General features: G+C 42.2%; 4 protein-coding genes and 1 long non-coding RNA gene across 17 annotated transcripts; 3 read left to right on the top strand and 2 right to left on the bottom strand.

Moving 5' to 3' along the window:
* Nucleotides 1-13,280: 13,280 nt before the first annotated feature.
* TM2D1 (TM2 domain containing 1) lies at nt 13,281-32,280 on the bottom strand. Of its 4 annotated transcripts, XR_002421445.2 has the most exons (8): nt 32,047-32,280; nt 30,433-30,506; nt 28,084-28,192; nt 23,782-23,873; nt 20,851-20,924; nt 19,492-19,610; nt 14,952-15,219; nt 13,281-14,516 (listed from the first exon to the last, which is right to left on the bottom strand). XR_002421445.2 is itself a non-coding variant. In XM_065070940.1 (7 exons), exons 1-6 carry the CDS (start codon nt 32,202-32,204, stop codon nt 19,500-19,502), a joined length of 618 nt encoding a protein of 205 aa, XP_064927012.1. In that variant the 5' UTR covers nt 32,205-32,280; the 3' UTR covers nt 13,281-14,516; nt 19,492-19,499. The 4 variants fall into 4 exon arrangements, 3 of the variants coding, with proteins under 3 accessions (XP_064927012.1, XP_005498978.2, XP_064927013.1); XM_065070940.1 differs by lacking the exon at nt 14,952-15,219; XM_005498921.3 differs by lacking the exons at nt 13,281-14,516; nt 14,952-15,219 and adding an exon at nt 15,669-15,883.
* Nucleotides 32,281-32,452: 172 nt separating this feature from the next.
* Nucleotides 32,453-181,484, top strand: PATJ (PATJ crumbs cell polarity complex component). Of its 7 annotated transcripts, none has more exons than XM_065070904.1 (45): nt 32,453-32,553; nt 40,735-40,791; nt 40,874-41,040; nt 42,641-42,832; nt 44,152-44,291; nt 46,075-46,273; nt 47,936-48,064; nt 49,823-50,035; nt 53,730-53,832; nt 55,197-55,285; nt 56,543-56,678; nt 56,961-57,089; nt 63,072-63,148; nt 65,291-65,347; nt 66,358-66,492; nt 69,795-69,959; nt 71,671-71,796; nt 85,218-85,427; nt 86,332-86,445; nt 89,077-89,445; nt 90,499-90,619; nt 90,931-91,087; nt 91,881-91,952; nt 92,818-92,995; nt 93,892-94,002; nt 95,349-95,426; nt 98,489-98,606; nt 122,712-122,908; nt 131,032-131,123; nt 141,741-141,813; nt 143,902-143,994; nt 147,220-147,291; nt 147,805-147,922; nt 148,533-148,666; nt 161,935-162,018; nt 164,053-164,246; nt 165,835-165,982; nt 167,115-167,201; nt 169,257-169,374; nt 170,414-170,451; nt 170,733-170,855; nt 171,940-172,044; nt 175,126-175,229; nt 176,870-176,993; nt 178,705-181,484. In XM_065070904.1, exons 2-45 carry the CDS (start codon nt 40,770-40,772, stop codon nt 178,849-178,851), a joined length of 5,658 nt encoding a protein of 1,885 aa, XP_064926976.1. In that variant the 5' UTR covers nt 32,453-32,553; nt 40,735-40,769; the 3' UTR covers nt 178,852-181,484. The 7 variants fall into 7 exon arrangements, with proteins under 7 accessions (XP_064926976.1, XP_064926971.1, XP_064926974.1 ...); XM_065070899.1 differs by lacking the exon at nt 32,453-32,553 and adding an exon at nt 32,568-32,768; XM_065070902.1 differs by lacking the exon at nt 32,453-32,553 and adding an exon at nt 32,667-32,798.
* Nucleotides 181,485-187,219: 5,735 nt separating this feature from the next.
* On the bottom strand, nt 187,220-210,948 carry KANK4 (KN motif and ankyrin repeat domains 4). Of its 3 annotated transcripts, XM_065070906.1 has the most exons (11): nt 210,800-210,936; nt 200,264-200,334; nt 199,538-199,618; nt 196,514-198,448; nt 195,534-195,645; nt 193,930-194,154; nt 193,294-193,381; nt 192,703-192,922; nt 191,397-191,539; nt 190,241-190,441; nt 187,220-188,903 (listed from the first exon to the last, which is right to left on the bottom strand). In XM_065070906.1, the coding sequence occupies exons 3-11, from the start codon at nt 199,551-199,553 to the stop codon at nt 188,802-188,804; spliced, it is 3,042 nt and encodes a 1,013-aa protein (XP_064926978.1). In that variant the 5' UTR covers nt 199,554-199,618; nt 200,264-200,334; nt 210,800-210,936; the 3' UTR covers nt 187,220-188,801. The 3 variants fall into 3 exon arrangements, with proteins under 3 accessions (XP_064926978.1, XP_064926979.1, XP_064926980.1); XM_065070907.1 differs by lacking the exon at nt 200,264-200,334 and having other exon boundaries at nt 210,800-210,948; XM_065070908.1 differs by lacking the exons at nt 200,264-200,334; nt 210,800-210,936 and adding an exon at nt 202,960-203,209.
* A 130-nt stretch (nt 210,949-211,078) lies between these two features.
* LOC110363406 (uncharacterized) lies at nt 211,079-216,505 on the top strand. Its single transcript, XR_002421454.2, has 2 exons — nt 211,079-211,243; nt 213,304-216,505. It is a non-coding gene; the product is annotated as an uncharacterized LOC110363406 (long non-coding RNA).
* Nucleotides 216,506-220,022: 3,517 nt separating this feature from the next.
* On the top strand, nt 220,023-232,631 carry USP1 (ubiquitin specific peptidase 1). 2 transcript variants are annotated; one of them, XM_065070890.1, is made up of 9 exons: nt 220,023-220,188; nt 220,406-220,632; nt 221,574-221,697; nt 222,048-222,155; nt 222,680-222,840; nt 223,028-223,746; nt 224,871-225,041; nt 226,068-226,269; nt 231,047-232,631. In XM_065070890.1, exons 2-9 carry the CDS (start codon nt 220,463-220,465, stop codon nt 231,777-231,779), a joined length of 2,388 nt encoding a protein of 795 aa, XP_064926962.1. In that variant the 5' UTR covers nt 220,023-220,188; nt 220,406-220,462; the 3' UTR covers nt 231,780-232,631. The 2 variants fall into 2 exon arrangements, with proteins under 2 accessions (XP_064926962.1, XP_064926963.1); XM_065070891.1 differs by lacking the exon at nt 220,406-220,632 and having other exon boundaries at nt 220,049-220,188.
* The last annotated feature ends 1,703 nt before the right edge of the window (nt 232,632-234,334 follow it).

Here is a 234,334-nt window from a genome sequence, read left to right as displayed (position 1 = left end):
GGGTGATGAAGCTGCAGCGAGCGCAGTGGTGACAAAGTATTTATACCAAATTTCGACACATTGGGTTTTTTCTCTTTTCTTTCCCCAAATGCAAACGGTGCCAAATTGCTTTTGTGTTGCTGTGATATAATCTTCAGAAGTTTTCAGTCTTCTCTCGAGCTTATTGTTATTGCACAGATATCCTGAAGGGATTACTCGCATGTCATGAAACATCGGCCTTTTAAATTCCTGTTCCTGGTGGATCTGGCTACTTAATCTCTTGCTTAAATGAAAATGTTCCTGATGATGCAACAAGAAAGGGTCTTGAGGAGTTGTCACCGAGCCGGTGGGTTCATCTGATGTCATTTATGTGCCAAAGACAAGCCAAGAGTGGAAATATTTATTGGTTCGGTACTTCAGCAACACGGTACTAATTGCCTCTGCGTGTTTTGATAGGTAGTTAGCACAAGGGTATTAATGAAAATAGCACCACTTCATTTCAAAATTAACTGCTTGGCCGTTCAGCAACATGAGCTGATAAATTATGGCAATAAAGTTGTGACGGAGATTTACGCCACCGCAACTTGTTCAGGCCCATGGGTGTGCTCCAGCAGGGCCACGGCTGGTGCTGCCCCCTCCATCACCCAGGGGTGTTCTTAAATCCTTCCAGAAATGTGGATCCAGGAGTTTGGTGACTTTTTGGGGGTCAATTTTGGTGCTTCTTGAAAATAAATGGTGCTCAGGGAGGGCAAAGGGACCCTCCTTGCAGCAGGTGGAATTTGGTGAGGCCAAGTCTCCAGTGGATGCTCCGAGGAGGGATGGAAACGGAGCCGCAACTTCCCCGGTTTTGTTTTTCATCGAGGCCACTGGAAAGCAGAGGGGACACCTGAAAAATCATGCAATCATCCCTGCTTCCCCAAAACCCTTGAAATACAGAGTCAGGTTGCTGCAAACTGTCAAGATCTATTATTATTAGTATTATTATTATTATTGTTATTGTTATTGTTAATTATTTATTATTATTTATTATTATTATTAGCCAGTGAATGGCCTCTCACTTGCCGGCACTCAACCCAGCATATATTTATTTCTGTCCCACTTTTCCCTCCCACAGGCAAAGCAAAGTGTCACCACGGTTCAGGTCAGACCCAAACCCCCACTTTCTCACAGGTTTATTGGGTTTACTTCACGATTTGCCTAAGCCAGGAGCTGCTGCAGGGGCAGGGGCCGCAGCCCACCCTGTGCCACAGAAACATCCATCTGCGGAGGCAGAAACAGCAGCTCCCTGCCTCGGGCAGTGAAAAAAATTGGGAAATGTTCCTATAAATGTGATTCATACAATGTAACACCTGCCTGCACATTGCATTATCCAAACCTATTAGGACGAAGGAGATGCAGCCAACTATTTTAGTATACAGGGTTTAATTTTTTTCCCCCATTGTTCATTATTTCCCCACAGAAATTTCATAAGCCAAAGCTAAAGAAATGTTGCATTGTGTTATTGAGTGGAAAGCGCACAAGTTTTAGAGAAACTTCAGCTGGATGCTGCATTTATAAATAAATGTGACAAATTTAATAGGGTAGGATAGGTATTTGAATTATTGATTGTTAAATATTTAAGCTGCAAGTCCCCATCCATCAGCATGTGTGAGAAAGCTCAGGGCAGATTTATGGTGCTGGAGTTTCCCTGGTTAGCTGGCACTTGGCATTTCCATTAATTATAGCACACACATTTGGGTTTTTTCAGGATTTGTTAGAAGTATTTATAAAAGATGTCCCTATTATACCATTTAAATATTGTTTGTGTAACTGGAACATGTTTTCTATTGGGGATTAATACACTGTTTGATTTAGAGGAAAATTAAATTAGAAGGTGTAAGTCTCGGGAGACAGATGCTTTATTTGAAAAGGGTTTCCACCACTGGAAAGGACAGTTTTTCTTTCATGTATGAATATTTTGCTCTGGGTGTTTCCTGGGGTCTGTGGTCTCAAAAGTTCCCTTGGCGATGGGGAGCGGGAGAGGAGGTGGAATGAAATATGTTGTATTTATTAAAATTAAAGGATTTAGGGCCTCCCCCTGTATCGATTTCCCTGGGCGGGAGGAAGGATGTGAACCCGCGGGTCTGTGTGAGGGAGGAAAGTGCCCGGGGCTGCGGGTCAATAAAGCGCCTCCGAAAAAAATACCTCCCGAAATCTGCAGCTGTATGATAGATGGTGATGGCTCCAGAAGAGCCATTACGGCCCGTTAGGTCAATACTCTGCATTTCCAAAGTGCTTTAATTAATACATATTTACATCAGGTAATAGCAGGGATTTCTCCGAGCCATGGTATTAGGCCAAGAAAGGCTCCAAACTTTCATAATCTGGGGAGGAGCATGAGTTTAGTCTCTTAGGGCTTTATTGCACCTTATAGAAATGCATCTTGATCTCACAAACAACAAGAAAATCTCCATCTTCATCCGGAGAGAGCATCGCCCCTCGCCTGGGAGGAGACTCAGGGGTCCTGCATGTTGTGGGTGGCAGTGATGCCCCCAAATCCTTGCCAACCACACCCCCCCATCCTGCTGTCAGTTGTTCTTTCAGAGTCATAAATAAGTGACCAGCAAGATCTGTCACCTTCACTGCGGGTTGCATGGGGGACAGACTCATGGGGATGGAGGATGCTGGTGACAGGAACACACTCAGCCACCCCAGATTATTTTGGAGAGGGTGACCCACACCCTCCAAAGCATTTTTAAATGACTACTTCTGCTCCAAACACCAAGCTCCTGCTCATGGGGACCACAAGGCTCATCCGTCTCCCGTGTCCCCTGGCTTCTTCCTCGGATGCTGCACCCACAATTAAATAAATGCCCTGAAATTGCTGCAATTCTGCGTCCCCTTGGTCAGGTGCTGTGAGACTCGCGGGACATGGATTTACCTGCCATAGCGATCCCAGGCGTGCGTCTTGCCATGAGAATCGCCGGTGGTTCGTCTCTCCCGGCTCTGAGTCGCAGCCCTGGTTGTGTGGTCTGGCAGCCGCCCTGTTACAGCCACCCCAGGTAACGCTAAAAATATAAATTCGGTAAGGTTATTGATTTTTTTTTTTTTTAATTTTTCTTTTTTTCCCCTGCAACCGCAAATTAGAAACGGCACTGCTAAAAATCACTGGTCTATCCACAAATTTTAATTAAAACCTAAATAAATCATTTTCGTGGCTGCACTTGCGTATAAACAATGAGGGAGATGGCACACGTACAGCGGCTTGTCAGCGTTCGGTGACTAATGAGTCGCTGCGAAAACACAATCCGAAGGGCCGGAATTGAAAGCAGATTCCTCGGCTAACGAAGGGCACATGCGGCCCCGCCGCGGCCATCGCGGCAGAAGGCACCGAAACCACCTCTCGCGGCTGGCGGGGGGAAGGAAAAAACGTCGTTAAGGCTGGCAGGACGAGTCTTCATTAAATAAAGCGCGGGGCTGTAATGCAATATTGCAGCTGCAGCCTTTTCGCCACGTTGCGGAGTCATGTTTTCCCCTGTCCTTGCAGCAAACAATAACCATATGCTGGATCTGTTACCGAATGTTTATTTTATTGCTTCATTAGTACACAACAAGGACTTGGAAAAAAAAGAGGTTTCGCTGCTCCAAGCGCTCGGGAAGAGCTTTTAACTGGGGACCTTGGTTTCTCGTGCAGGAGGCTCAGGCCAGGAGGAAGGACAAATGAGATGCCAAAGTTAAACCAATTCTTTTCCTGGCTTTGACAAACTCTCCTCATCAATGGGACAAGCAGCCCCAGGGCCAGGGGATGAGCGGGTGTCTTGCTCCCAAAATATGTGAGAGCAATGCTATTCCCACCAAGAACGATGCTATTTCCACCAGGAGCAATACTATTTCCACCAAGAATAATGGTATTATCACCCCAAACGATACTATTTCCACAAAAAAACAATGCTACTTCCACCAAAAAACAATGCTATTTGCACCAAAAATGATGCTATCACCACTAAGAATGATGCTATTTCCACCAATATCAACATGATTTCCACCAAGAGCAATGCCTTTTCCACCAAAAATGATGCTATTACCACCAAGAGTGATGCTATTTCCACCAAGAACAATGCTATTTCCATCATAAATGATGCTATTTCGACAAAGAAGGATGCTGTTTCCACCAAGATCAATGCTTTTTCCACCAAAACCAGTACAGTTTCCACCAAAAACAATGCTATTTCTACAAAGAGCAATGCTATTTCCACCAGAAATGATGCTATTATCACCAAGAGTGATGCTATTTCCACCAAGAACAATGCTATTTCCATCATAAATGATGCTGTTTTGACCAAGAAGGATGCTATTTTCAGCAAGAATGATGCTATTACCACTACGTTGTTATTTCCACCCGAGAAGGATGTTATTTCTTTTTGGGGTGATGGTAACTCACCCCAGAGCATCCCAAGCACGGATATGCCTGGAAACATGAGCTGTGCTGCCTTGCTCGCCTTCGCCTTCCCCAAAGCAACCTCGTGAAAATAAAGGAAAATATTATGTTGTGTGTGTCGCTTCTGCAATTCAAAACTCAGTCTTGACAGCGGGAAAGAAAGAAAAAAAAGAGGAAAAACAATGAAATCAGGCCACTCCCAAGCACAGCACACGCTCATGGAAACAAGATGTGGCACACGTGCGGCTGTCCCAGGGAGAAAGTTTGCTAAAAATAACGTATGCAGATTATGTACATGAAATGTCATGAAATATCAGCACACGGAGCCGTGTGGCGGTTCAGGCTGTTGCAATTACAGCTCCGATGTGCCAGCTGAAGGCCGCTCGGTGCATCTGCAGCGGGGCCGGGCGCAGGGCCAGCTCCACGCCAAACCCGGCCAGAATACCAGGGAATGGGGCTTTGTAATATTTTCTGGCTAAGGCAGAATGGGGTAGCCCAGGGTGACTCCAGAGCCTGTGGAGCTGCGGAGGGTCCGTTCCCAGGGGCTGAGTAGGGGTGGGATGGGGGCTGCTCCACCAGCAAACCTGGGCCAGAATCCCCCAAACTGGAGGTTTTCGTGGGGATGCTGAAGTTGCTGAAGTTCACCTGGGCTGTGGCTGGTGAGCCCGACCTCCGCTTGGGAAGCAAATCTCACAAAAAGGTGATTCTTTTTTACCCAGAGCATCCGTCACCCCGGGTGAAGCAGATCCCTACCAATTCGTTTTCCAGAGGAAAGATCCCGGTAACTAATTTTGCTCTGTCTATGGGAGGATCTCAACGCACTTTGCTGGCACTAACGAGTCCTGCCAGACCCCCCGAGGTCCTCGGGGGTGGCATTATACAGCGAGTGACATTTTCCGTGCTCCTTCCTCAGTCTTCTGGCTGTGATATAAATTTTCCTCGAGTTCTGCTGTTGTTATTTACGTGCATCCACACGCTGTTTGTTTTTGCACAGGGACTTACATAACTCATTTTAATACCTACTGAGGTGGCAGGGTTGGGTTGGGAGGTGTCAGGGGGGATGGATTTTGGGAGAGGACAGGGGCGATAACTTCCCCTCCCCTCTCTGTCCTGCTGGAGCCTTCCCTGACGGTAGAAACAGCATCAGGCCATTTCCATCAGTGGCCAAAACCATGGACAACCTCTTCTTGACTGTCCATTTTGATAAAATAGTAATTTGTATTTAATTTCTGTTCTCTTCCCTGTTTGCTCCTCATGAGATAATGTCTTATGTGAGCAGAAACACAGCGATGCTCCAGGAGCTCCCTCACCTCTGGCTGCATATTTCCACATATATGGGAATATGTATTTTGTTCTGCAATTTGTCGTCACATAAGAGCCATCAGGACGTGCCACTATGAGCCCAGCCTGACCCCTGGTCACCATTTTGGCCTCTTCTTCACTTAATATTCAATATTAGTAGTTTAATATTAGTAAATATTTCAGGAAAATGGATTTGGCTCTGATTTAGGAAAATCATAAGATACTGAATGAAGCCAGAAGGGTGCAGGGACACCCTGCCCAGAGGGGACACATCCCCCAGGGACTCTGTGCCTTGGGACTTCCAGGGGTATTTGGGCCAAGACCCCCCTGGGCACCCCGATGGTGCCCGAGGGAGCAGCTCCAGCCCTTAAGAACTGTAATATTATCTTAAGTTAGCCATGTTACACCTTTCAATCACTTTTCTGGCAAGTAAACCTTTTACCCAGCTAATCAGCCAGAACTGACTTTACAACAGATTTCTTTTCCCCTCTCCACAGACACTTCTAATTTAATGCAGCAAATGCTGCTCCAGTGGCTCCCGGGGGAGCACGACCCTCTCTACGGTCACAAAAAAATCTCCGCGACTCATCACTTTCTGTTTTCTCCTTTTGCTGGATATTGCCCAGTGTGGGTTTTGTTGTTGGTTGGTTGGTTTAGGTGGTGGTGGTTTTAAATTTCTCCTCCTTTTCTTTCTTTCTCCCCAGTGCACTTGAAAGGAGATGACGGAAGGAAAGGAATATTCACCTGAGTTTGCTCACATGGTTTGGCAAACTTTCCTCACCTCCATCCCGGGGCTGGGCTCGGTGTGTGCCGGCACTCGGTGCCAGGACAGCCGCTCGAGGAACAACGCCGTTCGTCTGCTCCTAATGTCCAGCGATTTGCCACCAGCCGTTTTGCCTCCAAAGCTTTAATATTTGATGAGATCCGGGCTGGCTGGGCGCTGTGCAGCCCAGCCCGGGGCTGCGGCTGCTGTTCCTGGGTCGGGAGGGATGAGTTGTGTACTGCAGCAGGCGGGCATCTTTTTATTTTCATTGATTTTCAGCTAATAAATTTTAACTTCCTGAACTCAGGCGGCTGCTGATGGGACTTGTGTAGGAACCAGCTGGGGCTCGGTTAGGGGACACGGGTACCTCTTGGCTGGTGACACCAAGAAGACCCCAAAGGGGAGGTTTGAGGCTTGAAAAACACCCTGACAGGGCACACGGTGGTTATTTATTTAGAAAACACGCACCTGAGCAGGGAACCCACCGACCTCCCTTGTCCCAGGGCTACCAGGCAGCCTCCGTTTTTCCAGGCAGCAAAATGGGTTGATTTTCCATATTGAAAAAGGACGGGAAGGACAATACAAAGATCCCACGCATAAATCTCCCTAAAGGACCCCTCTTCCCTCAGCACCCCACACCAGAGCCCTCCCACGACCCACCTGGACGAAGGAAAAGCCATTTTACCATCACATTCTCAGCTGGAAGCCTTCTCCAATTGAAAGCCCATGTCACTGGGCTGTGACCCCCCCACCTTTACAGTCCCACACCTGGGGTGTGGGGACACTTTTCTTATTTCTAGAGAATTTATTTGCACCACTTGGGAGGTGTTTAGGGTGGGGTTTTTTTGTTTTCTCTCCAAAGGCAGGTTGGAAGAGAAGTTGCTTGGCCGTTGCTCTCAGTGCTGGTGGCAACATCCAACACGATGTCTAGTGTTCCCAGAGAGGAAGAGCATTTTACCGGTGAGATTTCAGCAGGGCCACCCTGGATGCATTTGCACTCAATGCCACTGGAAACACTGATGCTCGTGCTATGGGGCAGGCGATGTTTGGGGCCTCTTGGGAAGCAGCAGCAGCAGCAGCATCATGTGGAGTCTTGCGCAGATGGAGCCTCCTGGCTCCTCGCTAAAGGAAACTTCTAATCATTTCAGCTACGGAAGCAAGGCTTGAAAATGCACGCTCTGGAGCTGGGAGGTGAAGGAAAATCAGATAAAATAGACTTATGAATAGGATTTTGAGGTGAGGCTCATGATTTTTTAATGGATCGGACTGATTTAACTCTGTTTGTGTCACTGCTGGCTGGGCAGCTCCAGCTTCTTGCCATCCAGCCAAGTGAAGGGTCCATCCCTGCTGCCCCCGCCAAACTCCGCGGTTCGGCTGCAGGGGAGGGTTGAGGATTCATCTGGACAAGCCAAGCGCTACACAGTGCAGCCAGGAACGTCTGAACCCTTGAGGTCAGCAGTTCAACATTGTGCTGTTACGCCCATCTCAGACATTTAATTTCTAAGTCCTCATCACGAGACAGACCCGTGGAGGCACGGCTGGTGTGTAATTTGGGGGATTTCTTCTTGAATGGTTCACTGGAAAGGAACTTCAAAGGCTGCTGGAAGAAGACCATGAGCATGAGCAACCTGGTTGATCATCCAGCTCCAAAACCAGGGCAGGAGCACGGGCAGGCTTGTATACCCTCCGCAGTCTGAGTGACCCCCCATGCACACCCCTTCAAAACCAGCTTCTTCAAACAAACACCCCTCTGGGAAAAGAGCTGCATGAGAAAAGCAGAAGTTTTGGGTGCTGGAGGCAGTTGGCCTTCATCATCTTCACTACCTGCACAGAATGGATCGTTATCTTCCAGCCACCATGTCACACCTGGCTTTGCTTTTAAGGATAGTCTTATCTTCTTTCACCTAAGAGAAAGCACTTGGTCAAATTTAATTCAAAGAGAGATCAATTAGAAAAGGTTGTGATAGACAGGTCACTGGCAACTCCTATAAATCGCAGGTAGAATTTCCTCCTTTGCCATAGAGCAGTTTGAGGTAGGAAATGGCTCATTTGCAAGCTAAAGGTTTAATTAGGAGAAAAAAAAAAAGCTCAGCAGAGATCAGATGTGAATTGCAAAGAGCTAAAGAAGTTTACTGCAGCAATGTATTTCTTGAGAGCCATGCTATGGATCCGCTCCCTCTCTGCCCAGAATGCCAATAGCAGCCCTTTGAATTCTTCCTCTCAACAGAAAAATCATTGATAACACATGGGATGTTTTAAAGCTATTTGGCACCTGCTTTCTTCTTATGATAATCAAAGGGCTAAGACCCAGAGACTCCCTTACCCATCTTGTTAATTGTGGATCCTTCTTTCCAGGTCAGGTTTCCAGAATGTGACACCCTTCGGGCCGCTGTTTCCTCTCCCATCCATTGCAATCTGAGCTCTGCAGAGGGTATTTATTGCTCCTCCTCATCAGGGACATAATCATGATGTAAATTGTGCCAGAAATACCCATGTGATGAAAATTCATGGTGTTTCTTCCCCACCTCACTGTTTTCTGGATGGTGATATGGGTGTGCAAATTGCAGAAATAAAGTTTTGTACGAGCTCTCTTAAAAGCAATGGGAGCAATAGGGATGTGATTATATGAAGTTTTAGCTCATTGTGGAGAGCACTGAGCTGGCCTAAGGCAGTAGAGGCTAAAGTAAAGCCACACCATCGATCTCAGCTCCCAGTGGTCTCAATGACCTTTGGGGTCCGGGCAGAGGGGTCCAAGGGAGGCTCAGAGGTGTTTTGGGTGCTACCGGCTCTGCGGGCGGCAGGAGGAACGTCAGCCCCATGCACCACTTTGGTTTGAGGAGAGATTGGCAATTTCACTTGAAGCAACACTACGTTAGGAAGGACAGAGAGCAGATCACGTTGTAAACCGATGTCATTAAACAGGCAACATTCATTCTCAGCACCTGAGACTCGAGTCCTCCATGCAGCGTTGATAACACTAATTTCAACAATTTCTGCAAAGCAAACCGTATGAACAATAGGTGGAGGAGGGAGGAAGCTCCTCGCTCTTCTGGAGGATCAGAAACTCACAGCACTTGCCAGTCAGCAGTTCCAGCTGCCTGGTAAACTATGAAGACTAAAGCAAACACATCACGGCTCTGAGGCTGGAAACAGAAGAGCTGTAATTATTCAGAAGTTTAACCATTGCCCCTGTCTCCAGATACAGGGAGCGAAACGCCACAGACCCTGACACATCCAGCTTCCGACAAGGACGTGTGATGCTCCTCATGCAGAAATTCAAGTGTGCTTCTAGAACACTTCAGATTCAGGTGCAACATGGATAAATCATTAACCATTTCCTCCCGACAGCAGATAAAAGCTGTGTTTCCTTAGGCACACAGCATTTCTAGGAAAAAATTTGCTCCTGCGAGCCTTGGGAGAGGAGCGAGTGGTTCCCTCGCTGTTGCTGAGCGTGTGGAGGAAATTCTGCTGTTCTGACAACCAGATCATGTTTGATATCACCCAGGCTGACTCGATAGAGACGTCAGCCGGGAGAAGATAGCACAAGTCTGCCTGGCGGTTTAATTGGCTTACACTTTTGTAGATCCTGTTTTAAAAGTAAGGCCTTCGAAATGAGATTTGGACAAGTGAGTTGCGCGGGGCTCTAGCCTGGGCGGCCTCGCAGCTTCCTCAGCGACAAAACCAGCACAGCTCTGAGCACGGGCTGTATATACAGTTGGATTTATGGAGTATTCATTATTTTAATAGCACTTATTGACTTAGGGTCAAATATCTTTTTCCAACTTTTTTTTTATTGAAGGAAAGAGCCCGTATGTCACAATCTCATGCCTCATCTAATTGGATAAGTGTTTCCTTTGTCCTTGAAACCGAAAAGTAGACCGCGTATCCAGGAGCTACAGGATGAAAAAGCATCTGCCTGTGGTATTTGGCATGCCTCAATTAAAAATCCCGCCGCCTGGGCTGTCATTTTTTTTTTCCTTTTTCAAATTCTAACCAGAGCACTTCTGCTCAGATTCAAACAGCCGGTCCTGAAGGTCAACATAGGGGTATGTAAAAAAATAAATAAATCTTTTGGAACAACATATAGAACATTAATGTTTTATGTACAATGGAAAAGAGGCCGGGATCCAGGACAGCCAAGTTCGGAGTGGTGCGGGAAGCTGGGGAAGGGCTCATGCGCTGGTTCCCCTCCCGCGTTTCTGGGAGATGCTGCTGGCGCGGAGCTCAGGTCCGTTCATGAGACGTGACTCCGCTCCCTGCCAGTACCACAAATCTAGTGCTCAATATGCACAAAACACTGCCATCTTTACGAAATAATTGAAAAGGTGCACCCTGAAGTTCACTGGATCGATCCCTCTGAATTATTTTATTTAGAAGACACTTCATTGTGTCAAAGATTTAACGGCGAGGTTACAATGCCCAGCCTTCAGAATGTCAATGCATTAAAACAGAGTGTTGCAGGGAATGTTAAAATCCCCCGTAACGTACACACAAGCAAAACTGTCAGATTCATGAAATATGAAAATTATTATACAGCGTTTAGATAAGACATAGGCTGCTGGGGAAAATCAGAGTAGAGGCCAGAATCTTTCTGCGCGTGTCGTACAAGGAGTGGGATGAAATTTAGCAGCCTCACTATGGACTCTTGCACCTTTCCCTCACGTTCCTTCAAGCATTCGCTTCCCCAGCCCTATCTTTTAAAATGTGTGTATTTTAACGTGAGCAGTGTTTCCCGGCACACTTGATTAAATACCTTCCCTTGTTATTTATTGCCCATTGAACAACATATCTTCTGCACGTACCGCCGCTGGACACAAAGATCTCTGCTACCCAGTGCAGAGCTCAGCACGTCTCAGGCCAGAGCGGTTTTACTGCAACGATCTCCACGTGGGGCTGGAGCTGAGAAAACTCCGGCAGCAGATCAGGGCTCTCTGCTTATTAAACGGCATTTCTGGTATCTGAGAATTACCCTACTTGACTACATTTTACATTTCTTGGTGCATGCGATAAGGTTATAATGCAGAAGATGTCCAAAGGGTTTTTCTCCCTCTTTCTCTCCTTGGGGAATTTCTCTCTTCGGGTGCTGCAGGAACAATTGCAATTCACCCAAGTACTTCTAGGCTGTAAAGTTTCGAGTGAAGCGGGAGGGCGGAGGAAGGAATGACAAGTCCTTTTTACTGAAATTCTCTCCCCAAATGGATTTGGCAGAGCCCGGCTCTGCTGATCTTAAGGCAAGGTTTATCGTTTGTGCAGGCTGATGCCTGAAGGGGGAAAAGATCTTTGAAGTTGGGGAATGATGGAAGGGTCTCCCCCCTCCTCTCCCTCACACACATTTTTTAAGGGTGGAGACTGGGAGATGCTCAACTGCCCAGAGTCAGGAAATTACATGACAAATTAAACAATTATGTGTTTTAGGCTGAGCATCTATTTAGACATTTAGCATCAAACGTGTGTTTAGCATGAATTCCACGGGCATTATACTTTTCCCCATCACCTGCAATTCTATGCTGCGCTATTTTACGGCATGTCAAGAGCTCCCCCAGTCCAGGATCTACACCCTGAAGAAATTTATTTATCATTTAACTTTATTATAGAAGGCACTGCCTGGTCACTGTTGGAGTGACAAGGACTATTTCCTTAATTACTGTACATTGATAATAGCATTTACTCTGGCAGATCCAGTGCTATTCAATCAAGCAAGATTCAATACAAAAAAAGCTGATTTGCCAAAAAAGAGATTAGCATAAGTGCCTACAGTCACATTCTATTTTTGAAGGTAAAGCTCCTGTGTCTCTGAGCTTTCTTGTGGGAACTTTATAAAGGGAGATTAATCTAGTTTATCTCCTTCAAAAGATATTTGGGGAAATTGCGGAGAGTCACTGTTTAGGCTCTTTTGGTAATAATTTTCTCTAAACATGCAAAACAAAGAACTGCACAGAAAGTGCTAATCAGCAGCAGGAAGGTATATTTTTTTCTCTTACGTGGACGCAGACATTTGTTGTGAAAAACTCTGTGTTCCCATTTGCTATTGCTGCTCTTTGTCATTTAATCAAGGACTGACTGTAGCTGTTGCACTTTAAAATTAAATGCTATTATTTATGGTAGAACTTGTTCTAGTTAAAAATGCAGACCTCAGCACAATGTACGTTTGTAAGCAGAAGGTTAAGCAGGACATTTTAAATGGTAAAGCAAAGGGCTTAATCAAGGCTGAAGAGCAAAATGCAGTGGGATAACAGATATAGTAAATAGGCATTAATCACCATGCAGGCTTAATCCAGGTATTAGGCAGTCTTGGGGCCAATACGAAGACTCACTTACATAAGGACTCATTCTACCAACCCTTAAATAAGTGAGTATCTTTATTATGAGGAGAAATTTCACCAATGTTATAGGCCCTTGCAATATCAAGCCTATGTTATGTCTCTGTAAAATGATCATCACAGAACTATTTTGCCTGAAGGGGATCTCTGAGTTAGGAGGCACATGGGAGTGCGGTTCAAGAAAGGAAAAAAACTGGATCACCAGAGCATAAGGAGCCACTTTTCTGTGGTGTTTTTTTTCTCCTTGACACTGTCTATTACTGTCACATCAAAATCCGAGCTAAGTACTTCTTGCCAAAGATGGACCAGATAAAATCATGAAGCCAGTATCATCTCATGGCAGACAGCTCACTGTCTTAGTGACAAATTTAGTGACTACAAATCCAGGCTTAGAACAGAGCCCTTCCCTAGTCATAATCCAACACTTGCACGCTGGATTTGCGTTTAACTACTAAGATTTCCGTTTCAAGAAGATAATAGCACATCCACAGGTACGAAATTCACTATACGTAAGTTCTTTTATTAGATGCTTAGAAAGATTAAAGTGCTTCCACATTTAACTTAACGTCAAAAATTCCAACTCCTTGTACAAACAGACTTGTCATATGTACTGACACACCAGCGCACAAAGCCCAGCCTCCAGCCCAGGCTGGGTTTTGGCAAGCCTGCCTTACCTAGCCCTGAAATAGAACAGGCAGAGTCACGGTCAGCACGACACGAGCGAACCTGAGGAAAGGGGAAGGAGAAGGAGGTGGGGAACGGGGTAGACAGCCACGGTTTATCTATTCAGTGAATAGCAAGGCGAAAAAAAATCCACAAACCTTTAATTGTGAATGTAGGAGAGGGACAGTGATGTAACTGTTCCCAGGGAACACTATTCTTATTTTGTAGAGGGAGGTGAGCCAAGATACTTAAGCTCTAGAGAACCTTTAACACAGGAAGCTATTTATCATAACAAGCTTGGTTGATACTGCTCCCATACTGAACCAATTAGATTAGCCTATTTCGTCATACTTCATAACTTGGGATGATAGGTTTCCAAGCATGGTACAGTGCAGTAATTGAATTTTGATCAAACACACATGGCCCATAACCCAGTATGTGAAACTTTCAGAACAGTTCACAGCTTTTAAATATCCAGTCAACATGTTGCCAAAAGTACAGGATGTACTTGATGCAAGTGGGAGAGGAGGGGGGGAGCACGAGTCCACGCCGTAACTTGGTACAGCTGTAAAACAAACATTTTTTTGTTCCGATTCTGTTCCTACTTTAGCAAAGGAGCTGGGAGGAAGACAGTGAATGTCAAGTAAGTCGTTTTTCTCCCCAGCCCCCACGCCCCCCCAGGCACACATTTCCCTTTTAACATTCTTAGATTACCACCACCTTTTAAATTCACTGTACTGTACTTGCACACTGTATTAGACACACCAGCAATTGTGTTTGTTAGCATGACACATCCATTGCCTACACTTAGTTAACAAAATAACTTTAAAGTCACATGCATCATCCTCTTAATAGGGTTATAATCAATGGGACCATGGAACGAAAGCCTTAAAAATTACCCCCCACCTCTGCATTCCCCAGGCTGCTGCCTCTGCCAACACAATCCATATGGTGGGCAGTCTCCTCAGGCTCAAGGTGAACACTCCGCCAGTTCTTCGCAGGCAGCAAGCTCCTCTTACATGTTCTCACCATGTTTTCCCCATGGTAAACCCAAGGAACTTTGAAGAAGACTCTGCATAAAGGAAACAGAATACATGAATAAATTCATTCCTATGGCTCTACTGACTCGGGGGCAAAGCACCCACTGCAGAACAGGTTCATGACATGGAAAATGCTGCGCCAGACTTTCTTTTGAGCAAGGGATGGCTATCCATATCAAAGCTGCTCCCTGGCCTACAGCTAAGAGTCTGGCATGCTTAAGCGATGGAGCAAGAGATCCCCAACCTCCGCACGTGGAGCTGCCAACTCCTTTCTCAGCTTTGAGTACTTCGACTGCAAAGGCAGCTGGAGGCAGCTCCAGGCATCTCAGCTGCCCCAAGGTGAAGCACCAGGGCAGCCAACACCTTTGCTTTCATTGAAGGGGTGCAAATAACACACAAAAAAAATCCCCCCAAAACCAGGAATTACTGCTACAGCCCTCTGAACAGTGTAGGATCTGCCTGTTTACCCAAGCACTTCTAGTTGCGCTTTGTGGATCGTCTGCCTCCGAGCCGTCTCCCACACCTGCTCCAGAGCACAGCTGGGGTAGAGAAGCAGCCACAGGTTCCAAGGGGAGAAACGATACTTTTCAGATGTAACAAAACGTACATCTCATTTGGTCTTGCTGTTGGTTGGAGACAGGTATATTGCCAAATTATAGCCACCACCTTGTCAGAGTGCAGAGGCTGTGCTGGATCCATCTCCCTCCCCACCCCGCTCCCCACTAAGTTACGATGCTGCAGAGAAAAGAGAAAAAAAAGAAAAATAATTTGGTGTTCAACTTAGCAGACTTGGACCAAGCCTCAGCTCAAACCAAGGTTAAATAGGCCTGTTCTAAGCCTCTTAAATATAGGATTTATACAGTAATTACAGTAATGGAAACTGATCTTTATAATTTTTATACTGCCTAAAATTCTGCTGTGTCATACGCATCTGCAGCGCCTGAGAGCTGCGCTTCTCGCAGAGAGCACTGCAGTCTTGAAAGCAGCCATTCAAACATGTAATGGAGAATTATCGGAGCATGAGTATGCTTGAGATTCTAATGAAGCACAAAGAGTAAGAATCAAATCTTGAGTTGGTGTTTGAGACAAGCAGTATTTTTTCACCATTTTTTGTTTATGTTTCTTTTGTTTATCTAGTTTATGAAACTAGATCTTTCTCACACAGGTATAAACAACATTGAGACTGCCTTTTTTATTCTTTTATTTCTTTTCCTTCACTACAGTTTTAGGCCTAGAGAGTGAACACAGCGCAAAACGCATCTTGGTCAGACAGACTCCTCACATCCACTTTCCAGACTTCTCTGCCGTGCAAGGAAAAATACCCGAGTGCTCAGTCTTTGCTGCACGATAAGGAGCAACTTCAGAAGATTCGGAGATCTGATAGGGGGTTTGGCTCCACCTTCAGGAAGCAGAAGGCAAAGAGACAACACGGTTTTAAGTTTCAGACATACTTTCTGCAGAAACTGAAGCCTACAACCCCCTCTTAGTGTCATCCACTGCTTCCCAAAGTGTCTTTGCTTCATACACATAAAAGATTCCCTGATTTGGTGCTCTGACATTTCTACATACTTGATGCAGCTCTGGACAGTCCAATTCCTCCTAGAGGTACGTGAGAACTTGTGTCAGGATGACCAAAGGTACCTGATGCATGAACAGAGCTGATCTATGAACAAATGTAAGCAAAAAGCAGCTTTGAGGTGAAAAATATTGTCACCGTATCAAATATTATCAGCCATTCACACTGTCAGCACTAAGGTTTCCATACAGAATGCCATTTTCTCTTGTAATTCACACAGATTAGGGAGGTTTTCTGGGTAACACAGATGGATTGACAAGAAGAAAGTGGGAAGAGTCTTGATCAAATTTCAGTCTAGCAAAACACTTAAGCATATGCTTAAAGTTAAGGTATTTTTTTCTCCTCAGATCCAGGCAGAAGATGCAAACGGAATAATCTCTCGTGCTTCACATCCTGGCAGACTCTGATTCAGGTTGAACCCAGAATACAGTAGCTGGTTAAAATCCATGATTTAAATGAATTAAAATGATGCATTTCTTAAAGAAGCCATATAGTCACCATTTATAATAATGAAAGTGTCAAAGTAGTTAGCAATGAGTTTGAAAGACTGTATGATGTATTAAGGAATTAATAGGCAATCGCACAATTAGTGACAATCCTATAAGGCAATGGAAACGCATAGATGCCTGCAAAATCTCATCCTTGGCATTTCCCCAGCTGGGTGCTTAAGCACCCTACCTTACTGTATTCAACACCATTTTCTGGAGGAAACAGGTTTGAAAACTGCAGAGCAAGCAACAGGACAGGCTCTTGGTACAGAAATGGACTAAACACCTAATGAATCTAAAACTGAAAAAAAACCCACAAAACACTGAGAAGAGACACAAGAAGACCAAATAGACATAGCTGTGTAAGCAAATCTAACTGAATATACTCTTGAGGAACAAAGGAAACAATTCTTGATGGGGTGACAACAGATGTTCTCCAAAAAAATTCTAACAGAGCATTTCAAACACAAAGACCTTCCTGTGGAGCTGAGAAGTTTTACTGGCAGACATACAGAAATACATCTTTGGAAACATAATAAAACCTAACATTTTAAGGTGTTATCAGGTCCTGAAAGCAGAAGTGAGATCTTCATGTAGTAAGTAGTGGGTGGTGGTGGAGAGGGAAGCGGTGAGGGTAACAAAATACTGTCACAGGAGTTGCCATAGCAGAGTTGTGATTTAAATCGCAGGAGGAATAACTAGTCAGAGAGATTGTTCTAAAATATCTCTAAATCTGGTCTTTTGGAAAACAAGCTCTAAACACAAGTGAAAGATGCACAAGTTGAGGCAACTGAACAAATACAATCCAGAGTAATTCATTAGTACATTGAGCACTCCTAGAGTACAACTCCTTTTGCACTGTGTGAGTAAACACAAAGTGCCCAGAGCTGAATGTTCCTACCAGCTACTGCTCTCTCAGATCACGGTTAAGCACATGGCAGAAAATCCTAGAATGGGCATTTAAAAAAAAAAAAAAGGACAAGTTTATGGAGTCATTTGTGCATAACTGAACTGCACTGGTACTTAGGGAAGATTTGGATTTAACTCATGGCTTGGATCTGCAGCATCTTCAGTGAACAGCTTTATACAGGTTTTTAAAGGCTTGGCACTTCAAATTCTTTTTTTGAACTCCGGGCTTTACTTTTTATGTTCTTTATTTTTTACAGATACAGAATAATACTGCTCTGTCTTGTAGGAATGTTAAAAGGATTCCTCACCATCTGCAAGGCCAGCAAATATCATTTTATCTGGGAATGCGGCAGGAGGATGACACGGACTCATAGTCTAATGAGTTTTATTGCTTTGCAACTGTTTGGGGGAAAACAATCCAGACAGAAGATTATTCCAGTGCAGTCAGAGCAATCACAACTACACAAACACTCGGATGGACAACTTGATCGACGGGAGAATGCTAAAGCAGGCGGCAACACAGAAAATCATCATAGGACAGACATTTCGATAAATATTACTGTCGCCAATTTATTATTAACACAGTGGGACAGCTTTACATCTTGCATCACACTTTTCGCAGCCCTTATGGTAAACATGCCATATCTGACAATTACAAGATGAAAACAAAGACCTCACTAACTCTCTCCTGGCCCCGCAGCACGATCTGTTCACTCAGTTAACCCTCTCTACACCTCAGCCGGGCAACTACACAGCCCAGAGAAACACTGAGATGCATGTTCAGATACAGAACCTCATTCCAACAGCAGCCAAGTTCCAAAGGTTACACTGTCTGTGGCGCTAATTTCCAAAAGGCTTTACAGACAAAGCAGACGGCTGTGAAAGAAGTGGAAAGTTGTTAGCAGAAGACAGATGATCAAGTTGAATGCCATCTAAAGGGAAGAGAAATAAAATTTTGCTAAAATATTGCTCTGTTGTCACCTGTGGCTTCATTCTGACTGATGTGACAAAGCAGTGCGGTTCTGATGAGAGCATGGACCAGTATCACAAACCAGAGAAGCAGGATGAAAGAATCCCACAGCAGCTCTTGTTTCCTGGAAGGTTGACACACATCTTCCATTTCTACGGAAACACTGTTACTTGGAATATCTAGCCCTTCTTTCTGCTGGCTACTTGGCTTCTGGGATTAACAAACTATCTGATGGACCTTATAACTCATCATATTTTTGTCTGATTCACACAAAATAGCTCCTGTATTATTTTACAAATAACAAAGCACAAGATGGACTGCTGAAATCATTAAGCCAAGCCCTCTGTTATTTGTACACACGGAGATACATTCTAGAATGAAATCTCATGTGGTCTTGTGTGTCCAAGGATATTTTTTTATTATTATAATACCCATAGTATCTTCCTATTTTCAAAGGTATATTATCAGCTTCGGGATTAAAACCTAAAAACCAGACAAGTCACAGAATTATCTTTACCATGGGATTTGATTTGACTCGAACACTTATTTCCCATCCTCCTGGCTGTTTTTGAAAGTATCTCAGGAAGGAAAACTAATATGAACAAAAAGGAGTCAGTGAAAGAGAGAAAAAAGGGAGCTGCAACAAATATCAGGCAAGGGAACCAAGTTGAAAGAATGTTCTTGTCTCTTTCAACCCACAAGTAAAATGCACATGAGCAAGTATTCCAAAAATACATCTTTCTTGTGTGAAGGAAAGAACTGATGTTAAGCACAAAGTATTACTTGTAGTTTACTCTCATAACCTGACATATCACATAACGCTGAATTGGAAAAAAACAGGTTTACAAAGCTTTCTGTGCACCAGTCTTAACATAGGCTTTAAAGAAACTTGGCATCTTTGAGATAAACACACTCACTTGATGAACTTTCATATTTTATCTTTGTTCAATGTACATTTAATATTCAGTTCCGACGCAGTCTAATTAACAAGTGATCAGCAGTTTCAGTGGACAACTGGATCCATCTGTAAAAACAAAATGCACCTCTGCATTTGTGACACTTACTGCCAGGCTTAAGGATAGGTCTGCATTTTCCTGAAGGTTGCGTTGGTAATTGTGAGTCGCGTGAGCCTGGCTCCATAGTAATCTATAATGTAACTGGAGCCATCTGAGGGTCCAACGATCTACAAGGGAGAAAGAACCAAGACTTTTCAATATGAAGCGAAACATACACTTTGTGCTAATGTCTCAATTACTGCTAATTTTCCCATCATAAAATTAGTCATGCTTAATTAGTCAAACAGAAACTAGATTTATTTTGAAGTTATGCTGTAGTATAACTATTTTAGCGAGCACTGTCTCAGAAGGAACATGTCCCTAGGGCTTCTAATCAACCAAATTACACAGCCAGGCGCTGGTGCTGGGTTAAGCTGATGAGGATTTGAGTCACAAAAAAAAAAATGAGGCTAACAAATGAGGGGGCTCCAAACCTCTTTTCTTGAACAAAGGAGGGCAGGCAGGAGAGAATTATGTTGATGACAAGTGTCTTTGAAATACTGCACAGGTAAGGAATGGAGAGGAGTGAAGATCATGGCTTTTTTTGTCCTGGAAATGATAAATTGGTGTGGGGTCACCAGGGAGATGAGTAAGGAGAGATGAAAGATACTCTCAGCTGTGTCTGTAAGTGATCTGAGCCAAGATAATTTTGATAGCGTAGAAAGAAATTTCAGAATGCATTTACTTTAAAAGACACATATACAAAGATGCATACTTCAAAAATATTCTTCTATAAAACCACGTAAACAATTTCTGTACCCGCAATGCATTTTAAGTCCATCATAGGCAATTTGTCATTCACGCTAAATGGATGCAATGTCAAAGAAGACAATTTGGCACTTTCATGATGTCACAAGACATCACCCCAGCTGGGGATTTAAACATTGTGAATCCTACAGTTACAGCTCGCGGGTGACGTGGGACTTGTATTTGGAGGAGAGGCAGAAACAAAAGTGGCAACGTCTTTCCTCCTGCACGCTGCGGGGACATGCCAGGTGATGTGCTCCATCCTATAAAGCACAGGCAAACACGGGATTCTAGGGATGGCAGGACATGTCATGCAAAGTCCAACACTTTGTGTCACACAAAGAACTCATAGGTTCTGATAAAGTGAATCTTTGGTGCTATAGCTTCCGAGTTATTCATTACAAGTATTTATAGATGGCTAATCTAATTTTTAGTTCAAACAACAAATACATTTATATTTTGTATCCATATTCTACAACGCCATCCACAGAGACGAACCAAATGCCTTGATTTTTCAATATGCCAAGGTTCTTAAGGCTAAAATGCTAACAAAGAATTAGCAATCAAATCAAAGCTTCAACAAACACAGATTTGTACCTTGTTTTGAAAGCCCTGACTTACCTGCATTGAAATAAGTATGAAATCAATTAAGCTGCCAATTCCACAGAATCCTACGGTGCAGAACTTTAACAAACCTAAAAAAGAAAAAATAAAATGTAACTGTAGCTTTAAGACAGCCACTAGGAAGTCCATAGGTTTCTGGTGGCAGTCGCATCCCAACTCCTCATCCCCTCCAAGAAAATGTATATTTAAAAAAATGCATATATATATATATATATATATATTTTTTAGAAACAGACCTTAAGTTAAAGATCTTGAATTATCAGAGGAAAAAAACAAAGTGCATATTCATATTTCTACATCCTGAATATACTTCAAAGATTTTAAACATTAGTGATTTTTTTTTAATCAGACAAATATTTTTAAACAAGAAAAGGCAGAAGCTGACAATCAAGTTACTGAAAATTTTCCATTCTTTAACTGAGGCACAGACAGAAAAAATCCCAACTTGAGCTGCAAAATTATTTATGAATAGAAAGAGACTTTCTACCATCTCATGAGCTGCAGCACATACTGATTTAATTTCTAGAATGTGCTACTTTGGAGAACCATCCTTTGTATCATTTTTATGTTTTGCTGAAATAGGAATTTATTTTCAATATACATATATATAAACACTTTTTAACTGGTATTCAAAAATGTTATTTTTTGTACGAATAAATGAAAGATTAATAGAAAATATACGGGGATAGCAACTAACAGATAAATGTTTCATTGGAAGTTGCCATGCAAGGCAGACTTCATTTGGAAAATGCCTTCAGAAGGAGGAGACTGTCTTAAAATGTTTATTTATTTTGTTTAAATAGCAGCAGCTTCTTGTACAATCGATATAATACAATGAGTACTATATATATAGTAAGGAATACAATATATAGAATATCTGTGCTCCCCCTTCTCTCCGAAGCAGGAGTGTGTCACACAAGCCACCTCCTCTCCATCCCCTGGTCTTGAGGCTGCAGACTTTCAGTGGATTAGAAGAAAAGCCTATGAGTGTATTACAACTAAAGTGATGCCACTTAAAATGTGCAAAAACCTAAGTATATAATTGTTTAAAACAACTTATTCCCAGCAGCTGATGCAGGAGACTTGCAGCAGGCAGGCACAGTCAGCCTGGGGATCAGCAACAGAACGTGAGGAAACAGTCACCTAAAGAAATGTCAGCCTTAGGAAACAACAGGATGATTAAATAAACTCTGGTGAACAGTTTACTTCATCGTTATCTGCATTGAGTGCAGTCATCATTTAAGATATTTATTTGTGACGCTCCTTATATCATCTCCTCTTAAGCTCTGGTCTTGACCCCTTACCATTGCTGGTTCCAGCAGCAGCTCCAGTTTAGCTGAGTAACTGGCTGTTCCATTATATTACTGGACATAGAAAAACTGTTTATGAACCCAGCGTATGTTTCTGGAGTGCAGTGTAAAGTGGATTTTTCAGCTCCTCCTCACTTCCCTCCCCACAAGCAGATCACACTGAGAAAATAAACTGCTCTGAAGCATGGAGGGAAAAAATAGTGTTCTTACGCAGGAATAACTTATGGTTTAGTTCACAGTGTGTGGGAGAGGAAGAGGTTGCCTTCCTGGCTTCTTCATATTCAATAGCTTGTTTGTATTTTTGTTCTCTTAAAGCAAGAGAAGGAAAGAAATAAACCAAAAAGCATTTACAGTCTTCATTACACTTGCAAAAAAATATTTCAATGCTATTATCTTTCTTTACCAATTTTGCCAAGGCACGGATGACCTGAAAAATCCCCAACCAACCACTGTGAAGGAATCCAACTTATTGATTTAAAAAAAAATTTCTACTCTTGTCTATTTGCTTTTGTCTTATTTACCTTCCAAAAGCTTAAAAACTTAACTCTGCAAGAGTTTAAGTCTTTTCACTCTGGTTAGTGGCTACAAGTATATTCCAGTCGAACTAAAAAGCACAAGTCATAAAGAACTTCTATATAAGAATGGAGGATTTATAAATCTATACTACTACAATACATTACAAAATAATTACTGCAAATTATTATTCCAAATCCAATGGTTTAACAAAGGTGCACCTTATTGACCACTTCCAAAAATGCATCTGTTCATGAAACTGATGGACAAAGTGCTAATTATAGAATCTCAAGGAAATAAAGACCCAGATCTTAACACAAGCTTATCAGGAAGGACAGATGAAGTTATTAAAAATAACAAGGGTTTGCATTTAATGGGCAGAAACTCAAAATTCCTAGCAGAAGTGACAGTAACATGCATAGCTTTTCCCAATTCATTGCTCCATGCTATCTAGACTCAAATTTACTCCATTTGTCCAGCTCAGAAGCAAAGCTGGTGAAAGCAGTTCTAACATGCCGAGGTATTTCCATTATTTAAGAGCCAGTGGCACCATCACCCTGGGAATCAAGTTCCAAAAACACCAACCAGAGGTAGGTCCTGTTAATTGTCCCAGCTTCTGCAGAACTGCTATTGATACTATGAGCTATATTGAAAGTATGCATTTTCCAGAATAAATTCCATATCCCAGAACACTAGATTTACTGTAAAGTTTCTCCACTCTTTTCCTGGTAAAATCAAGTATCATTTAAAGTAACTGGCACACCAGTCAAAAACACTTCTGTTTCAGTGCCTCACAAAGAATGCTGTGGCAAACATCAATGCAAAGCAAATGGAAAGCAAAACTATGAATAGCAATAATAATTGTTGCTTACTGGGATTTTATCTTTTGGACAATTATATATCCATTCGTCACCTCCCACTCCAGCAGAATAGCAGGCTGAGGATAACGCAGGATTTTATCTTACTTGACAATAAAGTAAGGATTCTAGTTGTAAACATTAAAACCACGACTGTCAGCCTTCATTACTCAAAATATAAATATACACATACAAATCAGTCATAACAATAAGCTTTACCTCAAACAAAAAATAAGAAATAAACTTACCTAATGCAGGATAGCCTAGGTAAAACCTATCTGCTCCCAACCACCCAAGAAACAAGGACAGCGCCACGGCCACTTTGTAGGAGTATCCATTTCTGCCAAAAGAAACAAGCAATGTAGACAATGACTGCAAAATACATTCACTTGTACTTTTGAAAATTAAAGTAGTGACTCATTTGCCTGCTGCTTCAGCTTAAAAAAAAAAAAAACAACCCAAAAACCAACACAGCCTTGTTATTTATCCTCAATTAACGGACACAGAATTGATAATGTTAAGCTTTCAAACCGGGTAGGCATCCTCCATAAAGCAACCTCAGCTGTTGCAACTCAAGTATACTCTTGCAGAATACAGATTATTCTGAAACTAAATCATGATTCCTTCTCAACAAACACAATTCAGTTGCTGACACATTCCTAGTTTTACAGAGCACTTCCTAACAGTTCAGCCCTACCGAGACAAGCCTAGAAAGCTGAGAGGTGCATGTGTACTGTCTGTAGGCATTAGTCTCACACACGGGCAAATTGAGAGGAACAGGACAGACAGGTGGGATGTCAACAGAGACAGGAACTGCAATGAGATCCGAAAGAGAAATGAACCGTGGCCACTAGCTGAAGAAGCTGTAGGAAGGATTCAACAAAAAGGGCAAGTCATGTACCCACTGACTATACTCTAAAGGGAAAAACTCACAAATGAAAAGAACTGCCGGTGGTACAAAGATGTACAAGGGTAGAGTACATCTCTACCCTTGTAGCATCCCATGGTTAGCCATACAAAATAAACAGATATAAAAGGTTTTTTGAGATTTAGCCTCATTGGCACCATTATTGCCAACAGCTGGACTGATGTGGCCACTTAAACACCTGGAACCTTGTCACTGCTGATGGGACCTTTACAGTAATAAGAGAGCTGGAAACACAGAGCTGCCCATAATAGAACCTGCTGCATCCTTTGCTGCATTGGCGAACAGATAACTTCTGCAAAGGAAAGCAAACCCAAATGTAATTAGAACTTTGAAAATATTCAATAATTTACTGTTCTGGTACGTGTACTACTATGTGCCAGCAATTATCTAATAAGCCCAAACTAAAATCTTGGTTGACAGCTGAATAAAACAGAGTTTCACAAATACAGTAGCTGAGAAAGGTCCAAGCACCTTTATTAAGCACTTTCAAGGCCAAATAAAGATCTACCTTTTTGCTTATAATCTAGATTTACTGATTTTGAAACATTAGGTGATTAAATCATGACTCTTACCTCAATATTTGTTACTTAGTGCTTATTAGCAATGTAGAACATACTGGGCATTCCTGGAACCTAATGTAACATAAATTATCATCTTTAGAACAGTCTTGTTTCCACTGTACAGAACACTAATGGTTTTATTTGCAAGTTGAGGTAAGCTGTTGGACATTGTTTATCAACTACAAAGTGTCAACAACCCTCCAAGGACTCTAAAGCATAAAAAGAGCTCTTACATACAAGGCATGAACATAGTTTAGTTTGAGATGCTCCTGATCAAAACCAGTAAGAAACTGAGCGCTTGCCTATGCAATGAGATGCTTTTAAAAGCAGAACATTGTGCAGCCTGGTCAACATCAAAATGAAGGGCAGAAGAAATCTAGTATGAAGGGGAAGCACGTTAATAGTGTACCGAGGCTGCATCTACTCATGTGTACATGCTGAAGACTGAACCAGCAAGTAGCAAAATAACACATCCTAGGCATCTAAACTGTGATTTCTGCAACTGGATAAAAGATGGAATTTATATTCAGTTGCTCTTCTGATTTTTCTTGCTTCTCAGCCTCATCCAATCTTTATTTTTCTCTGCATATGTTTCTTCCAGCTGCCACGTTAAAAACTTTTTCTTCCAGCTCCCCCACGCCAGTTGATAATACGCTGGTACTGCTGTCAGCCACAGTGGCTTCTGGGCTCCTCCAGGGTCTCTTAGCACTGCATAAAGATCTGTCCACACAGAATGTCATGCATGTTACAGGGTAATGATCTATGGGCTACTTGCCTGGAACGGCAATGCTTGAACAATGGGCAGAATCAGGGCCTGCGCATACTAAGCAAAATACAGGATAGAGTACCAATTTGGGGCATTCTAGAATTTGGAAAAATATCTACTACCAAACCATCAAATTAAAAGCAAACCAAAGCAATCCTGACTCTCAGTACTACTTCGCTGGAGTAACCTTATTGGCGTTTACAAGCCCTTCCTTGAACTAGTCCTAGGAGCAACTTGAACACACCCATGCATACAAACATACAATGTCTCTTGGTCTTTCTCTAAGACAACTGGATCCCACAACTGTTGTCTGGGCTGCTGTTAAATCACAGTTTTGGCTAAGGATACCTTCCTGATTTGCTCCTTCCAAAAGCGAGGGCTAGAGATGAACCTGCTGTCCCCATGCTGTAGGGACAATCCTGCTCTGGCAAGATGCCTTCTCAAACCCATTTTTCTGTGCAGTTACTTCTGCCAGAGGACAGTTAAAGTTTCCATCAAAACTCAGAGAAGATGCTGGAAGATCTCCCTAAAGCAGCAGAAAGGGCAGGCCTATTCTTATAATACCAACCTGGAGATTCCTGCTTAAAGTGATGTTTCTAACACTCAGATAACTTTAAAAATGCCTAGAAAAGGCTGCTAAATGCACAGTGATTAGATCACTTTTTAAACAATAGTACATATGAAGGATGGCAGTATTAATCATGCTGCCGTTTTTAACTGGCTTTGAGGCTTTATCAAGGGCATGCTCACATACATCTTCCTACATTCACAGTTGAATTTTACTGGAATTTTCAGCAAGCCCATGAAGGGTCCTCTTCCCCTTCTACCATATGAGCAGTCATGGGATTGGAAAAGCCACAAAGAGTTTTTTTGGTAGTGTAACCATTGATTATTTCATCACAAATAATAGCCGCCATCAAGTAACAGACATCATAAAAAGCATACTGCTTTTCAGCCTACAGAGATTTGTTTTTCAATTAATAAATGTAAATAAAATCGACATTTAAAAAATGCTCCTAGAAAATATATTAAACCAAAAAAATCTATCCAAAAAACTCCAAACATAAGAATTCCTGTCTAATTCAAAGATGAAGCAATTTTATTAAACTAGTATGGCTCATCATATTCTCCGTACCCATCACAGATGGGGCTGAAACACAATTGTTTCTGAACAAAAATGTGACTGAAGTCTAGTTTGCTAGCATTTAAATTTGATTAGATGTAATAATATGTTTTCTTCAATTTGCTGAGCTTTGACTATTGAGAAGACTAAATACAGAGAAAATATTTATGAAACTAAGAGGCAGAGCCGTACTTCTGAGTTAGGCAAATTATTGAGCAGTAAGTATCACATCAGAGTTATTTGTCCACTAGTGTGATAAGGAATAACCAGCAAATATTACTGGAGCTTTAATTTGCAAAGATTCTGGTAGGAGCAAAGAGAAATGCTCCTGCATGAATCCACAAAAAGGAGAAACAAATGGCAATGACAGGTGTTTGCTGATCATTAGCACTGGCCAGTTGGAACATTCGTTGGTATCCAGAGCTCTCCATTGCTCACAAGGTGCTTTAGAAAAACTAGGCCCATCATTTTCATGTTTCAGAAACAGGCTCTTAAAACACACAGAGGATTTGATTAAATACAAAGGTTGTTTAAAAATAGAGAACAGCTCCTCTAAAAGAGATTTTTTTTGAGAAACCGGAAAGAGACTTAAACTCCCCCAATATTCATGCACACTAGAACTTCAGCTGCAGCGACGGGCACAATTTAAACTGGCACGAAGCATTATTGCCACAGACCAGCCCAGTCCACCCCGCTCAAGTCTCTCTTATCCTTCTGCTGTCCTCAGCCTCGTGCTGGCACCAGCACTGGGAGCGACTGTTCTGTGACTCAAACTGAGGAACGGATCCAAGGCAGTGGGAAAGGGCTGGAGAGGGGTCCCAGACAGCCCCTTTCAGCACCTGTGCTGATTTTAAGCGTATGTGAAACGTAGCCTTAGCATTTGGGGCAAAATTTTGTCAAGGTAAAGTATTAACTGAAATACTAAGGTAAAGCAAAGACACAAACATAACCAAACAAAGAAAAGCATCCAAGGCAGAGACAGATTTACTTATAAACATGCATGTGACATCCTTATACCACTTACAGTGTTTATTAGAGGCTTAAGTACTGGGCAACATGTATATGATTCTGCCTTACTTATCTTTTTCCTTCTGTCAACACATCACACTATTTTAGAAAAACTTCAATGTAAAAACAAAGACGAGTTATTACAAAAAAACACAGTGTACTTACACGTTGCGGCACACAATAGGCTTGTAAAACCCAACTTCGTGTCCTGTGAAGACTTTTTCTATGCCAAGGTGATCTTTGCAAGTAATATTTGGTGCTGGCAGACACTGAACTGAGGACACAAAAATTATTTGAAATTAAGCTGTAACAAATTGTGTACTGTAGTGTTTTTCTAAGAAGTGAAATACAGAAATGAAGTTATACTGTGCAACCTTCTTGATATGCAGCACATGCAGACACATAACTTTAGAAAAATAAAGTTCTGAAGCCAGTCCTATGACTAACTTGTCTTTTTGCATGATACACATTAAGCAAAACATACAAACCTAATTGCTGCCCTAATTCTGTTGCAATTTCCATTTTGGCTCCATTATAAGTCAATGGGAAATCTGAACCTGACATACAGAAAACATTTGAATCATGAGAACAGTCAAATTCTGGAACAAGTTGCACAGAGAGGTTGGTGTGATCACCATCCTTGGAGGTTTTCAAGATCTGACAAAGCCCTGAGCAACCTGGTCTGAATTCAGTGCCAATGCCACTTGGAGCAGGAGGCTGGAATACAGGACCTCCTCAGGTCTCTTTCAACCCAAATTATTCTGTTACTCTAAGCTAAGGCTTGGCTCTTGAGAGAACCAAAGTGGAATTCACAGCAGAAAGTTACATCTGCCGAAAGTTTGCAATGTATCAGCAGAATGTTATCACTCGCCAATGCTTAAGCCTGTTGTTTTAAAGGGAAAAATCCCACTTTCTATCAGTTTTCAGCATTTATGAGTCGTGTTGGTTGGTTCCAACAAAACACCAAGCCAGGTTCAACATTTCTTTCCAGATTTTCCAGTAATACCTACAGGCAAGAGGACTAGGATTTGGTTTTTTATTTTTTTAAATATCCTTGCATTGGGATCAAGAAACAGAAAATAATAAATTCAGGCCATCAGTATCAGTAACAGCCAAAAAATACAAGCTATGTCTGGCCTTAACTGCTATAGGCTACACGGATGTTACTCATCAATGTGCCTAATCGCAGACAATTACAAAAAAGTTGCATCCTTCCTTGAAAAAAAAAAAAAGCAAAGAAAGCAGTGTTTTATTTATAAAAAACCCACAGCAGTTTAAGCATATTGATATAGGAAGGGCCACGGTTTTCCTGTCAATGTCACACCTGTAAGACTAGAAATCTGCTACTCAATGAGGCTACTTGGATGCTTTGAATTAGACCCCTATTTGGGTGATGGATCCCAGAAAGATGTCCAGAAATGACAGTGCTTCCAGCATGAGCCAGAAGATTATCTTTTTATTACTCAGATAATACTGAAAAGTGACTCAAATACTGTTGGGAGAATGTAAAAGCTGCTATGTGTGTAAAATACTCTATACAGACACAGAAAATAACACTAATTAATTTAGCAACTTTTCCCACCCTGAAGTTTATCTCCTGTTCAAATGTATAGTGTATTAAATACAATCACATGGTAACTGGTTAGACAACTAACAGTTCCAGTTGTGATCAATCTCAAACTACAGAATATTCTTTCTGCTCACTGACTGGAGATTTATAATCGGGGGGATATGATATCAAAGATGATGTAAAGGACTGAATAACTTTAAAAAAAGGATCTATTTTGTATAGCACTTTCATCCAGTCTCTGAAGTATTTGGAAAACCTTCACTATCCCTGAGGATCCTGTTAAAGAAAATTATTCAATATTTATGGAAAAAAAAATCTGAAGGAAAACAAGCACATACATGCATTTTAAACATTAACTGCACATAAAGCAAAACTGTTGTGCTATTAGCTTATACAGAGACCATTTATCTCAATGCCCAAGAACATCAGAAAAACTAAATATGTGCAGTGATCAATTTAAGCATTTTTCTGTTGTACTCCAAAGTCCATCAGAACTTAACATCAAAATAAATGCAACTGCTATCAAAACAGAGCCTCGTGGTACCAAAAACACATAATGATGGACAGCACCGTGTTTCCTTAAAAATAATTTAAAAAAATATAAGATTTTGAAGGCTGTTCTGTCACATGCCAATTCTTTTAATAAGCGTATGCAAAACTCAGCATGACAGGAATGGTTTGTTTTAATCACAGTAGTGCAGGACAGAGCCTAGAGGATAGAATATACATTGAAGAGATTTACCAGAAACCTCACTTACAAATGTACCAGAGACATGGTATGTGGTTTTTTTTTTTTAGTAAGGCATCCAATCCACACAAATGTTTTAGGTTTTCGTGCCAATGATATTACTAATCCCATGTTTTATAAAGCTCATCTACCAGATACAAAAAGGCATAAATTGAACACTAAAAATGGAAAATAGAAATAAAATAGAAGTCCTTACCATATGCTGTGTGATTTGTACAATTCATTGGTTCTTGGGTACTATTGTCTATTTTAGGCTCATCGCACACATACGTTCAGGTAATTGAGGAAAACATTTCTCATGTCAAACACTACAACAGGTTTAACAGCAATTTATTCCCCCCTCTTCAAACACTGAGGATTTAAGGTGCACCTTGATGCAGCTTACCTTCCTACCCATCCCCAAAACAGGAATAGCACATTACCATAGAGCAAATCTGTTAATCCAATTTAATACACCAATATATCGCATAAGCTGCACGTTTAATTAGTGCTGCAGTCAGCACTACCTAAAGGAACTACCACATTTATCAGTCATGGCCTCTGTATTCAAAGACAACAAGGTAGCATGCCTAACCTAGTCTTCTACCCTTATTTTAATATTAGAGTACCTTTAAATCGAGGCACTTGGTCAATATTAAACCTACAAAATTCAAAGAACACCTAAAAAGGAACATCTGAAATGCCAGGAATTCCAACTAGAAAGAACCTGAGCAGAAACTAATTTCCAGGGGTCTGAACTCCCGTGGCCAAGTAAAGCAGATGAAGTTCACTTTTCCAAGATGTGTTTTCCTGACACTTTTCATCTGCAGCTACATCAATAGCTGTCAGCTACCATCAACAAACATTTTCTGGTGAAGGCCTGATGCCTTCAGAGAGCTGGGAGCCTCCAAGTGAGAGCCCAACACCTGTGCCTGCTCCTGCAGGCTGTGGAGGAACACTCAACATTTTGCAAAACCACCAGTCCCACTCCAACGTCCTGCAAAAAAAACAAGAAGGTAGAGAGGCAGAGGACAGGGGTCTCTCATCCCATGGGGTTTTCTCTTTGAAAATGGGGGATACCCCAAACCTGCAAACACGCTGTACCACCCCCAAAATAAACCTAGGCCACTGTAGATGTGCCCTCTCCTGCTCCTTTCAGCTGAGACTGATGAGAAGCTGCTTAATTTATACTGGGATTAAGTTATAAAAGATGTACCTATTATTAACCAATTGACATGATAAATGCTTTCTGACCACCTGCAAAACAAGCAGATCTTTTTCAAATTTTAGATCCTTCCGGATGGCAAGAGAGAGACAGAAGATTAAGTAATACATTGTTTAGAAGCAGAATGCTTAGTTCATATTCAACTAGTAATTAATAGATGTATTGTACATAAGAAACTACACAATTATAATGAACATAATCAACTATTCCTTAACATAGATGTATTGTATGTCAAAATTTTCAAAAATTGTAATTGATATGTAATAATTATGTGAATATAAACAATGCAAGAGCATCCAGTCTCTGGAGCACTTATGGAGGATGATCCCCAGAGCTCCCTAGTGCTTAACAGTGTAATTGACTCTCCTGTTAAATTTATTTCTGTTTGAAGATCCGCCTCAGGGCTCTTGACTCGAGGCCTCTGTCACCCCGGGGCTTCCCGGTCCTGCCACGGGCCTCTCCCCCACTATCTCCAGCCCCACTGGGGCGGCTGGACGAACTGCCTCCTCTCAGGGGAACCGAACCCGCGTCCCTCCACCCTCCCGGGCCACATCGCCATAGCAACCGAGCCCCCGCCGCCCAACCCAGCCCCGCTCCGGAGGATATTGCCCCAGCCTCAGCTCATCGCACTTGAGCGGCGGCTCCGTGCCCGCCGCTCCCTCCACGGCAGCGCCTGCGAAGCAGAGGAGAAGCAGGATCCGGGCCTCCACCACGCCGCTCCGCCGCTTCGGCCCCGCCGGCAGCCGCCCCGCCGGGGCGGCCATGATGGAACCGCCGCTGCTGTCAGCTGACTCAGTGGCGCTGCAGGGAGGAGCGGCCCCTGCCGCGGGGAAAGGCCACCCTGCCTGCGGGGTGTTTGTGGGCTGGTTAGAGATTTTTAGCTTAGCGGAGATTGACCTCAACAAATATGGCTCCTGAGGCAGCGCAATCAGCGTTGAGGGCAGAGCGTGCCCCTACTCAAGATGGCGCTCGCACAGCCCCAGCAGGGGAAGTGCCGAGGTCGTGCCCGGAGTAAATATGGCCGCGCCCGCCATCAGCACCTGACGGGACACCGCCCACCTGCCCCTACTTAAGGTGTCGGCCACGAGAGGCAGTTCTTTGGTTCTTGAGCTGGTGAGAGGAAGGTGTTAAACAGCCTAATTCTAGCGGAGGGGAGCTGTGGCTGCTCTCGGATACGAGTCCTGTGCTGGTGCTGCGGGGAGGCCTCACTTGGCCCCTCTGGCGCAGCGGGCAGGCCTGGCCGGGGCTAGTGAGGACGCATACTGAGAAGGGGAAGGTGAATCCTCCCTGCGCTCCCAAACACCGAAGCTGTGACTTTAGCCCACCAGGTGAAATTCTACCTCAGTGTGCTGCTACCTGTGGGTGTCCCTGGAGTGTGTTGGCTATTTCAAAATATTTTTTAAAAGCACGGGAGAGGTTAAAGGGGTGGTGGGGTGGCCTGTGCCCCTCTGTGGCCTGTTGGCCACCTGCATTTATCTTCACATGAAATTGTGATTGTGTTGTTAAAAGTGCTTTCTGTTTTATTGTTTTAATGAATACGAAGTGCTAGGAGTAGGCAGTCTTTTATCTTCCTTAGCATTTACTCTTTGTAAGGTGTTCTGTGGTGATTATCAACTTTTCACATTCTCACTTCCTTTAAGGTTATATCATGGTTTTTCTAGTGTTTGTTTTTAAAGGCTCCAGTTTTCAGTTATGAACTGCTGGGGATCCTGGACTGCTTATAGAAGGTGGAGAGATTAAAGATAACCAGGAAAGGTAGCACTACTATTTGAAATGTAAATCTGTATTTCCTGAAAAATAAGTAAGGTTCTCAAAACCAACAAAGGCTGAAAGCAGCTCCAATATAGTGTTTAAGAGAATGCTGTCACTACCCAGTACTTCTGGAAGTCTTTTGGTTTCTTTGGTCATTATTTTAATGAATGAATAGTAACTTGTATATGAGTGTGGGACCAATGAAAGACTTGTCACAGTCTCAGATATGCAAAGAATCAGTGAAAATGTGGATTTTAAAATGTGTGGATGGCTGACAAAGACCTCAGACAGCAATGTGAAATATTGCCATCTAATAGCTTTTTGGGAGATCTGTGTAATCTGAATTGGCAGTCTGGAGTCCAGTAAAGTATGCAAATGAAAATTGATACTTATTTCAGCAACTGAGAGCAAAAGGCCAGGGCCAGAGTGCGCTCTGTAATGAACTTCGCCCTTCGAGATGGAGACTGAGGTGCACTGGTGAGAAAAGTGCTTGGCTTTTTTGTCTGCCGTGCATCTTTTGGATGGATAAATACACAGCCAGCTGTATGTAACTGTCAAGAGAATTGTCAGCTCTTACGAGCACTACATTAATTAAAATTGAGAGGAAGGATTGGGAAGTATCTGGGCATTTGGACTCTGAATTTTTTAAAAGGAGGTTGAAGTGGTGTGTTCTTAGCGTGTTATGTGCTGTGGTGCAACTGCTACTGCTTAGTAAAACTGGCTCTAGGAAGAGGGGAAATCAGTCTGAAGTTTTGAGGTGAGATTAATTTCTAAACCATTTTATGTGTGTGTACATATATACCTTTAAAAAATCTGAAAGCAAACTAACATATGGGTTTTGGAGGTAGAAAGCCCCTACAGTTCTTGTAATTAACTCCAACTAAAATGGCACCTGTTCGGTATTTTGCAACTAGCACTAGCAGAACTTTGCTTTTATTCCGTCTTTTTGAGCTGCCTCTGCAGGGACTCAGACTGCTGCTCCTGCACAGCATCCATCCCAGGCAATGTGTTTCTTGAAAGCTGCAGGTAATGTCGTTTGTTTTGAAGTTCTGTTGGGAGCAGAGCTGGTTTTGGTGAGCATTGAGAAAGGTGTTTTGTGTTAAAATTCCTTAACTCTATCCAAGGCCACATGCTATGGCTTTTGCTGTTCCCCTCTGGGTGTGGTAGGGGCTGCTGAGGCCTCTGTGGCAGATTGAATTCAAAATAGCTCTGAATTCATGTTTGGACACCAATTTGCTGAATACAAGTACAAATGAAGCTTTTTAAAATGAAGTCTACACAGGGGGGGTTCAGATTGGATATTAGGAAAAAATGCTTCTGGAAAGGGCTGTTGGGTGTTGGAACAGGCTGCCCAGGGCAGTGGGGGAGTCGCCACCCCTGGAGGGGTTTAAAAGGTGTTTAGACGAGGTTCTTAGGGACATGATTTAGTGCCTGAGTTAGGTTATGGCTGGACTTGATGATCCTGAGGGTCTCTTCCAACTGAAAGGATTCTATGATCCTCAGCGCGGGGGGGAAACGCCGTGCCCGGCCCTTCTCGGAGCCTCCGGACACATTCAAGCTGTCTTCCCCATGACACCCGAGGGCTCGCCCCAGCTCTCGCGCCGCTGGGCCTCTCCGCGGGCCTCCCTGCCGGCCGGCAGCGCCCCGCGCCTCCCGCCCGCCCCCGCCGCGGGGCTGCGGCCCGGCCGGCCCCCGGGAGGCGGCTCTCCCGCCGCGCCGCCCCGGCTTCCTGCGCCGCAGGTGAGGCGGGCTCGCTCCCCCCAGCTTCCCGCTTCCGCCCAGGTGAGAGCCGGCGGCCATCGTGCCGCTCCGACCGCTGCCGCCTCCCGCCCGCAGGTACCGCGGGTAGCCCCACGCTCCTAGAGCCGCCGCGGCCCTTCGCCTCAGCAGCGCCCCCAGCGCCGAGGGGAAACCCGCCGCTGGGCCCCGGCTCCCCGGCACCGGTGTGGGCGGGACTGTCGGTACTGTCGGTACCGCAGGCTGTGAGGGCGGAGAGGTGGCTGGTTGCCGGCCGGGGTGGCCCTGAGGGGCGGTCGCTGCCCTCGACGCCCCGGGAGCCGGCGGGTGTGGCGTCTGCGGCGGGGCGTCTCTGGCGGGTAGAGCCTGCTCGTTGTGAGGGCTCTTCTGGAGGAGTTTAATCCCTTCTTCAGGTAGTATTGGTGCTTGGGGAGCGGCTGAGGGAGCTGGGGCTGTTCAGCTGGAGAACAGGAGGCTGAGGGGAGACCACCTGATCTCTGCAACTGCCTGAAAGGAGGTTGGAGCATGGAGGGTGTTGGTCTCCCAAGTGGCAAGTGACAGCACAAGGGAAAGTGGCCTCAAGTTGCACCAGGGGAGGTTTAGATTGGATATTAGGAAAAAATTCTTCCCAGAAAGGGCTGTCGGGCATTGGAACAGGCTGCCCAGGGCAGTGGTGGAGTCACCGTCGCTGGAGGTGTTTAAAAGGCGTTTAGGTGAGGTTCTTAGGGACATGGTTTAGTGCCAGAGTTACAGTATGGTTGGACTCAATGATCCTGAGGGTCTCTTCCAACTGAAAGGATTCTATGTGGCACAGATGCTTGGGAGAGGCATTTCCCACCGACCCCTCGCCTTCTCAGTGCCTGACCTGTGCCTGAGTGTACACAGGCCCTCCCCATAAAGTGATTTGTTAATCATGTACACTATCATAGTAATTGTAGGATTTATTGCCTAATTTTACTCGAATGTGACAACATTTAGATCTCAGAAACAAGTTTTCCTCCAGCTTTGCGAGAACAGGTTTCTGAGGCCATGTTATTGCTCCATGGAGAATGGCTTCAGCGTGAGCTCACCCTTCTATTAGACACCAGAGAACGCATACTGGCGCTTCCCAGGAGGCTGAAGTCCGCAGGAATTCAGGTTCTGCTTGTTAAAAGTTCACATGCCTCAAGAGTGAGTAAGACTCCTCTTGATCTGCATGGAGACTGGTAATCACACATGCAGAATGTTCCTTTGGGTGTTTTTGGGTTTGTTGTGTTTTGTTTTTTTTTTTTCTCTCCTCATGTTGTGGTCACTAATTGTATGTAACAACAGGGCATGCTCAGTGTGCCCGTGGAGTAGTGTTTTGATATTTAACAATATTTAGCTTTGACCTGCTTCACCTGGAGGTGTGTGGTGTATTTGTGTTTAGGCACTCACAGCACTGCTTGGTTGGTTCCTTCTTTGAAGTGCCCAGAGCAGTGTGAGCATGCGCTGTATAGCACTCTTTATAAATACTGCAGCATTTCACAGAGCAGCGGGTTTTGGTGGTTTCATCTGAAAAGTGTGTATGTACTAAGCTTGGTTGGACTGTGTGCTTCTGTGTGCTACCAGGATGGAAAACTGAGCATAATGTGTAGGACAGAAAAATGTCTTAGAATAGTGTTGTTTTTTTTCACAGTACGTAGTTGCTTGATGTCAGGTGAACTGTATAATTTTTGATATCTAAAATTACAGGTGATGCTGTGTTAGGACAATTTAGGATTAAAATCACACTAACAAATGTTGTTTTCCCTTTCTTTTTGCCCTTATCATATTTTAAGCTGTTTGGGCTTAAATTTTCCAAGTCAGACCCCTCTCTGATGAAGAATGTGACATGTGCTGTGTTGGTCATTCCTGATAACAGGGCCAGGAAAAATTACAATGGCATTAGTGCAGAAAGGTGACTTTGGGTTGGGGTGTACCCTTGGCTGTTCCTGTGGCAGGCTGCTCAGACTGGCCACAGTAGAAGCCTTTGAAAAATAGCAGCAGTTAGCATTTGTGCATTAGGGGCTCATGGTGTTTGGTGTCCCAGAAGGTTGGGGAGGGCCTCCCATGAGGCAGAACTTCCCCTGCAGGTGTGACTTGTGGAAGGACACAGGTTGTCAGGGGCCAAGTTGAGGGATGTAGGGCAGCAGCAGTTGTTGGATGAGTTGGGAGAAATGGGAAGAAGAATCTCTGTTGGCCAAACTGTGTCCTCCTCCAGACCCCAGGAGGGAAACCCTTCTTTTTGTCTTTTAGCAGTGCTCTGTGGAGGGCAGGTGTTTGTCAAGGCTGCTGCTGGGGTGTCGTGTTCCCTCTGGCTCCAGGGCTGAGCGCCCTGTGTCCCTGTGCCAATGGCAGGTGTCTGGCCTGGGCTGATGGCAATGGAAGACTTAAACCTTTCAGCTCTTCTGATGACCTCTGCTGGCACCAGCATGGGGGAATTCATTTTTTCTTAGGCTGCTTTTGAAGAAGATCCAAGTCTTGGGATTTTGTACAAAACCTTATGAAACTTTCCTGCTCCCTATGATGTGTTCAGCTCTCAAAAGTGAAGACAGTATAAACCCAGCTCCATGCTGTGCTGAAGTGTGGAGGTTTTTTTCTGATATTAGAAAACACTAAACTCTCTGAAATTCATTTTTTTTTCTTGATGATTTTACAGCGATATTGGGATTTGTAACATACATTTAGAACAGAGGTTTGCAGTTTTGTCTACCGGTAAGATAAGTGGCTGTAGAAATCAGAGAATGTAGCTAAGGAAGCTGAGTGGGTGAACTGGTTTAAACCAGACAAACAGTAGTGTGTTGGATCACTCTTAAAAATTCTAGCCTAAGAAGGGACATCCTAACTTAGCAACTGTCATTGTTGGCACCCTGCTTGGGCTTAGCATAGGTGTTTGGAAATTGTTGAAGCATAAGCTGTTTGGCCCCCCAGATATAAACAGCTTAATAGTATATGGAGTTGTGTGTTTCTTTGGTGTCCAAAAGCCAGACTTAGAGACCTGTCCTCAATTATATATTATTTGAAGACTTCGAATTATGTTCTCAGGGATCCCCTCACACCAGAAGGAGGTGTTTACTTTATAACACACTATAACACACTTCTTCCCTTCCCCCCGCCCCCCAACTTTCTGTGAAAGAACGGAGAACAAAGAAATATTGAGGGTGGTTTTAATATATTGCACACGAAAAAAAAAAAAAATAAACCATTGCAAACTGGCTGGGGGCCGCCTTTGATCATGAAGAATCCCAAAGTGCTGTGTGAACTCAAACTGTGACACACCTGAGGTCCACTGTGGCATCCCCTGGCACGGAGGGGTCTGCAATGGCTCTCAGCAACACTTTGCAGCAGCTCAAGCAGGAAGGTGGAACTTTCTTTAATCTTTTTTTTTTCCTCCTCTCTTTTACACCTTTTTCTCGTGAGGACTCCAGTACATTTGTTGGAGCCCAGATCTCTCACCTGCATTTTCCTGCTTCAATTTTTCTTCCGTGGATCTGTACCCGTCATCATAATTGCTATTGTTGCACCCGCTGTAATGGAGAAAAAGATTAATCTTGGAGACTGTCGGCACGGCACTTTGAGGCTGTTTTTTGAGTGACGCAGGCTGTTTCTTGTGGTGTGGTTTGCCAGTGCAGCTGAGCTGCAGCCGCCAGTGCTGCAAGGTGCGGTTCTGCTTCCCCGGCACGTCTGGGCCCCCTCCCGCCTGCCAGTGCTGGCAGTCGAGAGCTAACTGGGCAGAAAGCTCACTCTACCAAAATGGGAAGGGTTGTGGTTTTTTTTTTTGCGTGTTTAGCTCCCCGTTCCAGCTCACTATGGGATCAGATGAATGAGTGCAGGCGCAGATGGAAGGGGAAGAACAAAATGCATCAAAGAGGGCTGGAGGGCTGGACCAGCCTCTTGGCTTCAGCTATTAGATGGGGATGGTGTTGTCAAGTTGGCATTATTTCCTGCCATGCTGGATTTCTTTTCTGGGTTTAATCTTTTTTTCACCCTGCTGCTGGTTTAAAGGTGTTTCAAGCCACTTTTCCTCATAGGAGTTATTTTGCATCCCTTTCTGATGTTGGTTCTCTTGCTTTAAGGTGCCTTTTTTTTTTTCTTTTGATTGCTACTGTGAGGTAGAGAAACAGATGAGGGTAGTGAATGGAGGGAAGTTAAATTGGGAAGAAAGAATGTATTTCCATTTTATTTGACCTGTTTAAGATTCATGCAATATTTTTAGTCAAGGAGGTTTTAGTTTTGTCTTCTTTGTTTAAATGAAGACCCAGGAATGTATAAGGAAATGGTATTTTCATCTGTTTTTCAGAATCAGATCTCAGCACAGAATCAAAGGCTGCTGTGCTCTTAGAAGTGTTTTATTTCGAAGGGAAAAGAAAATAAAGCTGCAGCACTTAGCAAAGTTCAGATGCATTCCTGAAAATCTTTTAGGGGTTGCATGGGTTTGCTGCTTCAACTCTTGCTATGAGTTTGATTTAAAATGACCTCCTAAATCTGTTAACAGCCTTGCAAAGTGACTCATTTTGCTTGGCCCTGGGTGGAAACCACGCAAACCCGCCGAGCTCTGCAGGAATTCCTCCATGAGCCAAAGCTGCTCAGATAGGCAAAGGGTGCATAAATCTGAAATGGTGGTTTGTGACACACCTCCACTTTTTCTTTTCATTAGGTAAATCAGCTTAATTTGACTCTTCAGGAGAAGAGAAGCTATTTTAATATCTTGTTAAATGCAACAGCGTCCTCCCAGAACTCAAGGCATCTTCAGTGTGAGCACAGACAACATCAGAGGCAGAGTAGAAGGGATCAGAGGTCCTGCAATTACACTGTTATATACTGGGTAGAGTTAAAATTATGCTATTAAATGCTGACTTCTTTTAGAGGAGCTTGTGCTAAGTGAAGAAATCTTATTTCTCATGTATGTTTTGGTATAACTGCCTTGATAGTTTTCAGAATGACAGGCTCCACATCAACATAATAACATGGAAGTAAGGGTACAGATTTATCATCGCAGCTAATTGCAAGTCTGTTGTTTTTATGCTGCCATGAACCTCACCCCCAGTTGGAGACCTGCTCTGTTTGGCACTGTAGAGGAGTGTGATGAAGGATATTCTGTTCTTTCAAAGCTTGGCATGTACATAATAAAGAGAAAGGCAAGCTCACGTAGAAGGCAATGAGCTTCTTTCACCTGTTCAGCATGGGGGCTGCAATTAGAACTGACCTCCCTTAGGAATGTGTGGGACTAGGGGTTGATTTGGCCAATTTTGGGCCTCTGTGCTGTCTTCTGAGTGGACGGAACTTCATTGTTTTATAGAGAGATGCAAGGTTTCGCCTATATTGCCATGTGGCAGGGCTGAGCTGTCACAATAAGAATACTGTCTACAAATAATTAATTGGGTGGAAGGTATCTTCTAAATAGTAGGATGATTTTAACTGTTATGTGTATTTGAAAATATTGCAACTTTAATGTCCATATTCAAAATAATTTGGTTGAGCATACCTGTCTTGCAGTTTTCTTGGCCAATGTTTGATTTTATAACCTGCATTTTCACTCATATTTTGAAAGAGTTCACATTCTTTGCTATGTGTGAAAGGAAAAGCATGCGGAACAAGGAAAGATTTTGGATGTGCTGAGGCTGCAGTGCAACTCGCTATATTGTTGAATGTTTGAGGTGAAAACAGGGGGTAGTAGTATTTTTGTATTAAATTTGTTATAGTTAGCTTAGTGTTTTATTATTGTGTGCATTGACTGTTCATCTGTTAGCATTCTGCTCAGATACATAATTTATTAATTCTATATTTTTTTTAAACCTCATCCAGGTTATTCTAGACTAAATCCAAAAATACCCTTCAATATGCCTGAAAATCCTGCTGCAGGTATGTAGTCTGAATGTGATGACTTTTATTAAGCGGTGAGAAATGAAGCTACATTCCTCACATGTACTACTTTGTGGTGCAGATAAACAGCAGGTGCTGCAGATCCTTGATCGTCTGCAAGCAAAACTTCGTGAGAAAAGAGATTCCCAACATAACGAAAACCTGACTATTTTGCGTAACACACTCAGGAGCCCTTTGTTTAACCAGATACTGACCCTCCAGCAATCCATCAAGCAACTGAAGGAACAGGTGAGTGTAAAAGTGGTGCAGTGATAATTATAGTGAACTTGGAACTTGAAGCAGGGTGTGTAGGTGTGTGTTAATGAGGGCGCTGTCGTTAATAAGCTGTAACTTGGTATGAATGAATGTTGCCTCTGTTTGCGGTCAAGCTAGTATCTCCACAGTCACTGCTGGAAGGAGAAGTGGCTTTGCAATGAACTGGTCATGGGGCGACGTGCTTTGAAAGGGATGCAGAAGAGGCGGTTAAGAATCACATAAGTTGTGAAAAAAGCCTCTGCAAAAGACATCAGCTCTAGTACTTTGAGTTCTGAACACAGCTGGAACTGGGATCTTTTGTTTTTCACAGAAGTTAAATACTGTTTATCAGCTAACTGGCAGCATCTTTTCTCCTTAAAAGACATCATCACTTAGTTCCTGCTGACTTGTACAAGAATGGTTGACCTGTTTGGGGAAATAACATCTAGAAAACCACCTCTGAAGATTTGCCAAGCTCTGATACAGATGTACTCAGGCTAACTTTAAAATGACTTGGCTTCAGCCGTGGAAGGAACTTGAGTGGATTGGTTTATAACACCAACTGACACATAGAACTTGTGGACATGGGCATCAGTGACAGATCTGCATGAATGGTTCTCACCATCATTGTTACTCTGCTGTTACTGCACCTGCCCAGCTGCAGATGTGGTGGGGTGGGTGTCAGGGGGACAAGACCACCTCGCTACCATCGCCACGTGTTCCTGCATGGGTGGCGTTGTGGTGGTTGGTACCATACGTTCTCCCTTCTCCCCGTGTTTGCCAAGTGCTATACCTGCTCCTGGTCCTTCCTTCCAAAGGTTGGCTGCATGTCTGCAAGCTATTAAAAAATGTATGAAAATGCAAAAATATAAGATTGTGCTGTGTGACTGTGACATAGTGGATTTTATATAAAGAATGCTCACAATTATCGTAACTAGAATTTTATTTTTACTTAAAATTCTCTTTGAGTATGTCCCTCATGAGCAGTTTCATTCAGCATGGGATTTTCAGTTTACTATGTCGCCCTGGGAATATTTCTGCATTTCTTCATTATCTTTATTATTGAACTGTGAGTTCTAGCAATGATGGCATGTTCAATGGTAGTTTGTTCCCTAGGCCCTCTCTGGGGAGGCGATAATACAGGCCAGGCCTTTGGCTCCTGAGTGACTCTTAAAAAATTTGGGTTCTCATGCCAAAATTGTCTAGGTTTGCCTGACAGTTGCAACAGTGCTCAAGGGCCTCTTTAATGTTTGGTGCTTTTGCCTGTGCTGTTTCTGGAATATCAGGGTGAAAAGAGGATAATGGGCACAGGCAGGGAAGAAGAATGAAAGAAGTGGAGAGAATGAGTGGAGTAGAAACACAGCTGGAACATTCAGCAAACTTTTCCTTCTGAAAAATAATTTAATCTTGATACGATGGCTTGGGTTTAGATTATATATAAACATTGCCCAATTTACATAAGTGAGTATATTTGTGTGAATAGGCATATATGAGCATGTGCATGGTTGCTTCTTTGGCAGTCTTCACATAAGATGATGTAAGTGGAACTATCTTCTTTTGGTTTTAATAGTTTTTCTACGTCTTTATTCAACAGCTCAATTATATGCCTCCGGACCGTTCAGTAGATTTTGATTTTACTAAGAGAGGGCTACTAGTGTTTGCTGACAAATCCGTTGCTGCTGGGAGCGTGCGTACAGCTTGCAGCTCACCTGAACCCAAAGCATCCACCTTTCCTCCAAACCTGGGAGTTAATGAATTTAATGCAATCATCCAACAGATGGCAAAGGTAAGGCTCTCGGGTTTAGTGACCAAAACTTGTTTTCCTTCAATGTCAAACTTTTTCTTGCATTCTTTTGGAGTACATTTTCAAATGTGTTCTTTTGCTGTGTGTCTGGGAGTGTAGTTCTGAGGATAATTTTTCCATGTGAAAGATAAGGCCAGCAATGGAAAGTGGTTTGGATTTTTTATTTTTTTTCTTTGCCTTTTTATTTGTCTTTCTACCAAACACACCAATGCAGGAAAGAAATGTCAGTTGCCAGAAAACTTTTTTGGTATTTGAAGACACTTAATTGAAAATCAACACTTTCTGCAGAAACTTGTTTTGATGGAGAGACTTGTTTTATCAAGTTCATTTCAAATTGGAAATGTACCAGCTTTGTTAATATATGAACAGTGCAAATAAATAAAATATTTACATGCCAGTTCTTTTAATCAACTCTTAATTTAATATGTCTTAACTTTGCCAGACAGATGCTGATTTCATTAACATGAGATGTAGCATGTACCAGATGCTTATGGAAGTTGTACAGGTGCAGACATCCACCCATGTGGGATTGGCATTTATAACATAAATGTATTGTTCTGTGTTACTTTGAACCATTAATTTAATTGGTTAGTCATGCCTTTCTATATTAAGTAACTGTTGCTAATTGACTACCTTAATGTAGCTGTAATATTTTGAGCATAACTCTTCTCATTAGTGTGTCATTAACTTATCAGATAAAAGACTCAGCAGTAAAGACTGCACATTATTTTGGATAAAACAGCTGTGATAGCAGTGCATTCTCTAAGTAATATTTCTCAGTAAACAACCCCTGAAATATTGTATTAGAACTGAAAAACAGGCGGCTGCAAAAGTAAACTTGAAGTGTGAAGTTGCAGGGAGGGGAAGGAAATAAATGTGTTTATTTAAAAGCTGCTGTCTTTTGAACATGCACCTAAAAATCAGCATTTAAAGCAAGGGGAGCCAAAAGACAAGTAATTTAGTTTAGCTATGCAGCATTTCCAGAAATCTCAAGCATATTGCTCTAGACAGCACTTCGTTCATAGTTTTCATCCAGTTTGGAATTCATCTTGTAATGTGAATGAAGTGTGAAAGCGGCTCTTAAATTCCCTGAGGGTTCAGAACCTCAGAGTGCTTGCATATACAATACTCTGCTATATTAAAAATAATAAATGGAGGAGCTTTTATAGATATAGCATTCAGTATTTTGCCTTTGTTTAGTCTTAAGAGGAGAATAATTCTCCCAGTGTTCATAAATTTTAAACTAGCTCATTCTATTGCATTAAAAATTAGTAAATCATTTTTTTTCCCTGTTTTATTAGGGGAGACAAATAGAAACAATAAAGATAGAAAAACCTTCTGTTGGAGGTCTTGGATTTAGTGTGGTTGCCCTGAAAAATCCCAGCTTGGGAGAAGTTGGTATCTTTGTCAAGGAAGTCCAGCCAGGGAGCATAGCTGACAGGTGAGATCTTTATAATTTTATTGGAAAATTGCAGTATTTTCATGAAGGGAATAGTTACGACTTTCACATTGAGAACTCTGTCAGACTAACATGTTTGTCTGGGTTATCTGGTGGCATATTTTGTTGGTGGTATCTTGAATTCTGGCTTTGCAACTCAATGAACTTGTGTTTTGAGGATCAGATTTTCAGATGAGTTTTAAATATCCAAGCAATTCATAAATGGAATTTCCAGAAATCATGACTCACTGAAGAGAATCTTGAGTACTGATTAAAAAACAAAAGAAAACTCAGAAAAGAATACAAGGGAAAGAAAAACTAGCCACCCTTTTAATTTCGATGTATTGTGTCCCTGAAAGATTCCCTCCCTTGTTTCTTTATGTGCTTATGACAATGCCCTATTTATAGCTGGTTTTACTGTTTGTTTCCTGTGCAAATTTAGATCCAGTCCTCCCAACAGATCCCTGCACAGATGTCATCATAGAATCGGGGCTTCAGGCGGTTTCTTCCTGTATTGTCTGTGGGTTTTCACCCAACAACAAAAGGCAGAGCAATCCTTTAAAAAAAAATGTGATTGTAAAACCACAAGAGTTGGCATGAGACAAACACAGTGCTTGGAATTATGTTTCAAGAAAATGTGTCTAGATTTCAAGGCACTGGTGTCACTTTTTCAATAACACATGTCAGGAAGTGCCAACACAGGATGACAAAGAGCGGGGAGAGGTTGGAATGATAATGGCTATGGGCCCGCAGAGAACACACTAGAAAACACTTAAAGAAAAGCATATTAGGCTCTTTCAAAGTGGAGACAGATGGACTGATCCGGATGTCAGAGGAGGGCAAATATCTCACTTTAGCATTCAATGACCTGCTGCTCACTTTCTTTGATGAGAGAACCGAAAATATGGTTAGTGCTCGAAGAAAGTGATTTCTGGGAAACATCTTAAACATCACATGCTCAAAAGGAAGTTTAAAATGCGTTAGTGAGGATGTGCAGTTACATTGTTTCAGAGTTCTTATAAATTTCCCCAGCATGCTTCCCATTTTGCTGCTGAGACAAGATCTCCTGGAGACTTTTTTTTGGATTCCTACAGGGCTTTGAAGGCAGCGTCTGTCTAAGTAACAGTTTGGTCTCGTGCTCAGAATGAATATTTAACAAAGGAGATGAGTGATGGGTTCTCTCTTGTCACAAACCTAAATTCATCACTAGGGTGAATTAACTGTGGAATTTATATTATCTTAAGGTGTAAGTTGAGCTGTGTGTTGCTTGAAGAAAATTTGATGTCTGAAGTTTGATACTGTACGTTTTGAGTAAGATACAAAGATGCAGCTCATGGGTCTTTTGATTAAATAATGATACAAAACAGTATCATAGCTTGTGTTGTGGGTACTTGGAGGTGGTATCATGTAGTGCTAAATATAATGAAGAATAGTTCCGAGTTCATTGCGGAACTACAAAAATGATTTTTTTTCTGGCCTGTATTTCAATATCATCATGAAAGGATGAGGGCATTTCATTGAATTTTGAATAGAAGCAAAGGGGAAAAAAAGAGAATTTCTGTACCATGATAAAGTTGGAACAAAGTATGTCTGGGCAGTTCAGTACAGTGTGGGTTGCGTGTGGTTTGTATGTTGATGAACACAGCCTAATAAGCAGATTTTTGTTTTCGTATATATATATTTAACCTTGTGTGACTGTGCATTTTGCATGTTGATATTTAAATTACACAAGTGTGTTGTGAAGTCACTGTGCTGCATTTTAAATGTCTTTTAATGTTTTGTTAAGGGATCAAAGACTAAAGGAAAATGACCACATACTGGCCATTAATTGCACCCCATTGGATCAGAACATTTCCCATCAGCACGCTATTGCCCTCCTCCAGCAGTCCACAGGATCCCTACATCTGGTTGTTGCTAGGGAGCCAGTGCAAGGAAACAGCAGAACTTCGGCTGTCTCATTAAGTGATATAAATCCACCTGAGACTGTGAGTTCTTGTAATACTGTCAAAATCAGATTTGAACTATGCTGGGTATTTTTTTTTGGTGGTTGTGTTTGTGTTAGCAAGCTTTACATAGATGGATTTTTTCTTTAATCAGATTTTATGTGATGACATTTCATTTAGACTGGTCATGCAGTAAGGCTTCTGTTGCAAAGCTGCATGGAGTTGTTATAAAATAGAACCCAGGTTTTTAGAGGATAGCAGAAGCTTTAGTAGATCAGTGTATTCTTAGCAGCAGGGTCTGTTCAGCATAGGCTGGGTAAAGTATTTAACAAATATACCCAGCTAAAACCTACTTGTGCTCAGCAATTAAAGGTGCTCTGATTACATTTTAAGGGTGCAAACATTAACTGATTGTGAGCACTGCCTGAAATATCCTAACCAATTTAAGCTTAAACCACTCAAACCAAAAAGCCTTGTCTTTTGTTTTAAAAACGAACAAGAAGGATCTGTTAAAGAACCTCTCAATCCCTGAGGGATCCCTCAGTAGTTCTTTTTTTTTTAAATCTGTGAATTTCATTGATTGTGAACCCTTTTGTTTTCTTGAACAAGGAGAGGTTGTCACTGGGATGTGAAATAAGTTAGGGCTGAACTTCATCTGTCTTCAAACCATATGGTCCAGGTGGCTTCACTGAATTTGGTTGCGTTGCACACCTAAATCCAGGGTTTGCAATATTGCAATCTGAATTTATTACACTAGTATGTCTTGATGAAAATCTGGTTAAGAGCAGTGCTTTGCTGTATTCGCAGTAATTATTTCCCCCATGATTATTACAGAGCTAGTGAAATCTGAAGGTTTTAGTGGATAATCAATATTGTTTATTGCACTGAAAATTTTAAAGAATTAAACTTTAACTGCTTTTTCATTGAAAGATCTGCACTGAACAGACTAACAAAATAAAATACAAATATATATCTCTACAGGGGGTCTTTAAACTTCTTTTATGATATTTAACTGGCTTTGGCAAAGATTTTCAGTATGCTAATAAATCCTTTATTCACAGAAGACTTAAATCTGCCTACTTTGCTCCGTTTTGGTTTCTATGAGATATTAATCTGGCGGAAACATTGGCTGAGTTTGGGTTGCTTAACAGCTTTGTTATTTTCAGATTGTCTTGTAGAACATAAGGTCATGGTACAATGTGGCTTAGAAACATGCTTCCAATTCAGTATGGCAAAATATTGTACTGCTCTATTAATTCAGCATGTACTGGTGGTGTTTAGAGTGTGTAAGTGAAATAACAGAAATAAGAAGTTGGGCAATGCTAAGTGGAAACTGGGCCAGTGCGAGCTCCTTGCCTCTGTTTTGCTCTGTTGTTTGCAGTATTCTTGATTTATGAAAAACTAAAAGGATAGTTTTCATTTTGGCAAGAAAACCTGAAAATTGCTTTTTCTTAGTCAAGCTTTTTCCTAGCATCCTGTTATCCTGAAAGCAAAGGACAGAATATATGTTTAAAAACAGATGAGAAATCCCACTGCGTGTTTATAAGGAATGGAAGCTGACTGAACAAAATCTAACGGATTTCCAGCATGTCGGGTAGAGAGGGAAAATTGCTCTGATTAATGCTTGCCATTCCTGGTACTTGTGAAAGTGAGAAACATTAATGATCAACTGAAATTAAAATCTCCTGGTTTTATTAATTGCAGATTCACTGGGGCCACGTTGAAGACGTTGAGCTGATTAACGACGGTTCAGGATTAGGCTTTGGAATTGTAGGAGGAAAGTCGAGTGGAGTAGTTGTAAGAACAATTGTTCCTGGGGGATTAGCAGATCGGGTAATTTGTTATATTATGTCACTTCTTGTCTGATTGTAAGGTATAATTAAATGGTTTTGACAGTCTTAAAATAAACTAATACACTTAAACAAAAGGAAGCTGATAGCATCAAAGTCTGAATGCCAACATATACTTTATAAATAAATATGTTGAAGGTGTGATTGAGAAAAAAGTCAGCACCTGATATGAATTAAGTTGTTTCTCAGACATGCTTTGGCTTTTATAACAGTGTTGAACATGCAGAAATTCTGAAAAGCTGTCTAACCTTCACTTGTTTTCAGTATTTTTGATATTTTTAGCCTTTGGTCAGTCTCGAAGGACAAATACTCTTAGTGGGTTTGCACATCCCTGTGGAATTGGGCACATTTGGCAACATCTATAAGGGCACACTGTCCAAATGAGTTGTCAGGCAGGAGAATCTGCCCCATTGTAGTAATTCCAAAATCCGGTTTATAGATTGAAGATGTCCCGTTTTTATTTGGTTTCATTTTAAGGGGGTTTTGGTCTGTGCCTTGCCGTCTGACCGGTTTTAGGAGACACTTAGAACTGGTGCCAAGCCTTTGGAAGTTACTAATATGCTTTGAAGTTGCACAGGTACAGTGTGCAACCTTTGATTGCTAATCTTTAAAGACTCAGTGCTAAGTGTTGCTACCTTTCAGGAGTAGAACATGTGCAGTAGCAAACCAGATTTGGATTTTTAATGTGAATTTGGCCATGACAAATCACAATATTTGAGGTCTGGAACCTGTACGAGCAATATCTGGTGACATACGAAGGAGAGAGGCCAAGGCACTTCCTCTAGTATAGGATGGAAATAAAGACTGGAAATTTGGGGAGCTTTACTGGAAAATGTTGGCTTTTGCTTGACTGCCTTCCTCCAAACCTGTCATGTATAAATGAGTATTTTTTAATTATTGTCTAACACCTGTTTTGCTGTAAGGAATAAAGTGTTTTGGCTACAAATGAGGCATGTAAGTTAAGAACTCACCACATCATTCTCAACTGAATGAGACATCATTAAGAACATGTGAAATAATGAGCACATATACATGTTAAAATTGGATGAGTTTGTAAATGAGCTTGAGTTAGTCCTGGGAATAACTCTGCTATGATCGCTCTATAAATCAAAGCCCCTAAGGTGGTGGAGCTATGCTGATCAATACCAGCTGAGGATTTGGTTCTATGAACGCTTGCTTATAATAGAAATGATGATGTAGGTCATGAATCATAATTATGTTAAAAAAAAAAAGGCTTGTGTGGAGTCTCATTTCCTTCAGTGGATTTACTCCCTGGAGTTGGAGCTTGTCATATGAGCAAATAACTGCCAGGTTAATATAGAAGTATTAGGAAAAACTTTAAGCTTAAAGTCCTAAATCGAAATGCTGTGCTTTTTATTCTAACCCCTGTCTGATGATTATTCTCTGTAACAACAATACATTACAACCTGTGAGTTTATAAAACATTGTTGTCATCTGTGTTCTAAATGAAGAAAGGAACCCATTTCTTAGGAATGGTGCTATTCAACCTGTGTATCTTACTCAGTTTTGGAAATGTTGGTTTATCACTGTTAACTACTGTGGAAAAAACAGACTTAAATGTGCAAATGCTCCCTTGAATTATTATTTGTAAATTTTATGGTGTTCTCTTGCACTGGCTGTCATGGCTGTGGAGATGCCTGTACACAGTTTCAGTTTTGTAATGGAAAAGGTGTTTTATGTATAGATTGGAAAACAATTTTGCAATTTTGTTTATTTGAAGGATGGGAGGCTCCAGACAGGAGATCACATCTTACAGATCGGAGGCACCAATGTGCAAGGAATGACCAGCGAACAAGTTGCCCAAGTGCTGAGGAACTGTGGGAACTCTGTGAGGATGATTGTTGCAAGAGATCCCAAGTGTGAAATTACGGAGACTCCACCAGCTCTTGTAAGCTGGCCAGTCAGCACGTTACCTTCCTTTCAAAATGGAAATGTAAGTATCTGCTATTTACTTCTGACATTTTAAAGTGTATTTGTGGTTTGCGATCAGAAAAGAGAAGAACAGAGTGTTCTGGAGACCTAAAGCTGCTTCTCTTTTGAATTTCCAGGTATCACATGCATGTATTTAAGTGGTCATTATTATATCTCTCCCTTCTATAATTTCTTCCTTTTTCCTGTGTTTTATTAATACCTATAATCTTGGGATCGGAATGACCAGCTTTACAGAATTTATTTCAGAGCGGGTAGTTTAATTACCAGGACCATAAACATTATTGATAAATGGTACCTTTAGTTCTCCTTCTTAGCTCATGAAATTTTTTGCTAATCAATCATTTTTAAGTGGATTTAGAACTTGAATGTGAATTTCCCTAGTCTAAATCCAGAGCCACCGTGGCTGCACCAGAATTATTCAGCACAATCATCTTTCTTATGAAACATAAGTGTAATGTTTTCATAGTCTACGCTACTGTCTGTGATAGGAAATATATCTAAAAATTTTGAAACTTGTTTTAGCAAATCTTATCATGGTCACATCAAAGTCTCTTGTTTTTGAAGTCATTCTTTTCAGTTTTGAGTAATTAAAATCAACAAATGCTACACTAAGTGTACAGTAGGTCTCGAAACATAAACAAAGCTGTGCTTGTGTACCATCTGCTACTACTGCGCTGCTTAGAGTTAGGTGGAGAATCTGAGTAGCCTTTTCTTTCTTGTCTAGTTTCTCAAATATGAGTGAAGAGACTTTTTTTTTTTTTTTTTTTTGGAGCACTATTTTTAAAGGTCAGACTTGCAACGTTATTATTACAAACTCACCTGCTCGTGTCCTGGGCACAGTCCCTGCAAAGGTGGCCATGAGCTTTGTGTCTTGCTTCTCTGCGGAAGATCCCGTGGCTGGAGGTGCCAGTCAAGTATTTTGGGTCCATCTCGAGCTCCTGTTCTCAGAAGAGGGGTCAGTGCAGTGGGAAATGTGGCAGAGAGATGGGAGGTGATAATCTACGTGCATTATGTTGGAGTCTTAAACTATTTGCCTAATATACTGAAAAAAAGGCTTTCCTAGACAAGCAACATCATTATGAAGCACTTTTTTTCTGGCTGTATTGTATTTTCCAAGCCATATTATGCAAAAGTAACACGGTCCTGGTTATGATTCCTCTACAAAGTACTTATTTTTCTCTCGTCCCTGCCTCAAAATTGGACGTTTTTGTCAAATTGCTGTAGCCTTTCTAAAATGTTCTTCCTTCTTATGTCTTTTTAGTGTCCTCCTTATTCCTGCTATGTAGTTTAGAGGGGAAATAAAAACTCATGTTGCAATTTAATCTATTTCTTTCTGAATGTCATCTATTGTTTTCCAAACTGAATAGTGTGTTCATATTTAGATTTGAAGAAACCCCTCTTTCTGGTGTTGAGATGTAGTGAGGTCAAGAATAGTGGCTAATCTGAATGTATTTATTAACTTAATAATGACTTTAATGGTCCACCTTTCAGTTTGGGTCTGACTTACAACAAAACACTCCCCTGTAATCTAGTTTCTCTCTGATTTCTGGGTACTTTCACTAACTGTGCACTTTGGAATAAAAAATATTTTCCTTTTCTTTTTTACAAACCAGCAGAAATGTATTTTTAAAATCTGGCTAGTTTTTTTCAGTTTTATACTAATATTTGATTTCCTTTAAATTTCCTGCAGTAGACAATAACTGAAATTACTCAAGTCTGTGCATGGGCACAAGAAAACATTTATTTTATCTGTACTCTTCAAGACACTGACAGCAATATTAGCAGCCTACTTGTGCTGACTGGATTTAGGACTCTGTACTTCGATTTTTATTTTTTTTTTCCACACTCTACTTCTAATGTTTTGCATTCTACCAGTAACATTATTTAGAATAGGTTTCTGTAGAGGCAGACCACTAACTATTGATAAAATAGCAGGACTCTCAAGGCCACAGCTCCATTTCAGATGTTGCTACATGCTTATTTGCTGGTTTGGTTCCCTCTCCTGAAGATAAGTGACAGTGTATCGAAACTTATCTTCATCTCCATCAGTGTCTTGTAGAGCAAGAGAGTTGGAAAGCATTTAATGAGCTTAATGAGTTGGCTGGTGGAGTGGTGTGTGATAGAAAGGAGATAGCTGTCCATTGATTTCTATTTCAGGGAAAAGTGAAATAGGTAAAGACAGAACTTTGGCCTGTTAGTATAGGTTCTTCCAAAGCTCGTAATTGGCAATCATATGATTAAACTTTTCTTTTGTTCATTCTCTTAAGAAATGTTTTCTAGGTTCCTCTACCATTTTTTGCTGTTGGTAGTGACACCATCCCTCTTGATTTCATCACTTTAACAGAACTTACTCTGACCTCCTCATTTTTTTTATTCCATTGGGCCACATCTGATTACTGAAAACAAACACCTGTGTATTTTAATTTGTCCCTTGCAGTCTGTTGTCTTAGTTGTTTTTTTCCTTGGTAGCAACATCATCTTTAGGGTATCCTATTAGAATTCTGGTTTGCAGTTTTGATTTTAATTTTTTTTTACATGTCAGAGCAGCGTGGTTGCACAGTGGGACATCCGGGGGCCAGCTTTTCAGGGACTGGTTTCCATAAACTTCTCCAGTGTAAGATCAGATCATATTGTAATCTTAGCTAGTGGCTTTGTGTTTTTTCTGTAATTGTAGCAAGTGGAGGATTTAGAGAACAGGTCATGTTATGTGCTTCTCTTTTCAAGTATTGTTTGTTATGAGAAGTCATCAGTTCAACAATAAAGCATTTACAAATTAACACTCCCTCTTCCTCTGTTAGGTCTTAGAAGTCATTTTCATTTAATGCAAACTAATGAGTCTTTTGCTTCCCATTGCCTTAGACAACCTGGAGGCTTCCAGTGCTCTTTGCAGTTTGGTACTGGTCAAATCTGAATGGGATCATATCAAAGTTTTCACACTGTGTCTAAGACTGACTTTTGGAGTGGTTTAAACAACAGTAGCATTAGAACAAACAATAAGCTCAAACATCTACCTAGTCCCTTGTATTTGCATTTATTAGCTTCCATAGTGGAGATGTGCACATGTGGTTTCTGTCGGGGCATCGAACCAGTTTCTCTTTGGAGATCCCTTCCCTGCTGCCCCTCATGTCCTCCTTTCCTAGGAGGTGATAACAAGGAGAGATGAGCATCACTTCTGACAGAAAAGTATGATGTGATAACACTGTATTTATACCATGTTTTTTTTTTTTTCTCTATAACTGCCCCGTAGAAAGAGCTCAGGGAAATGCATTCATGACACTGTTTATCAGGACTATCATGTGAAAGGGAGAAGTTGTTCTGAAGACATTCAGTTTCTGCTGCCTTGTGAGAGTGACTGAGAAGTTCGTTGTTACCAGCTGACAGTGGAATCCAAAGGGAAATGGCCCCAAGCAGTCTAACAAAAACCTTTTTAATCCATTAAATAAAAATATTACACCTCAGACAAGTGGATGGAGAAAGTATTAGGAAATAATTTAAAAAGCAACTACTGACTTCGAGGGACACCTTGTTTCCAGCAAATCTTAGCTATATCTTTTTTGCAAATATGATCCCTCCTAAAATAGGAAAATCAAAATCACTGTTCACTTCTGAAAGTCTTAACCTGCAATATTGTCAGGGTATGGGAAATTATGAGATTTTTATATTTTTTTTTTTACCATCTTGTGCTTTGTTTATAGGATAACACCAGCCTTTTTGAGACCTGTGATGTTGAACTTGTAAAAAAGAACGGGCAAAGCCTGGGGATAACAATTGTTGGATATGCTGGCACATGTGATGTAGGTGAGTTCTATAGGATTTAGTAAGATCTAGGGCAGGGGCTTCTCAAATACCTTTTATTTTCTATGGGGAAAATAGATAGCACTTGTTTGAAACAGCATAACCTACACAAATCTATGAAGAGGATATTTGGAGAAATTGCTGCTAAGTGAAATTCAGCCACCATTTTTAAAGAACTGTAATTAGCTTAGAAAAAAATTCCCACTTGACTGCTGGACTGTGAATTTTAGCTGTTTATGTTGTTATTGTGTGAGTCATTAAGCTGTAACAGGCAGTTGCTGTGTGTACAGACTCTAATGCAGTTGGGTTCCTGTCTGTCCTGTTCCTTGTTTTACCCTTGTGTTACATACATGACACAATTAATTTGGCACATTTTGAAAAGAATTTCAGAAACAGAGTATGGGGAGTCCCAGCAGTGTGTGATGGCTCTGCCACCTCCAGGAGGTGATGTGCTTGTCTTTGGCACTTGGCTCTTACGGCATCTAAACTCTGGAAACAGATGAAAATATCTGTGCTAGGATATGGGGACGTGGAATAATTCCCTGGAGATCCTCTTGTGTTGCTGGTCAGGAATCCCAGACCGGTCAGTGAGCACTGGGAACTGGGTTGGGGAGGAGCACGTGTCAGGCAATGGGAAAAGGTGGATTTTGCTGAGCATGGACCTTCCGCTGAGAGGAAGGTCAGTGTTCAGAAAAGGGTGGATTTGTTGTCAAGATTCACTAGAATTAAAGATCAACATCTCATATTTTGTGGGTGTTTGTGGAAGGGTTTACTGTTTCAGCTGATGATTGAGGTTTTTGGTTTGTTTTTATTTCCTTGTTCCAATTAGAAGTTAGAATTAACAATCAAACAGCAAACATGATGAAGTACAGCTTTTCTGATTTCCATGTTTCTCTTTTTAAAAAAAAAAAAAAAATCCCTTTTCATTAAGATTTAAAGTCCTAAATTCTTTCGCTGTAAGATGATGATTGAAGTCCTGATCAAAGTACTTAAGCACATACTTTACTTTTAGCTTAGGTAGTCCTATTGAAATCAAATGCAGTGTGGATTTAAGTGATTGTGGTTTAAAGCCTGGGTAAGCATGAGGATGAATCCATGGAGGAGGTGGCCTTTTCTGAGCCATGTTAAGGAAAAAATTTTGAGGTCAACGTAGATGTACTTGTGTTCATGCTGTTTTTTCCTGAGGAGATCCTCAGTCATTCTGCATCAAGATGTGCGAGTGGTAACGTGCAAATGTTGGTGGTTTACAGAATCATAACTTTGTGGACAGAAGCAGCGTGTGAAAAAGGCTGTAATTAAAAATCTTCATTAGAAAAGAAACAAATTAGGTTAGCGTAGTGACTTTTCTGTTCCTCTCCTGCCAACAGAACCTTCAGGAATTTTCGTGAAAAATATAATACCTGGTAGTGCTGCTGACCACAATGGCCAAATTCATGTTAATGACAAAATTGTTGCTGTAAGTAAAATAGTCTGTTTATATATTGTTGTAGAACTAATACTTTGTTATATATCTCAGTGTAAAGAGAACAATGTAGTGAGGACTTTCTAAAATTAATTAAACCTTCTCCACTTTGCAGAGGAAATAATTTGGTGGTTTGTATGTGTTTAGGTAGATTTGTAACAGAAATGAGCTTTGCCTTGCTGTGGTTAAAATATTCTTTTATATTCAAAGGAGTACTAAATAGTAGTTAACTATGAAAGACGCAAGCATTTGGATTAAAATGTTTCAGAGGGAAGAATCTTGGCTTTTGGCCTGAAGTAAGGATGAGCAGCATTAGCTTCTGTTTGAGTTGAATGAGATTTGAGGATGGTTAAGATTTTGCAAGATGTGACATGCTGTTTATGGTCCTTAATGACTGTGTAGCATAGTGTGAGTACAATCAAAATGTTAATAGTCACAATTCAGCTATAAAACCCCAAGATTTATGTGTAGAAAAACTTAAAACGATTGAATAACAGTGAATTGAATAATAGCCAATTTTGCATTTACAGTACAAGCAGGAATGAATTACACAGCCCTTTTGTTTAAAGAGATAATATTTATAGAGAGATGATTTTAAATTACTTTTAAAATGTGTGCTGTGCCAGACCTGCCAAAGTCAGCTTCTCCTCTGAGCAAAAATTGAAACAACCTTATGCTTTTTATCTGCAGTTCTGCAGGAGAAGCCCCTATTGATGCGTGATCTAACAGTGAGGTGAACAGAGCATTTGGGGTGTAAATTAAAACATCTGAATTAATGTACGAATCGGGCTATTCAGAGGGGATTATACAAACAGTTATGTGCATAGGCTTGTGTGGGGCATGTTAGAAATCCATGAGAAAACGAACAGTGATAATGAACTGAACAGAGTTCGAGGTTGGCTGCTCTTGCTGGGGAGCTTCATCCACAATACTCCTCAAGCTGCTTTTTGTAAGCAAAAAAAATGAAGGGGAAAATCAGTGCACACTTGTGTCAGATTCCTAAGTTCTGTTTTGTGGCTGCCCCATGAAGAGAGAAGAAATTACTGTTATGTTTTCTTTTGAAATACATTTTGAAAATATAATCTAATTAGTGAAATGTAACTGATATGAGATTGTTTTGCAAATATTGCTCTCTTGGGTGAATAATTCTATAATTTCTGCACAAAATAATGCGAATGTTGCTTACAGTGTCTGGTGCAGCCTAAGAAGGTAGTGTAATTACTATTATGTGATATTATTTTCTTGGTTTAGGTTGATGGAGTTAATATACAGGATTATACCAACCAAGAAGTGGTGGAGACATTGCGGAACACAGGACAGATTGTGCGCCTTACCTTACTTAGAAGGAAACCTTCTGGTCTTTCTTCAGAAAGACCTTCCGATAGAGGTAATATTTTTCTTTTTTTCAGCAACTGATTTTATTTTTCAGTCAATCTAGAGTTACCTAAGTTAATGATTAGGACTAGATACCACATGATCCTAGATTTTGTAAGGGCACACTGTAGAAAATTAGATATTTAAGGAGGAATGGAAAGAAACAGAAACAAGAGATTCAGGAAAATTGAGTGTAAAACTCCTATGTAGCAAAAAAAAAGTGGTTAGTGAGATGGTGTTAGTACTTCATATAATTTGCAGCATCTGATTTATTATTTTTCATCTGTTTTCACAGTGCAGCCAACTGTTCCAGCCTTTGTGTCCCCTGGAGGGACTGAAACAAGTTTGGCCACTAAGAATAAGGAAAACAGAGAACAGAAGGACAATCTTCAAAATGAAAAGAAGCAGGGTCTACATAAAACAGGTGGATGGAATATCTTGCAGTGTCTCTTCTGAGTCTTTGGAATTGTCTTTAGTCCATCTTCATTACTGATGGACTGTTGTGGCTTACTCCATCTTTAGCATTTGCTCTGTAATGCTTTTTATTCAGGTCTCTCTGAACTAAAGATCTACCTGTTGGTTCTATTAACTCTTCCACCCTACCCTATACCCAAAGTACACTGGCCACAGGTGTGCGGAGGGTGCCTTCTGTGGCATTGTGGAGGTTGCTGGTGACAACACTGGATTATATTTGCCTCTGTAGCTACCGACCTTCTCTCATAACTGGCTGTCAAGCTGTTTGTTAATGCTGTCTTTGATCCCAGTGGTCCATCCAGTTCTCAGCCCATCTAGCAATCATCAAACCCAGGCTATTTCAGATTCCAAATGAGAATGCTGATGTAAATGGTGTCAAAAGCTTTGGTAAAGATGGGGTGTAGTACACCCTTCATCCACAGAGCTGTCTTGGCAGTCAGATTGGTCAGTTATTTGGCAAATCTATATCAACTGCTCCTGATTTGCCTTCTTACCATTTATGTCTTTGGAAATGGATTCCAAGAGGCCAAAGGTGAGACTGACTGGCCTATAATTCTCTGGATCTTCTTCCTTGCGTAAAGTTTACCCTTTCCAAGTCATTGTTGATTCCCCCTTTGATTGCTGTGTTTTGTTTTGGGTTTTTTTTTTTGGTAGAGACAGTGGAGCTGCAGCCTTTACAGTACTCTGGAATGAATCTCATCAGCTCTGTAGAGCTGAATACCTCCAGCTCACTGATCGCTCTTCCTAGCCCTGGTCCTACTCTGACCTGAGGTGTCCTGCTTGCAGTCTTCTCCTGACAGAGAAGATTTGTTCATCCCCTCTGCTGCCAGGGCCCTGATCCAGGTTGCTCAGTGAACAGCATCAGGAGATGGAACTCCTGGGAGTTCATGTTTACTTCCTGATCCAGTGTTTACCTCAGTCACACCTATCTTCTTGCCCTCACAAGTCTCAGGATCCTGCATCTGCAGAGTCTTTTCAGAATATTCTGTTGGTTTCCTGCACATCCTCGTGATGCCCATTAGTTGCAGTTTCTTCTTCTGGTGCTGCAGCAACTCCCTCAGATTCGCTTTCTGAGCTCATCCACTTGGCCTCCTACAACATGTGCCCTGAGCTGAAGCCTCCTGCCTCAGGAGTGGTGATTGAGCAGGGCTTGCTGAAGGATCAGAGGTGGCTGCAGCAACAGGGGCAGGGGATCGTGTCTGGTGACATGTCTCCATTTGTAGGTCATTTTCCAGGCGAAGGCAATGGAGTGCAGGGACAGATCGCAAAGGCATGGGTTGCTTTGGGTTTTAACTGAATTCTGAGTCAAAGTTGGAGGCCTTTCCAGAAGGCACGCTTCAATTACCCTGCAGATTTCTGAGCTCTTCTGCAGGAGCTTCTGGGTGAATTTCTACAGCTTGTGTTGAAGTCAGCATAAATTATCCTTATGCCTTGTGGTTTATAAGACATGTAGATGTAATAGAGCATTCTAAATTATGGCTGTCAATGAATAACAATGTTGCTATGATTGTGGGAGATCTGTCAGTATTAAAGACAACCTGGAAACGAGAGAAATGTAGCAGTTCCCATATTCCATTCTGTTGTAGTTTTCTGTCCAAGCCTTATAACCAGACATCCTTTGTTGTGACTTCTGCATGTTCCCAGAAATAGGAAGCCAAAACAGAGGTGGTTGAGTAGCTGAGACATGAGGTTATCAAAGCATTGTTTTAGCTGCATGAATGGAAAAACATGTATTGATTTGTAGTTACAATGGATGAATAACTTAAGGACTTAGCAGTAGGATGTATTTAGGGGTAGGAGAGCCAAGGGGACTTACACTTGTTATAACAGGGGCTGGAAAAGAGCAACCCAGGGTGTCCTGTGTCCCTTGCCCAGTCCTTTTTTGCTGTGGAACTTCCAGTGTATCAGGTTTTTCTTTCTACTGAAGTGAACAGTATTTCTGTAGTCAGTTCCTGGCTACTCATGACTGGGTTATCTTGTGTCACAAGCTGCAGTGTCTGCCCTGATGCAAAGAGAACTTTCCAATTCATTTGTTACCTAATACCTAGTGCTGTGCAAATATGGTATACCAATGCCTGGATCAGTTTATGCCGGGAACTAAATTGTTTTACCTGGCTTGAAGTTAATAAACTCTTTTAGTCTCAGGGTGTGTTATCTAGATAGGCCTTAGTGGTCCCCATTCTGCCGGTAATCAGCTTTGATCCAACTGTATTCCTGAGCCTTTTCCATAGCAGACACAAACTGCTTTGATGTGGATCTGCTGCCTCTCTATAAATACTCCAAAGCTCTCAGTTCCAAAAGAGTTTGTAACCAAATTGTGTGTATATGAGTGGCTCCCCTTCAATTCTAGTATTGTCCAAATCTTGTCATCCCCTTCCTTGGAGCTCTGCGGAATGTGATGCAGGTACACGTGGGTCTGGCAAGGACTTTATTGCCTGGAATCTGTAGCTGCTGTGGGACCAGTGTTGATTCCTTGCAGCGTGGTCTATCCTCTGTCTTCTAGTGCGTTGTGTGGCAAGTGTACTACAAGATTTTTCTATTCTCTTCAGTATCCAAGCTCCTCTTACCCTGGAGAATACAGGGTAACATGTTTGTATGCACAGTGTGTCTTGGGGTACCTGAATTCAAACACTGAAGATCCTGTGTGTGCAGTTGGATACTGCCTGTGGTACCATCCAGCGGTGCTGGTCCTCACTGGGTCAGCAGGATAATGCGGTGGGCATGGTTTTGAAGGTGGGTAGTAAATCAGCAGCATTTAACACAATGGTAAGTAAGTATCATTGTTTGATTAAAATGGGTTTTTTCATAGTGAAAAAACACTTTGAGTTACAAGGGTCTGCAAAAGCTTTATGTGACTATAAAATGTGGGTGTGTATCTCGGTGAAAAAGTTGAAATACTTAGTTGCAAATTTTACTAGTACTGAAATATGGTGTATAAAATTTCACCTTGAAATAGAATTTAATGGCCAGGTTTAAATTCCAAAGGTAGGTGCTTATTTTGGACATGGTGATGGGCACTTCATTATAATGGTGCTAAAGTAAATACTGCTAATTTAAGGCTCTGACTGAACTCTGGAAATGCTTTTAGAAGTTTAATGTAAAAGGTATGTTTTATAAAATATGTATTACTTCCCTTTAAGCCCAGCTGTGTGAAATTCTTATGATATTGTGTTTCCTGGAGAGGTATTAAATAGTAATTCTGGCCAGGGAAGACTCTGCTTAAGCAGTTTTGCTACAAAGGCAACATGGTTTAGGATGCAAAGAGCATGAGGCCTGAAACTTTCTGCTAGCAGAGGAGAGACAATTAACTTAACAGCTGCATATGCATGACTGCAGACTGGGCAGAACTACTTCCTTTTGCCTTACAGCACCACTCCGAAGCCGAAGATGTGATGATGCTGCTAGTCAGGAGCTTAAAGGCAGCGGGGTGGGGGGCGGGGAACAAACAGTGGGGCAGATAAAGATGATGTGTTAATGAAGTGCACTGGAGCATAGTCCACATCCTTGTACAGTAAGTTGGTGAGATGAGGAAGAAGTTGCAAAAAGAAAAGATCCCTGTTTTGAAGATGCCAGCAATTTTGACAAGGAAGGATGATCTTTGCAACACACTTAGCAAGTGTCAAGGATAAATCCTAATTAGGAGTGGAAAACTGTATGGAAGTGCAGGCAGAAGGACAGACTAAGTACATTGGAAATTGTTGCTGGTGAAAGCTGACCCTGCAAAGTGTTTCCATTTCTGAGGCCTTGTACATTCTAGAAGATGTGGTATGTATCTCAGGTCATGAGAAATCTGACTGGAAGAGAGACTTTAGAAAGAAACTGCCATGTGGAAAAAGTTGTTTGGGGAAAAAGGAGCATTTTATGTGAATTGAGTGATACCACTGGAATCAAATATATTTAATCCAAATTCCTCCAGCCAACATTTCCACAGTTCTGAGGAAGTTACAGGCAGAGACTTCAAAGTGTGTTCCAAAGAAAGAAAAGAGGAAACTTCAAATGGAGATGGGTGTCAGCACCTGCTCTGAACAATTCATAGATTTTGATAATGTATTTTGGAAGTGACAAAAAAATCTGTATTCAGCCAACTGAACACAGCTCACAGTTACTGAGCTGAACTTGGAGCTTAACTCTAAGATTCGTTACTCCTGGTGAACCTTAAAATCTGTATAGAGCTGCACAGGGGATTGCAGGTTCTTAGGGCCTGGGTGTTCATTTTATGACTTCATAATAGCAGGAAAAAAAGACAAGAATTTCTGTCCCTTTGTATTTCTGCAAATAGGAGTAGGAAATGCACCGGTGTTCTGGTTTTGCTGCAGTTGGGAAGAAAAGAGAGTGATCAGCCTGTGCTTGATTACAAGGCTTGCGAAGAAGACTTCTTAGAAAGTTCAATCAAATTTGAATGGAGGAGGAAATTCTCAACTCACAGCTGAGAATTTTGGGACAATTTGTCTTCCCTTTTTTTTTTTTTAAGGAGAGAGTTTATTTCAGAGAGCACTGCGGTCTGTATTTACAAACCCACGTTTTTATTCTTGGTGGAGTTTCTTTTTGGTGACAGAAAAGTTATCTGAATTGCAGGAATCCTTAAATATCTATATTTTCTTGAGTCTGTAGGTTAAAGATGCTCTGGATATTTCCAAGTGAAACCTCAGTTGTTGGGCTCTGAAGAATGGGGTTTCTTAGTGCAGATCAGACAGAATTTGGCTATCTGGCATGACAGAAAGTGGGAGAGAGAATGATGGGTTATGTTATTGTAAAAGTTAACTCAAATCTTTGTGTTTGAAGTTATAAAATGATGTAATGAGGATTGTATCGCACAGCTCGTGTTTTATCTTTGCAGTCTATGAAGGTGTTGAAAGCAAAACCAGCTTGACATTCCATTTGTGTTGGCTTTTGCTAGTAGGTGGGCTCTGAGCTTCTCTTGGTGTCTTCAAAATCCCCCTGTTGAGTTATTTTACTCACTGGTTTCTGTGCAAAATTTGAGGTTGTGATTTACATTCTAAATCTCAGTGCGACACATCAGTGATATTAAGTGGTCTGTCCTTGTCTAGACATCTGACAAACTATTAGCGTCATTTGGGTAAAAAAAACCAATCAACCACCACTTTTTGATAATTCAGACCCCAGTTGCTGCTGCTGTAGCTGCTGGATGGGATTTGCTTTTGAGCTTGATTCTGAGCAGTTATACATTGCGTGGAACTTTATATGTGCGTTGAGCTCCTGGCCGAGGTCAAACGCAGGGCAGCCAGTCATTTTATGCTGTCTAGCTCTGTCAAATTGTCTTATACGAATGTAATACTGCCCTGGTTGCATAAGTAAGAAAGCTGCAAAGATATAAATGTCAAGATAGCCAAGTTCCCACGGAAGGCTGGTTTAGAACTGAAGCTTATATTAAAGCTCATGTTACTTAGTGGCCTAATTAAACTAGACAAGACTTTCTACCTGCCAAACGTATAAATAAAGTCTGTGGCTGCATTGTGCTGACACGGCCCCTCGATAACAGCAATATCTTGTCAGGTGTTTTGCTTCTTCAGGGGGTTCATTTTGGTGGGAGATGATGCCTCCCTGGAGTGGCAGGCGTTTTTATAGCAACAAATTATGAAGTTGTGTGAAATTTGTTTTGCAGCCCGAAGGAATGATTTATTTACAGTACTATATGGTACAGAACTCGCATCTCATCAATGCAAGCGTCACCTCTTCTGCATCTTGGCTGAATAAATCACACGTTAGCAGTAGCTGACATTTTGCATTGTTTTCCTTAGAAAGACATTTTTGATTTGTGCTGTTTGATAGACTTGGCTTAATGCACTTTCTTTTTTGGGATTATTCCCTCTAATCTTTTATTTACACTGAATTTTTATTGGCGTATTTAGAAGTAAAGGTACTTCTGAATGTATAATATGCTTCTAAATTTAATGCTCACTTTCATATTTAGGAAGAGTCCCATTCCCTCCAGCACACGAGCTGAAATTCAAGTGGGAAAACCTGCTGGGACCCGAGTATGAAGTTATGGTATGTTATCTTTCAATAAACTAAACTCACGTATGTTATTTCTTTAAATTACAGATCTGTGAGCTTAGCAGTACAGGCTGTTTATAGAATCATTTAGTGTATGGAACAGATCAGTAACATCAAATTTTGTTTCCCATAACATCAAGGCTGAAATATAGGAGTGTTATAATGAGTATTTTTTTTTTAATTCTGTTTGTATAGATACTGTTGTTGTACAGATACTAGACAGGAACAGTGATTTACGAAAGTTAACTGTTCTTTTAAATTGGCATCATAGCAGCCACTTAAAATATGTGGCATTTTTATGATTTCATTTATGATCTATTTGTTTTATTGTGCACTTGGTAAAAAAGGCTCAGGATAGAGCTCCTGTGTTTTGCAAAGTATCTTAGAATTTTATTAGAAAAATGAAAGTGATTTTAAAACGTGCTGGGAAAACAGGAAGTAATTCGTGGTGGAGCAATTTTGTGGTGCCAGTGTCTATTAGATATTTCTTCACCTCATAATAAATAATTGCCAAGAAAAATATTGTTTTGATGAATCATCATAAGGAGTTGACTGAAATTGTAATTCACTACTGCTATCCAGTGCTGCGTTAGCCAGTGAGTACAGATAAAAGACGTTCTTTCCGAAGACCTAAAAAATTCTCACCGCCACCAAGAAAATGCCCTGTTTGTCTTTGCAATGCTTGTCCAGTTGATTTAGAGACACTTATTTTTACTACTTGGAGTAGCCATCGTTCCAGTCGCTCCACTGGAAGATTTAAAGTAGCTTTAAGAATTGCCTTGAGAAACTCATGGCTCCTCTTTCCATTAGCACTCCTTTAAGATCTGAAGTTCGTGTAGGATTATGTACATGATGCAATAAATCTGTTCGGCTGCCCACTTCAGTTGCTTGGTATTCCCATCCTCACATTTCACCAGCCTGATATTGCTTCCCTTAGCACCATTGCAGTTCCCACAGAGGACAAAAAGCTGCTTAGTTTGTGAAACCAGCCCTTTCTGGTTCTTCTTCAGCTGCTGCCAGTAAAATGGCAGGAGTTAAAATGTTAATGGTTGTTCCTTTTAAATAATAGAAGAAAACTGTTGTGGCACCCCTTTTTTGAAAGTCTTTCTATTTTGGTTCTTCCAGTTCTTGTCGCCTGTACCTACCTCTAGTCTTGGCTGTGTTCCATTACAACATTTGGTTTGATTTCAGCCTGATGGTTCTGTCCCTGTTTTGCGTTACCCTCCCACACAGCTCCTAGAAAGTCACCCTGAAGGTGCCTGCGGGTTTGAGTGTCCTCTCTGGAGTATTTATCTTCAGATAAGCCAAAACAAAAAGTTGAGGCTTAGCGTTGTTTCCTAGATACTTTGTTAAACTAGAAATTTTCAAAGGAGCTGAAAGTTACCTGACTTTTTGCAGGGCTTTGTATTTTCCACATCTAATGAGTGTAGCAATCCTCCCAAACAAATTCAGCTTCGGTGTCCCCAACTCCATCCCTGGGCTATAGAACACCATGGATGTCATCTTATGTGTAAAATTGGAGTAAATTACCTTCTAAGGTTACAGATAAATTATGTTAAGGAAGAACATTACAAGAAAACTGGTGGCGAACATAGTTGTTTTATTAATATTAAAAAAAAAGAAGAAAACTGACAGGATTTCTTGTCACTGTTTTAACTAATCCACTTTGCATTCCAATTTGGTAATTCAACTCATGTATTTCAAGCCATCTTAGGAACATGCTGCAGAAGGGGATGGTTTAGTCTAGATGTTAGATGGCTGTGCTATAGCCTGAAGGAATAACTTAAGCTATCGTACTCTTCAAATTCCGATTGGCAAGTCAGTTTGGGTATTTGTGTCAAACATAATGGCATTTTGTGCTTATACAGGATTACTGAACTTGACTAAAATCGGCACTTGGGCTTTGGGAATAGGATAATATTGGAGTCTGCTAATAATGCATAATCACCACATTCCTAAATGTAAATGTTGTGTGTCTGAAAGATTTTCCAGCATTTGTTTTAAATTATTTTGCATCAATGTGACTTTGTTTCAGTACAGTTTGTTTTGTTCATCTTTTTTTTTGCCAGAATTCATAGTTCTGGTAAAGTCTTTAATGTCCTGCTATTGAAAAATGTTATGATGTACAATTTTTAGGTTGTGAATGTGGATATGCCCATTACAGATGATTCGGAACTCCAGAAGTACTCAAAGGTATGACTTACACCGTGGTTTCCTTCATGGTATATTGAATTGAAATGGTCTGAGCAGAAATGAATTTCAGTTTTGCCAAGAGTTTCGAGAGATTTTCAAGATATGTATGTTAGTATTGTGCAAAAGAGGTTTATGGAGTTGATGTGTTTGTGTACTTGTGGGGATGTCTCGGTGAAGAAAGGCCAAAAATTCATAGTCAGACATGGCTGTGAGGGACTGTTGGGGATCCATTAATTGCTCCTTTTACTTGAATATCCAGAATGAATTTGGAACCAGAAGGGCACTCAGTGTTTCAGCTTAAGTAATAAAAAGCCAGAAAATGGCTGAGCTGAAGGAGCAGATACTGCCGGTCATCTCTTCTCCCCACATTGCCATGATTTCTGCTGCCTGGTCTGGGTAGTGTATCAGTTTTGTCTTTGGCTTCATAATTTTAGCAGGCCTAAGACACTCGTGGTTGGAGACTCCCTAGAGAAAAATTCCAAATTAAGGTGGCCCACTGGGAAAAGGCAAATACAAAAATCAGAGATTTCACCTTGCAGAAACAAAGGATGGTGGTATTATTAGTGATTTGCAGAGGATGTTTCAGGTATATTTTCTCTCCCTCAAAGTAGTGTAGCTCTCTAAGGAGTAAGACAGCTACTCTTGTGATGAGTTTTTCATGGTGATTATGGAATTTCTTTCAGTTTTGTTGAAAACTCACCTTTTCGGTAGGATAGACTTCAGATGGTCCTTTTCTTTACATTTTTTCCAATATAATAGCATTATTTTAGAATACAGTTCAAACTGCCTTTTCCCCTAAAGGGCAGGTTGTTTGGTTTTGTTTGTGCTAACGGTTTCTATAGTGAAATTGTGGACACTTGTGCTGTAATGCAGATGATATCACTATGAAGACTTAATCATCTTACTGTGCAATTTTAGTTTAATTTGTTTGGCCACTGAATCTTAAATGTGTTTATATTGTGGTAGATAAAGATGTATATATGTGCTCAGCCATACTTATCTTTTGGCAGCTATTACCCATCCACACTTTAAGATTAGGAGTCGAGCTTGACACGTTTGATGGACATCACTATATATCATCGATTGCTTCAGATGATCCAACGGCAGCACTTGGTCTTCTGCAAGTGGAGGATGAACTTCTAGAGGTAAAAAACCCCACTCCCCCCACCCCAAAAATAGAACTGATAAATTTCCTGTTTGTTTAGCCCTCTTAAAAATGCTTATATTAAATTCTAATTTGGCTGCTGTGTGTGCAATAGTGGTATTCAGGAGTGAGTTGTGGAAGCAGTTGTAGTAGTGCTTTGGAAGTCACATTCATGTTTTTCACTGTTCCATTCCCTCCCTTTATGGGCAAAATGTCAAATTCTTGTGCCCTGTTAGTGATTTCATGCTTTTTTTTTTCTGAAATGTTTTAACATGACTATGCAGAGTTATAAGTGCAGCGATAACATTTGTGTTGAATGTATTTGTATCTATCTGTAGTCCTGTAGCTCAGCCTTTTGAGCAATTTGGCCTTAGCTTTTGTGGTGGATAATCTTTCTTAATATTTGTCAGTACTAAAAAATTTACAACCATCCTGAAGTAGTGGTTCCTGTTACACCTAATAACTTACTTGTTGAGTGTTGAAAGTCCTTTGTCCATGTGAAGTGGTACATCAGCCTCTTTAAATATGTATAAAGAGGTATTGGGGCAGCTTTGAAGTTATCAGAATCAGACCTGACCTATTTGCTCAGGAAGAAGATTTATTTGATAAAATTAAAATTATACTCATTTAGTGTGTGTGGATGTATGTGTATCTATCAGTATCTCAGCCTACAAGTGAAAGGACAATTTCCTATTGAATAGCTGTTCTTTGTGAAATATTTAAAATTTGATTTATTTTTTTTTAGTGGATGAATTTTAGTGGACGATTTGAGTTTTTTTTTTAGTGGAACATTTAATTGACATCATTGGGAGCAGAATTAGGCTTTCTGAAAGATCAGTTTGTTAGGTGTACAGCTCTCTTGCTTTTACTCATTGTTCACCCTTTAACATCAGAAATTCATACTGATATCACTAAGACCTAAAACAATTTCTTCAGTTATTGCTTAATGGAAGACATTTTGATTCCCAAAGGAAGGAGTAATGGAATGCTGGAATTGTTGTTTAAATTCCTTGGCCACTAAACAAAAAGTTGTATACAAAAAGCAATGATAGTGCTGTAGAGTAACTTAGGAAACTTTAATTGTATATACTTAAGTTTTACTTATTACTGTGTACTTACAATTAAGTTCACAGATATGTCCAGACCTAGTGTGCATAAATTTATTTCTGCTCTGTAGCTGGAAAAAAAACCCCAACAAAATAAAAATGTGCTTGAGGGCTAAAGCTATATATGCCAGCTTGAACCCAGAGTATGTTTTTGCAGCCAAGTTATAAATCCCCTTAAGCAGGGGTTTGCAATGGAAAAAGTGACAACTCCATTCCCTAAACAAGCAGCTCTACCTAGGCCTGATACTGTTGGGATTAAAAAGTGATCAGCAAGGAATTTTTCTTTAATATATAGCGAGGTTGAACGTTGATTATTTTTAATGATGTGTTTGAATTATGATAGAAAGTGTGGTATTTTCTTTTACTCTTCCCCTAATTTTAGTTAATTTCATTGTGTTCTTTTTTAAGAGTAAATTGCTTCCTTGTGTCCTTCTAGGTTTGTTATAGAATTTCCCTCACTCCCATTTGATGGCACAAGTAACTGGGGCGGTGTGGTGAATGAATGGGCTGTAGGGCACCTTGTGTGCTGATTTTTGGCGGCTGCAAAAGCAGAAATGGGACCCCCTGGGTCTGCCCCATCAATCCCAGTATGCTGAGGTTTGCTGGGAACTTCCCATCACGCTGCCGCTCTCAACGCATTTAAAAAATCCTTATGCGTAGATACTTCTGCTTAAATAATTAACTAATGGAGGAGCCTGATAGCTCAGTGGTTGCTGTAATTCTTGCCGAAAAAGCCGTAGCTGTTTGTCTTATGGCTTTGGAGGCCAGTTACGCTGCTCTCAATTTTCCTCCTTGGCTGGGATATAGTGTGAGAGGGAACTCTGTGTTTCCCAGCAGTATGAGCTATATTTATACTGTAAAAAGCACAAGGGAAAGGGGTGTGTGGGGGGGAAAGTGGTGAGCAGAAAGAAAATGGTGGTTACAGTGAGATTGTGGGGAGGTTTGCACAAGATTGAGTTCCTCTAAAGAACATGGAAATCTGGGAAGTACTTGGTGAGGCTTTGCCTCAAGTCCGCAGGTACAGAGGTGTGTATGTTGTATATTTATGTGCTATATTTTCTGGGATCAGATGGGTGTTCATCTGCATTAGCATTGCAGTTTGGGTGTGAAGTATTGAAGAGAATCTCCAATTGTCTCCACTTGTGCTGTGGTTCATGTTCTTTAGTGGACTCGGATGATGCGTTCTGGGTTCCTAAACTGACTTTGGGCATTAGATCATGAGAATGGACTTCAGAGAGCCTGAAAAAGCCCTGAAATAGACGTACTGTTGGGATTCAGTCCGTAGCATGAATTGCGTGAAACCCCTGCTCTTTTGTGGCTGTGCTGCTCATCGCTGTGGATGATGGTCACTTCTTGGACACCTACTGGCATTCTGCTGTCCTTGTATCTACAGACTGTGTACCCTCAAGATATTGCAGATTGATGAGGATGAATCACTGTAGTTTTAGTTTCCTCATGAAGCATAACTGCAGAATCCCGATTGAAAGTAGCATTATTATGTATCCATCTGCCTTTTTTTTCTTTTAAGTCTGTGATTTAAAATGTCTGTTAACAATGGCCTTATAGTCTTCTATTGTCACTCAGGATCTAAAGCTTATGGGATGATAAGCTTTGACCCTTGTCAGGGATTTCCAATTAATTGCTTACTGTAATCGCTTGCTTTCTTACTATATAAACATTCTTGCATGTTTTCTGTAGGATCTATTTCAGTTGCAACCATTTTGTTGCTTTTTAAACAACAGACAAAGCTGCACTAGTTCTGTCTTCAAGGTTTTGATTAGAGCTCAAAATCTACTTTTAAAATATTTTTGGAAATTAATATTCTTTTAACTTCAAACACATAAGCCTAATGCTAAAAAAAATCCACAACAAAACTGCAGGTGAGAATGAGATAATAATCCTGGGAAAGATTTAGGCCAGGAGAAGTCATGAGCAGAAAACCAGTTAGAGGAGGGTAAAGAGAGCAGAGACATGATGTAGCAGTAGTCACAAGATCTTACAGATGAAGTTTAAATCTTACAGTAACACATGTATGCTTCAGAAGCATATGCTAATAAAACTATGCAAGCTTTGCCAGAATCCCTCGGTAAAATTAGACTTCTACATTCATCTGGGGAAAGACGTATAAAAAAAAAATAATCTGGTTGATATCCTTTTAATTATCGTAGTGTGGATGTGCATTTCCCTTTCTGTGTAGGTCAACGGTGTTCAGCTGTATGGCAAATCACGCCGTGAGGCGATCACTTTTCTGAAGGAAGTGCCACCCCCGTTTACGCTGGTTTGCTGCCGGCGGCTTTTTGACGATGGCAGCGAGTCTCTTGTGGATGAGCCCGCCCTGGGAGTTCCCCCTCCAGAACAAAAGGTAAACTCCTCATGTCATTCAACTATATTCGACAGTGACTTTTTGAGAAAGCTGCATATATTTCTGAGAAAGTGATTTAGCTTTCTAAAGACAGTGTTTCTGTTTCCCTTTGGCTGTTCCATCCAGACCGCTTTTCAGTCTTAAATAACATTTCCTAAAATGTGTAGCTATATGAGGCAGTTTTGTATTAAATTGTCATATAAAGCTGCCTTTTCCATTCACTTTGGGCTCGTAAGGGACAGCTGGTGTTTCAGTGAAAGACAGTTCATGTTTGCAACACTGGTACTTTTGCTACAGTTTATACAGGTTGGCCATGAGAAACTTCATTGTACTATAAATACAAGGTAGGTAAATCACTGAGCATGCTGACTATGTACATCCCATTCATCATTCTTACACTTAATAGGTGAGTGAAAGCTCTGAATTACCCTAAATCACATCCTTGCCCCCATTAGCTGATTGCTTCCATGTTCTGAGCAGGTTTTTATAGAACTGGAAAAAAAAAAACAAACTTAATGTTTCTTTCCATTGCAGAAGCTTTAAAGTCTCAGACTAAAGCTTGACACTTGTAATGGTTGTTCCTATTTATAAAAAGTATTTACACCTTGACTTCTTGTCTTTCTGATATTTTCTGATCTAATTTCCTCTAAGGGGGAGAGTTAAACAAGAACTGTGGATGTTTCATGGAAGAATAAGGTGTACAGTATTACACCTTTTTGGAAAAGGCCCTTTCTGTTGCAATAGAACTTGTTGCACTGTGGGTTTTTTTGTGGTTGTGTTTTACTGAACATTTTCCATGTGCATCCTTCAGTTGCACATCTTTGCCATAAGGTGATACTGAGAGAAGAGAGGTTGCCTTCTCCTTAGAGCAATCTCACAATTATTCTGCTTCTTTTTGTCAAAAGTATCAAGGAACAGTGTGTGGAAGAAAAACTTACATTTGCCTCCTGGCAGTGCTCTGTGAAACAGGCATATTTGTCCAAAGAAATAAGGTTAAATCAGTGCAAAGGTAATGGTATAAGGTTTCAATGGGTTTCTTGGGACATCACACATTGATACTTGGTAAAGTTTGTATTGATAAAATACCAGTGATGTTAAAACACGCATTTTAAGTTAGACAACAAAAGATGCCCTTTTGGAAGATGTGTTTATGAAGCTGTCCTAACCCAACAAAATTGGGTAACTATACCTCTGTCTTTTACACCTTAGCTCAAAAATTGTGAAAGAAACCGCTTTTTTTTTTTTTTTAATTAGATACTGTTTGTGTAGTTACAATGTAAGAATTTTTTGTTCACATGTTTAATGTCACAAGGATCAGATGTGCCTAATCGCCTGCTCTTTTTCTTGGCTGTTTGTGGTTAAATCTTTTATGCTAAGATATTTATTTTTCCTTTATGCATCTAATGGGACAGATGAAGTTCATCAACATGTAACAGGTTAGTAATATTATATAACAACTAATTTGACTAATACATGGGTATTTTTATGCCAGGTAGGGCACCGATGCTCAAAACATGTAGGTGGAGTCCCAGGAGAGTATCTGAGGCAGCAAGTTGGAGAAAACTGGATGCATAATGTTCAATGAAATTGTAATTCCATAAAAGGCCATATTTTAGGGCACGTGTGAGCCATTAATGATCAAAATATTTAGGGAACGGTGTTTGTAAAGAACTGGAAGAATAGTATTTGAACTAGAGCTTTTATTTTTCAGGTGAAACCTGAGGAAGACATTAATCCTGAGGAAGAAGGGGAATTAGCGTTATGGTCTCCGGATGTGAAGGTTATTCAGCTGGAGAAAGACAAAAATGGTTTAGGATTCAGCATTTTGGACTATCAGGTATACTCTCCTGTATAACTAAATACTAAAAATCCCTCTGATCCTTTGTCTTGTGTGGTGCCTTAAAATGTTTTGTGATGTTGATTTGTGGGTAATCGACTTGGAATCGCATAGAGAAAAGTAATTTATTTTGAGGCCAAGTCTATGAAGTGTAGTGTAGAGCTTGTTCTAAACTGGTCTGATTATCAGATGTGATAAAGTGCAAAATCTTTAATCAAACTCTACCTTATAATTCTGAGTTTAATGGTTAAATGTTGGGGGGAAGTTCGGTTTTGTTTTATTTTTGTTTTAACTTGGAATGACTTTTCAACTGTGACAATGGCCAGCGAACTTTCTTAGGTATTGCAACATCATTTCCTATGTACCAAACTTAATGAGTCTTTTTGCTTTTTCTTCCCTTGTTGCCCTAAATCACCTTTCATTTACAAATAGAGTATAGACCCATTTGCAATACATTGAATACACTGAATTTATTAGCATAAGAATAGAGATTAAAGAACGTAATTAATAATCTTTCAGTTACACTTGTCTGTTTAAACTATTAAACCAGGATGCCAGAGATATGGGTGGAATTTTCAGGGGGCGAAGGGGGTGTGAGAGGGGCAGCTGACTTTCAAAAGTCATTCATAGCTTAAAATTTGACTTCTCCAAGAAGAACCATTTTGAGGTAGGTTATACACTTGTTATATTCCTTAGGAATCAACTGACAAGTCTTTAATTGGGGAAAAATTCTACTCAAATTCATGAATCCTTCTTTCAAAAATATTGCCTTTGATGAAACGTATAGAAACTCTCAAAGTCTGTGGTCAGAGTGAAATGTTATTCATTTTTCTAGTCAACGTGATATATTTTTAAACCTCTAGCCATCATATTTATAAAGAAGTAAATTAGCTGGATCACTCTCCATAATAATATACACATCACATCTGAATGCTGCCTAAACATTTTAGTTTAATAAAATGTGTTCAACTGTTGTGCATAAATGTCAAGTGATATAAAATTCACTTTTTGATACAATAAGGCATGAATTGGGAATGAATTAGAATAAAAAAAAATATTTGAAGTATTATGAAAAACCATTAATTCTATATTTTAGCAGTGTGATTTAAGATTACTGAAAATAGATCCTGTTAGTCATTTTCGCTGACACATGTTGGGTGGCAGTGCCAGCTTTACTGTAGAGTTGCTGGGAGTCTTTACAGAGCAGTAATACACAGATTTGCTTTTAAGTTCTCATATAATCAGAATTAATGAAGGCTTTAATAACAGGCTTTTTATTTACTTATTCGCAGATGCAAATACATGAGCAATGTTGTGGTACTTTCAGCTAAATTTAAATACATTCTAATCAATTCTAAATGAGTGGTAAACCACTTAATCTCAGATCTTTATAATTTTGAGATATTTATGTATAAAGTATGCTCTTTTGTTTGGGATTTGCCTCTTAGATCTTTTACACTTTTCATCATCTGCAGATTAATTTTTATAGAGAGATATCTGTGACTCTGTGTGTGTTTATGTAAATACATCCATCACATTCTTGAGAGCAGGGCAAAGAAAATAAATAATTGTCCATGCTAGATTGGAGATGGGAGGAAAAAAAGTATGTGGTTCCTGAGAGACTGTTTGGAATTCCTAAAGCAGATTTGCTGAGATGCACAAAAGTACAGTTAAGTGTTTAATTGTGGCTTAAAGGACCTGGAGACCTGACTCTGTTTGCTGTATTTCTTTTTGCAATGTTACCCTTTTAGAAAAATGAAAGCTATTTTTTTTTAGACACATACTTTTCTCTTTGCAAAATAAGTCTCAAGCCTTATAATGGTAAAGAGCGCTGCATGCACTATATACCTGCGGTTGATTTTGCCTGTTTTCAGTAATCATACGATTTTTTTAATGAAGATGAGTATTCATGTGGCCAAGCTGCTTGTATCTACGTGAGGTTGATGAGTGAGGGACCAACCTTTCTAGGCTCCTATTAGTGTTGATGGAGGCAGGATGGAGAGGAAAATGCTTTTTACGAGGAGATTCTGAGCAGAAGGTCTATTTGTGGTGCTCAGAATCGCCCTCCTAAGCGCTGACTTGTTCTCTCTGACCCTCACAGATGTTCAAGGAAGCTTTGGTGTGATGCTCCCAACCTGGAGGTGATGGGACTGTACCCCGGGTTTTTAAGATCACATTATCTCTGTAGCTGTTGGTTAAAATGTCACTTCAAAAATACCAGCAGGACTTCAGAAAGATCAGCAGGAACAGTGAAGTAACGTTACAGGAGGAAAGAGGGACATGAGAGGCTTTTTACCTTTTCATCCTAATTTCGATTATAGAATTAGGTACGATGCTGAATACCCTCGTCCTATATAATTTATGATATTTGTCTCTTTGTTTTCTCAAGCCTGACTACGTGGTGTAAAGGGTGTTGGGCCTCAGTTGGCTAGAAAGCTGTGCTTCCCAAGTCACGCTCTGAAAAACAGCAGAAAGAAAAACTCTTCATGAGGTAGAATAGGAATCTGAGTATGTAGAAAACCAAATGCTGAGATCGAGATATTATTACTCCGGTATATTAATTTTTAATGGGCTGTCTTTCTAATAATGTTTCATCTATCAAATAAATGATAAGCATATCCCAAGTGACTTGCATGATATTCCCAGAAATGTACAAGCATAATTCCAATGCCTATATATTTTAATGAACTAATTACAAATTAATTATACCAATTATGCCTAATCAATAGTATTTCTACTTTGTCCTGTGTTTTCTTTTGTCTGTCTTTAGGGATTTAAATGCTTGAAACAGAGCCTTCTTTTTTCCTAGTCAGGTACTTCTGGAAGAATTGTACACATGCTTTGAAAACTTTGGGATACCACTAGAGCAACACAGACTTGAACTTTTTATTGTAACAAGACTGTATTTATATAAGATACTGTTCAGCTTCACATGATCCCTATGTATTAAAAAAAAATATCCTTTTTCCCCTTGCTGAATGTCCTAATGAGTAATTATATCTAGAATCTTTGAGGCTGCTGCTTTGCTAGCAAGGTCAATACTTGGCGAGAGAGGAGGTAGATGGGGAGGCTGATCCTTTGTATTCTTGAAATGATCAGTTTCACTGGATTTGTCACCTGGTGTGATGGCTTATTTAAATAAGAAACACGGAAGAGGTCTTAGAGTGAAATCTTCTGCGTATTTTCCTATTGTCACTGCTGTGTTGGGATCTTGTCAAAGCTCTTAGGCTGGGCACTGCTTTTTCTTGATAACGCTCTGAGAAGCCTGCGGAAGGAGCGGCAGCAGCAGCGGTGCTGATGGGCTCTGCGTGATGGGCATTTTCAGCTGATAACACATGGTGCCAAGCGGAGCCCAGAGGGGCAGCATTGCGGTGCTGGTGATTCCATCTCAAACAGGGACCCTGCCCCCCTCTTGGCCATTAAAAAGGTGTGCTGTTCAGACTTCGGGCCAACTTCTCCGTGAAGTAATAAGCTGTACCTCCCTTAATTTCCTTGTAATTTCACTTGGAGGGGTTGCTCTCTTTTTCACCTCTTAACTAACTTTTATGTAGTGTTGCTGGCACAGTTAGCGGCAAGTATGTTTTGATGGTGAATGGGGGACCCAGTGCACTGTTTGTAGAGTGCTCTGGGATCAGCTGTGATGCAGGGGCCTATGGTAAACCTATTTATTGTTCTTTGTCAATAGAGGTGAAAGTGTCTAGCTTAACGGTAACTTTGTCTAGCCTAAAGCTCAACCTCCTAGCCAGAAAGTCAAGAGCTAAGTCATTGTTATTGGGACCAGTCCTTTTTCTTGGAATGAAATGAAAACTGAAAAAGGCATCAGGGTGAAATAGAGGAGAAATGCTGTATAAAAATGATGGTGATCGCAGGGCGTGAAAGCAAGAAAAACCACACAAGATGGAGACTTCTATAGAAAAAGAAGAGACTACAATAGAAAAAAAAAAGTACTTTGAGTGGCCCTGAAACAGTGTTTACCAAAGACCTGGCACGTGCAGGCCGGCAGATTCTGTCAGCGATGTTTTACAGAAATATTGCAAAAACCACAGGTAGCTGAATTGCAGATTTCTTGAGGCAGTATTGACCAGAAGGGAACTCAAATGGTCTGATGAGCTTTTATCAAATTAAAGAAAAAGCTGAATGGACTTTATGTGGAGCTTAATTCACTCTGCTTTGAAGTCAGAGTATTTTAAAGCAGCTGTTTCCAAGTGCGTGAAACTGTAGCGGGCGAGGGTTGGAATAGAGAGGGCTGATGTTTCACATAACTCTTCGCCGTGCCTGGGAGATTCTGCTTCTGTTTTATTTCAAAGGTGATTCCCGAGTGCCGGCTGCCCGGCAGACCTGCTGGAAGAGCTCCCAGCCTCACCTGCTCCAGGTGGGCCCTGTAAATATCTGCTCGTCCATGGAAGCTGGAACAGGCACATCAGCCCTGGGTGAGCTTCACGTTACCCAGACCTGAAACAGCCTGAAATCAGTGCTGAAGGGGTTCTTACTGTAGCCTGGTGATAGGGATTCCACAGCTGCCATATTCCTGGGCTTATCCTCGTTATCATTAGCAGTTTTTTCTTAGTGTTGCACTGAATTATTTTTTTATGCTGCGCGTTCAGCAGATTATGTTTTGTCCTTCTCCCAGGGAGCATGTGAAACAATTGTTTTCTTCTTTATAACAAAATCACTGCATAGTCATTCATGGCAGGAAGTGAAGCAATTTAAGTGTCTCCAAATATCTTTCCTCTTTATACTCCAAACAAACAGGCTCCAGATGTAGAGTTACAAAAAAGCAAACTGACTTCTTATTTGTAGAAGATGGTATTCAACTAGATTATATTTTTTTCTTTTTGGACTGTTCAACAGCAATATGTGGGCTGGAATGCTTTGACATGTTGCTAGCTGAACATTTGCCCTCTTGAGATAATTTGAGCTTTGTCTGTCTTGTGATAAGTTTGTTATGAACAAAGAAGCATATTCATGTCCTTGTTAAGCACATTTTCACCTGACCATGTGATGGAAACCTGTGGCTTATTGGCAAAAGCTGCACAGCTGTATTAAAAAGTGGTTTTACAATGGCTATCAGCTTGGTACTGGGAAAACTGATAAAGGCAGCTTTTCTCCCATTTCTACAACCCATCCACATTCATTAACATCAAAGTTCTGTCAGCCTCAGTACCAACTGTGTTGGTACTCATCTCACGGAGGATTTGCTCCTCTCCCCCTATGTGAAAGTTCTGCATCCTTTAAATCATATTAAGCTGTTTCATTCGTAAAATAATTCTTAATAGTGTGTCATGAATTGAATTCAATGTAGCTTTTTGAAAAATTCTCTTGGAGTTCAGCTTAATACTACTTTTCAGGATGGAAGAGCTTGGTGAATGCAATTGAGCACATTCCTGGTCAAGTTTCTAGGGCGTTCGTGATGAGTGGTTTCCAAAACCTCACTGCAGCAGTACTAAAAGCATTAGGGGACCAGAAACCGCTTTAATAAGAAATCAAAGAGACTGTGTATCTCAGCGTGAGATACAGACAGGAAGGAGTAGCTGCTGAGCTGGAGGAGCTGGAGAACTAGGCTGCAGGGAGTCACGTTAGGGCTTGGGCATGTCCTAACATGGAGCCGGGGGGGGGTCATGATCTGACTCTTGAAGTGAGAAGTGAGGAAGGAATCTTGTGTACAGCGACATAACCTGGGGGTGCCCTCCTGTCCTGTGTGTGCTGTGACAGCCTCTGGACAATACCTGAGTTTGCAGAGAAACTGGAGCATTACTGAGAACATCTGTTTTTCTTTGGTTTGTCTCATCTCCTTGAAATAAATACTAAGCAGTATTATTATTGTTAACCCATAGAAATGTTTTCTCTGTTCCCCCAAATTCTACCGATCTGGTTGTTTTTTCATTTCCTGCTAAGAGCAATGTTTTTTAATAAAAACAAACAAACAAAAAAAACCACCACAAAACCAAAGAAATTCATTATTATTCCACAATTATCTTCCTGCAAGAGAAGGTGAGAATTTAAAGGGACAAAACCGCAGCTAGATTTTCTGTTAAACACTTGGCAAATCTCAGCAAGGACAAGGTAATGTGGATGAGACTAGAGGAAACTCTGCAGTTGGATGCTGTTTATCTATTATAAAAGCCGTGCTGGTCTTTCAGCAAGCATGTGGAGACGATGGAGCAATGGGCGTGTAAAAGCTCAACGGAGACAGCTCTGAATCTGTTGTTCTGAACTGATGAGATTTGAGGTGTATATTGTTTGCTGATGGATAAGTGTGAAGAATTCTGAAAACTTGAGGAAGTTATGAGGTATTCTGTTTTCTTAATACCTCGCCCTTCTGGAAGATGCTGCTCCCCTAATCCAAACAGTGCTGCTGTAGTTCGGAGGGTTTTTTTCTGTTCTCACTGTATTTCACAGTTTTGCCTGACCCTCTGTCTTCACCATGCACATTGTTCCAAGTCTTCCTTGGGCCAGGTCACTGTTTGCAGGTCCTTATTGCAAGACAAATGGCCTGTCCAGTCTCCCCACCTTTCTTTTGCAGTTTTTTCTGTAGCAAATTTTCCACAGTTAATGTGTTTAATGGTGCAGGCTCTCTGTGCAGAGAGCTCTGGTTTGTTTGAAAACACCTACTGCACTTGCACAGCCTGTGGGCTTCATGGATTTTTACTTCAGGGATTGTTTGAACCCGAAAGCTGATCAAACTCAGAATGTGCATTAAGAGCACTGAGTGCAGGTTATGTAGGTGTGATACCATTTATAACTTTTCCCTTGGCTTCTTGGTGTTTTTTTCTTTATTCCCACATGTCTTTCCCCCGTCTTTATCTCATCTACACAGTGGCTTTCCTCCATTTCCTTATGAGTTCAGGGTTTTTTTTCCTTATCTCTGTGGCTTTTCCCTGTAGTCAGCATTGAGTGTGTTTTTTCTGGAGCTGGAAGGTCTGAAAGTATAAGATATCAAGAGAGTCTAATGAATGTAATCCCTGTGACTTCAGCTCTGTTGAGAGCAAATATGAAAGTCAGATGAAACCTTTAGGTTGATTGAGAAGTTTGATAAATTAAAAGATAGCTACAAGCACCTGAGTCCACTGCAGTGACACTTTCAAAACTACCATAGCTGGTACCTATCTTTGATCTGTTCATTCGAGAGGAGCAATAGTGGGGAAGATCTTTTTCTTTTGATGCTTCCCTGGAGGCACTTTTGTCCCATCTCTGCTGCTGATGAATTTTTGTGTGGTGCTCGCTGGCTCTGCCAGCCCTGTGCAGGTTCCGGTCGTTCCTCCTTGCTGTAGAAGACCCATAGGGCTTTGCATTGCATGTGATGAAAGCCTGGTGTGGGAAACCCTTTGTGCCACCTACTTACTTGGCTCTTCTCTCTCATCCTTTGGGTATGGATCTGTAAGGTTTGTTTATTTATGTTTTTCTTTACTTTCTTTGTGAATTCCTGTTTCTTTGCTGACATTTCCCATAACGGAGGTTTTGATTAATGCTGGCTGCGCCCTAGAGCTTCTGCAATTCATCGCTTTATTCCCTCACTGCAGATCAATAAATACTTAGGTTTTATTTCCAGTGCTTTGGCTTACTTCACAGAAAAGTTGAGCGTTCCTCCTTGAATACCATTCTGTATTTAAGTTTGTATTACTTCAGCACATCAGGCTGTAGTTTATTTCTTTGGTACGGCCGGAGCCTGGGCACTGTGTAGTCTTCATCCTAAGCAGCCCTGCTGACTGCAAGCTCATACAAGCAGAAGAGGCAGAAACAAGTCTTAAACGCTTTGAATTTCAGTCTGATTGCCCATGCAGTGGATCTAACAGAAACTAGTCGAGCACTTTCTCAGATTTTTTTTCAGGCTTTAGAGCACCTTTGGCAGTTCCTATGGCCAATTGCTGCAAGTATGCTGGAGTGAATGTACAGGAGGTTTGGACCTTGAGTCTCAATCCTAAATTGAGGCCATGCTAAGGAGGGAGTTGGACCTCACTCACATGTGTTTCTTCCTCTCTTCTTCTGTTGCAAAATACTTGGTGCCTTTTGCAAAGGCTGCAGGTTGTTTATCACTCTTGGCTCTTGCATCCGGTTGGTGTTGCTGGTGTGTGTGGAGGGTGGCTCTGCATAGGGAATGGGGCACAGATGGGTATTTTGAGTAACTTCACAACATTGAGCATCCAGGTAAATGACTTCACGTGCAGTTCTGCCTTTGTTCTATGTAATAGTAAGACGAACGTAAAATACTTTTGGTCCGTTTAACTGTTGAAGTGTGTATGTTCCTTGTACAGTATGCTGCAGTGTTGTGTTTGAGTCTTTCAGTCTGGTATCTTATTCACTTGCAAACTGAAGAGTTTTAAATATGGATATGTATGTTAGACCTGGAAGTGGTCCCATGCAAAATGTAATGAAGCTGGGTTGCTCTGACCTCTGAGCTCTAACATGTGTTTGTTTTGGCTCTCTCACAGAAACCTGCAGTACACAAATTGGCACTTGTAAAATTGTTCAGATAAATCAAAATTGGTACAGGAAAAAAAGTTCCAAACTGTTTCTTTTGGGATCCTCTGCCATGCTATTTTTGATGTGTGTTTTTGGAGGAGTGTTTTTGTGGCAGCAGGCAGTTTGTTGCTTGAAGAAAGCTGAAATATTCTAGGAAGTCAGGCTAGCTGAATTTAGATCTTCAGTGATGCCAAAACTAATATAGCCTGTAACTAAGTGAGAGTGACTTTGCTCAGTAAATGTCAGTCACCCGCAGCTTTGTCTTACATTTTCATATGAACCTTTAAAAAAAGGAAAACACAAACAAAACCCCAGAAAACGTGGTAGCTGCTTACACCCGATTGAGCTAGAGCTACAGTCCTGCTGCACAGGAGGGGCTGCTCCCCATCCTCAGCACACAGCAAAGGCTCTGCTGGGGCTGGACAGACAGACAGATGGACTGGTCAGGGCATGGAAGTGTCTGGCAGTGCTTGGCTGGCCTGGAGTGCCCTCTCTTGGCTGCTGCGGAAACCTCACATGTTGCTGAGGTCAGTGGAAGAAGCAGTTGGTTATCATCGTATTAATTTTCCAGTGACGAACAGAGGTAAGCTGCATTGGTTATATTCCTAGATTTGCGTCCTAAGGATCTGTTGTGATAGCTTAAAGAGGGTAAATCTTCAGTGCACACGGCAAGCTTGAAGCCCTCACTTGAAGCCACAATAGAACTATGCTGTCCAGCAGCATTGCACGCAGGACTCTGTTAGCTTGGTGCTCCTGGGACTCTTAACGTTTTAGCAGAGCTCAGGTTTTTAAGAGGCTTCATACTGCTCTGAATCCAGGGATCCCAGAGGCAGCAACTGCAGTGGCCCCTGCTTGACTCTTTGCACTGCTAAATGAATCCAGAACAAATGAGCCTCTGAAAATAAGAAGAAAAATTTGACACCTGGACTCCAGGAAACATTTTGTGGATTTTGATGAGGAGCAGTAGAGGGGAAGGGAAAACCTATGGTTCAACATAGTTAAATATATGGTCTGCTAAGTATGAATAAATTGTGACTATTTTAAACAAGTTCATACACTCTTTGGCTGGCTCAAGCACAAAGGAGAATACAAGAGCTACCATGTACAAGTTCCTTACCAGGTTACCTGGAGGCCAGTGTCCTGGGCTGCTGCTGCATGGCAGTGGCCAATCTTCAGCATTCATACAAGTGGCTTTTTTTTTTACATGTAATTATTTTTTTTAAAACAACTTGTGTCAGTACTTGTGAGTTGAGAGGTTTTGTCTCCTGATAGCCTTACTTTGCAGTCTGATTCCTTTCCTCATGGCTCATAAATGATTAATTTGTGTAAAGGTATCCTTCAGTAAGCCAAAGTTAAAGTTCCTCTTTAAATGTACCAAGCCCCACTCATGCCCATTTTAAGATGACCAGATTGTATGGGGCTGTCCTGTGCACACTCCTGCTGCTGTAATGCAAACTCCTGTGATTTCTATGGAAGTTGAGTCACTTTTGCATTCCAGCTGAGTGCCATTACTGCTGTGTCTTAGCTCTGGCCTTGGGGAAGGGGTTTCTTCCCAGCCTGCAAACTCCATCTGAGTAAATGAGCCTTTCACTTTAAGGCAGAGGCTGAAATCTGGTTTTGACTGCTAGTGACCAAAAAAAAAAAATACTGTTATCTGGCTTAGCATGAGCCAAGTGGATTGAATCAAGAGCCCCATGGTAGGTGCACAGTCACAGTTACTCTGGTTTTTGACCTGTAACAGCTCCAGCTGCTCTGTTGGTGTGGAGGTGGCCCCGAAGCCAGGGCGCTGTGGGAGTGAACGTGGGGTTTGTAGTTAGTTTAGGAGGTAAGAATCTGGTTTTCAGGCTGCTGCCAGCACTGCTGCCTTTCAGAAACAAGGCAACAACCCACGCAATCCAGCAGCACTTGCTGCTTCCAAGATATAAGTAGGAATTCAGGGTTTGCTGGGTTGTTGTAGCAGACACTGTTCTTTAGGGTGCGTTTGGGTTGGAGCGTAAACCCTAAGGCGAGGTTTAAGAAAAATGTTGTTCCTTTTGGTAAGAAAAGCACGCTGCAATCTGCCACTGCAACTGCCTTCATGTTAAATTATAGGGAAAGGGTATTAATGATTACACCTGGAAATTTGGTAGGTTTGTGCCTTGACTTGGGGCTTTTGTGGTGTTCCTCACAGCAATTGCGTTGCGATTCGCAGCTACTCGTGACAAACACTCAGGGTCTAACGGCACTGCCTGCATTCCTGGCTGCACTACATGTTGCCTTTCTCTTCCTGTGCAACAGCTCCCTCTGCTTGAAAACCACAGTGTAATTATAACCCCTAGTTAGTATTTGCCTGATTAAACGGGGCTGCTTTCTTAAGATTTTGTTGGGGTTTTTTTTTCTGCTGCTGCACATTGTGAAGCAATTCCAATATGTGGCTTTTGCTCCTGCATGTTGCAAAGTAGCGGTGATGACTATACTGCTCTCAGACCTTGTCCTGCACAGGGACTGCGAGTATTTAATTTTTAGCATGAGGGTTAAAGCTGGTTGGAGCACTTTTTCAGCTAAATTATCTCTTACCAAAACATGATGATTTATTGAAGGAAAAATGTTTTTATTTTGGTTGAAACTTCAGTTTAAACAGGACTGTTTTGTGTCAGAAGTGTGGTAGTTAGGCTACTGACCTTGAATATCTGCATAGAAGCAGCTAATGGTGAGATTCCCATGTCCTACTTAAGTGGTTCTGATCTCAAACCCATAAAAAAGAGCAGTTTTGGGTCAGAGCAGGGATTTGAACTTGGTTCTCTCACATTCTCAGGCAGCACCATGATTACTGGGCCAGTCATTCACTTGCAAATTTTTGTCAGCTCATCTGCATCAGTAAGGACAAGTGCTGGTTTTGTTTTGCTAGTTTTTTTGGTTTTGTTTTTTATTAATCAATATAGCTAAGCCAGCAAAAGTCAGAGTATAAAAGCTGTTGTGTCAGCAAAGGTGTAGTTTTGCTGAGAGAGCGCTCACCCATTTAGGGAACCAGCAGAAACTTTCCTTCCCGGGGCAAGACAAGCCTGTGACAGGAAAACTTGCTGGTTTAATTCTATTAGCAAAGCCTTGCTAATGCAGTCGGTGCTGTCCTTGCTCGAAAACAGCCCTCTCAACACCAGTCTGGTTCTGCAAAGGAATCCAGAAGGTTGTTTATATTTTGCATTGGAGCAAACCCCCAAATTAAAACTGTTTCCAAAGTCTGTGTCCAGCGGGGCGTGTGTTCTTTTGCTCGGCTGACAGCAGCACAAGGGTTTGTGGAGCTGACTCCCTGCACAAAGCGCAGCAGGAACGTTACATTTTCAAAATTCAACACTCTGAAAGCAAAAACTTTCTTTTACATCTTGAAATCCTTTGGATTCTTCTGGACTTCCTCTATTTGGGTTTGTTTGTAAACGTTTCCAAAGCATGTGCAGAACACGGATAACTTGCTTTTCTATTTGAAATCAGTGGAATCCGTTTCCCCGGTGCTCTGTGGGTTCTGTGGGCAGAGCAGCACCCAGCACGTCGTGGTTTGATTATCGAGGCGTGATCCTCGCCAGGGAACCTCTCCGTACAATGCAGCTACCCGGCATTTGGGAAGCTTATAAAATAGCAGGATTAAGCAGTAGAACTGGAGGGAATTATTAGTAATGTGTTTACTTGAATTCAGTTTCAGCATGGCTCTTCCTGCTGAACTCTGGTTTCAGTTCTCTATTTTCAGACATTTTACGGATTTTACATTTGTTGCCTCATATGTTTGCACACACCTTTAAAAAAAAAAAGGCTCCCCTGGAAAGCAATGTGTAGTTAAAAAAGCATTCCTGTTTTCAAATTAACACTGAGGTGCTGAATTCATGGTGGTCTTTGTGATTTGTATTTTGCCCATTTTTTTATCCCTCCCGTGCCCTCAATAAAAGATGCAAGTCCTGAAGAATAGTACATGATGCGTTTAAAGCCCCAGTCTGTACAAGGGGCATTTCTGAACTTTATGAGCCCTGAGCAAGGGAAAGAGAGGCTAATTCTAATCTTAAAAAACAAAACCAAAAAACCCCAACCAACCAAACCCACAAAAAACAAACACACACAAAATCCCCATAAACTTGTTTTGAGTATCTTTCTTCCACTATACAATAACTTATAGTAATTTCATTGGATTGAAGATGAATTTTTAAATGGCTGAATGCATGGTAGAAATGGTACTACATGACACAATGCAAAGGCTGATACCAGGGGAAAAAGAAGTGAAAATATTTTCATCAGTTTACAGCATCTCCAATGTATATAATATTTTCTACTTCATATTCCTTTGCATTCAGCACCACTGTGTTCCTTGTCTTTACCAATAGTCTTAATTACTCTTCTGTTGCTGTCCCATGTATTTGCTGTTTACGAATCTTCGTGGGTGGAGAAAATGTCTTCTGTAAGTTGTCACGCAGATTTGACAAAGCAGAAACACAGCAGTAATATGGCAACTATTTACTGCTATTTCTTGGATGTTTTGGGTTTGATTTTTTAATACTATTTTAAATTAAATTTCTAGTCTTGCAATGATTTCTTTTAACACCAGTTTGGCTGCTATGAAGCTCTCGGATGGGAAGCAGCAGGGTTGTTTTGTGGAGGACCAGCATGTTGCAGACTGGTGGAACGGTGCCAGTGTTGCTGTTCCGTGTGCAGGTTGGCCTGGCGGATCTGTGTGTGGAAGGAAAGGGCAGGCAGGGTATCAGTCATCTTCCAGCTCTTTACATTTCTTCATGGATTAGAAAAGCGACAGAAAATCTTCCCACTGCAAACCTTTCTTTTTGTTAACTGTAAGTCTTGGTGCTAGTAGTAACTGGCCCTTTCGAACAGCTCCGCAAGCTTCAGTTCTGTAGAACTAGATGATGAACGTACTTAAGTGCTCTTTACATGCTTAAAATATAATCTTTCTGGGAGCTTTGACCTTTTTTAAATTTTTTTTTTCTCAGGATCCCTTGGATGCGAGCAGAACAGCCATTGTGATCAGCTCTCTGGTGGCAGGTGGCGTAGCTGACCGTGGGGGCGAGCTTTTGCCAGGGGACCGCTTGGTGTTTGTAAATGAGAAATGTTTGGACAGCGCCACTTTAGCAGAGGCCGTGGAAGTGTTGAAGTCTGTGCCCCCGGGTACAGTTTCTCTTGGAATCTGCAAGCCTTTGGTGGTAAGGACTCATTTTAACATTTTTTTTTGTTTCATTCTATGAGGTGTAGGTTGGGCTGCTGTGTTTGGAGTGGGGGAAGCAGAAATTCAAGGCAGAAGTATGTACGCATGTGGAAAGCAACTAAGTTGCTCCGCACACGTGTCGACATGTCCAGAAATTCTGGATGGCTGGCAAATGGGCAGCTCCGTGTCCAAAAGGTCTGACTGGAAAACCAGCTTCCTCGGGCTCCTCCTGGAAAAACATCCAGGTGGAATAATCAGCCTTGTCTGTGAATGTGCCCGGTGGCCCTGAGCAGAAGTCTGTTGTGGCTCGAGCAATTCAGCGAATCAGTTAAATACGTGCTTGAGTCCATTTAGCTCCAGGACGCTGCTAAGTGCTTGCTTGAGCTCCACTGACGTCAAAGAAACCTAATCTGCTTGAAGTCAAGACTGTAAATGCAAGTAGAATTTCCTTTTTCTAGAATGAGGGCTTTGGAACAGACAGTTGACTTGAGAACACTGCAGTATTGTTCATCAAGGGCACCCAGGCAAAATTAATTAAAGTAAAGCACCATCTAATAGAAAGTGCTTGTAATTCAAACTGGTACAGTAGTGGTGAAATAGGAACATAGGAAGGCTGTTAAATGTCTGCTTTCCTTTTCTAAAGAGTGATATTTTGTTGTTCATATCTTTGTATTTCTTTCTTTCCTGCACATCTCTTTATTTTTTACTGTATCTGTACTAATATCTTTAAAGAATAAAAGCTGTTGTCATTGCCTTCTTCATTTATGACTTTCCTTTTTAGAATTCTGTAACTTTTTCCCATCTCTTTTTTAATGGCTGGTTCTCCCTCTCCCTTTTAATTAATTTAAAAATGTGGGGTTGTTTTTGGTTTTCTGAGTCATCTTTTTGATCACATTCCTTAGGCTGAAAACAAAGAGGAGAAGAACATGCACAGCATGGATTCCAGCAATGTTGAAACCAGCTCTGTGTCTCCAGAACCAATAGAGAATTTTTCAATATTACTTGAAGCACCACAGGTATTTGGTTACTCTTTTGGTTCAGCTTGAATTTCTAGAGATAGGAAATGATGTTTTAAAGTAAAAAAAAGTGTCCTTCAGAGAGGACTTGTGTTGGATAGACTTTGGGCTGGATTTCCTCTGAAAAAGACTCAAACAGCTAATTGTATATTAACTGTATTGCCAACACTGAGCATGTGCAAAGCACTTAGCAATGCGGTTCCCAGACTTCCTTATCAAATTTATTATGTCATTAAAATACCTTGGGTTATGTTGGATATGAAATAGGAATGCTACCTTATTAGCAATCATATGTAGCTGGTTCAGCTTTGCAAAGAAAGTAAGATATGGAAGCAGAACATTTTTTGTTATAGAGAAGCAAAACAAGAGAGTCATCTAGTTTGCAAGGCAAACTGTTCTTCTTTATAGACTTTCTGTGTGGTCTTGAGTGATTTCTTTATTCTCTTCCTCAATTCTCCTCTTTCTTATTTTCTGAGAAATAATTCTGTTTATTGTGAGAGGATGAGGCACTAAAGATAGTGAAGAATCCGGATACCAGGGTAATAGGCAATAATATTGCAATGCTGACCTATGTTGAGTGAGAGATGTGGATATTTTTGAATTTTCATCTGTTCTCATGTACTCTGTAAATTAATTCATGCTGGTAAACACATTCCTTGTAGACCAGAAAAGACAGTACATAAAGCATCATCCAGAACTGCAACGCAGTAATAAAAATAAATTCTAGATTTTCTTGTTGCTAAGTATGTCTACCTGTCTCTGGACACAAACATCTATAGTGCCTAAATGGTTTGTTAGAAAAGGAGCAATATTGCAGGATAGATATATGTATACTATGTAGATATATGTATACTATGTAGAAATTAGCTTGGATGTGATATTTACTGATTTTCGTGATGTAAAATGGCATTTTTTGTTTTCTGGGTGCATGTGGAGAGTTCCTGGCAGAGCAATTAGTCCTGTGCCAGCTCATATTGTTTCTCTGCCTCCTAAATAGAACTCATGCTATTAAGTATTTTTAAATAAAGTATTTTATCTTCAAGTCCTGGTGAATACAGAAAATGGAACAATCAATTTGTACAAAATATGCGCGGAGGTATTTGCTTGTGTTTTGTTTTACTCTCTGTATGACGGCATTGATGACAACTTACAGCAGTAGTATGAATTTTCCATCCATTTGTTACTGTGCCTCCTCGTATAAGAGCCAAGAGTGGTGTGTCATGATGACATCCACGCTTCTTATGCACTAGCCTAGTGCTGACAAAGCTGACTTTAAAAAAAAAAAAGCATGTGAAGGTTTTTGTGTACAACAGTAGAATTCACTGTCACATTTGCAGTATTCCCTGTTCCATCGGTAGTGGCTGCTACTGCAGTGCAGCAGCCTGTGCTTGTATGTATCCAAGTGCTGTATCGGGAGATAGAACACAAATAAATCGCTGTGTGGTTCTACGTTGACTGTTTTACACAGCGATGAAGTTGGTACCTCATGCAGAAGTGTTTGGAGAAGGATGCTGCGGAAGTGAAGTGAAATGAAATAAAGATGGAGAGAATTAGAATCTCTTCAGACTGGGTATTTTTTGAGATTGAGGTACACAGGTCAAATAGATTAAAGAAATGTTTAATGCTTATGAAAAATGTGCTAATTTCTGTATTGCTAATGTTCTGCTTTCATGCCAGCTTCTATTATTGCGTTGTTTCCTTATGCTCTTGCCTGTCTTTTGTTTTCTCTCCTGCCTCTCACTTGAACAATGTGAACATTTTGGCAGCCTCTGGGGTTTTTTTCCTCTCCAGTTGTCCAAGCCTAAGAAAACAGGATTCTGACACTAAAGGTCAGAAATGGTGAAGTACCTTGGGGAGCCCGGGAAGGGGCAGGAAGCAGAAAGGAAAACGTTTTGATCGAGGGAGCCCTGAATCTGTAGGTTGATTTCAGGGCTTGGGGTTTTGGTGCCTTGAAGATCAGGTTTGGGCACAAGTGCATGGTGACCTGATGAAAAGGGTATTTAAAAGGTGATGGCCTGAAGAAAAGAGCTTTAAAGCAATAACAGTAAACAGAGTATTAAATAATGAACAGTCAATTATGTCCTTTTTTTTTGATGTGGGTCATCCATTACCCCTCTTCCCTTGGGTGAAACTATTGTATGGAATACCCCAGGGAAACACACACTACTGTGGCTGGTTTTTTTTACAGTTGATACCGTTGCATAAGCAAACCCTTAGACTGTTTTTTTTTATTTAGCTGGGGGTATTGTAGGAAATACATGTGCATTCATAAAGTGATATAGCAGACAACTGTGGAGCTTGGATTTATAGATACTTTTTCCTGTAGAATTTTTTTAGTGTTATTTAATAATTCTCATTCTCTGCTTTCACTCTATATGAGTTATTCTGAATGGCTCCAGAAATATCTAAGTGGTGCAACTTAAATTTCTTTATATTAAAAAAAAAAAGCAATGTTTAATTTTAGTGTTAAAATAAGTCAGATTTTTTTCTTTTAGGAAATGCAAAAGGTAGAAGATAATCTCTTTAAAAATCAGGATGTAGTTTTAATATGGGCCTAACATAAAACATAGTTTTAAAGGAGTTAGCAAGAAACATAATGTGAAATCTATATTCCTGTAATGTTTTATGCAGGGTTTCAGAGATGAAACACCTTTTAAAGAAGAACTTGTTGATGAACCGCATTTGAACTTGGGAAGGACATTTCAGCTTTCTCAAAATGATAATGAGGACAATGAGCATGAGAAGGAGTCATGGGAGATGCATGAATTTCTGAAACCCACAACAGAAGAAATAGATGAAGAACGGGAAATGCTGGTGGATGAGGAGTATGAAGATTCAGATTTCCTAAAATACAATGGACAGAAGACAGCTTCAGAGAGGAACCTCGGTACAGAACTATGGGCAAAACAGCTCGAGGCTACTGAAATACAAGACTTAAGATCCAGTATTAACCTAAGTCCAAACCAGTCCCTGGAACATCCATTCAGTGTAGACCAAATGGTAAGGAACGCCAGACCCTGACCATGGGACTTCAAGGCAAATTCCAGACCTCAACTCTGTCAGGAGTCTTTCTAGACTTACTAGATGAGATCTGGGTACCTCTAACGGACACCTGGTAATCCTTTTGTACATTTTGGAACATTTTGTTACTTAGTACCTGTATGTCTAACTGCTCAAGTGAGGTGGGTGCTGCGATTGGTGTATTTACAGACATCTTGTATTTGCGTCATCTCTCCCATCTCTAACTTGAGTGCTCATTTCTTTTGGCAAGCTGTACTGATACGTCAGTTCATGGTGTTAATAGCCCATTATATATGCCAGTGAAAGGAGCTCCCTCTTTTCCTCATTGTTTTAAATCCAAATCAGTTCCTGATAGCACAGTTCAGTGAAAAATAATATGGAGGAAGCAATTTCAGTAAGCATGGTGGTGGATGAAGGAATAGAGGGAGACAGAGCTTCAGGTAAATTGCAAAATTCTTCTTTATATGTCCTCAGGTATTCTGAGGATTTTTTTCCTTCTGAGTCTTTGTTCATTCACTTGTCAAACAAAAAATAGTAATATCAACCTTCCATGCACCAGCTTCTGAGATTTATGTTTTTATATGGAAAAAAAACTGAAGTGGAAAAGGATTTGATATGTGCCACAGAGAATTTCAGGTTTTGTTTGGCTTGTCCCCTAATGCACTATGTGCATAAACAGGCTAAAATGCAGCTTCTAGTGACAGTTTTATACCAGGGTGCACAATATTAAATTTATACATTTGTCACTTAAAAACAATAAATGAGTAAGAGTGAAGAATGTCTTGTCTGGATTACAAGCAAGTAGAAGGATACAGTTGCTTTATATTGCTATTGCATGTGACCTTTTTTTAGCCTCCTCTTAATACAGTGCCTAAGTGAGCAGTTCGTATTTCATAGTTATCTGAAAACATAAGAATGTAGTTGAGAAAATGTGAATGTTTGCTGTAAAAATCAATGTTCATGTCAAGTGCCCTTCTATAAGTTGATACCATTGCTTTCTAACTTTAATTACTTTTTTTCTCCTCTGTGAAGTGTGAAGAAAATGCTAGTATTAGTTCACTGTCTTCTGGAACCACAGCACACAGTGGCTACCAAAAAGACATATTTGATACTGAAACTACGCAATCAGAAGAAAAAACCAAGATGTATTTAGGTTTGTAAGAACTCTTTCTTTGTATATAATTTCATATTTACAAATTTAAATTTTATACCAAACACAATTTTTTTCAAATAATAAAATATTAAAGAACTCTCCAGGCTCAAGATGGCCTGGCTTTGAATAGGTTTCAGTTTCAGGATCTTGCAAATCACAAATGAATGTTCTGCATCTCTAAGCCTCTTGATCATCATACAACATCCACATCTGGAACACAGTGAGCTAAGGGGTTTGTTTGCAAGGGTAATGACTGGTAGGTGCAGGGACAGAGGATGCACAGGTTCAAGTCTACACCTTTTCTTCTTCAGGTACAAAGCTTTGCATTGACTCTAAAGGACCTGGGCTTGCTATCGATCTGGAAGCTGTTGAAAAGGAAGAACTAAAAGAGGAGGATGATGTATTTTCCAAGAGTGTGGAATCTGGGAGAGTAACCACCTTAGCTCAGCCTAGAACAATGTTGTGCAGGTATGGAAAGATTTGGGGGTTTGGAAGATTTTCAATTAATTATCTTGACTGTCTTCTCACTTTACTCAGCTGACTAATCATTAAACTCTGTGTGAAAGAGTAAGACATACAGAGATGGCCAGTTCTATGATGTTTGCCCAAGGAGCTGATTTTTGCTTTAGAACCTTATTGAATCTTTCCACTTCTCCTCCCCTGAGTGCTGGGACAGAAAACTGCAAATGGCTTTGCCTCCTACTTCACTTACTCCACAGTGAGGGGAGTTTGGTTGTGGCCTGGAGGAAAGGGACGCAACCTTTACCGACAGCATTGGCTGTTATTGCTTCAGGAACTCTCCCCTTTGCTCCTTAGCACAGCTCTGTCCTCATGGTTTTCCCTTTCCTTCGTTCTTCCTTTTGGAACTTGTGTCACAATCTGCTTTCTGGTCAGCTAGGCTGGTTTTATCATGTTTATATTCCTCTATAAGAATCACAGCATATTTATCAGAAAGTGAATGTTAACTGCTTCAATGGTCATTTTGAATGAGTAAATGCAGCACAGATTTGTGTATCACAGAGCAGCTTATAAATTCGGTCTGCCCATCATGTTTATTTCTGGAGCATTCCTTAAGTATGTTTAAACCTAAATAGAAAAATTCCTGTCTAGTCTGTTGACTCTGCACATTTGGTTTAGACTGGACAGTGTGGGAAGGCGTTGCTGTCTCACTGCCAGATAAAAAATATGCGAGGAATTGCAACCTGGCACGGGTGATGCCTTTTTTGTTTTTCATTCCTTTCCTCCCTCTGCCCCCAATTAGTGAATTACCTGAGAGAGAAGAAGGAGAAGGAGAAGAAACTCCAAACTTCAGCCACTGGGGACCACCACGGACGTATGTTCATATGATTACCTTATTTCTTCACATTTACCTTCTGTCTTTTTTCTGTGAGCCCAATTAGTTCTCATGGGTTTTTTTCCTCCCCTCCTCTGCCAGTAACTTTGAGGTACTTGTCTACTTTGGGCTTTCTTAGATACAGTGAATTTTTAACAGATGTTCAACAGAATTATGCCTTCTATTTATACAGCTGACTTGGGAGAGCTTGGCGGGTTTACGTTATGGATGACCTACAAGTTCTTGCTCATTTAATAACTATTAGGTGTGAACAATGCACGTAGTGCTGCTCTCTCCTTTTCCATGGCTTCTCTGCTAATCTTCATGGCAGAATTCCAAATTGCCAAACCAAGTTTCAGCCACATCCTCATTGTATTGTTAACATTTTTGGGTGAATTGTTTTTATGGTCTTAAGTAAAATATAGTCAGAATATTTCTGCTTGTGCTGATTAATATGCAACTGATACACTGAAATCGGTGTTCAGAAAGTTATATGAAACGCTTTGTGTTATTATTTCTCTAGCATACAACTTGCAGTATTTGCCATTTGCAGACAGTTTGCTCATACTGAAAGAGGATGAGTGTTTACTTGAAGACCTCCCTGTTTTACCCCACTTTCTCTGAAATATAAACCTATTGGAAGGGCAGTGGGCAGGGGTTGGCAGCAGAATTTTGTTCTTTTTGTCAGGTGAGGTCTCCTTGGGGTGAAAAGCCACCTCTGAGAACATTTTTAGTCTTCTGGCTTTATCCCTTTACTCTATTAAACCTTCTTCAAAGATCAGAAGCTTGCAGTTTTTTAAGGCTTTGCATTTATAGTTTAAAAAAAATGTTTCAAGCTGTTAAACTATCACATGTGATTTTTCAGTGTGGAGATCTTTAGAGACCCTCATGTGTCTCTTGGAATCAGTATTGTTGGTGGACAAACTGTCATAAAGCGCCTGAAGAATGGAGAAGAACTTAAAGGGATCTTTATCAAACAAGTTTTGGAAGACAGCCCAGCAGGAAGAACAAAGGCTTTAAAAACTGGAGATAAAATAATTGAGGTAAATGCAGATAAACCTACCTTTTCATTTTAAAAAATAAAGATGGACTCAGACAGCTTTGGGAGGAGGGAGGGACAAAATACCACCACCGCTTCATGAAGTATTGTCAACGCTGTGTTTTGGAAACCAAAAGAAACTCTTGCTGTTGTCCTTTCTTTTTTAAGATCCAACTATGGAGCTCTTAACAATTTCTTCTCTATTTAGGAAAAGATAAGCCTTCAGATACCATGCAGAAATGGGAAAAAAAAGAAAGTACCTTCTCATATAAGTGAATAATAAGTTATACTGTACCTTTAGAAACATAAGCTATAATATATTTTCATACTGAAATTTGGGCTGTTATTTTCTGTGTGTTATTTTGGAGTAGTTAACAGTCTGATTAACCACTGTTTGGGGGAAGTCCCTAATTCTGGCAGGTGCTGCAGGGGACAAGGCTGTTCCTGGCTCTCTGGCTCTGTGTTGATTTTTATTTATTTTTGCTCATTTTTCTCCCAATGAATACTTCTGAATCTGGTTCCCCAGCTCTTCTTGGATGTGCTTTAGGATTGTGTGTGATGTTTTGAAAAATTGTTTCAAATCAGGTTTAGTTCACCAACAGGTAAAATCCAAAAGAGTTGTATTATAGGTACCTTTATATCTCGCTTTCTCTGACAATCTTATTCCTTAGGTTTTTATCTAGAAGAATTGCTTTGGGACACATACAGCTATCTTTTAATTATGAATGACAAGTAATATACTTTTCCTTAAACCATCATGGAAATAAGTTTAAAAATAATTTCTCTTGACTGCTTGTGGGTGCTTTCCTCAGCTACACTAATCTGTGAACGCGTGTGATCTCTTGTAAGGACTCTATGCCAAAAAGAAGCTACCTAATAACAATTAACATTGTTTGGTAGGTTTCTGGGGTAGACCTTCAAAATGCTACACATGAGGAAGCAGTAGAAGCCATCAAGAATGCGGGAAATCCTGTCGTGTTTGTGGTTCAGGGTTTGTCTAACGTACCAAAAGTAAGTTTCTTCCTATTTTTATTCCAAAACTTAAATGTGTAACATGCATCTTATTTTAAAATTGGCTACATTTCTTTCAGCAAGTTCCACAAATTTTTTGTGTCTATCCCTTTTGTCAGAGTTCCTGCTAATAGACCACATGATTGGTTGATTACTTGTCTGGCCTGATTAGAAACGTTGTTTCTCTGATGTAAATAGAGTACATGTAAATCTGTTGACTAGGTGTTAATTCAGTTCTCCCACCTGTCTGAGTCTTCAAGACCAAGACAAGCAACCTTTTAATGACTTAGTAAGAAAATACATACAATTGCACCTGCCTTGAAGTATACGCAAAAAACCCCACAAGACTTCTATGTACTTTTGCCATAATCTGAGAAGTTAATTAGGAATTTTGGTGGGTTAGCAGACCTGAGGAGACCTTTTGACAACTGTAGCCAAATCTGGCACGAATGTGTCTGTTATTTTTCCAGTGCTCCAGGGAGTCTTTCAAACTCTATTAAGACTTTAACTACCTAAGCTCGGAAGGTGCTCAAGCAGCGATGGCAAAAATCGCAGTGCTGATAATTGAATTGGCTCCCTTTCTGTGTCAGCTCTTCACAGAAAATCCAAATAAACTGTCAGAACATTTGAGTGTTCAGCTACATCTCTGAGCTTCACTTTTCTAGTCAAGCTGGAGAGGTGAAGGGCAAGACAGATAACTTGACATGAGAGTTATTTGAACTGCAGGCTGTAGGGAACTGGACATTCACAGACTTTCAGCAGTATATATTGTGAAATAGTAGAAAACAGGACTGAGAATGGGCCCAGGAACAGCCGTTTCCTCTTATACAGCCTGGGCTTGTGACCCAACACGAGGCTCATTGCTTATCACATTTTGGGTACTTCTTACTCTAAGCTGAAACCATGTGCCTGCCACCAGCTGCAATTGAAGTGCCCTAAAAGTTTCCCTTTGAAATAATAAAGAACAGCAAGGACAAATGTTATGTGGAGGCTAAACATGCTGCCTTTTAGAAGGTGTCTGTGTGCATGGACGTGGGTTTTCATCTGAATAAGAACGAACTGACACTACAGGAGTCCATAGTTTGGACTCTATCAAATATGTATGTCTGTATTGTTGACTTCAGAGTAATGTTTAATTTAATGAAGAGGTGGAGCTATTTATCAAACAGTGAGCATGAAAAAAGTAGAGTATGTTTGTAAATTCCGTAAAACAATGTAATTTAAAGATTGCACTGCATGCGGCAGGATGCACTGGGTACCCTTATTGTCATCATTACTTAATTTTGGATGTTTGTTTTGCAGCTGTAATGCTCTTTCTAATGTGTGTAATATGTGTTTTTTTTCAGGTGGTATCTGCTGTACAGCCCAAGGGAATCAAAGTCAGCAATGATCAGAATGCAGGCAAAGAAAATAAGACTGAAAAGGTATTTATTCCATTCAATGCTATACCCAAGTTTTACTAAATCAAATTTTATAATAGCTCTCTGATAAGCCCCTGCTGAAGTCTAAAATCAAATTTGAATTGTTTTGTTGAAAAATCTTTGATTTGAGTAATTTTTGCCAATTTTCTGCCAAACACAAGGCAGATTTCTGACAAATGTCCTGCGGGTCTCCCCTGGGTGCTGAAACCCTGTATTTATTGCAGCTCTTCACTGGCATCTTTCTGGAAGTACCTGCTTTGCTCCATGTGGAGGCAAGTTGATTCTCTTTGTTTAGTAGAAAGAGAGAAATAATAACATGTACACAAATAACATCCTTAATGTGAGGCTGGCTGAAATTCAGCAAAATCATGTTATAAGATAATTAAATCTCCTAAGTCTCCTACATTTCCCATTGCTGTGTAAGAGAAGGAAATGACCGAGTGATCTGTAGCTGGCCAGCTAATTGTGAAGCAATTACTGCACAGGAACTTTCAAACAACTTCACAGCAGATCTGAAAGAGAAAAAAATCTGTTTGGTCTACACCAGTGGATTTGTTTTAATCGTTGCAATGAGGGAAAAATTTAATTTCTCGTTCCCAGCCAGATTGCTCTAATGGCCTTGGTATTTTCCTGAGGGAACTGCGCTGACTGATGGGTCTAGCTCAGGTACTTGGAGGGCGTCAAAACTGGAGGAGCAGAGACAAAATTAGCGTAGACAATAACTCTTGCCCTGTGTGGTTTAACATGCTAACTACAGATACGACGAACCTCTCATTTGATCCTACTCGGTGCTCTGGCGGGTGGTGTATAACTGATAAGGTCCCTCTTGCCTCCACAAGTTTTGCTGAGGCTCCTTTCAGATCCTGTCAGATGCAGAAGCTATGAGGCTCAGTTATCCAAAAGAACCAGAGTGTTGAAGTCATGCTTTCATGCCAGCGGATAATACTTATAATGAAGCAGTTACAATCCTCATTTCTTGGTTTTGTTATCTATATTTCTAATCTCAAAAGCCCTCATTCTCTTGCAACGTGCTGGCTTTAATCTTTAGGACTCCAGTGTGTTGCATTGTACAGCGTTGGGAGGTTAAAGAGGCAGCCTCATCTTTCTCAAACCTTTTTCATCTATCAGTGCTGTAAACTGGTGGGAGGAATATCGAAGAGCTTCCCTGCATAAATATGTAGCTGGTTTTTAGCTTTGAACGGCGATTCACAAAGCAGTCAAGCTGTGCTGCAGGAGGGGAATCTCCGAGTTGGAAAGAGTTGCTGTTAGTGGATTATTAGTCTGCGTCCCTATGGGGAATCAATGATATTTCTCATCCAGTCTTCAAAGTGTCTCAAAAGACTTCGGTTTGAAAGGAGCCACATCCAGCTGGAAAATCTGCCTGTTCCTGGATGATGAATTATCTTTTCAATACTGAAGGTTTTCTGATTTGTTGGTGTTTATCCTCTTGTATTGATCTGTTTTGTTTAAAAATGATCACTTGAAACGATTCATGTAAAACCACTTCTTGTGGGCAAACCAGATATTAACATTATTTTGCTGGTTGGCTCAGCAATCTATGCTTCCATCTCTGCTGAAAAGAGCTGGTTTAATAGGGAAACGTGGTGTAATGTGGAGTTACTCCAGCAAAATTCACTCATCTGGGTTTTCAGCAGGTCAACAGGTCCAAGAGAAGCTCGTCCTGAGCCATAGCAAACTGCTGGATAAGCTTGCATGTCTCCTGTGATTTCATACAGACTTTCTAACAAATGTTTAAGGTCTTGAAAAGCCAAAGGGTCAATATTGAGACTGAGTTATTACTAAATTATACTGATTTGTCATAGGCATCTGAAAGTGGGTTTTCTGTCTGAGCCTGCTGGATAATGCAGAATGTGAGGCCTCTTGCACCTCTTGCATCTTCTGCCTTTTGCACAGTTCTACCTGTGCTGATGGCAAGAAAAGAGTGGGAGGCGTATTTGGTGTGATGTATTATATACTTTGGGGAAACAGCTGTCATGTTTCCAAGTGCTCTTGTTATACACTCTTACTATTATACACTCTTACTACTATTGGATTCAATTAATTTTATTTATTATTGTTATGCTGTCTTCAATGCAGCACTTCCCTGTAAAGTTTTTTAAATGGATGGGATGATGCATCTCTTATCACAAAATTTTTGACACATTATAGCTTGCAGTGCAGTGTGCTAGTTAGACTACTCTACACAAATTTAGGCTCAAGATTTTAGAAATCCATGTGCAGGTTCAGCTTTCATTGTACACAGTGAAAAAATTCATTCTGGGTTTGATGTTTGGGTGTTGAGTCGTATTTCCCAGCTATAGAAGAAATTAATTACGGGCATTCTGGTTGCTCTAATAGCACATGGTACTCGGTGTTCCCTTTCTAAAGTGCATCCTGCTATTAGTAGTGGGGTTGCATGGGATACAGTTGAACGTAATGTAGTGAAATCACGTAGCAAACTAAGGCACGATCCAGTTACCTGGAGCTATAAAAGCAGTTGCTCGCATGAACAAGCGCCTGTTTTCATCAGATTCAGAGCCTATTATTTATTCCTGCTATGCGCCGCTATATGCATCATTATAGGAGCTGCCTGTATTTATGTGAGGTAATAGAATGTTATTGTAATTTATATTTCAAAATATTTTCTAAATTTAAGTCAAAATATATGTGAATTGTTATGCTTAAATATTTGTAGATGCACTAAGAAGACTGAGTTCTTATTTTGTGTGTACAAATTTGGCTCTTGTCAGTACCAGGCAATTTTGGTGTTGTCTTTAATGAGAAATAAGTGAAGGTTTATTTTTAACCCTTGATTAACGTTCACTCTTTCATGCTTATGGTGATACAAATGTATTTTGTCAACAAGTAAATGTGCATGCCAAATTGTATTTCCATTTTTGGTACTCAGTGTCACTTCTTGTTCCAATTTCTTGCATAAAAAGCCTATGCTGCAAATTTAGCATTGTAATTTGGTGCTGTGAATGTACACACAGTGCAGTAAACAATAGGATTTTTTTATTGTGCATTGAGGTTACAAAACATCTATTTGTCTTTGAATCTGTTAGAGAAAATATGGGGCTCCCCCTCCAATGAAACTGCCACCTCCTTATAGAGCACTGGAGAGACCGGCCCCAGAGGAGGCTGCTGTGGATGAAGAGGAGGATGAGGATGCTTGTACAGAGAGTGAGTAGTGCCACAATCCTTGTCAGATTACATTTATGGAACGCAATCAGACTGTGATGAACGTATCTGCGGTTTATTGCTTGTATTATAGGAAGCAGTGCTCAGTGTGGCAATAACATCTAATCCTCAGCCTTGCTCTTAGCAAGGCCAGCTGATCTGTGACTTGTACGTAGCCTTCTCTTCCCAGCCAGGCTTCTATGGCTCTTCTCTTCTGAAGACCTGTAGGAAGGCAGTTTATTTTCAGACTAAATCTGTCTAAGCAATATCTAGAGGACTTGCTTTGGCAGTGCTGTCAGCAGTGAAAGACAGATGTCATGATTTACTGTGGTAGTTGCAGCGGTAGTTGAGCAGCTGTAAGTGGAGAACCACTGGTGTATTGTCCAGAAAAGCCTGCAGTTGATTTCAGACAGTGCTATTTGAGCAAACTATTTTCTTTTAAAAAGCAAAATCTGCCCATTTATTGTTTCAGTACTATACTGAAAAAAGGGTCCCCTTTTTTTTAGCATCTTTTATGGGAAAGGTTCTGCAGTTGTCTAGTTCTTGGGTTTGCAGTAAATTATGATGCTATGCACTTTGTAGGGACTTAAAGAGCAGGATGTGGTACAACTTGAGAGCTTCTGGCAGTGGGACTTGTTAATGACAGCTTTGGATAAGTGGAATATTATTATCCACAGTTTGTCTTCCAATAAAATACTTAGGACTCCTAACCACAATTTTAGGAATACTAAATTATTTTCTGAAATTAGTTACCTTTTTTCTCTCTTTACACTCTCATGTACCAAACCAGCATAGACTTGGGGGTTTTGTTGGGGTTTGGTGTGTTGATTTTTTTTTTTTTTTCGCTACAGTGATTTTTCTCATAATCTCTTGTCCTGAGGAGGTTTTTGTGTGCCCTGGTGATGGGCAAGCCAGACCAGAGAGCTTTTCACCGTGAAGCCACCACAGCTCCCATTCGGTTTGGAAGCCTGTAACTTGGGACCTGCTCCAGCTGCTCTTGCTGATTTCTTTGGCAATGATGGACAGTTGTAGCCCAGATAATGAGTTTGGTTGGTTTGTCACTTTTAAGGTTACTTTGGTGGAGACTAGAAGGATTTTGGAAGGTTGTTCTCATGGAGACAGTAATTTGGGCCTTGGAAGCAGGGTGTTCCGCTCTGCCTCTGTGGTTTTAAGGGAAATCTGTGGGTTCTCGAATCAACTGAGATTTTTCCAGAATATCCCCATACTGAGTTTGTCATTTCACCTGTTTGTGGTTACTTCAAGAGGGTTTTTCAGTATTTCTGAGGGGAGTGGTAGTCAGGAGAAGTGTTTGACTGCAGACTGTGGATGTTAGATTGAATATATCTTGAGCTTTCAAACTAATTCTGTAAACCTCTAACTGTGACAAACTGATTTCAGCTTGTTATTAAAGTTATAATTCTCAGTTAAAGGATGAGTAGCCTGACACCTGAGTTATCTGATTAGGAGATGCCTTAATCTGAGTGCATGCTAGACCTATGTTAATACTTTGCTGAGAAATAATTTCTTATTGATGGGCGTGGTCATTTTTTAGCTGTCCCTGATGGTATTGCCGGCTGAGTCGAATAGCTGAAAAGGTAAAGCTACTTCTGATATTAAATTCATCAATCCTACCAGATCTGACAGCAGCAAGCAGATCTATTCAGATGAATCTCCTTCTCTCTACCCTTTGTACTAACCTGAATGATTTGCAATAGCCATCTTTCCTGGGAGTCTTGGAAAACCAAGATATACATTTTTCCATTTTATTTTTCACCACCTCATTCTGTTTCTTTAAAATAACAAACAGGCTAAGGAAGCTGCAACTAAGTTTGTGCCTCAACCCTTGAAGTAGAAAGCATGTTAGAAATGGTCTACCTGTACTTAATTATATTAAGCATCTTGGCAGCTGTGGAATGGGCTTTTGCAGTCTCTTTTCTGGGATGACTTGAAAAAACGTTTTCTCTGTAAATTCCAGTACAGTCTTGTTTTTGTGAACTATGTGATGTTCATAACTTCTGTCCAGATTCTTGAGCACCTTTCCCAGAAATCCAAGTGCAGACCAGTACTTGCCTTTTTAACACTGTCCATTTGCATGTTCATATTGGTGTCAAACCAGCCCGCTTACCCACTTATCCTATTAAGTCTACTGCCTTTGTAACCTTAACTAATAATTTTCTGAGCTTCAATGAACAGGTGAACTAGATTTATTGTCTTCCTTATTCAGAAGATAAGTTGTCTTAAAAGGAAGAACTGATGTCAGCACAGGCAAATTCACATTGTAGCTTTTCCTCCTTTATTTCCTGTAGCTCTCAATCTGTGCCAGTAGCATGGAAGGCCTTAGTGAGCATTTTGAGGTGGGACAGCTGTTAAATCTGTCCTCTGCTTGTGCTCCTGATGGATTTTATTTTTTTTTAGCATTTTTATTTATACAGCTGCAGCGTCATGAACCTGCTCATCAATTTCTTTCATACTCCAGAAATACTTTACTTGTTCCACTTGACCTTTTTTCTCCTTGCTTGTCACTTCTTTCAGCCCATGCTCTTGTCTTTTGTTTCTGTGTCCTTCATCATTCCTTATACTGAAAATGAAAGCTAAGAATTGTTAGTATTCCTGCCATACTTAGAGAATTTTTCTTTCCTTTCTGTCCCATCCATAATGCCTTGCAGTCTGTGTTGTCAGTTTTTGCCTTAAAGTGGCTGAATAACCTTTTAGCATTGATTGAATTTTCCCTGTGGACTCTAAATCCACTGGCCTTTTGGCAGTGCTGCCTTTTATTTCTGCTTTTCCACCACTGCAACTGTAGCTGTCATGGCTGACTTGTTGTAACAGGCGTTTCTTTTGGATATTCTCCCTTTTCAAATGTTGGTTTTGATCCAAATAGGGTGAGTCCTTGTTGGGAATAGAACTACTAGGTAGCTCTTGGTTTAGAGAAACTCCAGATGTCCTTCATGTTTCTATGGTTTAAAAAATTTAAAGAAGTTCTAGGTGTTTTTTTTCAAATGTGTATTCTTGCACCCAAGACGCTTAGTTTCCAACCTACTTCTCTTTATATTTCAATTTCGTTCAAGCCATCATTACTTCCAGTATTATCTTTTTAAACTCTTAGGGTTTTTGCTAGGTTTTGAAGGCAAGTTGGTAATAGCATTCCCTCTTGTGTTATTTCTTATTGTGATGCTGTCAGATCTTTATAGTTATTCAACTCTAACCCTGTGCGATGTGGGTTTTGTTTACTCTTTGCTTTGGCTTTGCTCTTTTACCCTTTTGCTCTTCAGTTTACTCTTTAAAATAGTTTTGTAAAACTTGCAGTGTGTCCATCCTGCCTCAAAAAAGTAACCTTCGAAATGCATAATCTTACAGACCTGAAAACGTTATAGTACAACATGGGTTTGGAGTTTTTCTTTCCCACGCTGGAAACATTTCCTCTGTGGCAAAGCTTATTTTGGAGGATGTCATTGTCCATTAAGAGGCTTTTTAGGCTTCCCAAACCTTAAAAACATGAGGTTTTGAATAGGATCTTTAATTTTTGTTTAAATCAAGAGAATCTACTGATTGACTGATGCACACCCCGGTGTGGTGATTGCTGTAATGAGGGGCTACGAGTCAAAAGAAGCTGAGGAAATGGATGGCCAGAATAGTTTGTAATGGAATGTAATGGAAAGTATTCCTTGGGGCATTCATAAGTGCACAATTTAGATCTACTTTAGTGGTTGAGTTGCAGCAATCATAGGTTAGAAAGGAAAAACCTTAAAAACCATTATAAGAAAATGAAAAAGACAACTGTTGAAAGAAGTCAGAATCTTTAATTTCAATTGATATTATATTTTTTAGTCACATCTTTTGTCTAGTTAGTTGACTGAGATTGATCTGGTTGTTTTCAAGTAAGTTTAAAATAATAAAAATAGATAATAATAAAAAATTGGTGAAAGGTGGCTAAGATAATGGACTAGATACTGCTGTGCTCAGACTTCCTGTCTGCAAGGATATTTAACCGTATCTAATAAGGGGATAATAATGCTCCTTCCTTTTATTTTGTCTCTAGATAATGTAGAAATCAATGAAGCTCTAAGAAAGCAAAATGATTTACCTTCCTAAAATGCTTTTTGAGGAGTGGTGGTTTCTCTAGAAAAGCAAGAGATTTTAAAACTTTTCCAGTGTTTCAACTTTGTATTCAATGTTGTGACAAATCTTTGTAGGGTGCAAATCCCCCCCATCCGGGTTGGGTTGGGGTTGAAAAGCGCTTGGGCAGTACTGGAGGTTTTTTAGCAGCTTCCATTGTGTCACTGGTATCTGTATTTAACGTGAGGGGATGGTGGCTTTCCTAAAAGCGAAAGATTAAAAAAAAAGCCATAGAGTTTGCTGAGACTTAAAGTGTATGGGGTGTGCAAAACCAGGAGCTTCAGAAGCTCGACTGTGGGCAAAGATGGGAAAACGATCATTGGCACATTGGAAAAATGCCAGAATTATTAACAATGACTGAATGAAACCAAAACCACTGGTGAATCAATATAATTCTTGAGGATCTGATTTTTGAGAGTCTATTTTACGCAAAGCTGTGCTAAAACAAATGATAAACAGTTCCTAAATTTTAATTTTTTGGGGGTGGGGGAGGCCCCAATGCACTGATTTCAGGTGAGGCAGCTTGTGTAGCCAAACGCTGCCTCTCCAATAGATGTCACTGCAAGCAACAGCAAATCCAGATGATGTTCAAAGAGTTAGATGTAGCTCGGAAAAACGCTCCAAGCTTTATGAAAATAAAATACTGAAAAAATAGCTATTTCAATATTTAATTTTCTTAAATATAGTAACGAGTATATTTAGTATGGTGGATTTCCAAAGCTCACGTGAGAGCTGGGATTAGACGAATAGAGCAGTGACTTTCATTTTTTAGCTCTTTGTTAATCTCTATTTAATATGACTCTGTACTGCTAATCTTCTTTACCCATTCTTGTCCTGACCACTGATCAGCTAAAACATGTAAGTTTTGTAACCAGGATGAATATCAGATCCAGAAGGGCCCTACACACAGGGCAGACTCGCCAGCTCTTGTGCTACGTGAGGATAGATCTTGATGTTGGTGTCGTAGTTGGAGGTTGTGGTTTAGTTTGCGTTTTTGGTATTGGGCTGGGGGTTTTGTACTCTGTGAATCACAGTTCTCATCATCTGATGAAGTATTGCAAAAGGAAATTACATTTTTGATGAATTAATAATAAAATCGCAGCTGGGACTTCTTGTGTGTTTTACTGTGTGCTTATACATAATGCGCTGAACAGATGGCTTTGTGTGTGCTGTGATACATATTCTAAAGAGAGGACAATGAACTTTAAAAATGAACAAATTGATGGTATTAACAAAATAACTAAGTGTTTTGAGTTGTTTTAAATGTAGTGTTTGGAATAGAGAATTAGTAAGGACTTCCCAAAATAACGAAGCGTGTTTATAAATTTAGAAGGATGTTTTATCTTTGCTTTTATAATTACAAAATGATGGATTTTGAGTCTTTTAATTGCTTCAGTTCAGCACTCATTGCAGTAAAACTAATATTGCTTGATTTGGATTTCAGCAAAATACAAGTTATGATGAAGTTTGAATCTTTCTTGTGCTGATAATGACAGATTGGGTTTGTTTTCTGACATTAAAAACTGCAGCCAAACCCCGTGCCATGAACACATATCAGTGTTCGGAAACTGCAAGATTTGCAACATTAGAAAATAACGTATTTAATGAAGCTGTTTGACTAAGAGGAATTAATCTTTAATCCCTGGAGCTTGCATGAAAAGGATGCTTGGATAAATAATGTCTATTAACTGCTGCTTTGCCATGTGGTGGGTCATTAAGCACAACCGTACCTGCAGGTAACAGGGATATAAAGACACGTCGGAGGTGACTAGTGTTTGGGGACAGGGATGTCATTGGGATGCTGGCAGAGGCAGCCGGTGCATGAGCAGCTTCAGTGGGTCAGACGTGGGAAACCAGAGATCTGCTCCTGCCTCCTTCCCCAGGCTGCCAGATGGAACCGGGAGCTCGTGGGTAGCTCGAAATTGATATAATTGATGGCATCTTGTAATAGAAACAGACAGACGGTTTGCCCTTAAGGAGAGAAAAAAATCTCAGGGAAAATAGGCCCAAGGTCGTCAGAAGAAAGACGAGCGCTGGGGCTGTGTCTGGTGAGGATTTGAGCTGCTCGCAGCGCTGGATTTGTCAGGAATGCAGAGCCCTTGAAGTACGTGCTGGTACAGCAATGGTTCAAGGGGGTTTCCCAGGTAAGGATTCACATCTCTCTCTATTGTGTTTCCTTCCAGCAAGTCATCTTAAGCATTTGCACTGATAATTTAGAACTAGTGAAGTGCTGGAGATAAGAAAAATAATAGCACAGATGATTTTATTTTTTTTCTCAATTTGAAGCATGGATATATAGCATGATTGCAGTATTGAATGCATTTCATATCTTTAAAATATTTTGTCTTGTGTTTGCTTATAAATCATTGTTTCTGTGTGCATTGGTGTTCAACATTCTTTTATATACAAATCTGACGTGAGCACTCGGTGCTTAAAGTATAAGAATTCCTAGCATTAAATTTCTTGCTATATAGAATAATCTACGCTTCCATAACTGTTATTGTAATGTAGAGACAGATGGCTGAATTTTCTTCACTTTGCTTGTTAAGAATGTGTTAGGTAAATGTTTTTAGACTAAAATAAAAAGCTGCTGGGGAATCTAAACTGAATATTCAGCATTTTCATGGTATAAGGAGGCAAAACAAGAATAAAGCAATGTGATAGTGAACAAATGAGCTATTTGCAATGAAGGATAATCTAATCTTTAAATATTGCCTTAGATTGCATTTGTTCTTCGGTATGATCTTTTCTTCCAACACAAGCCAGGTACCTAGAGAACAGCATTAAAATTCTAGGCATGAAATCTACTGATTTGATGATTTAAGGTTGTTACATTGTGTAAGGCACGGTGCAGGTGGCTGTGTTGAATCTTTGATCTGACTCAGGTGTTACAGATAAGTAATTTCATATAACTTACAGATAGAAGATAATGTCTGCGGTATGAATTTGCATACGCAGGTATCACTGTACAAACTTGCTAGGAGAGCATAATACAAGTAGATTTATTGCTCTCATTGCAGTGATATTAAGTGCTCTTCAATGACTTGCAACTAAAATTATGTAAAAAGGATGTGTCATTATTTTAATCAATAAAGACAAACACTAGCCTATAAAAGGTGGCTATGTCTTTATATTCTCGAATGTCCGATTTTTAGGTAGGAAGATATCTTTTGTCATTTCTGTCATAAATGTTGTTCCACTGCACAAAAAAAGGATAAAAAAAATCAAAAGAAACTCTGTGCATCGTGTCTTGTCCAAACTAGCACAGCATTGCTGTTAGTTAGAATACAGAATAGATTATTTGCATAATAGCTCTGCTCCAAAATGGTCTACTTGGTTTAAACAGTAGGTGCTGCAAATATATAGTGGAAATAAGCCTCTAACAGAAGGGAAAGTAAAAATGTTAAATGACAATCATTTTATTCTTTACAGATGTTACCTATTTTCTATAGTGTTACAGTAATTGAGACAGCTGCCCAGAATAACTTCTTTAGCTGTTGAAGAAAGTTGAAGTTATCTATTGCTCCTCAGTCTTAAGACTTGATTCTCCCTTATTCCATGTAGTGGCTCGGGGCAAGTCATCAATTTACCTTCTGCTTTGAGCAGGGATGTAATTGGTCTTTATCAGGATTGCTGGCGTTTAAAGAGCAATACAGAATATTTATCTGTAGGTAAGACAGCTATAGTACATGGTGACTATTAAAAAATTTGCTTTGTGCCTCATAGTGGCCATATGCATGTTGAAAACTACTTGCAAGCTAAGACATGAGGAAGGAAATTTATATACACATATGCATATGTCTGTGTGTGAAAGACTGTTATCTGCATCAGATTAACACCTTTTATCAGCAAATTCAAAGTACTTTTGCTGTACTGAAATTAGAAGAGATGCTGTGGCAACTGGCTAAAGGGGTATTAATGAACCTTTTATTATTAGCATAATGATGGGCATGTCTGCTTCATCAGTGCTTAGAGATCATGGCTTGTGCTTCTGTCTCTGCTTCCCAGAAAAAAGAAAGTTTTTAGAGGTAACATTAAAGCATTGGGCTTCTGTGGATCATCAAGGAAATAGCAAATTTCTCTGTGAATGTAAAAAGTGCATGTATGTATACACATGTGTTGGGCAGAGGTGCATCATCCTCCAAAACGGGGGACGCTGGGCTGTGCTGGCCCCTCTGCAGAGAGCCCATGGCCATTATGCCTGATCTGCTATGGCTCAAGTGAGCACCTTGATCCAGACATGAGAAGGTGAGGGAGAAGGGGGAGCAAAGTTGGGTAATGGGGTTTGTGAGTTAGAATGTGCAACAGGAGAACAGGGCAGGTAAGGAGAGTGACTGGGGTCTCGGTATAGGGGCAGGAGAAGGCTTAAGTGCAGAGCAGGACCCTGTTCTTCTGTGTGTCTTCATGCACCCAGGCCAGCACAGAGCCAGGAGCCACTGCTGGCCAACAGCACTAGCTGAGCAAGCTAAATTTGGGGATTCATGCTCAGGTGATGAGTGTATTACTGCCAGGGGAAAGAGCTACAGGTGAATTACATATGCTGTATGTAGCCAGGAGTGGTAAACCTTGACTTCATCATACCATTTTGTGTTTGTTCGGTAGATACTGAATACCATTACCAGCTGTTTTGTTTTGGTTTAATGCTTTAGGTATTATTTTTGTATTTTTAGGTATGTATTCTGTATATTTCATAAATATTTACTTTCAGATGGGTTTTGTATCCCTTAACTGAAAAACAAGTGCTTTAGCTATCACATACTTGTAAATGCATGTTTTACCTGTGATTTCAGGTAAGCGTAAGTAGCATTTTTTGACGTGTACGTGTTAAACTGTAGTATACTGAGCCAAGTCCTCTATAAAGTGAGGTGAGAAGTCATCATTTCCATGGTGTGATAGTCCTGGGAATATCACAAGATATTCAGCATAAGTTCTCCTACTTTTAATGGGCTGTTACTTAGAGCTGAATCACATAACTAAACTGGGAGGAATTCAGACGGAAATGCCAGAGTATGAAAGCACAAGGCATTTGTTTGTGTGTGCACATACATGTAGAGCTTGTGCTTGGGAGAGTGGAGAGGCATTACACCATCCAAATAGTTCTTAAAGTCTCCATCCCTCCAGGTGCTCTGGGACTAAACAGCGAGCAGCAGCGTTTGCTGTGCCTTAAACCAGCAAAGTGTATCCTGTACTACTACAGTGTGTAATGACCCTGAAAATTGTCCGGTCTGGTGAAGCCGTGACTGATCTGTAACGCGTCAGCGGGGCCGCTCAGCCGCAGCAGATCAAGATTCCCTGGTGCTGGACCCTCCTGCTCACCTGCAACCAGCACTTTCAAGTCAGGACATTTTTCTGCATTGAACTGTAATCCTTAATGCAAACTGAACCAGAAACTTTATTTCTTTTAAGTTTTTGGAAAAAAAAAAAAATCATCTGTTTTAAAGCCCGTAAGATTTGGCTGTACTTTCCTCCGTTTTGTAAACTGTTACTCTCTGTAGGAATATGTTGGGCTATTTGAGGGATAGCACAGTATCATTTTGTTGTGTATCGTTAATGTGTTCAAACAGACAATGCAGTAATTTTACAGCAAGAGCTAATTTTAGGATTGAGTTGTTAGAAATATAGAAGATGTGATTTTTGAAATACTTTTTTTCCAGGGAAGAAAGACATTAAGTGAACAGCCTGACAGTGTGGTGTGTAGTGAGGTATTGCTGAAGGGCTGGGAGAAGAGTGGAAGGAGAAAAAATGAGATGAGACTAGACTGTGATGGACAAGGCAGTAAGGTATGCAAGGGTGAGCATGGGCAGCTCTGAGTGAGGGCCAAGAAAGAGGTTAACAGGGATTTTGTGAGGAATGGAGAGTTCAGTGAAGGCCTTTGGGGACAGAAGGATGTGGTCGTTCTTTTGTGTGTGCAGGAGGCACATTGTGGCTTTGTAAACACAAGGGACTTGCCCGGTGACAGGCGTCAGGGCGAGCGCTGGCTCGGGCAGAGTGACAGGACCACGGCAGCTGCTCTTGGCATCGGTGCAAACCGCGGGCTGGCCGTTTTGGCGTCCCTGGACGGGTCTGTACAGCAGCCAGTTGGTATGATACATCTGCTCTGGCCCGTCCTCCCTGTCCCTTGACAGCTGTGTGTTGGCAGAGCTTCCCCTTCTCCTTTTTGTCTGATTTCTGTGCTCCACTCGGAGAGACACAGAAAAGACGTTTTGTGGGGAGGACAGAGGAACCGGTTGGGTTCTCCCTGGGCTTCCGCCAGCCAGGACTTGAGTGTGGACTTGTGAAGAGTTTAATGAGTACTTGTGTGAGTACTGCAGCTAATGAAGGTGGATTCCGACAGATTTGTGTCTCCTGTTTGACTGACGTGGGTGTCGAGGAAGGTGTGAGCTCCGATTTAAGCTTTTCCTGTGGCTGGAGCGTTTCTAAGGGCTTTCTCTCATGTGAATTCTTTGACGCTTTAATAAAGTGTGATTTCGCACTGAAGCCTTTCCCCTAGTCTGGGTATTTATCGAGTTTCTCTCTTCTGCACAGTTGCCTGTTTTCATGAACCTTTATAGTTCCTTTGAGACCCCCTAGTCCACCATCAGATTTGCTTCAAATTGGCCATCAGGTTCTAAAGTTTAGGGGCAGAGGCTTGGATTGCACAGGGTATGATTGCATAAGCTTTTTTCCTACAGGAAAACAGAATAAAATGATTTACCATATTAGAATTAAGCTTCATTTATATTAAGAGATTAAAATCTAATTAATAAATGCTGGGGCGTAACCCCCAGACTGCAGTTTGGAAGAGCTGGCATCTCTTCTGGTTTCCTTACCATCTGTTGGGTGTCTTGGTCAGCCATCTGTTGGAAGACACACAAAGCATCTTGAGCCATGCCACAGTTTCTAGGGGTTAGATGGCTATTTAAATTAAAAAGAAAAAAAAAGCAGGATCCATGGAATTCCAGGCTGCCCAAAAGAACAGTGTGTGTTCCTGAGGAGCAAGTCTTGAATGCACCTGGATCATCCATTTGAAGGCTAAATTCCCCAAAAGAAAAAAAATCCATTGACTATTAACCCAAAATAATTACAGTAGAAACTACCATACCCCACTCTTATTTTTCCCTCAGTCATTTGGTTCTTAACTTTCTCTTAGTTCATTTCTTCCTCCAGTCAGAGTGGAAAAGTAGGTCTATTTAATATAGGGAGGTTTATCCATTTAGTTCTCTTGGATAAATCCTTGGAGATGGATTTCTTTTGCCAGAAGGAAAAGAGAGAGCACTTGACATATTGCAAGTCTCTGCAATACACATACATCATCAATTTCCTGATTATAATTGTGCTCATCTAAAAAATGCCCAAAGCTTAATGCATTAATATATTTATTTCATTAAATACATTAAAGAGAAGCTGTTTGTTACCTAATAACATATTTTGATACTAAAAAAAGAAAAGTGTTAAAATACACTTTTCACATATTTGTGATTCTGTTTTTCTTCTGCAGAGAAATAAATGCCTTGGGTTATCATGTCTTATTTGAAATGTGTTGTAAGTGAAGGTGTCTGACCCTAATCATAGAATCATCAAATCTCCTGAGTTGGACATTCTAATCGCTACATTTTAGTCTTTGTGGAAGAGAAAACAGGTCTGCCAGACTTTGTCCTTTGGAGAGATTAAAAACAATCAGAACGGAATTTCTGATAGAAAATGTTGTTTTATTTAATCAAATCTGTCAAGTTTTATGATGTCATAAGTGCAACATAAACCTGATTAACTTCTTGAATAGACTCTCAAGACAGCTGATTAAATAAGATGTATGGCTTATTTAGGGAGAGTACACACAACCATTTTAGGATTTCACTGTGATATTAAATGGGGATTTTTGTGGGGATCCCCCTGCCTCACCTGATGGAAAAGGCAAATGGCATTTGGCTGTATAAACGCAAGAGTTGCCATCACACTGATATCTGTGTTCTTATTAGCACAGAGCCCATACCTATTTTCAATTTATATTGCATAATAAACTTATTCCAAGTAATAAACCCTTGCTTTCTCATTTTAATAAGAGACATTCCAGTTAATTCTTTATTTGGTTGGTACCTTTTTCTTTTGGAATAATAGCACTAATCAAAAGGCATGTTTTCACCCTGGAAGTTTGCATTGTAGTTGTTTGACTGTATGAGAAGTGTTTACCTTGTCATCCTCCTGATGTTCTGCTGTTTCTCAGGCAGGTGTTTCTGTACTGGGGTGCTTATTGCTCTTCTCTTCCTCAGCCTGTTCAACTCCCTCAGCAGAAAACTGTTCCACTGTAGAATCATAGAATGTCCTGAGCTGGAAAGGACCCACAATGATCATCAAGTCCAACTCCTGTCCCTGCACAGGACAACCCCACAGTTCACACCATGTGTCTGAGTGCATTGTCCAGTCTCTTCTTGAACACTGTCAGGCTTGGGGCTGTGACACCTCCCTGGGGAGCCTGTTCCAGTGTCCAGCACCCTCTGGGTGAAGAACCTTTTCCTAATGCCCAACCTGAACCTCCCCTGGCACATCTTCCTGCCATTCCCTCGGGTTCTGCTGTTGATTGCCAGAGAGAAGAGCTCAGCCCTGCCCCTCTTCCTCTCCTTGTGAGGAAGCTGTAGCTGCCCTGAGGTCTCCCCTCAGTCTCCTTTTCTGCATGCTGAACAAACCAAGTGACTTTAGCTGCTCCTCATACGGCTTCCCCTCAAAGCCCTTCACCAAATTCATAGCCTCTTCTGGACACTCTAGTAGCTTTATCCCCTTTTATCCTGTGTCCCCAGCCTTGCACACAGTGCTCCAGGTGAGGCTGCACCAGAGCAGAGCGGGACAATGCCCTCCCTGCTCGGCTGGCCGTGCTGTGCTGGATGCACCCAGGACATGGGTCCCTCTTGGTTGCCAGGGACACTGTTGGCTCATGTTCAACTTGCCGTTAACCAGAAACCCCAGATCCCTCTGCAGAGCTGCTTTCCAGCATTTCATGCCACAGTCCTATGAAAGAGGGATGGGTTTCTGCTGGGTTGGTGACCTGCACAGGCTCATGGAGGAGTCTGAGGAGCACAAGAACTGACTTGAATAGAGGAGGGAGGATGTTCTCCCTAAGCCGTGCTCTACTTGGGAATTCTCATGGGCTAAACTCATGCTCTAATATCAGGGTGGTGTGCTGTGGGTCCCTTTCTTTCATCCTGTCCTCCGTAAGGCTGGAAAAGGTCTTCTCTTGGGCAAACAGCTTGAGCTGAGACCTCAGTGATGAAGTGGACAAAGCAAGGGATGAGGAGGTGGGGGCTATGCAAATCCTCTGCACAACACTGTCAGCTGGACCAGGCAGCTGAGAAACCAAAACATGTAATGGGGAGCTGTGGTTTGGGGTCGTGGTGAAGATGGGACCACAGCCATGCACCAGCACTTGTTCTTGGCTGAGGCTTGCAGCTTGGTGACTGGCTTGGGAATGGGATCCTGTGGATTAATGTTACCAGAGGTTGCTGGTAGTACACTCGTAATCATGAGAGAGCTGAGTTGTGTATCAGAAACCTCATTTGGAGATGTGGGAGTAGGTCTCTTGTCTTCTGAGCTGCAGTCTCTCTTGGACCCAAAGCCAGCAGTGGAGACTCTACTGGGAGCTTGTGTGTCTGTTTCACATGTAATACTATGATTAATATATTAGACATCATAAATGGAATATACCCATCATAGCTGAAGATATGGAAGGATACAGTAGAATGGTTATTATTGAGTTTTTATTAATAGAAGAGGCTTTCAAGTGAAATTATAAGTAGGTATTTGTTTTGTTCTTAGGCACAGAAGTCGGTAGTCGGTAGCATTGGCAGGTGTTGCAGTCATTTTTCATTTCATCTTTCATTTTACCTCAGCAAACAAAGGCAAGCCATGACATAGGGAAACTCAGGTTTATACTTAAACAAAGCCTGTAAGCATTGTTTGGTGTTATAAAAACCTTCAAAATAACTCAAGCGCAACTTGATAGCTCAAAAACTGTGACCTGGAACCAACCCAGACTTGCTCTCCTGAAATGTCTTGGCTCTATAGGAGCGCTGCATGGTGTGGGGAGGTATGGGGTGGGCGGGCCCTGTTCTTCTCGTCTAATATTCTGTCTCTTCACATCCGGAAGTGTGCAGTGATGAGGGGGATGTGTAGCCCACTGAACACAGCACAGGGTTGGTCTTCAAGTAGCTGCCAGATTTCTCAGCCACGCCGGGAATTACAGAGCGTGGTTCAGCGTCCTGTGCAAAAGCACAGAGGATCCGAAAAGTCAGCAGATAGTTTGTAAGGTCTTGAGGAGCTGTAATCAGTGTGATGAAGGACAAACAGGGTATGAAACTAGGAAAATACTGATTCTGTATAGCTGCCTAAATTGAAAACAAACAAGCAATACTAAACAGTGTTGTGAGCCCGGGCAGGTCTGTTCTATAAGTGGAGTATGCTCTGTCACCTTATGTCCTCTAAAAGCTGGATATGCATCTTTTTGAATATTAAGCTGCTTTTTAAATTTAAATTGGATTTGCACTTAATTTAAATCCAACATTTTCTGCTTTTAACATGCATTGTAAGTTTTAAACAGCAATCTGTGTAAAGATCTGAGCGTATTCTAAACTATTAGCATATTTTAAGTAGCAAAACTATTCAGGAAACGTGTGTGCGCACCCAGAGAATTGAGAGAAATCAGGACCCAGAACTGACTGTAGTAAAAAGCGAGCTTTTGATTATTTTTCTTCAGCTGCCTGAAACAAAGACCTGTTCTCTCTATGGCTTATTCACCTAATTCAGTGGAAATGAAAATAGCTTATTAAACTCGAACAACTTATTAGGAGCTGAAAAAGGATATTTTTCTTTTCGAGGCTATGAATAAAAACTTGGAGTGTGAAGCTGAGAGTTGTCAGTTAGAAAATGATGGAAGTGTTTGTGGCCATGGTGTGATGGCAAAACCTCCTCTGAGGTCACTTTGTTGTTAACTGGGTGTTTGTGAAGGCCCAAAGACAGACAAAAGGAAATCCTCGACAAAGTGGAAATTGGACCATTTAAAAATAGTTTTGATCACCACAGAACCTGCATTATCTCCTGTAAGAATAACAATGCTTTTGTTTAATATTCCAGTTTTAAATGAAAACATTTAAATAGAAACATTTTTCTTATATCAATCACAATTGGCATATTCGTATGCAAGATTTTTATTACGAAGCTGTTGATTGTATTTGAAGTGCATTCCAATTTCTGTCCAAATACAAACACTATATTTTGTTAGGAAAATATATATAGTATATAAGAAATGTTGTTCGTGATATCTGACATATGAGGTAAATCTTGAGCATTTCAACAGATTAATAGTAAATTTTATATTTCCTTAAATGTTTATAGAGCGTTTTATCCCCACAGTTGCCCTAAAGAAGGAACATACAATATAAATACAATGTTTTGTCAGAGGTGAATATAATTTTTTTAGTGACTAGTTACGATGAATCGTTAGCAAAATAACTAAAAATGTTAAACAGGGTTAAAATTTATTGTTAAGATCACCGTTGAATTAAATCACAACTGAAGCAGCTGATCACGATCTGTTTTCCCTGGTTCTTCTCTCTGTTCAGACTTGCACCATGTTTTCCAGCATATCTCTGTGGGTATTTTCCTGGGCTTGACAGTCCCAGATGACTCATCTAATGCTAATCTTTTCTAATCGCCGTCACAGCATATTTCAAATTTGCTGTACAAACAAACTTAAACTACTGTGGTGGAGTTTTTTTAACTCAAAAATTTAATTTAGTCTTTGTCGAGTCACACTGATTTTTAATCTATCTTTGTTGTGTTGTAAGGTTGTGCTGCTATGGCAAAGCAAGCGACCACATTAGGTTGGGACACTCTTCCTTCTGTCTCCTCCTCACCATCTCTTGTCCCAGTATCATTTCCTCAACTTCCATAAGCAGGTCCTTCACCTTTTTTAATTTAAGGGCTTGTTAGTACAGGTCTTTTGGGTTTTTTTTTTTTCAAGCTTCATGTTTTTTTGTTTATGTTTAAATTCTCCTGGAGCCCTTTCTTTAAGAGTTTTCATTAGATCTTTCCACTCATCAGTACAGCTTATATTTGCTGGTCAAAAAGTCTTTATTATTAAGTTCAAAGTCGCCCCATTTTCTCCTCCCATGCCTCTCTAGATGGAAGAGGTTCAGGCTCTCATCACGGGTTCTTAAATTAAGAATGAATTCCCATGTGACAAATGTCTCATTACTCTGTTTTCTGGAGGTGGTCTCTGCTGCCTTTCACAGTTACTTATCACTGGGAACATTGGTACTTGGGCCCATAAAAGCCTTTGTTAGGTAACAAACTTTCAGTTTTTGACAGTAGTCTGATGCTGCTCTCTTTAATTAGACGCAGTGCAGGAAGATTCCAAGATAATGACTCTGCCAGTCGCTTTGTGGGAACATCATTATTTAAAGATGAAACACTGTCAGATCAAGTTACACTGTATTACTGTCAAGGGAGGAAGAATTTAAATGTTCACAATATTCATTTGTTCATGTTGAGACCAAGCAGAAAAGAAATGGATTATAGAGTTATGAGTTCCCCAATATTCTTTGTTCATTCTCAGACATCCTTGCTCATCTATCAAATGAAAGAGCAGCTTTCAAATACAAATGTAGGGAATGGATTTTAGTTCCTGGCAGAGCAATGGGAGCAGGAGCAACCCAGAAAACCTGTTCCTACCAGAAAGAGTAGCTTAGAAAAGACATTTCTTTCTCAATTGTGGATTTTTTTTTTCTCTCCAAAAAATGCATTGTAAAATGGGTCGTTAAAACATCATCTGTCATAGCATCTGGGAATCTGATTGTGTGTGCACATGGTGCATGCTCACAGATCACCCTGATGTCTCGGTGGGCACCTCGATGCCAGGTGACGGCCGCAACAGGCCTGACGCACGAGCAGGATGTGTTTAGAGCTATTTCAAATTTCCTTGCGACCTTGCAGATGGAAATCTGTATTTTTCTAAAGTTCCCACACTGATAACATGTCCTAGCTCTCCAGAGAACTATGTCAGGCCTCAGCAGAGCAAGGCACCTTCCCCTTGGCAGATACAGCATGCGTGAGCCTGGCAGGGTGAGAACTGAGCCTTCACTGCTGAGTGGGCTGGGGAGCTCTGAAGACAGCAGTATTTTGGCCTTAGATGTCTTCTACTGTATGGTACAACGTAATATAATGCAATATTATAGAGCAATTTTGGTAGGATGTTTCTCAGTCACCTTTTCAGCAGCTTAGAAGTGAGGCCTACAGTAGCCCGCTTTTGAGGCTGCCCTGTATTTTAAGGATGCAATTAGTTCAAAATGCCTTCAGTTGGGCCTTTTGTAGGCCAAACATCAAACATGATATGATATATTTTTAAACATAACTGTTTCTATCCTCATAGAGGATTTTATCAAAAGAAAAATGTCCTTTTTTTTTTGCTATTTGACAGTATTTAATCGACTAGTGGCAATATGATGCTGCAGCAGTATCCCATTTTGTGTGTCTCCTACCTAGAGGAAATGGCCAGTTGATCAGTCCTGGGGCACCAGGCAAGAAACACCTGGGCAGCTTTTCCTAGTTCTTTCCTCCAAAGCCTGTACAGCTGTGGGATGTTTGGCTGGTGCGGAGGCACCTGGAACTCAGTGTCACTGAGACTGCTGAGGAAACCCTGCTAAGGGTTAATTCATCATTGGAAAGGCAAATGATTGCAAGTATTGTGTGCAGGGGACAGCAGGTTCCCTTATAATCAGCAATTATTAGCTTCAAGGATGCTCTGCTTAGCACACTTTCACTATATCTCCTTTTAAAAGCGTTAAAGGTCTCAGATATTGGTATGAATAGACTCGACACATCCTTGTCATCTAATTAAAAAAGAAAAACATACAATATGCTTTCCTCAGAGAACTTAAATGTTGTGTAACAGAACTGCAGCTTTAGAATGAAGCTTTGGGCCTGAAATAAGAAAAAAATTGTTGGCAAGTGCTCCATTTGTTCAAAATGTTGATGTGAGGTGGTGCAAGCGTTGGGGATGCTCCCTGATGTTATAGGCTGCAGTTACCCTGCTTTTCAGCCCGGGCTAAATGTTGCTTTTCTCTCTCCTTGATTGTCAGAAGAAAAAAAATTGATGATAACTGTTTCTAAATGTCACCTGCTCACAGGAACAAAATGAAATGGTACTTGAAGTGGATTGTGGAGACTCATTATACGCAGCTTCCTGGATTAGGTAAAAATCACTAGTAGAAATCTTTACCTTCTGTGTAGGAAGGGTGACGTGAGGGACAAGTGGGATTTAAGGAAAGCATTGGAGGAAAAGGAAAGTTTTTCTTGTATGAGCTGAGAAGCTGCTGCAGGAGAGGAGCCAAATGGAATGGGAGCCTGAGCTGCAGGGAGCAGTTAGAAGGGGAGAAACTCAGAGATCCCAAATGATGGCTTGAATCCTTCCTATGCCAAAAAACAAAGAAGAAATAGGTCTTCAAGTTAGGGTAAGAATATTGTATCAGGAGAGTTTAATGCATGTTTGTTTTTCATGAGTTGTATTTGTGCAAGTGGCACCTTGTGCTTGCTTTCTGCCTCATGTATTTAGAAGTAATGCTACAATATTTTGGCTTCATGGTATTTTGGGGAGGAAGGGGAGAGATGGAGCCAGGGAACTCTGTTTTTTTTTCCTTCCTTTTATATGAAAGACTTGGGCCTGGGGTGAGAGCGTTAGCTGAAGTGTACCAAAGAATAATAGAAACCGCTGGGTTTTATTTTTCTCTGAAAATCGTCGCTGCAGTTTTGGCAAATGACTTCCAAACAGTGTACGTGAAGTGAAGCGTTACCAAAGGGATGGCGTGGCTGGAGGTTGTAGGAGATGCTGAGTTTCTGGCTCAGGTGGGGATCCCACTGCAGGGATGCTCCCTGCCCACGGGTTTGGAGAGAACTGCGTTAGGAAAACCTGAGCCCCAGCACGTTCTGTCTTGTCCTTTCACCAACCTGGGGTGGGGCACTGGTCAGAACACAATCTCTGGCTCTTCCATTTAAATTTGCCAGTTTTGAACCCAACTGCCCTGTTTTTCTCATGCATGCTGGTCACTGAGAGAAGAATAGAAATGATTTTATGGGATTTCAGAAAGCATAACAGAAATTCTCTCTATTTATTAGTTTAAAGCTTATGAAAACGGACAAGTGCACTGCTTTTGAGATAACGTTTGAAGATCCGTCTGCCTCCTTGGAGCTGAATAGAGCGCTAATGGGAAGATTAGAACAATAAGCTTATTATATTATTAGTAGTGGGAGAATTCTAAACCCCATTTGTTCAGTTATGGCCCCTTCAATGTGCTTATTTAGGTTCTTGTAAACTGTGATCAGTAAATTAGACGTGCTGCCCTCACAGCTCTAGGGTTAGCTTTCAAGGGATTCCCTACATTTTTTTTTTAATATTTATAGTGAAATCAAGAAGGAAATTAGTTGTTTGATATGCAAGGTTGGCTCTGTGTAGTGGATGCTGGCTGCATTCTGATATCTATCACTACTAAATGAAAAACTGGTTGTGATGCTGCAGCGCTGCTGTCTGAGCAGAGTAATCTCCGAAAAGGCTGAGACTGTAACCGTGTTATGTGTTATGTGATAAAAATGGTGACTAACACCATTAAAATGAACACAGGCTGGGAAATGAAACCACTGTAAAGTCTCCAAAATCCAGCATATGTTGCTAATAGTTACCTGAGGTAACACAAGAGGGATGTAAAATCCTCAGTATCGCCTTCTCTGTACAAATATTGTCTGTCATTTCTTGCTGTGGTGGTTTTTTCCTCCTTTTTTTTCTCAGCCTTGACTGTTTTAATGTGAGCATTTGGTAGTAAACCAGATCACCTAGCTGAGTCATCCAGAGCTTGTTTTTTTTTCTTTTTACCTTTCTAGATGGGTTCTAATTTGCATCGTGCGGAGACACCATTTCCAAAAGAAACACCTCTTCCCTTTCAGCTCATCGAACTGGAGCGTGTTTGGGAAACAGGCTCTCCAGCCCTTTCCAAGTGCTTTATATATCTTTGTAATTTAAAGGGCTTTTTGCCTTCCTGAGGAGTGGTGTCTGTTTTTTCCATGCAGATAAATTGTGTATTTGTTGCAGTACTTGATCATGCAAACTCCAATATCCTGACCATATTGTCTGCATTTATTTCTTTTATCTCTCTGTTTAATATAATAGGAATTGAGGCTGAAGCAGGGGAGCATATGCAGCAGCATAATAGTATATTGTTTGAAAGCGGTTGTCTTCCATTTCCAGGGTTTTTCTTTGAAATGTAATTGTCTGCTAATGTAACGGGGAAATATTACCGCAGGGGGGATCGCCACAGCATATACTTGTGCTTTTAGTTCACCTTACATCTGTACGGTATTTTTTCAAAGAAACTGGATGCAACCTAAACCAGTTAAATGTATTTGAGATATGTTTGCAGAAGTTGTGATAGGCACATTGTCACCGAATGTGGAAACAACTCCAAGTAGTGCCAAAAACAAGGAACGCCGTGTCCCATGTGTAATGCAGCAACAACAGAATTACAATTGCCTCGTGTAAAGTATCTGGTAATGAAGGCAGATAATGGAATTCTTTGCAAAAGCAGATGCTAACTGGCTCCCCAATGCTAGGCAGAGAACTGAAAAGTGATACCAGCTGGAGGGCAGAAAAAACAGCTGAAAAAGGCATTAAAAAGAAGATGCCTTAGATGCACGTTTGTTTAAGCAGTAAATACTTGTTTAAAATAATCTTATGAGATTCTTATTAAGAGGCAAACTGAGAACACGATTACAATGTGATAGGAAGTCAGCTGGATGCCCAAAGGGTATTTGTGTGCAGATTGGCTGAGTAACACAAGGACGCCGGTGGGAATAGCGCGTTATCATTTACACTGGCTGGCTGGCGAGGATGGCCCGGGGAAGGGTTTAATTGTGGGAGGTGGGGCTGGCGAGAGCCAGAACCTTCTGTTGCTCTGGGAGGAGGCAGCCAGAACTGCGAAGGGAGGCCCCATTGGAAAAGCAGGAGTATCTCTGTTGTCCCTGCGTGTGTGAGTATGTACACACAGGCTCGTGTGCCCTCCCACCAGCCTGGAAACAGCACTTGGCACGTGGCGTCTTCACTGTTTCCTCTGTAGTCATCCACTGCTTCACTCCAGTCACCTCAATAGTTGCTTCATAAATGGATGTGATAATTTAACAAAGCGCTTAGTTCACATGAGAGGTTTCTGTCTGGTTTAAATATGGATTTTTTTCAAACAACCTAGGAAAACCCTTTAAAGGAAAAAACAAAAAGAACCACATAGCCCTCTTAACACATAAAGCAACTTGCTGACCTCTGGAGTTGGTCTCTATTTTTTGCTGAGATACATTTTTCTTACACAAAGAATAATTTCCACAGGGGCGATGACTGGAAGAGCTGGAGCGCTGACCTGGGCATCATCTCACCAGGTTTTCAGTCCTGACCCAGTACAGGCAAACCAGAAACTCTCCCTGGGCTCTGTTTCATCCCAGGCAATTGCCCTAACTACTAATTTTTGAAAGAATAAAATTTACTTTTGGCTTCAGCCCAGGGTGGAACAGGAACACACACATACTTCTGAACAGCTGACACTTTTCCTATGTGAGAAAGCGCATTTTGTGCTGCTGTGGTGGGAGGAAACACTGCAGTTTACGGACATACTGGGGAGCCACGTGGCTGTGACGAGAGGCTGGAGCGATGTGTCCCCATGCACGGTGTCCCAGAGCTGCTCCTGCGCCAGGCTTGTATTGGGGAATTTCAAGGAATTTTACTAACAAGCAAGAAATGAGTTCTGGAGCAGTCTCTGAAGATGTGCGGTTTCATCTGTATGGTGTTTAAACGTGTTTTCTCCTTGTCCCTTCACGTCCTTTCTCTGTGTCCGAGTCAGTGTTGCTAAAAACCTGCTTTAGGTGTGTGCTTTGCTCCTCGCAAATGAAAGTGAGATGTCTTGTCCCTGTAAAACCAGCAATGGAAGGAGCTGTGGCAGAGCAGGGACCAGTCAGCAGCACCCTCCAGAGCCCTGATCCTTTGCTTTATCCACCAAGAAATCCCTTTTCTGCTGATGGCCTGTTCTTAATATTCTTACAGCTGGGATCGGCTGCAGCTGCCTGCTGCGCTGTAATGAGTTGTTTGTCTAATTGCAGTGGGCAGAAAACGTCTTAATGTTCTTCAGGTCTGGACTTTGCTTAATGGGAAAAGAACGTTAAACCTCAGCGGTGTGAATAAAAGGCTGCATATGTGCTTACGTCTGCTGTGCTTTCAGAAGCGCCGTTTTTGAGACCTTTCCTCACTTGCTGTTTTTCAGCAGGAGGTATCCTGCATACTAAGCATAAAAAAGAAAAACACACGCCACTTTCCAAATTCAAGTAGCAAATCACACTTCTAATTACATTTTGACCCCATTAGGTAAGAAATATATTAAAGACCTATGCAGCTACATGGATTACAATTTAATGCAGCTATACGCATTTTTGGCACATAATTGATAGCAACAAATGAATTTTCTAATTTTTTATGATGTTCTGATTTTGTGCAGACCTCTGTTGGGCTTTACAGCTTTCCAGGGATAACATCTCACCCTTAACACACACGCCCAGGAATTTAGGCTCAGGTTCCAGGCCACCGGAGATTTTGAGCGTGGCAGGAAAATGCCGGCCTGTAAATACAGCGACAGTAGAGCTGGTTGTTGGCCATGTTGCTCTGGGTGTAGATGATGTTCTTGGGTGCATCAGGGGTTGGAAACAAGAGAAAGGACCCTTGGAGAGGAAACCCACTGGGATCGAGCTGAGTTTGGCTTATTCACAGGAGCTGTGGAAGGAACAGTTCTACTTCATCTTTCTGCTCAGCAGTTTTTTATTCACTTTTTAGTTGCTTCCCTCTCACCTTCCCCAGCTCTGTCCCCTCTTCCTTGTTGTCATGGGAACATTCACTACAGCAGTTAAATCATACTATTAAAATACGCTTCACCAGTAGGATGGTAGGAGCTAATATTGATCTACCTACTGCTGCTGACTCAGGGATATGGCTCAACATATAATACCTCTTATTTCTCTTCTTAATGCATAATGCAGCAGTTTCTTTCACCTTGGGCTCTGTATAAAGGTGACATCCAGCCACAGCAAACTACTTTGACTTGCTGGTTTTTAATGTGTGGCCCAGCTGAAGCATTGGAATGCAGGTAGTGTTACGAAGGTGGCTTTAAAAATCTGTCAAGAACCATCAGACAGAAAAAAATATACCCTTGCTGAGACTGACCCTCGCAGCAGCAGTTACACGTTTGTATGTCAGTGGTGAAAAGATGTTCAGATTAAACTGTCAGTGTCCACAAACACGCAGGGTGCTCCCAAAAACTTCTTAAGTATGTTGCACTGTGTCACAGAGATGGTTGAAATGTAGATGAAAGACAAATAGCTACCTTAATATCAAGTGAGGCTGCATTTAAAAATGGAATCAATCATGTACATTGTCACTGACATCTGCTTTGAGTAATCGTCTGCACAGGAGCACATCATGTTAAGCAGAGCATGGTAAGGATATTCCTGAGTCACCAGAAAGAAGCAAAAGATTGTACCTCAAGATGTGAGTTTGCAGTGTGTTTGCAATGTAAGCGTTTCAGTTTCCCACAGGGGTTAATTAACCAGCTCTGACTTTGAGACTTTCCTGAAGTCATAGGTTTTTGTAAGGGAAGATTGAGGTGCCTCTGGAATGCCCATGTTTACTCTCTTATCAAAAAAACAAAAAAGGTTTAGAACCAGCCTGTTGTGCAAATAATTAAAATAGTGCAGTTTTAATGTGAATAGTATTTGCAGATGATGCCACATTTTGCTGTGTGAGTGATACGGGCACAGCAAATGGTATTTTAGAGTCTGTGCTAGAAAGAGTAAATGCTGAAAAGCCATCAGTTTCTAGCTTTTATTTGTATGTGTTCCTGAACATTTGCATGCAAGTTATTTTATGTTGTAACTTCTCACGTTTGATCTTTATAGAAAAAATCAGACAAAGATATGCAGATCTACCAGGAGAGTTGCACATCATTGAGCTTGAGAAAGACAAAAATGGGCTCGGACTGAGTCTTGCCGGCAACAAGGACCGTTCTCGTATGAGCATCTTCGTAGTTGGTATCAACCCAGATGGACCTGCGGGACGAGACGGGAGGATGCACATTGGCGATGAACTTCTAGAGGTTGGTGTTTCCTTTAACTACTAAGCAGTGTTTGTATGGAGAGAGGGAGAGGCATACGTGAAGCCATCACATGAACCTTAAATAAAGCCTGCAAATGGAATGAGGTGGCTGAGGCAAGGAGCTGCGCTGATTTATGCCAGCTGAGAACTTGGCCTTTGGCAGGTAAATGTGTTTTCAGTGAAATAAAAATCATTGGCCTGTGAAAACTGATGTCTTGTCTGTGAAGTCTGTGCTCTCAGCATGTTCACAAGCTACGCTTAGGGAGGGACTGCTGAAAGGCAGGAGGGGCCAGTAAATCTGTCCTTGTAGTGCATCTGTGGTTTCACAGAGAAATTCACACCTTACGTTAAAAAAAAAAAACGAAAACAAAAACCAAATAAAAAAACAACAAAACCCACTCAGAGTTGCCATATGTGTTTTTACAGATGACAAGGATACTCCGCATCCTGAAAATAACATTTCCTGCCCTAATCTGTTTTGATCTGTCGTAACTTCAAATACTTATTTTTTTCAGTCATGTCTGGCACAAGTTCACCCATAAGGCAAGAGAGCTCAGTAGCAAGTATTTTGTCTTCACTTTTTCTCCTGTCTCCTTGCTTCACCTTCAGACTGAAAACACAGATTTCCTACATTTTGTCTTGATTTTTTTGGCTGTTGCAAAATGACGCTTTGCTGCGCTACCTGCAGCGGTTCCCCCCGTCATGATTGCTTCAGTGGTTTAAAAAAATCAGCCCTTCCTGGGGATCTTTCCTTTAGAGAGCAGCTTTCCCTGAGGAGCGGGTATATGCTGACCTACTGCTCTCCATGGGTGGTGATTTTCTGATCTTTCAGCAACTTGCTGTGCCATCAGAGAACCACCTATTTTCTCACATTTCTTGATTTCAGAAAGAGCAGTTTAGCTGCCTGGGGATACCTTGGGAACACTCAGAATTTTCTAAGCATTTGTCATTGTCTGACAGTTCTGTAATTATGGGTTTTTAATACACATAGTACCAAAAAAAGGACTTGTTTTGCTATAATAATAACACCATCCGAAGTTTATTATTTTCTTTTTAAGTGTGATAAATGGTATGAAGGTCTATACCATACTGGAGTAGGGTAGGAAAATTACTTTCTTCAAATTTGTGTTCTTATTGTTGCTGGCACCAAATTCTAATGGGGGCGGGGGGGCAAGAAGTCAAATTTTGGGTGTATACCAATTGAAAGGACTCATGGTACTGTTGTCCTCTGTGCATATCATAGAGCAGGTAGTTCATGGTAGAGGAAAGGCCAGAGCCTTTTGGATCAATACTTGTCCACAAAGAAGGATCCGTTGAAGTTTTCTCATACCTCATGAGTTATTCTTTGCAGTGTTTGTTTGATCTGATGTTAAGTATTGCTTGCAGGACTTGAAAGATGCACCATCTGTGGTTAATCACATAGATCTTAATATTGGGATTTACATATACGAGCCATGTTATGAGTCATGGTGGCGTTGCCCTAATTCTTCTCCCTGTCAAGTTGGAGATAAAATGTGGTGTTTTTTTTTCCTCCAGTGTCAGGAAAGTGATGTTCACCACCTCAAAAATGCCAAACTTCAAATAAACTGAAGTTCAAAGAGACTTTAGTAACTACCTCTCTTGTTTACCTTTGCGATCACATTGAAGGTGTGTCACCAGTGGGCAGAAGTGTCATTACTGTAATGAAAGGATATGGTGATCTCATAACAGTCCCCGGTGAGTCTGTATCCAGTGTCAAAACATCCTGTATTACACAGGAATGGGCTGTGCGTTAGTCATGTACAGACGTCTCTTGTTCGCACCAGTGGTCAATTATTCACAGCTCTGCTTTTTTGTCTTTTAAAAGCATTTCAGTGTTACGTGAATAGCATTGAAATGGAACTAACGGGCAATTACACTGGCAGGTTTTTATTTCAGTAACTATTACATTCAATAACTAGGTTATTTCAGTAACCGTTAGGAATCCTCATACCCAACAAGTGCACAGGCCACCAAGATGGGATTATCACAGAGTAGTTGGGCCTGGAAGGGACCTCAGGACATCATCTGGTCCAACCCCCTTGCTCAGGCAGGGCCACCTTGAGCCATTTGCCCAGGACTGTGTCCAGATAGATTTTTAATATCTCCAGTATGATTTCATGCCACCAGTGATGGAGAGATCAACTGGCTTTGCTTGCAGTGTCGTCTACAACAAAATTAACGGCAAACTCAAGCATTTGGAAGTTAGGAAATGACAAAATCTAGGTTGTTTGGTTTTCTCCAGTTAAAGACATAAAATTAAAGCCTGTGAGTGTAGTCGTCAGTCACAGAAGCGTTTGTCTCTCCTGTGGTTTCTTTGTCTCATTCAGAGACCTCGGTGGACAATCTTTACTGATGAAGCAATTTCTCTTCCTTTGGGTCGTGCTTCACTCTGTGTAGGTATTTAATTGCTCTGCCTGCAGACTGAGCTGCTGGCCACTGCCCATTGCTCAAATATTTAGTTTTTCCATAGGTAAAAATAGCTATTTGACTTTGCAACCACTTCATTCATGGTCATTTGGGGCCATATTCCCCAATATTCTCATCTGTTCAGCAGCAAATGGACATGCCACCCTCACTCTTGTCTAATTGCATGTTTTAACTATATTTGCATCTGCGTTTTTCACTACACATCAGGTTTGAATACTAGAGAATATCAGCAAGAGAAGTTCATATCTTAGGAAGCCTCTAGCATTTCTGCTCTGTCTTGGGGTACCCCCATGAATCCTGTTGGTTCATGTTGAGCCTTTGAAACCATGGCTGCTGCTTTAGTGTGTGCAGATTATTCCTCGTGGCTGTTGATGGGGGTAAAGCTAGGGGGATGGAGATGGATGGATAGATAGATAGATATTACTTCATTTTTCTTTTGGAGTTTAATTGGATTCAGCTGAAGGATGTGGGATGCCACCAGACTGCTTCAGCTCCTCATTCACAAACTCTTTTGTTGCTGAATTAATGAAACATCATTTCACTTCTAGCTTCTGCAAACAACAGTAGTCTTTTGGGGGCCTAGTACTGGCTCGTTTTCAAAGTCAAGCCAGCCTATACATTGAGTAGAATGCAAGTCGCGTTAAAAAATTTTATGTAATCATTCCTTTTTTAATATGTCTTCTGCGATGTATTTTGGGTGGGTCTGTTGCTGGAGAAAACAGCTTTTTGAGAGAGAAGGTCATTTCATCCCATTTGCATAAGTGGAAGAAAATTACTTGGGTCGGAATTTGACACAAGTTCTGCTTTTCTGTTCTGTTTTTCCCAGAAAAGGTACCATCTGTGGTGCTCCTGCCTCGCGCTCTTGCTGTGTTAGTGCAGGTGTCTGCGCCGCTTTGGATCTGATTAGTCCGGGCTTCGTCCTGAGCCTGACTGAGCCCAGCATGTCCTGCATGTGGCTGTACCTGTGCTGTTAAACCCTGCTGCTCAGGAGCTCTGCAGGACTCTGTCGTGCTGCTGGCTTTTATTCACACTGCATAATCCACCCTGTTATTATTATTATTATCATCGTCACTTCATAAGAGAGTCGACTGTGCTCTGTTAATAAGCCAAGCTGTTCAGAGCCCCGTTATGCTGAATTACCAATGCTGGGATTTTCTGTCATCTTCCTGTCCCTGCTTATCTTGCTGAAAATGGGGCAGGAGGTGGAAGGAAACCGCTCATTTAGATGTTTTATTCTGGGAGGCCACAGCACTTCTTAGGGAAGGAAAGCCGGTCGTCGTCGTCCAGAGCCGCTGTGCAAGTTTGCCTGTTGTCCATTGCATGAGAGCAAATATTTCTTTTTTTGCTTTTTTTTTCATTTTTGTCATATCTCAAAGCCAGAGGGCTTTGTGCTAAATGTATTTTTATTGCTGTTTTAAGATTCTCAGATGAATATAAGTGATAAGATAATAGATACATCAATATTGTGCCCAAATAAATGAGCTATCCAGCCAAATTCGTGATGCCTCTTCTGGTTTAGAATGTGAGGGACTGGTGTTTTATTCTCAGTTTATTTGTTGAGGGATTATTATTTTTTTCCTGTTTCAAGACAGTTACTTTGGATTAGGCAGGTGGCACTACCCCCGAAAAGGGACAGTAACATGAACATAGAAAGGTAGTACAGTTTTTGTAGGAAGATAGATTGGGGTTTTCAAGAGTCATCTTGAATGATTAACTCCAGTGGTGATATTTTTTTAAATTCCTATTTAAACAGAATAGTTATAGCTTCTATTCTTGTTCTCAGATTGGTTTACTGAAGGTAACACTGAAGGATTGTCTCCTTTTTGTCTTTTAATAGGAGAATACAAATACTTTTTCCGTGTACCTCGGGTGCAGGTTACCAATTAAGATTAGTGTTGGGCGGTGATTTTTAAAGCTGCAAATAAGTTAAAGGTGTAATCAGAAAGCTGGTTGTTCCCAAGGACACAGGCAAAGAAATAATTGTTATAGAAAGCCATGCTTTGGGTATCATTTAACTCGATATTCATAAAAATCAGATTATACTAATTTTATGGTTTTCCATTACTGCCACATAGTAAAATCAATTCTTTTTTTTTTTTTTTAATCCATATCTAATGTTCTTGTCTGCAAATTGAAGTTTGAGAAGCAAACAATCCTTTAATTTTTTTTTTCTATTAGTTTAAGAGTTCAGATTTCAGTGAGTTTGTACTTTCTGCAACTTCAGTGTATGAAACTCTAAAACAAAACTTCTGTTGGGAAAGGCAACAGTACATTTGGGATACGTGATAAAATCTTCCATAAGCCAGTGCAGGATTATATTCAAGCTTGAACTTGGTGTGCTGACCTGACCTCATACCTGTAGCATGCTTTATCTTTCTCTGTTCTCTCCTGTCTTTCCAAGAAGTTATATAAAGAGACATTAAAACAAGACTTGAGATTGATTTAGAACAGTTTATTTCTTTTGCTTAGTCAAAGCTTTGTTTTTCTTTCCTAATCTCTAGTGAAAAAAGTAAAGCACAGATTTATAGGTTTCGACTCTCAGAGTACTATTTGGTTAGTCTGATGTGTTACTTTATTTAATTTGAAAGATTTAAAATGCTGTTCCTTATGAAACCCTAGATGTTCTCTTTTTTGTTTTATTTAAGTAGGCTTTTGTGCTTTGTTCATCACTATGGTATCTGAAGCTAATGAAACATTAATTTACTTTGCAAAAGAAAATGACCTTTTTTAAAAACAACAAAAAAAATACTGGCTGTAATAACTCTGTGGGACAGTCCAAAACCTCGTGGAGATATATTACTTTGATTATCCTTTCATTTTGGTGTAATTAAATAATTATAACTTACAGACCTAGCTCACAGCTAATTAAATTTTGGACTATTTGATACATCTACTGAATAGGATTAATTTAGCTACAGTTAGGACTATAAATTTTAATCAAAGAAGTCTGCTGTTTAGAGAAATTGATGGTAATTTAACTAAATCCAAACAATTTGCAAAGCATACTGTATTCCCAGTGAATAATTAATTTCTGAACTTGGAGAAGTCAAGTCAACAAAGTCACTGAAAGTTTCAAGTCCGGCTTGAAGCCAGAATGCAACCAAGCATTTATTTTTGCCACTGGATTTTTATCTTTGATGAACAAAGTCTTGCCCAGGATGTTGCTTCTTGTCCTGTCTTTGCAACCACGGCAGCTGCAGACAGCCCCGCGTTAAACCCCGACAAAAACTGGTGTGATTTCCTCGGTGCTGAGTGTTTCACGCCAGCTCAGGCTCTTGTGGACCTTTCTTGGTTCTTTCTGTACAGCAAGCAGCTTGGTAGGTAAATGATTTGCACTTCAGTCTTTGTGAATAATCAAGTGTTAGGGGTTTTATTCTCATCCTTGCATTGTCCTTGTTTAGCTGATGAACTTACATGTTGTTTCAACCCATTGAAAATGGGAATATTGCAAAGTTGCCAATATCACAAAATAGCTTGTGTAACACAAGGCTGTAAGACTTGCTCAGTTATTCCTTGTTTGAATGAAAACATCTAAGAACACAAAACCAAAATCCAACGCAAACGTTTCCAGTAATCGTAAGTCCTTCTATAATCATTAGTAGACTGTTCCTGGGTTCCGTTATCATTATTGTTTTAAACAGCATTCGTCTATCAAATGTGAATGTAAATATTACATGGTAAATAAAGAACAGTAGGAAAAAAAATTGCAATATTGAAATGAAACTGGCCATTCACTGTGGAAGAGTGTGTGATCACTCCAGCTCCAGAGAGGTGCATTACTCTAATCAAGATGCTTGGAGAGGGGATGTTGGCAGAGTTAAATCGCAGATTATTCTGCACGCCTGAAAACCTCTGGTGCTTGCTTAGATGGCAAGACATGGGATGAGCTGAACCGTGAACCTGAACTAACATCATGAATTCAAATACTATTCATTACTGTTTCTTTTTCTTCATCTTTAGATTTTGCCTTCTCTTTTGGACAAAATACAAGATGTTAAATGTAGCTTTTGAATTAGTCTCTGAGTTCTCATTCACAGGTGTTCAGCTGTAGGTAAATAATTGTTTTTCTTCAGAACATTGTTATCTTGATGCTTATTCCAGCCTGAATTGCCAAAACTGAAGGAAAACAGCTCTGGTGATCCCTGTGTTGGGGACACACCACCTTGCTGAGCATTTACTTCAACTTAGTTTTAAATCTGAAAATCATCAGGGTACAGCTAAGAGGCTGCTCAAGGGTTTTCTTAATCTCCTTGACTTTTTTTTTTTTTTTCCCCATAGCACTCAACTCAACTTTTACTTTATTTGTGCTTATTGTGGTATTCATGTCTACCTTATGTTCTGCATATGATCTTCATACCTGTAGTTTGTGCGATGTCTGAGCTGAAAGATGAGCATCCTCTTAGGATACCTCTGAGGGGACCTGAAGCCCAAGAAACTCAGACATCGTGGGCAGATGAGGGTGAAGCAAGGTGTTAAACACAAGCCCTGCCTGTGAAATGAATGAAATGCTTCAAATATATCCCATTTTACACTAACGGTTATTTTTGTAGTCTGGTCTTCAGTATGCTTTTGGTTGGCTTGGAAGTAATTACTATATTAATCTCAAAAATGTTGTTGTCCTTGTCAAAGTCCCACTCGCTGAGGGTGGCACTAGGAAGCAGCAGGTATCTTATTTTCCTCAAACTGGGAAAAGACTTTAAGTTCCTACAGAAAGAAAAGTCCTGAAGCATGAACTCTATTAAAACCAAGCTATTTCCCTCTGAAAACTGCAGCATTTGCTTGCAGGCGGCGAAAGTGTCCCAAGTACTTGGTGTCTGTTGCTGTGCTCAGGTGTTTGATCCATCACAGCGAAAGCAATGTGGCATGTCCTTAAAGTGTCCTTTGTGTCCATGGCTGTCAGTTCTCCTTCCATGGAGCTGAGGACTCAGCACAATCTTAACAGCAAGTGTTCCTGAACTGCCAGTTGCCTGTGGGTAAAGTGTAGGAGAGTCTGGCTCAAAATCTGTGCTAACCTGTGCTGTTGCCATATCTCTATAATTCTTCTTAGATCAAGTTGTTTTCCAAAAATCTGGAAACGACACTTAAAATCCATTCTATGGATCTGTGAAAAAGGGTAAAAGATGACTGACTAATAAACCTAAATGATCTCTGTAGTGGTTCCTGGTGTATATTGATCTAGAAGAAAACTTGGAATGTTTTGCTCTTAATACTGTATTGTTTTCTTTGATAAATTGGAGTCTAAGATGGTGAAAATATAATATTTTAAAATCCATTCTAAGGCTGCAGTTCTGTGGCCCATTATGAAATCAGTGTGAGTAGGAAGATGTTCTTAAAATCACGGTAGGATTTGTCCTTTCAAAAGGAATGAGCAGTACCCGTCTCCTATGTACTTATCGTATGATGTCCTTCTGCAGCACATCTGTGCCCGAAAGAGGTTCTTAGTACCTCAGCTCTGGTATTTCTGTCTCTACATCACTCTACAGACAAGTATATCAGTGCAATGTTGATATTCCTGGCTTAAAGACCCTCAAAAGATATCCAGTTTATATTTTGCAGACCACATTACTTTTGAGTCTTATCTTTTTAGCCCACAGTAAATTTGGAAGTCTTGGTGGTGTAGATTAAAACACTGCGTAGTTCTCCGCTTACACCAAAATCTGCATTTTCTTTTAACAGATAAACAATCAAATATTGTATGGAAGAAGTCACCAGAATGCTTCTGCAATCATTAAGACTGCCCCATCAAAGGTCAAACTAGTTTTCATACGGTAAGAACAATTCTCATCAAAACATTTGTTTGCACTTTGGCCTATTACATTACATATTTACATATTTAGCCTGTTTTGAAAATACTGAACTCACTCAGATCTCTTTGAAGCAAAATAAACCATTTCCTTGACTATTTATCTCAGGACTGTTGAAGAATTCTTCTTAATAATGTAAAAATTAAAAAAAGAGGTCTAGTGTCATTGAATGCCTATTTTAGGGTGTCTGCTGAAGACTTGTTCCTCTTGGGTTTGTGAGCACCCTGGAGCTTCTTCCCCCAGATCTTCCTGACATGCTTTAGGTTGGTTCTGCTAGCATGAGGACAGGGTGGGCAGGAGGGAGTGAAAATGGGGATGCGGATGGAGCACATGGAGCATGAGCTGGGTGGGGGTGTGAAGGACACCTTTGTGTGGGCATCAAAAGAGGATTTAAAAGGTGAGCTAAGGCTTATTTTTACAGGGGGGGAACCTGGCTTTGACAAGGAGTGCTGGGATGGCTGATGTAGGAGGGAATATACTAAAAGAACCTTTTGTCTGCATAAGAATTACATGTGGGCATCTTTTCTTTTTCTCCAAGCGTGGAAAAGTTTCTTCTTAGTCTGTATGTGAGTGAATGACGCCGCCATGCAGTCACTCTGTAGTTTGGGAAGTGTAACTCTTGTGATCCTGAGCAGGAGGTCTAGGAAGAAGCTGCCTCTTTCCCAAAACTCATACATACTCTAATAAATTAGAATTTCATAAATGCATCTATGCCAGCTGTGACTTTCATTGGGCCCTGATACCCATGCTGTTTCGTAATGTGATCTTCCCACCAGCAGATATATCATACTTGATATTGTTTTATATTCTTTTCTCACACAGGCTTAGCTGTGAACAATGTCCTAATCTGTGGGTGAATGCATATAAGTGTGTACGTTTCCTTGCATGGCTCTGTCTGGTACAGCGTACACAGAAGTGATGGAAGAGCAGCATTAGCACCATGAGGAATGAGATGCTGTGCTTGGCAGCACAGAGGATCTGGAGGAGATTAATGATTTTGCCTGCAGCTCCCGCGTTACTTTCCCCAGCTATTGAAAATTAAACGTCATGTACAACAACTCACTCACCATTACTTAATTGTATGTGGAAAATGCATCTGGGTGGAAGCTCCAGAGGCAGAACCACAGCTTAGGAAACCAAAACCCAGCGCTGGTTTTAATTAACGCTGCCAGGCTTCTTCCAATGTGCCCTGCAGCACCGAGCGCTTTGCTCCGCAGAGCTGCGATGAAGTGTACATATTAGTTCATGTTCCTCATGGATTGGAAATCCTTGGTGCTTATTTTGTATCGTGTTTAAGACATAAAGGCCATGTAAGTTCTTCACCACAGTTCCCCCTGTCAAATAGTCCATGCAGAATTTCAAGGCAAAAAGTTGAATTAATGATCATAATTCGTAGATACTGGAAATATCATTGGATAAATCTTGTCTCTAGAGCTTGGGAAAAAAGTTTCCATTTTTAAATGCTGCTGCTGAAGTTGTAAACTTATGTCTTCACACTTCCCAAGAGCACACGTCTTGTTGCTGCTCTCGTCACACTGACAACTGATGGGTCTGTTCGCTTGACCTGAGCAGCCATTTGAACAGCAATGAAAAGAAATTCTCCCACTGAGAGAATGTTGTTAGTAACTAGAGCGCTGCCTCTAACACAGGGAGGAAACCAATGTCACCTTCTTTGTGATGTATGGTCAACTTCCCATAGTAAGAGAGATGTTCCAAAATTTTAGCAAAGCTGAATTAAACTGTCTGTCTTAGAGGTGAATTTTAAGGAGAGATGAGAACAGTTTTCTCATCGCAAACTCTGTTCCATGAGCCCATTCTGTTTTGGGTCTTCCCATTCCTACACCTTAGACCATAAAGCCAGTGGACATGATTGACTGAAAATGCAAACCAAAAGACTGTGCCAGTCCCAGAAGTCTTGTCCACGGTGTGGTTTGGTAGAAAAACCTTTTCTTGCTTTATCAACTTACTTATATAAAACAGGAGTATTGAAATGCCACTATTTAATGCATTGTGGTGCAAGCTGTAGCAAATGAGAGCAGCAACAGGCGTCTTGAATCTCCATCCATCCCGTATGTGCACATGCACTCGCTTTTCCAGCTGAGAACAAAGCGCTGAGTGTAGCAGACTCGCCTCTCCTGGTAGCTTTGCCGCTTGGCTGGTTTTAGATACAGTCCTCTGGGCTCTAATGATGTGGAAAGATCAGGATACCATTACATTTGTTATACTTTGAAAATGAGGAGGAACCAGTTGCAACAGAAATATTACTTTCCTCCTCCTGAGCGCTGTTACCCATGCAATTGCTTTTAAAGGTAGAAGGATAACTCAGCCAATATGTATCCTGGAGCACACAGTGAGAAGAGGCTACAGCTCACCATAGCAAAATAATGCAAGTTGTGACATGGATTTGGTCTTCTTGTGTGTGAAGGTACTAATATTCTGATTTCACCAGTGAAAGGCGTGAGTATGTTATCGTTTTCCAGAAACACATCATTCTGTAGCCTAAAATGTTCCTGCATACCTGACTGAGCTGACCTAGGACATAAAAGCAGAACTGTTGGGACTCTTGGGCTATTACTACAAAGTGCCCTGTTTGATATCCTGAGGTGTTATTTTCCTCAGATGAAGGATGTGCAGTGATAAGCATGCTGCTTCACACTTTGAAGCAGGAAATGGCATCAAGGTTTTCTTATTTCTGGTGTTTTGGTTCATGTGCAGGGCAGGGGGATGTTTCCATAAACTCTTTGATCAGTTACGAGAGAAGCTCAGAAATTCCTGGGCACCGAAGAGCCTTTCCGTGAGAACTGTAGTATCTGTCGTTAAATAACTCGGAGTTTGTTGGGCCTGAATTTATTTTTTTCTAGGAAAAAATAAAGAATCATGGAATGGTTTCGGTTGGAAGGGACCTTAAAGATCATCTAGTTCCAACCCCCATACCAGGGGCAGGGCCACCTTCCACTAGACCAGGTTGCTCAGAGCCCCATCCAGCCTGGCCTGGAACATTCCCAGGGACGGGGCATCCACAGCTGCTCTGGGCAGCCTGTTACAGGGCCTCACCACTCTCATGGGGAAGAATTTCGTCCTTATATCTAATCTAAATCTCCCCTCTTTCAGTTTAAAGCCATTATACCTTGTCCTATCACTACATGGTATTGTAAAAACTCTGTCTTCAGCTTTCTCGTAGGTCCCTTTCAGGTACTGAAAGGCTACAATAAGGTCTCCTTGGAGCTTCTCTTCTCCAGGCTGAACAACCCCAACTCTCTCAGCCTGTCCTCATAGCAGAGCTGCTCCAGCCCTCTGATCATCTTTGTGGCCTCCTCTGGACTAGTTCCAACAGGTCCACGTCCTTCTTGTGTTGGGAGCCCCAGAGCTGCAATGGGATCTTGCCGAAGCGGAGCAGAGGGGCAGGATCATCTTTTGATGCAGCTCAGGATACAATTGGTGTTCTCAGCTGCAAACACACATTGCTGGGTCATGTCCAGCTTTTCATCCACCAGTACCCCCAGTCTTTCTATGCAAGGCTGCTCTCCATCCATTCTCCACCCAGCCTGTATTTGTGCTTGGCATTGCCCAAGTGCAGGACCTTGCACTTGGCCTTGCTGAACTTCATGAGGTTCACACAGGCCTACCTCTCCAGCCTGTCAGGGACTCTCTGGATGGATCCCTTCCCTCCAGTGTGTTGACCCCACCACACAGGTTGGTGTCACCTCCAAACTTGCTGAGGGTGCACTTGATCCCACCATCGATGTCACCGACAGTGTTAAACAGTGCCAGTTCCAATACCAATCCCTGAGGAACACCACTTGTCACTGGTCTCCACTCGGACATCAAGTCATTGATTCTTTGAGTGCGGCCATCCAGCCAATTCCCTGTCCACCTGGTGGTACATCCACCGAATCCACGTCTTCAATTTAGAGACAGGTCCAGGTAGATTACATCCGTCAGTCTTCCCTTATCCACCAACACTATAACCCTGTCGCAGAAAGCCACCAGATTTGTCAAGTATGATTTGCCGTTAGTGAAGCTATGCTGGCTGTCACCAGTCAGAACCTGAGGGAATGGCAGGAAGATGTGCCAGGGGAGGTTCAGGTTGGGCATTAGGAAAAGGTTCTTCACCCAGAGGGTGCTGGACACTGGAACAGGCTCCCCAGGGAGGTGTCACGGCCCCAAGCCTGACAGTGTTCAAGAAGAGACTGGACAACGTCCTCAGACACATGGTGTGAACTGTGGGGTTGTCCTGTGCAGGGACAGGAGTGGGACTCGATGATCATTGTGGGTCCCTTCCAACTCAGGACATTCTGTGAATCACCTCCTTATTTTCCATGTGCCTCAGTGTAGCTTCCAGGAGGAACCACTCCCTAATCTTGCTGGGCACGGAGGTGAGACTGACTGTCCTGTGATTCCCTGACTCTTCCTTTTTTCCCTTTATAAAAATGAGGGTTATGTTTCCCCTGTTGCAGTCAGTTCGAACCTCACCAGACTGCCATGACTTCTCAAATATGATGAATAGTGGCTCAGCAACTTCATCTTCAGTTCCCTCAGGACTGTGGAACAGAAAGCATCCTCAACTTTTTTGACTTTTTACTAAAATCCTAACTTACGGTCTGCGCCGTAAAAATCCATTCACACTTCTTTTTTACAGCCAGGTGGTGTTACAATTGCATCCCCACCCTTTCCTGGAATTTTTGCTGATGAGATGCAGTGCAGTAAGTGTTGTGAGAATCATAGACATCCCCTTACATTTGAAGGCTTCTCACCCTGGTTTATAAGCATCTTTTCCTCAATTAAGTTGACAATGATTATTTAAAACAGTTGATTTTGGCCACATTCCAAAATATAGGTCTTAACACAGCACAGTTTCCCAGTGGTCTCATTAATTACATGAGCTTTTAATAGCATCTAAAAGATTTGCAGTTATAGTGTCACTTTTTTTTTTTTTTTTAAAGATTCAGTGCATCTCGTGCTTCGTAGCCTTCTACAGTAACAAATTTGAAAGCATTTAACCTGCTCACCCACTTTAACAAACAAACAAACCCATAACCCATTACCCGAGCACGGCAAGATTTTCCTGCCATGAAAAGGCTCGCTCCAAGTGCTTCCTCTGATTAATGTCCAGCCAGGTTGTATCTGACCTCAAAGTCTTACAGCTGCTGCACTAACTTCCAAGCTACTGTGACAAATACGAGTTGTCTTTTTGATTTCTGAATATCAGAAATAAATAATAGTTTGCCTGCAAATTTTCAAGGAGTTCTGCTGTGGAAGCACTGGTGGAATTCAGTGGCCGTAGGGCGTGTGAAGGTCTTAGTTGTGTCTTGTATTCCTTGGTCTGAGTCTCCAGCAACAGGAATCTAAGGAAGGGACTTATTTCTTGTAGAAGTCTGTGTGCCCTAGTTCTCAATACAGAATGGGTTTTGTATCCACTGTTGGTTTTGTTCATGTGTTATAAGTCCATCCTTTTAAGATGCATAATAATACAATGTAATTAGATTTTACATCTGTAGTAGGAAATCCAGTTTATATCAGAATGCTCTTTTACAGTGAGAATTTTATGATTCAGCAAATTCAATGTTTTTTCCATGCTCAGTTAACTGCCTTTAATCTGTTTTGGTGTTTCAGCGTTGGTATAATAAGCAGATCAAATATAGTTTGAATGCTTGAATCAAAGCGAATGCCGCTGATTTGAAACCATCATCCCATTGTATTCAATTCTGTGATTCATTCTTTGGTATACCTTTATTCCTGAAAAAAAAAATAATGTCTTGTGCTGTGATGAAACATGAGAAATGCTTTAAGAATAAAGTAGGGTAGGATTTTGCTAATTTAAATACCATCTGTTCACTGTCCACAGTTGTCCTCCCACACCACAGTCGTTTCTTTCATTATTATTGCTTTTTGGGGAAGGGGTTGTAGCTGCTCAGTGAAGCCCACAGATCTCTCACCTGACCCCTCCTTCTGTTTCTAGGTGGAATTGTAAACAGTAGTGTCTTGTTATTGATGGTGACACGCAAAGGACAGAGGTCCTTCTGCTCTGAAGACCAGTAAAACCAGGGCAGCGACTGGGTTGGCTGGTTCTGGGTGCCATTTAATGCTCCCCACGGTTGTGACTTTGTCTTTGCTCTTTTAGAGCCTCTATAAGTAACATTGTATGATACATGCCAGAATCTCAAACACTGTCATGCTTTAGAAATTATTTTTGCTCTAAGTTTGTTCTAGCTTACATAATTGGTCATATTTTAAAAGTGTAAACTCTGTTTTTGCTTGCTTTGATTCTGTAAGTTCTTTCATGTGGGAAAGCTTTAAAAATAAGTTCTTGCCAGACACTGTATGTGCAAGTTGGAACTTTTCCTGTTTTCTTCAGAGCTGTTTCCTCCGTGCTGTCATACACGTGTGGGAACAAGTGCACAGTTGAGGAAGTTAGATAATTCAGGCTCTTTCAAACCTTTGATGACCTAAGCTGCAGTTTATATGAACATTAGTTGTTCATTTAAAATAATCTGTATGCATTTGGCTCTCATGTAGTTCGGAGTGGATGGAGGGGAAATGGAGAATGAGGCTGTTCTTGGTGTTAATAGGAGAGATTTTTTTCAAGGTTCACAATACGAAGGTCGTGTCTCAACCCAGCTGAAGGAAAAATTCAGCATGTGTTTTCAGGGTGCAACTTCCCCACAGCTCCTGTTTTCCAACGCAACCTCTAGAGGAAAACAGAGATGAGATAATAGGAGATCCTGACTTGATCTTTCTTTCAGTGGGAGTCCTAAGGGTCACCGGGCAAACGTTGTTCATTCACTTGGTCTGCAGAACCGTTCCACCTAAGATGTCATGGAACTGCATATAACCTGTTGGGTTTTTCTACAGTTTCCGATGTACTTTGTATTCCCAAAAAGCATCCACACCCCCTTACAAAGCTCTTGTCAAATGAGCTCTTAGTGTTGATGATGTGCGTAGTTGCAGATAGCTTGGCAGGAGGTTCATCTCCCTTAGTTGAGACCTCTAGAGATCATCTGGACTCATGTGATTAATGAGCAGTTGTCAGGAACCTCCAAAGAGCAATTCAATTCATCCTGTCCTAAGTTATGTCATTCAGGGGCTGGGATGGATGGATCACACCTTCTGTGTGGATCTGGTTTGGGATTTGTCTTGAATTTGCACTGATCACAGAAGAAGTTTGGAGGCTATCTTAGGCAAGATGCTGAGCTTTAGACAGGTTCTGAATCTCATTCAACATGCTCAGCAAGGATTTCCATAATGTTAAGTGACAGTGAGTTTATACCATCACAAACCTGAGAGACGTAAGAGCGAGTAAAATGGAAAACAGACAACGGACTCAAAGGAAGGCAGGGAACCTGAATTCAAGAATTACAAATCTGAGGTTGATGAGCAAATGAACAACAAAAAAAATATTGCATATTGCTCTCTTTAGTGTTTTGTTGTTGTTTTGGGGAGGCTTTTTTTGTGCTAAGTGTTTATGGTAGTTGATAATTAGTCAATAATAACTCTATAATAGTCAATAACTCTATATTAGTCAATAATAACTGCATCAGAGGTGCAGTTGTTAGATGGAGAAAAACATCAGACGTTCTTCTCTTTGGTCAGCGAGAAAGGATGGGGAATGTCCAGGGGTCTAGTTTAGACTAGGAAGGAAGACAAATGTAGTAAAGTACAGCAATCTAATGAAATAAATCTGAAAGAGTATGGGGTTTTCAAAACTTCGAAGAGTCTTTGCCAGGTACATGTTTCTTTGCAATGAGGAAAGTCCTTGTTTCTGCAGCATCAAGCTGCAGTTGGTGATGTTGGTACAAGCGGTAGGCACCATGACCTCCCACAAGGTCTAATTCCCATTTTCACTCAGAAACTCCTCCTGAGAGGTTTGAAGCAGTAAAAGTATTTGTGGGAGGAGCGATGAATTCCTTCCCTATGCAGTTTGTAGGTAGCTGATGGAATATGAACAGCTCTCTGGTGCCCGGGTGAGGAGCTGAGCTGTTGTCCCAGCATCTCACACAAACCAGTACAAGGGCTGGAATGATCGGTGGATGTTTTATCATTCCTGCACATAACAAAGGGGGAGCGTCTGCGCCTCCCAGCTGCATAGATTAAATTGTATGTTGTTTTTTGCGAGTATGAAGCCGTGTCTTGACTGCGAAGGGTTTAGACATCGTAACCTCCAGCAATATCGAGCACTGGTAACTGAGAACAGCTTTCTCGGAGGTGGTTCTGTAGCAACTATTGACAAATACGCTGAGTGCTCATTTGCAGCCACTGTGATTTGAATAGAGTGTTCAGACTTCTAAGCTGTCTGCTCCTGCATCAAAAGAAAACGATTGCTCCTTTTAATTGTAAATAAATCCATGTTTTTGTTGAGGATACTTATGGAAGTGGAGAGCAGAAAGAGCAATTTATTATTAGATCTGTCACTTTAAAATATGTTCCCACTTTGATTCTGCTTTGAAGCATTCTTCTTTGAAGCAGCATTAAAGTATTTAAATATGTACGAGTCCTAGCAGCAGGAGATTACAAGTTGTGACACTTCGTAACCTTGGGTTTTTTTATTTTTTTGCATTTTTTCCAGAGAATTACTGTAAGTGGGTTTTTTTTGGTTTTTTATTGCTTGGAATAAAAATGGCCGTCGATTTAAAACTGCATAAAAATGTTTGCCCAATAATTGGAGAAAAAACCCAACAACCATTTTGTGTGCATATATGAAATAGAAACTAGTTTGTATAATTAATTGCACCCCAATTTGTTGTGCAGATCAGGAAGCTTCTGTCTAGCAATTTTTAGAATATTTCTTACAAAGGTTTATACGTAACTTCTTATTTTCAAGTTTGCTTCTAATGGCAAAGTGTGCAGTGTGCATTGCAAGCTACAGAAGTACTGGGAGTTTTCACGCTGTTTGTGTTTGATATGAACTATTGTCAGAAAAAAACCTCTTTAGTTAAGTAAAAATTACCAGGTATCTTAGACACCTTACATTCGCTGGTTTATTCTTAGAGGTTAGAAAAACAACATAAATAGAACAATGTCTCATGAAGATAAGAGGAGGGAAAAAATGCCCTTGCTTAATATGCCTTACAGGATAAAGTGCGCTTGGAAATTGCGAAATGCTGCTGAAATTCGTGGGCTTGATTCTGTGCATTCCTCATATTTGTGCCTTGGTCCTGTGCACGTGTTTGTGTGTCGGGGGCCGCGCTGGTTCTGCTCTTCGCGTCGATTCTGCTGTGAGCGGGGCCGAGAACAGAGCCTGGGAGCCTGTACAAAACACAAACCAATTCCTTTGAACCGTGGGGCTGTTTGGTTGAAGATAAGCAAATGAATTCACCAACCTTTGCCTGCAGAATTTCTCATTTCAAATGCCTGTGACTGAGAGCAGCGTTGTCTTGCAGCGATCATAACATGCTAGCTTTATGTGTTTAACTCGTGAGGGGATAAAATGAGGATTTTTTTCTTCCAGGCACTTCTATAAAATATTTTTAAGCATGCATTTGTCTAATATTTTATTGCAGAAATTAAAGAGGAAAAAATTGTGCTTGTGTTACAGTGACCTGGAAGGTAAATAAAACCAGAACTCAAACCCACTGCACGAGGAGTCGTTTCCTTTCATCTCGAGTTGTGTATCTGCAAAGCAGCCGTGGTGCCAGTTCCTCCTTGGCCTTGTTTTGGCTCTGTGGTATTACTGAGTCCTTAGCAAAATGGGGTTTACTTCACATTTCTGGCTTTTGTTCACCCCCAAAATAAAGAGGTGTATCAGTACAGTTTTGAAAGCAAAATTTGGAGTATTATTTTTTTCACATGCCTCAGATTTGCCTTAAACAATGTCACTAAAACCCTGTTTTACTAGGTTGAGTTTTACAGAGGCCAAAAAAAGGCAAAGCGAATTTCACAAGCCAAATAATTTTAAAGGGCAGTTGAGGAAAAGCATTAGCAAAGTAGAATGCTATTTAATTTTTTTTTAAAAAGGCTTTTGAAAGTTACAAAGTAATCAGATGGTAACTTAGGAATGCATTTTAAAGAGGATAGGGGAAAAGATGCCATACATAATAAGCATCTTTGAAAAATAATGCACTTTATATGAAGGGGGAATCAATGTTAATCTGTTTTCTAGAAGTTCTTCCAAGTTTTTACATTAGTCTTTTAGACAAGACCACAGCAAATATGAACAGAAAAGAAAAAACAATCTCCTGCATCGAAACTTATTATATTTCAGTAATGTGCATATTAGACTATAAACAAGCAGTTAACAAATGTAGACACTATTAGAAGAGGATAATGAAGTATTAGCACATCTGTTGATGTGTAGGGACCATAAATTCCAGCTGTGTCCTCTGATAATCCGCACAACATTAGATTTCCGAAGAATACAATGTCAGTACATCCCAGATGAAACTCCTGTGGTCCCAAGAAGGGCTGTAATCTGTTTGCTAGCAAAGAACACAAGCAAAAGTGAAATGCTTTTCTAAGCTTTAACTCCTGGGAAGAAACAGTTAATTTTTATGGTAGTAAGAGTATTTTCTTAATGGGCAAAACCAACTCAAAAGTTTGGCCATGGTGGTTTAGTGTGTAATGTGTTCCTATTTGTTTGTCTTGCAGAAGCGAGGATGCTGTCAACCAGATGGCTGTTACTCCTTTCCCATTGCCTTCCAGCTCCCACTCTTCTATTGAGGTAAGATTTGTGCCTTTTTTTTTTTTAATTAGGGATTGCTAAATTAGATCGATTAATCATCATTAGCAGTTCATTATAAATTCAAGCACCTTGTCTAATTAAAGCCTGAATAGTAAAATGCGTTGGGTAGGAGTGTGACCTAATGGGCATGTTTTCCCCTGTCTCTTTTTTTAATTGATCTCATCATTGCTCAAAGGGCTGGCATGGCATTAACAAGAAGTATTAAGCAAGTTATTGCTCTACAGGAGGAAGAGAAGTCTCCAAATGAAAACCTTGCCATCTCCTATTCTGCTCTTTTTTCAGCTGGTTAGAGTAGTCGTGATGAGGATCTTTTGCCAGCAAGGTGAACCTCCTCCTGCAGGGGAAAAAAAAAAAAAAAATGAGCATTTTCCAGGGAAAAGCTCCCACTTTTTAAGCTTCTTTCCCCCTGAATACTCTCCCCATCAGCATCTCTGAAAACAAAGTAGGGATGACCAGCAACTAGCTATGGTAAAAGAGGTGCCAGTGTGCATGGATTGCATGACAAGAGCCCCTGAAGACCATCCCAGCCTACCTGAGAGCCCTGGTCCCCCACTTGGTCCTGTGCCCCAGCATCAGATTCTCATTCCTGCTTAGTTTCTTCCTGGAGGAGCAGACAGGGCCTGTTCAAGCACTGAGCTCTAGTACACAGTGTTGTAGCATGCAATCATCCAGCGCAAAAACCTCCTTAGTGTATAATCTTCCTGGTGTTTTTCTTCATTATTGTTTCTACCTCAGCCCCAGTGTGGACTGATTGCTCTCTCGTGTACCATGAATCCATGTGGTGTCACCACGTTGTTATCATTTTGACATCTCGATATGGTGTAACTAAATTTTCTAGATAAAGTACATGGTTAGCCTTGCTGTTGCTTTTTAATTCTATTTATATTTGAGCTAATAAAGCAAAAGATGTTTTATAATTCAATTGGGGCTTGGTCTTGCCTTAAATTGATAAATTCATGTGAACTGAACTCTTGGTATTTCAATAAGCACCCAGGTAACGTTGGATGAATCTCCTGTTTGCATGCTTGCTATCACTTTCCAGGTTATATTACCCTTCCATACTGGGGTAGTGCTGAACAGTGCAAGAGCTGCCCAGTTTTTGTTTGGATCTGACTAATTTTTGGACAGTGCATTGGTTTTCCATTCCCTCCCCCACAAAAGCAGCATGTTCCAGGTGCAGCTGGTGGATTGCAAATTACTCTACAATTTACAGAACCCAAGTTCATTTTATTTTTGTTGACTCTTTAATACCTGCGTTTGTTCCCAGCTTTATTTAATATTTGTGCATTTGGGATGAACCAGGATGCTTTGTTTAGGCACATTCTGTGCTGTGGACAAATGACTGTAATTAGACTCTACCAGCAGAGGTAGATGCTTGTGGGTTGAGTTTCATGCATTAATGACAAGTTCTTACTATTTACGTTGTGGTTTTTTTATAAGTAAATGCAGGTTTTTACTTCTAGCTAGTATGTTTTTATTCCATAAAATAAATATAACCCAAAGATACCCTTGTTGTATTTACATTGCTTTCCTTTGCCAGCTGTTCCCGTCTTTAAATGAAGCAAAACAAAACTGACTGTGCTTTATATCTTGAAATACCAAATAAATACTTAACATTGTGTGTTACATATGCTGTACATGAAACTGGTCAGATCATATTGAACAGCCTGGCTAGTGTAACAGAATATCAGGGTGCCATAGTTACCATGTACTATTTTCATTTTCTTTATCATATCTCTTTATCTTAAGGTATTTTAATATGGAAAGTGAGAAACTGTAAATATGCCTTAAAACAGGGTCTTGCTCCTTTGCATGGAGTACAGGATAGGGTAATACTACACTGTGCTGTAATACTGTGGGGAAGCCACCAGAAGCAAAGTGTATTATATATTAATTACTGTAAAATATCCTTTTGTAAAAAGTTTCATTCATCAGAAAGCCACAGAATTGAGGTATTTTGTGATGCTGAACAGAGCGAGCCTTTGCACAAATGCAGAGGTGCTTTACCTGCTCAAGTGGTGGCTGAGGTCAGAGTCCTGTTTAAAAACTGCTAATCATTTCTACCAGGATCATGGTGGCACTGAACCTGCAAGTGGCGAAGAAGATCCAAGTTTGGAAGTTGTCATAAAAAGCCTGACTGACGAGGAATCCAACAAAGCTGTAAGTGACTTAAAGCAATATTTAATGGTGATCAGAGCTTAGGAGATACAGGCTCATTGCCTTGATTTGTTTTCTATCTGCCTTTGTGCTGGAGTATTACAGGACATTTTTGTCAAATATTATCCAGTACATGTAAGAGGAGAATCAAGCTTTTAGCTTTACCTATATAGACTGGTTTTGTAAACTAACCAGTCAGTGTAATTTGTTAAACTATTGAGATAAGAGATTTTTATGTAGCATTTTGTCCTTCTCCTGAGCTCTTTCTCAGTGAGAGGGATTGAGTTTCTACTCTTGCCATCCATATATGACAAACTTCAGAAAAAAGCGTGGTCTGTAAATCATATTCTTATTTATATTCATAGCTTCATAAATTCTAAGGCCAAAATGTCTATTATCATAATCTAGTCTTGCCTCCTGAATAACACAGCTATAGAGTTACTCTCAGTAATTTCTACATCAAGCCCATATCCTTCTCGTTTAATGTGGTACTGTCAGCATGCACGGCAATAAATACTGAACTTCTCATTGATACAGATGGGGTTTTCTGTTGTTTAATATGTCAGGGTTGTGCATTATCAGAAATCTGAAAATCCTTCAGGGCACAGCTCTAATCTCTTTTTTGGACTCTCTGTTAAAAGTTTAAAATGGAAAACTACCAAACATGCTGCAAAGTGACTAACCTGAAGGTACAGAAAATTTGCTGAGACAGTTTTTTTGTCCAGCAGCCCCCTCCTTTTGCCAGGAGTGTGTTGGCTGAGACTTGCGGTGCGTGCACAGTTCGTTCTGCTGCCCTCAGCTACAGAAACCTCACATCTCTGGATTCTTTTTCTTAGATGTCTTCTTCATGCTCCATCATGTCTTTTGCAAAGCGCATCCTGGGTTTTGCAAATATGGATTGAATATATGTAATGTTCTATAGCTAGTAAATATTTAATTAAAGAGTCTATGAACTCCAAGACTTAGGAAGTGTCATGTGCTGTTCAAACGTCAGAATTAACCACCCATGTAAAATCGGTTGGTTTGTGTTCATAATGGGTTACAAAAAATTTGAATTATTTGTATTGGGTAGCCCTGTGCAGAATCCTCCTTTGATGCGCTGGAATATAAATGAATCAGAGTTTTATTGTATGTATTTACAGGTGTAATTCATCTGGGATTATTGCTGTTCTTGCTCAACTTGGCAAGAAACTTTTGAGGGATTACAAGGCAATATGAAAAATTGCTCAAAGATTCAAGTGGATAAAAATATATAAAACGTAGTGTACAGAAATGAACTCTTGGTGTAGGATATTGTGCTGTGCAGCTTTTTGAAAGGTGTTGGAGGAAGCATCAATGTAATGGAAAAAAAAAATTTGCAGCAATCCAAGATAGATGTGGAGGGAAGATGTCACTGGATCAACAAGGAACCCAGAATCTGTGGGCAGCTTCTTTTCAAACTTGAAGCAAGAAGGAAGGGAACTGTGGAGCCAAAGGGTATAGGTTACAGTATTTAAAAAATAAAATTTAAAAAATATATATATAAGATAAGAAAAGAAAGATAAGAAAAGATAAGGCATTGGTCATAGGAGTTGTCCAGAAAGGTAAGAGAAGACAAAGGTGTGGATTTGTTGAACACCTCTAGGCAAAGAGAACATCACTATCATACTTAACTCGGTTTGGACAATGGGAAAGAAAAATAGCATCATGGTTGCGACTGCAGCCCAATTCTGCTTCACCGTGGTTGTTGAAATTCTCAGTCATATGTCATGAAAAATCAGGAATGTAAAAGTCAACAAGTAAGATAAGTTCACTGAGTAAATAAAAAGTATGTGTTTATCAGCAACCATCTTCCGCAGGTATGCACAGCTCAAAGCACAGGCAGGATGTCCACCGAGTGACAGCTCTACTTGAAAAAAAAAGTAAAATCATTCTTCGTTCATTTGTTGCTGGTGAATTTGTCAGTCTCTGCCAAGATACTTTTTGTTGTCACTTCATCACTTTAAAAAGTATAAAGTTATTTAACGGACATCGTTGCAGACTTGAATGATAAGAAGCGGGGGAGGAAAACAACTTTATTTCTGAACTGGAGCCAAGGGAAGTGTTGGGCAAGCTCTTCGTGCTCTTCAGCTGAGGTGTGAGGTGGCCTGAGAGAAGGGGGTGGTGTGCTGAGGACTCCTGAAATATCTTGCTTTCTATAAGGTGTCCTTGGAAACAAATTGATATATGGGGGCTTTGAGATGCTCTCGAAACTTTTAACTTCACAAAGGTGAAAACAGCTTGAGCAGCACCATGGCTGCCCTGGCAGGATCTGGATGTAATTAGTGTCCTGTAGGTGGGATAATTAAACTCTTGTTTGGGATTTGAGAACAGATTCATTTTCCTTAAAAGTTCTGAAGTTGGAACACTAATTTGCCCTTGCCACAAGCAGAAAACTTGTCCTTGAAACAGTGACAAAGAGAAGGGGCTTCATAAAAATGCTTTTGGATGCACTTGAGGGAATTGAATTAGATTAAACTGGTCAGACCGCCAATGACAAATGCTGACTGTACAATTAAGTGCTTGGGGGGCTGGAAATCTTTATGTTTTGTCCAGACACCCTCTAACATAGTCTGAGTTAAATGAAGAAGGTTAAAGAGATTTCAAGATGATGCTTGGCGCTTACTTGATGTGCAAGATGAAGTTTCAGATTTTAGTCACATATCAGAATGAAAAAGGGAAGTGTGAAATATTTTTTTCATTGCTTATTAAGACGATCTCTCATAAAATGACGGAGCAGTCTTCCCATTTCTCCCCTGACACCTCTGATAATACAGTGAGATCACCACTTTATCTTTTTTACTTGTTATCCGTTTGGATAATAGTTACAGTTCTGCAGATACAGCAAGCTGGGAAAAAGTGCAGGGGGAAAAAAAAAGACTGTGGGGCTTGGTGTGATGTAACAAAATAAAACTTCAAGAAACAAGGGCAGTATTTTGGAACTCGGTTACCTAAAATTTTATTTATGTATTTTTAAAAACATATGAATTGTCATCTTAATTAGAAATTCTTTTGAGATGCAGTATGTTTGTGTTGTCTTTTGAAGCTGGTACTCAGCTTTTTCTGAAAACTAGGTTATTTACCATGTTTTTTTAGCATGGGGTAAGAGAGCTAATAACTGTGATCAAAGTGGCCTAAGTTGGGCTAAGAGCTCACAAGGGGAGGACCCTCTAGCCTCTCTTTTGGTTTGTTTTTTTTTTTACTTTTTAGGTTGTGAAATGTAAAGCTGAGAAACCAGTGGTGGCAGATCAGCAGGAAATCGTGGAGCAGCTCCCAGAAAATGTATGTGTGTTTATGTTAACCAATAAAGAGGAGTTCTGGGGGCTTGATCTAGTTGAAGAGTGATTGATTTATGGGGGGAAAGGGTTAACTGGGGAGACATTTACATAATTTTATTGTGGGAAAACTGTAAAAAATGTCTTGCTTCTCTTTATATATGTGGAAATAGTCACACAGGCTAACGACAAGCATTTCTCTGCTGTTGAAAAGTAAAAAAAAAAAAACCCAACAAAACAAAACCTACCACATGTTCTTTTTGTATGTGAGGCACAAGTGAGAAAAGTGAAGTCCTGTCCCTATGTCCTACATGAACATTTCTGGAATCACACTTACATAGTCATCCCAACTTTCAATTTATTTATGAAGAGAATGTTTTCAGTTCATCTGTTCTTATTGCTTGTTCCCCTTCTATTGACTTAGTGGATTTAGTAAGGTACGATAATCAACAACTGATGATGATGCCCACAGAACAGGCCTTTCTGTGATTAATCTCTTGTACTTCTGCTTTGCTTTTAGGTCCTCAACCAGATCAAACAATCCAAATCTTCAGCAAAAGTACCAGGCAACCTACAGGAGATACCCCTGGTGCCAGCACCAACATATCTTTCTCCAGAGGCAGAAGTCACCAGCCATAGTATGAACTAGTTATTTTTTCCAGAAATATAATGTATATTTAGTATCCAAACCCAGGATTTTTTTTTTTGTTTGTTTTTCCAGATGACTTTTGCAGAGATTTTCCCCTTTGAGTATTCAGTGACCTATTTTATTTTATGAGATGTTTGTATTTTTCTCTCATTTTGTAGTTTTTGAGAGCTTGAAGATGTCATTGCTTGTTTTACTTGACTTTTACATACAAAGGCATTGTTCCTTGTTTTAATTAAAATAAAAACAGAAGGAAAGGCAACAAACCTGAGACATTCTGTCCATTCCATGGTGCTGGGATGTGGCTTTATCTGTCCTGAATGGAATACACCTTGCTGTGATGATCTGAATTGTACAGATTATAACTGTATTAAATGTCCTCCTAGACATTTACTCGGAACATTTAATCCCAGAACTCTGGAGTTGTTCTGATTTAGAGACTTTGGAAATGACTCAGAGTAGTCTTCTAGTTAAATTTGAATTTGTGAACGTGAAGAGCAAAATATGGGAGCTTAATTAGTTGTTCTCATACAATTTCTTTCATTGTTCGTATTTTCTTGTTGAATAGTGTGACTTATTTATTTATTTTTTCATGTTCTTAGGTGTCTTTCCACCCCCATTGCCTGTGGATCCAGCTACATGTCCTATAGTGCCAGGGCAGGAGACAACTATAGAAATATCTAAGGGTCGGTCAGGCCTGGGCCTCAGCATCGTTGGGGGGAAAGACACCCCACTGGTGAGTTCATGTTAAACCAATATTTACTGTCTCTGCTAAAGAATAGGAGACAAAGGCAAAGAAAACATAGAAACTAATGGTGCCATTAATCTGTAATTGCTCTAAGGAATTGTTCAGTACATGAGGAGAAAACAGCTACTACAATCTCCAATAGCACGTTGGTAATTTTGCCTTGTATTGGATCGGTTGTTTTCTGTTCCTGTTTAAATGGAAAGGTCAGCGTTTCAGTAACGCTTTCTTCTATGGTCAGAGTTTACAAATATGTATGCCTTTTTAACCATTGTGAGTCAAGTTTCCAACAGGTAAGTTAACACTATGGTTGGACTAGAAGTTAATGTCACGGAGGTAAAGCTGCTTCAGCAAGGTTAACACCTCCATCCTGAGAGTCTAAATGCTTAGTAGCTGTTTAGACAAACTGTGATTTATCTCCCTGCCAGCAAAAGCACTTGCTGAACAGAGGTAAACCAAAGGTAATCCTTTATTGTTTTCTGTGTCTTTTTGCTTAATCTTGCTCTTGGCTATGCTGTTTTTTAAGAAACTATCTTCAGCTAGATTAAAATGTATCGGTTCAAGTGTAAACTCAGCAAGTTAGTTACGCTAAACCCTTCTCTGCCTCAGCTGTTGATGTTCCACTCCACTTTCCTTTTAAGAAATGCTATGTTACAGTATAACAGAATGTCAGATTCTTTATTTTAAATGTCAAATTCAGTTCTTTCAGTAAACAAGTCTGCTGCAGAGGTGTCTTTACTGGCTTCTCCTGAATCCCTGCTTCAGGAACACTTCAGGCAATAGAGCTGCTCTCTTACACGCAATTGTTCTCAAAAATATCATTAAGCAATCAAGTGCTGGGAGTATCCACAGCTACAGACACTTGTAATGTAGTAATCCTCTTCCAGACCAAGAAAAAAGAAAGAAAAAAAAAAAGTGGAAGTTGCAAGGAAAAACAAGTTTTGTTTTGCGAAGTGTAGGCTGTATCTTTTACAGTATTAAAGCTGAAACTTTTGGTCCCATTTATCCAAGGCTCCTATTCTGTAGCATTTGGATTAATTGCTCTGTTTCACATGGAGATAGATCTCACTTATATTGAAGACTTAAATCAGCCTATATGGTTTTCACTCTTGTCAAGCCATGCACTGATTTGTACCCAGTCCCTTTTTTGTCAAGCTCCTTAGTGTTGAGTAAATTCAAATAAGTCGTTCAGCATTAGTCATCTCTCTGCTTTTTCATTTAACTGGAATTTGGAAATAGTACGTGGCACTCTGTCAGACACGATCTGGTACATGTCTTTCATGAGATTTCAATATAAATAAATGAAAATTGTAAATATCTACTTTACAGAGCAGATGAGAAAAATGCAAAGGATTTTATTCTTTAAATTGAGTAAATGGTTTTGGTTAATATTATGCTTTCATTAGTTTATTCATTAAAATGTCCTCCTAGGAATTTATTTTGAAAACTTATGCACTTGAGTGCAGGCACTGAGATTCAGGACGGGAGGGATGTCCGACTTCCGGCATTTCTCATCCTCGCATTACAGGACTTACCAAAATGAGTCTCTCTTTTTTTTCATATTTCTGAATTTGCTCATTCGAAGGCAAGCAATGTTGTTTCACAGGAAACAAGTTGCTTTTGTGAAACCACCATCTAATCTACCATGTGCAGAGACCCTCTCCGGGATTCTTTCCTTTTTTGTCATGAAGGCAAAAAATTCTTTTGTTCAAGAGTTTAAATGGAGTTCACATAACAAAATGAAGGAGGGGTAAAAGAAAATACTACTTGGAACTATAGGAAAGTTTCCATCTCTGCTTTTGTGGACTAGAGAGGAAATATAACAAAGTCAGGTACATGGAGCTGAGTGATGTGTCTTGTCATGCTCTGTATCATTTGTTTATAACTGGGGTTACAGACAGACATCTTTTATATTTCTTAAAAAAAGGCAAGTTGACTTACAGCTTCACTGCTTATAGATGTGTTATGCTTATGTGCCATAGAAGTTCGTAATTTCCAAAGGTCTCGTGTGGCAGAAATTGTGTATCAAAGTCCCACTGTTTTATGCATTGCAGAGGAATTAAAATGAAGCTATAATTGGCTTCAGCAATTCAAGGGGTGGTTTTTTAGCAATTTTTGAAGTGGGAATTGTCAGATCAAAGTCAAAAGGAATGGGAACAGCACTGTTCATGGACATCTCTGCAAGCACAAAGCAGGGATGTCGTCCTCTGTGATTGTGTAGTTCAGATGGCGCACACAGACGATAGACAGGAGATGCCCTGATGGGACCATGGAAATGTGCTCCGCCAGGGACAAGAAAAGGTGACAGATTAGGAGTGAATCTGCCAGAGCCACAAACAGCTGCAGAGATTTTTACCTTTTTGTCCTCTGAGAAAACTAGACATGAACACCCAGTTTCTTCCTCCCTTTTCTACTGCGGTATCTTTATTTTATACCTGTGCGGGTGTGTAAGTGCCTGTGAAATGATCCCAGTTCCTGAGGTTGCAGAAGTAATTTGTTGGTATGGGGAATCGAGGGAGGCTGTTGCTTGCTAGAACTTATCAAATCTAAAGGGACTATGGCAAGAGTATAAAGGCCTCATTTATATGGTATTAAAATTCACTTGATCTAAAAATATTTGAGTTCTAGTAGTCGACACTGGTGCACAACAACAGCTCAAGTGTGATGGGAAAAGTTCACTCAGAATATTTTATATCTTTTTTAAACACATGATGTACAGTCCCAACTTTTGGAGTAATAAATCTGGCATTCCGCTAAAGGGACACAGTGCCTCAAAATGAAATATAGAGTTCAACTTTTGAGTCGTAACCTTAGGAATCTCATCAGAAATCACCAGCTAGCGACTTGAAAAATACAACCTATGAGCAGGGAGGTTAATTTGTTCAGGAGGCTGGAAAGTGATGCCTTAACCCCTCTGAAATGTTTTTTGTTGAGAAGATGACCATCCCATTAAACTTGCAAAACCTTTCAAGTTGCGTGTACTATAAGCAAGGGCTGTGGCTGTGTGCTTAGGGGAGCAGGAGCACATCAACTGGAAAGACAAGCTTGTAGAAGAGGCATGAGGAAGGAAAGGTTGACCTTGAGAGTTGTCTTCATGTCATTCATCTTTAGGCTGCTATAGCCTTAAGCAGTCCTATTTCATTCAATTCTAAGAGTCAATTTTTACTTTTATTTTCACTGTCTTTCATTTCACCTTCCCCTGTACCCCTGAGTGAACACAACACATGGCCTCTGCTCTAAAGCAATTAAACTGCAGAGTGGAGCTGGCTGGAGTACAGGGCTTAAATTTGTGAGAAGATTTTTTTGGTTTGGTTGTAGTCCAATCAAACTTGTAAAAGTAACCTCAGAGTGGGATTTTTTTTTTTTTTTTTTTAAGTCTCATTTTGGGATGTTTCTGGAAAGATTTGAGGCTCTCACTCTGCTCCCCAGGACACCATCCTGCCCTCTCGTCCTCCCGCTTGCTGAACTGTATATAAAAACTTGTCAGCTCCACCACTAATAGCAGCCATAAACCTGACAGGGATGTCATTGTCACTCGGCAGCTGTCACTGCTCCCAGGGCGCCTGAGCCGCTTCAGCCGCAGGGCACCGGTATTCGGGGATGCTCAGCCCCGTTTGGGCTGGGGTGCAGCTCTGGGAGCTGCAGGCGCCGCCGACCCCAGCACTGGGCAGACGCTGGTGCCTGGGCTGCCACATCCGAGCCCGGAGATGCGGTGACTCTCAGTGACGCGTGGAGCTCAGCTCTCGGACTGGGGTGTTCACAGCAGTGATCCAGCCCTGGCTTGGCCAGCTGGGGCCATGTGGGGCCAGGATGAGTAACTGTCCCTGCAGGATACAGGACTGGCAGTGCTTGATCATCCAGGTGTTCACCATAAATTTAGGAAAAGTTCCTCAACTGTTCCCCTTTTGGTTGATGGCATTTAGAGGGCTGGAACAGCTCTGCTGGGAGGACAGGCTGAGAGTTGGGGTGTTCAGCCTGGAGAAGAGAAGCTCCGGGGAGACCTTGTTGCAGCCTTTCCCTACTTAAAAGTGGCCCATAAGAAAAATGGGAACAGGCTTTTTAGCAGGGCCTGTTGCAACAGGGCAAAGGCTGATGATTTTAAGCTAAAGGAGGAAGATTCAGACCAAACATGAGGAAGAAATTGTTGCCTCTGAGGGTGGTGAGAGCCTGGCCCAGGCTGCCCGGAGAGGTGGTGGATGAACCATCCCTGGAGACATCCCAGGCCAGGCTGGACGGGGCTCTGAGCAACCTGAGCTGGTGAAGATGTCCCTGCTCATGGCAGGGGGGGCACTGGGGGAGCTGGGAAGGTCCTTTCAACACAAACCATTCTATGATTCTGCATAAATTGATTCAAGGAAAATACTTTAGCTTTGGACTAATGGACTTTTTCCTTTCGAACTGTTCGGCCAGAAAGTTTCTGTGAGCTTTTCTTTTTAAATTATCTGAGAAGAGGGCATCAAGGCATTGTTCAAAAAAAGATATCTTGGTACTCCTCCTGATGGCATGGGGGGTTAAATGATGCAAACACCATTATAGCCCCAAAGTGTTGTCTTGTCCATTTAGAAACTTGGAATGAACCATTTTCTCTAAAACAGCATTGTCAATTTACAGGGATTTTATTCTTGGCAGTCCATGGAAAAAGCATTGCTCTAAGATACAAACATTTTCTTAGTAGGAGGGAGGGAGCACTGTTTTGCTTCTAGCTGAATAATTTAGTAATGGTTGAGTTGATAACTTGTAGTTATTGACTCTGTATTTGCTGCCTGGGTGATTAAGACGCTCAGACATGCCGGAGGGGATTCAGCAGTTTCAAGGCTGGTACAGGGATGTTCCCTCCAGGCAGAGCTGGAAAACCCTGGGAGGGGAGCACAGAGGCTCAGCCGAGACTTGAAATCACAGTTCAGTACTGAAGAATCACCTGCAATACAAAAGAAAAAAAAGTGCAGGAGAGGGATCATTATCTGAACCTTACATAGAAAGAAAAGCAACATACTATATCCTGTGTCTTTTTTATTGAAAATGACAGCAAACCTCTCATGGAGATTTTAATATTGAGTTGTCTTCTGAATTTGGTAATTTGTTTGTTTTTTTTTTTTTTTTTACTTTTGCTTTCAGCTGACTTTAATAAAAAGCATTTTTTAAGGCAATTAACAAACTTTCAGGTACTCCATCTGTAAAATAAAGTGATCCACAAAGCCAGAGAATGTGATCACTTTAGCAATGCTCCAAAAGGTAACAGAATATGTCTGCACTCAGCTAACACTGGTTGGTGTGAGAGCTGGTAATGCCAGGGTCAGAGGGGAAAAAGCTTTTCTAATCTCTTTGGTCAGCCCAGAAGCTTTTCTGGCTCACAGTGGAGCAGGGGGAGCTTCGATGGTGGGCCTGCCGTTTGACAGAAGAATATTGAGATTCATTCTGTCAGCCCAGGTGAGTCGGACCTTGCACAAACCCCATCTGTTAAGGAAGGGCAAGGGAATAATCAAGAAAACTATGGCTTTAAATTGCAGCTGTTTCAGACCCGATGTTTGCCCCTGGAGCTGCGAGGGCTAATTACCGTAATTAGAGCAGGCTGGTACTAATGCTGAAGCCAAGGCTGATATCTCTGTTTTGTGCCGTGCTGCCGGTCACCAACGAGGACTTACTTAAACATGGGGACTGATGAGAGTTTTTGTTACTAAATGAACTGGTTCTCCCTTGGTTGAGTTTTCTTCCATCCCTCCCACCTCCGGTCTATTTAGATTCAGGCAAAAGCGACATCATCAGTTATAGACAGCTGAGGTCTGAGCACCTTTGTAGACAGTGATCAAGAGCAGCTAAGGCTGAAACTGTGGTAGTGGAATATACTTACCTCGTTAGTCAGTACAAATGAAAAGCAAGATATTGGCCACAGGAGGGTTTCAGCAATATATGGGCTATAGATGCTGTTAAGTCTATTGCACAATGAATGGAGCAACAGAATGAAAAAATGGTAATAGAAGCCCAAAGTTTTTAATCATGACTTGGGTACTGTAGAGGAAAAGTTTGCGGTTGAGAGAGAAAAAAATGCAATCACTTCTTAACCATCATTCACATTTATAAAACAGAAGGCAATTTAATGACAGAGTGGTAAATGCAGTTAGCCTGAAATTGTGAGGAATTGCTTTGACTCTTGGTTGGATAATGTTAAAATGAAGTTGGTGGATTCATCATAATTCCAGGAGGACATTAGCTTACGACAGCATGAAAAGACCAAACTGCTTTGTACATGAGTTATCACAAATGGGAATTATAGTAGTAAGTTTTGCAAATCATCTCTTTGATGGATCTTTGGCACGGGTTTAGCTGACTGTACGGCTAGCTCGCCTAGCAGTGCCTTGCTTGAAGAAGCTGGAGTCTTCCAGGAGTGTAAATCAACCATAAAATTTAAGCAAACAATATACAAAAGCAGCAGGACATGTCAGAAGGGACTTCAGGAGTATCTTGCTTGCTGCTGGTTGAAACCACTGGCTTTTGGCTTCCTGTGTCACACGCATCCAGGTTCTCGTGCATTCTCTAGAGCCTGTGTTATGCCCTGTACATTGTAAATTTTCATATTTTTTTGTTTAATAAAATAATGAGAGTGAGAGAGTTAACATTTTAATATGTAGTTCTGTGTTTTATTATTCCCTCTAAAATGAGCATGTATACTTTTTGAAAAACTTTGGTTTGCTTTGGCATGTGATTCATAGCAACATAGTTCTTTCTATCATTCTGACTTAAGTCATATATTTTTACACTAAACATCTTATTACCTTAGTTTTATTATTTCAGAATCAAAGGAGAGCTTGCAAATGTCTATGACTGCAGACTGGAGGAATGTTAATGAATAGTGCCATTGAATTTTCAGGTTGTAGCTTTTCTGATCTTAGAGAATATAACTGTAAGCAAAAATATTATGCAAGCTGAATAAAATTTAAATAAATAAGGACCAGATGTAACTATAGGGGCCTATAAAATGTAATACAAATATTATCCACTTCCTTAAAATAAATCTGTATTTTAGTATGAAAAATTATATTCATATTGATGTTGTGGATTAATCTTTTTTATGAAAGTTGGCAAGTGAACACCATCTCTTGCAAGGGCTTGTTCTTAAATGGGAAACAGACCTTTTGTTCTGACCTTGAGTAGAAAAGTTTTTCAGTATCATGCAACGTAAAGCATTTTTACATTATACAGCCTGGTTTATTATGGTAGTGTTTGGCTTAGGATTTTGGGTGCCTGTTAACGGTTTGTGAATGCTCGCGATTGCGAAATATTTGGGTGTTAGAAGGAGGTATAAGCAGCACAATGCATTAGATAAACCCCTCGAAGAAGTCAAGTGATTCACTTGGAGTTGACCTTCAGCTTTGTTGCCGAACCGTTATCTTTTAGATTCTGTTTAGATCTGTAAAGGGAAAATCATAGATCATAACAAAGCTGTTGTCATTTCCTCTGCCCACACGTAACCAGCTGCTGGATTTATTTTGACTACTGAGAGATTCTTATGTGGGGCTAATTCTTCAGCGAAACACACTGTGCAGCTGCTTGATTTCTACTTTATCTGTGAACCAGCCTGTAAAAATCAAATGACAATTTTACTGCTCTGGACAAAAAAATATGAAAGTTGAAAAGGAAATAACTAATGATATTGTACTTGCCCTGGGAAAGAGATAAACCTGTAATCCTGCAGTCAGCAAAAACCCTTGTAGCTTTCTTATCTTTAATAAATGCTAATTCAGTATAACATTTGTAGCTATGTAGGAAATTTGATGGAAATGTGTAATATTAGCTTAGGAAAACAGAACTTGTCAACTAAATCAGGAAACATCTTTTCCCAGAATGTTGTTTTGGTTTTTTTTATAGGTAGCTTACTTTTTCACTTCCTCAGAAAAGTAATCTCACGCATGCAGAAAGCTTCATTTCTTACAATAAATACATAATTAGGGTTAGTGGTAAGATTTGTTCACCTAACTACAGACCAAACTGAGATACAGGCACATAAAATCCACATAATTCCAATGGTTTGCCCCGCCTGCTTTCTAGCACTGCCCAACCACATGGGTTCCCCAAAATCTGGTGTCTCTATTTTGACCTGGACTTCCAGCATCGTTGTCTGTCTGTCCTCGGAAGTGTCTGTCTGGGAGACGGGAACCTCTTCCCTGCATGATGTCCCTTGGTCCGGAACAACTGGCTGGTGATGCTCTGGTGGCAGAGAGAGCCTTGGAACTGGAGCTATGGGTCTGGTTTCTACTCTCAGGACTATTTGGCAGATTTTTTTTGTCCAACAATTACCATTTTCAAATGCACATCTTGGAAAACGTGGCCTTGGATTTTCAAACAACTCATTTCTAACTGAGGATCCTACTTGTTGTCATTCTTTCCTGATGATTGTTGCAGTCCTTGATGTGTCGTGGTTCACCACACTTCCGTGAAATGCCTTTGACCCTATCAAAATAGCGGCTGGGTCTTGTAGATTGAAATAGGACAGTGAAGATAAACTCGAAATGGAGTTAATGTTAGCTCAGTTAAAGAAAAGCTTCTTGTGAATGGTCTGTGGTAGGTAAGGACTATTCAATACTATGCAAGAAGCCTCTTTACCTTTTTCCTTGTCAAATCCAGCCAATGCCAGGTATGTGGGGATTTCTCTGCTTCACTTCTTTTGAAACCCCCCTCTTGCATGTTGTTCTGCCTCTTATCACATGGTACAACTTCGTCAAAATATCCATAGTACTTGATGTTTGAGCCTCCTTCATGTCTCGTGTCCTTTTGCTCTCTCATCCTCTGCTCCCAACATTTGCAAATAACTTTGCAGTCTGGGGTTGATATTCGGTGGTAAAGGTCACCTGTGTTGAAAGCTGCTGCTTGTCCTTCAGAAGAACAGCTGCACAGAAGAAATACTGGAGAGACAGGCTCATGTGCTAGAAACTTGAAGAGAATGTGTGAGCAGTCCAAGCCTAAAGCCAGGCAGCTCATGAGGCTTTCTCAACACTGGTTATGGTCCTGCAGGCTTTTAAGGTTTGCTCGGTCAGTGATTTTCCTGAAGAAGCAGCTGACTTGGGCTTTACCACCTTTTTCCCAGAGGCTCAATCCAGACGGTGCTATGTGGTCGTTGCCTGGGGTCTCTGCCATACGAGTTCTTTGACATCTAAGATACAAGGATTAAGCTGTCACTCTTACTGAATTTAATTCTTAACGTGAGCTTTCTGCTGATGGCTGAGTCGATCTCCTCCCCCTAGCAGGTCTCTGAAGTTGTTATAAAGCAAACAGAAAAAATATCCATGTCTGGGGGAACTGAGATCAGATTATCCAGGAGTTCAGGGCTACTTCCCTTTCCTAGACAGAAGGAAATGCAACGTAGGTCACGCCGTGCACATTTTACAGGTTGTATTTTCCATCAGTGGGTTTCAGATGGGGTGTTAATTTCTGTAAGGTTGTTCAGCAGTCATTCTCTCTGTGCCAGCATTAATCTTCACGGTGTTGACCAAGAGACTGTGAACTCTTCTGCTTGTCTGCCTTTGCTTCCACAGCCCAAACCTCTTGTCAGTCAGTGTGAGAACTGTCACTCGTGTACCTTCATTTGCTTGGGAAGACTGCAATCCCAGCGGGATCCTGCCGGTGAAGCAAGAGCGAGTGGGGTGTTGCGGTCCCACAGCTCAAATCTGAACCTCACAAAATACCATTTAATATTGTGTGTGGCAGGTTTGGTGACCATTCCCGCTTGGTAACAGATTTGGTGCATATCATGTACCATTCATGTATGTTCTTGCCATGTATGGGAACTATTCCGGCTTGCAGGTGATTTTATTTTTTTAGCCTTGAAGCATGGAGTATCAGTGCATCCAGCTTCATTTCATTGAGCTACAGGCCCATCAGTAAAAGCATTATTCAGCCAATAATATTCAGCAACCTCAGCAGTAGCAGACAACTTTCCCTTGACTTTGTCTTTCAGGGTTTTCATGGTTGGATAGTCAAGGTTTACACCTGCGAGCCTGGACTTCATTTAGCTGTTAAAATGCTATTTATATTCCCTGGCTTGTATTCTGCATCCTTCTGTCCAATCCAAGAAATCTTCAGCTTTGCCTTAATTCCTGACTTATGTGACGTTCCCAGGCTAACGGAGCATTCTTTGTCAAAACAGACAAAGATTAAAGCTCTAGGTTTTTTAATGTCTTTGTAAACCTCATGAAGGATGTGCTTTGAGCAGCTGCTTTCTTTAAACAATGGTGTTCTTGATACTAGAGTGTTTTCATTTCCCTTTTCTGCATGAACAGTTTTTGCGACTCTGCCAAGCTATATCGTGGAGAGCCGTAATCTATATGAAATGGGTAGGGAGAGGAAATGGGGAGGGCTGAGAGTGAAAATCTGTCCAGAGGCACCGTGAATTCACAACTTCTAGTTGAACACTGACTCTACTTTCCCTTCCTCTCGATAGACTGATTTTTGAACTGTTCAAGCCTTTACTTCTAGAGATATCAAGCAGATGAATTTGAAGCTCATGATCAAGAGCTGCAGATGTCCAGTAACCAAAATACCCTTTAAATAAATGCTGTGTGTTGTTTTAGTCATGATAAAGCCTAAATTTTTCTGACGTGCTGAGAGGGGTGTTGTAGCTTAAATCTGTAGCATGTCAATAGAGTCATTACAGATTAGAGCTTAGTTAGATGGCTGGAGTAGGAATTACATCTCATTACTGCATAAATTTCTTTAAAATATTGATATAATCAAAAATGTTCAATAACATCAATAGTTTGCTTTTAGTGATTTGTCACAGATGATCAAAACTAACAGAGTCTGACCCAGATCCCTCTAGATCCAGCAAAAAAGATTAGTTGTGAGTTAAATGTAATTCGAGCTGATCTCAGAAGTATCAGGGGAAAGATGTCTGTTTGTCATAGTGTATAAGCTAAGGAAGGTAAGACTTCCATATTTATGCTTAGGGACTGTTTACAAATCTTTACATCTTGGACACATTGCTTCATTCTGTTTTTAATTGATTTGATAAGCCTGATTCAAGTACACTACTTAAAAAAAAAAAAGTTAAGAAAAACAGTGTATTGGCAGGTCAGAGAGATGTTTCCTTTTTCAGGGTAGGCACAGACCAAACAGGAATGTACCTTTTTATGCCATATGTATTTTTAGTTCTAGGTCTGGCTTCTACCACATGCAGGAACCGCAGGGTAATACTGAATTGTTGCCTTTTCAAATAGACTATGCAGATTGTTCAAACTGATAACGTTCAGTGGTTCCTGACGCTGAGCTTTAGGTATGTGTGGTTTTACTCTTCATAGTGCAGCACTGGGAAGAGCTGGTAACTCCAGTTCGTTGACCATTTTTAAAGCAACCACAGACTGAAAACAAACTTAAAGAAATGTGATTGAAAGCTCCTTGCTCAGAGGTTAGAAAATATCAGATGAAATCAATCTGGAAGTGTTTGATTTGTCTTCTTTTCCATGGTCACATTGCCATTTTTCTACCAAACCTCGTGTTCATCCTGTGACCTGGTGTGTCCCTGCTGAATGATGCTGCCTTAGCAAGCTGGTCAATATTTTGTGATATCTCGTTAGCCACTTCTAAATGCCTTCCTTTGTAAAGTGTTTAAAAAAGTGAAAGTGAAGTGTGCTATGGAAAGTTCAGACTCATCTTCTTCTCAAAGTTACCCATGATCAGCCTCAGGTGAAAAAATATACATCACTGTCACCCTCCTGACTTTCACCCAGGCAAACGTCTCTGGTGTTGGCTTGGAGTTACCTTTATTTTTAAAATGATCATGTAACACCCCCCACCACAAAAAAAAAAAAAACAAACCATGAACAAAAAACCACAATAACCAAAACCCCACAACTGAGAGAAGATCTAAGACACGTAGCAGAGGATTTGGGCAGCTCTGCTGAGATGGACGTGCACGTGTTACTCTGTTCCACTGGGAACAGCCATTTCAGTTATTTCAAGAAAACCCTGTGGTTGCCAGTGGTGTATATATAATTTATTTTTAAATCAAACCATTCTTTAGATTTTCTTAATTACCTTGGTACACAGCTCACAGTATTTTGCCTTCATTTATGTAGATTGAATTCTTTTTTTCCTCCCCATCTGGGACACTTGTATCAGCTGTAATCCATTTGTGATTAAAATACTTCAGGCTTTTTTCAGTGCCTGGTGTCCGTATCAAAGAGGCGGCTTGTGACAGGGCTGCTGTGCTCCAGCAGCAGCACAGCGGCTGCAGATCCATGTCCACATCATTAAATAAGGTGCAGTGGGAATGAAAGAGAATAATGCTCTCGATGTTGTCTTGATCAGAGCATTTAGCTTAAGGGCACTGAGTTTGCTTTCTGTTCAAGAGCACCATGTGTGCATTCAAACATCAAACTGCTCAAGGAACTGCACAATCCAAGCGTTTTTTAGAGGGTGTATGTGTCTGAGAATGGGTTACCTGATACTTACGTGTCTCATTGAATGTCACCAGTTTAAAGTTTGTAGTGAAGCCGTTTCTGGGTGTTTGGTGGTGACACTGAGAGAGGAGCACGTTTTGTACAGGGAAGCTGTCGGGATTGTTGCTGGAGCACCACAGCGTATGTTCACCTATTTGTTTCAGGATCTCAAAAAAAAAAAAAAAAAAAAAAGGAAATAAGGAAATAAACCAGAACAATGCAAAGGGAAAGCACCAGCCAGAGAACAGTATGTTCTTTGTAATGCTTTTTCTTTGGGGACATCTATTGCTGGCAATAAGATTAAATCACTGAAACCTTCCCTGAAGCTACATCTGCCACTGCCTACATTTTCCAACCTCAGTAATAAACTAGCATTTGCCATTGTTCGTTTCTTCTGGATTTCATTTCTTACAGATTTAACCAGCGCTGTTTACCACAAGGCATTCAGTTCTTGCTTAAAGCCGAGATCTATGCCAAGTCCCTAAAAATATTCATAGCTCCAAAGAATCTGGTTTTAAATAATATCATAAAAAGTAGATTATATTAATACAACAGTTCACACTGAGTTCACTTACTGCTGATGCCAACGTATAAAAATGATGGAAGCCCAAGAAGCTTTAGACAAGACAAAATCCTTTTTACCTTTTTACTAGTTAGCTATATTTTGATTACAAGAATACTATTCTAATCCCAAAATATGATTTAAAGAATGAATCTGTTCCAGGTGTCCCTTCTCCCTGCGGGGTGAGGCCTGCGTGGGGTGGGTCCTGGCTGCCAGTTTGAGGGTGTTTGAGAGGGAGGATTCACACCCCCCACACTTTCTTCCCACAGGACGCCATAGTGATCCATGAAGTGTATGAAGAAGGGGCAGCAGCCCGGGATGGCAGGCTTTGGGCTGGCGATCAGATTCTAGAGGTAAGTGAGTGTCTCTATGCGTGTGCGTGCTCATATCTTTTGTCCTGTGTGCTTTTATTCAACACAGTGCAGGTTTCTTGTAGGGGAAAAAGAGATGATCGAGTAGGATCTGTACTTAAAGATTCTTTTCTGTCACTAAGAATGTCCTGACAAGTTCATATTTCCTTACGTCTTTATATAAGCTGAAGGTACAAATTGAGAATATATTAAATTTAATTGAGCAAGGCAGTTCTCGAATTACATAGTTCAGCTGTCATGTCCAATAGCTCAGTATTATTCGTCTGTTTAATCTTTGATTTGGAAGCCTGCACTACTGCTGCCCCTTTGGCATCTCTGTGCTGCAAACGAAGTGTGGAGCTGGGCGAGCGTGGGGTGAGCAGGCGAGGGGGCTGCAGCATCCCCCACTAGCATCCCTGCCAACATCCACCTGCATCCCCGCCTGCATCCCCACCAGCATCCTGCCTACATCCTCTCCTGCACCCCTGCCTAAAAACTTGCCAGGGGAGCTACCGGTTCCTTCAGGCCACAGCTTGTAAAACTGCTGAACATAGAACTATTTCTGGGAATAAATGTTGTGTTTTTCCTGCAGACAATTGTGGAAAAGGGAGGAGGGAAAGGGTTAAGCACAAAGTGTTGCTCTGAAATGAAACTTGCATCAGGCAGGGGTTCGGCACAGCTGCTCGCAGCCTCTCGCTGTCAGATCAGGACAAATTCCCAGCATGGCCATTAAGGCTTTGGTGTGTAGGGTTAGAAAAATAGCACGGGGGTACTTGGGGAGTTGTCTTTACAGCTCTTGCACTGAAAATATTTTTTTTAGTGTTCAGGCTGAATGTTGTTTTCGTTTTTTAAATAATGGTGTATTAACAGAGCACGATAATTAGGGCATAAAAATCGGCAAGGTTAATTAATTCTTCTCTGACCAAACAGGAAAGTGCTAATGTTTGTGTGCCATAATATTGTTATTATTTCAGCTTTTAAAAGCCGTACTAATTAATCAAAAAGATGACTCTCAATTAGTTTCAGATTGGTGTGATAAAGCGCGCATAGATGCGTGTGTCGAGAAAAGAATACCGATGCAGCGTGTAAATAAATGGGTGCAGAATTACTACAAAATAATATAATTACTATAGATTAGGCTTAATTATCTCATTGTAAAATTAAGTATGATTATAACTTTGCATATCTAGAAATACTGAGAAATATGTTCATTGCCTTAAAACTTATTTTGTTATGTAAGTGGATTAACATTGTATTATTTTTCAGTTACAGCTCATGCTGCTTCCTAAAGAGACTTTGAAAATATTTAAGCATTGATATTTTTTGGTATTGAACAAATAAAAGATGATTTTGTCAACAGAATAATGGCAAACACCTTAAAGGGCATCTGTCAGTCAGGCTTGGCAAAATTAGGAGATTGAGTTTCAAGTTGCAATATTTTTTTTTGTAATACTTCATCGTTGAATCAGAACTTCTTGTTCTGTATGATATTATTAAAATGCTAAAACCTTTTCAGGCTGCCGTAAGAGAAATGTAGTGGAGTGCTCCAGGAGCGGTCTTGTGTGCCATCTATTGGAACAAAGCAAAATAACCATTTAAAATGTCCTGCCTGGGCTTCACCATCACCATTTGCTGGTGTTTCTGATTCCTTCTGCATTCAGCTCGGTGGTGTCGTGAAGTGGGGGAGAAGGAATCTGAGCAGTGAGAGATGCAGGAAGCTCAAAGGAGCATCTCCCACTTTGGGTGTGAGAAAGAATTGTTGTTTGAGGTTCCAGCATTTGCAAAGAAGGGAAGAACACCCACAAAAGTTAGAAGCCAAAATGTTTTGATTGTTGTGATTTACTCCAGGCAGTGGCACAAAGCACTGAACTCACACTCAGCAGGAGATCCAGGAGCTCAGCCCTCTGGAAATGGGAGCACTAAATCAGAGTGCCAAGGGGTGTCGATTTGACAAATTTGTCCTGTCACGCGAGGGTTGGGTGAGATGAAAAGATCATTTATATGTGTCGTTTGGAAAGAAAACACTAATTATTTCAGGTGAATGGGATCGATCTGCGGAATGCCAGCCACGAAGAAGCTATCACTGCGCTGAGACAGACGCCCCAGAAGGTGCAGTTGGTTGTTTACAGAGATGAAGCACATTACAAAGATGAAGAAAACTTAGAGATTTTCTATGTAGACATACAAAAGAAAACAGGCCGAGGACTAGGGCTCAGCATAGCTGGGAAACGGTAAGAGCATCTCTGATCAGACCACTTAAAATGGGAAATATTTTGCTTTTTGGCGTATGAACAACTTTAGCCATTAAATGGAATATGAAATAAAGGAAAAAGAAGCAGGATTTTTGGCCAAGTGGGCACACACGGAACAGGGAGCTTGCTGTGCTGCTAGCTCCAGCCTGGTTTGAACACCCCAACCATGTCTTTTCCCATTTCAAAATGGGGGAGGAACCTTCCTATTTCCAAATACCAGGATACGCCTCTGAAAATGGGTTTGTGAGTTAGATCTGGCTCCTGCTCCGGTTCCAGGGGACCAGTGTCAGTGGAAAAGGCAGAGTTAGACCCAAATTCTGATCGGTATCAAAGCGTCTGTACAACACTGTGGACGCCAGTTCTGTGAATGCAGAACATTATCTGAGATACGGTGGTAGGTAACAGCTGCTTAATAAAATGTGACTTTTTACTGATGTATTTCTAAACCCTTGCTATTAGATCACTGAAACCAGAGCACTGATAGATTTAATCTTTCATTGCTAGAAGAGATTTACAGCATGACACTGGTGAGCGCTCACTCAGTGTTGGTGCCTAAGAGTCCTATGGTTGCTCTTCTGTATTGCCAAAATAAATTTCTTTTCTCAATTACAAATCATCGTGTCGTTATCCTGGCTGTGTATGGTCAGTGAAGTTTCCGCGGCAGTTTTTTGCAAGAGTGGCGATGTTTAACCCAGGTGTTGTGAGCAGATTGCGGGTTGGGTAATTAATTTAGCTTATGTAAATTATCCTACAGATGGTAATCACAGTCTCCAGCCCTCCTGCGTTTGCTTCTGTACAAAACTTTCTGTCCTGTTGCTAAGTGCTTCACTTGTGGGGACTTCCATGTTAGAGGTAGCCCAATTTCTGAAGCCATTTAAATGATACTCAGGTATAATTTAGGTTGTGTTGTGACCTTCAGAGTGAAGGATATCAGAGGGGTCCTGCAGCCCTTGGGAGGGGACACGCTGTGAGGAGGCTGGAACTGATAAATAAATACATTTATTTAATATAATAAATACATTTTCCCTGTCTGCCTGGGCTGCTGCTCTCACAAACCTCTCTGCAGGCCGACAGCCACAACGCTGGATTTTCTGCTGCATAAGTCATGTACAAACTCAAAAAATCTTTTCTGCAGACTTCTCCCTGCTCTTCTGTTGGGGGCCTCCAGGCTTTTAGAAAAGAAACTGAGCTGAACCTTTAGGGGGAATACTGAGAAAAAAAATCTGAGGCTGCATAATTTGTGTCAGGCACATCAGGAGATAGTTTAACTCCATCTTACACCGATCCTTGGCTTTTTATTCATACAAGTGGTATTTTTCATGAATCTTTATGGATCATACAGTCAGAACTAAGCATTCAAGGGGAAAGACAGCATTAAATATACCAAAACATGCCTTGGTCTTAAAACTTGGGGATTTTTTACACTCAAACAGTTGAATGGGATGTAAAACTAGTTCTTCCTCTGCTCACAGGTTTCTTTTAATGTCTCTTAAATGCAAGTAATCTAAATTGGTCTCCCAAAGAATATTGGATTGTGTAATTAGCCATATGCTTCTTGCATTGTTAGAAATGGAAGTGGAGTGTTTATCTCTGACATTGTTAAAGGAGGAGCTGCAGACTTAGATGGAAGATTAATTCAAGGAGATCAGATTTTGTCTGTAAATGGAGAGGATATGAGAAATGCCTCACAAGAGACTGTTGCCACTATTCTTAAGGTGAGTACATAATACATTTTAAGATATTGAATTGCAGTTACTGGCACTATGCAAGGTGATTATCCTGAAGTGCTGTTTGCACTTACGCAGGATAACGTGAGCTGATTATCGAGACAGAAATTTCAGCTGCAATAATTTTGGGAGATTCACGTACAGTCACTTCTCCGTGTATATTTAGAAGTGGGGTGATATGAAGTGGGAAAACAAAGACACGTAGTATTTAGACACTTACTTGAAAATGCAACTGTGTGTTTCATACATTAGAAAAACATTTTGAAACCTGAGAGTCATACAAATCAGAAGCAAATGGCATTGCTGTACTAACCCGCACCTATAAAATGTCAGCTTAGATCTGTTTCTGCACAGATTTCCGTCTTACAGGAGTGATTTTGCACCCTGAAGTTGTACAGTCTGGGAGAAATTGCCTTTTTCCTTGAAAAAGCATGTGGATGCTCGAGTGGGAGGAGAGGGCAGGGTTGGCCTGGCTGCGATGCCAGATGTCAGCCCCCCTGAATACCCCCATCCTGCGTGGGGCACCGAGGGCCGGGTGGCAGCGATGCTGCGGACACGCTGCTGTTCAAAACCGCAGCTGGAGACAAGGGCTTTTTCCCTGCTGTCACCACCAGTGTTTCTGCATGAGATTTTTTTCATTCTTGAAGGGAGAGGCTAATTATTTCCTTGCTTTTTCCATTCAGGGTTGGTGCCTAGCCAAAAGTTTACCTATTTAAGGACTGGAAATCACTGATATCGGCTATATTATTAAGTTGGATCCATATGTGTTTAATTCACCCTTTTCTACAGCATTTTTCCTCTGAGGTGTTTTTCATAAGTATTGTTTGTGGCAAATGTCTGTTAAAGAGTTGGGGGGTTTTGTTTATTTTTATTGAGTAATTGGCCTTCTACAGTTTGCCTGTAGGAAGATTCATACTGACTTCAGGAACCACGATAAACCTAAATCCAGGGACCTGTAATTTTTTATTGTCTGAATACAAATGTTAATGTTTTCAGCATTCCTTGTGGTTTTCTTCACGGAGTTGTGGTACTGAATATAAACATAATTCTCTCCGGGAGAGCATGAAATAGTATATGTCTACTTAAACGCTGTACATTGCGTTTGTTTTTTTTTCCCAAGTGTGCCCAGGGCCTAGTGCATCTTGAGCTTGGGAGATTGCGAGCTGGATCATGGCTGTCATCACGAAAAACATCCCAAAACAGTCAGGTTAGTGACAAATGTATACATATAAAATGGAGCTGAGAGGGGCAGGACATGGACACGGTGCTCAGGTGTGTATGTGAGGTTCAGTCCTTTCGTAGACACTGGTGAGGGTATGGAACAAAATATTTTATCGCAGTAATTTCCTGTGCTGAACTGCAGAGTGTCATGCTGAAGTGCTGATCAAGTAGAAGATCTAATGGATTTTGTGTTTGAGGAGTGGCTTCCTGAGACACACCAAAAATATGTAGTATCTTTCCCAAATGATGATGCCCAGAAAATGTTTAGACCTGTGGAAAAAATGCTGAATGCATTTTCAGCAGCTGTTTTGTCAGTCAAAATGAGTTAATGAAACTGAACTGTATCTTTGCCCATCTTATGACAGAACCACACGAGAGCTGCTTTGCTCTCAAAGAAAACACCGAGCAATTTCCTGCTTCACTTGCTTTTTACCTGAGGTGAGGACAGCAATTCATTTTTCAGTCAGTGCAGGGCTTTTCCCCTCTCCCCGCGCCCCTGAATCAGCTCAGACACTGATACCATTAGTATTAAAGTCTGAGTACTGCAAGGGAGAAAAACAAGATGACTTAGAAAACTTTTTTTAATGCATTTTTCCTTCCAGAGACTGACTGCTTTGCCATGATGTTTAGTTTGCCTCTGTTCCTGATAGAGACAAGCTATGGTTCATGTTGATCTGGAGTATTTTGCCCCCTCTCTGCCCAGAGAATGCAGGAATGCTTTTAAGGAGGTGGGGAAGAGGCTTGTCCTCAATGTCATGCATGAACAACCCAAAAAGGGTGCCAAAATCATAGTCACCTGGTGCGATTTCTTAACTTTCTCAAGGCCAGCAGCAATCCAGCTGGCTGCGTGGGTGAGGTGTCGGGAAGGGCTGAAGAGCCTGTCGCCATGTGGGAACAGCTGGGCTAAGCCCAGCTTTAAAAGTGATGACTAAATATCTTTGGAGAAACATCTGCACTGCACGCAGCAGGCAAGAAAAAATGAAATAACAGAGGGAAACAGTACTGATTGCAGTAAGACAGCAGTCTCGAGTATTACTTTTTCTTTTGGTCATTATATCAATAGGTAGCCCAAGCAAGAGCAATGTAGCCAAAAAGCGACAGTTAAAAATAACCCACCTTGTCATAGCTGAAAGGGAAGCAAACGCCATAGTATCTAACATGAGTCTAGGCAGAAAACCAGATCAAACATCATCCCCCTGTCTTCATAGCATAAGAGGCTTTTGCAGGCACCCAGTAATTTCTGGATTTCTTTTAATAGAAGAAATCTTAAATGCTGTTCTTAACACAGAGTCATTTGAGAGCCTTCATCTCTCTGCTCTTAAGTGACTTGGTGATTTTGAAAACTGACTAAATGTTTCTCAGCATAACCATTCCAAGAGTTATAAAAATCTTGGCAGATAATACGGCTAATCACCTTGAATGATTTGCACAACTGCGAGCGATGTTTCAGATGCTGCTGGCCAAGAGCATCCAGAACTTTTGTCCTCACTTGGCTTTTTTTTTGGTCCGTTGCATACCTTTAGCAGTAGAAATACAAGCCTTGCAGTGCAGGACAGTGATTTCTTTCACACAAATTGCAAATTATGTGAACTGACCCATGAGTTGGCAAGTAGGTGTGGAAATTGTGTTCTGCCTGGGGTTCCTCGCTGACAGCTGCACCCTGGTCAGTCGGGATAAATCCTGCCAGAGCTTTTGATTCACTGCCTGGTGCATTTGGAGGGAGAAAGCTCTGCTGTGGATGGAGAAGAGCTTTGGTTTGTATAAGGCAGCCTAAAGTCTGGCCTTTGGTGAAAGCTGTTGTTCAAACACATTTCCTAAATTGATAATGATGTTCCCTCGAGGGTCAGAGTCTGAAGATAAAGCCAGATATAGAGGTATGGCTGTGCCCACAACTCAGGAACAGATTTTTGGTAGTTTCCCCCTTTGGAAATGAAGTCGGAAGGGTTGGCAGAGAGTACAACTGTGCCCAGATGTTGCAGGAATTGGTTTAAAGTTAACCTTTGGGTTTGACACACAGGTTCTGATTTATTTTTAACTTCAGGTGAGCCAACAGAGTGTTCACAGCCACTTCCACCCTGCGCTTGCTCCGGTCCTCTCTACCTTACAGAATTTTGTCAGTACAAAAAGATCTTCAGCAGATGCGTCCCAGAGAAACTCAGGTACAATTCAGGCAGCTGCTGGAACCGCTAGGTGTTGTTTGCTTTTGTATTGGTGCTGGTTTAAAAGCAAACCTGAATACTTGAATCTGTTCTTCCTACTCAGCCTCCCGGAAGACACACCACTGATATTTTAAGACCTGAACACTTTCCAGCAGATGACATTATTTTTATGTCTACTAGGAGAGTAATGGCTCCTCTGTTTTAAGTGGAGAATTCGTGCGCCCTGCTATTCCCTGACGCCCTTCGTGGAGGCTTAGCACAGGCGAGGTTCTCGCATTAGAAACAGTTTTCTCAGGGAATAAAGCTGCCACCACTTCATTTATATCTTTGTTGCTCTTGAGCATACAAAGGGGTGTTTTGTAACGAGAAAGTCACAATGCCCAGTTTGCAATTTGCAGATTTAGCAAGTACTAGGTCTACAACCTGCAGTGGCCTGCGCAGTTGTGTGCTCTGACCTGCGTCAGAAGGTGGTCACCTTTGCTCAAGTCTGATCATGGGCAGAGGTTTTTTTAATGTTTTGAGTACCTTTTAATGTCCTATGGCTAGAAACATGCCAGCCAGACTTCCTGGCTGTCTGTTATTTACTAATACAGCACAAATTAGAAGAGGAAATCAATGGAACCTCAACAGTCTCAGACCAGCCGTATGCCCTACCCTTTTGTGGTAGGGACACCATGATTTATGAATAATAAGCCCATCTTTAATTGAGTGAAATGCACAGTAGGGCTTTCCTTCAGGCCAACAGAGTGCTGCTATTCAATAGATTGTGGTGAGCAGTGGCTGCTCTACAATGGGTGTCACGATGGCATCTGTCAGCATCTGTCAGCGATTCCATCCATATTCATCTCTGGGTGAAACAGAAATAAATCTCATCCCCCTCACGTGAGCAGCGCTGCCTGGTTTGGCACTGGAAGGCTCTGCTTCTGCTCGGTGATAACTCTCACCAGGCAGCAAGGGACCATTGTCACCTGACAGCGTTATCTCTTAATTATATTATCTCTTAATTACAGAAGCTAATTGTTTGTTTCTTTATTACTAGGAGCAGATATGGGCCCAAGGACTGTGGAGATAACAAGGGTCAGTGAGTTATTTTCTATCAATTCAAAAAGCTGACACCTTTAGCTCAAGTTGTTCATTTTTGTAGGGTTTCTCAGAAGTGAGATTGCATTATTTATGTTTGCAATGGGTTGCTGGATGTATGCTCATGTAATGGGACCTGCGTGTGTGAGAATGTGTGTGACTGTCAAAACTATTCTTTCCCTGTTCCATAAATCAAATGTGGGTCAGTTAGTGCTATACCCTGAACACTGACCTCCTCAGGCTGCTCCCATTGCAAATGTTGTGTTGTCTTGTTTTAGGGACCAAATGATGCACTTGGTATCAGTATAGCAGGAGGGAAGGGAAGTCCATTAGGAGACATCCCCATCTTCATTGCGATGATTCAAGCCAGTGGTGTCGCTGCACGTACCCAGAGACTCAGAGTGAGTAGAAGGGTCCTCTCAATACTACCTGTTTCATCTGCTGTGTTTCCCACAGAGAAGGGGCCTCAAGCACTTCTGTATCTGCCATCACTTTGATAATGGCTCATAGACTATTCTGTCTCCTAAAAAAAAAAATCACCACTCCAAGTCCCTCAACAAAAAGAAACAAGCAAAAATCCCCTTAAACCTGCCCTCTCTTCCCTTTTTTATTATATTGCATCTTGAGATAATGGTGATGATTGCCCATGTGGAAAAGTAATATTAAGAGAAAGAATCTAAGTGTATTCACAGTGATTTTTGGATGTGTCTGTTCATGCAGACCAGGGAGGGCAGCAACAGGCTGTTGGAAAAATACAGTGTTTTGGGGACTGCATAATTTACAGCTCAAACCAGGTAGAAACCAGATCAGAAGTTGTTTGATCTGGAGGCCCTTATAAAGAAATGCCAAAAGGAAGCACTTGTATCCAACCCACAGAATATGTGAGTTTCCAGGAATTAACATGTTCAGTTTTGGAGAGAGTTTCATGAAATCATTGGTATTGAAAAAAATTTACGATGCAGATACATAGGATTGTGTTGGCCCTGACATTCATTAGCACACGCTGCTACTTTCATGCCATGTCTCTAATAGAATTACACAATAGCACCAAGTGCCAGGGTCAAGATCATTTTTGTGTATAAGAAGGTTAATTAGATTAATATCAGAAGTGTCTGCTTTTCTCTACTGCATTCAGCATGTGCATACACATTCTGTAAGCGCATGAACTTGTCTGCACATATGCACACAAATGAATCCTTTCTGGATGGGAGGATAGCAGGGAAAAATCTTACTCTCTGCTTTTAAATGGAAATGGTAAATACAATCCACCTTTGTTTCTCTGATTGCATTGTTATTTTAAAAAAATTGTCATTGTACTTGCTCTGAAGGATGGTGAATGATCACTAGCAATGCAGAATTCTCACAAAAGGGATCCTGCAAAAGAGAAGCATGACTGTGCAGTGCCAAGTTCATGAGGAATTTTAAGCATTCTTCATTTTAATTTTCCCTAATGCTAGTAATTTTCCATTACTGTTGTACTTTTAGGTTGGAGATCGGATTGTCAGTATTAATGGGCAACCTTTGGATGGGCTGTCTCATGCAGATGCGGTTAATCTACTAAAGAATGCTTATGGGAGCATTATCCTGCAGGTATGGTGATAAATTGAACATGCAGCTGCATGAGAGTAGATAAATGGCATTCAGGGGAAAAAAAACCACAAACAAAAAAAACCAAAACTAAGCATCACTGGCACAAGACATCACAGAATTGCAGGGTGCTTGCTGATGGGAATTACACAGAATGAAAGCAAGAAATAATTTTCATTCAAAAATTCTTTATTGCCACTCGTACAGGCTGTGAGCATGATTATATAAAAGCCTAACAAAGAGAACAGAATAACTTGTTGCTACACATGATAAATCAACAAGCTTCCAAGATTTTTTTTAATTTGAAGTTAACTAGGAACAAGAAATTACGTGTGTGTGAATGTGCCCGTGTAACCTGACTGTGACCAAACTGCCCACTGTCTTAATTTCCTTTTTCTTGAAAGGGGGAGAAGAAAGAAACACTAGCAGCATTTAGTAAAAAATGATAGCATCGTCATTAAGACAGTGCTGCCTGGCTTTGATTTTTCTACAGGTAATGAATAATTACACTCGAGAGAGAAAACAGTTTTGTCACTGGTGCATTTATATGCCAGCTAAAAGGAAGACATGTTCTGCCACTTTGGTTCTAATTGCTGCTTGCCAGTATATTCATCTTTAGTTTATTTTTATGTTTACACAAAGAAATGGGAAAATACTTGCCAGAGAGAATTCGAAATACTGCTCATTTGCAGAATTATTGTAACAATTGGAAAAGAAGCTTAAGACATACCACTAAAATCAACTCTAATTTTCTTTATTATCACACCGTATTGGATTGGAACACATCCTGAGAGATTTTTGCAAGCTTCTTGCTTGCATTACAACACGAGTGTGACTATAAAAAATGGAGGAAAAAAGAAAAAAAAAAGGAAAAAAGAAATGAAATTATAATAAACTTAGCTTTAGACTTGCTTATTCTTTGTTTTGTCTGTCCATGAACTGCTGACCTGGTAAGTGATGAGCCAGTTCCAGAGCAGATGGTGTATTTGTGTAGTTCCATTGAAGTAAAAGGAAATACACAGCTCTACACCAGCTGAGGATTTTCTGTTAAATTATAGTTATCATATTGTTACTATCGTTGAGTAATTTAACTTTTCATGTCAACAGTATTCCCTGAATAGCAAATGAAAGCTTGCTGCAGCACCCAAAATTGCTAATCTTGAAAGCTGTAATACAGCGTATCCCACCTCATCATGCATTTAAAAATATTCCTGCCGGCACACGCTGTCGAGCGGTCGCTCGCTCACGTCAACAAAGAGCTGCTTCTAGAAATGTCTTTGGGTTTGTCAGGTGACGGATTTTCTTCCACATTTTTGCTGTCTAGCTTAAAATGTGCTTAATACTTTCTACAGATCATACAGGTTGATTCCAATAGAACAGAGTCTGTTTTCCTCTATTAAAAATCTGTGATGTGAAGGTGGGGCATTGTATTAATGTTTTAATATCGGCAGGAAGTAGCGTAGAAGTGCTGCTGTAAGTGTGGGGATGCGGTTACCTTACATACCAACCACAGGTACTTCTCAGTCGCCAGATCGCTTTTTTAAATTATTTTAAAACAATCTAAATATAATAATCCTATCACTGTGATAATCATGACTGATGTGTCATTAAGTAATTCTATTTATTATCGGGTTAGACCACTTCATGGCAAACTGCTTTGAAAGGTCAGATAATTGCGTGCAGTGGTGTGGAAAGGCTTATTATCGGCACGTCCTGGGAAGGATGGTAAAGGAGTTTGCAAATGCTGTTTGCAAATGGGAGATTAGGGTCTCGGGGGAACAATCATCCCTTTCGGCTGTTTTGATGCTTTGGTTTAATTTAATTTCTTTTCTGCAGGTGTAGTAATGAGATAAGGGGAAGCTTTTTTACAAGGTTGTTGAACTCTGATATGTTCTTGCTGCCAACTGAAGATTTTTGAATATAGATTTATTTTCCCCTCACTTTATTTCACAACAGAATATGACAAATACTGGCTGGCACTCCTTCCCCTCCTACAATGGGAAGGAAAACTTATTGGTGTCTTTGGCTGAGCCAGGTGCAGCGATCGTGTCGGCTGGACCCCTTTGCTCAGGGCATCTGAGAACCTGAGTCCTGGGATGCAAAATTTGCATGAGAACTAATCTTCCTTCCTAGGAAATGCTGCCACCCTCTTGGCTCTGAGTGATTAGATAGACAGGAAATGTTGTTGTGGAAGAATTGTGAGCGTTCATTTAAAACAGGGGATTTATATAATGGATTTTTTTTTCCTTTTGAAAAGGTACATTTCCCTTAAGCCATGTTCACAGCAAGGAGTGGGAAAAGTACCTGTTAATTTTGATAAAATAAAGCCATAGATAGCTAGAGAAAATATTGAAAATTTACTTAATGGGTATTTTTCACTGTCTCTGAGCTGAACTCCTGCGCTGCACAGTAAATGTGGCACAGAGAAGAACACCTCATCACAAGGAGATGAAGTCAGGGGATAACCACAGCATGTAGTTGCTTGGTAACTGATGTCCTTTCAGCTGTAAATACTTAAAATCCAAAACACTTCATAGTGGTTTCCTCAACTTTTTTCCAGAAAAAGCAAAGAATAGAAAATCAACATGGCGTAAGAGGTTAAAAAAAAAAAAAAAGCTGGAGTGTGCATTTACACTTGTGTTTAATAAATCCAACTGGGCCTGCAGACCACAAGCTTTTATCCTTATGAGGCTAAAGCCCAGACTTCGGTGTGCAAGTAGCCGTTTTCTTAATACAGCTTTCTACCAAACCTACACAACATTGACATAGTTGCTTTTAAAAGCCTGAGCGCGTTTGCTGCCCCACAACCTGTTAAAATATCATTAACTCTATTAATTACTGTGTGGCGGTAATTCACGATGGTTTCAGAATAATACAGGAGCCAGAACTGTGACGTTTAAGAATTCTGTTATTTGAAAGTGTTGAATTAGTAGGACATTTAAGGGGGTAGGACTTGTATTTGAAATTTGCTTGAAAAAAATAATCAACAACTCGTTTTCCTAATGCTTTTTTTTACATAATTAGCCAAGATGTCTTGGGTATTAAGTGAACACACAAAGTATTTAATTGAATCCTTCTGTTTAGGTTGTGGCTGACACCAACATCAGTGCCATTGCTACCCAGCTGGAGAGCATGTCTGCGGGATGCAACCTGAACTCTTCTGCTGAGCATCCCACTGAAGATCCCGAGTAAGTTTGTACTTATTCTGTGTAACTGCGATGAATTTCTGTGCGCCACGTAAGGGAAAAGCCCAGGGTGGTCAAGGAAGTCTCTCCCATTGCTTTTCTCTCTGATTTTTCCATCACCTTTAAGATGAAAACTGTGACCTTTTCCGAGCTGATGATGGACTCATGTCCATCTTCACCTGGTGACAGAAATTCCTTGAATCAATAAGCACAAAATGTGTTTCCAAGAACTAGTTCTGGCCATTTTACAAAACAATTTACCTCCTTTCTAATGCGTTATGCTGACGTGATAGTTCTGCCTTTGTCTGTTGGCTTCCTTGCCTGAAAGGAGTTACGATGGTAGCAATTTGAAATGATTTGTCATTAGCAGACTAAGGCAAGAGGTGTTAAAAACGCTGATATCAGAGGCGAATGTTTCAAAGCATGTCCCAGAACTTTCTTTGTCCTTTGAATTTTTTTAGCTTTAAAATTTCAAGAAAGTCTGATTTTAAAGTGTTCTACTTATGGCACTTCTCTATGGTGATGGAAATTAGAGATCTAGCCCTCCCCTGGCCATGTATCATTCTCCATCGTGTGCTTTTCAGGGCAGCTTGTAGCATTCCAGTTATCATTTCGAAATTCATTTGATTTTCATTTTGGTTCATTAGCTTCATTATGTTCCTCATTTTCATTCTTTGTTTCATTATATTTATTTTAAGAAGCTGAGATGCAAGTTGCTGCCCTACCTCAGGGGTTTTTGAGTATAAAAGTTAAGCTATTTATGCTGCATTCTCTAGTCTTACAATGTGCAATCCTGGTTTTATTGCCGCTCTCCAAGGAGAATTGCTTACTTCACAAAAGGGTTTGTATTTTTGTTTCATATCAAAGTAGTAAGAAAATTTGAATGTGAAAATATGAAGCAGAATTAGGTAGGTGTATGCACTTGTTTTGTCCTGAAGAAACGGCTGGATATTTGTCATCACAGGCTGTGCCTTTATATAGGTGGAAGATACCAAACAGCTTTTATCCACAATAATTTACTCTAAATATGTGGAGATGACTTTTTCAAATTTGTGATGGATATATATACATATGAGCAGTGTAAATTCCACTAAAAATCTTCCTTTTCTCAATGTAGACAGTAAAAGCCACTGAGTGAGGGGGTCTCGGGAGTCAGCCCTTGGGTTGTGAAGCACAGGGGTTGCAGATCAAATATAAATTGTTAGAATACAGCCCAAAGATCCTGCATTAGAGCTGAGGCTATAAACACGAAAACTTCCTCTGAAGTCATAAAGTAAAATTATGCTGTAAGGAAATTATTGCAGTTGCCACTTATGCAGACTAAAGACGGCAGCTTGGCCAGGAAGAAAGCAAACTCTCCTTTCCGTGCGTGCAGCGACTGCAGATGAGGCGAGTCTCGCTTCCACATCAGAGATAAGTGCTCCTGTTGAGCTCTTATTAAAAATGAGTATTTTCAAAGTGAGAAGCTGAAGTACGCTGAACAGCGGTTGAACTCCGGGGTGTATTTCAGCACAAGGACAAGAGTTGTGCTTTGTGACTGTGTGAGAAACTTCTTGATAGATAAATATCTCTGTAAGTGTTCCTTGCATCAAGTACCCAGAGACAGACGTTGCTATTCTAAGTGATATTTATTGTGTTTTCAGAGCACCTCAACCTAAGATTATTACTTTGGAGAAAGGCTCTGATGGACTGGGATTTAGTATTGTAGGGGGGTATGGAAGTCCCCATGGAGACCTGCCCATTTATGTCAAGACTATATTTGCCAAGGTATCTTTGTTTTGTTTTCTCCCTTTTTCTGTATTATCTTGAAAAATAAATCTAAGACTTGGCTTGCATAAAATATTATGTAGTAGTAAGCAAAATGTACTGTCTAAGTACATTGATGTAAGTGGACCGAGAACTCACAGCCAGCTTCTCAGTTTATATTTCATGTTACTGATGGCTGAAGCAAGATACTTTATCTCAGGAAAACTGGTCTGTGTACTTGGGAAACTTGGTTTTATACATTAAAATATTTATAAGCCCATTTTCAATCTGTAAATCTCAAACCAAGAGGTACGGAGGTGTCACTTTTCCCACAGTCCAGCAGAGGATGCAGTTGCAGAGATGCTGTATCTTCATGACTGAACTTCAGCTGCAAAACCAGCAGTAAACCCCTGTGCTCCAATAATTACAGAAAAAAAGCACTGAAAGACAAAAACCTTGTGGCTTGGTGATGAATTGGCTTCCACATCAGTCCTGGCTGGAGTTATTCTCCCATGTTTCCAGCTTCTCTCGTGCCTCCTCCCCGTGAGTGCTCCACTCCCATGTGCCCTGTCCCAGCCCACCGCTGACACCAGCCTCGAGTGTCAGGGGGACCCAGGGGTCCCAGCCGGTACAGGGGTGGCTCTGGCCACCGAGGCCGAACAGGAGACATGGTAGAGCACATCCTCGAGGCAGTCAGCCCCAAAATGTCCCCTGGTGCGGAGGGAGAAGCGCCCAGTTTCCCAACCATCCCCTTGCTGGCAACGTGCTCAGTGTGGGCCTACAAGATACGCCCAGCGTGGCCACACAAAGGGAGTTCTGGAAATAGGGAGGAAGGAAAGGAAGACAGTGGGAATTAGGGACATTTTCTGTAAAGTCACGCACTTGTCCTGTGCCCACTCGCTGTCACTCCTGTCAGCGCTTCTGGCAGGGTAGATGACATAATTAAAAAAACCTCATCTGAAGGTGGAGCAGGAGTCATGTCTCCTCTGCTTCAGTGTTTCTGGCACTCAAACCACAAGCATCTGGTCTTTTTACAATTGTCAGTTATTAACACGGGAAGATATTGTGTCTTTAAACCGATGCTTAGATTTACAAGTTTCTAGATATGAACATAGCTGAGAAAAACCCTAAATCAAAGCTAGAATGCATTGCAGTCACTGGTGGGGCCATGGAGGAGAAACAAACACCATGAGCCGACCTCTGGGCAGGGGAGGGCTCAGGATTTAGATAAAAGAGCTGCATGGAGGCTTCTGGAGGAGAACAGCCGTTTCTAGAGCTCTGCAGGAGCTTCTCAGGCCCTTCAGCGGAGCCCAGCTCCATCCAGGGCTTGGGACAGAGCCCAGGCTGTTCTGCTGCATGAGCCCTGTGTCCCTCCCCCTCCCCATGTTTTAACCCGTTTCTCAGCACTGGCTGTGAATTACATTTAAATGCTGCTCTAATAAATCTCTCCATAATTGTAAAAGCCAAAACCAGCCTTTACGCTGCCGTTTTTTCAACAATGAGCCGATTCTCCTCTTTCCAGGGGGTGTACCACCCACCCCAGACCTCGCAGGGTTGGGTGAGCGATGGGCAACGGTCAGAGCATTCGGGGTCACTCCAGCACTGTCATTTCCCACGTCCCCAACCCAGTCACGCTGGGATTCCCAGTGCCGCATCCCTCCTCGTTGCATCCATCAGCATCACGAGAGGCGGGAGGGCTCCGGCCGCTAATGACTCGCTTTGCCGTTTGCAGGGAGCAGCTGCAGACGACGGCCGGCTGAAGCGCGGTGATCAGATTTTGGCTGTTAACGGGGAAGCATTGGAAGGTGTCACTCATGAACAAGCTGTAGCTATTCTGAAGCGCCAGAAAGGAACGGTAACATTAACGGTGTTATCGTGAATGCCATTGCACTTGCGAAGATAAATACAATTATTTTAGAACATCACTAGAGCTATAATAATGCTGTTCAGCCCTGAACAGGATGTAAAGCAAACCCTGGCAAAAATGAATCAGTATTCACCTCATTGCCAGAAGGGTAGTGTGCATTGCGAGCTTCATTTAACCTTCCTCATTATCAGCCTTTCTCCCCACCCTCCCCCACTTCTGGTGGCTTTTGAGGTTTCTCTGGACAAGTTTAATTAAGAAACTTCAAAGAACAATATCCATTTTTCTTTATTTATACATCGGTTTATCCCCACTAGTATGAACCCCGATTACAACTGCTGAACCTGGAATCAGTTCGCACACAAAAGAGAATTTAGATCATCGACTGATCTCATCTGATGAGCAGAAATAAATGCTGAGTGACTTGTCATCTCACTCATGATTTACTTATGCTAATTGTCCTTTCAAGTATGCCAGAAAACATTAGCAATGTAATTAAATTACCACTGTTCCAAATGATGAAATATCAAATTCTCCTCTGGGAAATTATTTGTGCTCGGCACAGTAAGTCTGATAGTCAAATGTGAACTTCTCATGTTTATCTCTTTGGGTAGGTCTATGCAAGTTAGTCAGAGGTAATTACTGTGATGTGTCAATTTGCAGCCTTTAGCATGAAAAATAAACTAGGGGAGAGGGAAATTTATTTTTTTAGGCTTTTAAAATGTTTGAGCCTTTTCAGATATTTAGGCAGCATGAACAACAACAACCTATCTCATTCTGTTCTAATTATATTTTTAAAGAAGAAGAAACGTGCTGATGTATGCCAAGCATGTTGCATACAAAGGCAGTTGTTGTTGTGCCAAGTTGCAGCATAATTGTTCATCCTGAAACTTTAATGAAGACAAAAGTTTGCTTCAGCAATGTGATCCTGTAATTCTAGTAACGATGGTGAGCAGCCCCCTCTGCACATTGTCTTGAAGGACAGATGAAGTTCATCCAAACCAACAAACCGTGTTACATTTCTAAGAGTCTGCCCAGGATCAGGTAGTGCAAGCAGAGGCTTTCATGGATCACAGGGGATGCTTCTCCCTTGGGGCTGCTGGAGCTCAATTTTGGATAATACTAAATACCACCAAGCACGGTGAGATGATCACCGCAGAAGGTTGCTGCAGCAGGTTAAGGTGATGTCCTCCCGGGGCCGAGTGTTCCTCAGCCCCCTTTGGCGAGTTGAACGGCTCAGTTGAAGCAACCAACTATTTTTTTTGGTTTAAGCTGAGCCAGGTGAGAGGCTGCTGAAGCCCACAAGGAGCTTGGCATGGTGGAGATGGGATGCAGGAACATTCAGCCCAAGGTTCGCAACTTCGTTAATGTGTCGCAGCCATTCCTGCAGTGATTGTGTGACCGTGGCCTTAGTGATTTAGCAAATGAGTTTGGCAGGAGGATGAATGGCAATGCCAGTTGTTGTGGTTTAATCTTCCTATCCAGTGGAACTTTGGAGTTTTAGAGGAAGCAGCCCAGTCTGATTTGGACTATTTGGTGTAATTTATAATAATGATGTAGCTGGGAGAAATTAAAGTGGGGGGGGTGTCAAAATTGGCCGTTCATTTTATGTGAAAAATCCATGGAATTAAATGGAAAGGAGATTCAAAATCTGCAGTATAATAACTGAGTTGTGCAGGGTTTGTCTTAAAGGTACCATTCGTTGTTCAGTGTGTTTTAACCAGAGTGGGAATTTCCCTATTTTACGTAAAAGAAAAGGTACTGAAATTGGATGAACTGCACTGAACTGAGGAAGCTGTGATTAGCTGTCATTGAAATAGTTTTCCTTACATCATCGAAAAGTTTTCTTTAGGTAATCACAAAGTGCATTTAGCCTGCTGGAACAATTAGAGGGTGTTCCGTTAATAGTGCCTGAAAGAGACTTCACGTTTTCAGTGACTTCCCACTGTAGTATTTGATTTGCCAAGTGAAGTGTCAGTGGAACCTTGACTGTAGATGCACAGAAATATGTCCAGATGTAGCAAATGGGGGAGTTTTTAACAAACTGCATTTGGTTGCAAAGGTATCTGAGGTACGCAGAAGTTAAGGGTGGGTAGGTGAAATGTGAAGAGGTACCTTCAGAAAGGTATATTGTATGGACTTTATGGACAAAATGTAATGATTCCTCCGTCTGATTATGTTTATATAACCGTTGCATTCCTACTTTTAAGATGTTGCCACATTTAATCTATGAAGTTTTACACAGCTATTTATTAGCCTATTATGCACATACTGTTCATACACATAAAGAATAGAATTTATGGGCTGAGATATTTTGCACTTCTCATTGCTCAGAATGAGAGAGAACATTTTCTGCTTCTTGTAATTTGCACTTTGTGTATTGAATATATTACTGCCAAAAATTATATTGCAACTAATTGATAAACCAGTGACCATGCAGAGAAGCGTGTGCTGTATGTACAGGACCAAGTTATATAATTAAATTTGCATTACGCTTGTCTGGGTTGAGGTGTTCTGGTTTGTTTAAAACTTTATTTCTGTGCAAGGGAAAAAGCAATTAAACCTCCTGATTGTATGTTTATGTATATCAGTAAAATGAGATATTTTATGACTTCAAAGATTCTAAATAAAGCTCGGTTACATACATAGTCGTGCATTTATTATTATTATTTATTTTTAAGTCACTGTTCAAATCTGTTGGATGAAACGTCTTTGTTTGCTATTCCAAGTAGGGGTCATGGTTGCCCCTTCTCGAGGAGCAGGAGCGGTGGTTGCTGTAGGAGTGATGGAAGGTTGTGGTGACACCCGGCTGTGGTGAAAGCCATCCAGGGCTCTGAGTCGAGGCAGCAGGATCGCTCCCGAGTGAGACGGTCACAGGGAGCCATCCCATGTACATCTGCTCTCCACCAGAAGGCCACCACTGCCCGGCTGGTTGGCTCTACCCGGTAAGTTGGTTTTGGTGAGGAATGCCAACAAAAACAGCTCAGTGAAGAGACCAAGGGTCTGGTGCACAGGCAGTAAAATCAGAGGATGAAAATGAAGGTGACAAGTGATTGTTATTGTGCCAGAAGGATTTAAAATCAACAGCAAAGGTGCTTGCAGGAGGAGCATCTCTACTGTAGGCATCTCACAGGCCTTCAGTCGTGCCGCTCACCACCATTTCAACTCGTATGTACCAGCTGGTACAGGGTTCTCCTGCTTGGTTTGAGGACTCAGCTGTCAGAACCTTTTCATTTTGAAGGACCATGTGCTGTTCACCATTACCTTCCTCACCTGGAGTAACCTGCGGTTTGCAGTGACATGCATGGCCATACTTGCCATCACCAGCAGCCACCTTAGGGCTGTTTGCATTTCTCAGCTGATCCTGCAAAGAAAAGGGCTGGTTCTGCTGATGTTTGCGCTTCTTCCAAAGGGTGGGACTGAGGTGCTGTAAATTGTTGTGTCCTCCCCACCATAGGGAACAGGGTCTGTCCCAGCACAATCCCCACTGCAGCCTGGGGCTGGAGGGGACAGCTGGTCAGCCCGGTGGGGTGAGGGGACTTTGTCGCATTGCACGGCTGTACTGGGAATGTCTGCAATGACTCCAGATTCCATGTAATTAATCAAACTATGATTACCACCCTGGAAGCATGACTTAGCGAGAGTCTGTTGAGGTTATATGATTATGCTGAGATGGAGCAGTTAACGTACCTGCACCTGAAAGAACTGGAATGAATTAAACGTTGCACATGTATAAAACATCAATTTTTACAGTTGTGCTGAACATTGATATATAATTCCATTATAATCTTTCTCCACAATTTCTCATTCCTATGTCTGTAATTTAGTTGTATTTACATTCTGGTTAAACACTGTCATGGTCATTGTTTTTCCTCTTAGCAGCAATAGACATTTTGTTCTCCTAACACGCACAATCCTGTGATAGCTGGACCTTTTTGGACAGCAAAAAATCAGAGACATCCATGTTCTGCAGCATCCCAAATTTGAAGAGGAACAAGGATCACCTTGACCTTACCCCTAGCCTCATCCAGGCAGGCTCTGAGGTCACTGCTGCTTTCCCAAGTCCGGGAGGGTTACTTTTTTGCACTTTGAATGGGAACAGTCTCTTACGTCTCATAAAGCCCTTTCTTGGCTTTTTTTTTCCTCCTTCTTTTTTAACACTTTGCGCAGGTATGATGGGCCATCTGTTGAAGGTGGAAGTGTGGAAGGTGGGTAGTGCCAGGAGCTAATTTGCTGCAGGTTCTGGTTTATTTGTGTGCAGCAAAAAAAAGGACCTACAAATAAATTCCCCTAGAAAGCAATGTGCTCTCCTTCCCTCTTTCCCCTCCCTGCTAGCTGGGCTTTTTTACAGACTCGTTCACATGCAAGGAAGAAGAGCACTCTTGACACTTGTTTGCAGTGGACAAATGGATCTTAAATGGGGGAGTGGGGTAGCAAATGGGGACGGTTGCTGCAGATGGTGGCGTTACCCTGTGCAGGGTGAAGCACGAGCTGTTGCTGGCTGCAGGTTGTTTCATCCCCTCCACACCAGATTTTCTCCTTGCAGATCACATGTGCTGGTGGTACGTGGTTCCTGATCTTTGGGTGGTGCCTGGGTCATAGAATCATGGAATAGTTTGGGTTGAAGGGACTTCCCAGCTCCCCCAGTGCCACCCCTGCCATGAGCAGGGACATCTTCACCAGCTCAGGTTGCTCAGAGCCCCGTCCAGCCTGGCCTGGGATGTCTCCAGGGATGTCTCCACCACCTCTCTGGCCAACCTGGGCCAGGCTCTCACTACCCTCGGGGCCAACAATTTCTTCCTCATGTCCAGCGTGAATCTCCCTACTTTTGTTTAAAACCATCACCTCTGGTCTTATCACAACAGGCCCTGCTAAAATGTCTGTCCTCATCTTTCTTAGGGGCCCTCGGATGCATGATGGCAGCTGGTCCTCGTCTCTTTGATGGCTTGATCCCACCCTGCCACAGTTTTGAAATCTGCTTTCAACTTGTAGACGCAGGGCCATGAGAGCCTGTGCTTCCTTTATTGTGTTTCTCTCATCTTTCTCAAAATGAGACTATGAAGGCTTACAGGGCAATATCTGCCCTTGAAAATAGAATATTCCCAATGAACATTTTCAAATATTAAGAAATCAATTAGTACGTCTGTTACCCTTCTTTTCATCCTACCTCACAGCACACAGCTGATGGCACCAGCGTTGGACCAGGGGATGTCACCAGGGAGGGAACACATCCCCACCAAACAGCCGCAGACACCAGCCAGGAAAAGCTGCATTGACTCTGAACATTGCACTCCCATGGCTTTTTCTGCTGAAATGGCACTAGATGGAGCAATTGACAAAATATTGTATTTCTACTGCCTGCAGCCTGGTGGCCCTGCCGGAGGGCCTGCCCCAAGGGATGCTCAGACCTGGAAAGACAAACTCCCAAACCTCCAAGCTGGCGTTTTGCCCTGCGAATAGGTAAGTGCTACATGGAATGAAAAGAAGGCACCTGGGTACCACAACAAGAGATTTCTTGGAAAGAAGATCACGGCCCTGTGATAACTGTCCTCTGTCCCTGGGGACAGCAGGGCCGAGCAGCCACCCCATGCCAAACCATGGGGATGGGACAGGGGACTGAGGGCAGCTCAGCCCCACAGCCCCCAAAGTGCGGATGCTGTGGATGTGCCCAACACGCTGCTGCTGCAGCAGCTCATTCCCCTGCAGCAAATAAATCTGCCTTTGCCGCTGGGGCGTTCATCTCTTCTAAGAATATTGAATTCTGCTGATAGTCACTGAGCTGACACCATCCCAGCTGCTGATGGGGCAGTTTCTGGGTGATAAACCAAGAGGTGCAGGTTTTCTCTGCCACCCGCATGGGCCAGACTGGGGGAGGAAAGAGAAAGCAGAGTTTATTGTGTTTTGTACTCTGTGCTTCGACTCAGACCCCAGAAAGCTGCTGGTTGTCAGTTTTGCCTCTCCACCAGCATTAAGCCTCAAGAGGCTCATCCCAGCATCCACTGTCACCCGGTGTGGGGAGGCCACGGGCAGGACTGAAGCCAAGGCATGTCCCCTCTCCCCAGGAACAGCTTGTTGATTTAATTAACCACAGAGGTGGTGTTCACCAGTGTCACCAGTGGTGCAGGTCTGTGTGTTCACATTGGGCTGGAGGTGTTTTGCTCTCTCCCTGTAGAACGTGGCCACAGCCCCATTTCGGAGGCTGACGGATGTTTCTTGCCCTGATCTCCCTGTGTCCCTGTCCCCCAGGGCTCCTGCCAAAGGGACTGAGGTTCCCCCTGCACCATGGGCTGAGGTTCCTTCATATTTATAGCACAAAAAATGCGTCAACCCTTAACAAAAACATTTAATGGAGCCTGGACAATGTTAGCAAATTACTGCAATTATTTCTTCCCCTTTTCTGCTTTATACGGTCTCAGGCTGATGATGAGGAACAATCTGCGTCTCTGCAGCAGAGACAGGGGCAACTTTGCCATTTCTTTTCCCATCCAGAGCCCCGAAGTTCCTCACGCAGGACCTGGGATGTTTTTACCCACGCCCAGACCCAGCGCTGAGCACAAGGCAGCCTTTTGTCCGGGCCTGCCGGATCGCAGGGGCTGCACATTTCGCCATAGACCCGGCACTTTCATTCCTTGCATATCTTGCCGCTGATGTCAGGGCAGCATGGGGGCCATCCTGCTTTGGGGGTCACAGCATGGCTGCATCTCCGTGTGTCCCACCCCCTAAAATTTCTGGATATTGTCTTCCAACCCCGGTGCCCCCCGGGAGGCATCGCTCCAGCATCTTGGCAGCTCATGAGTGGTGGGAGGAATGATTTGGGATCATCTGGTTTTTGGTAAGGAGGGGGGGAAGCCATGGGCTGTTTCTTTTGTGTGTTGTATCTGGCATAGGCATCGACCCCAAATCACACGCAGGGGGCAGCTGGCCGGGGCGAGAGGATCTCAAGTGGCCCTGGATGGGGCCAGTGCCAGCAAGGTCAGCCAGGGCACATCTGAGGACAAAGTGGGGCCCCAAGTGACTGGCACAGCCCTGGGGAAGCCAGGGGCTCTGATCCCTTGGGGGTCTGTGCCCCAGAGCAGTCCCTGCATGGTCACACGTTGTGTGTTCATACAGTTGCTTCAAAATCAGGTTTTGTTGTGGAGCTGGAGCCTGCTAGTTGCAGATGCTGTCTCCAGGGATGGGGCATGGAATCATGAAATGGTTTGGGTTGAAAGGACATTCAAAGCTCACCCAGTCCAACTCCCCTGCCATGAGCAGGGACATCTTCACCCAGATCAGGTTGCTCAGAGCCCTATCCAGCCTGGCCTGGGATGTTTCCAGGCATCCAGGGTCCCCTTCTCCCCAGGATGGACCTTGGGTGGAGGTGGCTGTTGCTCCTCTGGCATCTCCCCTTTGGCACCACCATCCCCGGTGTCCAGCTCAGGCAATCCCGGCATCCCTGGGGATACCTGACGGGCTCATGTGGGTCAGGGGACACTGGGTGCTAGAGGGATTTTCTGAAGGTTATGAGTAAATTAGAGGGGAAAAAACAGAGAATCACTGGAAGTCATCCTGGTTGCAGTGCCGGTATGAATGCTGAGGGCTTCTTAGAGTGATGTGGTCCCCCATGACCATAGAGGTGCTTTGGATGAGACCATCAGAGTCCCCACTCCCTCCTTGCAGCAAAAGAAAGGGACACACTAGAAATGGCCATAAGGAGAGTGGAAAAATCGTGTTCAGCTGAGTTCCTTGTCATCCTTTCCCTTCATAGCTAATCAGCTCCTCAATGGTGAGCCTGTAAAGATCATTAGATTAATTTCTTTCCTTGCTGTGACTTAATTGTCTCCATTTGTATTGTACAGTGCTCTCACTGGGGATGTAGTTTTGCTTGCTATATTTAGTTTGATCTCTACTGTAATATTGAAATATATAAATTAAGGATGGCTCTTGGGTTCTTTGTGGCACTGAGATCCTGCAGATGTTTTTTTTAGTTGGTTTTGTGGCATCCAGTGGTGGTGGGCACTGGGAGATGCTAAGGGCAGCGTCGAGCCATCCATGGTCCCTCAGGTTCCATGTGAGGTTTGAGATGCAATGGGTGCTCACACTGGCACTAGGTGCTCAGCACCCCAGAATGTAAATTGGGGCTATTCCTGCAAAAAAAAAAACCCACCCCATCATGTCTGTACAGTGAACTGGGGCCTGGGACCTCCTGGGGGGAGTCAGCGATCTGAAGAAACACCTCAAAAATTACTGATTTAATGATGTGCCCATATGTGCAGTCACCAGGGGCTGTCCTTCCCTGCCTTGTTGCTTTTAGGGGTCTGTCTGTCCGTCTCTCAGAGCATCCCCGCTGCCTCGCGCCAGGAGAGCACCATGGCAATGGGGACAGGATGGGAGCAAACACAGGTAAAGGTTTAACTCGTGTTTATTTATACATAAAGTAGGTAACTGTACTTTGGGACAGAGTTAAAAAAAAGGCAGCGAGACATGCGAGATGATGAGTTCTTCCAAATAAAAACATAAGGAAAACAAAGAAAAGGGATCAGACAGCAGATTTTGGTGGAAAACAGAGGGCAGGGGTGTCCTTCCCTCCTGCAAGGCAGTAAGCGTCACCAGCGTGAGGACAGGGACTCGGCAATGGCTTTGCCACATACTGCAAACACAAGGGAAGCCGAGGAGGCAGGTCAGGAGTGACTTCATCACCATGTGAATTGACTTAGAAGCAACACATGTAGTCCAGGATTACCTTCTGCTTACTAACACAGAAAGTAGTTAGCTAACTAGGGAGATTCGCTTTTAGTGATGGGAAGTAGAACTGTTTTTATGGCACCAGCTCAACTGCTGACAGCATCCAGGTCCACCAAAGCCTGTGGAGAGCATCCACTGGGTCCTGATGCAGCACAACCTTATGAAATGGCATTTCCCAATACAAAGTGACGTAATAACAGCGTAAAAACATTTGGAAAAGTAAGGCTTGAGCCCTCCCTCCCTCTTTACCAGTGGTTTTAAGAAAAAAAAACTGCGCTATGCATGATTTGAGGTGATGCTGGACAGACCCTATGGGTGCCGTGTGGCAGGGGTGGCCCTGGCACTGGCCAACTCCAGCAACTGAATCTGGATTTACACGGGGGTATTTTGGGCATCTGAAAGTTGAGCATGAGGGAAAAACGCAGAGCAGCGGTTTGCACAACAGGCGTCTGCCAGCAGATTCACTCCTGAAACCCTGGGATAACGCTAACACACCCAGGGATGGGAAGCTGTTGTGATCCCTTCGTGCCGTGCTCAGATAACCTGACCCGCTGTGCCCGAGCACCACGTGTGCAGATGCACGGTGCTTGTCAACGGGCTGCACTTCCTCGCTAGTTCTAACTTAATTAGGGAAAATAGGAGCCATATGGTAATTCTGAATAGAGGCAAAACAATGTCTGTGTGTTTGGGTCTGGTATACTCATTTTCCTAGAGCATTAATTCTTAATTCTTGCACCAAACCCACATAAGCAAACATAAATAGGATTTTATACTTTACATAATCCATCCAGCTTGTGTTTGTTGTTACATATACTGAATAATCACTGCCTGCCACTACATACAGGAGAGCTAATAATAAATATTAGGACACAAACTTACAAGTTAAATGAGATACAGTTAAGTAGTTGATTAAAAGGACAACCATAATCTAAGGTTACAAAAGATTAAGTATTGTTCTGCTAATGTGCTTTTCTGCTTTGTTTTGGTTGCTCACCTGCCAAATCTATACGGCAGGAGTGTATAGGAGAGCTTGGTGTCACCTGTGGCAATGTGCACAGATTAGGGGGGGTTAAGCAGGCTTAACGAGGAGAATTAGACATGGGAAATGTATGCAGATAACTGACAGGGTTCATCACCCTGTACATAAGGAAACCCACAATGCTGGCCCTGGGAGCAGCGCTGTTTACAAGCAGGAGCTGTTTGTTCCCCATTCACCATCCCGATGTTTTCTCCTGGCCCGGTCACACTGAGAGGGATGGGCTCTGCTCAGTGTGGGCCCGCAGGAGCACTGCGATGTCCCCGTGGGCCCCGCGCTGGGCCAGCGACAGGGCCGAGTTACCCTCCTGCGGGGAGAGAGGAGGCAAAGACGTTACCACCCGAAACTCTGCATCCCCAGCCATGTCTGTAATGAATCACAGCATCAGAGAACAGTTTGGGTTGGAAGGACCTTCCCAGCTCCCCCAGTGCCACCCCTGCCATGAGCAGGGACATCTTCACCAGCTCAGGTTGGTCAGAGCCCCGTCCAGCCTGGCCTGGGATGTCTCCAGGGATGGTTCATCCACCACCTCTCTGGGCAGCCTGGGACAGGCTCTCACCACCCTCAGAGGCAACAATTTCTTCCTCATGTTTGGCCTGAATCTCCCTCCTTTAGCTTAAAACCATCAGCCTTTGCCCTGTTGCAACAGGCCCTGCTAAAAAGCCTGTTCCCATCTTTCTTAACAGCCTCTTTTAGGTACAGCAAGGCCACAACAAGGTCTCCCCAGAGCCTTCTCGTCTCCAGGCAGAACAACCCCAGCTGTCTCATTCAGCCTGTCCTCCCAGCAGAGCTGTTCCAGCCCTCTGATCGTTTCTGGGGCTCCTCTGGCTCCTCTCCAGCAGGTCCATGCCTGTCCTGTGCTGAGGACTCCAGAGCTGGACACAGGACTCCAGGTAGGGTCTCAGACCCCAGCTCCATCCACAACCACCTCTAGTCTCAGCCCCACCATCACTGAGGGAGGCTGTTTTATCCTGCTCACTGGTGAGAAGTTTTCCTCCTCTCTCCAGCTTTGCACCCACCTATTTACCCCCAAATCCTCCTTCCCTGCAGTTCATCTCTCATTTAAAATGAGCCACTGTCCTGCAAACCTCCCCAGGGTTTTTCGGTGCACAAAACACATCTTGGCCAAGCCTTCCCTTCTTCCCAGTGCCATAACAGACATATTAGACAAAACTGTAGTTTAATTAGAAAATAGTTGCATAATTATAAATGCAGTCACATGGCCCATCATCATGAGTCTGTGCAGGGTGAGATTTCCCCTGCTCTCAGCCTGGTCCCATGCATCCCCTTGGAGAGGTGTCTGTTCTCAGAGGAGAGCTAATTGCTGCTAATTTCTTGGAGCCAAAGCTCTGCTGATTCCACATGTCCAGGCTTTCATCTTTTTTAGGTTTACACCAGGTTGGGCTCTTCCTCCCAGTGCTCCTGCCTGGGCTACAGCTGGGATGCAGGATGCTGCCATGGCCACCCCATCCAACATGCACCAAAACCAGAGTTACTCTCTTAAAAGCAGTCCAAAATTGTACTTCTTCACTTCAAAACCACCACTCAGGGCTTGCAGCCTATAAAGCATGTCCCTGCATGACCTTTCCCTGCCTGCTGGACGTGAGGTTGTGTACGGGGCCGAGCACGGTGCTGGAATCTCACCTTGTCTGTCAGCGCAACCTGGCATCCAGGCTGGGCCAAGAGGAGCCGGACGATGTCGGCGTTGCCCTGTCGACAAGCCACCATCAGGGCCGTCGTCCCCTCCTCGTCCTGCAGGTTGACATCAGCCTGGCAGGAGAGGAGGGCTCGCACCATGTCGTCCCGCTCGTGGCTGACCCCCAGCATCAGGGCAGTCTGGCCCCCCTGCAACCACACACAGAAAGGCTGAACACCCCATACCCACCGGCCTCCTATAGCCCTGCTCATTCAAACTGTTTAATAATAATAATAACAATAATAATAATAATAATGCGTATATATAATAAAACTGCTTATTATTATTGCATAGTGCATATAATAATTCATATTATTATTGTTTATTATTTCATACTACTGTGTATTATTATTAAACAATACTTGAGCTCTTCGGCAGGTATTGCAGGAGATCTCTGCTCCCTTGCACCATGGCTATGTGGAAGTTCTTTGCAGCAGCACAGCCAAACTGCCCAGCTCCCAGCTGTCCCTGGAGGTGGGTCCCCTTAACCCTTCTGGGCAGTTTAACTTAGGTCTAGACTAATTTTTCCAGCTTTTTGGAAGCAGAGCTGGATGAGGGCACTGCCATCTCTGAGACTGAAATGTGTGACTGATGAGACAACTGCTCACCAGCAAACCTGGGGATCCCACACCCTGGGGGTCCACCCCGCACAGCTCCTCCCTGGCATCACTTCTGATTTTTTAGCTCAGAAAAATTGTTTTGCAAATTTTTCAGCCTTTCTTTAGCCCCTTCAGTTATCCAGCTCTCACGTCCCTTCACAGGGAGCTAGTAGGTAGCCACACTGCAATTTATCCAAAGTTGCTTCTGTAACTTTTGGGAAACAGCAACTCCAACGCAGCATCTGCTACCAAGGCTCACCCTGGTGTTACACATGCAGCATAAGGACATCAAATTATGTCCCCAACTCAAGACCCCTGTGGGGACATGATGCCGAGGGAGCTTATTCCATTTTGCCCAGCCACAGCCTGACCTGGCATCGCACAACAACAAACAGGAGGCCAGGAGCTTGGCAGGAGTCGCTTTGCAGATGCCTTTGCCCATGGCACGAGCCCACGTGTGGCCACACTGGGTTTTCAAAGGAACAGCAGAACCATTGGGACTCACCTGGGCAGCTCGCAGGTTGACATCCCCCTCCTTCAGCAGCTTCATCACCACCTCCATGTCCTCAGCCGTCTCGGCAACCGCCAGCGGGGTGAGCATCACCGCAGTGTAGCCGGCGCGGTTCTGCAGGTCCAGGCTGCAGACACCTGGTGGGGACGCACCGGGCAGAGGGAGGATTCAGCCCCACCGTGAATCCGACAGGGAGAGATGAGCAAACAGGAAGCAAAGAGGCAATTATAAAACACTCAGCGCCTTATGATCCCAGAAACAGGAGTTGAGATAATTACACAGGGTTAAGAATTATGGGTGTTAAGTATCAAGTCTTGTGAGCACAGCATTAAAGGATACTTGGTGCTACTCATTGCTACAGTTAATTACAATTGCTGAGGTCAACTCAATTAACTTTGTAGACCACAACTAAAAAAAAAAAAAGGCAGGGGATAATTAATGCCTTGGGCACATGCTGGTTGTGGAGCTGTGGCTTGTTTTGCATCGACTCCTGCAGCAAGGGAGCAGCAGAAAGATGACTGTCACCCAACTAGTATAAATCCATCCCAGCCCGTTTTACTCACTTTTCACCTCAAAGAGGAGGAATGAGCCACGTCTGATGAGTTGGGGCTCAGGTCCAGCCTTGTGCTGGGGACCCGGCCACCTCGGTTACTCGGGCACTTGAGGGCAGGAGGGGACAAACCACTGCAGCAACAATGGGGCTATAGATGTGTATGATAATCTGCCATTTAGCTCACATTTACCAGATTGTCTAGCCCAGGAAAAAAGGCCAAAGTGCCTTTATTCTTGCTGTGCTTGCATGCATTTTTTCCCCATACAAGCTCAGCTGAGATTTTTCATTCTTTGCAACAGGAGCCACAAGCTCAACAGTTTAAAAAAGGAGTTTTTCTGCGGTGCTGGGGAGTTCATGATACTCTCAGGGGCCTGATCCTCCAGGTCCAAGCCATGATTTGGCATTCACTGCTACAAGAAGCTGAGAGAGCCACCCCACCACACATGGACTGGGGTTCTGAAAGACACCCCTTAGCCACAGAGACCCCAATCCCTCTCCAAAATCAGATTGCAAAGCCCTCAAAATGTGTCAGGGCTTTGAGGGCACTAATGAGCCTTAACGGCCCTGAGGACCATCAGCTGGGACCCGTGCCTACACCCACAGGGCCAAGGCCAAGCTATAGGGGAAGATGCTGTTCTTCAACCATATCTCCTGAGTGGACCTTGGCCCCATGCTTATATCTTGGATGGACCAAGAGTGACATAAACTTCCACACCCATTCCCAACAAAAGCCATGGCTGTTCCTACCAGTGTCTAGCAGGAGCTTTGCAATCTGGAAGTTGGAGTGGGAGACGCTGTAGTGAAGAGCCGTGTTGCCGTTCCTGTCAGCCAGGTTCACCACCATTGCCAGGAGCTGGGGCTGGATGGTCCCCAGTGCCTTCAGATATGCTGCCACCACCTCCGGGCTGGAAGTCTTGCGGCTGGACACCTGGAACCACTCCTGGCAGACGGTGCTCAGGACATGCCGCTGCGAACACCAAGATCTCACCATTACCCCTGGGGTAGTTGTCCTGCCCGGCTCCTCGCCCCGCACCACTTTGTGCTGAGCTCTGGCATCACCCAGCCGGTATTTAGCTTGTGGTTTCGGGATTACTGCTATAACTTAAGGGGGAAAGGAATTTCCTGTGGTAACTTGAATGAGTAAGCAGAGAAAGCCTTTTTTTTTTCCTTTTCAGCTATTCTAAAACTGCCTCAGAGGTTGTTTTGTCCCCCTCTCCTCACAAGCTGTCCACGGCATGGTAGGGCACAGCCTGCAATGCACCATCAGGATTATCTTATCCATGAAACGTATCAGTGGGTGAGAACCACATCTGAAATGGGATTGAAAATTATCTGTACCAGATGTTTGTCGCTTGTGGTCCTGATTTCTGAGAGGTGCTCGCTGAGTAGCTGGCAGTCAGCAAGGAAATCTTCAGAGGGTTGGCATCTAAGGGGAAAATACTTTTGTAAATCCATCATGAGAAAGAGGAAGGAGAACATGCAGCTTAGGTCAGAACACACTCAACACTTATTCAAGTGTTTAACTTTATAGATACAAGTTGTCCTATTGACCTGATTTTAGGTGTGAAGTTAAGCACTTAGATAAGTGTTTAAGTGCAGAGTCCCAGAACTGTATGGTCACTTCATCTGTTAAAAGAATCCTTGAAGTGGAAAAAAATCCTGAATCTGCAAAGAACTTACTGAGAAATTTTAAACAAGAGGGGAGAACTGAGCTAATTCTCACCAAATGTGACTCACTCTGTCTTTTCCACAGTCAAGTGTATGGCCTGAATCAATCCCCATTAGATTCTGTACTGACTCAGAAAATATTTATATCTTTAAAGCCTTTTCCCATGGCTGCATAGCTTGGCAGCTGCCTTTCCATCGCGCAGCCAGAGCATCGATCCTGGCCCCACGGGAGGGACCGAACGCAGCATCACATGTCCCATGGCTGCAAAAACGTGGACAGCACATCACTGTCTGGTTTGCTGGTACCTGTCACCCTCGTGCTCAGCACAAGGTGCTGCTTCTGCCGATGGCTCCTGCGGGCCGGCATCTTCACATCTCTCCGGCAAGGAGGTCCCGGATGAAGTCCCCTCACTCTGACCTCCAGCTTTCATCTGCGTGGGCTCCAAACCATCGTCTCTTCTCTCCGTCTCACTCTCCGCGTCCGATGGGCTGTCTTCACAACTTGTGTCTTCGCTTGAAGTAGTTTCGTAGCTATTTGAGGACACCACACATTATTCACTCCTTTCCCATCCACAACCACGGGGCCTGATCAAGACCCATCGAAGAAACCCACTGATTCCAGCAGGCCTTGGATGAAGCCCAGAGTGATATGCAAGTTAAAAGTTTAGAGCTACAGCCAGATTTGGGGTTAGTCTCTCTTTTTTTTTTTTTTTTGGCTTCTTAAGCCAACAGGAGCGTGATAGAAGCAGTTAATTAGCAGCAGGCAAGCTTACTTCAGGGACTACCCAGTTGGTTCGGAGGGGTGTCCATCACCCAAGCTCCAGCAAGGCCAAGAAAGGGCTGTGTGCCACCTCCCTGCCAGCACACTGACGGGGAGCTGTGAAAAACATAGATCCTGTGGCAAGGTGGGACAGTTGGCACGTTGGCAACCTTGAGGACCACTAGGCAGAAACTGTGTTTGAAGCTCCAGAATGGACCTGAGTCCACCATTTGAGCACCTCTGCTAGATAGACCTCTCTTCTGTGTGTCCAAAAGTATCAATAACAATAACATCTACCATGAAATGGAATATTTCACTCTGAGGAACCCCAAAACTTTCCTCAAACTAGTTGAGATTGATCTCCTCTCTACAAGTTGTACACATTTCAGTGACTGTTGGTAGAAGCTCTAAACAACTAATAACACCTGATGAACCCAACAGCAGTAGCCGTTGAGCTGGGACATCAAAGAAGCATACATTAGCAGAAACCAGCATCCAAACTTGCACACAGGTAGTTGTTTGCACAGCAAAAGGACATGAAATGTGTCCTGTCCTCTTCATGCCAGCACACGTGCTCCTTGGTAGAAGATGTGACAGCGCTGCTCTTAGACATGCATCGATAGCACATGTCATTGTGTCTAGTTAGCTCAAAAGCCAAAGAGCATCAGATATTGGATGCAGAGGGAACTGGGTGTTGGAGCACAACCTGAAATAGGGATCTCCTTCACCACAAGGTCCTTTCTCAGTCCCTGAACCAAATTCTGTTGGCTGTTGCTGGAGCATGGAGGCAGGTTAGTGGCAGTGTGCCCATCCAGGTAATGGTGATCTCCTCCAAAATCCACCAAAGGTAGTGGGAACCTTCCCACAGACCCAGCTGGGTTTTGGATGAAGCCCTAAAAGATGAGTGTGCAGAGGGTGTCAGTCCTCAGGGTGTCCCTTGCTGTGCTGAAAACACTAGTGGCTTTTCTACAGGGTTACTTACAGGTTATCAGTGCTGGATTAAAGAAGGGAGAAAAGAGGCTCCAGTTCAAATGCCCTTTTAATCAAGAGGTTTGGAGGGGAAAAGAGGGAAAAAAGAGAATGACTTCTTCAGCGATACAGAGGACATCACGTGTGAAAAGGCAGTTTTATCTTCTGAACAGATGCTTACCCACCATTTACCCCAACAAATTGAAGATTCTTTTTGGTCCCATTGCCTCCTGCATGGAAACCATAACTTTTCTTTTTCATGATAGATTTAAGACTTGTGGTTGGAGAGATTTCTAGCAAAATACAAAATAATAGGTTAATTAAGCAGGTGTGCCATAATTATCCATGATTATTCCCAGCCTCTAGCAACAAATCATAACTGTAAGCATCTTAGTTCACCTTAGGAGATGCTGTTTATGTCTTGTAAAACTGCTGATGCACCTGGCCACAATCTGAACCTGCCCTGCTGCCTTTAAGATACATGTCTCAAATATCTCCAAGTGAGTTTTTCAATACTAATGTATCGAAAAATCTATATAATACTACATAGGTGAGTCTTTCCATTGGATTTTGAATAGTTTCATTATGTATTGCTCATAAGTAACAGGTCACTTATCTATTTGCAGTGTCCCCTCCCCTCTCCCCCCACAACAGTGAACAGGCAGCCTTCAGTCTGGGATTTTTATCTTCATATAAGCTAAAATTATTTTAGATGAACGGCTGTGGATAGGGACAGGACTTTTCCCAGCCTAGTTGCTCAGCTTGAATTGGTTTTGGTTCTGGTGAACTCCATGCTGATTTACTCCAGATGGGCACAAGTCCCACATCCTTACAAACTGAAATGTCCAATCCAATTAAGAAAAATGGTTGTTTGATGGAATAGCCACAAGTATGGCCATTTTTGGAAGCTGATCCTGCATACAACTGAACCACAGCTTTATCAGCTCCTACATAGTTTTGCTTGTTGTTGTTTTTAATTTAAGATCATGTAGCTTATGATGTGAAGAGGTTTCCCTTTCTCATACATATTTAGGAGGGGCTATTTCTGATCTAACTGATACTAATTATATCACCAAGCTCCACTGCATCACCCCTGCTCAATGCTTGAATACAGAAGAGATCTGGCCCGGGTACGTTGAAACCTCTGCCAAGATTATTTACCCAACTGTTGATAGTGTGCGTTCGAATTCTCCTTATCCGCGGGCCCTTGCGTAGAGTAGGCAGACAGCAACGAGTTTAAGGAATTAACTAATTGGTTCTGAATGGAGCTGAGCTTGGAGGCCGGCTGTTTGATTGCGCTGGCCAGCTCGGGGTAGCCGTGCTCCAAACACAGCCACTGCTCCTGCAAAAGCTCCTGGATTTTTTTTACATATTGGCTGATGGGGTCAACAGCAGGGACATCTTCATGGTCATGGGGACCTTCCTCTTCCAGCCCATCTCGAGGTTTATCTTCACCAAAGCCTGCCTTGTTTTCTCCCATGTTTGAGCCCGCTCTTGTTCCCTGACAGCTTTCTGCAGTCACCACGTGAGCAGTGAGACTCTGGGTATTGCAGTTATTCCTGTGATTTTGATTGTCATCACTGAGGTGCTTATCGATCTTCAGCTGGGTGAAGCACGGTGCAGGAAGGCCAGCCTCAATGTCAGCTTCACCAAAATGTCTGTGTCCCTCTCCGGTGACACCAGAACAAACGTCTGCCGGTCCCTGATCTCTCCGAGCACCCACCTCCATCGCCTGCGTGTTCACGTTGTCTGCTCTGCGGACGCTGCATCCTATGGATTTGGTGGAGAGTGGGATATTGACGTTGATGCCTTTATCATGGGCTTGCTTGGCCCCAGTGACCTGTGAGAGGTCAGTGTTGACCGCAGCATCGTGGCACTGCAAAGCCCTGCTGCTCTGTCTGGACGGTGGCTTGGCCTCTTTCGTGTTTTTCCGGCACAGCTTCTCTTCCAGCTGAGCTTTAGAGCTGGCCAGGAGCTTAATGCTTTTCTCCTTTTCCTTAATCTCCCGATCCTGCTGCTCCAGCACTGCCCTGATCTGCTCAAGCTCTTCCTTCTTCTTGCTCAGCTGGTCCTCCAGAGCAGCAACCTGCTGCTTCAGCACCGCAACCCTGCCGGGCTCTCCTGCATTGCTAGGCTGAGGACCACAGCTCTCCTCGTTCTCCCCAGCCTGGACACTCCCTTCCTCTGCATTCTTCAGCACATTTGGAGCAATTTCATTTACACTTAACTCCCTTTCCCCAGAGTTTGTGTTCTCCTCTGTGAGCTGGAAGGCAGCTGGTGAGGTTGGTTCATCCCCAGTCAAGGCGGAGCGACCACCAGCATCGGTGGCATCGCCCTCCTCACCTCCACTCTCTATCACCACCTGCAGCGCTGCAGGATGCTGGCTCTGCCACAGGGGCTGCATCTGCCCCAGGCCTGGGCTGCCCCCACCCCGATGCTCCTTCTGCCCCGAGGAGGCACCTTCCTCCATGCTTGCCTCCCGCGGGAGGTTCAACACAATGCCGTTGGAGCTGGGCGAATGTGGCGTGGGGTGAAATGTGCTTTTGGAGCCGCTCTGCTCGTGGCAGCGCTGGGGAGGTGGCCGGAGGGGTGAGGGGACGGGTGGGTCCCCTGGCGGGGGTGGCAGGGCAGCCGGCAGGCTGGAGGCTCGCAGGAGCTGCGGCCGCCCCCGGAGCTCATCCCCCAGCTCTGCCTGCCGCTGCGTCTCCGCCAAAAGGGCTTTTCTCCGGTAACTCAGCTCATCGTGCAGTGGAAGGGTCAGCTCGTTGGGCAAGAGGGACTGGGGCGTTTCGTCTGCCCCCAGGGATGCCTTTCTCTGGGGGAAGGAACAGGTCGAGGTCCAGCTTTTGCTGGGAGCAGATGTGCATCCACGAGAGCCATTCTCAGGCAGGCTGAAGTTTCGGGGCAGGGTGCTGAATTTGGGCTGCTTGGCTTTCCGGTGGATGTGGATCCTCCTGATGGTGTTCCCTTTCTCGATGTCGTCCACGTACTTCAGGAAGTCCAGGTCCAAGTGGAAGCCGTACGGTGTCTCCACTGAGTAGGGGAGGCTGCGGGGCTGGTCCCTCTCCCCGTCGGGTTTGGGTGGCTGGTCGTTTGCTGAAATAACCCAAAAAAACACCCAAGAGATGGATTGAATTTTGAAGACAAAAAAAAATTAACAAAAAATATGTTTAGAGCAGGGGAAAAATGTTACTGCTTTTTTTACATCTTGAGGGCTACAGTCCATCATTGCAGAGGCTCATGGTGAAGCTATGCAGAGATACAGCAACACATACAAAGGTCTGATCCAGTTTTCCGGAGGTGAATCGGGTAATTGTGGCACAGAGGAAGCCAAAAATTTGCTGAAATCATTACTCTAATTGGCAATTAAGCAAACAGCAGGTTTTGCAGGCAGAGCTACATGTTTGTGTAAGTGTAAAAAGCTGCCTGACATACAATATATCCAGCTCAAAACCAGAAGGTGGAACCAATCTGTGACAATTACATTTTTCAAGGCTTTTTGTTTGGTTTTAACTTTTCAGTGCTGTACACAGTGCCAAACAGGGAAATCATTGCATTGTTTCATCTGCAAACACCAGGTCACAAATGATGCCTTGAAAATGATGAACCCAATGCCGGGCAGAGTCTGGACCCAGACAGCATCAGCCGGGGATGCTTTACACAGCTGCATCCATGTGAAGCACCTGCCTTCCAAGGTGACCGAGCACAGCACCGAGCATGGCTTTTAACTGAAGAAAATCACTGCAAAAAAATGCATGGCAGTGTTTGCCCACCCAGCCATCACAGGCAAATGGCACAGCTCCAGCAGTGCAGCCGAGGGCACTGGTTTAATACAATTTAATATGGTCAGACCCAGACTGCAAAAATTCACAGCCCCCAAATTCCAAATTTCAGGTAATACAGCACAAAAGCCAAGCCCGGCCAGTGGGAGCAGAGGAGATCTGTCCTGTCTGCACGGGACAGAGGACGAATACGTGCTGAACCGAGAGCCGTGACCATGGTTTTGCTGTTGTTTAGGAACTCTGCATAATACATGAATGATGCATTTTGTATCTCCCGGCCTTAATGCCTATCTATAGAAAACAGGTTATTTACAGTATTTCTGCTAAGGAAATTACTTCAGGGCTTGGCTGAGGTTTTTTTCAAGAAACAAATGAGCAAACAAATATCCCGAAGCCTCCATACCATCTGCCTTCTCCATGGTGTGCTCTATTCGCTGTCAGTTAAACATCCTCTGACAAGCAAGGGCAGATGAGTTGCTTCACCCTTAAAAAAAAAAAAACAAAAACAGATACTTTTAATTAAAAAAAAAAAAAAAAAGCTCAATAATCTGAACTTAATCCCTCCTTAAAGCCTCACACCTCTTCACAGGCCACCCCCACCTTTTCTTTCCTATATTCTGCAGCTTGACCATGTCTGCTAAGCACTTTCAAGCTGCTTAAATCAATAGCTCCTTTTCCAGTGGCAATAACTTGTGCTTCACAGACACATCCCAGGTAGCTGGTGCTTATAAAACATCCCCTGCATTACAAATGGCTTTGACTGCAAAAGAGAAAGGAGAGGTGTTCAGGATAATTTCTATTTGGTTTGAGATGGGTGGCACAGGGACTCTTCATTGACTCCTGTAAGTGGGATATATCAAACATTATATCATCTCTGAAAACAGCAAGGGGTATAAGCTACATGCAGAAATGACTGCCTTGTCATTTAAAACAAACAAACAAACAACAAACAAAACCAACTGTAACAACTAAAGATTCAAAATTTATGTTAAATCTTCATCAAATGAAGCTCATTATTTCAGAGCACGTCCATACTGTTATGAAGAACCTTCACCAAATTGCACTAAAATACAGACAAATTACTTTCATATCAGGGAAGATCTTCAGGGGGAGATCTACCACAACCTACATCGTGAACTTCACATCCAGTCCAGTCTGTATTGCCCTCCAGCTCTTTCCCATCATGTGGAGTCACCATCCCTGGAAGGGTTTAAAAGGCATTTAGATGAGGTTCTTAGAGACATGGGTTAGTGCTAGAGTTAGGTTAGGTTATAGTTTGACTCAGTGATCCTGAGGGTCTCTTCCAACTGAAATGATTCTGTGATTCTATGTGGACATGGGAGAGACCTTCCTGGAGCATGAGAGGAGATTAAGGCTGGGAACAACCAAGAAAAGTCCTGGGTGAAGCTTCTCTCCTCTGTGCCCTTTGGACAGACATGGGGAGGAGGCAGGCAAGGGAGAAGGAGGTTGAGGCAGCTGGACATCACTGGGGGAGGCTTCCTGAGCAGCATCAGAAGAGCCACATTGCTCAGAGTGAGAAGGTTTGTTTTCTAATTCCTGTTACGAGAGAAAACGTGGGGGTTTCTTGGAAGGCAGGTTGCTTGTTTACGATTTTCCTTCAAGTATTTAATTTGGTTCCTGGCCAGAGATGGTCCCGCAGCAGCTTATCTGGCAAGATAACTGGATATGCAACAGATTAGGATACATAGAGGTGCTGCTCTCATTCTCCTCTAGAACCACTGACATGACATAGTTTAAGTACAACAAAGACCAACAGGAAAATGAATTCAAATCCTGCTGTATTGTTACCATAAGACAGACACTTTGAAAGATCAAAACCTTTTAAAGAAAAGATTCATTTTGTTATTCAGTTAGACAAGTTTATGGTCCATGTATAGCCCTGATGGAAAGTTGGGAGGGTCCCAACCCCAAGAAGAACATCAAAACTCTCAAAAGCATCTCCAGGGTTGGTACCTCCTCGATGCTTATACAGCTGGACAGACACACTGACACCTGCCCAGCACAGAGCCATTGCCACTCATAAAAAACAGCTTCTGAAACACCTCGACCAGTGTTCCCGGTGTGATCTCCAGTCAAATGCACTTCTTCGATAAAGGGCAGTTTCTTCTGTCTCCTCCTGCCAATGAACAGCACATGCCAGATCTCTTTCTCAAATGTTGTTTGTTGGGGTTCTTTTGTGGTTTTTGTTTCGGTTTGGTTTTTATTTTTGCAATTACAGTTGATTATGGAGCACTTACGGATCTCAGGTACGGTTTGACCAGCTACGCTTCACTCTTCTAGGTTACTTAGAGGGGTGGGAGGGGCAGCCAGTAAATAGGATGCTTTTTAATATCTAGGTAATTACATCTGATTGGTTCATTTATAAATTGGCTGGGTTGCAACTCTGTAGCCCAAATTGATACTATGACTTTTCTCTTTTGACCAATCTACTTCAAAATTGCCTCATAAAAGGATGCTGAATGTATCCTACCAGCTTGCTGATGTTCTCCCATCCCCGCTGGGGCACCTCAGGTGCGGGGCTGATGGCTTTGAGCCAAAACTGGGGCTCCTTGGCCCCTACAGGTGCTCTCTGATGCCTGTCTCTGACAAAAATGAGATTAAAAAATATTAAGTAATCTGGTAAGAAGCGTATCTATTAGCATAGGAGCCAGCCCACTTTTGGGGGCAGGGCAGCGCTTTTGGGTGGGCCTCCATCCTGCTGATACCTGTTATGCCGACTGTCTCTCAGCTTTTGTATTGGTTGAGTTTTCCCCTATTGCATAAAACTGAAGATTACTTATTTTCCTCTGCAGGCAGGTGACATCGCCACACGCACAGCATTGCTGATTTTTACCTTGACTGAAATCACAAAGCTTTTCTCAAGGCAGGAATAAATACGTACAGAAATGGAAATCAAGAAGGCAAATGTATGAGAAAGCAACAGCACAAAGTCATTTTATTCCCTGGGGCAGCCCATTTGCAAGGACAATGTGCTGTCTTTTTAACTAGCCCTGTCTCAAACGCTGGCTCTTTACAGTCAAATTTAACCTCTTCTTTTACTCTGTCCCATTTGCTGGGAAATGTCAGCGCTCGCCCCCTACCCCATCCAGCCCAGCCTGCAGAACCCAGAGCAGCATTACACCCCACAAGATTTAAAGAACAAATTAACTTAACCACAAAGACTAATACAGATGAATTTCATTCTCTGAGAGCATCTTGCTAGTAATTTTAAATTGCAACAGTTAACTCGGTGCCTATAAATAAGAAGATAATTCACTCCTGCTGAGCAGCACATTAGCACAGTCTCATTAGCTATAATACAACATTTTTTTTGAGCTCTGCCCGTCATGTTCTCCTGCACTGCAGCAATGACTTTAGTTCTTTGTGGCGAAAGGAAAAACTATTGTTAGAAAAGCATCTTGTCGTGTTACCGTCTCATGCTCCCACCTACAAACGCAACTTGCCTTCCTCCAAGGCATCTTTCTGAGGCAGCAAAGGGTTCGGAGCAGTAAACATACCTTTTCCAGCTGTTAAAAAGTCGCTCAGCCGAGCAGTGACCTTGCTTGGAAAGCAAATACAAGTTTAAAAGAAGCCACACAAAAGAGGGGTTAATTTTCTAATAAAGCAGCCCATCGATCTCATATGACCTTTCTGAGGACAGCCGAAGCCCGCTGCATAAAAACAAGTTACTTCCCGCAGCACAAATAACTTTTCCATAAAACACAAAGCACCAAGTGCCACTTGGGCTACCACGGGGCTGCCTCCCTTATCAGGAAAGATTATTGAAAAGACAGTCAATTATTAGCTATACGGTTCTTATAGTACCTGGTGCTGCAGGCTGCAGCCAGCGCTCGCCCTCCGCATGCTGCGCCTCCCCAGCCGAACGCATTAGTGATGCTGCTGAGCGCCTCTCCCGCGGAAATGCCGGCAGCTGCCGCCACTCGAGCAGCATCTTTAGTAGACGCCGCAGAAGGTCTCAATGTCTGTAATTAACCCTGCCGAAGCCCTGTTCCCATGTGTGGAGCACAAACAGACCCTTGGCCCTTTCTCCTTCTCCCACAGCTCATGTTGCTCCCACCCACCCGCTGTGTCCCTGGGAGATGCCGAATGGACTGAGGTGGCAGTGCGAAGGTGGTTGTGCAGAGCCGCGGCACGGGCGGAGGATGCCTGACCCACCTTTTGCAGCAAGGTTATCCATGCATGCTTGCAGAGAGCCCGTCCCTGCGCTGGGGTTCTTGTCGAGCATCCTGGATTGCTGCACCCCCAGGCTGGCAACAGGGAGGGGAAAAACCCCTCGGCCTCTGCACTGAATTTGCAATAACTTGGTGCTTGCAAAGGCAGAGGGGTTCAGACACCGCCCGACACCCCGCAGCCAGGCTGTGAACCTCTCGCAGTGCTGGGAAACAAAATCCTGAAAAGCAGCAGCATCCCATCAGTCCCAGGGCTCTGATGGGGGTTTTCACCAGGGACTCACATCACGGAGCGGCACCAGCACCTTTCCCATCACTTCACATGCCATGCGACCAAAACGTTCATGTTTGCAGGAAAAATCACATTTCATGACTGTCTGTCTGCAGAACAGAGCTGCTGGTGCTCCCGCAGGCTCACTGCGCTCCTGCAGCTCCCAAGTGTAATTTTAACAGATTAAGTTTGAAGAAAAGCAGAAAAGTTTTGTCTTTGCAGGAAGCAAAGCAGGCTGGACGTGTATAGAAACAGCAGCGGTTTATCCATGCAGAGTGCTCGCCAAGGCACGGAACGGTTAACTTCTTACCCGAGGAGTGAAAAATAAACCCCCCATTTCAGCAGCTGGTTAAACGCCGCCTTTCCCATCAAATTCCGCCTTTCCCACACGGCTCCAGCGTCCCACACCACACAGGGCCCTGACTCCATGTCAACAGCTTTCTGCTTTCACAGGCAATTACTGTGCTTGGGGTTGAAAACAAACTTAACAGCACATTGGCTTATTTTCTGTCAAATTCTTCTGGTTTAGTCATGCTTGTGCATCTTTTCTGAGCGTATTCTGTGGCTTGTGTTCTCTAGACAAAGCAGCACAATGGAAAAATATAAATATTTCTATATGGCACTGATTTTAAAGTAAGCCTAAAGGAATTGTTTAATTTAGCCACTGGAAAGATGCAGCAGGAAGGTTTTATTTGTAGCATCTCCTTATTGCAGTTGTACACATAAGACCTATGTGTACTGGTGTTCCTGGTTGTTCCCCATGGAGCTGAAGAAGGTCTTCAAGGCTGAGTTGCCCTAAATAAGCTTTTAATCAGGAACTATGGATGGAGTCTAAACATGCAAATTGATTAATTATGGGTTGGTGCTTGATGGAGCTATGAGTGGCTTCTGATTGCTTCACCCAACGGTGCGACACAGGGTAGGAAATGGGGAAAATGAGGATGAGTTTCACCTGGGCATGGCCCGAGATCCTCCCACAAGGTCATGGCCTTAAATTGCTGCTGTTGTTGGGGGGGATTTTGCCCTGTGGACCTGCACAGCCTCAAGGATGAAGCTCACCCTTGGTACCCAAAGGGTTACACCCAAACCTGTTCTGTCCAGGCGGTCTGCTGGATTGCACAACACCCAGCCCAGTTATTATTGCAAGTGGACATACCAGGAATAAATATAGCCTCTTGGGGAATATTTGTTATACTGATTTTTCAATTCTGTTTTCACTGCAAAGGAAGAAAAATAAGCCGTTTCCAGTCTGCTGGGGACATCCACATGGGTGGGATCTCCCTGGTGCGGCAGTGGGCTGCGATCGGCTGGCACAGGCATGGGAAGGAGTTTCCCTCCAGGAGGAAAAAAGAAGCTTGAAAACTTTGTGGGAGTAAATAGATAACTAAATAAAAGCAGTTTAAAGTCCCAGTTGGCATTGCAAGAAGTTGTCATGAGGTTTTTTTTTCCAAAGTGAGAGCAAACAGGGTTTCTGCTGTCAGAGATCTGGTCATGGCAGGGGAAGTTGGACTTGATGACCTTTGAAGGTCCTTTCCGACCCAAACTATTCTATGATTTTGTGATTCTATGATCTGCACCCCGGGAGCCCACCGGTCACTTTCCTGGGTACATCTGGCATCGTGCAGCCACCATGGCCCAGCACCCCACAGCACCCCTTGGAAACAGCAGCTGGGACCCAAGCCTGTGTGGACACATGTTGGGCTGGTCCAAGAGGCAGAAGACAGCTGAGCAGATCCAAAATTAAAATGTGGAGACCAGACAGTGCCTGAGCCCCAAGAACCCCACTGCCATCACCCATCAACACTCAGAAAGGTGAGCTGGATCCATCCCCTCGGCAGGCTGCCCTCTGCACCTCTGGTACTCAACAGCACGTGCCGAAGTGGAGGGGGAATAGATTTGGGGACACAAAACATGTCGTCGTGTGGGAAGAGTGGAGGTGGTGGAGGCAGCAGGTAAAAAAGTATGATGAGATAAGGGAGGTAAATCTTTGCACACCTCTGAAAGCGAAATGCTATGTAGTCCAGATGCCTGTTTAAAATTCACCCTCCATCCCAGGGCTTCACCACGTGGCTTACAGTGATGGGGAGCCTACGGCACCAGCATTTTATTGCACCCCAGGCTGAATCTCCCACATCTGCTGCCTGCCTGAGGCTTCTTGAGCAGAGAGCTGGGATCTGGAAGTGGTTTGTGAGTGTTCGAGAGGGACCAACTTCCCCTGAAGCCCATCAGCTCATGGTTGCGCTGATGGAGATTCGGGCTGGCCTCCTGCCGCCGTGCTCAGCCCTCTGCCGTTGCCCTTTCTGCAAAGTTATTTACATGAAGCGTCAGAGGAGGCTGGAGACGGGGGCTGTTCGCATGGAAAACATCCCGGAGGCGTGGGGAGCCACATGGCTGGTGGAGAGAGCGGCGGGCTTGCGAGAAATCTGAACAATTAACCCAATACCACTTAATAAAGAAGACAACCACTTTCAGTGTAAGTTTGCAACCCTTATGGCAGTACTTAAGCAGCCATTTCAGGCATCTTTTTAAACAGCAGTAATAAAGTTGTGCAGATACTGATTTTATTAAAGCTGCTTATTGCTGTTTAATAAATGCTGTGAGCTTCCTGCCAGCATTTCCATTAGAGACGGACCTGGAGGTATCAGATATCCAAACTCTCTCCTTCTTTTATGGCGCACTGGGAGGGGAAAACGATCACATTAATCCCCTCCCCTGATAACCACTTTTTCAACTGACCTTCAGCTCATTCCAACCACAGTCTTTCAAAAGCTTTGGTCAATTTTCATTATTTTATCCCATGCCTTGAAAACTGTGGCGTTTTCCCTAAAGTCTCCTTTCCCAGAGCCAGACGAGCAGCAAAACCACTTGAAACCATGAATCGAAAGCCAGAAGGCAGACAAAAATCTGAAGCACTCAATTTCTAATGTTTACTCTTTTTGCCTCAATCCCACTAGTTGGGGGGGGAAACCAATGAAGCCCTCCTTTAGTTTCTGGTCTCATCCAAGCTGCTGTTTTCCATATGCTTGACCTTGGTCAAGCTTTGCTGCCATGATGCTGAATGACTTCCATGTGGTCAAAGAAGTTGGTAGCAACTTCAGGACAACAGGATTGTCCTTGGCTTGGCCAGGGCTTGGTGCATCCTTGGAGCTATGGAGCTCATCCCACTCAAGAGCCAGTGCTTTGGCCTAAGCTGGGCTGGAAATGTTTCCATTTCCTAAGGAAAAACAGGATCTTTCATGTGTTTTTGAAAGCTGGGTGTGGAGGTGATTCATCAAAGGTGCTCCTGCCTGCTAGGAAAGGTTCTTCCACCTTGCTCCTGCTCGGCTGCTTGGTGAGACATGAGATGGGAAGGAAGGGTCTTGTGCCATGTCCCACAACCTTGGTGCTGACGGAGAGGTGAGGCACCAGAGTTTGTGGAACTGGAAAAACCCACCCTGACACACAAACTGGGCTCCCTAAACCCACCAGCCACAGATGTCTCCAAAAAGTGAGTTTGTGGTTGCGAAAGCTGACTGGTGATTCGGGGTCTCTCCTGTCTGACCCCGGTAAAGGTCCTGTCATCACACAGGTCCCCTCCTGTTGAAAGTGGGACTTTCAGGTGTTTTTAGAAAAGCCCTATTTGCTGCATGTCTATTTTTCTCCTCTGCCCTGAGCAGTCCCCCACATAGATATGAGGCACCAGGGGAGGTTTCAATTGGGTATTAGGAAATATTTCTTCATGGAAAGGGTTGTCAACCAGCGGAACAGGCTGCCCAGGGTAGTGGTGGAGTCACCATTCCTGGAGGGGTTTAAAAGACATAGATGAGGTTCTCAGGGACATGGTTTAGTGCTAGAGTTAGGTTATAGTTGGACTTGATGATCTTGAGGGTTCTTCTAACTGAAATGATTCTATGATTCTATACTGATTTCTGGCCTGAGCCAACAAGACTCCGATTGATCACACTCATAACATTTTTTAAAAAACTCTTCAAACAGGAATATTTCTTTTCCAGGCCACCTGAACCACTCTCCACGCTGATCGGGACCACGGAGGGAATGGATGTGCTGCCTTCCTCTGACGGTGATTTCTGCGTGGATGCCGGGAGCCCTGCAGCTCTGTTTCCCACCCGTTCACCCAGGTTATGGGGAAGCTTTAGGAAATGGGGGTTTTCCTCCAGTTTTTACCAAGCTCAGGCCACTGGTATGTTTTCAGCTTTCTCACTTGTACCAAAACTCATGTTCATCTCTGATGGACAGAGGAACTGGCTGCAATGATGCATTTAAGATGGTCACATTTGGAAGACAGACGACACTGCGTGTGGGTGGGTTTTTCATGTTTCTGACTCCAACAAATTGTCCGTTGGGGCAGTATATTATCGTGATAATGACAATAACTGCTTTTTCATGTGCCGCTCAAACCCTGGGATGTGCAGGACTCGAGGCTTCCCGAGGCCCGGCACCGGAAACATTAATTCCACCGAGGTCTAAAATAAACAGGGCTGAAGAAGGAGCTCTCTGCAGCCGGTTCCTCCCACCGCTCTCCCCTGGCACCGGCAGCGTGCGAACGTGCACAGTTGGGGATTTCTGCCCTGAGCCACAGGCTCCTTTGTGCCCCCAAACCGGGGTCGGGGCTTTATGGACCAAAATCTGCATCTTGGTGCTCTTGAGCAAAGCAAAGTCACATAACCTCCGTCATACGGGGGCACCAAATGGAAAATGCATATAACCATATTTCTTTTTTTCTCTAACAAGCATGGCCACGTTCATCCCTTGTGCTGCTCCCAAAGCTTCCTTAAAAAGACCAGAGATTTGATGCAGAACGCTCAGTGATAAAAACGAGACTTTCAGAATATTTGGCAGCTGTAAAACCGCAGTGGGAGGGACCTGAATCGGCAATGAGCTTGTGAATGAGCGTGTATTCCTCCAACACCCATCATCTCGGAATCTCAGAACTGCTCTCGGTGCAAAGGACGTTTTGAGACCAAACCTCTGGGATGTGCCTGTGCTGAGGGACGCGGAGGCTGTTTGATGGGAAGCAGCGTCACAGCCCTGCCCGGCAGCAAATAAATATGGGGGGTGTTATTTCAGTTATCTGAAGATGAAGGGAGATTGAAGGGAGATTCTGTGACACCAAATTTGATGGCTCCTGTGGAAACGGGACAGCCCCAGCACTGCACCATGGGGATGATTTGTGACCCTGGGAGACAAAACCTTCTCCATAACCAAACTTTCAGAAAGGAGCCGAATGTGGCTGTGGTTTTCCTGTTCTCAAGTGGTTTGGAAACTGCACCTGGAGACCAACAGTGCCCACACCAGCAACAGGCTCCCCTCCATCTTCCAGTTTCACGATTATTTTAAGGAACCCATCAACTGATCCCTCCTCAACCACAGATTCCTGGGCCAGGTCGCTGTTCATCATGCTGCCTGTCATTTTGGCAGATGTATTTATTTTTTAAATACTACAGTTGAAGTGATAAATAATCAGTTATAAACCTAGGATTATGGGCTCCCTCCTCTCATTTACTTTTTTCAGAATCAGATTTTTCCATTTAGTTCATTCCAAATAAAACACAAAACACCAGGAAGACTACAAAGTGAGTATGAAGATAAATGCTGATATATTTTACAGTGCTGCCCTTCTCTCTGCCCATTGCTGTGGTCACAAGCCTTACCTTGCAAATGCCATGGTTTTGGGTGCTTGCTGCCTTTGTTTGGGCCATGCAGCTAAAATACTTAATTTCTAGTTTATCCTCTGGACAAAGGAAACCCTCTCCCGGGGTGTCACATCCCATAGCTGTGAGGAAAATGAGATAACCCTGTATAGCATAGCCCTGCTTCCAGCTCTGGAAGGTAAACATCATACCCAGAGCACCCATATCACAGTTTCCTCCATCCTGAACTTACTTGGACTTGCATTTGAGATTATTCAACCAATTTTCTACCTTAACCAACCTTCCCATGGACCGCCCAGCCTCTTCTACACAGATCTGAGGTGATGTCCCACCCCGGTGCGGCAGCTCCCTGTTCACACTCACTCTGATTTCTCCCAGAGCGGAGTCAGAGCCCGGCACATCTTTGCTTTAGATGTGAGAAATCACAAGCTGAACGCTGGGAGCTGATGAAAGTGCTTCCACGGGGCACGCCTGGTCCCGGCGGAGCTGGGCGGCTCAGAAAAGCCCTGGCAGTGGTCGCTGTCGAGGAAAGGCGATGCTGGGGAGGCACTGCCCGTCCCTCCGCTCGCTGCCAAAAATGTGCGGCTGGAGCAGCCCCTCTCTCGGCCTCCGAGGATGCAGAAATCTGGAGCTCAGCCCGGCCCCGCTCTGCAGCCGGACCAGACCTGCGGCTGAGCCCAGAGGGACGCGCAGCTCAGGGAAACAGAGCACGAACCTCACTAGAGACAGAAATGAGTTACGGCGCCAAGAGTTTCTGTGTCTGGATGGCTGGAAAGCCGGCAAGGAGACGGGGAGAGACTGGTGCAGGCACTGGAGACTGTGCTCAGCCATGGAGGCTGGGCTGGGGCTTCTCTGAACCACATTTTCACGGCTGGGGCGGGTTTTATGGTTGGGCTTTGAGGCTAAATGCAACTCTGGGATCCTTATGACTTCCGCTGCATTGCCAGGGGCCTGGGGGCCCTTCCCAGCCCTCACAGGCTGATATCCGGGGGTCCCAGCAGGGCTTGGAGCCTTCCTGCCCCCTCCCTGCTGCCAAACCACACTCTGAGCCTCTGTCCCGCACCCAGGGGTGCGCTGGAAATGCTCTTGTCCCGGATGACTTGGGGCTGTTGCTGCCCCCAGGCAGGCACTCGACGGTCCAGACGCTCTGAGCACCCCCTGAAAACCCTTCAAAGCGCTGCCAGGATTCCCCTAAGCACCCCCGAACCACACTCTGGAGCACCCCTGAGCACTTTCAAAGCCTCCCCCTGAGCATCCTCCAGCACAACCCCGCAGCACCCTTTGAGGCACCCCCAGAGCATCCTCCAGCGCACCCCTGGAACACCCCCAAGCACTTCCGAAGCACCTCGGAGCATCCCCTGGTGCACTCCTGAGTATCCCCCCACGTACCTCCGGAGCTCCCCCCGAGCACTTCCCCGGACCTCCCCTCCGGAGCAGCCCCCGGGGCGAGGGGGGCGGCGGTCCCCGGCCCCCCAGCTGCTGGGATCCGCGGGCCGGCCCCTGCCTGGACTCCCCCCGCCCAGCCCCGGCTCCCCCGCCCGGCGCGGCCGTACCTGGGAGCGGCGGAGCGCGGCGGGCACAGCGCGGCGGTACCGGCGGCCCCGCTGGCTCCTGCGGGCGGTGCCCGGGGCCGGGGCGGGCCGGGCCGGGCCGGGGCGGGCCGGGGGCGGGCACGGAGCCTTCCCCGGGCAGCGGGGCCGGGCGGGGGCCGGGGCAGCCGGGACGGGCTGCGGGAGGGTCAGCGGGAGCCAAAAGGAGCGGCTGCCGTGGGAGGCCAGAAATTCACTTTTTTATTTAGTGTTCTTTTTTGTCTTATGACCGCGGTTTTGTGCCAAGTCCTGTTTCATGCTTTATTTATACTTTTCTTGCTCATCCTGTTTGCGCAGATGCAGATCAAGAGCGGCGGGAAGGGGAAATCTGCGGGGACGGGCTGCGGCTGCAGAACTTGGGCTCAGTTTGCACCAGCTGCCCCCGGCTCAGCCCTTCAGCTCGGTCCGGTTCGCATCGGTTCCCTGTACCTTAACGGGATCGCATGGAAAACAAAGAAAATAAATTTATCCGCAGAAAGGGCTGTCGGGCATTGGAACAGGCTGCCCAGGGCAGTGGTGGAGTCACCATCCCTGGAGGGGCTGGACAGACAGAGATGAGGTTCTTAGGGACACGGTTTAGTGACAGCATAAGGTTATGGGTGGACTCGATGGTCTTGAGGGTCTCTTCCAACCAAAATGATTCTATGAAAATGCAATCTGAGCTTTTGAGCCTCCTCCTGTGCCTGACCCTGTGTGATTTCCATGCTCGTCACCTACCCTGTTCCAGCAAGTCGCTGTAATGACAATTCTTTTCTAAGCTCCGGGGATGGGCAGAAATCAAGAATTCAGTGACCTGCAACAATACGTTCAGCTTTAGGTGAAGCTTTTGATTTTGCTTGTTTTGAGGTAGAGAGGCAAACCCCAGCCCTGCTCCCACTGCTATGCTAGCTCCGCAGTCCTGGGGGCGGCTACGTGGCCTCGGGGGGTGAACTCAGCATCCAGTGGGACGGATGAGGCTCGCTGTGACCCCCTTCCTTCCAGAGGAGCCCAAATACCTTTCAAACCTGTGTGGAAAATGCTGTAAATCAGAGCAGAGTACTCAGGCTCCCCTGGGCCCACTGCACCTCTTGGGTTTTCATCTCCAGGCTGAAAAAACCTGGGGGGCTGTGAGCGCAGCAGCATGACTGCAAGAGGCATCGCTTGCTCGTGGAGGTAGGAGATGACTCCCTACATTATTCTCTTCTCCCTTTCCCGAACAACAAACCGATTCTGAAGTGCAGCTGTGGCCATCGAGGCACGGCATCTCTCTCTCTGCTCCTGGGACAGTGCAGCTAAACCATGACCCATCCCTTAGGCTTGTCATATCATAGAGTCATAGAGTCATTTTGGTTGGAAGAGACCCTCAAGATCATGAAGTTCAACCATAACCTACCTCTGGCACTAAAGCATGTCCCTGAGAACCTCATCCATGTGTCCTTTAAACACCTTCAGGGATGGTGACCCCAAAGCCGTGATGATTCCTGAGCCTCAATGACAATGAGAAGGCTTTTGCAACAGAAACTTTGGGCACCTACAGGAAGCTCTTGTGGTCACAGACATTCAGCTGAACTGGTGTTTCGTTCTGTTTTCCCAGGGGTTAGATTAAAGCGCTAAAAGCGTGCGTGGGGGGTAAGAAGCGGTGGCAGCTCACAGCACACACTTCTGCAAGCATGCCCCAGAAAAGCAAGCAACAGCTGCCAAAAAACCCCACCTTTGAGCAAACAGAATGAAAATAAGTTCCCATTTTCAGTGAGGTTTTACTTGACAACTTGTAGACAAAGAATCTCTCTTGTATGAAAGGTTAGGTGCTCAGAAGTGTAACATGTATATGCATAAAACTTATGTGACCTCTCTTTAATCCAAAAGAAGAACAGGGCTTTCAAACAAATGGGATTAACAGGGACTACTTTGCCGTGTGTATAAATGAAACACAATAAATTGTTTGAAAACCGATGAGGTGGATTTGTGGAGGAGAGCTTGGAGCTGGATAATGCACGGGATGGTCGAAGGAGCCTCCAAAATGTGGTTTGGCAGGAGCCGGGAGGGGACAGCAGGAATCCAGCCTCTCCTTCCCCTTCTCCCACCGTGTCCTTTGGCTCCGCACTCAGGCAGAGTTGGATCCTGTATCCTCCACTACGTATTTCGGTTTTGCAAAAGTATGACTATTCTTAGGTGAGGTAGTGAGTCATTAAGCGCTTTCAGAATGTTTATTTGTCAAGCCGCAGGCACTTAAATTTATTTCTGAAGCCAGGCAAACCCACTCGGGAGGATTTCTTTCCGCCGCAGAAATCACTAGGTGAAATTCCATGGCAAGAGGTCAGTCCTGCTGCCCGAAACACTGCAAGTCGGGTCCCACCCAGGGGCTGCCACCAGTTTGGGTTTAAAGTAGTCTCATTTTCAAAGGTCAATGCAAGAGGGGAAATGAGCAAGAAGAATGTTGTTCCTTGATTTAGCTTTTTTTAATATGTTTTGTTTTGCTTTTAATACAGGGACTGGACCTTCCACCCTCTGAGGGTGGATGCCGGTTGTTTGTGCTTCCCTACGCACAGCTGGATACAGGCAGAAAAAAACGTGGCGAGTAGACGTGACCTCCACAGCTGGAAGAAGAAGAGGAAACCACTGGGAACCAACCATGTGCTCCTTCAAAAGCCGCCAGCCCGGTGCTGCCCTGGACTGTGCACACCCAGCAATGCCCAGATAGGTACAGAAAATGCTTCGTTTTCTCATGACACATGGATCAGCCTTGTGATGTTCACATCAAACCATGTGAGCTTGCCTGTCAAATTGATTTGCTACAGTAGTGGTGCCTAACAGAAGTTGTGATGTCCTTGCGAGCATGATCAAGAAATGCTCTTGCTTATAGTGCAGGAACACAAAAGGCTCTGCAGTTCCCCTCTGGATGTGGCCTCGCTGGGGTCACAGGGGCCTTGTGATGCAATTCCTTAAAAACCTGGCTGAAATGGCTCCACTAGGGAGAAATGACTGTTTGTAGGGTTTTTTTGTGTTTGTTATTGTTGTTTGGTTGGGTTTGGTTTGGTTTGGTTTGGTTTAATTTGTTTTGTTGTGTTTATTTTGTTTGGTTGTGTTTGGTTTTGTTTTGTTCAGAAAAAAAAACAAGCCCTCACCTGAATCTTGAATCTTCATAGCAGTGGTCTCATGTCTCTAGATGTGGACATATCCCTCCAGGTCTGAGAGGAATTATAAAACCTGTTCTAGGTGTGCCTGTCAATGGAGATGCTGCAAGAATGTGCGGGTTGTGTTTCCTCCTTCTGCTTCCAGGAGGGAGTTACAGCTCTGTGAGATGTTTTTCTGACCTAAGAGCAGAGATGAGGATATATTTTATTTTTATTTTACTTTAATTTTGGCTCGCACTACAGCACGTGGCTTCTCATTTGAGTCTGCTATCGGCAAAGCTGTGGATCCGTATATTAAACAAGCAGGCTGTGAGTTACGAAGAAAACATGCATAGATGGACAAAATATGGGGAAAACACCCCTAATGATGCAATGAGACCAGTTACACATCATCACTTTTTTTTCTGCACTGCAGAATTTAGTTTTCAAAGAGATTTGAGGAAAAATGTTTTGCTTCAGACCTGGTCACAGAACCATCTTTGGCAGAATTGCAGTGTACAGAACCACAAGTTTATATTGTTGTGAACTAATTGGCTTTATCTCTATATTATGGGTGCAATTATTGTTATTTTCTTATGTATAATAGATGCATGTGCAGTTCTAGAAGTTCATAGATCACAGCCAACTGTTTTCTCCTAAGTTAAGAGAGATATAAAGGAGAGCTGAGGCTGCCTGCAGTATCAGGAGCTGTGCATCTCAATCTCAAAACCAACAAACTCCAGCATGAGCGAGCACATCATGGTTTGTGCATTGGCAAGCTCATGTTTTGTGGCTCAAATCTCCAAGCTGATGTTTGCCTTTTGGAAGTGAAATGAAAAGCCGCTCATTGCAGGCTTCACAGGCTTTTACTCCCATCTTGACATTTTATAATCAGTATTCTCGGTTTTGTGAATGGTTTCTTACCTTTCCTGCCGCAGGGTGTGTGACTAAGAATCATTTCCCCAGGAATTAAACAGGTTTTGCCAATACGAAGAGTGGAGAGCCCAGCGTAGGGCACAGAACTCCCCGGCTGATCCGAACCTGCTGAGAGGGCACATTGTCTGTGTACAAACGTTCACAAGATTCACAGAGTAATTCTGACGATACAAGAAACCTGACAGATTTACAGACCTATCGCTGATCCGGCTGCAGGGTTTGGAAGCTGATATATTTATGTGATTCAGCAGCAGCCAGAGGTTGTGGAGGGCTTTTCCCGCAGGGGATAATTCTCTGTGCTTGAGATTTCCTTTGAGAGCCCAGCAGTCCCGCCTCTGGGGAATCTGCTCTTTCCAGGCATCTCACATGGTTATTTTTGGCTACGTCTGTGGCGATTTCGACTTTCCCAGTGCAGCTATTTTTATAACACATGGCTGTGAAGTCTATAGCATTAGACATAATGTAATCTTGCATGTTGGAGTGTCCCAGGACTGTATGTATGCAATTACCACCTCTCACACCTGCTCCCTCTTCATCCTGTATTCGAAACACTCCTTTACTATAAGAAGCAGAAGCATCAGAGGCTTCTAGACAACAGTTCCTTTATTGAGCATGCTAAGCTGCCATAAATATTTAATTAGGTGTTGTTCTATTTTTGGAGAGATACAGGAAAAAAAAATCCCCATTTCCTTACATTTAAACAGAATATTTTCCTGGTGGAAAAAATTCCCTGTATTAAGTAGTGACGGGGAGACGACTTTTAAGAGGGTGAAAGGCTGGTGAAGAGGGGATTTCACTGAGCAGAGGGTCCACTCCTGTTGTTCTCTCGGTGGGAAGGGAGGCAGCACATCTCTGCTGTATCTCGATTTCTTGTACTCTGGCTTCCCACCCAAACAACCCCATCTTCATCTTGCTCTTTTCCACTCAAGAACCGCCTGAAAATTCCCCCATCCTTTTCAATGGTTGAAAAAAAAAATTGGGACAAGACTAAAGAACCAAATTCTAAAATGTTGTAACTGCACTGATCTCAAAATCACCGTTTGACAGCACAGAATTAAAACTGAGTACACTAAACCCAACAGCAACTATTGTTTCAATGAATATAAAATTTATTTTAAAAACATCATGCTCTGTATGTTGTGAACAGCTTCCCATACAAGTGACAGAGGGGAAACTTAAAGATCTCTCAACCAGAATGTCTCTTATATAGGCTCTGTCTTTAGAAGCCAAAGAGAACTAACTTACAAGAAAGATAAAAAATTAAGTATGTACGGTTTGGTCAAAATAATGATGATGGGGAATTAGGAAGCAATTTGTGAGTATGTTAAGGGACAGAAATTGTTTAGTGTTACATGTAATCAGATTAAACTACCAGTAGAAAAAGCGAAACACATCCAGACTCATCACAGGATGACGGAGATGCCTCTTTGAAGGGGAACATTTGGAAACAGACCCTATGCTGTGGAAAAAAGGGATAATAAAGTATGTTCCAAACGTGTACTGACTAAATATCCCGAGAGATACCTTACAGTCTTGTACTTACTTGATATATGGGTTGTGTGGAAGGTGCGTTTGTTGATTAAAATAATCATTATACCTATTAAAACTGAGCTGACTGCTTCATTGGCCAAATACAAGGTAAGACACAGAACAAAGCCTCATAATTACTACAGGAAAAACTGTGTATGCTTCCAGTCTCTGCAAAAATCCTAATGTCTCCCTTCCCTCTTTCTCTGTGTTGCTGCACCTGAAAATTAAACCATGAACCTGCAAATGTTCACAAACCTAACTTTGAACCCAAAGCTAGGCCTTCCGAAGTCATGGATGGTGTTCTAGGCACAAGTATACCTGACGCTTACCTGAATGTGTGGAATTAGATGCTCATATTGTAAAATCCTTGGACATAAACAGTCTTTTATCATGTTTGCTAAAGGAGACTGCACATCACGCACTTGACAGGGTAGATTTTTATTAAAATGCAATACAAATAAGTCAACTGCCTTAGTCGTGCCATTTGATGTGAGATCCTCTGCTGTCCTGAGTGTCTATTAACTGCAGGGAAACTGAGGAAACGTTTGCTAAAGTGGAGCTAAATGTCATACTGCAGGAGGCAGGTCAGGAAATCCAGCGACTTTCAGTGGGAGCTCAATATCCAACCCGCTTCGGAGCTCTATAAATCCCACCAGACAAGTAAATAACTTTTTAGGTTTTGAGAAGCTGAACCTTGGCTCCCTGGGTGATGGGCCTGTCGTGTGCAGGCATATGAGGATGTTTTACCTGGTAAGAGAGAGCAAAATATGTGTAGTAAGCATATACATGACTGCCAGAGTATGTATAATTTCAGGTGCAATTCATATGTGTATTTAGGGATATCGATCTGCGGTAACAATTAATGTAGTGACATAAAAAACACCCAAAAAGATCGCAAAGAGCTTTTCAAAACAAAATTGCTTAAACCCCCACTATTTAGACTAAGTGCTAGGCTTCCGATTTTGTTTTAGCACTAATATATTTTACTCAGCAAATTGCGAAGTTATATATTGCTGTACAGGAAATACAAAACAAAAAGCACATGAGTCATGAGGGAACTGCCTGAAGGGGAGTGAAACACCCATGGATGTGGATCGGGTCTGTGGCAACCACGCGTGGTCCAGTTTGCTTCAGCGACGAGCAGCCACGTGCAGGGAAAAGCAAGAGTTTGTCCTGGGGCCCTTATGTACTAAAAATGCTCAAATCTGGGGTAACTCCCTGCAAAGGGATGGTAAGGCCATGGTCTGGGCATGGCTTAAAGTCAGTTTTGAAATTAATCCTGTCTTACTGAGTAACTTAGAAAACTTCCGTGGAACTTTTCCAGCGGAATAAAATAACGGGTGTTAATTGCAATAAACAACTGCGGTTTGGCTTAGCAGGCTTTTCTTTTAATATAACTGTAACATCACAAAATTTGTGACTGCCACATAGAACTTAGTTCTCAATACAACAGATGAATCTTTAAAAGATTTTTGATGTTTTGGGGCAACATTAAATTACACAGCATCACAGTCTATAGACCAAATGTGGCCAATCCGTGTCTCACCAGAAATGTTTTCTACAGTGACGCCTCCATCGTGTTCCTCCCGTCTCACACTGTCCGAGTCCTGCCAGAAAAGAGCCGTGAAAAATAGAAAGACCTTATATGGAATAAATAAAGGGCAATTTTCAGAGCCAGATGAATGTGTGAAATATGGAAGCAATTCTATATGTATTTATACTCTTACTAGGTAAAACATCCTCATATGCCTGCACATGACAGGCCCATCACCCAGGGAGCCAAGGTTCAGCTTCTCAAAACCTAAAAAGTTATTTACTTGTCTGGTGGGATTTATAGAGCTCCGAAGCGGGTTGGATATTGAGCTCCCACTGAAAGTCGCTGGATTTCCTGACCTGCCTCCTGCAGTATGACATTTAGCTCCACTTTCGCAAATGTTTCCTCAGTTTCCCTGCAGTTAATAGACACTCAGGACAGCAGAGGATCTCACATCAAATGGCACGACTAAGGCAGTTGACTTATTTGTATTGCATTTTAATAAAAATCTACCCTGTCAAGTGCGTGATGTGCAGTCTCCTTTAGCAAACATGATAAAAGACTGTTTATGTCCAAGGATTTTACGATATGAGCATCTAATTCCACACATTCAGGTAAGCGTCAGGTATACTTGTGTCCATGACTTCGGTAGGCCCAGCTTTGGGTTCAAAGTTAGGCTTGTGAACATTTACAGGTTCAGTGTATGTAAAGACAAGGCGTTGTAATTCACAGCAACAAACGAATTATTGAGGCATCTCATCATAAATGAGTCTGTGTTCTGCAGATATTCGCTTTGTTGCAAGCCATTATATTTAAGATATTTCATTATTTTTATTAAGAAAAAAAAGTGCACTTTAGGTTAAGCAGAACAACTTCTGTTCATAGGGAGCATCTACTGACAGAGTCACGGGGGGGTAAAATCCACTTTGCTCCATTTCCAGGGGTCACCAAACATATTCTACAATCTTTCTGTAGTGCTGTAGTTTGATTGACAAAAGAATTTTCTTTAAAACAAAAACATATTGTCAGCCTGGGGGAAAAAAAAAGTCCTAGAAAGGGGCCTTTGTAAATGTGATGAATCCGCAGCTGCCGCATTCGTGTCAGACAAAAAACACGCTTATTCTCAGCAATCATGGACTTGGTCCTTGTTTACATGAGGAGGTTTCCGCAGAGCTTGTGGTCCAGCCCTGTCTCCACACCTTCTCTGGGCCAGCCCGAGGAGCAGCATGACCTGCGGTGTTGATGTTTTCCCAAATACCGTATTTTGAGTGTCTTCATCCCGTATCAGCGTTTTTTGCAGTCTCACCGAAACCCATGATTTATTACATTCCTCACAGCTGCGCTGGTAAAGCGTTTTAGCACAGATCTCGGGAGTGACGGCTGTAACCCGCGCTTTACGAGTACAAAAAAAAGCAGAAAGTGTGAAATATGGCTATTTTATTTATTTACAGAACGGGCGCCTGAGGGCAGGCTGCGGCCTGAAGGACGGCGCGGCTCCACCTCCGGCACCGCAGCGCGTCCCAGCCCCGCTTGCCGCTCGCTTCGGTCCGCCCGCCGCGGGCTCGGGGCGGAGGGGCGGGGCCGGGGCGGGCAGGGCAGGGCGGGGCCGGGCCGAGCGGGGCGGGGTCGGGGCGGTGGGACCGGCGGGACCGGCGGGAGGGGCCGGCGCGGCCGTAGGACCCGGTGGGCCCGGCCCCCACCCTATCCGTTATCTCGGCCCCGCGCCTCTCGCTGTGATTGGCGGAGGCCGGGAGGGGCGGGGCTGGGGCGGGACCAATCCACCGCCGCTGGAGGGGGGTGTCTCGGCGGAATGGTTCAGCCCAGCCGCCTCCCCACCTCCCTCGCGAGCCTCAGCCCTTTAGCCAGGCCGCTACTAGCGCCCGCGCGCGCTCAGGCAGGACCCCGCGGGCTGTCCACCGCACTGCCTGACGGCGGTGGCGGGAGATGTGGCGCCGGCTCTGCCGGAGGGCACGTGAGAAGATGTCGCTCTGTCGCCGCAAGCTGACAGGAGACAGACCGCCGGCGGTCACCACGGCCCTGCGTTCCTGGCGGGCGCCAGCGGCGGTTTCCGCTCCGGCGTTTAAGCGGGGCGGCCGCCAGCGCCTGGGCGCGAGGAGCGCTGAGGGCGCGGGTCCTGGCGGCGCGGAAAACGCGCCAAGTTTCCCGTGGTGGCGAGAGCGGCGCCGGGGCGCCCCGCGGTCTCCATAGCAACCGGCGGGCGGCGGCGGCGGCCCCGGCCCGGGCCGCGCCAACATGTAGCGGTGAGGAGAGGCGGCTCCGCCGCGCCGGGCCGGGCTGGGCCCGCCGGGACAGCGGCCTCCCGGGCGGGCGGGAGAGAGAGAGGGAGGGAGGGAGCGTGAGGGCGGGCGGTGCGGGCCGGCGGGCCGGGCGGGGAGGCCGTTGTCAGGCGGGGGGCGCCGGGGCTCCGCTTCCCGCACTCGGAGTAAATGGCGACTCGTGTGTGTGTGTGCGCCGCAGGTGTGAGCGGCCATCGCAGGTTCCCGGCCGGGCCGGCCGCCTTCCCCGCCCGGAAAAATGCCGGGGGTGTTACCGAGCGAGGGCAGCGGGCCCGCCAGGGGCAGCCCCTCCAAGAAGAACCGGCTCTCCCTGAAGCTCTTCCAGAAAAAGGAGGCGAAGAGAGCGCTGGATTTCACCGAGTCTCAGGAGAACGAACAAAAGAGTTCGGAATTCCGAGGCTCCGAGGTGTACGTGAGAGTTTCGCTGTTTGTTGGGGGCGGTGGGGAACACGCTCCGTCCCCCCATGGCGCCATCCCCCAGTGCACTTGTACATTGGCACGGAATTACCCGCTCCGACCTCTATTCAACCAACCCTTAAGCCACGTTAATCAGACTGAACTAACTATTGACCGTAATTAGTTTCTAGCAGTAATTTAAGAAAACAAGTTCACTCCGCTATGGATGTTTAGCTGGCATAGACTTCTTGATAACTTGAAGAAGTTACTTTGTTTGAAGCTGATGTGGGGTAGTTATTTAGATGCCAGAGTGTTTAAAGTATATTAAAATGTAAGTTTTTGCAAAATGAGTTTTAATGAAAAAAAGATGCATCTTAACAGTTGTGTTTGCTGTGAGTAAGAGAGTTGATTGCTCTGCTTACTGCAGTTTGTTCGGGTGTTTCAAGCCCTGAACAAATCTGTCATCTCATTATAGCTAGTGAGGAAATTTAAGCGGGAAAAATAAGAATTGCTTAATCATGGTCAATTATTAACGTGTTGGAGACGTTAAAATTCAGTTTTGTTGTGTCACTGTGGTGATTATCACTGCGTATAACGTGTCAGATATGTTGGTTCCTTCATTTGTTTGTTATTCTGGTTTTTATCCTTTTGGTTTGCTCCCAGAAATGAACTGATGTGAATCTGGAGCACGGGACAATAATAGAAAATATGTGGCAGGCACATTTTTCTTAGTGCTGCCTTAGGAATGAACAAAGAACACAGAACAGTTTGGGTGCCCGGAGTAGCCATACAAACGCTCTCAGAAACCCCGTGACATGATTTTGATCTGTATACGTTAGTCAGTAGCTCGATAACTCTGAGAGGGTAGATGGCCAGGAGAGAGATATGCACCCGTGCCAGAAGGAATCATCTTCAAAAAGTGTCTCTTACACCCTGTTTTCTCTATTTAATAGTGATCAGGTGGTTCCTGCAGCACAGCCTCCTTCGCTCGTTAGCTGTGAGAAGAAAGACAACATGCTGCCTTTTGTGGGCTTGAACAATCTGGGTAACACGTGTTACCTGAACAGCGTCCTTCAGGTAACGTCGTGCTCAGGGGGCCTTGGAAAGATGATTTTTCTCTTGGTTAAGCACAAGTGGATGGGATTTGTAGTTTGGTATTACAGAGATATCTGGATGTAGTACGAAGGGAATCTAAGTACAGTGGGGATAAAAAGATGATGCTGCGGGAAAAATGTGCACTGTAGGTGGCCTTGAGTGGGTAATTTTTTATTTTACGTACTCTGGGCACCTCCCTGCTGTGACTAATTCTGCGTCTTCGCATGCTGTGCAGCAGCCTTGGGAGGTGCAGAGTCAGTTTGGATCATCAGTGTGGGTATGTACATTGAGTAGCTTCTTACTTTACCAATTAATTTTAAACTTGCTTTCAGGTATTATATTTTTGTCCTGGTTTTAAAACCGGAGTAAAACATTTATATAATATAATTTCAAAGAAGAAAGAATCTTTGAAGGACGAAAGCGAGCAAAAAGCAGAAAAGGTAAAATATTTCCCGACACATTCCTTTACTTGTAGTTGTGTGAGTGAGGCTGCATGCCAGGAGTGTAATGAAAATTTAACCGATTTCTTCTGCTTGTAAGGAGTTTTGCAGTATTGTTTCCTAAAGTGCCATTTCAGGTAAAGACACGTTTGAGTTGTTCTGAACTTGTGTTCAGAGTGTCTGTAAACTGGTAAGCACAAGTCTTTAAGTTGAACGGAAGAAATTAGAGAAGATATCTCACCATGCTTCTGACATTAAGATAATTACGATACAGTACTTTGAGTCGATGGAAATTGGAGTGTGGGCAAAGATTATTTGGGATTTTAAAATAATGGCTAGCCTGGCTTTTATATTTGTTTTCTACTGGCAAAAGAGCAATACATTGCCCAAAACTCACCTGCTTCCCATAGCAGACAAAAGTCTGTCAAATGTGTGTTAGAAAACTAAGTGAGGGCAGGAGAGAAAAAGTTTCTGTTACAGACAAAACTGCAAGTATTTTTATTCTTTTTATATTGTTATTGCAGGGAAATTGTAAAGAAGATCCACTGGCAAGTTACGAACTAATCTGCAGTTTGCACTCGTTGATTCTTTCAGTCGAGCAGCTTCAAGCCAGCTTTCTCTTAAATCCAGAAAAATACACAGATGAACTTGCAACTCAGCCACGAAGGCTACTGAATACCCTTAGGTACAAATCAGCTTAATCACATGGTCAGAATTTTCACCTGGAGTTTTGAGGCCATTGTACAGCACAACGTTAGAGACTTGCTGGGGGTAGATGGTCTGAAAATTGGGGCATCATTGTAGAAAGTTTAGTGTGTTTATTGTTAGCTTCATGATATCATAAATTTGCCTTGCTCTTTTACTTTCACTAGAGAGCTCAACCCTATGTACGAAGGCTACTTACAGCACGACGCCCAGGAAGTTCTGCAGTGTATCCTGGGCAACATTCAAGAAACGTGTCAGCTCCTGAAGAAGGAAGAATTGAACAAACTGCCCGTGGAAGAGCCTGCAGCTAAACTAGAGGAAAAAGCTAATCAAAATACCGAGAGCAATGGAACCGGCAGTGCTGCTGAGGATGAGGATAATGCACCGAGTAGCCATGGTGGAGAGACGGCTGAAGACAAGCTGCTCAAAGGCAACGGGAAAAGAAAAAGCGATGCTGAGGGTGGCAACGCAAAGAAAAAATCCAAAGTGTCAAAAGAACAAATCGCAGCGGAAGAAAATCAAAGGCAAACCAGGTCGAAGAGGAAAGCGACAGGAGAAAAGGTGGAAAATCAGACTGATGCCATTGCCAAGTGTTCCAGTGAAAGTGAGGGTGCGAAGCCGACGCAGAAGAAGTCACGGCTCAGGCTAAACTGGTTGAAATCCTCATGCAAACAGCCTAGTATTCTGTCTAAATTTTATAGTCTAGGAAAGCTAACTACAAACTTGGGATCCAGAGACCCAAGGAAAGAATATGATGACTGTGAGCTCGAAGAGTCATCTGTAAAGTGTGAAAATGGTCACAACACTAAAGAAGAATATTGTGAACCAGCATCTCCCGTGGAAAGCCATAATGAAAAAGGAGCTGAAAAGGAACCAAAAAAGGAAGGTTGGTGAACAAGTGTATGGGCTTAAAATTAGTCTTATTAAGAAATTCCTATGCATGGGAAGTCAGCCTTCAAGCCTGCACAGCCACCAGAGCTCGCAAATACAAAATTACCTTTTCAAGAATTGAAAAAGATTTTTATGAAAGAGAATTTTATTTTTATACATTGGTAGTTTTTTTTTTTTTAATAACTTGACCTGTTTATCTCAGAACTTTTGAGGTATTTCTCTGTGTAATCATTGTACAATATAAAAAAGTCAGAATATTACCAGGTTTATTTTATCAATAATTTTTGTAATTTATAGAAATAGCGAGTGGGTTTAAGATATAAAGGAAAATTAGTGTCCAGAGCAACCAGAATCAAACCCCATTGGCTATGGCTCTGTGTTGCAAATCTTCACAAATAATTTCTTCTCCTTCCCTCCCTTTTCATGAGTTCTTCGTAGTTCCAGCCTTCCCAGGAACTAGGAAAGACACTGGATGTATTACATATGTTAATTACATAAGCTAATTGGCTGACGGGTGTGGATTTTGGTCTTGTCAATGAGACAAGAAACCTCTGAGGGAAGGGCTTTGGTATGAATTCAGCAGTTGGTAACGTGGAACTTTCTTTCTGATCCAGCCACCAATTTTAATAAAAATCTGAAGGAACGTGGAATCTTTTGAGCTCCCTGTTTCTTCAGCAGATTTGACTAAAATTGGCCAGCAAACTCAGAACGTATTGGAGGCGAGGACTGAGCATAAAGACCTGGCAAAAATACAAGTGCGATGTCCCCTGGGAGGGCTGACACTCCGTACTGAGAAGGCAGCGCGTTGATCACAAACACAATTTTTCCAGAATGTGACACTGTCGCACTTCAAGTATAAAATAAGAACCTAATATTGAAACAGAAATTTAAATTTGAGGGCCAAGAGAAAGGGGCTCCGTATTCTCTGAAAATCACATGTGATAAGCAGCTCTTTTTTTAATTCTCTCCCTCCTTCTTCCTTTTTCTCTCCCTCCTTCATCTGGAACCCTAAGAGGCTGTGTGTGTAACACTGATGTTTGGAAGGACAACAGCCAGGTTCTGAAGCGTCATTTGAATAAAACACATCTTGCTAAGTGATGCGGCTCCTCCTTTCTCTAGGTACAGAACTGGCTGTTTTTGAGCTGGTGGAGAAGCTGTTCCAGGGCCAGTTGGTGCTGCGGACGAGATGTTTGGAGTGCGAGTGCTTCACGGAAAGGAGAGAAGATTTTCAGGACATCAGTGTTCCAGTGCAAGAAGATGAACTTTCTAAAACTGAAGAGAGTTCTGAAAGTAAGTAACTCTTGCTCCTGTGCATGCGTGTGTTCAATTAGAGGCTGTTCTGTTTTCTCTCATCCCGGTTAACTTTACACTTGGGAAACACAGCGCTGGTAACGTGGACAGATCCAGACGGTATTGAAATTGTTTCAGGTCTTAACATGTAACACAGGCTGCTTACAATCCTTCAGTCACATACATATTTTCCTGCTTATAAAAAGGTGATTTCTTTAATTTGGGTCTTCCCTTTCTTCTTGGATAAGAAATTCTGCTTTTTCTTCATTTTATAAGAAACATCTGTATTTTTATAAAATAATTGACAAACCAGATTTCTGTTGATTTACTGTAAAAATATGTTTATGGTATTTTAGACTGTTGTTACCTTAATAGCGTTTGGCTTTAATTTTTAAATGTTAGTCCCCTAGTATCTTTCTCAATTTTAGTGATCTGTACTTAGTTTTTAGCTATTTTCCAAAGTAAACATGGCAACAATACATGTTGAAATTCAGAATTAAAAACAAATAATAATTTTAGTTCCTGTGGGGTCAATTTGGAGCAGCTTTTACTATTTTTGCCCTCCCCGTTTTGCTGAGGGACGACAGATTAGAGCGTGTGTGTGACAGTGCGGGTGATCCCGTCAGCAGCAGCGCGACGCTCCAGGGGAGGCAAAATATAAAAAAACCAAAGGGAACTTTGGTTGGTTTTGAGGTTTTTTGCCTTAATGAGTGAAATTCAGGTCTTGGATATATGCACCCAGGTTCCAGACACTGCAAGAGAATTAGTGTGTGCGATGGGAAGACGAGCTTTGGGAAAACCATAGATTTGAAGTAATGGTGTCTATTAAGTGGTATCTTCATGACTTCTTGAAATCATTCAAAGATTTGAATATATTTTCATACATATCAAGTGTTCTTGACAGCGTTGAAAGTAGTATTTGAACATGTCTTAACCTGACATGTTTTGTTTTGTTGTTTTTCTGGTGGGATGCCTTGGAAATGTAAATAATAGCATATTTGTGAATGTAACGATTCTCTTTTATAGTTTCTCCAGAGCCAAAAACGGAAATGAAGACTCTTAAATGGGCAATTTCACAGTTTGCGTCAGTGGAAAGGATTGTGGGAGAGGATAAATATTTCTGCGAAAACTGCCACCATTACACAGAAGCAGAGCGCAGCCTTTTATTCGATAAAATGCCTGAAGTGATTACAATTCATTTGAAGTGCTTTGCTGCTAGTGGCTTAGAGTGAGTATGCAGATTGACGATGTTACGAAACCGTGTGCTCCTGGAAGGGAAATCTTACCAGAAGAGATGAAAATGTTTTGTAACTTTTCTAAAAGCAAAAGGAGATTTCTTGACTGAAATTAACTTAAATCAGTGGGACGTGGCCTGTAGTTTCTTGAAGGCTTTCTGTTCTCACAAGTAGTGGCAGAAATCACCTCAGGGAAAATACACCTTCAGGAGAATTCTTAACAAAAATTGTCTTCTCTATATTCTTACAACAGCCCAATATCCTGATGTTTCTTAAAACTTTACCTTCAGTATCACCTGCGTGAGTTGAGAGGCAGGTTTAAGTTCTTTAGCAGAACAAGTAATGAGAACAAATCTGAGTTTTGTGGTTGTAGCTTGTAGTGCTTTGGTCTCTAACTGAATGTGAGTACTAACATTTGGAAAAAACAAAACAGCAAAAAAACCACGAGGAGATAAACAAAGAGCTAACACACATTACAGAAAAATGGATCGATTCCTTTACAAATGCAGTAACAGCAATGTAATTGGTCAACTGCTGAGCAATCAGTTTGGCGTTTTATGCTGTAGAAATCCTTGGGTTTTTGGTGTGGTTTTTTTGGAAGAGATTATTCTTGAGACTTTTTTTTTTCTTCTCCCTTCCCAAAGGAAATCCCCAAATTCTGAAGTATGGAAAAAGATAAAGAAAACCCTGTCCCAGCAGTACTGTCCCCAAATGGAACAAGCACTTGACAGTTTTGCAGTAAACTCTTTCTCCACTGAGATTCAAATAGTGAAAAATGACAGAAAGCCTCATAAGGAGAAACTTCTTAAAACTGTAAAATACTCCTCCAGATCCTTTAGAAAATGGTCATGCCATTGTGTTTTGAGTGTGACTGTAGAATTTTAGTGACATTTGCAGACTTGGCCTGTATTTTCACCTCTGGTATTCATTAAAAGATAACTTTTGCTGTCTGTGTTAACTTCACTGGACGCAGCAAAAGAAGATATAAATTCGTGCTGTTTTCAACAGCATCTCTGCTGCAACTTGTGGTTTATAAGCCGGTGGCTGGGCGTAATTCTGAGGTGTAACAGTGAGCTGCTTTGCAATGTGCATGAAGTTATTCAGGCACAAATTAATTTGGTCTTAATTAATTTATTAATCCACCCGGTTCCCTGCGCTTTGCATTTCCCTGTGTGTTGGCTTTGGCCTTCAGAGCCACCTTTCCAGCAGGAAAGTCTAATTCATGAAGTCTTCTGTGTAATTAGTTTATCATATTTGTGTCGCCAGTGTATTTTGGAGCTTTTTTTGGAGCCTTTGGCACTACACAGAAACCAAATATAAGTTGACAGATTATTTGTCTCTATAAACAAATGCTGGTAACTGTGGTCAGTGTAAATCAGATTTGTAAAGTAACTTAAGATTATATTAAGATACTTTCACAGGTAGTTTGCTCAGATTGTTAAAACTAGAATTCTTGCTCTGCCTGTTGTTAGTATTTGTTTTTAGGAGTATCTTGGTTTCTGACAAAGTAGAAAGGGCCTGTGTCTGTAACGTCTGCTGACGTCTCATCATACAAGTCTGGGGTCGTTACATAGAAATTTCCTTTTAATTTCTCTACGCAATGTTTGACTGTCGCAATAAGGCAGAGAAAAAGCGGTGCGCTTTTTAAAACACAGCAGTGCTGTTGTTGAGTAGCCCTTGGTGTGAGATGGTGTCCTGGTGGGATGATAGGCTGTTCAAAAAAACACAACCCGAGATGTCCACCTGCAGGAAACCTGGATATTCTCTTCAGTTTGCTCCTACCTTTGCTACTTTCTTTGCTCCTGTGAGGGAGAACTTGCAGGTTACCCAGCCAGCTCCTGAATCACTTACCTCTTCTTCCATCCCGGCAATCTTCAGGTCCTTGCTCCAAAATACTCAGACCTAGATGGGGTCAGACTAAAGCCCATCTCTTGTGTTCCTCCTGTGTCCTCTAATCGTGTCACTCATTTTCTGCCAAGTGCTCGCAGCCCACGATTGAGGAATTAAGAGTGGAAAAATCAGACGCAGAGCTGGAGTCAGTGATGAAGCTGAAACAGCTTTGAAGGTGGTTTCCCAGTTTTTGGCTTGGGTGTTTTATCTTGGACAGAACCGTGTCATTCCTAAACATCTTGATTTGGGGTAGGAAAGCACAGCTGGAAATCCAGCGGGAAGAGCTGAGGGGAAAACCAAAGCACCAGCTCGCTCCATAGTGCCCAGAGTCACGGGGATTTCTGAACAATGAGCTTTGATGCAGCTTCCCCCAACTGATTTCTGCAAACTTGTAATATTTTTTGTAAAAAAAAAAAGTACTGTTCTTCATAGATGAGACTGCAAGGATTTGCCCTAAAAGTCATAACAGACTGTTTTGCTTGCCTTGAACTATGATTTTTAAACTAAGCATCTTCATGCTTCTTGTAGCTCCAATAACAATTTTGAAAGCTTCTCCCCTTCTCAGTTACGCTCTACTGAGTTATCTGGCAACTGAGTTAGAAATGAATGAAGAGAAATGAAGCAGAAGGGGGATGGTAATGTAAATATTTGTAGTCTGTAGGGATTTGCTTCATCTTTTCTAGATGCTGGCTTGCAAAATGGTTTGTGGTTGTTTTTGTTTTGTTTTGTTCTTGTTTTTTTAAAATAAGCAGCCAGTGTGAAAATGACTTGCCTGGAGATGAGTAATTCTCTTTAGCAAGTGTCTGTATGGGGAAAAAACACCCTATTCCATGTGTGCTCAGACTAGACAGCTATTAAGAAGAAATGTTTAACTGATAACATCTAATCAAGCTTTTCTACTATGTAAATTTAACAGTTGTTGAAAAAAAAGCAACAGATCTTTGTCTTGTGAAATGGTATTGGGTAGGAGTGATTTTTTTATTTATATCTATCTATTTATTTATTTATTTTTAAGACACTTCAGGCTTTGTAACAGTCACATTTGCTGATTAGTGACAGCAGCGCTTATGCCACTGCAAATCTTTATTTGGAGTGTTTAACATTTTTTTGTTAAAAGCGTTGCAGTAAAATAGCTTCAGTCTTTCAAAGTCTGTAATAACTTGAGGTCCTAATTCAGTGCAGTGGGTGAAGTTCCACTGATTCGCGGCCCCAAAGGCTGTAGCTGCAGCAGCAGGGTTTGTTGTGTGTGAACATGAGGCAGTGTACTCGGCATGCAATTTTTCTGTCTTCAGATTCTTATCATTCAGAAGAACAAAAAGCTAATAGGAAAGGATTTCCTCTCTTATTTCCTCCTCTCCAAATCTTTCTGATGCTGGATCTCATTCAGAAGAAAGGTAGAGCCTGTTTATTTTAATGTTTCGTGTTAATATGATTGTCATAGTGTGCTTGAGTGGAACTGGATTTCTGTCCTGGAGTATCAGCAGTTTCTCTGCTCCTTGACTCTCTTCTGAATATCTCTATTTCTGGCTACTAATAATAGGGATTTTCAGAAGATTTCAGCTTTATTTCTGATTATCTGCTCTTTTGTGTTTCTGTTGGTGTATTCAAATGTTTATGGTAAGCCTAGGTCTAAAACTAGAGGTCAGTTGTTAAGGAGACTTGAGTGCCTGAGGACATGTGTGTGTGTGTGTAAATGTATTTATAAGGGTTTATGGCTGTGAATATGAGTGAAACATTTAGAAGCGCAGCAGAATCAAAACTAAACCCAGTAAAACAAAAGTAATATTCTGTTACTGTACTTATGCTTATATTCTTATGCCTTATCCACAATTTTCTTGGATTAAAGATAGTTATTTCTTATGACAAAATACAAGTTGAATAATAGTAGTTAGATCTTTGGAACCCAAGTTTTACTGGGTTTGTTTATATTCCCCTGTATCTTTCCCTACAACACCCCAACAGCTGAGCAAGACTGAATCATGACTGAAATCTATTAGGACATCATAACATATCATTAAATACAGGGCTTAATTAAACTGGGCTGATGCAGTATGTAAATTGTGTAAGATAACAATCATCTAAGGAGGCTAATACACAAAAGTCCTGACACTTCTTTTCTAACTCTTTAAAAGAGCCTTCTTGTAATCAAAGCACTTAAACTCTTCTATTTGTGTACTATGAACAAATGGCTAAGTATTTATGAAATACTTGATGCTTTTCCACAGTAAATCAGCTAGATAATTGTATAAAGAAACCGAATGACATGGGACAGTTAATGAAGAATCCTGAGTAATAAGAAAGTGTTAGTAACTTACTCAGACAACCATGGCATTACTGGGGCAGTATCCTACAGTGCACTGGGATGATCTCAGAAAAATTACTTATTACAGCAAGAACTTGGTTTCTCTGACTGACATTAAAGCTACTCGAAAGTACAATAGATTTGTATCCCTTACTTAGTAAATGACTCTTTCAAAGATTTGGGAAAAACAAACCCTGCTTATTTCAGCCTTGGATGTTAAAGGTTTTTTGTTTGGTTTTGGTTTTAATCTGGAAAGCAGGATGGTGTCAGGGAAAAAGTGCCAAGTATTTGTGCACAGAAGCACAAGTGGTAACTGAACAAACAGAATAACTCCTTGGATCATCCCTCTTTTCTGAAGTAGTTAAAACATGTAGTCATTAGGCTGTAAGAGTTAATGTTATACATACTCAAAATGTCTTTACTGACCAGCTGCTCATGAAAAGCCAGCTGAAAAGTGAGCAACTGCTCACATTCTAATAGAAGGAAAAGAACATGGACGCAATATCTAGGCTGCTTAAAGCAATTGTTTATCATGCGCTGCTTTGGCGAGAGGTCTGACTTTTATTTTTCTTCCACAGGTTTGATTGCTATGGTGGACTGTCCAAGATAAACACTCCCTTGTTGACGCCTCTCAAACTGTCGCTAGATGAATGGAGCACGAAGCCGACCAACGACACCTACGGCTTGTTTGCGGTGGTGATGCACAGTGGCATCACCATCAGCAGCGGACACTACACGGCATCGGTTAAAATTACAGATCTGAACAGCCTGGAGCTAGATAAGGGAAATTTCATCACTGACCAAATGTATGAAATGATTAAACCGGAGCCACTGAACGAGGAGGAGGCCAGAACTGTTGCTGAAGAGTACGACGATGGCGAAGTCTCTTTTAGAGTCAACGGCAATGCGCAGCCGGGTAAAGTTCTGAACAAAAAGAACATGGAAGCCGTCGGACTTCTCGGGGGGCAGAAGAGCAAGTCTGACTGTGACCTGTACAACAAACCAGCCAACCCTGAGAAGTTCCTGAACATCGTTCCCGAGAACAGAAATGCCGAGTCCAGCAGCAGCGCCACGGGCACGGAGGCCGGCACGGAACCCAGGCAGGAACCCACGGGCACTGCCACCAGCGGACTGGAAACCAAAGCTCTGTGCGTGCTGCAGAGCCTCAAAGAGTACGAGGGCAAGTGGTTGCTCTTTGATGATTCTGAAGTGAAGGTCACAGAAGAAAAGGACTTTCTGAATTCTCTTTCTCCGACATCGTCGTCTACATCGACTCCTTACCTACTGTTTTATAAGAAAATTGTAGAGTGATACTGTATTTTGACTGTAAATATTAGGGGTTTGCATACACTCGTTGGTCTGATTTGCATCAAAACTACCTGGAAGAAACAGCTGTTTTTTTGAAGCTACTGGATCATAATGTTTCTGGTCTTCTTTTGTTCAGTGTAAGTGGCTCAACTTGAATTAACAAACCAAGACATAGAATTTAACTCGCACAGTAACTTTGATGCTGGAGAATAGTGATATGACCTTTTAGAAATACCGATTTGTATGATTCCTAAATGATGCCTACAGTACATGGTAGTGGTTTTAACACAGCTCTAGCTCTCAGACATGCTTATTGTATTATTAGCTTTTTTTTTAATAAAAGTTATTTGTATTCATATTCTGGAGTAAATGTATATTAACTAGCAGAATTCATCAGAAGTTGTGTATTTTTGTAACTTGGGAAGTAATACTTCATATTTAGTCTTTGGATAATCAAAGTGGTTTATTCTCCTTATCCAGTTCTATACTGCTCGGTGCAACTCAAAGCACAAGGGTCTTGTAACCTTGTGTAGTGTATTGGAAGGAACTTAATAGAAATGTTTGAATGGTCAAATTTACATCTTGTTGCATAGGTGTTAAATGGGCAAAGTGTAAATAGGTGTGATTAATACTTCAAAACAGGAGGAGCGTGTAGTGTAATTAAGACAATTTTGTACTTTTAAGAGTAAAGACCTCTAACATGCATATCTGTTTGGGTGGATTTGGAACTTAGTGGTGACCTTAACAGTTAATTTGTTCTTGGAGCTCACTGAAATGTGGGAAAAGAAAAGCATTTGGCTTTGATGCTTTGTTAAGAATGTATATATGAAATAAAAATTTATGATATGCATCTGAGATGACTAGATCAGAATTTTGTGTTTGGAGAGGGAAAAGGGGGAAGTGAAAGTGGTTTGATGCTGGGAAACTTACCTGTCTGAGAGAAATGGAAGATGTGAAGTGCTTTAAAAACCACATTCTCTGTTTTTTAACTGCTTCTTGTACAGTGTATCTGACTTTGAAGGCAGGGGAGGACTAGAGGTAGGTTCAGAGGCAAGGGGAAAAGGAAACAAAGATTACTGTGAAAACAAGTGAAATGTTTGGTTCTGGATCCTAGACTAAATCTCAAAATCATCTGTTAGATGCTAAAATGTTAATATCAATACTATAAACTGTAGACAATTAAAATCTTAAAAATATGACACCAAGTCGGCTGAGTTTGACTTCTGCTGTCCTAGTGGAGCTGGAATGACATGAAGTGCTGCTGCAGAGACAAGGTGTGAGTATGCTCTGCTTTTCTGGATTTAAACTTTTTCAAGTACAAATCAATTTGTTTACAGGAGAAGCCCTAGAAACCTCTTCCTAGTTTATTCTGCAATACTTAAGTTTTTACAATTTTAAAAATTATAATGTAGTATAAATGCTGAAGTAACAAAAGGAAAATATACTCAGGGTATTTTTCATTAATGGTGGACCCCTGATTTTTTTGTACAGGCCTTGATTTTGCAATATAGCCTCAATGATACATTACTAAACTATGTTTCAGTCTAGAAAACTTCTACTGGTAATAGAAAACAGTGCAAAAAAGGCTGGACTAAATTTAGAGTTGATTATAAACTCATGCTGTAAGTCTGTAGTAATTATCTCCTGCAGAGGAGAAGAATAGGGAATTACAACTACACTGAGACCTTTCCCCTTTACACAGCATTGTTGCCATAATAAACAACTTAAGAGTCTAAATGAAGAAATAGCTACATGAAAAAAAACAATCTTACCTTGCAAGAGCAGCCAAATCACATTACAGAATGCTAGCTTTGTGTTACTGCCTGCAGTGGGGGGGTTGCTGAATTTCAGGCTGCAAATGAAAGTTTACTTGGCCCAAGATTCATCTTTTTCATTCAAGTGCAGGAAGAGGAAATGTTCCAAGGAAACAAAATACTGTTATATTCAAAATATTGGCACAAGGCAATCAAAGGTGTCTTCTGTCACACTCGGCAGCTTGAGAGAAACAGTCGACAAGGACTACAGTAAATTAAGATCTCATTCCTTCATAGCTATTGGGATTTGTTTCCCCCTTGTCATGTCATAAATATTTTGCACACCTCTTCATATAAATCTCATGCAGAGCTACACCTTCCCCCTTAATACTTTCCAATACAAGAGTCCCTGACTCCCATACAGCTTCCAAACTAAACAGAAAGCAGGGGGGTAACCCCAAAGAAACAACCCCCAGCACCTTCTAATGTACATGAGTGTCTATGTTAGAACTGAAGGTGAAAACTGTTTAGGTTTCAAAAGTAAACTATTCACAAATTGGAACTGATGTTGTATAAGCTCATGTATAAACCCCTTTTTTTCCTTGTATTTTTATATATATTAAAAAGTACATTCATTTAAAAAAAATATCTCTATGTGTATATACATATGTATGGATATTTAGGTATTTATGTAGAGAGAATAAGCCTGTGTTTGATCACATCCCACCTCTTCCAAGGGACCTTGTTCAATACAGAGAAGAAAAATGTTAAGCACTAGATGTAGGCGTCATGTACTCAGCTCCA

This window comes from Columba livia, chromosome 8 (genome assembly GCF_036013475.1).
Source record: "Columba livia isolate bColLiv1 breed racing homer chromosome 8, bColLiv1.pat.W.v2, whole genome shotgun sequence".
Lineage (NCBI taxonomy): Eukaryota > Metazoa > Chordata > Aves > Columbiformes > Columbidae > Columba > Columba livia.
The sequence above is the reverse complement of the archived record's forward strand: the minus strand, read 5'-3'. Positions and strand labels throughout refer to the sequence as shown.

Bases quoted from the DNA above. Each gene is read 5' to 3' on its own strand.
- PATJ (XM_065070904.1), top strand. From the start codon at position 40,770: ATGCCTGAAAATCCTGCTGCAG. The intron at 91,953-92,817 runs GTATGTTCATAT...GTGATTTTTCAG, and splicing joins CACTGGGGACCACCACGGAC to TGTGGAGATCTTTAGAGACC. The intron at 143,995-147,219 runs GTAAGTGACTTA...TTTACTTTTTAG, and splicing joins ACGAGGAATCCAACAAAGCT to GTTGTGAAATGTAAAGCTGA.
- KANK4 (XM_065070907.1), bottom strand. The intron at 194,155-195,533 runs GTAAGCATCTGT...GTCCTCAAATAG, and splicing joins TTTGTTGGGGTAAATGGTGG to CTACGAAACTACTTCAAGCG. The intron at 192,923-193,293 runs GTACAGATAATT...TGGTGTTCGCAG, and splicing joins CCACAAGCGACAAACATCTG to CGGCATGTCCTGAGCACCGT.
- TM2D1 (XM_065070940.1), bottom strand. From the start codon at position 32,204: ATGGCCGCCCCGGCGGGGCGGCTGCCGGCGGGGCCGAAGCGGCGGAGC. The intron at 28,193-30,432 runs GTAAGGACTTCT...TTGTGTCCTCAG, and splicing joins TACAAATCACACAGCATATG to TTCAGTGTCTGCCAGCACCA. The intron at 19,611-20,850 runs GTAAGTCAGGGC...TCTCCCTTGTAG, and splicing joins TCATACTTATTTCAATGCAG to ATCGTTGGACCCTCAGATGG.
- USP1 (XM_065070890.1), top strand. From the start codon at position 220,463: ATGCCGGGGGTGTTACCGAGCGAGGGCAGCGGGCCCGCCAGGGGCAGC. The intron at 222,156-222,679 runs GTAAAATATTTC...TTGTTATTGCAG, and splicing joins GCGAGCAAAAAGCAGAAAAG to GGAAATTGTAAAGAAGATCC. The intron at 225,042-226,067 runs GTAAGTAACTCT...TCTCTTTTATAG, and splicing joins AACTGAAGAGAGTTCTGAAA to TTTCTCCAGAGCCAAAAACG.